This window comes from Mercenaria mercenaria, chromosome 1, assembly GCF_021730395.1.
Source record: "Mercenaria mercenaria strain notata chromosome 1, MADL_Memer_1, whole genome shotgun sequence".
NCBI lineage: Eukaryota > Metazoa > Mollusca > Bivalvia > Venerida > Veneridae > Mercenaria > Mercenaria mercenaria.
Window position 1 is genome coordinate 84,843,011 of NC_069361.1, and position 288,358 is coordinate 85,131,368.

General features: G+C 35.1%; 12 protein-coding genes and 1 long non-coding RNA gene across 17 annotated transcripts; 9 read left to right on the plus strand and 4 right to left on the minus strand.

Moving 5' to 3' along the window:
• Positions 1–756: 756 nt before the first annotated feature.
• On the minus strand, positions 757–5,771 carry LOC128559909 (BTB and MATH domain-containing protein 38-like). Its single transcript, XM_053552999.1, has 2 exons — positions 4,605–5,771; positions 757–3,831 (listed from the first exon to the last, which is right to left on the minus strand). Exons 1-2 carry the CDS (start codon positions 5,197–5,199, stop codon positions 3,704–3,706), a joined length of 723 nt encoding a protein of 240 aa, XP_053408974.1. The 5' UTR covers positions 5,200–5,771; the 3' UTR covers positions 757–3,703.
• A 23,576-nt stretch (positions 5,772–29,347) lies between these two features.
• On the plus strand, positions 29,348–37,725 carry LOC123531876 (protein STPG4-like). Its single transcript, XM_045313182.2, has 8 exons — positions 29,348–29,712; positions 31,042–31,116; positions 31,431–31,606; positions 32,342–32,426; positions 32,849–32,922; positions 33,235–33,289; positions 33,597–33,707; positions 36,521–37,725. Exons 1-8 carry the CDS (start codon positions 29,593–29,595, stop codon positions 36,632–36,634), a joined length of 810 nt encoding a protein of 269 aa, XP_045169117.1. The 5' UTR covers positions 29,348–29,592; the 3' UTR covers positions 36,635–37,725.
• Positions 37,726–66,262: 28,537 nt separating this feature from the next.
• Positions 66,263–70,874, plus strand: LOC123545419 (mammalian ependymin-related protein 1-like). The gene is made up of 6 exons (XM_045331739.2): positions 66,263–66,387; positions 66,957–66,991; positions 67,581–67,715; positions 68,364–68,550; positions 69,878–69,965; positions 70,656–70,874. Exons 1-6 carry the CDS (start codon positions 66,318–66,320, stop codon positions 70,720–70,722), a joined length of 582 nt encoding a protein of 193 aa, XP_045187674.1. The 5' UTR covers positions 66,263–66,317; the 3' UTR covers positions 70,723–70,874.
• Positions 70,875–76,030: 5,156 nt separating this feature from the next.
• LOC123545417 (uncharacterized) lies at positions 76,031–78,608 on the plus strand. The gene is made up of 3 exons (XM_045331737.2): positions 76,031–77,659; positions 77,831–77,965; positions 78,188–78,608. The coding sequence occupies exons 1-3, from the start codon at positions 77,453–77,455 to the stop codon at positions 78,536–78,538; spliced, it is 693 nt and encodes a 230-aa protein (XP_045187672.2). The 5' UTR covers positions 76,031–77,452; the 3' UTR covers positions 78,539–78,608.
• Positions 77,842–79,048, minus strand: LOC123545418 (uncharacterized). Its single transcript, XR_006685350.2, has 3 exons — positions 78,943–79,048; positions 78,602–78,755; positions 77,842–78,010 (listed from the first exon to the last, which is right to left on the minus strand). It is a non-coding gene; the product is annotated as an uncharacterized LOC123545418 (long non-coding RNA).
• A 2,591-nt stretch (positions 79,049–81,639) lies between these two features.
• LOC123564656 (uncharacterized) lies at positions 81,640–82,335 on the plus strand. Its single transcript, XM_045358394.1, has one exon. The coding sequence runs from the start codon at positions 81,640–81,642 to the stop codon at positions 82,333–82,335; it is 696 nt and encodes a 231-aa protein (XP_045214329.1).
• An 18,282-nt stretch (positions 82,336–100,617) lies between these two features.
• Positions 100,618–104,028, minus strand: LOC123531865 (mammalian ependymin-related protein 1-like). The gene is made up of 6 exons (XM_045313159.2): positions 103,904–104,028; positions 103,374–103,408; positions 102,422–102,556; positions 101,900–102,083; positions 101,220–101,307; positions 100,618–100,789 (listed from the first exon to the last, which is right to left on the minus strand). Exons 1-6 carry the CDS (start codon positions 103,968–103,970, stop codon positions 100,717–100,719), a joined length of 582 nt encoding a protein of 193 aa, XP_045169094.1. The 5' UTR covers positions 103,971–104,028; the 3' UTR covers positions 100,618–100,716.
• Positions 104,029–106,521: 2,493 nt separating this feature from the next.
• Positions 106,522–123,132, plus strand: LOC123564650 (uncharacterized). The gene is made up of 13 exons (XM_045358385.2): positions 106,522–106,643; positions 106,991–107,025; positions 107,406–107,540; positions 108,882–109,065; positions 109,401–109,488; positions 109,953–110,021; positions 110,836–110,887; positions 111,528–111,690; positions 112,793–112,827; positions 113,231–113,365; positions 115,684–115,867; positions 122,461–122,551; positions 123,009–123,132. The coding sequence occupies exons 1-13, from the start codon at positions 106,577–106,579 to the stop codon at positions 123,085–123,087; spliced, it is 1,317 nt and encodes a 438-aa protein (XP_045214320.1). The 5' UTR covers positions 106,522–106,576; the 3' UTR covers positions 123,088–123,132.
• LOC123524254 (putative nuclease HARBI1) lies at positions 116,139–118,345 on the plus strand. The gene is made up of 3 exons (XM_045302318.2): positions 116,139–116,891; positions 117,074–117,685; positions 117,778–118,345. Exons 1-3 carry the CDS (start codon positions 116,536–116,538, stop codon positions 118,139–118,141), a joined length of 1,332 nt encoding a protein of 443 aa, XP_045158253.1. The 5' UTR covers positions 116,139–116,535; the 3' UTR covers positions 118,142–118,345.
• LOC123524255 (uncharacterized) lies at positions 119,141–122,002 on the minus strand. The gene is made up of 3 exons (XM_053553017.1): positions 121,202–122,002; positions 120,582–120,941; positions 119,141–120,206 (listed from the first exon to the last, which is right to left on the minus strand). Exons 1-3 carry the CDS (start codon positions 121,391–121,393, stop codon positions 119,454–119,456), a joined length of 1,305 nt encoding a protein of 434 aa, XP_053408992.1. The 5' UTR covers positions 121,394–122,002; the 3' UTR covers positions 119,141–119,453.
• A 9,465-nt stretch (positions 123,133–132,597) lies between the features above and the next one.
• On the plus strand, positions 132,598–212,156 carry LOC123531846 (mucolipin-3-like). 4 transcript variants are annotated; one of them, XR_008372759.1, is made up of 19 exons: positions 132,598–132,712; positions 134,629–134,698; positions 135,347–135,424; positions 136,958–137,154; positions 137,467–137,563; positions 137,870–137,964; positions 139,442–139,574; positions 142,767–142,887; positions 143,802–143,892; positions 144,282–144,381; positions 144,857–144,969; positions 146,327–146,503; positions 194,289–194,402; positions 194,891–195,013; positions 203,724–203,939; positions 204,699–205,231; positions 210,364–210,542; positions 211,216–211,306; positions 211,786–212,156. XR_008372759.1 is itself a non-coding variant. In XM_053553028.1 (16 exons), exons 2-16 carry the CDS (start codon positions 134,677–134,679, stop codon positions 205,041–205,043), a joined length of 2,022 nt encoding a protein of 673 aa, XP_053409003.1. In that variant the 5' UTR covers positions 132,598–132,712; positions 134,629–134,676; the 3' UTR covers positions 205,044–207,130. The 4 variants fall into 4 exon arrangements, 2 of the variants coding, with proteins under 2 accessions (XP_053409003.1, XP_045169063.2); XR_008372760.1 differs by having other exon boundaries at positions 211,219–211,306; XM_053553028.1 differs by lacking the exons at positions 210,364–210,542; positions 211,216–211,306; positions 211,786–212,156 and having other exon boundaries at positions 204,699–207,130.
• Positions 212,157–221,640: 9,484 nt separating this feature from the next.
• LOC123531854 (mucolipin-3-like) lies at positions 221,641–241,515 on the plus strand. Its single transcript, XM_053553037.1, has 16 exons — positions 221,641–221,656; positions 223,885–223,967; positions 224,585–224,662; positions 226,233–226,429; positions 226,675–226,771; positions 227,095–227,189; positions 228,595–228,727; positions 231,562–231,682; positions 232,402–232,492; positions 232,857–232,956; positions 233,208–233,320; positions 234,558–234,734; positions 235,188–235,301; positions 235,812–235,934; positions 237,169–237,384; positions 238,171–241,515. The coding sequence occupies exons 2-16, from the start codon at positions 223,946–223,948 to the stop codon at positions 238,513–238,515; spliced, it is 2,022 nt and encodes a 673-aa protein (XP_053409012.1). The 5' UTR covers positions 221,641–221,656; positions 223,885–223,945; the 3' UTR covers positions 238,516–241,515.
• Positions 241,516–249,356: 7,841 nt separating this feature from the next.
• On the plus strand, positions 249,357–263,730 carry LOC123531835 (mucolipin-3-like). 2 transcript variants are annotated; one of them, XM_045313108.2, is made up of 14 exons: positions 249,357–249,656; positions 250,303–250,499; positions 250,863–250,959; positions 251,294–251,388; positions 252,489–252,621; positions 255,469–255,589; positions 255,953–256,043; positions 257,700–257,799; positions 258,418–258,530; positions 260,203–260,379; positions 260,646–260,759; positions 261,285–261,407; positions 261,752–261,967; positions 262,498–263,730. In XM_045313108.2, exons 1-14 carry the CDS (start codon positions 249,638–249,640, stop codon positions 262,840–262,842), a joined length of 1,941 nt encoding a protein of 646 aa, XP_045169043.2. In that variant the 5' UTR covers positions 249,357–249,637; the 3' UTR covers positions 262,843–263,730. The 2 variants fall into 2 exon arrangements, with proteins under 2 accessions (XP_045169043.2, XP_045169051.2); XM_045313116.2 differs by lacking the exons at positions 260,203–260,379; positions 260,646–260,759.
• Positions 263,731–288,358: the final 24,628 nt, after the last annotated feature.

Below are 288,358 nucleotides of genomic sequence, written 5' to 3' on the forward strand. Positions count from 1 at the left end.
TACCAGTAACACGATGAACCATCTGTCAAGTATTATTGCCAGTCTTCACCACGACACAGCGACAGGACAGTGGTACCGTATGACAGAGCTAGGAATCATTATTCCAGGGGCATCTAGAGCATGTTGCTCCAGCGCACGGTTCACATAGGCCAAACTCAGAAGTGAGTATGCCTTCGCATGTTTATCATCATGATATAAATGCAAATTTTTCACAAGCTGAGTCACAGAGTAATCATATTAACATTTATATTTGTATGTCTTCTTTATTTCTTGCTGGTTAGACTTTAGGCATAGAAATAAACATTGAACGTTACATCTGCGCTTCTCGTCGCTCCACCTGCGCAGTCTGGTCAGGATCCATGCTGTTCGCTTTCAAAGCATATTGCAATTAGAGAAACCGTTAGCGAACAACTAGAATCCTGACCAGACTGCGTGGATGCGCAGGCTGGTCTGGATCCATGCTGGTCGCAAACGCACTATGTTGGTTTTCTCATGGCGCGGCTGATTAAAGTTTTCCACGGATGAAGGCTACCTAAAGGTATCTATACTAGATTGTTTTATATATAACGAATAAAATGACCTTGATTAAAACGAAAACGAAATAACAAGATCAATTTCCATTTAATACACTACACCATTGTTTTACTATGAATGGATACAATATGTCTAAAGCCGTATTTGTATTGCACGGATGACCGTTCTTGTAAGAAAAAAGCGAAAGGGCCCTAAAAGATTCGGCCTGTGGAATCTTCACCGAAACTGGCAAAAACTATTGTACTAACAATATTGTAAATATTTTATTCAAATAAAAATATTAATACAATATAGTGAAAATAGTGACACCTATAAAAGACAAATACTTTTATCAGTAATGCGTTTCAAAATTAAAAGTGGTTTCTTACATTCTATTTTTCTTATTACATAATAACTGTACCAAAATGCTTGATTGTCTTTTCTATATTGATATTATTATCTGTTATATAAAAGATTTGATCTTGTTGTAAATGCTTTTTCAATATAAGTAGATAAATTCTTTACAGTGCGTGGATTATCTGAATTTACAAGTTCAATAAATTTATACATACTAGGCCCTCTCCGAAAGTATGGTGGTATCAATCATTGTATTACGAAATGATTTACATCCTCTAACAAGTTACAAACATTACATCTTCGTTCATCTATAGGTGTACTAACAGGCTGGTTCCATCTACCAGTTTCGATACAAAGACGATGAGATGATAAACGTAAACGTGATAAACTAATACAAAATTTCTAAATATTCAGTATATCTAAATATGGCTGAAACCTAAAGTTACATAGTTGTCTACAGAATAGGGCTCTGCTAGAATCGTTTAATCTTTCATTCTAATTTTGTAGAAACTGATCTTTTATCATTTGTTTAACAACCATTAAAACATACTGGTATCCTATTGTTTGAAGAATCCATGTTTCGTGAAAACCCAACATACACAGTAAATTCTTTACCAAAGAACACCAGTTATTTTCTATAAGGGTAATTTAAAGTATCTTGATATAACATAGTGTACACTTTTCTTATATATATATATTTACAATCCTTATATAATAGCTTAACCCAAAATTTAATTATATTATAATATCTCATATTTTGCAGAGGCATCTGACCTAATTAGTAATTCTCCATAAATAAAATCATTCTGTGTACTTCTTTTGACACATAATCATGAGCCGTTTACAGAATTGCATATGTGCTCTTTCTAATGATTTACCGGCATGAAATCCCCATACGTCGCTACCATAATTGAGAATAGGCAATATCAACTTGTCAGAAAGTTTAAATTTATGTTTAACATATGTTGGTAAACTTATACAAATATTTATTCATTTTAAAGATCGCTTTCAGTGCTTGTCCAGGTAAGATATTTTGAGCCTCCATAAAAGACCAAGATATTGAAAAGGCAAACGACCACCTTCCTAAAAGTCATAACTTTTGTTTTGGCAGAATTTACTAATAACCTCCATTTAATACAATCAGTAAACAATATATTTAAGCTAGATTGTAATTCATTCGTAGTGTTTGCAAATATTACAATATCATCAGCATACAGAATCAAAAACATTTTAAACGTGTTTATCATCAATACCATCTAAGCCACTTGCTACATACATACATATATCCATGTATCCTCGATATCATTTAAAAACATGGAAAAAGAAAGGGAGATAAGCAATCAGCCTGTCTGACGCCTAATTGACATTCAAAACTACCGATATTACTAAACTGATTTATATAATATCACTCTTGATTTTACACCAGTATACATAGAGAGCACGGTATTTTAGAATATTACCTTTTATTCATAGTTTGTTTAATTTCAACTATAAATCATCTCGAATAACATAATCAAAGGCCTTACTTAAATTTATGAAAGCACAATATAATTATTTGCCATTGTTGATAATATGATTTATAAGCCCATGTAACATCAACTATTATATTGCTAATACATATAGGGGCAAATTCTTTTCCGGCAAAAATGCCATGTAATAGAATTATTTTATGCGCGGAGATTAACTTAATGCTATAATCTACAAAATACTCAAAATGTTTTAGATTAAAGATAATAATTTACCCATAACGCCTAATAGAATTTACCAAGTCTGCCATAAGTCTTGACCATAGGAGGTCATAAGGTTGAGATAGAAAACGTCTGTAAAATCAAAATATAGGACTAAAATGCCCATTCCTTTGTAGTTTCGTTTACTTAATTAGTGGCAAATTTATCCAATTTGTGTAAAATGATATATCGTCGACTCAGCGACTAGATACAATAGTTTCGCGCTGAGGCAATGTGTTTTATTAATGTTTTGAGGAAGACAAAAACTTCATTTTCAGTTGTGCAGGCTTCCACCGAAAAAAAAGACTAAACGAATAGTTTATTCAATATCTTTTTCCGAAAATTTGAAAAACCTTCACTTTATACGTTACGCATACAAAGCTATCTATTCACAATTCAGAGACGGCTGTGGCGAAATTCGAAACTAAAGCAAGCAATTTGCTATAGAATTAATTCAAGATTGTCCAGTCGAGCAAAGTATTCTAGTATTTTCTCAAAGTTGTTCGTTTGAAATCTCGTCCCCATTACATTACCGGGCGTTTCATACAGCGGTAGGCCTATCTTTCAATACCTTGTAAATCGATAATCCCGTAAAATGTTATCATATAACAAACTGTGTCCTTTGTAAGCAAGTACGTGTATTTCAGAGTCCACTTTTGCAAAATGAGAGAAATTTTCTTTCTCATCTAATGTAATGAGTCGCCAAGATGTTGATTTGCTTCTCGGTGAAATCTGTTCTTTCAAAATTTTGTAAAAGTCACGCTCTTTTTTCAGTGCTTTTATCAAAACTATTTTCAGTATTAAGGAAATTGTCTCAACCCCGCTCACGTAAAACAGGTGTTATTGAAACTGATAGTTTTCGCCCATAATTCACTTCAAATATACATGCCAGACGTGCCCCACATATATTTACAATTACTTTACATGGGCCTGCAGTTTTAGACAAGTCTCTTTCAGTAGTCATGCCTTCCAAATCGAGAATAAAACTTTCTGATACGCCTTCCCATCCGCTAAAATCATTTGCATTGAGCTGTTCCAATTTTGGACGACTTGCACGGTGGAAATTGTTTAATGTTTTCACGATCTGTAGTTCCTTTTTCACGCTATCAACCTCTCGTTGAAGATTTTCCATAATCTTTCTGTGAATAATACATTTGGTTTCTGGGGAAATTGGAACTTCTTTTTTCTGCACATTCAAGATCTTCCAATGATCTCCTGGATGCAAGTTCAAGTCCTTTGTCATGCGGTGACTGATGACATTAGTGTTTAAAACTTTCAAATAATTTGTTTTAAAAATGTTTAAAAATGGTTGTGTATGTAAAAACTCGAACTTTGTCAATAATTTTAAAAGAACAAAAAGAATTTACATGCTGTCATTATAAAAATGTTTTATTTCTTACTAAACATCGATAAGATCTTGCAGTGTCAAACTAATTGCTATTATTCGTCTATTAATGGTCTTATTCCATTTTATTATATAATCTTAATATCTGTTTATGAGATAATAATCTTTTGACACGCAAGGACAGAGGTCCCTGGTCACGTGAAATCACGTGAAATCTCACTAGGTATCGCGGTATGCGAGATTTGTTGCTAGGGGACATGTAGGTTTCCTGCAATATTATTGGTTGATTTTATTGTTGTCATGAACATCATAAAAAGTCAATGATAACAGTGGACAGAAGAATTTTACCAACGAAATAAGAAGGACATATACTTCTGTGTTTCATGTCGAGATATCCGACTAGATAATTACAAAGTTTTGATTAATTTAATTGCGTTCATAGAAATTATTGTTATTATGTTCAAATCCTAGAAATAAAATTCTGTTCTGTCCTGTTCATATACTGTTGTTGAAAACTGAATAAAAGAAGAAACAGAATCTGGATTTTGCTAATTCCCTCAATTAAGCGGACTTACGCTAAACAAATAATAAATACTCGAAAAACTGAATTAGAGCTAAAATATTCCCCACAGAAACTTCACGTAACACTCGCAGCGTAACACCTTCCTCCATCAGTTTAGTTATATGATATCGTGAAGCAACATTTAACACTTTGTATACTTCACAAATGGGACTATTTTTTTCGAGAAATTTCATTAAGAGATCCTCACATTTTGTCTTTAAACTGGTGACTTGGTACTCATCAGCAAGTGAAAGGATTGTGTAAAATTTTTTTTCTGACACATCATTCTCCATATTAGGATAAATGCACCTCAGGAACTCTTTGACATCATCCAGTTTCTTATCCGGAAGCTCAATTTCTGTCTGATGCCCCTCTTTAAACTCAGACTGAATCATTCTGTCAAATACTGGGGAGACAAGCCCTAGAACAGCTTTGGAAACATAGAGCTTTTTGTTCTCCACTAATAGTGTCAAGTCTTCTTTCCAAGTCTTTACAGAAAAGTCAGTATTTTCTGGTTTATTCGATCCCTCCCAGTTTGATGACGTGTATTTTACACAGACGTCATTTATTTTACCATCGTCGTCCACTGCATCAGCATGTGCCACTGCTATATTATCGTCTATTTCACTAGCGTTGTCTACCGTGTCAGGATCGTCCATTTCGCCGGTGTTGGCCGCTCTAACATTGTCGTCCATTCTACTAGCGTCTAGCGGCGTTCACACAATCAGAGTCATTTACTTCACCAACGACAGCCACTACTTAGAGCAAGCCTCGTCTGTCACAATAATGCGCCGTCCATTTCTTCATTAACTCAGTATCATTACACATTAATTTCTATGTAAGGACAATTATAAATGACGCAAAATAAGCGCTATCCAGCATCAAGGATAAAATATTTCTTTATAGGTTTAAGAATGTCTTAAGTATATCAAAATACTATTAAAGATATTGTAACTGTTGTTAGAAACTGTAACTGTGCAAATATCAAGTTAATTGTAAACGCATTTTACATGGGTAATGAACAGTTAGGTTTGAAAAAGATCAGTGCATAAAGTATGTACAAATGCAAATGTATTGTCAATCAGATCGATACAAGCAATTTAATACTAGTATCGTAATCAACCTGGCTTCCCAGGTGACTTTCTTGAACTGGTTCACGTTTGTAAATATTTTAGCTCCGATTAAGGTAGGTTTTTAAGACTGTTTTTGTTAAAGGGTAAGGCACAGATAAAATTTCAAAGTGGATGGCGCAAAAATTAAATGCAAGGATTTTTTTTTCAGACAGAAATTATGTGTTACGCATTCTTTTTTAATTTTTCAAAACAGTCAAAGACATTTTAATGCAAATCTGCCGACAGTGATAATATCGCAGACATTACTTTTCAAATTTGTGTTTTCTGGAATTCAAAAAATGTCCATACAAACATGAGCTGGAAAGTATCAATTTCTCATTTTCTTTGTCGAGATGAAATATCATTATTGCTGAAAGGTAGCTTATTGCCTGTTCATTATGAATCCCCAATTATCAGTTATAATGCGCATTAGTCGAAGTATCTCATTTTGAGCAAGGCATATGTGGATATGCAAAGACAGTCAAAGATATTTTCCTTTGTCTTGCAGTGGTAATCTATTGTAACACATACTCATAGATCGAATAGATTGAAATGTGATATAACTTTAACGTAGTTTATATTGTGCGGTCATGTCTTTTTGTCCTACGTAGAGTGCGTAAGCGCGAAATTTTACTTCCGTTGTTAAGGATCGCGCCAAGTGTAAATCTATCTATACTTATTTCCTACAGGTTTTGTCCCTATGTGTAGAACGGAAAATCGTTGAATATACGATTAATTTATATGAATATATTCAAGACTAATGAAACTGAATATAAGGATCAAATTTAAAATTGCACGAGACATTCAACAGCCATGTGTGTTGTTTTACTTCCAACAAGTTTCAAACATTTTCACTGATAAAAGGTGGCCACATGGCAAACCCCTAAAGCCTAAGCCTCACCCCCACCCCACTCCCCATCCTTCACCCCGTTTATCATATTGACTCCATGTAGATTTCCGTTGAGTGTCACTAACAAACCCTTTTATTAATAGTAACAGCCTTACAGGTGTTCGGAGACGAATAAAAGCTTAAACTCTGCAATCATTCTTAAAACACAAGTTATACTTTTCAATAAATAAATTAGTTGTATGTCAATATAACTAATTAATAGTATAGTTATGCGTATCTTTTGATATTATTCCAAAGCTGTTCGGAGAGATATCGGTTTCGTTGGTTACTTTCGAACACTTTCTGCAATTTGTTTACTGTGTTTTCAAATTCCATAGACGGTATCTTACCAGTGATGCCACAAAAACCCTTATAAACAGCCTGGTTACTTCACGGTTAGACTACTGTAATGCCTTGTTAAGTGTATACCAAACAGCACACTTTACAAGTTGCAACATGTCCAGAACACTGCAGCTCGTGTAATCACTAAGACGCCCGTCGCAATCATATAACACCGGTTCTGAAGGAGCTTCACTGGTTGCCAGTGAAATACAGGGTGCAGTACAAGGTTCTGACCCACACCTTTAAGGCTTTGCATCCCCTGCCTATGTTAGGGATATGCTAGAAGTGTATAAACCGGTCAGGACCCTAAGATCACAAGACACGCTGTCACTGGTTATGCCAAAATCTAAAACCATGATGTATGGCAATCGCAGCTTTTCGTGCACTGCTCCAAAGCTTTGGAACTCCCTTCCTGTCAAGATCAGGGAAGCTGACAAGCTAGCTGCTTTCAAAAGCCTGCTCAAAACCCACTTCTTTGTACAATATTTTGTTAACTGGCCGATACATTCATTTTTTTATCTTGTTTTTAAATTATACTTGTTTTCATTCATGATTTTTGTTAATGTGGAATGCATTATCTTTGTATACGTATTTGTTTGTATTTTTGCAATTTATTCTGTATAGCACTTTTGAACGTGTACAAGTGCATGAAAAGAGTGCTATATAAATGTGATATAATAATAATAATAATAATAATAATAATAATAATAATAATAATAATACAGTTACAATAGTCAAAGTAATAAAAAGTAGACAAGATATATCTATTCTTAAAAAATATTTTCTCCATTTTAAAGAATTATGAGACTCATTTCAGAAGTAATTGGTTTTTGTCCAACACTCGGTTGTCAGGAAATGTTAATTAATTGTTAATTATCAATCTTTCCAGGTATTCAATTTTCCCAACCTTTATTTGTTCAATTTGGCTAAAATAGCTATACTAGCTTATCAACATATATTTTTGTTTTACAAGATTTACAAGTACATGTATAGTCGTTTTGGTTCCTTGCATTTATTTATTATGATTTCAATTAACTGTAAATTCTAGCTCGTTTTTTTATTTTGTTGATAATTTTATTCGATGTGCATGTCTGCATCAAATTTCTATAGTTGCTATGTTTGAGTCTTTACTGCTACTTAGAAGAAAACTATTATTTAAAAAAAATGAAGTGAAAGGGCTTGTACGGACATTTTTGGGGACTTTCGTTTATTGTACTAAGTTTTGAATAAAAGTTACCATATGCAGATATTAAACCAGGTGGTACTTGATCTCCTGTACGCTTCCCGGTATCACTATTTGATACACTTAAACGCTCAAACACTGGCCGCGTGAGTAAGATCTTGTTAATGGCTCATTGTCACAGGGGCAAAAATTTAGCATTTGTTTTCTCAGAACACATCATTATTGTCATATATTTAAGTTTACTGAGTAATATTATGGCTCATGGACGCACACTTTATCCTAAGCACGTTACTTCCACCTGTGGTATAGTGGTAACATACACTGACTACGAACCAGGGATCGTGAAGTCATTCCCGCGCTCCTCCGATTAAATATTACTAACTTTGGGATAAGAGTCCTGTGTATGGGTGTTTTACACCATGCAGGCTAAACTCTAGGGAACCTTTTGGAATTAGAGCGTCTTCTGTATCTTTCACTATCCTCCCACTGAAATTACTTACAGTCTTCTGGAGGAGAGGTGGGGGGAACCTTTTGGAATTAGAGCGTCTTCAGTATCTTTCACTATCCTCCCACTGAAATTACTTACAGTCTTCTGGAGGAGAGGTGAGGGGAGGGGGACCTTTTGGAATTAGAGCGTCTTCTGTATCTTTCACTATCCTCCCACTGAAATTACTTACAGTCTTCTGGAGGAGAGGTGAGTGGGGGACCTTTTGGAATTGGAGCGTCTTCTGTATCTTTCACTATCCTCCCACTGAAATTACTTACAGTCTTCTGGAGGAGAGGTGAGGGGGGGGGACCTTTTGGAATTGGAGCGTCTTCTGTATCTTTCACTATCCTCCCACTGAAATTACTTACAGTCTTCTGGAGGAGAGGTGAGGGAGGGGGGGACCTTTTGGAATTGGAGCGTCTTCTGTATCTTTCACTATCCTCCCACTGAAATTACTTACAGTCTTCTGGAGGAGAGGTGGGGGGAACCTTTTGGAATTGGAGCGTCTTCTGTATCTTTCACTATCCTCCCACTGAAATTACTTACAGTCTTCTGGAGGAGAGGTGAGGGAGGGGGGGGGACCTTTTGGAATTGGAGCGTCTTCTGTATCTTTCACTATCCTCCCACTGAAATTACTTACAGTCTTCTGGAGGAGAGCGGGGGGGGGGGGGGACCTTTTGGAATTGGAGTGTCTTCTGTATCTTTCACTATCCTCCCACTGAAATTACTTACAGTCTTCTGGAGGAAAGGTGAGGGGGGAGGGGAACCTTTTGGAATTTGAGCGTCTTCTGTATCTTTCACTATCCTCCCACTGAAATTACTTACAGTCTTCTGGAGGAGAGGTGAGGGGGGGGGGAACCTTTTGGAATTGGAGCGTCTTCTGTATCTTTCACTATCCTCCCACTGAAATTACTTACAGTCTTCTGGAGGAGAGGTGGGGGGAACCTTTTGGAATTGGAGCGTCTTCTGTATCTTTCACTATCCTCCCACTGAAATTACTTACAGTCTTCTGGAGGAGAGGTGAGGGGGGGGACCTTTTGGAATTGGAGCGTCTTCTGTATCTTTCACTATCCTCCCACTGAAATTACTTACAGTCTTCTGGAGGAGAGGTGGGGTGTGGGGGGGGGGGGGGGGGGGGGGTGAAAGAGAGAATCGTAGCTAGTTAAGGGATTGTACTATTTGGTAAGCGCAAAGATTGGTAGATGAATGCTATATGCTATATATTACAGCATATTTAGGCCGGGTAAAAGATAATACGTTCTAACACTTGGTTTACATATACTAGATGACAAAATCAAGCTTCCATTCGAGTGGATGAGCGAAAAGAACTAGATTTCTCCTTATTGAACTTGTTTCATTTTATCAAATGCTAGAGAAAAGGTCCCCAAATTATTTCTGAACTTGCACCTTTCCATGACTTCACAACAGCAGTCGGTGATTGGTGTTGTACATTTCACAAACTCAAACCGAGTCTGTTATTATATTGCTTGACTGCGTTCTGTGCTTCCAAAGGATTTTATTGACGGTGAAGACCGTGCCACTCAAGTTGCTTTGCTATTTCGGCTTCACTTCTGTTTTAGGCATATGGATTTTTTTCACAAAATAAAAAGTATAACGTGCTGTGCTTTCTAAATGGTTGAACTGCAAAACTGTTATTCATATATATATATGTCATTTCAAACTTGTACAATTTCAATTGATACATTTGACCAAACTGGTGTTAAAATAAATGTTTTGAAGTGTAATTCGACAGAACCACACTTTATATCACATTAGGAATGTCCTTTCCTAATTTTCAGGAAAAAGCGTAAGTGTCCTTTAGAAAGTGATAGACCGAACAAAGAAAACAACGTACGATATTTGATTTCTTAGAATGACATTGACCTCTGCACATCATCTTGTTATGGTAAATACTTGCGCTTACAGGGTGCATGTACCACGTGACTTTTTCGCTAATCTGGGGTGCCAAAAACATGGCGGATACCTCGGTAAAAGTGACATTTTCTTAAATATCTTTTCGGCAGCCTGTTCAAATAAAAGGAAACATAGATGAGTGCCGTCTCATATGAAAATCCGACACTCGGCTACAAGTTTTTTGTTTCTAATTCCGTTCGTTTTCTCTTAAACTGCAACCGCGCAACTGAAGTGAACAAATTTGATGATGTTAAGACGGGGGACATTTTCGCAAATTCAACTGATAAATCCTTTAAAAGGCCGTAAAAGACTTTTTTGCGACACGGATATTTGTACGAGTATTGTCTTGACATATACACTTCAAGAAATTACAAATTAAGAGCCTTCAATAGCTTCCTAGGCCGGATTTATCAAATTGCTAAGCAGGGGTCTGTTTTTCTTGATGCTAAGACGGGGGCGTGATTCAATGATTTGGTAATGGAAGTCTTTTGTATTTCATTAACCCGCTTCATTTAAGTTTTTCCATGTTTATACTGCTTACTATAAGAAAAATCCCGTTGTATGTATGTTAAAATTCAAATGGTCATGACAAATGAAAGCTTTTTACCGACTGTGAACTGTGAAATTTTACCTAAGGTGAAATACTTAATTTGACTGATTTAATGAAAAATTCACCAACTTTCACTCTGTGGTGTCGGCCGGGTACATTTTTCCTTTGCTGTATAGTAAAACAAGCACTTTTGGACATAGATTCAGTGGCGAATTTCACAACAAATTTACAGCATTGAGAGTTCTGTATTTCTGAAGATGAATAATGTCAATAAATCATAAAGAAACACTATCATCAACAATGAACGTCTTTGCTACATATCAAAGTATTCAGTCACTCTTTTCCAACCCACATCTGTCATGGCCGCCAGTCTGGAATAGTTTTTAATCATTCCGCACAGAAATGTTGTCCTGGAAAATACACGGACAAAACAACTGTTAAAGACATAGGAAATGACACAAAATGTTTAACAAGTCAAAGCAGCGATGGCTTCAAATCGGGAACTTCAAATTTCAAAGAATTACGGTAACTGCTTCCTAGGATACAACGACCCGGAAGTACTTTAATACCTGGGTGACACCCTATCTTAATAGTTTTATTACATTTCCAGGTAGGCTTTGGAAAAATAGTAAGTCTGTTTTTATCGCATTGGTTTTGTCTTCATTGTTTAAGTTAGTTTGCTTCTTTTGGTTTAACTTTCGATAACCTGACTTAACCGATCTTTTTTAAAGTGCATTTTCTGTGTGTCAGTTTATTTATTGACTGTATGATTGTTATGTTTGTTAATTGTGACAATAAATGCTTTTATTTAGCTTCATTTAAAGTATTTTTTCAATGTTGAAATGCCCCCCCCCCCCCCCCCCCCCCCCCCCCCCCCCCCCCCCCCTGGGAAAATCCTTTTATCATTGTGCAAGTATTCAGACTATATTCTTAAAATAAGGATCAATATATATAGACAGTATATATTCCTAAAGTTACAACTTAATCGAAAGATCTGCATACACAAATTAATGCAATGAGATCATGAATAATATAGAAATTACAATAATAATTACTGTAAAATGATAGAATATATGCCCTTGTGATAAGATGTCCCTTCAATTTTCCATCAGCCCTATTAATTTATTATAGCTGTTTTCTCATATATTTCATGGAAATATCATCTTTGAGGCATAAATGATCTCTATTGACAAGTTGACATACCATGCACGTGTTTATTTAATTTTATGGTGCTGCCTCTTTAATTTTCAGTCAATTCAAATTCACAGCAACTTGCCCACATAAATTGAAAATATAAATCTTTACATTTAATAAAAACACCCGTAGGATTTTTAATACACAGACCACAAATTTGTAAAGCTTTAAAAATAAAAACAAATGTGAGACCTTTTAGACATTATTTCAAATTGTTAAAAGTATTAAGAAAACTTATTATACACATTACATTAACATCAGACTGACCGATATTTAACACCTAAGTGGGAGCAGGAAGTGTTAAGTCTGCTTCAGTGACATAGAGTTAATAGGACACATGGCATGCACATTTTTATGATAACAATCAGTATATGCAGCCAGTGGATAGAAAATTATATGCAAACTTAATGTATCCAGAGTAACCATTGTCTATTTGAAACAAAGCTTCCATTCAGAGGTAAAATCTAGCAATATTTTCAACTAGCGACAGTAGCTAGCCCCACTTTGCTTATAAATTATACGGAAATGTGACTCGCTTAAATTAATGCTACAACAATAATTTCAGTTACATATTACTAGCCAGAATTTTGAAATGATGAAAATTTTACAAGGCTTTAAATTTTAAGTTAAAACAGAAGAAACAGCTATCCAAATAGATGATACTGATAAACTACATGATTAGAATTATTGTTTTAAAATACTTTATTTACTACTTTATTCAGCTGTGAAACGCATGAAAGGTTAAGAAAAGAGTTAACACTACGATAAAAGCCGAGAGTACATCGCATGATAGGACCTATTCGCCCGTAGCGACACCTGTCAAATCATTTGGGAAGATAACTCAGCGAATGCTGCTATTTGTTTTCTTTGGCGAGTAGATGGATTTCCACATTCAGTCTGTCATTGTACAAATATTCTTTAAGTTCATCTAAAGATCCGACATGAAACTGTTTGTTTCTATTTTGTCGCCTAATTCTATGTTGATATATCTTATAGAAATCAGTCTTTTGTTTCGACGCATTTACTAAAATAACTTTGAAAACCAACGATATATCCCGAATTTCACTTTCGCCCATCTTAGGACAATCAATGGAAAACCACAAAATATTTAAGCCTTTCATCACGAATGTCCACGTTACATATGTTCCACATACATTTACGCTAGCTTCTGCAATTCGAGGGTATCTATTGGCATTTAGCTCCTCTAAACTAAGCATAAAAGACATAGATGAACATCCAGAATAGTGATCGGCATCAAGCTGTTCTGCTTTTAAAAGGCCTCCCCGATGGAAGTTGTTCACTGTTTTAACTTTCTGTAATTCCTCCGTTATCTTATCAACCGATTGTTGAAGATTTTCCATCACTTTCCTATTCATGGCACTTTTTATTTCAACAGGAATCGACTCCAGTTTGTCAGCTTCATCAAGTTCATGCAAATGTCTCTTTGAAACAAGTTGTATTCCCGCTTCGATCACTTCTTCCAAGTTATGTTGTGAGGCAGCATTCAGCAGTCTGTATATTTCACTAACCTGTCCACTCCTTTTCAGAATATTCAGTAGGAGAGCCTCACATTTTGACTTTAAACGGAAGACTTGGTACTCATCTGCTAATGGAAGAATTTTGTAAACATTATTTTCTGAAACTTCATTCTCTTTATTCGGATAAAAACATCTGAGAAACTCCTTGACATCATTCAGTTTTTTACCGGGCAATTGTATTTCTGCCTGGCTTGTCTCTTTAAAGTCTGCCTGAAACATTCTTTCAAACACTGGCGAGACAAGTCCTAAAATATTTTTGGCAACATATAGCTTTTCACCCTCTACTATCAGCGTCAAATCTTCTTTCCAAGACTTTTCTGTAAAATCAGTATCTACATCTGACTTAAACTCCTTATCAGTCGTTTTTCTGTCTATAAAATCTTCCTGCCTATTCATAATTTAGATTTTGAAACAAAAATTGGTCACTTTTAAAAGAACTGAATTGGATGTTTTTGTTGTTACACAAGAATTTACATGTAATTAATTAATAACATCCAAAATCAGGATTATAACCATGCTGAAATATATTATTTGTTTGTTAAATGTAAATATTACATGACAGTATTAAATGTAACATGATACGAATTGTCACTTTAGGCTTGATTTATCTTAAAGAAATCAATTCACGCTTATAACATTTGCAATGAAAATCAATATGTCACACAAACAAATCCTATGTATGGATTACTCATTCAGAATGTACAAATCATGTCTCTGGCAATATGTCAGTAAATCGTTTTGTTTGTTTGCTTTAGGTTTCAACAGTATTTCAGTTATGTAACGGCGGGCAGTTAACCTAACTAATGTTCCTTAATTCTTATACCAGTAAAAACCTGTTCTCCGCAAGTAACTGTCAATTTCCCCGAAAGACGAATAATTTCAGATACAATGTAGTTTACCAAATCGTCATATTAACATCAAAACATACGCCCCGCCGATGGATCGCACTCACGATCTGGCGATCTGTAGATCTGCGCTCTCCCTTTTCACATGCTATTGAGCTAAGCGAGAGGAATATGTTTTAACAGTAATAACAATAAATTGTAATATTTATTATCAATACTGCTTAAGATATACAATGACTGCGAAGGATGTAATTAAATATCAACTTTAAATCACACTTATTGCAAAATCATAAAGTTTCTTCTTTACTGTTTGATCCATCCTTTTCTTTACACGGGTTTTCTTAATTTCCCTTTAAATATACGGCGATACAACTGCTTTAAAACATCATTTCAAAAGAACAATTTTGATCAATTTTGAATTACGCCGCTAGGCATTTTCCATTGTAGGCAGTAAACAGTTTTCAAATTTACAAATAAGAATCAATTTACGGAATGAAGTGCATATTTGAACTTCAAAATAATAATAATTGCTAGAATGAAGTTTCAGCGGCTAGAATTGAATTTCACTTAGTTAAAAAAAAATAGTTGAGTAGCCTTGATCTTCAAGTGATATTATGACGTAATGACTTGCAGATGCGAATACATGCCTCTGCTGAGCTAGCTTAAAGTGGAGTTGTCATTTCAGCAGGGGCCTCAGGAAAACTGGAATAGTGTAAAAACGGTACGGATGGCACATATTATTGAGCTTATTTTCAGATTTTACTGTGTTACCAGAGTATGAAACCGTGAAGCAGTTGGGGCTATCATTTGCAGGGAATTCTACAGCGATTTGAAAATTGGCAAATTTAGCTTTTTTCGTCATCAGTTTCCGCGACCGGGAGAGCAAAAAATTCAGGTCTTGTAAACAGAAAACTAGATATTAGGGATGTATTGCAGATGGTTTGTAACGATAGACATACAGTCATGTTAATGTTGCAATATCTTTATTTCAGGTGTGTGGTTACAGACTTTTGTGTGAGGTTTTGAAAGTTGGATAGGCGACTCTAGGCCGAGAAGCTCTGAAAACTGTTTACTGCCTCCATTGTAAATTAGAAAACCGGAAGTAATGGCGTTACTTTATCCAGATAAATAGGCTGAACACCACTAAATCCGGCTGTTCTTTATTTAATATAAAATCCACATACTTCATAATGCTTTTTCGACATTTTCTAGCATATCAGATTTTCAGAGACTTATATTCCCATAAAGAACTAGATCGCTACTTTAGAAAAAAAGAAAAGAAAAAGAAAAGAAAAGGGGGTGTTAACTTTCATATAAGAAAACTATACTATACTGAGTTAGTTAAATTAAACCCGCTGAATTTACTACTTTTCTCTTCTTTCAATTTCTCTTTTCGAGACATTAAATTCTTACTCCGCCATTTTTACCTGGCATGCGATAGGAACATGCCGATTTCGATAGAATGCAAAGTGATACATACTGAAACGCGGTAGGGTAAAAGTAAGCACGTTGCTGTTGAGAAAAGGCACTAGGAAAGGAAAAAAGATTAGCACTATTTATATTTGAACTTCTTATGACTATACAAGCGGAGGCTTCGTTCTATTTGGTAGTGATCAGCCTAAAGCAGAATAAAGCATGGAGTCCGCGTACGGAAATGAAAATCATTTTGTAAACTAATTGCAATACCTGAGAATATATATAACCTGACGACATTGAAGACGTGACATATCATGAGTTTGACATTTGCTAAACGACTCAGACGGGGTGCATGCAAGATAAACAAATTTAAACCTATCAAACAGTGTGTGGCCATACCACGTGACCAAATGCTATGTTAATGAGCAGAATTTATACAAAAGATCCTTCAGCTCAGGTAACGTTTTTACAGATTATTTTCTTATTACTTGATGGAATTTCATGAAACAAAGACGAAGGCCGTCTTCTTAAAGAGATATATATTTTGCTCATAACTTTTTTTACGGAAATCCTTTTGTTTCGTCAGAAAGTCAACCGCGCATTTTGATCGGGTGAAAAACGGCGATATGATAGGAAGCAAAAACCAAAACCATGCCAAAATCTGCTGTTCCGTGCTATTTCTTGTGAATCTGTGGGCGAAATATATTGAGATGCACTATATTTAACAATTAATACAGCCGAAGAGCAACGGTTTATTTCAGTCTATGCATGTATTTTGACTACGTGGGTTCGATCCCCGGCCGCGTTATACCAAAGACGTTAAAAATGGTACTAGCAGCTTCCTCTATTGGCACTCAGCATTAAGGTGATAGTGCTAGGACTGGTCAGCCCGGTGTCAGTATAATGTGACTGAGTGGGGTATCATGCCACGTGTCTACAGCGTGATATTCCAGTGAGGCAGCACTATAAAGTTGGGCATTGGGCTCACTGCCTCAAGTAGACACCGTCGTTGATATGACGGAAAAATTGTTGAAAAAAAGACGTTAAACACACACACACACACGCACACACGCACACATAATGTAGCGACATTCCACCACAAACAAGTCCACGCAAACACACACACACGCACACATGAAATAGCTATGTTGGGGAGCAGATCTTTCTGATTTTGCTCAGTCTAGCCATCCAGCTGAATATCGGAACATACTTGTAACTTTCGAAGACATATACGAACCTCGTTTCATTTAGTAGAACGTTTTCCTCAGTACCCATAGTTAAATGGGCTTATGTTTAGCTACTGTACAAAATGTATTGTATTTGTGGATTTAATATTGTCTTACCTGGTTTGAAATCCAGAGAAAGTATGAAACTTACAAGTTGTAGTGATAGGGGTTACATCCTTTTTACATCACAAGGCATGTTGTGGAATTTTATAGATTCTGTCAATGTCTTATACTAATATGGTTCCCTCAAGTTCTTATTATATCTTATAAAAAGTCAACAAAAGTTTTTGTTTCCTCATTAGCAACTCTAAATGTTCATGATTGGCGTACATTTTTCAGATTTACTCACATATTTTCTTTAAAAGTTTTAAGAAATATTGTGTCTTTTGTATGTGTTTATGAATTTCAAAAACCTTTCTGAAAAATATAAAATGATATACTTTCTTAAAATCATGAAAATAATTTAAGTGAATAAGTAAATTGAATTTTGTAAAAACATCTCAATATTATTACTGTTAAGTATTAAATTCCGTAATACAGTTACTGTTAATGCATTTCAGGTAAAAGATGAGAAGCAAAAGATCTTCAACGTTATCTTTAAATACTAACTATAGAGGACGTACGTGGATGAAAAAAAAAAGAAAAAGAAATGCCTTAGATTGTGGCAAAAATTTATAGACGAGATCCTTGGACTGTCTGCTGTTTGTACGCCAAGGCCACTGTGTACGAAATGATTTAAGACACCTTGTTCACAAGAAGCGAAAAAAAACGACCAGGCTCTAGGTCTTCATACGTAACATTGAAAAGCCCTTTGAAAAGAACTCCATCAAAGAATCCTAGTGCTAAAAAGATGCGAAAGTCATTGTTCATCTGCAAAACTCCTACTTTAAGCAGCATTGATAACGAAAGTGGTTTTTCTGTTATCGACGAATCGACTGTTATTGGTGAATCGACTGCTATTGACGAATCGCATGAATGTGACTCAGATATGGAATTCCTTTGGTCAAATGTCCTCAGTACTTTGAAAGATAAAGGATTGGATGAAGTGATACTTGATTTTTTGTGCCCCCATTAGTGGTGGTGGCATATAGATTTGGTCTTGTCCGTGCGTGCGTGCGTCCGTCCGTTCGTCCGTCCGAAGCTCGTGACGCGCCTAGCTCAAAAAGTATTTGATATAAATTGATGAAACATTGCATGAGTCTTTATTATGATACGAACTTGCGCACCATCTACTTTTCATCCGACTCCGCCCCCTATTTTTAGAGTTATGGCCCCTGAAATAGTCAAAAATGCACATTTTCACCTTGTAACACGCCTAGCTCAAAAAGTATTTGATATAGATTCATGAAACGTTGCATGAGTCTTAATCATGATATGAACTTGCACTCCTCTTATTTTTTATTTTGGTCTTCCCCCTATTTTTAGAGTTATGGCCCCTGAAATAGGCAAAAATGCCCATTTTCACCTTGTGACGCGCCTAGCTCAAAAAGTATTTCATACAAATTGATTTAACCTTGTATGAGTCTTTATCATGATATAAACTTGTGCACCTCCTATTTTTTGTCTGGCTCCGCCCCCTATTTTCAGAGTTATGGCCCCTGAAATAGTCAAAAATGCACATTTTCACCTTGTGACGTGCCTAGCTCAAAAAGTGTTTCATATAAATTGATTAAACCTTGTATGAGTCTTTGTCATGATATGAACCTGCGCACCTCCTATTTTTTGTCGGGCTCTGTCCTCTATTTTCAGAGTTATGGCCCCTAAAATAATAAAAAATGCACATTTTCACCTTTTGACGCACCTAGCTCAAAAAGTATGTAATATAAATGGTTGAAAACTTGCATAAGTCTTTATCATTATATAAACTTGCACAGCTTTTATTTTTTGGCCAGCTCCACCCCCTATTTTTAAAGTTATGGCCAATAAAATAGTACAAATTGCACATTTTCATCTAATTATGTGCCTAGCTCAAATAGTATTTAATGTAAATTCATGAAACCTTGCTTGAGTCTTTATCATGATGTGACCTTTCACACTTTGCATTCTTCTTGAGAACCTTTGCGCTTATCACTGAGTAATGGCCCTTGAAATAGCCAAAAATAGTGGATTTTTTTGTTTGTGATGCTTATATCTCAAAAATATACGGCCTAGAATAATGAATCCTTGTCATAAATTGTTTGTTTAGGCTAAACCCCATTAACACTGCAAACATTTGAATTATTGCCCCTTACTTGTGACAAATGTACCAATGTCCTACAGACACATTCTAGTTCAGACTTGTAGGTTGTGGAAAATTTCCGCTCGATAACATGGCGTTTCGACTATTTACAGATGTTATCCAATGGTATTCATGCAAAAGAACCTGTGAAATGCGGTATTCAAGACGGAGTAAAATGTTCTGGAAATTGGGCTATCGGTTGCTTGGGGGTAGATTTCTTCACTTCATGGGAGGAATGAAAGATTGTGGACATGTTGTTCTTGCTCAAGGTGAAAAAGGAAAATTAGCTCCATCTGAATCTGAAATAAATTTCATAGTGCCGTTAGCAGATGTCCTGAGAAATTTTGATCCGTTCGGTTTACAAGGAATCATGCCAGATAAACAACCATACGCTCCTGGTGTACTGATAGAAATGATCAATTCACTGTCAAAAGAACTTGATGTGTATTCATGTTGTATGACATTCGATGGAAAAAAACTAAAACAAGGTCTTACGCAAACCAGTGGTGATGTGGACTTACTAGGGTTTGGACCAAACCCAAGCATTGAAGAGAGAAGCAAAAAATAACTGATGCAACGCAACCTTTCCAAAAGCTGATAGAGGAGGTCTGTGATGAAGAAGGAAGCTCCGCTATTGAAGAGTTGTGTCAGGAAGAAAAAAAAGTGTTGAAGAGAAATTAAGACAGACTTTGAAGACAAATCAAATAATATATTTGAAAAGCAAGATATCAAAAAGAAAAAAAGAATACGCGAAAGGAAAGCTTATAGAGAGATGTGGAGAACCGGACTGGAAAAAACAGTAAATATGTAATGGCCATATGTTGTATGATCGCTTTTATACATGATGTCGATGAATATTTAGATATGACAAGAGATGTAATTAACGAACTCATTCTATGCATCAATATGTTTAAATGGTACCTAACAAGATCTTGTACGAGGAAAAAGCCAGAACATAAAACTTATATAGAACTTCCGGACTTCGCTGTATCCACAATTCAAACAAACATTTCCACGGGTGAAATGAAACAAAGAACAACCTTGTGGCAAGACAGGCGGAAGGCTGCTAAAATTACAGGAAGCTCTATGTTCGCTGCAATAGGTCTTGAGGTTTAAAGAGACAACAAGAACATTTCGGAAAGTTATCTGCGGTAGTTCAAGTAAATACTCAATACTTGCAATGCTGTCGAAGAAATTGACCAACAAAAAGCATCATTTTTAACATGCTCAAGACGGATGAGAAGTGCATTAAAAAAGGAACATGGAACACAAAAGACCTGAGGATATCATGGAAATATGTACATCCACAGAGCAACTGAGAAATCTTCGAGAAATAGATCTGAGGGTTATAGTGCGTTATCTGAAAAATGTAGGAAACAGCAAGCTGAAAGAAAGGGAAACCAAAGGAAACAAAATATGTAAGATAATTGATGTGTTAGGTTTACAGCACAATAAACGAAATACTAACTGTCACAATGGCAATATCTGCGCTAGTTTACAAAACAGATTTGTACGCAGAACAAAAATGCACAACAGCGCACGGTGACAGAGCGAGAGATACTGAATATGTGCGTTTGGATTTGAGTGAGGATTGCGACATACCAAATGAAACTGATGAAACGTAGGATTGCTTGAACAGTGATTTATCGGACAAAGTCATGAATGGAGACTTACACGCTGCAAGTCTTTGCAGAGATATAAGAGAATGGTGGAGATCAGATTTTGTTTTGTTTTTGTTTTGTTTTGGGTTTAACGCCGTTTTCAACAGTATTTCAGTCAGGTGACGGCGGGCAGTTAACCTAACCAGTGTTCCTGGATTCTGTACCAGTACAAACCTGTTCTCTGCAAGTAACTGCCAACTTCCCCACAAGAATGAATGGAGGACTCATGATTTCAGACACAATTTCGTTTATCAAAAAGTCACGGAGAACATACGCCCCGTCCGAGGATCGAACTCACGACCCTGCGATCCGTAGTCCGACAAAGGATTAGCCAGGATTGTCCTCCAAAGACAGAGTAACATTGAGAATGGCATCAAGAAAGCGCCTCTTAAATCACGTAGAATTTAGTCATTTCCTGCCTCCAGGAATGTTTGTACATGGCTGGCGTACACAGTTATGGGAGGCTCTGATAGCTAATATTGATTCTAAAACACTTTTGTATTCATTGTCAAAGCAGAAAATGTACAATACCAGAGCTTTTTCAAGTCTGGTAGGGGAGACATTCTTCTCCGAATTAACACTTTATGACCGTCGGGGCCAAGGGACAGTGACCTCCACAGGGTTTCGTTAAAACGGCTGTAGAAAAACGTTATATGTGGTTCGATAAAGACAGGTATATACTTTACAATAAAGTTTAACTTTGAGTTCTTCTTGCAATTCATAATAATTCGTTATACCCATGTGTTTTATTCGAACATATTTTTCTGGTATATATGTATATTTAAAAGTAAGTGAAAAATCATATATAATATGTTATTCTTCCATGGCAAAATAGAAAATGTTTCAGTTAATTGGTGAATTCATACAGCATATATTTATAAAATTATCATCGAAATGTCCTAAGACTTAGAAATAAATCTACGTATAGATTTTTTTGAAAAAGCCTACAGGTAAATTTCATTGTGTTGATGCTGAAATACTTTCAAGTATTACATTTACGTTTGATATTTTTTATTACACTTAAGTTGACAATTACTTTAAATGTAAGAAAGTACACTCCCTTGTAACCCCTATGTCATAAACGCTTTGGAGTTTAAATTGTGAAAGATAAAATAATTATATCCATGTTTTGAGCCTTGTCAGGTCATCGATATAACGAGCATGGTCACTTGGCACGCGGAAGGCCGATGTTTCTATCAAAATGTCTGCCTGTGCCTGAAATAATGCACAATTAGACATGTTATAAATTCCCTGGCTAGTAAGTCTGGAAAGTTCCAATATGACATACATATGAAGGTGTTACTTGCAACGAAAAATATAAGACGTAAAAATGTCACAAAGTAACGTAAGCTGGTGATCATATAAAATGATATGCTTGGTTGTTACATTTCAGGAGTTTTGTGAACCGTACCAATAGAAAAACAGTGTATAAAATTTTGACCGACAAAGACTTTACAGGCCTTTTACATGATGTAGGAAAAGAGATTCATATAATTGCACCTTTACTAATCCCACCAGGTGTTCTGTATTACAAAAGTGCTTCTATTGTGACATTTTGATACAAGCAAAACTGTATTATCTGCACTATAAAATACTTACTGGTATTTCATTTTATTATCGGCTTGTTAAAAGTTAATTTTTACCATAAGTAAGTTGACAGAATCATAGGAACCAGTGATTCAGGGGTAAATCAAACACATATTAATAAATCCTAAACGATTTTGTTGTGCAAAAATGTATAATATTGTGTCAAACCGTTTTCGTTTTCTACTCTATTGTGTAATTGCAAGGGAAGTAAACTAATAGATATCTCTGCTTTAAAGTACTAGCCCAAGGCAAGAGTTGACATTCTTTGCGGATCACAATTTTGAATTAAATATTAAAATTTCTGTTATTGATATCAGCAAAACTATCATACATTGCACATTTGTGAAATCATTTTTGTTAATTTCAAGGACTTGGAAATCAATTTCTAGACTTTATTTAATGTATTTCTATCAATGAAAATGTTAGGGTCTATCTCTATTACATGGCGAAAAGGCATCTAAAGAAGACATCACATCGAATTAAGTACATCGCACTTATGTATATATGTAAGCTTGACTAGGAAATTTGTCGAAAATTCCTTCTGCGTATTACGATTCCACACGCTATTATGCAACAAGAATCTTGTTCTATCCATTGTTTAACACATGGCCATGGAAAGCATTAAACATAACTATTTGAATTCTAGTAGGACAGGCCATATTTGCTCACATCGACCAACTATTTAGCGCCATACAATCATGTGTTGCAATCTATAATTCGCTATCTACTACTAGTATACATGTATGCATATTAGAGTATAAATGCTTTGGAAAACAATGTTCATAATCATTAAAACACTTAGAATGCTATGAAAAAATTCTCCTCATCACTCCCGTAAGAAATGATTTTTCAAACGAGTAAAAAGCCAGTACAGTTAACAGTATTGATTACTGAAAGATCTGTTTTATTTTTTTCAGTGACCATTCCTTCGATACAAAGGCCAAAGCACGAGTAAAAGGAAGAAAGCGAGAAGAAACTGTGTCTAAAAGTCGCAATGCTATACTCCGGGGTTCATTGGGGGTCCGATGGGAACAATCGTGCAGAAATGACAGCAAGTTAATGGGTATTGATGAGAAGCTTAAATAACACAGTTTCTAATAACACTGTAATTTACATGGACACATACGTGTCATCATAAATAAACTTTATGAAGGGAAAAGGCTAGATTTTTACTTTTTCGTTTTCGTTTAAACCACGCCGGAAGAATGAGGGTCAGATTTCCAGATTTTATTCTGGAGGTCTGTGTGTTTGTCTCGGGTTTTGGTGCCATTTTTAACAGTATTTCAGTTATGTAAAGGCATTAACCTAACAAGTGTTCTTGGATTCTTTACCAGACGTTGTTCTCTGCAAGTAACTGCCAACTTCTCCACATGAATCAGAGGTGGAGGAAAATGACTTCAAACACAATGTTTTATATCAAATTGTCTGTCACAGAGAACTGACGTTTCGCCTGAGGATTGAACACGCGACCCCGTGATTAGTAGGTTAGCGGTCTCCTTATTGAGTTAAGTGGTTGGTCTAATGTGGATGAAAACCTAAGATTACAGCCCTTGTATTTTCTCAGGTACCTGCGTGCACATATCTTTGCCTCTTAACACTTGATATGGGTCACTGTCGGTTCAAGGTCATGCTTTCTTAGCATAAACTGGTTTTTAAACACTTTTTCATGTTGCGCTTAAAAGTTATTTTAACGTGTAACTAAGCTTTAATAAAAAGCCAGGAATAAAAGACGAAGCTGAAATATCAAAACACTTTAATCACAGATACAAATCACAGTAAAACTTTGTTGAAGTGAAAACCTTCTAGATTGATTGCGCATAGATGTATATAAAATATATATCATTATACAAAAATAAAATAATACTATTCAAGGCTTCTTTGCCAACACTAATCAAACTTAAGATGGGGACAAACTGAGTCGCTAAACTGGATGGCAATGCAGGTTATTAAATCATTCGGGTATGCCCACATTACAGACATAATACAACAGTTGCATCAAACAAGAAGAATACAATACAAATATATTCATATGAAGAACAAATCTTGAGCCGGTCACATGGAATAACGTAAAACATATATAAAATCTTGCTAAAGGGAATGAACTACATTTTCTCTGTCATTTTTAAAGTTCACTTAAATTTTTCAGCACTTTAAGAGTGTTTCCCCTGGAATCAATTGCAGAAAAATCGGAGATAGAACTGGAGTTGACTATGCAGAATATCAAAATTAATATAATAGTTTTTATAGCAGTCAAGTGGAGAAAAAAAAACAATACGTTTTGGTTTGGGTCTAAAATGAACAGTCAAGTAACAAAAGATATCAACATTTTGATGACAGCAGTCATGCAATTATATGGAAACAACTTAAAATAATAAGACAATGACCACGTATTATGATGCAATGTGTGAGATTTCAAAATAAAATAAATAATTCAATAAAAACACGTTACAATTGGCTCGAGTACATCCGGTTAATCTCGGCTAAAGATATCGATCAATAAAAACTAAATAGAAATTCGTAAAATTTCTCACAATTAGTTTATGAAACATAAATGTTCAGTACTAGCAAGTGTTATAAAATCAGAATCTTCTATTATTTTTTTCTTATTATTATGTATCGGCATGTACATAACTGAAAATCTATTGTTCGGCAATCTGAAAAATATTTATTATGGTCGTACAAGTCGGAAGTAAAACTCATGTTAACGCATCAAGCTGAAAATAAGAGAACAATTGTAAAAAATTCAAGTTTTGCAAATATTTGAAATACATGTACATGTATGCTATATCTGTTCCAAAACCTTCATTTTGCCTTGAAAATCATGTTATGTGTACAATGACCGCAACCTTAAACCACACTACAAGTGACGCCCAGGTTACGTTTAACGTAGTAATTGTATGTATGTCAATGTTATAAATTTTTAATCTCGAAATCAAAGTCACAAAGGTGATCAATACATCACTCATCCTTGCTTTAATTGAACATAGTATTATCTATCAATAGTAACATGAAAATTTATCATCAACCAAAAATGAACTAGTCTATATGCTGTTAAAGTTATGAAATATTTAATATTTAGGTCATACACTTCGGAAAAGTCTTACGGATGTTTTAAAATAATAATTCAAGAGCAGTAACCCTATTTCTGAGTACGATCTCACGCGATATTTTCAATTTCACACCCTATTTTTAAATGGTTTCGGATTTCTATGACAGACACTTATACTATTCAAAGGAAACAATAAATCATATGCAAAACCATATTCGTGCAAGATCATAATATGCCTATTTCAGTTATGTAATGTTTCTGAAATCGGTCAAATACTTTGAGACACATGGTAAAAATATGACAACCAGTTCTTTGAGTCTGTAGCACTTCCACGTCCATGGTATCGTAATGACATACTCGTATAATACCAAAATATCACTTGAAACCCACAAACAGACGAAGTCCTTTTTTAACCGACTGCCTGTTTCATCGGTGCTTGGAAATTACATACCTAGAAAGGCTACTTTTATGGTTGTAAACTTTGTCACACCTGTCACATGAGTATGCTGATGTTGCATTTTGAGAGGCCATATGCTCAAAGCATCGCTGTCCCTGGCACAATTCACATTCTTTGAACCCTTTCCTCTTTTCATTTTTCATGTGAATTTTTAATGTACTTCTACTGGCGAAGTCCTTCCCACAAGTGGTGCACACATAATTTTTGGGACAGCCATGATTTGAAGCTCTATGGACTTTTAATTATAAGAATCCTGATATGCCTTGCCGCAGCAAAAATAACGTCCCTGTTTAGCATGGACTGCAACAAGATGGCGATTTAAATTGAAACTTCTGTTGAAGCTTGACAGCACTCTTGGCACACGTAATTCGCCATATCTGAAACAAAGTAGAAAGTAAATCACTAAAGAAGTACATATCAAACAATAATTCATGCGAAATAGTAAAATAACTTTGCAAGGATAGGTACAATACATACATTTTGCATGTGACAATTATAAATCTTGTAACAGACTGACTTTGGAATGTTCTAAAACGTTTTGATAACGTAAAGTATGAAACACACATTTCAAACATTCAGCTAAACGAATGGAATGTTGCAAGTATGGTCCGATATTCAGCTGGATGGCTAGACTGAGCAAAATCAGAAAGATCTGCTCCCCATCTAGCTTTTCTAAAAGTGCTCCCCAACATAGCTATTTTATATGTAGCTATGAAGCCAAAATACATGCATAGACTGAAATAAACCGTTGCTCTTCGGCTGTATTAATGTTAAATATAGTGTATCTTAATATATTTCGCCCACAGATTAACAAGAAATAGCATGGAACAGCAGATTTTGGCATGGTTTTGGTTTCTGCTCCCCATCATATCGCACTTTTTCACCCGATCAAAATGCGCGGTTGCACTTTCTGATGAAATAAAAGGATTTCCGTTAGAAAAAGTTATGAGCAAAGTGTATATCTCTTTAAGAAGACGGCCCTCGTCTTTGTTTCATGAAATTCCATCAAGTAATAAGAAAATATTCTGTAAAAACGTTACCTGAGCTGAAGGATTCTTGTATAAATTCTGCTCACTAACATAGCATTTGGTCACGTGGTATGGCCACAGTGATTTCTAATAGTGTAGACACACAGACCATACTGTAATTCGTGTAGCAGATAATAGTATGTGAATACAGAACTTTTCCATATAAGGTGATTATATCCACACAGTTTAGGTGTGTTACCTTAACAATAGCCACTAATCCGTCTCTTGTGAAAGCGTACGACACCTGAACGACAAATTGCTCTTTATTGAATGAGTGTTGTAATGTATACATGTATAAGGGTAGTGGTCCGAAATACGACTGATATTCTAAATATCTTTAAAGTTATCAATCACAAATAAAAATTACATAAATAACTAATAATGCGGTCATAAAATATTATTTACCTAATTACCACGTTGATTTTTCTGTGTGTGAATATTTGGGATAAGATTCTTAAAAGTTTCCAAATAATTAAACTGACTTTACTGAAAGTTCAAACAGTGAAATACTGACCACATTTCGTAGTGTACGTCCAATAATTTAAAGACATTCTTTTCCTTCCAATAGACTGAGTATTCTCGAAGTGCGTGACTGTACATAGGTTGCTGAGGACAACACAGTGAAATTAAGATGCCGAAATGTAAAAGTAAAAATGCCCTGTATATTAACATGACTACATCTACAAACTTTCAAATATAAGTGACAGTAATATATTAATTAATTCCTGCTCGGATCATCTAAAGTTCTCGCAAAGGAAAAACAGTGATAACAAAATAAAATGCTTCCCCTTGTACAGGCAATCATAGTGTCTTCCTGTGGCAAGATGAGGTGACTACTGGATTCTGCCAATCTTTGAATATTTCCAGACAATGAAAATATTTACAACGTTTGTGAAACTGATCATTAAATTATAAATGGTGTATTCAAATGTTGTGAGATTATAATAATGGAATCTTGGAATGGACGTCACGTCATTTTACAGCGTAAATCTACTGGGAAAATCACAACATCACCATTATTTCTACACAGACAATTTGCTTTCTTCCTTTTTTTTTCATGAATAATTTATATTGTTGATAATTTTCAAGGTATATATGTACTGCGCCAGTTACAGAAACTATTAATTATTTATAAATGTACATACATAAAAACGCAATCTGTCTGTTACTTTACTGTAACAATATCTCAGATGGACGAGAATGTATATAAGAGAACACTTACTATATTTGAATGGTAATGAAAATTCAAATCATACTCGTTATTAAAGTGTCATTTTAATAATATCAATTTATACGGGGCTTGCGTGACTGGACACTTGACATAAGCTGCCTATGAACAGTGCATTCCGAGACTGCGTATTGTCGCTGGTTAACAACAAACTACCGCTGCTTGACTTCAAGAATGTCCCATTCGACAGCCATGATGTGTCATATAAGACTATCAAACCTATGTAAAACCTAAACCCTAACCTTTAGTCTGTAAATATACACTCAATACGAGCGTACATCCAATAGGGGCGATTTAATGATCGGATCTGCACGGAAATGCCGGGAACTTAAGAGAGGCATAATGAGAAAAAAATGTTTTAAACGTTTGACGTCACTTCATTTTTCACTATTGTAATGTCTGTTGGATGTTCATCATAATATAAGATACCGTATCCCGATTGTTGACACCTTCTTCCAAATACCCAGTTCTATAATGAGTACAAGCGACTCTATTTTCTTTAATTAATAAAGATACATCCTGAATTTTTTTGAAGTTTTGATCCAAGAGAAGTATACTGTCACTTTCAAGAAAAGCTGCAGCGGTGGCGGTGACGGCGGCGGCGGCAGCAGCAGCAGTAGCAGAAACAAAACCTGAGAACAGAAAGTATAAATACATTATTCGCATTTGGGTTTGTATTTAAACCAGATAAGACAGAGATTTATGATTAACATTCAACAATAAATAAACAATTCATTTATTTGTACATTAACGAGCTGATTATTGCCATGAAATCGAAGATATATATTGATTTTGAAAAGAGAAATTTAACGCGTTCTCAACTTTCATTCATTTAAACCAGTCTGCTTTTAAACGTGTGATCAATCAGATATTCGGTAGTCAAGGACGCACTCGAGTTCACTGATCAATGAATAATCGGAACCACTCGAACCTTATCGTTTATTTTCATAACTACCAATCGATTAGTCTCTTTAAATGAAACATTTAAACTTAAATGTGTATTTATTTAAATAATTGCAACGGAACTTAGTCAAAATGTGACTAGATATGTTACTGTAGGACTTACAGAGGCTGAAATAGGATTTTTATCAGCAATAAGTAAGAAACCGTAGAAGAAACAATTTAATTTGGAATCAAAGACTTGCCGACGGCTGATTTCCGACGATGAAAACGTCAGCAACAGTTATTGTGACGCCGGGAAAACCATTTAGTGCTCCAGCCTTAAAATCCCGTCATAGTTTAAAATCCGTCGGAATAAGTAAAACTCACCGACACCCATGGGAGGTTAGTTCTATTTTATATTCGTTGTATAAATGACTTATAAACTACTTTTTTGCTATATAAAGGTATCAAATTACAAGAACAACGGTATTAACTAATAACGTATATTTTGTATCATTATTTTATGGCAACATAACATCTGCTGTAGACTGGTTATACATGTCGTATTGCTTCAAAAGGACCCTACACCATAAATCACGTAGCTATTACAAGTTTTAAAAAGGAAAAATGGTTTCTTATTTTTAATCAATACTATTTAATACTCTTGTATGTAAATAAATTTTCTCAAGTATAGGACGTGTCATGAACAGCGGATAAAATCTTTTGTGGGATTAATAATGGATTAAATTATTGACAACGTATTATTATATCTTGCATTCATGTTTATCGCTCCAATTCAGTTGCATATAAAAATGACATTCTTATCTTTTGAGAGGACATATTTGTGTTCAAACTAACGCAGTTTCGGATTTGATTTGTAATTACGAATGTACACCTTACACAGTAGTTTACATGAATGTGAGCCGTCACGTCAAAATGTACACCTTACAAAATGACGTTTTGATGAAAAAACAATGTTCAGAAATTGTAAATTCTCTGAATGTTTCGGATCCTCGTATACTTCAGGAAAGATTCAGATTCACAATTAGAACATTTCTGCAGGAATGACTATTGATAGAATGTGTAGAAGTTTTAGAGAGAGAAAAAGACCAAATAGTCAATTAATATGTAGACTCACAAAAAACCTGGATTTTTTTTCAATCAGAAATATCTTATTTTATAACCGTGGTTCGGTAAAACTGGTTTATTCCTGTCTTTTGTTATACAAAATACTGCATTAAATATTTACAAGTTTGCACGTTTAAGTTTTTTAATCAGTTGGGAATGTGATACATCAAACAGACCGACCTGTCAGTTTCTTTTTACGAGATATAAAACATTAGGACATGAAATGTAAATGAATGGTTAATGTCGGACGAGAAGAAGTGCGAATTTCAAAAATTAGTCTCTAAGGCTGTTTGGGGTGCTCTGTGCTTCCGGGAATTCTATTTATTCATATGTTAAACGCATTACAAATGCTGAAACAGAATTTAAACTATGTCTAGTCTATACATACTTTTTCATTCCATGTTTATGTTAAAAAACTGTCGACACAGTTTCTGATATCAAGATATGTCGGGATCAGGAATTAAGCGCATTAAGAGTCATTAATCCTTAACTCTATGAATGATTCGGACGTAAGTTACTGCATCATATAAACTTTTGAAAACGTCACAGTGGAACTTTTCATTAATACGGAATTGTATTCTAACATTTTCTCTTTTTTTACAGAATCGCAAGGCCCTCAGTGAAGAATATGAAACAGAACAGTCTGGAAGGGAAGGATGGTGGCGGACATACATCCGGGTAATTTCATTTACTCATGCCGAAATATAATTTCCAAGAATAATTCAAATTCAAATAATATAAAGGCTTATTTGTTTGTGTCACTTTGGTTTCCAATGCTATATATTTTAACCGTTAAAACTTGACAATTCAAGCTGTCTCAATTTTGACCTTTAACTGGTTCATGATATGTATTATATTTAACTTATAAACTTATGCATTTTTAATCATTTGTAAATAAACATTGGCGGCAATATGCTTGTCAAATGTATAGCAGCGTTTTGATATACTGTGTTTTTGTTGTTCAATATTAAATTATTAATGTTTATATACAGGAAACGCCAGTCCCTGGAGCCTATGAACTTGAGTCCCAGCACTGGTTGTATGACTTGGAACGGAGGCCAAATACGTACAGGTTTAAATCCGATGGTCGGAAGATGGACCCACACCCGCATGGGAAAGGGGCTGTGCTATTACCCGGTGCCTACGAGTCACAAGACTTTTTACAAAAGTAACATGAAACAGATGTTTGGGACTCGGTCCAATGTTATAAGACAGAGCTTGGAGACCAGAATATTACTTTGTCATTGGTCAATTTCAATTCTGTTTCCAGAAACAACCATTCAGGCTGTTCTAGGATGGAGACGGTTTCCAAACCCTGTTTGATAACCATTGACTTGGGTCCACACTGCATCATACAACAACAACAAAAAATATTAAGAATCCCTGAAATAAAAGTAAATTTTACAAAAGCTATAGAATAAATTAGCCGAAAAAAGTTTATAGATCTAGTCTAAAACAACTAAAACAAAGATATTTGAAAATCATTCAGGCGATAGGCCTAAAATTAATGCAGACTTTATATTAAGAAACTCTTGAAATTCTTTAGAATGCTGTAAAATTTCAATGACAGGAAAAACACTGTTAAGGTAAAGATTAATTAAACATTTGCCTCTCTTTGATAAATTGTGAAAGAATTAACAAACGTTATTTCAAGCACAACTACTAGTATGTTTTATTCTTTTAACTACAGACTTATAGCACGGGTAGTCTAAAAACGTAATAAAAAACCAAAATAGTTTTCAAGTCGAAGTTTGTTTGAAAATACTTAAAAACCTTGGCGTCGTGCAGAGAGATAAACAAATATTTGAGCCATTGACCAGCAATTTACCATGTAATCATGTTCAAGTTTTTTCCCAACGAACACTGATGAAATCAATTTAACCTCTTTGCATGTTAATTAAAGGTTTGAGAAGGATCCAGCGACGTATGGATTTAAAACAGGCCAGAGAGACAAATTTGATGTCCTAAATTTCGGACGCAAAGATAAGGTAATATTTTTTACTTTAAATTTTTAGATATTTTATCTAACAACATGAAATTAATCAACTGATGATTGCATATCACAAAGAGAATGTTTCTTTTAGTCAATTAGCCCTTACCCTGCTAAATTTCTATAATGTACTTGTCCATCTTTCAGTTTGGATAAAAGGGGTGCTTACCAAAAAGATATGACAGAATGGCGAACAGTGCAGATCATGATCAGACTGCACGGATTTGCAGGCTGATCATGATCTACACTGGTCGCAAAGGCAGAATCAGTCGTGTTCAGCATGATAAGTGTTAAATGCTATAAAAAATTCTCGTCTCAGTCTTTAAAACACAAATCTAGTAACTGTTAAGACAATTAAAAGTATTATGATATCGCCGTTATTTGCGAAAAATGTATAATTAAGCATTTGTTACTTTCCAGGACGTAAACGTATCTCCAAGTGCATATGGTGTAGAAAAATATTTAACCCTAACAATAGAAAAACAACCGTCAAAGTAAGTACAACTTCATTTATCATAATGTGTAAGCTTACAAGTTTTGAACGACCATTTTGAAAACATTGACTCGGGCAAATAAAATGTTACGTGAAACGCAAGGACAGTTGTCGGATCTTCAATCTCCTTATATAACTCTATCTGTAACTATTTCAAAATTATGTCCCTTATTAACAAAGTTTTGTATGTAAACAGGTTTCTTAGAAACTACTTGACCAAATGTTAAACGCCACACATATCTTTGACATTACACGATGACATTTTTCCCAAATCTGGCTTACATCTTGCAACTGTTTAATTTTATTTTTTCAGACATAGTATGTTTAAGTCGCAGGCAAAACGATTTCCAACAATACAGTTCAAACCGGTATGTATGCATGCATAAATTATTTGAAAAACCGACTTCATGTGCGCATGCGTGCGATTTACTGTAAGACTTTGTAGGGTTCTGATTTGGTGCGGAAAAGTATTATTTTTCAGAGATTTGAACTTTCTTCTTTCTTAAAGTACATGAAGTACCAACAAGCTTTATCTATATGGTTCCATTTGAAGTTGTCATATTGTAACCGAGAAATTATACTGTCAGAGTCGTAAACAGATCGTATGTAGTGTTTTTGAGTTAATGCACACATAACGTATAAATAGTACTACTTTTGTTCTGAATTTTATTCCAGCGAGAGGGTCCAGCTCCCGGCAATTACGAATCTCAACAGATTGGACCATACAAAAGAGCCATTTCGTCAAGTTTTAAATCGAAGACGCCACGATTCTCCAGTTCACATACGGTATGTAATCAGTTCTCCTCTGCGATTGTTCTCGAGTACTTCCAACAGAAAAAAATGCTATATTTTATACCGATATTCATATGGCTGCCCATCATGTATCGTACAGGTCATTATAGACAGTGTTTACGATTTGTAAGTTCAACGACTATTCTATAATAAATTTAGACAATGCTTGAAATTATTATCATCGAGATATGCGATACTGGAAGCCAGTCACAGAATACAGTTTGCCCTCATGTACAGTTAATCAGGTTCCAAGGTTGTAAGTCTGACATCTTAGAAGACTGCGTTGACAATGACCGTTCAAAAACAGCCAGTCAGATGCTTGAATTTAAAACTGGTCCCCAAACTCAGAGTTATAACCACGGACACTGATGCTTGAGATTTGAGACTGGCCCAAACACTGTTTTATAACCATGAAAACTGACGCTGGTTTCCATACTCTGTTTTGTAATCATGGTATCTGACGCATGTAATTTGAGACTGGTCTTCAAACTCTGTTTTATAACCATGGAACCTGACGCATGAGATTTGAGACTGGTCTTCAAACTCTATTTTGTAATAATGGAACCTGACGCACGAGATTTGAGACTGGTCTCGAAACTCTGTTTTATAACCATGGAACCTGACGTATGAGATTTGAGACTGGTCTTCAAACTCTATTTTGTAATTATGGAACCTGGCGCATGACATTTGAGACTGGTCTCGAAACTCTGTTTTATAACCATGGAACCCGACGCATGAGATTTGAGACTGGTCTTCAAACTCTATTTTGTAATAATGGAACCTGACGCATGACATTTGAGACTGGTAACCATGGAATCTGACGCACGGGATTTGAGACTGATTTCCAAGCACTGGTTTATAACCAGATTAGATTGGTCTTTAACTCAGTATTATTATCATTGACTCCGATGCTTGAGATTTGAATATCGTCCCTAAACTCAGTTTTAGAAAATGGACCATGATGCTTGAGATTTTTAACTCTTGTCCAGACTCGGATTTATAACTATGGACCTTGATGCTTTGGGTTTAAAACTGGTCTCCAACGTTTGGTTTAACACCATGTACCCTAATGTTTGAGGTTTGAAACTGGCCTTTTAACTCAGGGTTATAAACCTGGGCACTGACGCCTGAGATTTGAAATTTCCAAACTCTGATTTTTACCATGGACCCTAATGTTTGAGATTTGAGACTGGTCTCCAAACTCAGACCTATGGCTAGAACCCCGATGCTTGAGATTTGAAACTTGTCTCAAAGCACAGGCTTATAAACATTGACTCTGATGTTTGATATTTTAAACTGGTCTCTAACTTCTGGCAACGTTGCTCCCAAGTTATCATAGATCTAGTTGATGCTTAAAGAGCCCTCACATGGGTTACACGTGCACGTTATTTATGTTAAAGCATAACATGAGTTCATATCAGCGTAACTCAAACATTGTATTTTTCGCAGCAGAATACGGCAAGTATAAATTACGTCAATTTTACGTAAATCTAGCTAGACGTTTAACCATTAAAATAGTTGCTTATAATCGTGTTTAGTAGAAAATTTAACCTTATGTCAAACGTTAAAAAATATCTGGCATGTCTGAAAAAAAAAAGAGTTAAACATGTATGAACAAATTTACTAAAGTCGCAGGGTAATAAATGCCTTAACTCTTGCCATCTTCTTCAAAACATGAAAATCAGTTTTTTATACCAGAGCTTCTGGGACCGACCTATCAGAAAGTCAAAATTTGACACAAAATATATTCATTACATAAATGGCACTGATTAAAGTTATTTTTAATCACTGTCACATATATAACTATTCAGGTGACATTAAATTGAATGGCTCTCCGTATAGTAACAGACTTGATTGAAGTAAAAACAATTCATTACAACGGTTACATATTGCTCTTTCTGGTTTAAAAGTTTGAAAGTTTTCTGTGTGTCCTGTTGAAACGGAGACACAATATCAGCTGCTTTCCTGGAAATATAGCAGTATTGACCCAGAAACGATCATTTTATAACAATTTCAATATGACAAAAGTCAAATAAAATTTTACTAACCAGTTTAACACCTGGTTTAAATTAACTAATAGGCATAACAAATGTTTGCTTTTTTCGCTGTCCTAACGTTTTTTTTTTCCAGATTAAATACTGGGTAAATATATTTTTATGAAGTATATTGTCTTTTAGCGTAAAATTAGATTCAAATGGGGTCAGACTTAATGAAATATTTCTTAATTAGAATATTTAGAAAATGTATTCATATATTGACTAACCTCTAGGCTATTTGTAGATGGAAAGGATCAAATTCTCTTTTTATTGTAGAAAATTCTCCTCAGATGTAGTATACATAGAATGTAATAACGGCTCGTAGTCCATGTAATGATGTTTTTGTTGATGACGTCATTGCAGCGACAGGCTGTTCTATGCAAAGAAACTGACTTTAAGGAGCTGTGTATATAACATTTCTTCAATAATACTTTGTATTAATTCTTAAAATTACGTTTATTTTTTGAAAATTTGAAACAGATTAAAAGCTTAAGTTTTTCTGGTTTGAAAATTTACTGAAAATAGGTACAGTAGAAACGCATTTTGAAATAAAGCCGTCAGCCTATATAGCAGATCAGCTAGCAGTTGGTACAGTCATCTATATCAAGGCTCACAAGATACGTTTTTTGTGGTAGTTAGTAAAATGCCTTAGCAATATATGAAATACATTAAAGGTATACACAGTATCTTTAGATTTTTAGTGCGTAGTTTATCGTAGTTAAATAGCCTAGTACAGCTTAATAATTAATGAAAACCATCCTTATATTCCAGAGAGTACCCGGACCAGGAAGCTATGAGAAGACTTTTCAGAACCCACAGACTGGTGTCCTACAAAAGATGGGACGACAACACGGTCTTTTCTTTTCAAGTGCATTTCAGGTCTGATCCTGGACATTCGATCACACTTTTGATACGTTTTAAAGTTATTGAGCAACCTTTAAAAACACGGATACGTTAAATGAATATTGTAGATGTATTTCAACAAATGTTGTGTCAAAATATTCTTGATTAATGATACGCCCAACACTTTAAGACTGTGTTCAGAATATTTGTTAAATAACGTAAATTGACAGAAAGCAACCAATACTTCAATAAGCAGACATTGTAAATATATATATATAATTTCACGTGGGAACTGATTCAAAAGAACATAGTAAGACTTGTGTCATTTAAACTTTAAGTCATTGTTAAACACTTTTACGACTGGGTCCTTTAAGGTCTTACATTGATGGTATTTTTGACTGTTTCTTAAATTTCTAGAATAATTAAGACAAATATCAGAAGTAAGTGATCTCCCGTGTAGCCATTTCAAAACACTCTGATCTGATATTTAAAGAGACGTACGTTCTTAATTAATGATAACTTTTATCAACAGTTATCTACTCGTGACAGAACTCTTTTACCAGAATCCTTATTTGTATGTGCATGCGTTGCTTCTGAAATGTGTTTGAAAAGTCAAGATAGAGCAAGATCGGTAAAAGCTCATTACCCATAGCCTGTATTTTTTCATATCTACCTTGATAAAAGTGTAATCAAAACTTTTAAGACTTTTTCCAACTGTTTCTCAGCTTCAGATGTTGCATATTCTTGATTATGCATTGTGATATATTGTACTTCCAGTATTCAGCATAATTCTGTGATATATCTGCAAATTTTGCACGTTTTACGGTCCGATTTTGTTGTTCCTGTTTTATATATTGTCCATACCTGTATTTGCTCCATGTTTTTAAAGATGTGAATCCTCATTTTCAAGGGATTTTCGTGCAGAATAGAGAGAGGTAATTCTAATAGATTTGAAATTTGTATTGATAATAAAAACAAACACAATGATCTTTTCCCCAATAAATTTATGGTCTCTTTCAATTATCAATGATTTAGTGGTCTCTTTAAAAGTATTCTCGTTTTATTATCCTTATCAGTATTATTGATTCTATACAGATTTTATGATGTTGTGAAATAAATACCAACATAAAATACCTTTATTTCTGTATTTTTTGCCATTATTATCATGCTGTGTCCAGTGAGTACGTGTGGGCTTTTTGTGTATTGACGAGAGTTTGCTAATACCCCAGTCACACATACGGCGCGGATAGCTACGTCTAGCCACGGATAGAAACGTAGTAATCCGTATCGATCCGTACCTGAGCCGTATCTTAAAGTAGTGATCCGTATCAATTCGTACCAATCCGTGCGGCTTAGGTACAGATCGATACGGATTACTACGCTTCTATCCGTGGCTAGACGTAGCTATCCGCGCCGTATGTGTGACTGGGGTATTAGGCACGTGATAAGTCTTTAATTTCCTATTACACTGTCCGATTACACTCCGTATATGCCATTCCGGCTTTCTATGGATAGGTGCAGCAGCTCCTACATCAAAAGCCGAAGGGTGTCAAAGTACCATACGAGAATACGTAATATTTATAATGTACGTTGATGTTAACTTCTTTAGTAAACTGATGTTGGAGTTCCAACATATTCATAGTAAGTATGCTATGTCGGTGGGGGATGGTTGAGTAGGGAATAGAAAGACTCTCTAGACGCGATTATCAAAATATGCATTTTGATAGATACATATGGTATTGGCAACATCCACTATGAATAATACCATGACGTACCAGGTCTTCAAAAGAGAGAAGTCGCCATAATTGGCATTTTGACAGTTTTCTGTCGGTAAACAGTATATTTATTTTTTTACTTCTCGATAGTAAACGTCATCTTGTAGTTACGAATTCCTCTACCGTAAACAGTCTCCTTTAATTTGAATCCTGGACGGTTAACGGCATCCTGTAATTTGACTCCTTGGCGTTTAAAACGGCACCGTTTTATTTGATACCTTGGCGGTAAACGGTATCCTATAATTTGACTCCTTGACTGTAACGGTAAACGGCATCCTGTTATTTGAGTCCTTGGCGCTAAGCGCTATCCTGCCTGGAACTCGACTCCTCTGCGAAAAGCCATCGGCGTTAAGCGTTCTCGTATTTGACATTACTATGGTTCATTTTGAAGAAGCACAGCACGGACAGAAATAAGGTTTGCAGATGATGATTCCTTTGATGTGTTTTTTGTTAGCTCACCTGAGCCAAAGGCTCATGGTGAGCTTTTGTGACCGCTCAATGTCCGTCGTCCGTCGTACGTCGTTCGTCGTGCATCGTCCGTCCGTCAACATTTTCTAAAAAAAAATCTTCTCCTAGAAAACCACTGGGCAGAATTACACGAAAATTCACAGGAATGATCCTTGGCTGGCCCCCTTTCAAAATTTTTCAAAGAATTCCATGCAGAACTCTGGTTGAAATGGCAACCGAAAGGAAAAACTTTAAAAATCTTCTTGTCCAAAACCTCAAGGCGTAGAGCCTTGATATTTGGCATGTGTCATCATCTTATGGTCCTCTATCAAGATTGTTCAAATTATGCCCCTGGGATGAAAAGAGGCCTCGCCCCGGGGGTCACAAGTTTTACATAGACTTATATAGGAAAAAAATCTTCTTGTCTAAAACCACAAGACCTAGGCCTTTCATATTTTGTATGTAACATTGCCTTGTGGTCGTTTAAATTATGCCCCCAGGGTGAAAAGAGGCCCTGTCCCGGGGGGTCTCAAGTTTTACATATACATGGTCAGCTTTTAACGAGAATTTGAAAGAATTCTCTCCCTTAATTATTGACTGTGTTAAAGCAATTTCCTTCGGATTGGATTGTCTCCCTTACATTAGCTAAAGTCGTGCCATTCATTACCCAAGTCAATAATTCTTTGCCATGGATTTTGCATTGATCTAAAATTTTGCTTTAGGTAATACACGGAAATTAAGCTCGCATGTTACTCCATAAAAAGCAACAAAACATGTAGCCAGTTTTTGATATAAATTATGTTGTTTTATAGATTCATATAGAAATATTTGTAAAGATATAAAACATTTCTGTTACAAAACCATTACGTTAGCTTATGATATTGCGAAATTCGTGTTGTCATGTAACAGAAAATGAAAACATTTAAATAAATTTCTTTTCTTTTCTTTTGAAACTTTGAATCTCGCTAAACATTGAAATCCGATAATTATTTCATAAACGAGCTTTCCCACAAAAGCATGTATAATAGTTTTCCTCTAGAAAAACGAAACTTGTGTGAAGATACATGTATTCCCATTTTGTTTCATTGTTCTTGTCCATATAACGAGACTTCTGTTTAACTTTCATGCCTAGAAGTTTACTCTTTAAAACATGATAAAACAAGTGAATGAAGTATTGCCATGCAATACAAAGTCCCCTACTGGAAGGCACCTAATTTTCTCTACTGCAGTATAACATAATGAACTGATATCTGTCAATGATGTATAAACAATATTGTACTACATAAACAATATGTTATAACAACACACTTGGATTAAAATGTGCATATATAAAAACCCACGGTTGTTTTCATATTGAATGTTTTTGGCTGATTATAAAAATGTTATCATGTAAGTTATTTGTACTAACAACAAAGGGAAATTAATCTTTAAAAGAAAAAAAAACGTCTATATAATATAAGTCCACAAGAAACTCTTTACCAGGTAGAGGTAGGTCAAAATACACCTAAAAATTGGATGTGACATGCATGCTGTACCACAGAAAAGTGGTCTCGATTTTTCTCTACCGCCAGTAATAAAAAAGTTACAATAAAATCTATTTATAGTAACAACAAAGGGACGTAATTCTAAAAACAAGGGTTCCTCATGGTGGTGAACATTTGGTCCAAGTTACATCAAAATCCCTCCATGCATGAAGAAGAAATGTTCCGTACAAAGTCATTCTTGAATTTGAACTCTGACCTCTAAATATGACCTTGACCTTAGACTTAGGGACCTGGTTCTTGCGCATGACATGTTGTTTCATCCAGGGGAATATTTGTGCCAACTGATATCTAAATCCTGCTTTGCATGACAAAGTTATACACCGGACAGGAAAAAAATCCTCTTGACCTTTGATTTCAAAGAGTGACCTTGACTTGTTGCGCATGACAAGTCGTCTCATCATGGGGAACATTTATGCCAAGTAATATTGTAATCTCTTGATGGATGACAGAGTTCTGGATCGGACAGGGAAAAAAAACCTTATTGACCTTTGACCTCCAATTGTGACCTTGACCTTTGAGCTAAGGGTCTGGGCTTTGCGCATGACATGTTGTCTTATCATGGGGAACATTTGTGCCAAGTAATATTAAAATCCCTTCATGGACGGCAGAGTTATGGACGGGACAGGAAAAAACTCTGATGACCTTTGACCCCCAATTGTGACCTTGACCTTTGAGCTATGGGTCCGGGATTTGCGCATGACACGTCGTCTCATCATGGGGAACACTTGTGCTAAGTGATATTAAAATCCCTTAATGAATGTCAGAGTTATGGACCGCACACGAAACAGACCCTGTTCATGCTATGTTAACATTTGACTGCTAAGTGTGACCTTGACCTTTGAGCTAGTGGTCTGAAAGTTGTGCATGACACATCGTCTTATTATGAGGTATATTTGTGCCAAGTAATATTAAAATCTCTTCATGGATGGGAGAATTATGGACCGGACAGGAAAAAAACCCTGTTGACCTTTGACCTCCAATTGTGACCTTGACCTTTAAGCTAGGGGTCCAGGTTTTGCACATGACACGTCGTCTCCTCATGGGGAACATTTATGCCAAGTAATATTAAAATCTCTTCATGGATGGGAGAGTTATGGACCGGACAGGAAGAAAACCCTGTTGACCTTTGACCTCCAATTGTGACCTTGACCTTTGAGCTAGGAGTCCGGGACTTGCACATGACACGTCATCTCATCATGGGGAACATTTGTGCCAAGTAATACTAAAATCTCTTCAAGGATGGGAGAGTTGTGGACCGGACAGGAAAAAAGCCCTGTTGACCTTTGACCTCCAATTGTGACCTTGACCTTTGAGCTAGGGGTCCGGGATTTGCGCATGACACGTCGTCTCATCATGGGGAACATTTGTGCCAAGTAATATTAAAATCCCTTCATGGATGACAGAGTTATGGACCGGACACGAAATTGCGGACGGACGGACGGACGGACGGACGGACGTTCTAACGAAACGGTCTTTATGTGACACCCCCATTGTTCTCTCTATTGTTCTAACAGTCACATAAAAAGAAAAATAGTCACATAAACAGAACGGAATGAATGACATCAAAGAGAAAGTACCGTTATGCAGTCACTTAACCATCATTTCGCGGGCACGGACAGACGGACGGACGGAATGACGGAAAAGTGCATTCCTATAGTCCCCGAAACTGGTTTTCAACCAGTAGGGGACTAATAAAGTAATAAACTAAGCAATACTGTATTTGACAGGCAATGGCAAAAAAAAAAAAAAAAATCCCCGAGCAACTTAACAAACTTAAAAGACATACATGTTACTAAAACACGCACACACATGTTTTATTTACTGGCCTTCATCCTAGGTTTTCCATAGAAATCAAGGAAAGAAAGAATCTATTTAATTATGAATCAAGTTTCTGATTTTTATTATCAGCATTGGTGTATGTGTATCATTGAGATCCACACTCATTCTTTTTAAAAATAGCTCTGATTCACCCTGACTACTTATTTATAGTGTCTAAGTTACTTGTATAATCAATGATATACATAAATCAAATATGCCATTCAGATATGTGTTTGTACATACTTTACAATTCAATCATGAAATCAAATTTATCGTGTAAACTAGTGGAAAGCATGCTATAATAAAAGTTTTTTTTGTTTTGTTTTGTTTTGTTTTCAAGCTTGGATTTCATTTCTAAAATAGACATGATATTGCGCGTCTGTTAATTTCACCACAGGAGTCTGAAATTCTATCAATAAGACCATAGAAGTTTATCTTTACAAAAAATACCCCTATATATATATATATATATATATATATATATATATATATATATATATATATATATATATATAAAAGTTCAATTTGTAGGAATAAACAGCAGCAGACTTCTGTGTTTTACAATTATTTTAATTCTTCACTGCAAGCGCTTTCAATACATATATCTTCAGGCAGTTTACATTTTGAAATAAATGTAAACTGCCTGAAGATATATGTATTGAAAGCGATTGCAGTGAAGAATTAAAATAATTGTAAAACACAGAAGTCTGCTGCTGTTTATTCCTTACAACTTGAACTTTTATATATTTTATACCTGCACAAGGATTTTACTGACTTTTTTAATATATATATATATATATATATATATATATATATATATAAAATAAACACCAGGAATGAAACGTCAAAAACCCAGGGTCCCCTGAAAATACGTACGGAACACAGGGTGATCGCAATTTAGCGAGCTTAGTTAAGAAATAACATCAAAATACACCTACCACACTCGACAGCATTCAAATCTGATACACTTTACAAGAGTAATCAGACATTTTCTGAGGTTTTCTGAGATTTTCAGCTGTCGCCGAAGCCATTCGCTGACGTCACAACAACAACAACAATTACAGCGCCGAGATAAAGATAAAATACTTTTTTTATCCTTTAAAATTTGTACATCGAGTAAATAAGTATTAGAATATTTATGTTTACATCAGTCTATAATATCCCCTAGATTCCTTTTGCAATAAAAAGATAATTTACAAAATTTGATTGGGAAAACCCGTAAAGGGAGGTTACTCTTGGGATAATCCATTTTTCGATGCAGCGGAATATCTAAATTTCAGTAGTGAAATTTGATTCTTGGTGTACAATGACTTTTTTTATATGAATAGAGAGATATGAAAATGTGTGTTATGTAATTTGAAGGTAAGACAGTACGGGAATTGCTACTTTCTAATTTTATACCGGCGCTGTAATTGTTGTTATTGTCGTGACGTCAGCGAATGGCTTCGTCGACAGCTGAAAATCTTGGAAAATCTCAGAAAATGTTTGATTACTCTCGTGAAGTGTATCAAATTTGAATATTGTCGAGTGTGGTAGGTGTATTTTACTGTTATTTCTTCACCACGCTCGCTAAATTGCGATCACCCTGTGTTCCGTGCGTATTTTCAGGGGACCCTGGGTTTTTGACGTTTCATTCTTGGTGTTTATTTTATATATATATATAGGGGGTATTTTTTGTAAAGATAGACTTCTATGGTCTTATTGATAGAATTTCAGACTCCTGTGATTTCACCCTTTCTTTACACAGCGTGGAAACCATGCTGTGTCTTTTGCTCAAATAAATGTACACATTCTCTCCCCCTCTCACCAGCTTTCAATGAGCGCCTAACTTGCAAATTACACTATTTCATAAGAAAATTATTCTTTGACATAGTTTTTCTCCTGTCGTCAAATGTTTCAATATTCCAAAGATATTTAGCTTTCAGTCGGAAATAATGTAATTTATGTTGATTCGCATTGTTCTCATAAACAGTCTGGTGAAAAATCAAAGCTCTGTTCTGTTCATTTTTTAATTTGTTTTTGACCAATGAGACAATTATGAACGTTATTATTTCAAAAGACTATATTGAATCGTACGTCAGTTGTTGGTATATGCAGTTCTATAGATTGACACGGTTTAAGTTACATCAGAACTTTAAGAAATCCGCAAGTTTCTTATTTCTTGATGCACTGACGTTAAGTAGAAGCAAGAAGCTTTTACCCTATTACAATTATAAATATACCATTGTATTATTTATAAAGTCAAGAACACCTACATATGTGTTAATAAGTTGTCATGTTTTGGAAAATATAGTTAATTTGCCTCCAAAGTAAAAGAAATTGAAAAGTTTAGTGATTTTCACTATATGTTCAATATACGCGATGGTGATACTTTTAAAACAAAATTGGAAGCAAGAAGATGTTCAGTTAGAATAAATATTTTCACATGAAATTGAAGAAAAGAAATTGATGTATACTGTCATATGTGTTAAAATATTCACAAACTTAAATATATATTTGAAATTAATCATTGAAAATAAATTTCCTATATAATCTATTGCTCAAAGTGACATCACTAGGTAAACCAATATTGATTATCGGATAATTTTCAAGGGGGACAACCTGCTAGGATATGCCAGTCAAATATAATAAAAGCTGGGGATGCTTATATAAGAAAAAATAAAAAAATTTTCTTGTCTGAAACTGCAAAGCTTTTGCTTTTGATAATAGGTATTTTGCATTGCCTTGTAGTCCTCTACCAAAATTGTTCAAATTATGCCCCTGGAGTGAAAAGAGGCCCTGCCCCGGGGGGTCTCAAGTTTTACATAGACTTATATAAGAAAAAAACTTTAAAAACCTTCTTGCCTGAAACTGCAATGCCTAGGCTTTTGATCTTTGGTATGTTGCCTTTCCTAGTGTTTCTCTACCAAAATTGTTCAAATTATGTCCCTGGGGTGAAAAAGAGGCCCAGCCCTGGGGGTACCATGTTTAACATAGACTTATATAGGAAAATAAATTAAAGATATTCTTGTCTGAAACTTCAAGGCCTAGGCCTTTTGTATTTGGTATGTAGCATTGCCTAGTTGATCTCTGACAAGATTGTTCAAATTATGCCCCTGGAGCGAAAAGAGGCCCCGCCCTGGGGTCACTTGTTATATGAGTTATATAGGAAAAAATACTTAAAAAATTATCAGATCATATTTCCTAAATTTGAATGACAAGTACAGTTTAGCACACCGATCTTAGTACTGACTTTCATTGACCATGAATGTAACCTACTGACCTACTTTCTTGTTTTTTTAGATACAGCCTTGAAATTTTTATGACATGTACAGTTTAGCACACCAATCTATAAACTGACTTTCAGTGACCATGAATGTGACCTACTGACCTACTTGCTTGTTTTTTTAAGATAGAGCCTTGAAATTTGGATGACATGTACAGTTTTGCACGCTGATCTTAAAACTGACTTTCAGTGACCATAAATATGACCTACTGACCTACTTTCTTAATGTTTTAGCATCAGTTTGACATTTGAAACATGTAGCTCATTACTCAGGTGAGCGATCCAGGGTCATCATGACCCTCTTCTTGGGTTTAACGTCACACCGACACAATTTTAGGTCATGTGGCGACTTTCCAACTATTATTGGTTGAGGAAGACCCTAAGTGCCACTTCGTACATGACGGGCAGGCACCTGCGTAGAACCACTGACCTTTCGTAAGCCAGCTGGATGGCGTCCTCACATGAAGAATTCAAGCCCCGAGCGAGGCTCGAACCCACATCGATTAAGGACAAGTGTTTGAAAATCAGCGACCTTAACCACTCGGCAACGGAGATTTATTCGTTTGATGTGTCGTGTAAAGATAAAAAAACTTCCAATCGGACAAATGATGATGAAATATTCTTTATTTTGGCAAAGATATCAGCCCATATTGATTTTATATTATAGTGTTTGCATAATAAAATCAAAGCCCTGAAAGGACTGATAGCCAGTGCTTATTGAGTGTTATTTCAACCGATACACCTTCATTGTGCATAGACCGGTCATGATTTGAACAATATCTAAGCTCTGTGCATTGTGGTTCAAGACAAGAAGATTTTTAAAGGTTTTCCCTATACAACTTTATGTAAAACTAAGTTTGCCACAGGGTGGGGCCAATTTCAACCTTACCCTAAACCGTAAACACTAACCCTAAAACCTAACCCTAACCCTTCAGGGGAGTGATTCCGAATATTTCGAATGCGAATATAAAGTTCATGATTATTCTAGAATCCGTTGCTGCTTGGTTTTGTTGTTTAAAACAGTAGTCCTCAGTAGCTCACACACTCGCACAATACCAAGATTATTAAAAGTAAGTAAGGGACTATTTTTTTTTACACATCCAGAATATTTGTGTGATGCGGTCACATAGAAATAGAAGGAAAACTCAAACGAATTGGTAGTTGATTTAGAGCTATAGCCAATTGCTAAAGCACTAGCTAAAAAGTACAGACAAGTCAGAAAATTAACACTACCCCTTAGTACCTAACATGTATTTTGGTGGAAAAGAAGGTTTTAATCAATACCTAAAATAACGTGGTTGAGTTTTTGTTCACACTGACAATTTAGGCCATATGGCGGCTTTTGATGGTGAAGGAAGACCCAAAGTGCCCTCTCCACGCATTATTTCAGGTAGGGGCGGGCATATGGGTAGAATCACCGACATTCCGTAAGCCAGCCGAAGTTTTTCTCATATGAAGAATGTTATACAACGGTTTTAACTCTCTGTGAATATTATCAAATTCAAGTAAGCTCCTAACCATTATGCTTTTTTTTTAGAAATTGATACAAAAAAATATTGATGCTTTGAAGCGTATATTTTATAACTATCTGTCCATCATTCAGGATGAAAACTGAGGACAAACGATGTTCAGTTCAAAACATACATAAAGAATAACATGTGAATAACATATATAACAAAATCATGGCAAGCCGTTTTATCAGTATTTCGTACCTACAGGAAATATGTAAGGTATATAAATATCTATATGAGGTTTTAAACTATCAGCGACATGTTTTTAACGTCAAAGAGTTGGAATTATATATTTAAGAGATAGCGCTATACAAATATAAGAGCTGTCTATTGAAGGCTCTTTACGTAAAAGTAACGTCTCTTACTGTTTAAAGTTAAAGAGAGCTCTGTTTTGTTGAAAGACATAACAGTGACAACTGACATGACAAATGTAGTTCTGTAGGCAAAAGTGATAGCAATTCATTTGAAAGAGATAGCTTGAGAACGATAAGTGCTTGCATTTGTTTTCGAAAGAGAGCAGAAAAAGTAACATTACAAAAGGTCTCGGTGTAAAATGAACTTTTCCAGAAGTCACTGAATAAAAAATAAAGCAAGTTTTCTTATAAAATCGCCATTATGTTGCTCTAGATGATAAACACGCTTCCATTAACTAAAAGATTGATATACGCAAATATTTTAGATTCCATAATACCCGCGTATATTGCTAAGCGCTGTCCTTGCATTGTACATGTACAGTTTGACATCGCCGATGAAAATGACACTGAAAATAGCCGTCAAGACGAAAGCACCCACGAGACCAATGCTTTTACTCGAGAATCGATGATCGGTAGCGCTCGACAATTTCCGTTTTGAATATGACGTCATTGACCTCGGAATCCTCAAGTCTTTCAGCATGGAAGCCAGCATCCTGTCGGTGCTATCTTTAGACAATGGATTTGCGCACTCGCATGGGCAAAGGCATTGGTAAACAGCTGAAGGAGTTGTTACGTTATCTATGGTGCTGTTGGATTTTGACACGGTTGGTGTTATTGTCTCAACGTCAAGGTCGTCTGTTGTAAAATAGGATTGTATTGTTGTACTTTTTGTGAGTGCCTTCATCGTCGTGGTAGTATGCTGAATGTCGGTAAAGGTTACTTCTGAAAGAAGTAATTAGACATAAATCACATTTCCATTTAATTTGTCAATAATTGAAGATAAGCGCAGATGCGAGTTTTTCCCCTAAATTTGGGAAGGGATAGGGTCACTTCTATTTCAGACTAGTAAGTAAAGCATGCAACTTATTAAACTTTATGTCCAGAAACACAGAATAGTAGAAATTCTTTTCAACATCTTGTTTTTGCTTTCAAACCACAGTATATTTTAAATAATCGTGTATGAACATTTAAATACAATCGTTGAACATGAAGGCTGTATTTACAATTTTATGGTTAGATATATGAAGGTAGTGATTTCCGTGTGATGTCATACTATCAGTAAGTAATTCGGCATTCTACGGACATAAAGGTAGCTCCACAGGTACACAGATTTCCGTAAAACACGGAGAATGCCGAATTTCGCATGCAGAGAAAACGTAATTTGCTGGCTGTTAAACCGATATGCTGTCTAAAAATAAAATACCTTCTAGCTCAACATCTTCCTCATCGACTGAAAAAGAGCAGTTACCAGCTGGTGTGCTGTTATAAATCAATGTGAATTCTACTGCAAGTTCACCGGCTGGGTAGAAATCGAACCGACTTTTCAGGAAATGCCACGTGTTGTTTGTAGAACTTAGTACAAGGTTGGATGTATCTGGCTGTAACAAGAGTAAAAACTATATATATATTTCAAGCAGTGTAATTAAACATCATTGAATATATTCAAAGTCAAATTTAAAGCTTGACTTTCAATCATCATCATCGTTTTTAGTAATTTCCTCACTCTAGAAGAGTATACTCTCGATTTTATTAAAATATTGTACAGCAGCCGTAAGGGACAACTCTTAACATCTAAAAGACTAAAACTTTCTCTTTTTTAAATGTTTAAAAACTGATAAAAAGCTGGCATTTAGAATACGTTAATGTTTCCCAGAACAGCCTTATAGCGCTCACGTGTACACTGATTTACGGCATATCGAGGCAGGAGGTTCGAAAGGACAACAGCAGCAGGGAAGAAGCTGTGTTGGTAGGCATTTTGGTTGTGGATTTTTGCAAATCTTGATTGCCGTAGAGGAGGATCAGGAATTATGTCAACATGATTGAGCCTAATTTTGTACAGAATGGTTATTCCGGACATGTTGCGTCTGTACCGAAGTGTGTCCCACTGGAGTTCATACAACATGTTCAGCGGTAGTTAAAGGTATATTTATATGACCAAATGTTTACCTTTTGTTTTACTTGTTACAGTGTAAACAGGTTATAGATCGCTTATTATACGCCCGAAGGGACGTATTATGTTATGACGCCGGTGTCCGTATGTCTGTCTGTCCGTCAGTCCGTTAGCAAATCCGTGTCCGCTCTGTAACTCTTGAATGGCTTGTTGTAACTGAATTCACCAGACAGTCAGTAAACGATGTAGATCCTTTTTTTTTGCCAGATATCAGAATAATAATTATACAATATTATTATTATTATTATTATTACTATTATTATCATCATTATATAAGTCAGGGACGTAATCAGACATAAAAACTTAAAATTTAAAGAGGGACCGAGCATTCTTGTGCGAAGGACTTTATTTCACTGTTGTCCTAGGAACACACCGAAGCAACTAAAAACTGAAGATGTCTCGTTGAGCCTTCGCGTAGTGGACAATGTATTTAAACACAACAATGTATGGTCATTCTATCGTCTAATATAGATGTGGCTAGTTAGTTAGAGTAAATATATAATCGGTATGAGGTATACGTATAATAGATACAATGAAACCCATCCAAACCGGAACCCCCACCCACACCCCAACCCCTCACTGACAAACTTTCAAACTTTACGTCCGATTCTTTTCCTCAATTTCACCATTTGAAAATATCCCTGTTAACTGGCATTGTTGTATTCTGGGAGGTTAACAGCTTTTACGAACATAAAATTACCTCTGAGAACCAAACAATTTTAAAGGCAAACCGATTTTTTGACACATTTCCCAATAAAAAATTCTCATAAAAGATTAACGATGCTATTTTATGAAGTAATTAAAAAATAGAATCTCAAATGTAGCATTTGGCAAGTATAGATAACATTGTCAGCTTTGTAACATGCAGTCGTCGGACGAAAACCATATAAAGCCCCGTTAAACCGAACCTTTAAGTCTGATTCGGCTTATATAGGTTCCGCTGTGTACAGGTTCCATATATATATATATAATTCCTTCAGACGATAAATTGGACATATCTGCTTACACGTCCATATATTGTATCCAGCATGTAGGGACTTAAATATAATACAACACATCAATGTATGACCTAGCTTACCCTCTAGAGCTACTACAGAATACAGACTACATCCAGGATAAATACCTACATTAACAAGTAAATTTATGTTCTCTAATGAAATAAATTGTTTTAATTTTGGTGGGTATCGTCTTGTCTAACATAACGCCTCACTGCTAATCCGCACCTGTATTTGTATTTATAGTCGTATCAGTTCAAATACTAGTCTGACAAGTTTTAATCCCACGGGATTTTCATGGGCAAACTTAGTGCAGTGACAAGTACATTCTTTATCGGAAATCCGTAGAGGACAGATCGTTTACAAAAATTCCCTCCCACCCTTCCCATTACAGTAACTTTGTTGTTTTTTAACATATTTCTGCTGTCAAGTTTAATCTGTTTCAGGGTCACAATGGTGAATCATACTGCTGAACCCTGCCACAAAATGTACTGCTGCACCAAACATGTCACGCCACTTCTGTAATCTATGGTATATTAGAGAACAAACTCTTTAAAGTGTGTGTGTATAAACTCAATTTTGCTAGTATGCTTCTGTTGGTGCATTTAATCATCATGGAACAATACGGTTGAATGAAACCGGCTTGATTTTTAACTGCATGTATTCATTTATAAACATTCCGAATGTTACTATTTTTTTTTTTTTGGTACTTTGTTTTTTTTTTTGTTAAATTTGGTTTGAATTTAAGCACGAAGATATCATGAATTAGTGCGGGTTTACTACACAAAGCGATAACATGCAGGTTCGCCAAATTCTTTCATTGTATTTGCAGAAATATGAGGAGAAGGTCTTAATGTCATTTATTCTGTAAAAAACAAAAAAAAAACAACAAAAAAACAAACAAACATAATTGAAATATTTTTGTAGGTCATGGTTTTGTACATCGATTTATAATTCGATGAAAGCTCATGAACATTACCCAGTTTTTCGTGTTGTTTTTGTTCTGTTGGGCACATTTATTTTATCTACTACTAGTTAATAACTAGAAACATTGATGATAGAAAATACTCGGAAAGCAGGGGGCGGAGAGAGCCTTTTCGCTGGTCAGAGCCTCGGATTCTCCCTACCTCCCCCCTCTTATATAAAAATATCATAAAAAATAGAAAAGAGTTAGGGTTGGGGCAGCCGGCTCGCAGCATACGATTAACCTGTCTTTCTGGGTAGTTTTTAGATGAAATTAAAACAAAAAATAATAATTATAATAATAATAATAATGCGTAAAGATTAAGATAACATGGCAAGTATTTGTCATATTACATATGAATTGTCCATTCTGTATTCTGTCTTACTGCATATGGCCCGGTATATTTTATGTTTCTTTCGGCATATTGATTGCTTAAGTACATGCATATTTGGAAAGAATTATGATATTTCTGTCTATATATATTTCGAAGGCGTTCTATTGATGCATTGTGTTATTGGGATATTGATTGTTATATGAACAGTAGTTAACCACCATCTTTGAAACCAGTTTAAGTTGTTTGTTTGGTATTAGTTATATAGTAAAGGAAAGAAATAAGGCGTGTATGTGTATATAAACTTGATTTTATTAGTAAACATACATTATTTGCATTGATCTGATTTCATCAATTTAGAATTATTTTATTGTCGTGACTTAAATGGCGCTTACAAATTGTAATCTTTATTCGGGGTACAGTAAAGAAAGTCTTCTTTATTAAAATGTTTGGCTCAAGTCAATTCTAATTTCATTTTAATTTTTGTCCGTGTTGTGAGCAATATTTAGTGATCCACAAAATATTTTATTCCTGTATACTACGGCAGTATCAAATAAAAGCTCACTTGTCTATGTTGACCTTCTCGTATCTGCAACCTCGCGCTCGGTTGGTCATCTCTTATTATTGGTGTTATTGGGCGGGCGCTCTTTAACCGTTAGAGGGGGCCTTGTACCATGTGGTCGGCCATTCACCTGGTCCATGGATTGACTGTGTCTTATATAAACAGGGTTGTTCAACTTATCGGCCATACGATTATTAGTGATCAGCCGAAAGTTGCATTTGTTATATGTACGTGTAGGTCCGTACATATTTTTATAATTTGTGGATCACTTTGCTACAAACCTCTAACACATGGGTTATGTTGAAACAGACAAGTAAATCCCCCCTGTTTTCTTACGTTTCCAGTCTGCTCGTTAGCTCAGTCAATCGGTTGGATGGATTATATTATTATTGTCGCATAGTTTGCTATAACCATTTCCTCGCACCGGTCCGTTTGTTTATATATTACATTGAAACAATTTTTTCAATATTTTAATATTTTGTGCGTTTGTTTGCTGAAGACTTTCTTGACTTACATCAGATTTTACTTTGATCTTGGTGTTATGTTTCATTTCGCATTTACTTAATCTAGGAAGAATATTTTGTTGATATATCATCTCATGTCATAGAGATCGGTGAGAGCATCTTTGCCTCGTTTCTCATTAGTGCGAAGTACTGGAACCTACAATTTCCTATTAGGTCTGGTATGTTCTGCGCTTATTTTCATAGTTTTCTGCACCTTCGCGCTGCTATGTTGCTTCCAGGCATTTTAGCTGGAGCTTTGTCTTTCATATTTTCTCATCATTTTTCATATATACCATGCTATATATTTACAATATGCCATAATTTTCATTTGAAAATTTACAATAAAGTTACGGCCTTGTCCCACATAATTTTGTTTTGTTTTTGCTATAGTCAATGACTTGGTACATTCACCTTTGTCCTAGAACCGATGAACTCCATTATGCAGTCAGATCCGCACTGTAGACAACCTCCAAACAATATAACCTGCTTACTATGGTCACACGTCACCTGTCTTGAGAAAATATGTGTTTTCACAAATACCGGCATTTTTCAGTCCCCAAGGGAGGTTCTGCAGCCGGGTTTGACTGTATATATATATATATATATATAAATACCCTAGCACCCACCAATAAATTAAGTAACAACATGTTTCAGTGGTAGAGGATTGAACTTTGTCGAAAACCTTCCAGATAGGTTAAAGTAGTGAAGAGCAGCTCTGTGTAAGAACAGCAACCATCCACCTTCTACAATCACTCATCAAAACCCAGAGCTACCAAGGTACCCGATTTGATCAACTCAGAATAACACGTTTACGCAAGGTATTTTATATTTCCTTGCATTTTGGGCTCATACTTGGAAAAAAACCGTTCAGACTTAAACATGGTTAAATAGTGATATATGTTTTAAAAGCGAAGGCCTCAAAAATGTTATTTATTACTTGGATCATGAACAAATTTACAGATAAAACTTGTTCCAATCACGTTGTGAATTTGGTGAACTTTCATGATTTTTCAATGACATAACATACTTTTTGAAGAGTGGTGAATACTAGTAGATGTTTTTATTCGCAGAGGTACAAAAGTATGCGACAATGGCGAAACATGAGAGGTGTATATATGGATTCATTTTATTATGATTATTATTATTATTATTATTATTATTATTATTATTATACCAGATTTATAACGCCGTACCCACACAATTATAGGTCATATGGCGAATTTCGAACTTTGATGGTGGAGGAAGACCCCAGGTGCCCTTCGGCCAATTATTTCATCACCAGCTGGATGGCTTCCTTACATGGAGAATTCAACGCCACGAGTCAGGGTCGAACCCGCATCGGTGAGGGGCAAGTGATTCTGTCAGCGGCCTTAATCACTCGGCCACGAAGGCTCCGTAATATGAAAACAGTTTAAACAAGAAATAAATACATAACCAGCAATAAAAGTCCTTCGTGCATTTTGAACTTATAAACTCTGCATATCTAAATAAAACAATCACTTTTGTGAGTACTAACTGAAGAATAAAGTGCATTCAAGTAAACTTACATTTTCCAAAAACGCCGATGAATTGAGTGTCAAGTTCAAGCTAAAGTATTCAATGGAGTCCGTCAGTTCTTTACTACAATCGAAGCGTTGAGAAGTCAGTTCTGTCGAAGACCCAGACGATGACATGTGTATTACACTTCTTACTCGTCTGCGTCGTCTTCGGCTGTCACACTGTGACCTTAAATAGAATTCAGCAAATGTGACAGTATACATATATAAAATATATACAAACCTCCCATGAAACAGGGAATTAAAGGTATGTATCTAAATCCCAATGGGTATTCGTGAACAAGCTTAAAACCCCGAGAAAATGTCGTTGTCTGCTAAACAGACATTGAGTTAAACATTTTCTGTTCATACCCAAACGGTTAAATATTTCTTTATCAAAAGTAGCTTTTCCCAACTAGCTATAGCAAGTGGAAAATCTCGCATATGTTCGGGCTTACATGTGTAGCGGTTCTCGTTGTGTAGCGGTTCTCGTATCGGGTGGTCTCGGTAGCTCAATTGGTAGAGCGTTGGCACGGTATACTGATTATTTTCCACAATTTTTTTCACGTGTTGGTCCGAAATACTGTGACGCCAGTTATAGTTTATTTTTGCTTCAAAATATTCAGATTCATTTGAATTTTTATAATTTCTCTATCATCGATACAGTGAAAGATGAATTTAGCAGATGTGAAGTTTCTGTTATCAAATCAAATGATATTAGTTGAATGCACAATAAGAGGTGAATGTAGGAAAAACGCATGGTGTTTTTGTGTCATAACATCTACGGAAGGGGTTGGTTGGCGCCCGAGCCCGGTAGGGCGAGGGTATCAACGTGTCCCGAGGACTTCTGTAGATGTTATAACACTAAATGAACATGCGCTAACCCTATTCTAGCACAAAACGCGTAAAAACTAATAAATGGATAACCGTCAAAGTTCTATTCGCCCAGAGCCAAATTCGGCCACAATCCTTGTTTCAAACTTTTTTGTTTTAAAATCCCTAACCGCTACCATTTTGCTTCGTACGTCATATATTTACACATACGCGCTCTGATTGTCTCACTATTTTTCCCTGACCAATCGGCGAATTAATTGTATTACGTATTTTTCCAAAGTCGCGTGATTTGTAGGACTAACTATAGTAAAGGAAACAGCGTGGGAGCAATCTGGTCTAGTCGCGTAATGGCGGACAGGTTTTCGAACACTAATCTTTCACATGGCATGGTCACAGAGGTCTAAATTAAAGCTGGTTTCTGTTTTTTCATTGTGGATGTATTTTTGACATTTTGGTAGGAAAAAAGGGAGAGGGGGTTGTATTTGGTGAAGTGAAACTCAATTTTAGTATGAGTAGTATTTCCAGGTCACAGCAGTGTGATTTTGATGGGTTTTGCAGTAAGCAAATGTGAAAGAGAAATCTCTCTTACAAGATACATGACCCCTACTTTTCTCTTCATTTTATATCAGTTTCATCATAACTCTTTAAAATGCGGTAAGGATTTGTTCTCTGAAATGGGTCTAGCTATGTTTGGTAGCTCTTTAAAAAAAGTCAGTTTTATATAGAATATATAGGGAATATTATTTACTGGTGTGTGACCCATTAAGAAGACGTTGTTGCTTTCTGATAACCTTAAAAATTGTTAAATCTTTTCAGTTGATGTTTATTGCTTATATCATGATGCTATTAGCCAAATACCTAATACAAACATTTGTAAAACGGAGAAACACAATTTAAACAAACTCATAACTTTATTTGATACCTTGTAGATGTAATGTATATATGATTATGATAAATAATGTGTTGCATCTATAATTCAAATCCACGTATAATCAACATGGGTGACTTATAGGCCCAAGAGGCCGGGTGCCTTATTTCCTGTATATAATATTGTATTATTTATATTACAGTGCACAAGTCATATTTGCTTAATAAACAATTTACATACTTAGTTACTTTAATCGTATATATGTTAAATAATATGTTATTGGGGATGTTTAGTGCACACCAGGACCCGGATGTATACGGAGTTTCATCTTATTGGGTAGCTGAATTACCCATGGTTTTTAAACCTTTCTCAAGTAAGAAATACCTATGTTTACTAATTGAGAAGTTGATAACTTTAATATAAATTTGTAATAAGATTTAATTTTAAACGGTTATATTGAATTCCATATGTTTTTAATAAGAAAAACAACAGGAAAAAATAAACGGTCGGATGTATATATTACATGTGTATCTCGTTTATTTATTTTACGCTACACACCCTTTTATCAAACAATTTAACTATACAGATTGCATATCTTACAAATAAGATTTTGTCTTATAAAAAAGAAAAAAGCAAAAAAAAAAAAAAAAAAAAAAAAGCTTCACAAATGTGTAGAAATGTTATCTTATCATCAAGGCGGGATCAGGACATTTGCCCCCCCCCCCCCCCCCCAGGACTTTTGCCCTCAATGAAAAAGTGGACTGCTGGACATTTGCTCTTGCCCCCCAGTTAAAAATGGCAGAATGGCAGATAGATAGTGCTTATTTCTAAAACGGACAGTTTTTTTTGTCCCCGAGTGATTGTTTCGGGGGCAAATGTCCTGCAACCCATGAAGGCCTATACACACACAATAACTCATTTTAACAAAGTTAACTCTAGACCTCCGTGATAATTAATTAAACACGTATAAAGCATTGAATTAAATTGAAATATTTTGAGGTTCAGTTTACTACTTTATTCGAAATTTAGCACGTTGTAATAACACTGAAGCCAGAAAACAGGCAGATTGAAACGCTATGTTTGGAGCCGGTCGCAAGTTGCCGACACTTCTTTTTTATTTATTGACAATATAACTGAGACATTTTCTTCCGAGCAATTTGTTGATCCTGAAAAGGACCTTTTTGTAAGAGTTCTTCAGGCATCTAAGTGGTCTAGTAGCAGCGATACTTCTGCATCGAACATGTCTTTATCGTCGTTGTCGTCGGAAAAATCATTGTCCTCATCATCAAAGTCGACGGTCATGAGCACAATTTCGCCAGTCGTTCTCCAGAGGATACCACTGAGTTCGTCTGCTGCAGCACGTGCAGTTTCATAAACCATACTTCGGATGCCCTCTGTGATGTCTATACGAATAGCCAGGCTCTGTAGCAGACTTGCCCTCTGAGTAGATTTGTAGCGAGTGATGAGGTCCCGGAGTTGTCTTTTCAGATGAAATATCTGCCTCTTATAACGCTGAAACAGACGAGATAAGTATATACTGCGTTGAGCGTCGGTGACTATCCTCATATCTAGCACAAAGTTTGCAAAAACAGGGTCACGTGACATCATCTGGTAGATTTGCAGGGTGTTCATGGTGGTAAGAAATAACGTCGTTTTTGTTTCAGAAGTGTTTTACAAATGAACTTTTCAAAGACAGTGTCTTGAACAATATGACAATTTTCAAATTAACTGTGTAATGGCTTAGGTGGAATATCCCGTGTATTGTCAATTAAGGACAAGCAGGTTGACAGCAATGGCGGCAGTATAGACCTGCCATCGGTCCAATATACATTACAAGTGACACTTAAACAAATGTCAAAAACATTTTATTTGACAATTCGGGTTTAAGGGAAAGGGCCATTTTTTTTTAAAATTATCGATTTTATTTCAAATTATTGCTTCCATTTTATTTCAGATTATTATTTTCACTTCAAATTATAAAATTTATGTTAATTTTATTTTTCAATACATGTACTCTAGATAAACGTGTTAACTGATGACATCCCGTTTAGACGTGTATATCTACGTATATTAAAATACTGGTTTAAAGTACTTAAAACAGATAATATAATTCTGAAAACTGTTTATAATATGTCATATGAAGATTGTCTAAACGGAAAGAAAAATTGGGTGTCAAGTGTTAAAAAGTTGTTATGTGATTATGGATTTAATTTTATATTTGAAAATCCATTGTTTGTGACTAAAACTGTATTTTTAGACAAATTCTTGCGCATGACACATACACTCATTATAGGAAACATTTGTGCCACGTAATTTTAAAGTCCCTTGATGAATGGAAGAGTTATGGACCGGACAAGAAAAATACCATGTTAACCTTTGACCTGTAATTATGACTTTGACCTTTGACCTTAGAGCTAGGGTATGGGCCTTGCGCATGACATGTCGCCTCATTACGGGGAAATTTGTGCCATGGAATTTTAAAATCCCTTGATGAATGGCAGAGTTATGGACCGGACACGAAAAAGAGCCTGTTAACCTTTGACCTCTAAGTGTGACCTTGACCTTGGAGCCAGGGGCCTGGGTCTTGCGCATGACACATTGTCTCATTATGGGGGAACATTTATGCCAAGTCATTCAAAATCCCTTCATGGATGGCAGAAGAGTTATGACCAGACACGAAATGTGACGGAAGGACGGACGGAAGGACGCAGCCTATTTCTATGTCCCACTTTTTTTCTTCGAAAAAGGCGGAGGACAATAACTTAACATTCGAGTTATCTTGAGTACGGACACATTTCGAGCACAGATGAGTTAGAACGTAGTGGCAAGCTTTCAAGCTTTATATGAATTCTGCGAGATATTAGATTATAACATACCAACTGATACTTCCCAAAATCATTCATATGATTCCTAACAACAAACAATCGCACAAGTAACATTCGGTAACTGATACAGCAAAACAGATTATGGATTAGATTGCATTTTTTATGCTACAAAAAGAGGTTATTATCGAAGAAACAAGACGCAGATACAAGATTTCCATCTGCGCAAGGATATATGTCCGTCCCTGCCAAAGCATTTCAAACATAGAAGTCATTTATTAACAGCACGTAAATCGCCTTGCTAATACACGATTTTTCTCCCGTTAATACAATGGTGGATCCAGTGAAAAAAGTAGTCTTTATGCAAGAATACGAATTAAAAACCGCTCATAAAAATGACATCAATATGCGCACGTGTGATCTCCTACCCGGATAATAATAATCTGTCACTGGTTGTAGATGCAGATTGGAATATCCGGTTCGAGGATAACTACATCTGGCGGTAAAGAGGCTCTGCCGAGGTACCGCTAAAACAGTTACACGAGAGCCGAATATTCCTATTTGCATCTACAACCTCCAGTGGTAGATCTGTTTTGCATACTGTATTTTACAAATTATACACTGAATAAAGCAGAACGAAATACTTTCTTCGTGGCACTATTTCTTATTGTATCGTATTTAAACAAAGCGTGGGAAATTAACGTCCTTAGAAAGAAGTGACGTCATGACGTTTCAATGACGCACAACAACAAAAAAGTTCTTTCATTTGGGGAAATAATCAAAGTAAAACTGAAATTCTAAGTAAAAACGGAGATAATTTGTGAAATATTTGTGCCAGAGTTTTGGACACTGTGTCATATGATGAGGACGGTAATGTATAAGAACTATTTTAAGTAGGTGAAAACTAATGAAAAATAAAATTCTAAATACAAAGAGAGAAAATTTATGAAATATGTGTGCCAGAGTTATGGACATTGTGTCATATGATGGGAAAGGTGATGTGGAAGAACTATTTTAAGTTTGAATCCAATCCATTAAGTAATCACAAAGATATGCAAAAAATGCACCCAACTGAGTAAAAAGGGGGTATAACTCATAAGATATTGGTGCAAGAGTTATTGCCATTGTGTCATATGATATGTTGTGGGTGATAATGTGAAACAACTGTTTTAACTTCGAATTAAATCCCTTCAGTAATAACAGTGATGTAGTAAATTGCATCAAAATTAATTTGATATTCTATGTAAAAAAGGGGAGACAATTCATGAAAAATTGGATCTAGAGTTACTGACTTTGTTTTGTATGACGTGGGAAATGATGTCAAACAAATAGCTTAAGCTTGAATAAAGTCTGTTTAGTTATAAAAGATATAAAGTGAAAGTGCACATAACTTTACCCTGAACAAATTTGGGGTGGGGGTAATATTCATGAAATATTGGTGAGTTATCGCGCTTGTATCCTATGATGTTAGTAATGATGAGGTATAATATTTTAAGTCTGAATCAAATTCATTCAGAAATGACAGTGAATACGTGAAAATGCATCAAAATTTTACCGTGAAATTCTTAGTAAAATGGGACATTGCTTCTTGAGTTATGGACTTGTGTCGTATGAAGTGGGAGATGATACGAAACAAATATTTTAAGTTTAGTTACACTCGTGTGACATTATGCGTTTATTTTTGCTATTAAAGGTCCGCTATTACAATGCATATATTTAAATCTTTTCAAAATACAAATCCCGCTTAAAGAAGTAGTTAAATAATATTGTTTTATTATGTAGGGATAACGCATGTTTTGTCGTGTTATAACATCTGCAGAATCCCGAGGGATTGGTTGGTCCACGAGCCCGGCTAGGCGAGGGTACAAATGTTTCAAGAGGGATTCTGTAGATGTTATAACACGAAATTAACATGCGTTAACGCTATTCTAGCATAAAACGTGTAAAAACTGATAAACGAATAAATTATCCCTCAACGTCATTACATTTCCATGAAGCGCGCGGGAATGTCTACGCTGTTTTTTCACGGAGACGTCATTTCGTTTTGAATTATCCGTTTTGGGGCCGTAATGCGTTGACGCTTAGCTACGGTGCACGCATTTATAAAAAAGTGTTGTAACCACACGTTTTCTTTCCTGTTAAAACACCCCCGAAAAGTGACAAGAGCAGCAGTTTTATGTTAGAACATAGATATTAGTCCTACTAGGACAAGAATGAAAGCAATGATATACATTATGAAGAATTCTAACACTTTTAAGATTTTCTTTTATATAAACAAAGAAGGATTTTACCGTGTATTGTCTTGTCGATTAAAATACGTTTCGCAAAATGAACTACTTCTGGCTATTCCACCTAAAAAGGATTCTAGATAAATATCCCTTCCTGGTGTAATTCGAACGTGTTAGTTAGTTTTTCGTGCTTTGTTGGCAAAGAAAACACGTTTTTTCCGTTTAGATATGTCTTTATTAATCGACGCATCTGAATTTAACTCAAAACCATGTTTTATTTTGCCAACAAAGCACGCAAAACTAAAATCTATTTCCCAAGTATAATGATATAATAGTAGTGTTAAGAATGCTTAAATGTAAACGAAATGTATCAAGTATTAAACAAAAAAATGAGTCTAAATTAAACTGAAACACACATAGTGTCTCAAAATGGTATTACCCATCATAAAAAAAATTTAATATCATCCCTCTGTAGCTTCCGTTAAAAGAAAAATAAAAGTTGCGATTTCAATAACAAATGACGTACAACAATAAAAACAAAAATGCTTACTTACAGTAAAAATACATATAATGCAGCTTTGAATATTCTGTGTGAACCCAACATCTCCTGTTGCAGGCAGATACTAAAAAGAGAAAAGTGAACACAAACATTCAGAAGTAATTGACTAATCCGATTACTTCGTTTTAAAAGACATCCGGAAAAGTTGATGCCTTCGCTCGCTTTCAATTAGTTTATTAATTGATCGATGGAGGAACTGTTTTGATCAGAATCCAAGAATAAGTAAATTAAAAATTATTAAATGGAAAAAATTACAAGCACCCTCGCAATCATCAAATAAATCATCCATGTTTTTATTAGAGAACGAAAAGTGTAGTAACAAGCAAATTCTACGAAAGACCTGTGGTGACATTTCAACTTCATTATTTCACGATTTCTGCTTCCTGATTTCACGATTTCCACTTCATGAATTCACGAATTCGCGATTTCTTCTTCCTGATTTCACGATTTCCACTTCATGAGTTCACGATTTCACGATTTCCACTTCATGAATTCACGATTTCACGAATTCACGATTTCACGAAAAAAAACTTCACGATTTCTTGATTTCACGATTTCATGATTTCACGATTTCTACTTCACGATTTCCACTTCACGAATTCACGATTTCACAATGGTGAAATCGTGAATTCATGAAGTGGAAATTGTGAAATCGTGAATTCGTGAAGTGGAAATCGTGAATTCGTGAATTTATGAAGTGGAAATCGTGAATTCAGGAAGCAGAAATCGTGAAATCGTGAATTCATGAAGTGGAAATCGTGAAATCAAGAAATCGTGAAGTTTTTTCGTGAAATCGTGATTTCGTGAAATCGTGAATTCATGAAGTGGAAATCGTGAAATCGTGAATTCATGAAGTGGAAATCGTGAATTCAGGAAGCAGAAATCGTGAATTCATGAAGTGAAAATCGTGAAATCAAGAAATCGTGAAGTTTTTTCATGAAATCGTGAATTCGTGAAATCGTGAATTCATGAAGTGGAAATCGTGAATTCAGGAAGCAGAAATCGTGAAATCGTGAATTCATGAAGTGGAAATCGTGAAATCAAGAAATCGTGAAGTTTTTTCGTGAAATCGTGAAATCGTGAATTCATGAAGTGGAAATCGTGAATTCAGGAAGCAGAAATCGTGAAATCGTGAATTCATGAAGTGAAAATCGTGAAATCAAGAAATCGTGAAGTTTTTTCATGAAATCGTGAATTCGTGAATTCATGAAGTGGAAATCGTGAAATCAGGAAGCAGAAATCGTGAATTCGTGAATTCATGAAGTGGAAATCGTGAAATCATGAAGCAGAAATCGTGAAATAATGAAGTTGAAATGTCACCACGGGTCTTTCGTAAAATTCAGTGAATGTATACATTTTTACTGTATCCCCGCCGAAGTTGTTTTGTGAATGGGGGTAGTTGTAAGATATCTAATTTCCAGAAATACACAAGTTATGTAAATAAAAAGGCCGTGTAACGGTTTGTTGGTTCCTATTCTTTACAAAATCAATAGGAAAAACGCTATTCTACAGTGATCTATAAGTTTCATGAAGATCCATCAATGGATTATTTTATTTTGTGGGAATTTATGAATTTTAAAATAATTAAAGGGCAAAGACTCTGCAGTTACTGAAAAGACATGCATGCATCACTGCCTCACTGCCCTATAGTGATCTGTATTTGCGTTAAATTGCACGAAGATCCATTAATGGATTACTTTGGTATGTGGGAATTTATGGATTGTAAAATAATTAAAGGGCAATAGCTCTGGTTAATGAAAAGATCCTGACAAAATTGCGTGTGCACCACTGCCATATAGTGGTCCATATTTGTTTAAAGTTTCATGAAGTTTCATCGAAAAGTTACTTAGATACAGTAGAAAATCCCTGTTTTTCACCAAATCAAGGGGAAAACTGTTTTACCGGGTAAAGAGGGATAATATACTATGTGTGAGCAATTGAAGGTCATGTGCTAATTGATAATTATGTGAGGTATAGCGATTCTAGCTGAAATACTTTTTGAATTAAAAGCATTTCTTTTCCAAACAAATCAAGGGGAACTCTGCTTTTACAGGGTCAGGGGATATAATACCACGTATAAGCAAAGGTCATCTGCTAATTAATTGTAATGTGAGGTTTGGCGATTCTAGCGGAAATAATTTTTGAATTATAAACATTTTCAATTTCGGACGGACGGACACACGCACGAATGGACGGACGGACGAACATCAGAATGGAAAATATCTAAACAATAATTATCCCTCCGCCTTCGACGGAGAATAAAAATAGGATGAATAAAAATGTATCCTGGAAGTTACATAGCACTTTGCTTTCTAGACTGTTCCATATGGTATCATTCAATATGTTTTCAATATTTTGACGGGTACGTTTGTGTTATGTTTAAAGATTTTATCCGCAAATAACGTGTATTCCAAATTAGCTCCTTCAATAAGGGAAATAGACTGTTAGTAACCATAAAGTGGTCCAAGACCATTCAGCAAGGAGAAAGAGTGCTTCAGTTCCCTCTGGCACCTATTCCTCATTCACCATTGTGTCCAGTTACAGCCTATAATAACATGATTTCCTTGATTCCCAGGTCTCATGCCTCGCCACTGTTTGTTTTGAAATCTGGCAAATTGGTTTCATTACGTATGTTCTTGAAACTCATATTGTCTTTATAATTATTTAATTTAATGTGATGATTACTTTTGCATGTTTTTAATACTTGTTTTTTCTTTTGCAGACTGTCTTCGAACTGATCACACGTTCTTTTTCGACAAAAACAACAGTGAAGAAAAGAATTAATTCTAAACAAAGGACTGGCCTCACAATACGTCAGAAACCGCGGGGAAATACAATTTAATGCGCCAAGACTAAACCAATCAAAAAGAACGAAACAAAATGTAATTCAGAATTATGACCAATGAAATTTAATAACTCAAAAATTATGGACTGGTTTATTCTAACCATTTTCAAGAAAGGTAATTACAGACAAGAGTAAGTAAACATGTTTTGCAAGAGTTATCACTCGCTAATTAAATATTTTAAAGTTAAACCTTCAAATAAACCTAATATCCACAAAAATATCGGAGCACTGAAAATGTGCGTCCACACCCAATCACGTGACCGTGGTAATACTAACACTAACTTTTAGTCAGTATATTATACATACTACACACTAAATGCGCGCGGACATGCAATAATTTGCGTATTTTTGCCGTGCGCTCCAATTGATAATCACTTCCATTCTTGCGCAGAAGTCCGCTCCAGGTATCGAAGGCATTTAGATGTGACATCGTCGGGCATGGTGTGTATTTGTTATGTCATTTATGCGACAAAATATGTGTACCACGAACTAAATATCATACGTTTGAATATTTAGAAACAGTAAGAAACGATTTTACAGAAAAATAATTTAACAATGTATTTTTCGTTTCATTACGAACCTTTTATCTATACATCTCGTTATTCTCATGGTGCATGGGTGCTTTGGAATTTCGGTTGCCATGACAACACAGATAACATTCAGTATTTGTAAAATATGGTAGAATTTGATTTGCCTCAGATAAATGAAGTACAATATACTAGTTTCTAGTTTCTACATATACACAGGGAAAAAAATTTCAAGTATTTTAAACTTCTTAAATTATGGAAAAATTATAGTACCATGATCTTCGACTCTTCCAACATGGCAGTCAGCATCCTGTCGGCCGCCTTTCTTTAGAAAAAGGACTTACGGTCTCGCATGGCCAAATGCGTGCGGAAACAGCAGATAATGTTTTGTTTGACAACATATTTGTTCAATACTTTGCCTGTTTGTGAGTGTGTGCTTTTAAGTGCGCGGTGTTCTATTTCGTTAAATATTTTATATTTATAACTGTACTAGTTCAACTTGTTCGAGCTTAACCATGTGCAGCGGTCGTTTAGTGGTTCTGTGAGGATGTTTCCGATTTTTATTTTTGTAAAACATGTTCAAATGGCAAGTCTACTTCTGCTTCTATCTCTTGATGAAGTTTTTTTCTTTTAGCCTTTTCTCATTGTCTCTCTGTGTAAAATATCAGATAATACATGTACTTACATCATTTTTAATAAAGCCCTGTTGAGATAAGAGGCATCAGTAAATGTAACTCTGCTTGTCGTCAAAATATTTGAGCCGTGCTATGGGAAAACCAACATAGTGGCTTTGCGACCAGCATGGATCCAGACCAGCCTGCGCATCCGCGCACTCTGGTCAGGATCCATGCTGTTCGCTAATGGTTTCTCTAATTGCAGTAGGCTTTAAAAGCGAACAGCATTGATCCTGACCAGACTGCGCGGATGCGCAGGCTGGTCTGGATCCATGCTGGTCGCAAACCCACTATGTTGGTTTTCTCATGGCACGGCTCATTTGATAAAACAAATTAGATTCGATGGCGCGTTTTATAGTATATTTGTTAAGTCATTTGAGGTTTTTTCGCACCCTCTGTATTTTGCATGTTGCATTAGGCCCACATATAGTTCGCGAGATATGCAAACAAAGAAAACATGTACATTGTATACATTTTCTAATTGGGCACATACTTTCACTGGATAGAGTAAACTAAGAGTAACAGTTTGTAAATAATACATGTTACTGTGGTAATATTTGTCCATGACATTGCTTAACTGTTGTCCAAAATTAATTTTATCAGCGAACAGAGTTACAATGTCACATATCCCGGTTGTTAAAGAATTTAAAACTTTGATGTCCTCAAGTGTTCTAATTTGATAACCTCTAAAAGTTTTGATATCAAGCGACAAATAAATTTGAAGATCGGACGACACTTGTTCTAAAACTCGGTCATGGAACGGATCGTCTGCTGTATCGTTGCCTTGTTTGTCGTCTGCTACGCTCAGCAGCCAGAACCTTGCCGTAAGTTGCATTTATATTTTTGTCTTGTTCTGTTTGATTTTGACTGTGACAAAAAAAAAAAAACAGATCTGAAGCGCTGATATATTACAGACTCCGGAATAAACCGGATTCAAGCGATTGGAATGACGAGTATCTTTGATGTATATATTTTGTAACCATGTTAATCCTAAACCTAACCTTTAGTCAGCATATTATACATTTTACATGTAGTAAATGCATGCGGTCATGCAATAATTTGCGTATTTTTGCTGTGCGCTCCGATGGTAATAATTTTGTGACATGCGCAAAACGACCGCTCCAGGTCTGTAGTGAGCTATATTGTTTTATTTTAAACAAAATTTTACGAGAACGGTCAGTGGACACATTCTTTTCGGTTTTGCACCAGAAATAACTTGTTCTTCGAAACCAAAGAACAACTTGATCACAAGATGATGAAAGACTTTTCCATCTTGCGTTATATCGTCATCACGAAAGAACTCATTTGACTATGTGTTTGTGGAACGCGTCTGCACAATCTATACTTTTGTCAAAATCTCCCTCGATTTTCTATGTAATGTCTTCAATTTCAGAGTCCCCGAAACAATGGGAGGGCAGGATGGTGCTGGTAAGAGTTTACTTTCATTCGTTGTAACTAGTGTAATTCAGTCACAGTTTGTTTTGTATAAAAGAAATGTTTTCTACACTATCTAAACGTGTACATGCATATTTATTAAGTTTTCAGTTTGTTACTGAAAAATCATTTCAGTAGTTACAAAACTTTGAAATATAGTCAAACGTTAATAACCACATTCGGGGAATAGAAAATGTGGTCTTTGTTGACGGGTGGTCTCTCTACACAGAAAATTTACAACATTTCTGGTTAAACGATAGAAAAAACAATGACCTTTATAGACAGGTTGTTTTAGTTGTAGCTTTTATTCAGAAGATTTGTTCAGCACAGGTTTGACTGTAAGGGCTAGATTTCAGCAGGGTGCAGTTTCAGAGTGCAGTATCGAGGCAAACAAAAAGATCTAACACGAATATTTACTGCTGATATCAAAAGAGCACTGTCATGGGCGTATCTTGTACAAGCTAAGAGTTTCAGATATGATTTATGTTTGTTCAGTAAGGATGAACACATAAGTAAATGTAAGGCGTTTAGAAATGACCAAGCTGTAAAATGAAAAATCTTTCACGGTCTTATATTTTTACAGTTTGACGCGAGCAAGGAATTTACAGAGAAGTCACGAATTATATATGATGAGTTAGGCATGAGAGAAAGAGTAATCGAGGAAATTGAGTATGGCAAGGAAAGAGATTACTATGACACACTCACGCTGTACAGAGAGGTAACACTTCTTTACATATCAGATCAACATGTGCTTTTGATCTTTTTTTTTTTGATATTCAAAGTTTGTAATACATAACGAAAATGATTATGCTTTGTTTTTGTTGAGTTTAACGTAGCACCGACACAATTATAGGTCATATAGCGACTTTCCAGCTTTGATGGTGGAGGAAGACCTCAGGTGCCACGCCGTGCATTATTTTATCACGAGCGGGTACCTGGGTAGAACCACCAACCTTCTGTAAGCGAGCTGGATGGCTTCCTTACGTAAAGAATTCAACGCCCGAGTAGGGCTCGAATCAACATCGATGAGAGGCAAGTGATTCGAAGTCAGCCACGGAGGCCCCTAAGCCAGCAACCTTAACCACTCCGAAACAGAGGCCCTAATAACGAAAATGGAGACACAAGTGTGTAAAACACAATAAGGTTACAGAGAAGACGTCACAGAAAAATATATTCTTGGCGGTTTAGATGTTGGTAATGTAAACACCTGTTCGTTCTGCACACTTGCTGCTATTTTACTATATCTTTATTTCAGTAGGTTAGTACTATAATTGAATATTAATGCACTTTCCTCAATAAAGTTATTCATATCTGTTACAAAGTAAATTCAACCTTAACAGTCTTAAAAATGTTCCAATACAAACAGATGAAGGAATACAGAGTGAACCTCCGCACGAAGAAATGTAACGTAACCACCGTCAATCATCCATTCCGAGTCAAGGGTGTCCCAGCCGGCGCCAAGTTTCTGTTCGAGGGAGTGATTGGAGCATCTAATATACAATATGAACATTTCACCGCGGTTACCTTCGGTGGTGAATATACAACAGATCATGGTAAAGATTGATTTATATAAATGATAGATAAAATGTTATTGAGAAAATATTTATTTATTTATTTGGGTTTTACGGCGCGCCAACACAGTATAGGTTATATGGCGCCAAACAGGACTACAAATTTTGGTTCACATCTCATTTACATCGAAATAAAAACATGAGGTATGGAATCAAAATTTGCATACCTGCTGGGATCACAGAGTTACAGAAAAACCAAGTGTTAAGACCCTATTAGTCGCCTCTTACGATCATGCAAGGGTAAGGCAGTGGTTCCAATTCTTTTCATACATAGATCGTCCCAGAACCACATGGGGCGAGAAAATAATGTAACCCTACTTTTGGTGTAAATTCAGTTTGTTTTCACAACTAAGAGAAATGATATGTTTGTTTTATTAAGAATTTCTGAATGATCTTTGCATCACTTTGATGTTTCTGTAAAAGTGGTTGACACTTCGATAATAAACTGCCAGTTAAAATATAACAATTTGAATAATATAATGCTCTTTAGAACAAACTGTTACCCTAAGGACATGGCAAATGCATAACATGATGAATAAGTTAAGATGAAACGTTTTTAATCTGTATTCTTGCATAAAACTACTTTTTTTTCACTGGATCCATGTACTAATGGGAGAAAAATCGTGTGAAAACAATGCAATTCACGTCCTGTTAATACATGATTTTTATTTTTGAAATGCTTTGCGAGGGACGTATATGTATTTCAGCATCATCATCATAGTATCGCGTCTTCGTCATCGTACCTTTGCGTCTTCGTCATTGTCGTGGCATCGCTCGTATCTAAGGCGAAAGCGATAGCTCAATGGCCACCGTAGTTATGTCCGAGATATAAAAAATCGTAAAAAACTTCCAGAACATAATTTTGGTAGAGTTATTGTTTCTTGGTCCTCGTTATGGATATTTCAAACATGTTTACCGTTTCTAAGAACAACAGAATGGTAATTAAAAAAAAATGTACCGGAATCGTAGGTCCTAAAGTCATCACATATGAAAACAATACATTTAGTCGTCGTGTAATGTTTTATGCAAGAATAGCGACAATACACATTTATTTTGTGTATTAACGTCTGCAGAAGCCCTTGGAATGTGTTTGTGACTCGACCTTCGGTCTCGGTTACAAACATTCCCGCGAGCTTCTGCAAACGTTAATACACACACACAAAAAAAACGTGTATTATCCCTACAGTGATGTCTGATAAATTTAAATTAACCAGCGGCTTTGAACCTTGTTTTTTGAAGACGGATACATGTAAGTCCTCGATTACATACAGAGAACACTATAAATGTTAATGCAAGCTACTTATTTCAGTGAGGTATGCCACTACCGTGACATTCCCAGACTGCGTTCCTATTGCCGACAACTACTACAATGACGTCACTAAATACGTTGAATCAAGGTAAGACTAGTACTATTTAATCATTTGTTTACAAAGAGTAATTGAGCCGTGCCATGGGAAAACCAACATAGTGGGTGTGCGACCAGCATGGATCCAGACCAGCCTGCGCATCCGCGCAGTCTGGTCAGGATCCATGCTGTTCGCTAACAGTTTCTCCAATTCCAATAGGCTTTAAAAGCGAACAGCATGGAGCCTGACCAGACTGCGCGGATGCGCAGGCTGGTCTGGATCCATGCTGGTCGCACACCCACTATGTTGGTTTTCCCATGGCACGGCTCAATTGAGTATTTCGTTACACATAAACTTCTTTCCTTAAATAAGCCTAACTGTTTTAGCAGGGTCGATTCTTCTATGTTCAACTTTTCAAAAGATATTATATTCTACATCAAAACAGTATTATCGGTCAGCTTTAGAAAATAAACGTAATTAAAGAAGAAATGCTCTAAAGTGGTGTATAAGCTTATGCAAAGAAATGTAAGATCTAGTGTGGCATTGGTACCTTGAGAGTGATTCAGTTGAATGAATTTAGATTTATTTTTTTTCTTTGTAGTTTTGACATTTTTTCTTTCCAGAGAAAATGCGTGTATAAATTTTTCCTTTTCGGAATAAAACTGAATATAACTCTGTACTACGAAATTATTTATTTAATTTGCTTTTGAAGTACTGAAATGATTTTATTACTTTTTTCAGGTATTTTGATATTCATGCGGGAATCACTGACCCCATGGCGTTTATTCCTCCAACAGAATGCATGTAGTATACTGCGATATAGAAATATATAGAAGATGCTGGGAATGAGGACGCGTCTTATTTAAATCAATCTTGTTTTAATTTATGAAATGCCTCAGATAAATCAATGTACTATCCTCCGTTGCTTTTGAGTAGAATTAAATCAAAATTAAAACAGTCTGTATTTCTTGCGTTTGTTCAGCTGTCCGATTTTCATTTCATTACCTACTACTTAATGTCATTTCTTATTTTCACTACTTCTGCTGAAAACCAGTTAATATCTGATTAGGCAGAGGGGATCTTCAGGCCATGATCTTCGTCTGTGTTATTGGTACCAGGATCTGCGATACGTTAAATATGTTTTAGGTATTTATTTTATCTGTAGGACATGAAAATAAGAAGCGACAGACTCGCCCGCACTCTGAGAGACATGTTGTTTTAACCATGACGAGAACTGACCTAGATTTTAACCATATATCAGTAAGAGCAGTCTGTCGCTTCTGACTATTGACAATAAATAACAAATGCTGATTGAATGGGATAAGGCCGTGACTTTTATTATTATAATATCATTACAGCGAATTAATGAAATATCATGGCATATTGTATGAGATAGAAGTATCATGAAACGAAGCATGAAATGATAGATTTCTAGCCAAATTGCATAGAAACAAAATAGGCAACGCTATGATGCTGAAGCTCTAAATTTATGAGAAGTACACATGTACTAGACAATAGAAGGAGAATGCAAAATTGCAAATTCTGCTAGCAAATCCAGCTGCCGAAATTTCGAGGCCAAGATGCTCAACGAATTCTCAACATCATGATAATGGATTTTAAGGAAACAAAATTATGAATCCGGTGCATGTGCAAGAGAATATATAATAAGAATAAAACTTGCCAAATAGATACCATATTTTTGCCATGTTTATGCAGCAATATATCAGCCATGAAGTGAACAAAAGTCACGTCTAACAATTAAAACTTAAGTCTTTAAAATAAAATGATTTTTTTTTTCTTTTGTTCTTAAGAAGATGATATTTTGCAGCAAAATAAACAAGTCCGCTGCTGCCCGCGTGTTTACTTGATACAACATAATTATCATATTCTACAAAATAAAATATTTTCTTTACTGAATAAAAACAAGCAGTTTCTTTTGTTACACAACCTTAAAGTTTAGCTGAATCTAGTTCATTTTGTTAACAGGACTATTTCAAAGGGAAGTCGAGTAACTGCGAGCCGGCTGCCTAACCCCTAACTCCTATTTATATATCTTTTTTACCCTCATCTTTTAGTTATTTATCTTAATTTGAAGGGCGGAGGGGGGAGGTAGTGATGTCCAAATGCTGCAAACAGAAAGGTGTCTCCACCCCCCGACTTCCTTGATCTTTAACATTCGTTTTTCTGGTATTAAATGAAAATTGGACATGATCCAGGTCTTAACATTTAGACAAATTAAATATACAGATAAATACTTAAATAATCTGGAAAAAAAACCCGCTGAATTTCGTAGACGAAACACTTTCATATGCATGAGCAATATCTTAAACAATCCATAATGAAGCCTTCATATACATGGTGGCGAACGTTTGACTTCTTGGAAGGAATAATTTTCTTTATCCATAAAAGGCACTGTATACCGGTGTGGCAGTATGTGGCATGACCTGGTGTACTGGCGCTGAAAAATATATAACACGACAGCAGATTTTTTTCCAAAAATTGTTAGGGTGAGGAGGGTAGGTACTTTTATACATGAAGTGTCGACTTGCCTGCTTAGTTATTTATGAAGGAATGAACCGGTTTGAAATATAAAATTGATCAAAACGACCCAACCCGTGAACCACTCGTGCGTGAAAGTGATTAATCGAGGCACGTTATATTATATGGACTGGATTAGAGTAACAGAAGCAGAAATTATAGCTCATGCGTACCTACTGAAAAATAACATAGATTTATTTCTCAAGAGAACATAAATTCCTTTATTTTATCTGTAGGACATGAAAATAAGAAGCAACAGACTCGCCCGCACTCTGAGAGACATGTTGTTTTAACCATGACGAGAACTGACCTAGATTTTAACCATATATCAGTAAGAGCAGTCTGTCGCTTCTGACTATTGACAATAAATAACAAATGCTGATTGAATGGGATAAGGCCGTGACTTTTATTATTATAATATCATTACAGCGAATTAATGAAATATCATGGCATATTGTATGAGATAGAAGTATCATGAAATGAAGCATGAAATGATAGATTTCTAGCCAAATTGCATAGAAACAAAATAGGCAACGCTATGATGCTGAAGCTCTAAATTTATTAGAAGTACACATGTACTAAACAATGGAAGGAGAATGCAAAATTGCAAATTCTGCTAGCAAATCCAGCTGCCGAAATTCTGAGGCCAAGATGCTCAACGAATTCTCAACATCATGATAATGGATTTTGCTCTGATTGCCTAAGTTATACTGGTGATTGTGTATACAATATGCCATACCGAAATGCACAAAGTGTGTTGAGGGCCACCAAATATTTTATGAAATAAAATTCGTCCATAAAATGGTACATTGAATATTGTATCTAATTACTGAATAGCCACATGCAAGCATTCGTTTCTTTAATAATACCAGATTTTCCGGATAATTTACTTTCAAAGATGGCAATATAAGCTATATTCAACTCTATTTGGCCATTATTTCTCTTGATTTTATCTAATCAACAATATGCAGCAGTTACTTTTTCCCTGATAATTTGTTGGGTCTAACCTGAAATAGAGCAGGTGGTAATCTTTAGAAGACGCGCACTTTATAATTCAGCCATTATTCAAGTATATAATTACGTATATTTGAACAGATCAAATATTTTTACTTAATAGTGTTTTGCTTACCCTGCTAGCAAAGTTTCCATTTACTTTCACCAGTCTAAGGTGAAAGAACTCTACCGAGGTCATGCCACCCTGCCACTTTGAGTTTATATTTAGAATTAGCAAAGTCTCATGCAAACCACCAAATGGTTCGACAGTGCTCTCAGGCTGCCCTTCTATTCCTAGTGTATTGTTTGACTCGACAGTGCTTCTTCCTTGGTTCCGGTATAATGACATATATCGACAGCACAAACGCCTGTGACAAGAGGATATAGAAGCTGCATACACAAGCATCTAAATAAAAGTAAATATAGTATCAAAATTATTATCCATTATGTTGGGTTAACCCCCTCGGAATCAAATAACTAAATAATAGAAATACTATACAGATGTTGATTATTCATAAATGATTTCGTGATTACGATAAAGTCACAAAGCGCACAGCCCTAGATTTGGCAGTGTGGACGAAAATTATTAAATAGATGGCGGCATTAAGATACCATACTATTGCAATATTCAAGAATCAATGTTACTGCAATTCCTGTACGACTAAGCCACTGGAAGTGGAATACGGAATATTTTCTTACATAATACATGCATGCGCAGGCACCATCTAGCACTGAAAACACAGTCAAAGTCGTAATTCGAAAGCAAAATTTATATGACATATGCCGTTCAAATCAGTTCGATCAAATTAACCTCCTTAGAAATTTTGATTTAACAAAAGCCATAGTAAAACAATTTAATTACAAGCGTAAACATAGATATTACAGACATAAACCAATGTATAGTCTGTATCATATACGGTAGAACACGGACCAAATACAACTTTTCAATAACATCGACTTTTTATCTTTCGCTTCTACAACATCCACATCAAAATAGTTTTTGATAAAAAGCGTTAACATAAATAATGTGGTCATAAACCGATTTAGATGGTAGAACAAAAGGGACCACAGACAACGGTTTAATAACATGTAGCTTTTACCTGACTACTTACCTTCAGGTAATGCTACCAAATAACATATTTTAACTACTTTACCCAACACCAGCATAAATTTCTGTTGTCCACATGCCTGTTTTCTTTACCCATCGCCAAAAAGAAATTTACTTTCAATACCTGCCTAAATAAAACAAAACAATAGATTGTACTCTGTATAATAAATAAAATGTGACGCAATCTAATACTTAATGTATGATTAATTTAAAACCATTTCCAGTTTCGGAAGGTCAACATAGTACTGCTGTAATTATTACCCGATGTACAGTAAAATGCATAGTCTAATCATCATCATCATAACCGCCACCACCATCATCATCATCAGAATATTTTAATTTTGCGTTCAAAGGTATGATTGCTAGCCCAACGTCATCATCAACATCATCATCATCATGAGGATACCATCAAAATTATAAAATTAGAACAATTAGTAAATAACCACGATATTATATTTCTTAAACTAGAGATGCTTTTGAAAAAGGCGCATATCTCCCACAACTGCCTTATCAGACTTTCAGTGCTTTGATTATTACGCGACTGCCTTATCAGACTTTCAGTGCTTTCATTATAAAAAACAAGTTTCAAGGGCCTTCATTCCGAAATGCCTGAGGCGATTTGGCAAGTTAACGAACTTGGCCGAGATATTATGATCAAACACATTTTCGTCATATTTGGTGAAGATCGGATGTGAAATGTTCATCTTAGAGTGCGGACAAGTTTTGTGACAGACGGACATATGGACACAGACAGACAGACACGCACGCACGCACGCACGGACACACGGACACACACACACACAGACAGAGGAATAAATAATATATGGCAACTACACCACTATGCGGACCTGCAAAACTGAAAAGATAAGTTGGTATCCAACGCACAAAATACTGGAGAATACTATTCCACAAACAGATAAGTTTGTTTAGTTATACATTGTACGCAACAGACACGGGTGCAAAGGTGGGGATCGGGCACATTGTGCCACGCAATAGTTAACCCTCCAAGCAATCAACTGCACTAAAAGGTAAAAGGTAAAGGTAAAGGTAATTTTATTTAACGTCGCTTTGTGAAACAATTAACATAAGTTATGCAGAGCTTTTGAGCGACCCTATTTTAAAAACAGTTAAAACCATTTATACCTTACCCCCAGCAGTTTGCTGGTACCCATTTACAGCTGGGTCAACTGTGGCAAACGTGATAAAGTGCCTTGCCCAAGGACACACCGCAATGGGAGTAGCCAGGATCCGAACCAGGGGCCTTCACCTCCGTGGGAAAGCGTCTTAGCCCTCTCGACCAATGCGTCCACTAAGCGGCACTCAAGGACATAAACGGGGGGGTGTGATGTCTTTTCAACATACCCAAATGTTAGAGGTTTGTAGCAAAGTGATCCACAAATATATAAAATATATAATATGTACTGACTTACAAGTACACATTTATAAACAACTTTCGACGGGTCAAAGACCAATTTGCCGAAGAGTTGTAATCCCTGTTTAATATAAGATACAGTCAATTCGAGGAATTTGGTTGAACGGCCGACCATGTAGGTCAAGGCCCCCTCTAACGGTTAAGAAGCGCAAACCCTTAACACCAATAATAAGAGAAGGCCAGTCGAACGCCAAACTTAAGATGCTGATCTAGTGGCCAACCTAGGAAGTGAGCTTGAATTTTAAGATACTACCGCAGTATCAAACCTTTAAAAGGCATACCAAAATTGTGGATCATATAAATTCTATATAGCTCACGTGATCAACACGGACAGCGTAAAAAAGCATTTTTGAACAAACAAACAAACAAACAAACAAAATTAATTCTCCTGTACGAGTGCGTTGGACCAGTATCTCCTCTGAGAGACATAATAACAACATCAGTAATAAATTGATAATCATTGTGATCATCATCCAAATCGTCCATTCCAGTATCATCATAAGAATCGTCTTGACCACTAGTCGTGTTCACCAACATCGACTTTTTCTGTACATAAATCTACTAAATCCGTTCTAGTATACATAGTATTATAACCATCTGCAACGACAGAAACATGACCATAATGGACAGCATGATAAATTATTACGCTTTATAAGTATTCAACTGCTAGTACCAACAACCAGGTCTAGGAAAGTGCTAAATTTACAGATTTTCTGTAAATTTACAGATCAACTGTAAAATTACAGAGTCAGTGATCTGTAAATTTACACAATGGCCAGTGGAGAATGCCTCAATTATCTCGTGCAAGAGGTAAATTTTCATTTCCGCAAGAAAAGTGAAGAACAGCTGACATGGAAAAAAAGGTAAATAACGTATGCAATTACCATTTTATGAAGTTATTACCTACTTTAAAGTATTTTCATAACTTTGAAGTACCTTCCTTCACCACTATTATTGTTTACATATGAAATATAATCGAAATTAATAAAAAAAACATGCAACTGCAGTAACGTTGTTTCCATTATCCACCATGTTGAATTATGACTCACCAGTGCCTTGACTGGTTTTCTATTATAGAAATGTAGCTGGGAGCTTGATTTCCAGCATCAGCAGAGTTGTCTTTCTTTAATCTTAAGGTAGCTCTGCACGTTTTAGGATCGATTTTTTCTACAATTATAAGTTCTTTAAACTTTGATTTTTTTTAAACTTCACGATATACATAGAACGTTGATAAAATAAAAAAGAGAGGGCAGTTTTTTTTTATATTTTGCTAGGCAGATTTGAAAAATTTTGAGCTCGCATAATTTTTATAATGGAATTTTATGCCAATATGATAAGTAAGAAAATTTCCGGGAATAGTTCTTTATAAAATGTAGATTTAAATGAAACTTCACATACTGGTAGCTATATGTAATGTGTTGAAATAAAAAGTTTAGGTCTGTGTCCTTATTTTTGTTATATTTTCCTATGATTTATGTGAACCGCACTTTAACGCTTTATATATATTTCAGCATCCCTATCAATTTGAGAGAAAAAGAAAAACTACCCATGAAAAAATGTCCAGAGGCAGCAATGGCAAAGCGGCGAAGCGGTTCTGTAGTAATGGAATATCTCAAAGATAAGAAGAAGAGACATGATACAAGATCAACAAGAAAAACAGGGCTGTTCAGTAAGGTAACTATTTCAGTTAAATTAATGTGTTAGTGTAAAATATTTCTCATATATAGAGAACATAGATCTAACTTAAAGTATATCTTTTGACCGACATATTTACTTACATAGAAATAAAAACAAACTAAAAACGTGCACGTTTTGCAATAAAATATATTCTTAATGAATTTGCAGGCATTGGAATATGCAACACTAACCGGGGATCCTATAGAATTAATCATCAGGGACGAATATTTCAGCAGTAAAGAGGCAGGGCTTGAAGTCGTAGACGGTGTACCCCAAAAGCCACCCATGGAACAGATAGTCCAGGTAACACATTTACATCTCACTAGTCCATGTCCCCACAATCAGCTTCTGAAAACAATGTAATAACCGATTTCATTTAAATAACAGAACGGAAAATAGCTTCTTTTTTTTTTAAATTTTACATGCAATTAAACATGTTATCACGTGAACGATTAAACGTTTTATCACGTTATTACAATATCATACCCCAACATAATCATGAAATAGTATATGTATTTATTTCAGACAGGTGAAACTTCACCACTTGCCGAGCAACCTGGGTGCTCAAACCGTTTGCTTTCTCCCCAAGCTATCAGGAGACGAACAGTGACTGAACCAATATCAACTGCAGATGCCACGATTCAGTGCTCTCTCTTCATGGATATCCCTGACATTCTTGGGAACGATAAGCACTGTAGAGTTTGTGGCGCACCATATGATCAGGATTCAAGAAGCCAGCAGAAATTGTGGATCGGTTGTGAAACCGATGAGTGCACCTACTGGCTACACGCAAAATGCTTGCTAGGGGACAGTAAAGTCTTAACGCCTAAATTTGTGTCAAAATTGCCATTCCGTTGTCCACTGCACAGAAAATAAATAATTACATATATCAGTATATAAATAAAAATATTTAAATAAATGTTTTTTATATTTATTTACCTGCAGATTCTTTTCTGTTAGTAATTTCCTCTAAACACTTTACCACATCACTGTAAAAAGTAAGAAAGACACTCTTTGTTCCATTCTTCACTTCTGAATTCCACTGAACCCTCAAAACTTCTGCCTCCTCATCGCCACCAGCTGACTCTATGTCCTATAAATTTAAATGCGTCTCGACTTATAATGATGCTGATATAAAAAAAATTGAGACGCGCCATGTGACCAGCATGGAACCATACCAGCCTGCGCATCAAGGGCGCTTTACAATTAAATATGAAGAAAACAAGAGAAAACTCAGTATTACTAGAATGTCATAAAACATCATAAATTATGTAATTTACCTTTATTAGATTATCTATAATTTTCTGGATCTCAGGCTTTGTCTTGTTCCCGATGTCGAAAAAAGCTGATCTATCCTCAGGCGTAACAAAAATACGCTCGCATATTCTGAAAATGATTTAAAAAATCATAATGAAAGAAATATATAGATATAAAAAAAAACAGACGTAAAATTTTATAAATTTAAGTTTTCCGCTAGGACCAACGCATGCTCCCTAGAAACACGAGGCGCTAGTGTACGGAATAACGATTGGAAAGCACTACATAACGATGGCGAATGTACAAAGTACGATGTAGAATTTCACCATCGTAAACTCGTGCTTTGCCATTGCTCTGTCGCGCTTCGCTATCTTACCGTCGTACCTTAACGATTCGAGTTCCTACGGAGCAGGCAACATCCTAATAAATGAACTTCGGATAAAACTTGGAAATTCCATACAATACATTATTAAATATTTATTTGTTACTATTAATTTAAATTATAGTGAAATATCTTAATACATTGGGGTAGTTTTCATAATACTTCAACTTGTTTGTGTTACATTTGATCTCGAAGTCCACAAGAGCGCGGTCAAGTGCTTTTCCGTTTGTTGAAGTGTGGATATTGTCGTCTGCTGCAAAGTATGTTCGCAGCGTCTGAGAAAATTCAGCCACTGCCAATGGTTCTTCGAATTTCCTTAAAAGAAATAAATGTGTTTAATTAGTATGTCAGTGCAATATAATTAGGTATAGGAATCATTGGCATTTTTCTTTGCAACAAGTCAAATACATTAAAATGATTTTATAATTAAACATAAACAGTTAAATTTCTGTATAAAATATTGTATATACCGGAAATATTTCTTTGATCTGTTATCCCGAGAGTATACTGCATTCTGTATCTGAAAGCATTTTATTCATTATAACAATTTGGAACATATTATTTTTTTCGGCGACGCCGTCTAAATTAGTTTTCTGTACCTATGCCAAGTGACTTCAGTTTGCAAATCAAACTACTTGATAACGCATTATAGATAATTTATCAAAATGGAAGATTTATGTAACACTCTGCCTGATTGGACGAGAGTGTCAATTTCTTTCACTCTGTTGATTGTGCTACGTTGAGTGAAATGTAGACAAAGCGTTTATCCTAAACGACGCTGTTCACAGTTTTAAAGCTAACTTTGGCTCGGTATATTTAGCAAGAATATTGATATATCTCAAAATGATAAGTAAGTTAAATAAATATGATAATAACCTGTTCAAATACCAATATATATCAAATTAAAGAAAGAGCTGAATACGGTCCGCGTATCACATGAATAAGGGTGTGATAAGAGTCTTTTATGTAGAGAAGTGCTTTTTAAAAGATTTTCCTTGTTACAGTTGTCGTCTGTATATGAAAAGGTTTCTTGCTTTTGTGACTTATTCAGATTGCATATTAAAATGAGTACTTGTTTGCTTTGATATATTTGTTATAAATTATTTAACTGATTTATTATACAGAGGATATTTGTTTGTTTGCCACTGCAAACAAACAAATTTTCTTTTTATTTTATGCTAGCTTGTGAAGATCAACGAATTTTCTGTTTATTACGTGCATAAATGTTCATATAAATCCAATATTTTATGACGAAATTCGGATTTATTTAAGCTACCGTGTTACATATGATACATCCGCTAAATTACCATGGACACTTAGGCACATTAATATCGAATATTGGTGATTAGGGTCATTAAATCAACACGACACCATTTTGTTTTTAAAAACAGAAGGCGACAAACAAAAACTGCATTTAAATATTTTGTGTAAAAATACACAGTCCGCGGCTAACAGAGACATTGACAAATGCCGGTAGTTAAGTAGAAGCATAATTAAATATTTTCGGGTCAATCCGTCAGTTCGTTGAATAACCGGAAGCTTGCTTTGTTTACCAAAATACACGCTGAACTTGAAGGTCAGATTAAAAAAAAAACAACACGAAAAATCTAAACAACTGTGGAATATGCGTATGTCCATGGAAAATCAAGCTGCAGAATTAAATATCATCATGGATTCAATAGAAATAGCTAGGAAATATTGATCTAGGAGCTGCATAGCATAACAAAATGTATGGAAGTTGGAACACAACTGGCTGGGCTTGGAGTGGGAAAGTAAATGCTGGCATATTACGTAAGGTTGAGTTGATGTCTTGTGATAATTAACTAAGACAACAACCAACTAAATGTGCTGTCGCCAGTAAAATCTACCACACCATAGTGAACCAATGGAAAAAAGTAGAGGAAACACACATATATCTGTAGCTACATGAAACTATGGCAAGGCCTAGCAACCAAGCTGACAAAGGTAACATTATTTCTTTTGCAAATTTAATTATATAGCTAGCCTGTTCTATATAGGATTGCCTAGCAGTTCATGACTCGTGTATGGCTTGAGTATTAGTATCCAGTATCCAGTAATTTTAAAGGCAGCAAAGGGAGGTAATTAAAGAATATATATTTCAAGGGAGATAATTTATCTGGGAAAAAAAGTTCGGCACTGTGAGTGATATCGATTTATATCTCACTGCTATTTTCCAGTATTTTACCAATAAGCATAAAATAAATATGAATATTTTTCTTTAGTATGGTATGCAAATATTGAACTCAGTTGAAATCTGTTTTATTATATATATGCTATATAATCAAAGCTTGATTCTATTGAAAATCAAATAACCGATATGACACAAAAATTGACCCAAATGGACAGGAGAGTGTTTTCTTTAGAGAGCAAATTAAGCGAAACTAACAGTAAACTTATAGAAATTGAGGCCAGCAGGCATTTTGACAGCCAATTATGTGATGAAATAAGGTCAAAACAGGTCGATATTGATCAAATGATCAGAGATGAAACACGGAAATACACACAAATAGCTAAAGACTATGATAATCTCAAACAGGAAAACAATCGTTTATCGGAGGAAATGCTAGACATTCAATCCAGATCAATGAGAGACAATTTGTTATTTTTCAACTTTGAAGAATGTAAGGTTCCCGAAGAGCGTAAAGCAGAAGACTGTCGCAAAAAGTTACTTGATTTTTTTGCAACAGACCTTGGAATACAAGAAGCCCAAACGTCAATCAAAATCGATCGTGCTCATCGTGTAGGCAGTTACGCCATTGGAAAGATTCGTCCAATTGTAGGAAAGTTCAATTCGTCTGTGGACAAATATGATATCAAACAAAAGATAAACGAAAAACGCGGGACAATACATATAAAAGCCGGAGACCAGTATCCAAAAGTCATCCAGGAACGCAGAAGAGCCCTGATACCAGAACTTATCAAGGCAAAAGAAGCAAATAAACATGCTGTGTTAAGCTATGATAAGTTGTTCATAGACGGCAAACGCTTTACCCCTGATGCAAGTTCTCAATAGGATGTTATTGAGAAGCAGTTTAAATTTCTGCTATGGAACATACAAGGGTTGAGCAATAAACTAGATGACAGCGATTTTTTACATATTATTAATAAGTACGATGTCATATTAAACACAGAAGCATGGAACTCTAAACTTACAAATATACACATTGAAGGATATTGCTCATTTTCTTGTCCAAGACCTAAAACTAACCGAAAGGCTAAGCGATTCAGTGGTGGTGTTTTAATATACTATAAAAAGGAATATCTCAATAAAATAGAGCTAGTTAATTTAAATCCAAATGGCATCGTATGGTTTAAATTATTGAAAGAATATTTCGGCACATCAAACGATTTATATTTTTGAACTTGTTATATTCCACCAGAAGACTCTTCTGTATATAAGAATACATCTTCTTCGTTATATGAATATGACTTTTTTGAACAATTGAACAGTGATATCATAAAATATAGCTATTATGGTGATATATACTTGACAGGTGACATGAATTCAAGGACAGGCAAACGATCGGATTATATCGAAAATATTAATCTCGACCGTTATGTTGATCTACACATTGATGATGAATACATGGTTGATCTCCCACCACGTGTATCAAATGATAAAATTGTAAATTCTTATGGAAATAGACTATTGACACTTTGCAAAGAAAATAATATGATTATTGCAAATGGCCGTCTAGAAAACGGTAAATACACCTGTCACAATGTTATTAGAAATAGACATGCAGCTAGCGTAGTGGATTATCTGATCACAAATTACTGTAATTTCCCGTGCATTTCGCACATGGAAGTACTTGATCTAACGGACTTTTCAGATCACTGCCCTATTGAATTTTCTTTAAATTGTGAAAGCATGATATTTTACGAAACAGATATACTGACATATGACAAAATCATATGGGATTGTATTAACCAGGATTACCTTGACAATATTCTATATGAAAATAGACAGGTTTTTGACCGTCTATCTCATGAATTTGAAAACAATACTATTGATATAGATACGTATGTAAATTCTTTTTCAAAGACTATATATGATATCTCCTTTAAAGTAAATGGCAAATCTATAAAACGAGGCCCTAGAAGACCCAGAATAAAAAAATCTCTTTGGTTTGATGATCAATGCAAAAGTGCCAAATCAGCATTTTATAAAGATAAGCGAATCTTCCATTCTTACCCTACGGATGAAAATAGAGCAAAATTTTTAACCAGTAGAAGTATTTATGCTTCTATTAAGAGAAGAGCGAGACGTAAATTCAGTTTCAAAGAAAAGTCAAAGTTAACTTCTTTGAGTAAGATGAACCCTAAAAAATTCTGGAAATATATAAATAAGTTCAAGAATAATGGACACTTTGGAACGCCCAATGTAAGTTTGCATGATTTCGCTGAGCATTTTCAAAAGATTTCAAATTCTTCCGAACATGAGTTCACTATTGATGATGACACCTTGCGCAATGAACAAATAGTTATTGATGAGTTAGACTGTCCGTTTAATGTTGAAGAAATCTCCAAAACAATATGTTCCCTTAAAAGAAACAAGAGTAGTGATTTTTGTAACAACGTGGCTGATTTTTTCATAGACACAAATCAGTTTATCTCACCATATCTTGTTAATGTTTTTAATAAAATATTTGATACAGGCATTTATCCCGAATCTTGGTGTAAAGGAGTAATTGTTCCAATACACAAGAAGGGGGATTTTGAAAATCCTTCCAATTATCGTGGAATAACACTTGTAAATGTAATGGGTAAATTTTTTTCACTTGTCCTTAGAAATAGACTGAATAAGTGGTGTGAATCAGAACATATTTTTAATGATTCACAGTTTGGTTTTAGGGACAATCATAGTACAGCAGATTGCATATTTTTGCTACATTCTGTTATCCAAAAAGTACTTAAAAATAAGTCCAAACTATATTGTGCCTTTATTGATTACGAGAAAGCCTTCGACACTGTTAAACGTGAAGCGCTGTGGTCAAAATTGTTAAAAATAGGCATCAGTTGTAAAATGATTAATATGCTTAAGTCTATTTATGCAAATGTAAAATCTTGTGTTAAGTTATCTACAGATATGAATATGTCAGACTTTTTTGACGTCACACTCGGTTTAAAACAAGGGGAGCCACTCTCCCCTTTGCTCTTTATTCTATTTGTGAATGACATTAATGAAAGTATTGACTTTAACCATCTATGTGAGTCGGATGTAGATCAGCTTTCTATGTATTTGTTGCTGTTTGCTGATGACATAGTATTGTTTACGACTAGTCCAGAAAGCTTACAAGCACAACTTGATAATATATATATGTACTCGATAAAATGGGGCCTAAGGGTAAATGTTAAAAAGACTAAAATTTGTATTTTTGAGAAAAGGAAACATACTCATGATTTTGAATGGTACATAAATGGAGAAAAACTAGATACTGTAGACCAATTTTGCTATTTAGGTGTGAATTTCACTTATACAGGTAATATGAAAAATGCCGTAAGAACATTATCTGACCAAGCACTGAAAGCTTATAATTGTTTAATTTCAATATTTAGTCGGGTAAGCTTAGATGTACGGACAAAACTGTCATTGTTTGATAAAATGGTGGTCCCAATTTTATTATATAATGCTGATGTTTGGGGTATATATGATTTTAAAGAAATAGACAAACTTCACATCAAATTTTGCAAATATATACTAGGTGTTCGTCAGCAGACGCCGAATGTGGCCGTGTTTGGCGAATTAGGCAGATACCCTTTGTCTGTAATTTGCAAGGAAAGAGCCTTGAAACATTGGCTTAAGGTGATGAAATGTAATGACTCGCCCATGCATACATGCTTTATCGAACAATGTAATAGTAATGACAACCATTGCTGGGCAATGAGAGTAAAACAACTGTTAGAGAGACTTGGATTAAGTTACATATGGACTGATTTTAACGTAGATGTTAACTATTTTCCTGTCATTAAGCAACGCTTGAGGGATCAATATATCCAAAACTGGCATGCTACTATCCAGACCATGCCTAAGCTAGAATATTTTAGAAAATTTAAATCGAACTTTTGTTATGAAAATTATCTGGATATAGTAACTAACTAGAAAATGCTTTTGTAAAAAAGCGCATGTCTCCCCCAATGCAAAGTCCTATAGGCAAGAAGTCAATAGGGGTCAAGAGTGAAAGTCAAAGAGACACAGATGGTTGGCTGCAATAGGGATCATCTACTTGGCATGTCCAGTCATCCCACTAAATTTCAACACTCTTGGCCTAGTGGTTCTCAAGTCACTGTTCATGCTTCTGTGACCTTGAACTTTGATCAAGTGACCTCAAAATAAATAGGGGTCATCTACTCTGCATGTCCAATCATCCTATTAAGTTTCAACATTGTAGGTCAAGTGGTTCTCAAGTTATTTCCAAAAAATGATTTTACATGAACAGGCCACTGTGACCTTGACCTTTAATAGACTGACCCCAAAATCAATAGGGGTCATCTACTCTGCATGTTCAATCATCCTATGAAGTTTCAGCATTCTGGGTCAAGTGGTTCTCAAGTTATTGATCGGAACTGGTTATCAATGTTCAGGCCTCTGTGACCTTGACCTTTAACGGAGTGATCCCAAAAACAATAGGGGTCATTTACTCTGCATGAACAATCATCCTATGAAGTTTCAACATTCTGGGTCGAGAGGTTCTCAAGTTATTGATTGGAAATGGTTTTCCATGTTCAGGCCCCTGTGGCCTTGACCTGTAACAGAGTGACCCTAAAATCGTTAAGGGTCATCTACTCTGCATGACCAATCATCCTATTAAGTTTCAACATTCTGGGTCAAGTGGTTCTCAAGTTACTGACTGGAAATGGTTTTCCATGTTCAGGCCCCTGTGACCTTGACCTTTAATGGAGTGACCCCAAAATCGATAGGGGTCATCTACTTTGCATGTACAATCATCTTTTGAAGTTTCAACATTCTGGGTCAAGTGGTTCTCTAGTTATTGATCGGAAATGGTTTTCAATGTTCAGGCCCCTGTGACCTTGACCTTTGACGGAGTGACCCCAAAATCAATAGGGGTCATCTACTCTTGATGACCAATCATCCTATGAAGTTTCAACATTCTGGGTCAAGTGGTTCTCTAGTTATTGATTGGAAATGGTTTTCAATGTTCAGGCCCCTGTGACCTTGACCTTTGACGGAGTGACCCCAAAATCAATAGGGGTCATCTACTCTTGATGACCAATCATCCTATGAAGTTTCAACATTCTGGGTCAAGTGGTTCTCTAGTTATAGATCGGAAATGGTTTTCAATGTTCAGGCCCCTGTGACCTTGACCTTTGTCGGAGTGACCCCAAAATCAATAGGGGTCATCTACTCTTCATGGCCAATCATCCTATGAAGTTTCAACATTCTACGTCAAGTGGTTCTCTAGTTATAGATCGGAAATGGTTTTCAATGTTCAGGCCCCTGTGTCCTTGACCTTTGACGGAGTAACCCCAAAAACAATAGGGGTCGTTTACTCTAGCAGCCCTACAACCCTATGAAGTTTGAAGGTTCTAGGTCAAATGGTTCTCCAGTTATTGCTCGGAAATGAAGTGTGACGTACGGATGGACGGACGGACGGACGGAAGGACGGACGGACGGACGGACTGGGCAGAAACAATATGTCTCCTGGGGAGACATAATAATGCATTAAGAAAACAATTAACATGTTTTAGACTGAGCTCACATGATTTAGAAATAGAATTTGGTAGATTTTCTGGAACTATAAGAGAGGCACGTATTTGTAAAGTTTGTTCATGTAATATGATTGAATCCGAATATCATTTTCTTTTGTGCTGTCCATTATACTTGTCAGAAAGACACAAATATTTAAGAAATACTACATGGCCGAATATGTTTATTTCTTTTATGTCATCTAGAAATAAGAAAACCATATTAAATGTAGTGAAATATATAAACGAAGCTTTCAAGCTGCGAAAGGAAACCCTTGCCGGGTTAACTGCTTCTTAGTTAAGAAAGTATCTTTTTTAAACTAAGTTGATCAAGTTGCTATCTACTAGTTTGTATCTGTTGCAATTGCTTGTATTTTGTCATGTCTTTGCCATATTTGTACTGTTTATGTTAATGGCCAATGGCAAATAACTTGCCGATTTGCTTAATAAAAACTAAAACTAAATATAATGACTGAATCTCATTACACTGAAATGAAGGTACGCTGCATACAGTTTATCTATGTGATATGACTACGGTCAAACTTTGCTTATAAAACAGAAATATTGAAATAATTACAATTGTATGTTTTGCCTGACCTTCACGTTTTATAGGTGTGACGTCATTGTCCAAAGATTCATGAATAGCGAATATGCATTTGTTAAAGCGGGATCAGTTGGCCTATTTTAGAAATAAATAAAAACAATAAATAAAAAAATCCTTTAATTGATTTTTTTCTCATGTATTCTAATCAAACTTGATTTGTAGCATCTTTATTAGGCCCGCAGCCAACTTTGTTCAGCTGGGACATTTAACCCCTTTTAGGGGCTGCTAGAGCTAAAACTAGAAATGCCTTTATACAGCGTCTCATGAACAGCTTGGTGGATCTTTGTCATACTTGGTCTGGAGCATCATTATAAGGTCCTCTTCCAAATTTATTTATATAGGAACTTGGGCCCTATTAGGGACCACTATAGCTAAAAGTAGATATGCCTTTCTTCGCATTAACCACTAAAATGTAATGGATTTTTTATCAAACTCGATGTGTAACAATATCGTATGGTCTCCTGCTATTTTGTTACAAATGGGGATAGGGACCAATTTAGCTAAAAATATAAACACGTTTAATGACCTCTTCTCATGAACCGCTTCATGAATCTTCATCAAACTACTGCTGTAATTATTCGTCTCGTCTAAGGATAAACGTAACAAAATTGCAACCCTACGAAACCTTTGCGAAAACTTAAAAGATAACCATTTAAATTGTTAAAGTGCGGTGCTTAGTTTTGCAATTTGAAAAATGTTAGGTGAAAGATGAATGTTAGATGAAAAATTCATAAACTTCTTTCCTTATTACAATTCGCCGACCATCATTTTTAAAGATATTTCTTGTTTATAGATAGATTGAAATTTTATGAAATTTTAATGAAATATTGAAAAAGAATTGAAGATCTATCAATTATGTAAACCTTATCATGGTACGTAAATTGTCGTCTGCTGAAATTTTCATTTGCATTTCAGAAAAATTTGTGATAGAATTTGGTGGAGATATTGACCAAGTTGCCGACAGATTAGATTATCATCAGATAATATAAAATATATGATACATATGACTTTTTTTTATTATTTAATTTTTTTTGCGGGGGGGGGGGGGGGGGGGGGGGGGTGAGGGTGTATAAATAATATGTATGTTTAATTTTAAAGTACCTGTTCTATGTAGTCTATGTTGGAGCAAACCCTTGTCCACCGTTCATCGGTTAGAACACCATGTGGCATATGAGACTTGATCTTCTTGTTTGTTGATTCGAGTATGAAGTCTCCACCCTCTGCCTTGCTTGGGTGACCCGATTGTGACATGCATATGTTCTGTTTGATGAAGTTTTTCACGGGTTCTGGTGCACGAGCAACAGTATTTTCAAACCGGAACCACAGATCCATGTATGTAGTCATATTCAGTCCATAAAACAATGTAGACAGTTTATCAAGGCTCATTTTCATAATTTCCTCGACGCATACCATTTTTAAATAGTTTCCATGCAAACAAATATGTGAAATTGACTTTAAAAAGAAACTGATAATTTGGGTTTTGTTTACCTGCAAATGTATATAATTTTTCGATTGTGGCTGTTTCTTTGTTATTTTCGCATGCGTTCATGAAAGGTCGGATTAATTCTTCATTTAAAGCACTGATTAAAATATTTAAAATTTGTGTAGCTTTATGGTGATCTGTACAATGTTCGCACGCAGTAAGGGCTTTTATGCTCTTCCATCCTAACAGTATTGCCAAGTCTTTGATGCATACAGTCCACAAAAGTTTAAACAATGCTTTGGTGATATTGATGTCCAAGTGTCCAAATCCTGGCAACAACAATACATTTTTATATTTTTTACAATTCTCAATCACTAAATCTAAACGTTCGTTTTCAATATGTTTCAGAAACAACTCTCGTTTTTTAAATGTTTGGTCACAGTGACTGCAAAAGAAATAATTGTCTATCATTTTGGAACACAGACTAAATGGTAAACCATCACACCCAATGGCAACCCAAACTTTGTTGGATTTCTCGATAATTGTGTCTAGAACTATTTCCAATGAATGGTATGAACAAGGGTTTACTAGAATTGTGTTCAATAACACTATTTTAGTTTGTCCTATCACCTTTGATTCAATTGAATCATACGGATCTACAGGATCTGGCAATTTAGAGCTGACCTTTCCAGATGAGTATTCAACCTTTCTCATTTTTGGGGGTGGGGTACTTTCAGTTTCATTCATATTATGTATGATTTTTTCCAAGTAAATGTTTCTTTGTGCTCGGAAACTATGGCTACTATCAAATGGCACCGTTTGTTGTGGTACACTAACCATCCAGCTTTCAGGCATATATTCTACGCAGTCTTGGATGGTTGATGTTATGGGCGGAATGAGTGACACTACCGTTGTAACGACGCTTATCAACGGTTTTGAGGCATACTGCACTTTCCAAGAATTTGGTTGTTATCAAAGAAAAAGATTGAATCAGAGTTTGGCAAATGTTCCTGAGTTGTTTTATTTTTCAAGAAGTCTAATACTGTAGGATAAGAACCTGATGGTTAAAAACAGCCATTAAGTTCTACAATCTTTTTACTTCCCGAAATAAAATATGATATGACATTTCGGGCGAAATGTAAAGGCCCGATATAATTTGGGATGACCAATTGTAACATTGTTTCTTTTGTACATTGTACACTAATATCTGGTGAAGAATCCCTGGAAAATTCGGCCAAAAAATGTTTTAGCGTATCACACAAAAGCCATTCTCTATGAAAATCAGATTCCGCTAGCGATTCTAAGTTATTATCATGTCTGTTATTTCTTAATCGCATTTTCAGTAGTCTAGCGAAGCTCTCTGAAATCTTTTTGAACTGTTCATCAGTAAGATCTCCTAATTCTATTTTCTTACAGAAATCGAGAAATGTTAATTTTTCTGTAGTAGCCTGAACCAAACCATGGTTATAGCAAGCCTCACAAAGGTATTTATGGTATGTTTCCAACATCCCATTTTGTCTGAGGTAGTTAATGGCACATTTTTTGAATTTTTTGCAAGAGTCTATTGATGAAACTGCAGAATCCGAATTACCAAACTTGTGATGCTCCTTACATGAGCATTGCTTTTTGGGTGGCATTGTACTCTGGAACAATAAATTTAATATAAAAAAATATTCTATAAAAAATTCTATTTTAAAAATAATAGTGTAATAGGCATAACTATTTTTATTTACACAACAAAATTAAGTATATTATAAAGCATTCTTTATCAGATAGCCTACATTTTGTTTTAAAACACAAGTTTGCTATTATATTCCCTATATAACAGTTATAGCATCATTTCTTTAATAAGCATCTGCAGCACCCAGAATAATTATCGGTAGTAACCCAGTCTACAAAATGGCATAAACAGCAAGGAAGTGCAAATGTAAAACATTTAAATTCCAGAAAATGAGTTGTTATATAAAACAATAGTAAACATATATGCATTCATCAATGGGAAAATCACCTTAACTTACCAAGTGAAATAGTTTTTGCTTGTTGACAACGAATTAGGTATCGAAGTGCAAATGTTTTGTTTTCACTTCTACTTTCGTACTCCAAAGTCGACGTACTCGGCGGAAACGGAATGCGGATATTTCTTATTCAGTGCGCAGCCCGGAAATTATTAATCTGGGAGATCACACATGGTGTTAAATGCCTGACAATCAAAGCATGTGTATATAAAATAATGAAGATTAAAAGGGAAATAGCGGCTTCCGTCCAAAATAAAAAGCAACAAGAAAAACTAGTTGAAAGTCTTGCTATCTTATTTGACTTTCAGTTGCAATGGTCGCGAATTTGATTCTAGGGCGAGGCCAGTATAATCCAGAAACTTAAAATGAAAACGATGAAAGTGTCTGATCCTTATGATAGAGCGACACGGGAAGCAAAATCAATCAATCAATGAATAAATAAATAAATAGCTTTATAGTCCCCGTGAAAATATATCTAGGAAACGGCTTAAAACACAACTAAACAAACAAATACAATAAGCTTATGGCAATGTTTTTGCTCCGGGGCATAGCAGACGACAAAGAAAGCACCGACGTTCCATCACTGAGCGTCAGAAGTTGCTGATTATTCAAATTGTTCGTCGCCTAGTTTACAATTTAGGTTATCAAACAAAAAGAATTTACAAAAACATCCATTCTCTATCAACCGGAATATTTGAGATAGGAATCTTAAGTACTAAAGTAATGCAAGGTCATATTCAAATATGACCTTACAGGACTCTCATCTTTAGTTTTGATTCAATCAGCTTCAAATAAAAAGTAATCAGCATTGCCCATAGACTGTTGTCTACATATTTCAAATGTATTTCCTATTCATACGTTACTGTGTGATGTTGAGGTGAATAGCCAATGCTTATGGACCTGACAACGGTGGTATTCACTGAGGACGATAGTTACCGATATTATCATACAGTAAGGAATTTATTTTGTGATTACACTGCTAACCTTTAGCCTGCTAAATTTCTCAAATGGACTTGTCCATCATTCAATTTGGGCAATACCATTTATTATTCGAAGGTGTGTTCACTGAAAATTTACTGACTGAAAAGCAAATAGTGCGGACCACGATGACATTGGTTTACACGGGTCGATAAGGCAGAATCACTTGCAGCCAGCAAGCTAAAGGTTAAAGGCAGTGTGGTTAGTATCCAATCACAAATAAATGCTAGACTTGTTCAAAAGAAAAATGTTACAAACAGTTACTTCATCTACATGTATAATAACTATTTATCTAGAAATTTTCAGTTAAACAGACAATTAATTTTATTGATGAATGTTAAGATATTCATATACAGTCAAACCGTAACAAATGCGACCTCCCTTTAACATTCTGTACAACAGCAAACGGAACACTTGGTTTCATAAAACGTAACATCCAAACTAAACACTAAAAGGTTAAAGAAATAGCATATAAAACTTGTCAGGCCTCAGGTAGAATACTTATTTTCTGTCTGGTCTCCTACACTAAACTTAATATCAATAAAATAGAAATGGTTCAGATGATCTTGATCTTGTAAAATGATGAGTGAAAGAATAACTAATTGAAATAGAGGAATTTATGTTCTCTTGAGAAATAAATCTATGTTATTTTTCAGTAGGTACGCATGAGCTATAATTTCTGCTTCTGTTACTCTAATCCAGTCCATATAATATAACGTGCCTCGATTAATCACTTTCACGCACGAGTGGTTCACGGGTTGGGTCGTTTTGATCAATTTTATATTTCAAACCGGTTCATTCCTTCACAAATAACTAAGCAGGCAAGTCGACACTTCTTATATAAAATATGTTCATCACATGTTTGAAGAGCTGACGTTTTCCAGTAATGTTGCCACAGAGAGGAGGATGCAAGAAAAATGCAGATAAGTTTCGAACAAATTGTCTTTTTCCTTTACAGTGTATTTCATTAAATTAAAGAAGGGTGCAAGGCTGCAGTGGTTGGCCGCTGGGGCACATGAATGGATGTTTTCATGTGTTGTTTGTGTCCAACAGTTGTTTGTTGTTTGCGGTATCAGGGACTGGGTTCTTTTCGAGGGAAATCCCCGTTTCTATTGAAAAGTAGCAGCAATCGTCATTATTTGTTTGTTGCCGTTTTTGTTGGAACGTTGTGTTTTGCATATTGGGTGACAGTTTTACATGTCTCATGTCAAAGATTTGACACGTCGCAAAATTCTAATAATTTAGGATGAAAGCTCAAAGTTTACACTGCTTATACAGTCAAAACTAAACGACTATCCTCAACGAATAAATGAAATATCTTTGAACATTTCAAGACCGAAACGAAGGCATCAATACGTGAATATTTTACAACAGCAATATCAACAACATTTTATTTGTTTCACTACTGCCTTAGATATGCACTCTATTACAAATGAAATGCAAAAATTAAAAAACGATTGAAAATTTAGAATGAATGAACGCATCTTTCTATGGTTGTCAGGTCTAGGAAAGTGCTAAATTTACAGATTTTCTGTAAATTTACAGATCAACTGTAAAATTACAGAAATCACACTCTGTAAATTCAAAGAATAGGTCTAAATTTTTTTATTAGTTTGTACAACATTGATACACTCTCTACACGGAAATCATTTATATCTGTTGTTAAGTATGATGTAACAGAAACATGTAGAGATATTACCTATTTTTTTCAAATCATAGGTATGAAGTTAAAAAGCTTTGAAATGAAGGCAAATGTCCACATATTTCTCAAAAATAGATATATTGACAACATTTTAACCAGAAACGTTGAGTTATGAGCATTTAATATTTTCATATAAAAGAAAGTTTTGTGATCAAGGAAATGTAACTCTTCTTGAACATGGAGAGCAAAAACATCAAAGGGACATAATATATTGAATATTTTCTATTTGGGTGCATTTGATTTAACATTCAGCTGTGATATGGATTGCTACGTAATGATCCTTGATACTGTTCGCTAAAATATAAAACATCTGAAACAGTCTGATAACAGCAAAAACATGCGGTAGCAGAATGCAATTATTCAAGCTCTGACCGGGACTCGAACCCAGGACCTAAGGCAGACACTCTACCACTTCCCTACAACAGTAGTAGCTATAGGTAGGCAGTTCGCTTTGTTACCTAACGGCAATTTTTGTGTTAAGGTGAAGAAGGTGTAATTCAGCGACGTCTGGCGGAACGCCAAACGTTACGCTTCGCAACGTCGCGTCATTACGTTCTATTAAGAAACAAAATGGCGCCGAGCGTTGCGAGAGGGCGATACACCGGCCGTTTTTCGTTTTTTCCTTTTCTTTATTTATTTATTTATATTTTTTTTTCATTCTCGGCTGGATAATCTTGGTGGTTAAAGGTACCAAATAAAGACGAATAAAAGATAAATCTTTAAAAAAGACTACACATTTTGAAATATACCAGCCTACTAAACATTACAGCAGCCGTGCAAAATTCGTTTGAAGTCAAAACATGTGCAGAAAAACGTTTTTCTTTTTATATTTTCTTTGGCTGACATGGGTGGTTTTTGTCCTACTTTCGTGTTTATTGCTTTTCCGCAATCGGGGATCACGTGATTTTAAAATTCATTCAAACGAATATCCCGTTTAAAGACGCACCACTTGCACAGAATAACAGTATTTTTTGTATTTCCTTGATGGTAATTATATTTGATTTGGGTGAAAAATATGAGATATACAACATTTTTAGTTTCAAATTGACAGTTTCATATATAAGGTCTATATTCTTAATACTATGCTGAAGAAAGATTGACTGAATTACATTTGCGTATGAACTTTTGAAAACATTTATTTCGGAAGGGCCTAAATTGTCCCCCGAAAACTTGTAGTGTAGCTGTTTATTACCTGTATTATAAGAATGATTTTCATGAAGTTTTTGTGAGTTAAAAAATGTTGAATTCCCTATGTTTGTAAACATTATCGTTGTTGTTTGCATCTATTCAAAAATTATAGCCTCGTTTCAGGGCATTCTTCAGGGGGAAAAAAAACGAAGATGCGCGACGGGTTCGCACATCCTTAAATGTCTTTTCTATATGATAATGGGTACATGCTTGAGAATTATGAAAGGCAAGTCAAAATTCTTAAATATTTTGAAGACTGCTGATGTGTGTAAATTTTATTTATCAATCAGAACTTTTATATCATTGCTGTATAACATACAGCCAAAGCAGTTATCAAACGCATAATAAAAATGAAAAATTATGATAAACTTTAAAATTTGAGGTTTGTGTTTTGTTTCGTATTGTAGGTAGAAATGATTTACCGACAATTTAACTGTTATTGTTTCCAAACTTCCTAATGCTCAACATTTGTTACTGACAACATCTCTGTAGCAGATTTGTTTAGATGCAGTAGTTCCAAAAGATAAATTATAGCAAAAGCAAGTAAACTGGCGGTCGCTCAGTCCCGAATATGTTACAACTTTAATCCTGCATATTATTCCTACATGGTTTCTTGTCTCTATCATTTTTTTAAATTAAATTTAACAAAAATCTTGAAGCACTTAATGAGATACATGTGACACAATTTTATATATATTTTCGACTACGTCAATGGCCGTAACACCGGTCTGACTGTGTGAGATCAAATTAAAACATTATATACTCATAAGGTAATACTGATAACAATCCTGTGAGGTTTGATTACTCTGGGTCAATACTTTCTTAGATATGTCAGACACTATTTCGGACTGACGGACGGACGGGCGAGGGGAACACTAATTGCCCCGACCAAACATAACTTGGATAGGACACATAAAAAGATATATTTCATATTGTTACATTCTCTATGCAAAGAAATTTACCATCAGTTGCACCGTATATTATACTTAAAACACATCTTGAAATATGTTCTAACATTTCATGCGAAACAAAAATGTACGGCTTTCTTTTCACCACGGAATACAATGAAAAATCAGATTATTTCCGACCGAATATTTGTATACACTGGCTTAATTGTGTTTTGTGAAAATTACCACATCTATTCACGTGATAAAGACAACTATGAAATATAATGATTTGGAAATACAAGAATGAAAGTATGTTTTAGATTTTTCAAAACGGAATGGTTAAATATCTACTTGCAAACAGCATACACAGTTTTAGTAATAAAACGTTTGCGTAACGTCAGAAAAAAGCGGGAAAATGCGCAACGTCAAACGCCACCCATAGCGCCATTTGAGACCTTATCATTTTTTGCGACTTCGTAGCTCGAAAACGAAGTCGGTAGTCAAGGACTTTTTTTTCGTTATTTTGCTGAGAAATGCCTTTAAAATAATTGTGTAAATTTTTTTAAAAAAATCTGTGGACCAGTAAATGCATGCTTCCAATTTATACAAGAAACGTCATTTCCGTAGAGGTCAGATTTTGGAACAACACATGCTAAGATTTATGGTTACAACTTAATTAATCGGAAAGAGTCAGCCTCAAACTTATCACTCGCGTGCAATCAGTGTCGCTGTGGGCTAACATTTAACTGGTAGACGTGTATTTCACTGATTTATCAAATGATTTTCTTATGACCTTTTATGTTTGAAAAATGCACGAGAAAATGGGGGTAGGGTAAAATTTATGACAATACTGCGAAAACGAAGTCGGTGATCCCTGATTTTTATTTGCTCATTTTACAGTAAAATAAATTTATAAGATAATATTAGTATTTAAAAAAATTCTATGGACCAGTTTTTGCACACTGCTTAATCATTCCGCACGAAAATAATAATCTCATAGAAAGATTTTGGCATGATTTTTGCATAAAATAAGCATTCCTTCAGCGAATAGCGGGAGTATGTATTTGAAAATTACATCACCGTGTAGGTTTCGACTGGCATATTACATAAAATGGAACAAAATACTTTTTAAATAGAATGAATGCCCCGAGACTAAATTAATCGCCAAGTAAACGGCAACGTCACAACTATTTCGACTAGGCTTAAAGGTGAATTTTCGACGTCATTTGCGTAAAAAGTGTGCATTTGATCTTTTCAATAATTGTACATCGGGTGAAGATCAACTTTTGCTGTTATCTACGTATGTTATCTAGGATGTAAATTGTTTTTGAAAATCCCGCTCATTACACCTTCTTCGCCTTAAGAAAAAATGTAATCTAATTTTGCCAAAACGTTAATAGGTCAAAACTGCCCAAATTTCTCTGACGTGTTTCTTAGAGTATGAACTTAATAACTGGCAGTACAAGTGAAATATAACTTACACTGAATATTTAATATTTGCCATTTTAGCAGCTGGCATTCTCATCCATCAGATGTTCGTCAAAATCCCGAGACGAACCTCTGATTTATTTCTGTCGTTTATTTGGTGAGCATGCGCACTCGTAATTACTACCGGGAGAAGTTTCAGCCAATCAATGTTCGCTACTATTTGGCACGCCGAATTGAAATTTTAAACAATATGTAAGCAAGGTAGTTGCTAACGATAGATAAAGGCGATATTCCATGATTGCGATTAATAAAGATTTATTTCTGTTATTCGATGTTAAGAAATTTACCTGAAGAAATAATAATATTCCTCGTAAGTTGGCATCGATATGAAAGGACGCGGTCACGCTTTTCACGGACGATTTTGATTGGTTCGCTACGTTTTGTCGCGAAACGACGCTGATTGGCTGAAACGTTTTACCTGTAATGTAACCAAACCACAAATATCGGCGAAATGTGCCAGAGGTTCATCCGGGGAACCACGGTAGACCTCTGGTATGCGAGAATGAGCAGCTGGCGAACGGCAACGACAGTGTGCTTTGTCCATTTAAGCAATCATTTTACCAGTTTCGAGAGGATTTCAATTGATAGGAAATTACAGTTACAAACTAAATACCTTTCTGTAACACATGAAGTCATTAGCATTTACTGTCAATCAGTATTGTGACTAAGATCGACTGTCATTCATTCATTCCAGTGATTCATAGACAGAGTCCGTTGTTTACATTTTTAATCGTAACTGGTGCACTTGTAAAAACCACTTCATTTTGAAAAATCGAAGTATGCGAAGAGCTCTGGTACGGTGTCTGAAACCTGTTGAATGTTTCATACTCCTGACATGTCAGAGATGAATGAATTCAAAGTGAACCACAGCACGAAGAAATATAACGTTACAACAGTCCATCATCCATTCAGAGTGAAGGGTGTTCCAACTGGGGCTTTGTTTATGTTTGAAGATATTGACAGTGTTTCGAGCATACCGTTAGAATACTTCACAGCGATGACATTCGCCGGTATATACGATCAAGATCAAGTCTTAGATGAGATGTAGACACGGACAACAATAGCAACAATGACATAAAGAAAAACAAAAAAGATTTGTTTCTGTCAGTGTTTTGTTTGTATTTCTTTTTTCAGTGTTTCTCCCTCAACCATCTACTCATTTGTTTCGCGCATGCGTCGTGTTCAGAATAATCGGTTAACTTCCTGTAATTCAAGTTTGTCTGTGTTTATTATCTCCCAAGACAATTGAAGGGAGGTTTTAGCAAAGTCTCCATCTACCCGTTCCTGTGTCTTCCTTCCGCAATGAGTGTTTGTATCGGCTCACAGCTACTATAGTAGTCGCAACTTGACCGCGATGGTTGACCTTAGGCTGATTATTCATATCGATTATTTCATTAGTATGAATAAGGGGTGCATAGGATATCCATGTATTTTATATGCAGTAAGTTTGTATACAATGCACTCCTTTTCAATAATAGCTTGTGCCTCATTATGTATTATAATACAAAGGTCAACCATCGGGGTCAATTTGCGTCCACTATACTTTGCACTGAAGTGTTTTGATCATCTCTGTATAACCAATGATTGTCCATGATTCGATTAAAATCCTTCAGTTTTGTTGAAAATTCAGAAATGGTAAAAAAATAATTTATGTATATTAAATGCTTGTATTGTGCCAGAATCTCAAAACATATTCAAGCTAGGGTTATGGCCCGGTGATTCATTGAAAACTGTATTTTAGTCAGGTACGCTATCTTTGTAATCAGTCATTTCGAGTGAGTGTTAATTGTTACTCATAGCTGGTTCCCCGCTAGCACATGTTTTGATGCTAGCATAACTTGAGCTATTGCTTCTAATTTGGTAAAACTTGATTTGTTTTTGCTTCGAACTATGTCATAGTACATTAACTTAAACTAATAATTTGTGTAAATGTTGATAGTTCCCTCTGAATGAAACCAGACTCTACATATTTTTTGCTCTTTGAAAAGAAACTGCAATTTCTTTTTTATAGGTAAGTCGCGTTAACTTGTTATTTTGTGCTAATGTTTTTATTTACCAATAATTATTAACAGATGCTTCCTTGTAAATTTTGTTTAAAGATCGGAATTAGTGTCCTTGATTTAAATAAAGTTATTAGGTTTGTGCTTATTTCTCTCTGTCATAGTATAGTTTATGTCATTATTTAATCTAGTTTTATATATTATATTTTATTATATAAGTTACACAAATCCTGTAAAAAAATCGGCTGTATTTCACAATTAAATATATACAGGCAGAAAAAAATCCGTATTGTACCTTTTAAATTCCGTATTGTACCTTCCGTATTGTATGCTGTCGGACTGCTTTCATTAATATGCATGGCCTGACACAGTTCTATATATAAATAGCGCACATAAAAATTCACTTAGTTCCATTTTAATATCAATGAACATTGAAGATTTCGTTCAATAACAAAACAACAAACAAAAAGGTAGAGGTGTATAATAAAAGGAGAGGTATATAATAAAAGGGTCAATATAACAGTAGCTAGATCTGGGATTTTGTATTCGGCTCTCGTGGCTCGTAGTTTCTAACCACTGGTTTTGACCTTGTGTATGGTATATGGGCCGTGCCATGGGAAAACCAACATAGTGGCTTTGCGACCAGCATGGATCCAGACCAACCTGCGCATCCGCGCAGTTTGGTCAGGATCCATGCTGTTCGCTTTCAAAGCCTATTGCAATCAGAGAAACTGTTAGCGAACAGCATGGATCCTGACCAGACTGCGCGGATGCTGGTCGCAAAGCCACTATGGCTCATATCATTTAAAATGGGCTCATATTTCACTCCATATTTTTCAATTTGGCTTGATTTAGGATGAAAACAGGGGTTTTTATCTGCTAGGTCAATTTTTTTATATTTTTGAATTTTTTATACGTACATCAACAGTAATATCTGTTTTCTACATTTTTGTTCGAGTGCAAACATCAATTCTAACACTTTTAAGATTTTCTTTTATATAAACAAAGATGGATTTTACCGTGTATTGTCTTTCGATTAAAAAACCTTTCGCAAAATGACCTACTTTTGGCTATTCCGCCTAAAAAGGATTCCAGAATAGTATCCCTTCCTGGTGAAATTCGAACGTATTAGAATGGAAACAGATTTTAGTTTTTGTTTGCTTGCGCCTTCGGCCTTCGTAGTTAGATTACTACGCATCATAACTCAAAACCGTTTTTTATTTGCTAACAAAGCACGCAAAACTAAAATATATTTCCCAATTAGAACATTATTAGTGTAATATAAATATAACAGAAGTCAATCATGTGTGTAGTAATTTTATTAATGTTCTACTGTTGTTAAGTATAAACACACACACAATGTTGACATATTTGAATTTAATAAACAAATAAACATGGATATCTATCTAGTGTTGCACTCTTGTGGTGGGATAAACACCATTGGGTCAGAAATGCCGAGGCTAATGTCAAAGAAGCTGAAATAAAAAGCAAAAACACATGAACATTAATTGCAAAATTTGTCCACTGAAAATCTTGTTTGCAAAACTGACTCCTCTTAAGTTGTATTAGGAAATAATTTGTTTTATTTATTATATGTAAGAGCCGTGATTGACACTTTGACACCTTAGCAGTAACGTGATTGCACAAAAATGGCTTAATATGCTTAACAGGCGTTCATAACTGAAGCTCCCCGAACCACCGACACAAATGTTACTTTTGTGTAAAATAAAATGAAATATCAGAATACAATTTGTAACACGGTTTCTTAGGAACCGAACAGGAGATATACGCTGCCAGTTGATCAACAATGCTCCTATATCCTCTTTATTCCGACCGTAGATTATCTAGCCGGTAGCCAAATGACTTCTAGCCAATAAATATACCTAGTGAGATAAATGTACTTACTCAGACTGAACAAATCCAGTTTCATTAGAGTAAAATCCTGAGCTGAGTGGGACGCAGTCTGGGTACGTTACTGTGGAAACGAATCTCGCTGCAAGCATAAAAAACCCAATAAGTTCAGTTTCAAAATGATATGAAACAGTGGAAACTGACAAACTTTATAAAGGATACAAAATATGAGAATTGTAGAACCACTGTTCGCCGCTAGGCTTAAGTTTTTGCTCTTTATTGTCAATCCTCACTACCTAGCAGAGCATTTATATTTTGTCAGAAATGATTGTGTCCTAAAAATCTCCAGTTATGATAATATGTCTTTCAAGATTTACTTGCTTTGGTAACATCTGACATTCATGAAAACATCAGTAAGTTATCTTTGTAAGTCTTGGAAGCATCCTAAAAAGCAAGTTATATTTTTTGTTTCGGAAACAGAATAAATGAGCCGTGTCATGACAAAATCAACATAGTGGGTTTGCGACCAGCATGGATCCAGACCAGCCTGCGCATCCGCGCAGTCTGGTCAGGATCCATGTTGTTCGCTTTTAAAGCCTATTGGAATTGAAGAAACTATTAGCGAACAGCACGGATCCTGACCAGACTGCGACATTTGCGCAGGCTGGTCTGGATCCATGCTGGTCGCAAAGCCATTATGTTGGTTTTCCCATGGCACGGCTCAAATAACTTACATTTATCCTCGAATTCACCGTCCCATGTTTGAGCAATGAGTGATTCGCCAGGAACTCCAGCTGCTCCAATTTCGGCTTCAAACAAGAACTTTGCGAATGGTGGAACACCGAAAGGTCTAAATGGACGCATGAGAGTGGTCACGTTGCACTGCTTGGTCTTCAAGTTGAATTTGTATTCTCTTCTCTAAAATAGTGGATATATGTACAATACAAGTAGAATCTGATAAAGGCATTTTAAAGTTGTTTTGGGTCATACGATATGGTCGAGGTATACATGTTTTAGGCCAATAAGGTTTTAATGTTTTCTTTAAAAGTTAGGTATCGACAACATTAGTTCAACAAAGTTCACCGCAAAAATATCTTTTTGCTTATTTTCCTAAACTTCGTCTTTCTAAATTAGCATTCATATAGTACTTACCCTATAATGACGTCATAAACTATATAATTAGTCATTATGATTCATAATTAAATATAATGGATTTGGAAATGTATGGTTATGCATTGTTTTATCAAAATACTTACAATGTTGTGAAGGTATAGAGTGTCGTAATAGTCTTTCTCTGATCCAATTTCTCGCTCCTCAATGATCCTCACCCTCATGTTTGTCTCGTCATAGCTGACTTTCCCAATCTCGGCAAACTCTTTCGATCTGTCGCTCTGAAACATATTAACGAATGCTAAACGTCGTTGTAGCCAAGTGGTTCTACAATATGGATATGCAGAATAAGTAGCCATCACTAAATCAGTTATTGCCACAAGGTTTCTACGAATCGAAACTAGAATAAGTGACCATCACTGAATCAATCACTGCCACAGTGTTCCTACGGATCGAAACTAGAATAAGCGGCCATCATTGAATCAATCACTGCAACAATAGTTATAGGGATCGAAACTAGAAAAAGCGAACATCACTGAATCAATCACTGCCACAGTGTTTCTAGGGATCGAAACTAGAAAAGCGGCCATCATTGAATCAATCACTGCGACAATAGTTATAGGGATCGAAACTAGAATAAGTGACCATCACTGAATCAATCACTGCTACAGTGTTTCTAGGGATCGAAACTCGAATAAGCGGTCATCATTGAATCAATCACTGCGACAATAGTTATAGAGATCGAAACTACAATAAGCGAACATCACTGAATCAATCACTGCCACAGTGTTCCTACGGATCGAAACTAGAATAAGCGGCCATCACTGAATCAATCGCTGCGACACTATTTATAGGGATCGAAACTAGAATAAGTGACCATCACTGAATCAATCGCTGCCACAGTGTTTCTACGGATCAAACTAGAATAAGACCATTAGAATCTAAGGGAAGTTTGCGGTCCATGAAAAGTGCTTCAAATCCGACAAAATACCAATCACAGTGAAAATTGTGATATAAACTTACATTATCTATAATGTACGGTATTTGCGTTACTACAGAAGCTCTTTAGGTTACAGATAAAAGACAAAAGTGACTTACCCTGTATATCCTGCCTTCCCATTGTTCAGGTGATTCTACAAATTAAAAACAAGCATTAAACAGTGTTCTTACGGTTGTAAATAAAGAAGTCGGTCATTGAATATTTAATACTATCCTAATGACGACATGTAAATCGAGGGAGATAATTCAAATGATTAACTTCATTGGTATTGGCATTTTGAAAGATATAAAAAAATACATACATGTATGTACCATTATGTATATGTAGTGTCGAAAATCTTCATATCAGAAAGAAAGAATAAGCATTCTAATTAATCATTTTTCAGTTATCAGCAACGACCAAAATGTAAATCTTTTAAACGAGAGCCAGAAATCTAACCCACAGAGACAAAATCAAAATGAATTGCGTTACAATAACAGCACCATTTCGTCGACTCAATTTTTATATCACCGCATGTAAAATAAGCTTATAACGACTTACACTGTATTAACAAAAGTCGCCTTTTGTCACAGAAATCGAATGAAATTTAAATATTCCAAGAGGAAATATTGAAACGAAAGAAACTTACTGCATGGTGTTGGTTGCTGGGCGGCACAGTATACGGCCAAACAGAGAAGAGCTAGTACCGTCCTCATCGTGTTGTGTTATGAGATAGACACATTCCTAAACTCGTACCTTCTTTATATATGGCCTAAATAGGTTATCAACGATCCGGCTTATCTCAACAGCTCCTCCGGACCACTTTAGGTAAACTCAGGGACTGAATTTGCGTATTATCGCTGCATGTTAAAGACCGTTTTCAAATGTTTTAGCAATTTTTAAAAGTTAGTTAACGAATAGTGGCCCAGTTGGTGTCTTTTGTGCTTTCTTCTTACTGACACAACGTTAGAATACAAATCCAAGGAATCTGTACATTTCACGATCACAGGGCTTAAACGGGTACATACGTTCTTTACTACTTTAAAAGGTCAAGGAGAGACCTTTATCACCGATTTTATAAATAAACATTTCATTGTTAAGTATGGCATTTCATACACGACTTTAAACCTTACCGTCTATGCAATACATAAAAAACAGATCAGGAGTTGTATATGCAACGGGTGAAACATATAATAAACAAGTTTCACGAAATGAAAAAAGCCCGGACCAGGCATTGGAAATTTCTGAGCTCCCACCTTACTACAAGGCCAGTTCTGTTTATTTCCGGTATCTGTGCTGTACACTGGACACGTTAAAGGTCCAGACTGTCTAATCGCAGTGAGCCGGACAGGTCTGTACCAAAAAGGTTTCTCTCGCTTTGTTTATAATGGCTTTCACCAGCTTTGTTCCTCTGGTCAGATCACCCTGTGTCTGTTGTAATACAGGATGAATTTGGCGACCTGGGTAGCTGCATTTGCGCTCTGTAAAACGCATTTAAATGTGTTTATCATCAAAATAGCACTGTATAAATCTGGTATAATTTATACGTGTACTATATGACTCAATATACAAACGACGACAGAAGAATTATATGTGCACCTTTTCTATTATTATAAAATAACTGTAGATAAAGTTAATTGCTTTTCACAAGCCGATTCAATGTGAATTTCGGAATGCTATCATGCTAATGGCTAATTTTGGAACAAAAGGGGGCAAGGTCAGAATCGTGAAAATATTTCAGAACATTGAACATTTCAAAACTTTTCATGTTTAATGTGTGCGAGAGTTCACACGATTTGAAAAGATAGTAAGTCTAAAAATGTTGTAAGTATAGATATGCTACTATTCATGTCTTTAAACAGAAAATCGTGCAGCATTAACCACGCGTATGTGTGGTTGAAGCGTATGTGTGGTTGAAGCAAGTATAGTACTTCAACATTTATTGAAAATCATTTAGCTTTTTGATCAGTATTCAGAAATCATATAGGGTATCAAATTGACGAGTATGGAATTTGGATTGATCTATTCATATCTTTATATAATATGTGCTAATATTTGGGACAAACAGGTTACATGCCCTTGAAACAAGTACCCCCATGATAGTTACAAGTGTCAAGTTCCGCTGTAACTACATTCAAAGATAATCGTTCCGTTTATGTTCAATCTAAACATTTAAAATTTTAAATAACGTAGATAAAATGGAATTCGGTGACTAACGTCTATCTATGACTCTATCAAATATGAGTACCTCATCTTTAAAAGTACAAGATCAGCTGACAACTATCTCACATAACTATATTGATGAGGTAGCCAAATTGAAGACAAAAATTGTACAAATACAGTTGTTGTCTATGACTAGTGAAATGTCTGCAAAATTGATCATGCTCTTTTGATTATAATCCTTGAGATACAGTCATGTAAGTTCGATTGACCTCCTGGTACATATGACTTGACTTAAAATTGCAACAGCTCCAATCCCAATTTTAACACGCGTGGAGAATGCTTACCTGCGAATAACGACCACCATTTCGTTTCCTCCAAGACTGATCTTTTTTGACATGTCTGTTTCGCAATATTACCAGTTATTTGAAGATATCACTTATATACCGATCATCATTTATCCTTAATTAAAGCAAAATGGTGTTACGACACTTTTATTTAGATTTTGACATAAATATATTATATAAAAAGATTGAGAAAAAATAATCTTTAAATTTATTTCTTAATTCATGTCATAAAACTATTTTTGAACTGCTTGCCAGTCAATACCCAACTCCATTTGCCCGAGGTTCGAAGGATCGTGTGTTAATAGATCTGAGTAATTCAGTAAGTGTTTTATTATATTACATAAGAATTAAATTATAGGGACCTTTTTCAATATTAGATCTATGCCTTAAAAAAATAACAAAATTCATCATATATAAAACGGTGGCCAAATGAAGAATTCACCTGCAGGTGGAATGAAACGAACATGATGTCTATCAGATATTTATAACTAGACTATATTTTTCTGTTACTGGTGTCTTAAAACATGCAAATATGATGTCAAGTAAAAATGATTTTGGCTTTTTCAGCGTTCGAATTTTGCTTGTAAGCAAGTTTTGAAAATTTCTCCTTTTTGTTATCACATGTTCATTGCGACTGTTTACGAGTTCACTTCAATCCATAGATTATTCTTGTTTGCACTTAACTTATGGTTTGATATCGGGTTGTGTAACCACAGGTCAATAGTGGCATCGGGGCCACGTGGTATATAAAAAGGCTGACCCGGGTTAAAGTGTCGTCTGTTAAACTTCTGTCGTCTGCGGTCGAAGAAGCAGCCATGTTTAAAGTAGCGATATTGTTGGGTTTTGCTGCGGTTTGTTGGGCTCAAGTTCCGACTCCATGTGGTAAGTGAAAACATTTATAATTTTTTTGTGTTTTTAAAAAAATGTTATTCTATTAAAGTACTCATTTGATTAATTTCATTTATCATTGAAATAGTCAAGTGTCTCTAGCTGTTGATGTTGAATATAATACAAGGTTAGAATGACCTAGTTTGTTCTGCAAAATAAAAAAGGCAACAAACTTTTTCAATACATGTAGAAAATAAGCAGACGAGAGTCTAAAATAAAATGGATTTAACATGTGATGCAAATATAAACAAACACAATGACTCGTTGCACCGAATCAAATTTACTGTCTCAAGTCAAGACTTTAAAGATTATAACATATGTATTTCATGTTTTTACTACAGATTCGCCAAAGCAATGGGAAGGGCGCAGAGTGATGGTGAGTAAACAAACGTTACCCCCACCCTTTGTCTGTCGAAATGGAAACGTCTACTCGTTTGCTTTTAGAACATACGTTTTCAAGTTTTCAAGTAGATTTCAAACAGAATACGGAGATACATGTAGCAAATATTAAATCAACCCTTGTCTCCACCACGAAGGTAGTGTTTTTTTTTCACTTTCACGTCTTTCAGCATGGTAGAGTCACGTCAATGCTATACATCATTGGGGTAATGCAGGTTTAAGAAAAAGGTATTGATAGTCCTACGGTGTGTTTAAACTAAATGTCCTTGCTTATTTTGGTGCTGGATCAGATTGGTTACATTAGCCACAAATTTTAAAATATTAGTACTAAGGAGCTCTTTTTCTTCTATTTTTTAGACAGACCAGAGTAAATCATTCCAAGAGATTGCGAAGTATAGCTATGACGCCGAAAACCTGAGAACGAGGGCGATCGAGGAACGTGAGGTCGGCAGGGAACGTGATTACTATGACGTGCTTCACCTTTACAAAGAGGTAAGGTCTGCGCATGCGCTTGATTCTTCATACCAGTTGTATTAAGATGCTTATATACCTCTAAGTTGACTTTTTGTCTGAAAAAAGTAAGATATCTGAAAGCTCGACTGGTTCACGTTTGAGTCTTGTCCTTTTCCGTAAAGAACAGGTACATGCAAATGCACGATGTTCAGACATTTTATTCGTGTGGTTTTCAAATCCAGTCTAATTAGCTTATTACAATGACATTCATGTTTTGGTAAGCAAATTTACACCACTCGACAAAATATCTGTAACGTTTGCTAAAACTGTTAGATGTGGACGATTTCCACCATATTTTGTACAGAATATGACTTTGAAAAATAGAAAATAGACGGAAAAATGGTGTTACATATATGTTAAACGCCGGAAGAATGTGGATTTCTTCATTATTTCTAAGTGTTACCACAGTGTATCCCCCTTTGCACAATATTTTTGCTTTTTTAATTAGATATCTTGCAAAAGTCATATTTAAATGAATATGTAACACTGGTCATTTTCGCAGTAACAACATTTTATGGATTTTTGAGAGATTGAAAATCGCCTAAAATTCTAAAATTGTGAACGAGCCGCTATACATTATTACAAACAAAACGTTACAGGAATTCTTGTCGTCAGCATATCGCACAAAGTTTTATGTTGCTAGCATTTTAACGACTAATTGACCTTCGTCTGACTTCTTAATGCAGATTCCACTGATGTTTTGACCCGGTTTTGATGTGGAGCTATTAATTTTAGATTATTTAGATTATTGCTTTGTAACTGAGCAATTAACTTTAAAAATATGTAAACTTATCATAATATGTAATGATATGATGCCATTGCCAGAGGAAATTTACGTCCCCTGCTGATGTGTACGACTTTGTTGTAAAAGAAGAAAATTGTATCTGGACAAATAGAATTTAACACGATTAAAACTCATGTTTTCTGCTATGTTGCAGATATAAGTGTAATTTACATTTATTTAGGTAAAGAAAGTTCATTCAAAAGTTGGTTAACAATCACAGAAAACCAAATTTCTTTGTATGGGCAAAAAAAACCTGAGAGGGGGAATTGGTTGTCCGTCTGACATGCTCAAGTTTTTCAGATTGTCAAGACAATGCCTCGTCTGTCCCATTAGTTTTCATTACCACAGCGCACCGGAAAATCACCAGAAACGCATCTTGTGGTACACTTGGTACAAAATTATTGTTATGTCACCATCTTAACTTTCGTTTTGATGGCGTTAGTTATACGCTTAACTAACTCTAGCACGATTTATTGCGTAAAGCGTTTGTTTACATTAGTTCATGTACATGTATTTTCATTTATGACTGGCTACAGAACAAGGAATACAGACTGAATTTGAAGACAAGAAAGTGCAACGTTTCTACACCCCGACATCCTTTCTTCGAGACCCGTGTACCTCCAGGTTCCAAATTCCTATTTGAGGCAGAGGCCGGAGTTGCTCAAGTGCCAGGAGAACACCTTACTGTACAAAACTGGGATATCACATTTGACGATGGAGGTAAGTTAAGTACCAGGGGAACACCTGGGATATCACATAAGTTAAGTAAAAGGGGAGCGCTAGGATAGCAATTTTGAAAAAGTTGACGTAGTTTTACGGGTTTCAATATGCTTTTTGTTAAATGCCATTTTCAACAGTAGCTCAGTAATATATACGTACTTGGATTTACCTGCACTTAGTTGACCTCCTGAAAAAAACCTAAGACTTTCTCTCTTTGGATCCGTTTATCAAAGTATCGAGAATAAAACCCAGAGCATTTTCGCATCGGGGCTTATTAGAAGGAAATGTTATTCATTTTATGCTGTGCACCAACACACTATTTGGTTTGTTTTCAGCAAAATACGCCATTGCTGTGACGTCACCAGACTGTGTACCAATATTTGCAGCATACTACAGCAAAGAAGTGGGCTTCTTGATAGAAAAGTAAGATTACAGTGCAATACATTTCTTTTTATTTTTGTATTATTATTTTCAGTATAAAATACAAGTTTGCATATTCGCATTTGTTAATTTTACTGATATATACTTGTTTAAAACGTACTGTTTTAAAGGCACTGACATCCAGATTTTGGCTAAAAACGACCCTTCATTAAAACTGAAATTTGGTCATATTATGAACATTAGAACATGATTTTGTGTTTCTAAACTATCTTAAAAATTCCAAATTCTAGAAAAAAAAGATGCCCGAGTCAGGAATCGAACCCGGTCCACCGCGGCAATAAAAACTTCCCCGCTGTCTTCACCAATACATCAAGGAAGCATATGTATTTAACAACTGTCAAATATAGATATTTATCATTAGGATAGTGTTCCTCGAGTAAAACGTTACTTTCAGTGTGAAAATTGATTAAAACAACAAATGTTCATGTGTTTCGTCTGTTTTTCAGTTTCTTCGACATTCATGCAGGCATTTCAGACCCAAGCGTATTCATCCCTCCACAAGAATGCATGGGCTTGTAAATTGTTTGTTTGTTGCATTTTCTTATAAAAATATAATAAAATGTACAAAAAACAGTTCCTTTTTTATTTCTCAATATTACAAAGTTCTAATACATAGTAACCCAGAGGAAGTTTAACAGATACCTGTATGTATTACAAATATTTTATTAATTGTCATTTATTTACCTGTGTCTATTTTTATTTTTCCGCTCATCTGCGAACAATATATTAAGAATGTAATGCATATATATATGATGAAAAAAAACCATCTGAACTTCCAATCAGAATAATTAAAATAGTATGTTTCCTATGTATCAGCTTTAACACTTTGTCTGGATTAATTTTTATTACAACGGAAAGGTGCAAAGTCTTTCTAAAAGAATCCATACCTTCGCCTCATCTTTTACATTATATATATGGTTTTAGAAACATAATAACAGCATGGGGAAAATAATAGCCAATATGTGACAAAATACTATGTTACAAAAAGTGTTCAGACAAATATTATTATAAATGGAGGTTGCATTTGCGCAAAAGCAAACCGGTGCCTGATATAATAGGGTTATTATAATAGTAGCTCGACCTGGGATGCTGTATTCGGCTCCAGTGGATTTTGCCAGCGCGCTAGCGCCGAGTGTGAACCGTCGTTGCAAAATTCACGAGAGCCGATTACAAAATTCCAGACCTAGCTCCTGTTGTAATGACCCTTTTATTATATACATCCACCTTTTTGTTTGTTTATGTCTTATCGAACGATATCTTCGATGTTTTATCAATCTTCAAATAAAATGAGTGAAGTTTTTGTGTGCGCTATTTATATAATTGTGTCAGGCCATGCACATTAAATGGAAGTAGTGCGGCAACATACAATACAAAAGGTACAGTACGGAATTTTTATCTGCCTGTTCATATTAACATGTGAAATACAAGCCGAATTTTGGACAGAATTTATACAGGTATATAATAAAATGTCATATACAGAACCTGAAATGCACGGGTTTTCTTGGATTTACCCTAATTTCATGATCAGCAACTGATGTCTTTATGAAATACAGTACTTCTAGCATTATCACATTTAAATGAAATGTAGTGCGTGTCCCTCGCCCGACCCAAGGAACACAACACCACAAAAAAGCTGCTCTTGACCACTGGGAGTAAACAATTTCCCTGAAAACATTCATACACTGCTCTCATACCGTTTAACTAAGCTAAGTGATGTTGCAGACTTATTTACGAGGTGTTTAAATGAAACCATTAAGAACCCTTGGTAATGTTAGTTTATATTATTAATATGTACGCCACGAAACTAGCAAGCAGCAAAGTTGTTAAGTTGCTGACAAAGACATATTCATGGAGTGATCGATAAAATTTGCAGCTCAACGTTGAAATCTAGCACACTCTTAAGATATCCTCTGTGAAGAGTCAAGTGTCTTTACAACATCTCTGAGACATGTCATCTTCAAATCCACAAAGTGCTCTATCTTTTAACCTCCTGAGATTAAAAACACCTGCGTTTTACCTAGTTCTGTTCTGTTCTGTCCTGTTATCTCGATCGCGGAACATCTATAATAACGGAGGGACAGAAGATAACTGCGTCATTCGGTCCTGGACTACAATTTAGGATGAAACTATTCGTCTGCTTAGCTCTGATTGTCGTCTGCTCCGCGCAGGTGCCTCAGCGTTGTGGTAAGATATTGTTTATTTTCCTGCAGTTGCAAAACTATTCTTTTATAGTTGCAGTCTTTCATTTTAAAATGTTTGCAACTGAAACACGTAAAAGTGTATTTCTTTGTTGCCACCTGGATAACTTCAGTGCTTGCACATCGTACAAATACTAAATGTTTGATCCGCATCCTTGCGCACTTGAAGAGATCACACACACACACAAAAAAAAACATTTTTAAAATACTAGTCTTGTTATTTTGTTTAAAAATGCATTTTTTCTGTAAAGAAAAAACGTTTCTCTGTTACGCTGGAATAGCATAAAAATTCGCCCCCTCTTAACAGTTCGATTAAAAAAATCCATGCTCATAACTTGAAACAAATTTTATTTTCAAATTAGAAATGGGACAAAAATGCAATTGTATTTTCCACATCATTTTTATCTGTTTAGTCTAAATTAAAATATTTCAATACAATGAATATATCCATAAAACTTGTTCAACAGTTCTTTTCCGTTCATAGTGCTTGTATTCGAAACTTTTTAAATCTATTTGTTTAATCATCCATGTTTATTGACTGGTGACAATACTTCTAAGGTCATTCATGTTAGGAAGTTGTTAATTACATGCGGAGAAAAGTTTAACACTTACAGGAACACTAATATGATAAGTCATATAAACCGACCACAGTAAATGGAAAAAACAGCGTACAACTAACAAAGGAACGGAACAAGCAGTAAAAATAATATAAATATCCTTTACACATTAGTTATTTTCCAAGTGAATCGTCAAAAGAAAAAAATATTTAAAATTCAAAAAGAGGGTAGCTCGGCTTATCTTGAATTTTTTTTCCAGACAACAGACAGTGCACTCTTTTGTGAACTTAAATGGTTTACATACCCAAACAGGATTAAATATAATATTGATGTTTTGATTTATAAAGCATTGACAGAATTGACGAAATTCTATAACCCTAGTTGAAAATAAGATTTGTATGTTATGTATAACACTTTATGAGTTTTACTGTCTTTGTTATTATTATTATTATAATTATTGTTATTTTTATGATTATTATTATCATAATTATTATTATTGTTATAAACCTTTGCAACATCTTTGTGTTGCAGAGTCGCCCAAACAATGGACGGGGAGACGTGTGCGGGTAAGTTGTTTTCCTTCAGAAAATAATATGACTTTATTTAGCACTGACTTTTGAAACCTGTCTTAGAATTAAAGGTCAGTTTCCAAAAACACGTAAAACAACCAATCCGGGCAGATGTTGGAACTTTTAGACTGGTCAAATTCAATAGTATCTGTAAGAAAATTTTATCTTTTCTGTTTCTTTAGACGGTATTTTTTTCTGTCAAAATATAACTCTGTCACAATCAGTGTACTGTAATTGTTTTCTTGTCGCCACTGAGCACACTATGATACTGTTACAAAAGAAAATTTATCAACATAATATTGCTGAAACCTGCGTTATAATAAGTTCTATGAGTTATGACCAGGTTAACAGATTTTTCATGATAGATTTTAGTAATGCTTATTGTTTCTGTCCTACACAGTCAGACCGATATCAGAAGTTCTTTGAAATCGCCTCTCACACCTATGACGAAGTGAACATGCGCACAAGAAGTATCGAAGAGATTCAGCAGGGCATAGAGAAAGATTACTATGACGTCATTCACCTACATGCTCTCGTAAGTATTCGGTTACATAAATAATACAGATATACAAGTACACAGATAGTAAGTTTAGTTTTCTGTTACACAGATACAAGATATACTGTAATATATTCTGCTACTCAAATACTAAATCTTCTGTAAAATGATACAGAATATTCTGTAAAACACTAGGTTATACAAATACTGGTTCTGTTAAACAGATATAAAGTATTATAAGTATTCATTTATCCAAAGACATAGTTTTCCGTTAAATATTCTGTTACACAGTAACAAAATACTGTTACACAGAAACATAGGTACATAGATTAAGGGGCGTTTTGAGAACTTGCTACCCAAATCACAGCTCAATGCGCTGTCAGTTTCTGGCATTTTGTCAACATCCGTTTTCTTCTTTGTATGAACTTACTGTATTAAAACTAGTAAACTATCTGATACGAACGTTAGAATATTGAATTTCCCATTGTATTATGATTTGGGCCTGTAAAAATAATAATAACAAAGAGAGAAAAAAAAAAAAAACACACAAATCACCAAAAAAAAAAAATGAACTTTGAAAGCCACAAAATTGCAACATCAGCCAATTACACGCTTCAATAATCATTAACTATGTTGACTTTTGGTCATATAGCAGTATTTCGGTCAAATATATGCTTCCCTGGTTCGATGAAATAAATAGATCTTAAGACACGTTTCATTTTTATATTCGCATGTTTTCGAGTCGTTTACTTGAAAACGAAAGTAGGGTGTTTATTCTGCAGACCGTTTTCTGAAATAGGCAATATCAGGGTACCTGCCTTCAGTTGAATAGCATTTCACTGCATACTATATATTTTCCTACCAAGTCTTATCGGGCGGGGCGTATGTTCTCCGTGACTATTCGATAAACGACATTGTGTCTGAAATCATTAGTCCTCATTAGAATATTATTAGTCATGTTGTTCTGTTCTGTTCTGTTCTGTTTAACCAAGCTTTATTTTAAAACAAGAAGTACTTTTTAAACTATGTTTGTTATTTTTCAATCTGGGGTGTAGTTCAAAATTACCGGAAGTATAATGACACGTTAACCACTTGTCAACACAGTTTATTTAGACGTTATTAGGAAGAAGGAAGTTATTTTTTCGAAAACTAGTGGACCACTTCATTATATCTCATTATGATATTGTTTCACAAAATAACTCATACGTGACCTATATAATTACATCCATGACAAGTAACATAAATATGTAACCCCTAGTTAAATGTGCAATTTTACAGGGCAACGTTTTAATAACAAATGATGTATAAATATTTAAATTTGGATTAAACATTATTAAAAGTCCGATAAATACTCACTGTTAACCAAAATATCAATGATCTGAAACGCTTAAAAATTCTTAAGAACACATGAAATCATGTTTAAATTTGACGACTCGGTCTGACTGTTTCCTTACATATAACTTTAACGACTCTCTCTAAATTACATAACTGTTATTCTGTACAAACATAACTTTGAAACAAAAATTTGAACTTGATGAGAAACAAACCTGTCAGCTTTGTCATTAGTTTACTATATAAAATTCCCAAAACTTCAGAGCCTGCCCGCTTAGCTCAGTAGGTAAGAGCGTTGGTCTACGGATCTCGGGGGCGCGAGTTCGATCCTCGGGCGGGGCGTATGTTCTCCGTGACTATTTGATAAACGACATTGTGTCTGAAATCATTAGTCCTCCACCTCTGATTCATGTGGGGAAGTTGGCAGTTACTTGCGGAGAACAGGTTTGTACTGGACTACTGGTACAGAATCCAGGAACACTGGTTAGGTTAACTGCCCGCCGTTACATGACTAAAATACTGTTGAAAAACGGCGTTAAACCCAAAACAAACAAACAAACTTACCGGATGTTAACAAATGCCAGAAAATAAGCGTACAATATAGCGCGATTTTTGCGTAGTAGACGTGAATGCGTGAATGTTCACGGTGAAATTGCTATTAATTTGAATCGGTAAACAAAGTTTACAAAGTTTATTTCATTAAACAAAGCCATAATTCTTGTTATGAAAGATTATTATGTGGGTATTTTGCTTGTAGAAATGAAATAGATGAGTAAAATTTTAGCTAGATTTTCTGAAGCAAAGAGAGATTTTTCTTTATTAGAACATGTTACGCATATATCGCCAGAACATGAAGGTGAAACTGCGAAGTTCAAACAATAATAAATAGTCGAAATGCTGTGGCGTTTTTCACATTCTTCTGAAATGGGTCGTTGGTGACTGCTTTAAATATAGCAAGAAAAGTTATTTGAACTATAAACAATCATTAAAGTAATTATTTAAGTTCTGAAACTTCTTTTGTTCAGGGAACAGAGTATAGACTGAACCTTAGAACCAAACAGTGTAATGTGACCAAAATGACCAGGCCTTTCCGACCAATTGGCGTCCCCCTGGACGCACGTTTCCTTTACGAGGCTGAGTTCGGCGCTGCTCAGATACCTTCAGAGCATATTACAACTTTATTTTTTGACGGCAAATCTCAAGATGGAGGTAAAATATTTCTTCGTATTTTTTTTTGCTAATTACAGGACATTTCGTCAACGATTCCGATATTTTACTCACTTTTATTTAATCGTGTTAGTAATTTATTTGCAAAAAACTTCTGCACAGACAACTTTTAAATAATCATGCTTTTTTAAAATTATAATAAACGTATTCTGTCGATATTTGCTCTGCAAAGTAAAAAGTATTACACCCCAGAATGAATACCGGAAATCATCCCCGCTGCATTGTGTAATAAACATTACGATAATGGCAGTATAAAGGTGGGTTCCCACTGCCGATCAGATCAACTCGATCATCCCGATCACCCAAATTCCCCGATCAGGCCCGACCATGCTCGACTAAAGGCGAATACACGACTTCTTCTCGACCTCTTGTCGATCACACACGATTTCCACACGATTATTCACGACTCCTTCACGACGTCAACCCGACCACCTTTCCGATTTCCGCTCGATCATCCCGACCTTTACACGATCCCTACACGATCTCAACTCGACCTACTGGATCTCTGCTCGATCGGTGTCAGATCTTTCCCCGACCCGATCGTCATAGTCGTACTCGAGTCGTAGAAGGTCGTGAACAGTCGTGTACCAAAACTTTTAGAATAAAAACTTCAAACAGTGTTGATCATTATCACTTCATCCTGAAACTTCATGGTATATGTTGTGTCCAGCATAGTATACATATTTATGGAGATTGAGCAGTTGCAGATGTGGGCCAGATGGTTAGAGCTCCAGAGAGACAGGGCCATTGCAGTGCTAGAGTTGGAACAAGAGGAAGAGGCTGAGGGTCGTAGGCATAGACGTAGGCGACAAATGCGCAGGAAAATATGGATGAAGCAGTGGCTTGCACGACGACCCCTGTATGGGCATTATGAGCAACTGCTACAGGAGCTAAACAGGGAAGACCCAAAAGGATACAAAAATTTCCTAAGGGTAGACGCTGATATGTTTGGGGAGCTTGTTGATCGCATATCACCCAGAATTCAGAAAAAGAACACCAACTTCAGGTAAATCATGGGTTTGATCCCCATCATTTTCACGTATTTCTGAAATAATTAGTCATCTAGTTACTTTTCCAACCAATTGACATCAACAGCTCTGTGCAATTGTCACTAATATTTAAGAAATTTTAATACGTTGTATAATAGCAGGCTAGTTATTACTTATCATTGTTCAATCTCTATTTCAGGGAAGCCCTGGAGCCTGGATTGAAGTTGGCGGTCACTCTTCGTCATCTCGCAACTGGAGCCTCGTATTCAGACTTGATGTACTCATTCCGAGTGGGAAGTAACACAATAAGTAAATTCGTCCCTGAAGTTTTGGATGCTATAATACAGGAGTACTCTGAAGAGGTTTTGCCAGACGTCGTCACTGCTGAACAATGGCAGCAGATTGCAGATGACTTCCGAACCAAGTGGAATTTTCCTCATGTCTGCGGGGCTCTTGATGGTAAGCACGTGAGGATAAAGAACCCGAAGAACTCTGGATCTCTGTTCTATAACTATAAAGGCTTCTTTTCCATAATACTACTCGCACTCGTAGACGCAAACTACAAATTCATCTGGGTAAGCGTTGGTGCTAATGGCAGTGCATCCGATGCCCAGCTATTCAATAACACTGAACTCAGAACCATGCTAGAAGAAAACAACCTTGGTTTGCCTGACCCTGATCCACTGCCTGGCGATGACATGAACACCCCATACTTCCTCATTGGAGATGACGCCTTCCCGTTGAGAACTTGGATGATGAAGCCATACTCCAGACGCAACTTGACCAACGAGGAGCGCATATTCAATTACAGGTTAGACAATCTTTTGAATTACTATTGGCAAAATAGCTATGCATTTAATCAGAAATTTGTTCTTATAAACCATCACCATCCTTTCATTTTAGGTTGTCCAGGGCTAGACGAGTGGTAGAAAACGCCTTCGGTCTTCTCGCTATGCGGTTTCAGTGCCTACTTGGCTGCTTGAACCAGATGCCCGAAACCGTTGACTTGATTATTCTTGCATGTGTCACACTGCATAACCTTATCAGCATACGGTACCCTGCCATTGCAAGACTGGCCGTCGACCAAGAGGACGAGCATAACCAATTAGTACCTGGTGAATGGCGCCAAGGAAGACAGTTGGCTGATGGTGATCGGACCCATGGAAGAAATGTGGTGACATCCGCTGGGGTCAGTCAGAGGAACTACATTAAACACTACTTCAACTCCCGAGCTGGTTCAGTTGAGTGGCAACAGAATATGATTTAGTGTGTTAGTTACTTTGGAAAGATATTTTGATGAAGTGTATAACCTATATGATGCGAGTATGCACAAGTTATGTAGTTATTAAAGTGATTTCCGATATGTTTAAGTATATTATAGTAAGTCATCTTCTATTTGGATATGATAGTTTCCATGATATGTTTGTTAATGGAGGAAATAAGCTTCAAGTATACATGTATATACAATAGAGTTGATTGTTTGTTTCTTGATTTTATGCCCTTTTTCGAAGTATTTCAATCATATCACGGTGGTGAGTTAACTTAGAACATGACCTAAGTCGGCAACAAGAAATAGCCACATACCAGTAATTTACAACTTTCATTTATAGTTCACCCTAGTTTCTGAGCCAATCACCGTCCAGAGATTTTTCAAATTTCTGCTCGAATATGTTCCATATAAGAACACTTCTGCACAAATAAGTTCGTATTATAACTAGGTCAGCAGACATGGCGCGCGCCAAATAGCAAGCCCAGCCTACTGTCTGGAACGACAGAAGTGTCGATTCAAAATGACGTCACTTCTGCTTTATCAAGCGGTAGTTACGTCATTTTGAATCGATAACGACTTATCCAAGTTACCGTTCAACCAATTGGCGCGCTGTATACGGATGGCGTGATTTTCCCCCGATCACATGACTTTAATTGAAGGCACAGGAATGATAGTGGGCGGGGTTAACTATAAGTCGGTCATAGTTCATATAATGGAAAAATAAACAAACTTAATACGGCGCTTCGCTTCGCTCGCTTGTATTAAATTTGGTTATTTTTCCATTATATGAACTATAACCTACACGTATAGGACAAGTTGCGGTAGCAGACATCTCTTCATAAGGTCGAACGTTTTAACTACCAGAACACAACGCTCACTTTTAATTGATTGATTAATTGTTTAGGGGCTGAAGAAAAATATTAAATTTTAGAATACATGTATTCTTAAGTAATTGCTACCAGCATGACCAGCCTTGTTTTGTTATAACAATACACATTTAAGTTCAACTTTTAATACTGACAGAAACCTACATAATAACAGGGTTATTTTGCCTTATGCCAAAAGTAAGCTAATTAAGTTTCTAAGTAAGATAAATTGCTATCCAAACAAATTTTACGAACAGTTTACATTGATTTACTTAAGAAGACTCAACAGTCAACAGTAATATTTATCAAGAATGAGGCTATTTAACCTTTATTCAAAGTAAAAACCAAAACGTCGAAAAACTAAATTCACAATGCACATAAACTTGAGTAAAATCACATCATCAAATCACTTGGCTGGTTCAACCATTTTCCAGTTACTTTGTTCAGTCCTTGGGTGCGTCATGCATCTCCTGGGTTAGGATGGGGGAACTATTTGGTGTCGAGACCATATCCATAGCCTGGCGGATGATAGATGCAGTCGTGGTTGGGGTTTCTATGGCGGGTGTAATGGACCTGTAAGCACATGTAGGCTGTTGCAAGATTGCCTGCACATTTGGTGGTTGCAGGTGAGTAAAACTTTTCAGCAGTGGTGTAAGATGGGCTGGTGGTGCAGATGCAGCTATATTGGTAGCTAGCTGAAAATCCTGCTGCATGTGATCCTGTTGCTGAAACTGATTCTGCTGCCATGCTGAGCCGAACGCCGCTGATATGGGAGCCTGTCTTCTGTATATAGATGATGTAGGAGCGGGAGGGACAGGCATGGCAAAAACTGGATCTGCTATCTGTTGACCTACATGCCCTGCTGCCTCTTGGGTGGCTAGTCGTCTCTTCTCCTCTTGGCTTTCCTCCGCAAGGTCCAGAGCCAGCCTTGTTGCACGTGTGACAAACACATTCATTCTCTGCTGGTCCATTTGGCGCATCAAATACACCAAAAACTGGCCAGTGTGTGCTGCTGGATCTTGCGCAACTGTGATGGCACCACGCACGGACTCCAACTCGGACGTCAATGAGGACAGTACACGCGCTGCTTTGGGACGGCAACCAGATACTGCTGATGTAGAGGGTGCTGACGAATCGGAGGCGGCGTCATCATCCTCTGTCTCCTCCAAGACAAGTTCCTTTCTCTTCTCCGCAAACTGCAAATATAGAAAGTACACAGAATAAATACAGACTTTTAAGAAGGTGCCCGATGGCAGAGAGGTTAACGCCTTGGACTGCGAATCCTGTGTCATGTGTTGGCTTGAGTTTGAATCCCGGCTCTGAAATGAACTTTTCAGAAATGTTGTATGGTATTTCTCTTGCACAAGACTTAAAACATAGGTCCACATATGGCCTTGTATAATAGAGATATGGCCTTAGCTGTCGTTAAATCCGAGTCAAACTTAGGCAAAAAAACTGAACTCCCTTTTATACCATTAAAATTTAGAAATAATTTAATGCTTGATTACGTATATTTCTTTTAAGTGTATACACATGATTTATACAGGATTTTTATTACTACATGTACTTACTTTGGATCCCCTCTGAGTTCGCAGCTGTACCAGATAAGGGCGCAGGAATTCAAAGTTGTCCAAAATCCACTGTTGCCTTGCTGTGCGCTCTCCAGCACCAGATCCAGATTTGTTGGTAAGCTTAATTAGTTTCGAATACTGTGTTCTCATATTCGTGTACCAGATTGACGACAGGTCTCCAGGTTTGAGGCCCAACTCTGCCTCTTTCGCGGCCCATGTACTGTTCTTCTTCTCCTTATACTTGAATCCTGCGGATGATTTGTCGAAGAGGAACGAGTTCTCTCTTAACCACGCTACAAGGTCATCTTCTTCATCTTGCGTGAGTGTACGATGTAGTGTCTTCCGGGGCCTGATATCAGTCTGTAAACATTAAAAGTATACTTATGAATAACAAGGAAACTTCCAATTATGTTTGTTATTTTGCGCCTAAAATATTGCCGAAAAAAACATATACATGTAGAGTACTAATTGTAAAAATACATGACAAACATAGCAGTGTGTTATGATAAAATAAACAAATTATGCATTATATCCTTATAAACACTTGACACACAAAATATAAGTCTAATGACAGTTGTTTGTTCGTATTCGAAGGGAAAGCAAAATCAAAAGCTTAGTACCTCTATCTCAGGAGAAGTCGGACGTTCTTCTACTTGCTCTTTTCTGGTTTGCTCGGCAGAAGAGTCAGTAGGGGGTATAGGCGACTCATTACTCTCTTCCTGGGTGGGTTCCACGATTTCAGGCTGAGGCGCAGCAACTGCACATTTACTCGCAATTGTACTGCCTATCGGCCTTTTGCCTTTTCTCGGCATCTTTAGTTTGTAGTAGAAATGGCTTGGCTGAAGATGTTTTAACAGATATTGGTTTGCTAAAGATGTTATATCTTCAGCGTCCAAACAACTTATGAGACACTGGTCAGCACGCTTTTCTTGCTTTAGTCACGTGAGCTCGTGTATGGTCGAACAGTGATCGGGGTTTGATCGTGTGCGGTCGTGTGTGGTCGTGGAGTAGTCGGGTAGCAGTCTTGATAATCTGGACAAGAGATCGAACAGAGATCTACTTAATCGGGATGCGATCGTATATTACTCGAGTAGAAGTCGAGAAGATCGGTTACAGATCGGGTAAAAGATGTCAATCCGACCAAACAAGATCGCTACACGATTGTTTCTCGATTAACTCGATCTTCAACTCGATCAATACACGATCGCTTCCCGAGCTCTTCTCGACCGCTTGGCTACACGATCGCTACACGAATTTTTTTGACATGTCAAAAAAATTCGGGTAGAAAGCCCGAGCGATGCCGACCAAGGTAGACCTCCCCGACCACTCCCGATCAATCATGCCGACCTACCCAGACAAGTACCCGATCGCTTGATCGGGCTTGATCGAGTTGATCTGATCGGCAGTGGGAGCCCAGCTTAAGGTAACTGTTTGGGAATAACGTCACTGTTCATTCGTGATTATTTCCCTTGTACAGGTTCCTTGTATTGTGTTTAACGTATTGCGTCTTCTTGCAGCAGTGAGCGCAATGCCCAGCTTTATAGTGCTGCCTCACTGGAATATCACGCCGTAGACACGTGACATGAGACACCACCCAATCACATTATACAGACACCGGGCTGACCAGTCCTAGCACTATCCTCTTAATACTGCTGGGAGCCAAGCGAGGAAGCTACTAGTACCATTTTTCACGCGGCCAGGGATCGAACCTACGACCTCCCGCTCTCGAAGCGGACGCTCTACCACTATAATGACGATTTCCATCATACTAATAATAATAATAGTAATAATAATCGTCGTCGTCGTCGTCGTCGTCGTCATCATCATCAGCATCATCATCATCATCATCATCATTTTTATTATAATTTTATTATTTCAGCACAATATTATGTTCAAGTGACTACACCAGACTGTGTTCCAATCAATTTTGATGTGCGCAGTAACTCGACAGATGAACACTTTCATGAAACGTAAAGCTTGCTTGTTTTTAATAAATAAAATAATGACTAATAAAATTAATAGCTATATTTGATAAGAGCGCACACACGACTTAATATATAAACTGTGGCGTCTTACTATATATTATGTAAATTGCCTACTTTCCTAGTTGCATAACATGATAACTGAAGCGTGTTGGATAGGTGTCTTTAACATCTTTAGCCTACTAAATTTCAGAAATGATCTGGTCCATCATCCAATCTGGGCAATACCATTTATTATTCGAAGGGGTGTTTACTGAAAATTTACTGATTGAATAGCGACACTCTTGGTCTGCACAAGTCGCAAAGGCAGAATCACTTGCCGCTAGCAGGCTAAAGGTTGAACATATGAAAACATTATTCTGTTTAGTAGATTATACGGAATTCTTTCCCTTCAGTTTTCTGATTTATTATAGTATATATGTCATGCATGATTTTTTTCTTTCAGATATTATGACGTAAGAATTGGTATCAGTGATCCGACAGTTTTTATTCCTCCACAGGAATGCAACAAGCACCATGTATAGAACTGAAGAATTACATTAAATAAATAAAACTGATTAGCGAAACTACTTTTGTGTCTTTTAGCATTTTGTAGTCTAGTGCTTTAAGGTGAGCTACAGTGAGGGTCACGTGCCTTTTGTCCGTCGTTAATAATTTTACTGTCCATTCCTAATTAACCTTTGACAGAATGTTTGCTTCACTGAAATTTCTGATGACTTTGATACTAGGAGTCATTTAATGTACTTTTACCATAAGTTTCTTTAAATGCTGGATCTAGAGAACATGCTAGGTGCTGTACTTTTCTTTACCTGCTAATGAGAGTCTAAATAAAAAAGTCTGCTATCATTTTCCATAGAACCTTTCTATACTTCAAACATTCTATTTGTGAACTATCACAACATCATTCTTTAACTGTGGTGAGGCGACTGTAAACTGTTGCCATGTAGTTGGACTTAGTGATGTTATAATTAAGAAATAATTTATAGCAAAAGAGTGTTTTAACACTTATTTATGCACGATGGGCGGTAATACGTCGGGCGTAATAATTTCACGAGGGCGCAGCCGGAGTGAAATTATTTGTACGACGTATTACCGGCCGAGTGTATAAATAGTGTTAAAATACAATTTTGGTATAAACTATTTCGATTCTAATATGTCCTTAATCTAAAACAGTAGATAAAATATAGTAGCGCTCTTTCTTGGTCGCAACGAAAACATTGACGACACCGCACGTTAACGTGACGTCATTCTAGCGTAAGAGTGTTTTAACAGAGAAAAGCATATTAGAACTCCTGTTATATTTTGATCATTGAATCCATTTAATATATTTTCTAAAAAAAGAGTAATTTAAGGGGCTTTAGAGTTGTAGCATTTTTCATTATCACTCCTGAGTAGACTCATCAAACCAATTATTCTATTAGTTTGCTTAACTGTGTGCATTGATTGGCGGCCGTGAAAGACATAGATGGACTAATTGTTGATGATATTTCTGGTACTTTGGGATAATAGATTCCATTTGTGGTGAAGTTTGTCAAGTGGTAACACTGTCTGACTACAAAATCAAAGGTCGTGAGTTCAAGCCCCTCCCCTCCAACTAAAATTACTAACATTGGGATAAGTGTCCCGTGTATGGCTGCTTTACACATGGCACGCTAAAGAACCAGGGAAGATTCTTGTATCGGAGTGTTTTCTTTATCTTGCATTATCTTCCCACTGACATTACTAACAGTCTTCTGGAGGAGTCGCCCATATGGGTTACCGGTGACGACTATAAATAAGTTTACATACAAACAAATTCGCAGATCAGATCGTTTTTAGCAGTTGAAGAGAGAAAATCTGGAAAATAATCAATAATCAAAGTATTATTTCAATTGGAATTTCCTGGCCCCAGTTTCACGAAAAACAACAACAACAAAAAGAAAAACTTGAGTCATTGCTTAGCTTAGACTGTTATTTTAAATGTTTGTTTTTAAACTTTAAGGGTCTTCGATGTTGACTTTTCATCTATATCAGAACTGTATTTGACTTTTTTTATAGATCAAAACACTACGATTCTGAATTTTACAGAAAACGAAGTAAAGAAATAAAAAATGTATTTGCGTGACTGCTATAAGTACTGCAGACAAATACTACTAACCAGAGTATAATTTAGCTATAAATATATTGTTATAGAAAAAGAATCAACATTAAATAGCAATAACTTAAACAAAAGCATTAGTTTATTTTTAAAATAACTGACTTACCACTTTACCACATAACTTAATAGATTACAAACTAACTGCCCTAATTCAAAAGACTTTTGCCAGAGAGAATGCTACATTTATCGCTTGCAATTTTGATAAAGCTTTTTTTTACTAGCAATATTATTAAACATTATACAATGTGGACCTGTGACGAAGTTTGTAAAGCCCTTTCCTTTTTATTGAACAACATTTACATCAGGTTTGGGAATGCAGTTTTTGGTGGCTGCTAGCTGCCACCAGTGTCAAAAAGAATACTCCGTTTGAAAAATCTTGTCATTTCTTAAGACCATCCTAACAACACAACCAAAAATAGTTCCAAGCTTTCTAGGTAAACAATTATCTACACAACGTGCATAATTTGAAAAGCTCGAATATATGCCTTAATACCATTTTTAATGTAAATTCGGCGACTAAAATCAATACACACTGAGGTAAACGTTTTAATTAAAACAACAACGTGTATGAATACAAATATGCAAATTTATGGTCACGTGAATAAACGATGACCTCATGTCACCTGAACTGGAGCGATGTAGTACTGCCCCAGAGGTCACGTAGCTTATAACGTTGAAAAAGGTAGCTTATGTATATAGAAACCTAGCCTGGGAATCCAGAATGACAATTTCAAAAATGTTTCCTAACCGCAGTGTCACATGTATAACTTCCGAAATTTAAGGCTTTATTTGATAAAGAACAATGACTTCTGATAGCAATAATCCGCGGCTAAAAATAGAAACGGAATTTCAACGGAAAAGTTTCCAAACATTTCCGGTCCATAGACAATACCAGTTTGTACTGCTGATAGCTTTTCCAGCAAGTTGTAATACTTTTCAAATATGTCAGAACAAACTTAAATTTCGTCATAGCTATCAAATTGTAAGATATTATATTAATGCAACCCTAGTGATCTAAGAATGTTACTGAATTTTCGACTGCATTGTCTCGTTTTCGTTTCAAGCACGCAAAAATATGACCACATGTTGATTAGGCTATTTATAGAAAATCGATAATCAGCAGTGATATGGATTTCCTCAGGCGTTGATACTGCCAATTAACACTAATTAGCGCAAATTTAGTGAGATGATTTATGAACAGAACAGTACTTTATTGATATAACTAGAACATGTACAGTTCATCGTTATATCAAGAACAAAATATACTAAAACATGCTTACAATACGAGAGTGAACAAAAATGAAAGAACATTCAGTTAAAATTCATTCGATATTGTTTGCAATGTGACCTGCCGTGAGAATCAAAGACATGGATAATCTTCCTTCAGCAAATGTACAATACAAGATACTATATGTGTGCATAGATACACATGTATTCGGTATAATTTCGTCCGACAAAACACGAATTATCAACGTGGAAAACCACAGGTCGCCCAAGCTGAGAAGTGTTTCAAGCTCGCTTTGACTAAGTGGTGCTACTGTATCACGATTTCATCAACTTGTAAGCCCATGAAAGTGGGCGCAGCGATGATACTAATACTCGCCTTTTTTAAAAGGCAATGTGTCAGACTGTAGCAAGTCGTCGGATAACAGATTTGACCAATTTAAAAATTGAATTGTTTCAAGACAGATTCTGCTCACTTCAGCTAAATTCATTCGAGTCGCACCATGAGAAAAACAACATAGTGCATTTGTGACCAGCATGGGCCCGAATCAAACTGCGGATCCATACACCACTCTGGTCAGAATCCTTGCTGTTCGCTAATGCACTATGCTGGTTTTCTCATGGTGCGTCTCAATATATCTGGATACAATTATATGTATAAAAAGTAAAACGGTTTCGTTTCGCCAGTTATATATTTTCGACTTTTTTCTCGGTCTGACTAAAGTTGTAAGTTTGTCTGACTTAATGTCCAGCATTTTTGCCAAGGAGTGATAATTAATGCACCTCTAAAATACATTAGCTGCAGAACTGACATTCTGAGGTGCATATGTGGTGCATGTTTGTGTTGTTTTCTTTCACAAAAGTCTCATGAAAACCACAGCTATCTGATACGGACTAAATCAGTGTGTATAATAATTCATGACAGACACTGCCCAAAAGCTTTAAAAAGAAATCTTAAAAGCTGAATGATTTGAAGAAAAAGCTTATATTATTTATTCATAGTAAAACATTTTCGATGTAATGTATGTTGTCGTTTTCCTCACAAATAATCAAAACTATTCGTTAAAGACTGAATCAGTGTGTATGTAAACAATGACTGGCAGTGAAAAAGGATTAATTTTAAAACCAAAGCCGAATATTAAAAAAATGCAAAAAAGTTCTTATAGTTTATATTAACAATTCCTCAGTTGTCACTTTCTTTGTAATATTTTAAACATTGATTAGCAGCCACCATCAGCGCTTTGAGCGCTTTGATTAGACAAGTTGTTGGTATTCCCATGGGAACAAATTGTGCACCCCTTGTCGCAGATTTGTTTTTATACTGTTATGAAAGAGACTTTATGTTGAGCCTTTCTCCAGATACGCAGGCAGATATTATAACTGCATTTATTAATACATCACGCTATCTGGATGATATTCTTAATATGGATAATCCGTTTTTTGGTCAATTGGGGGGTACAATTTATCCTAGGAAGCTTCAGTTAATTAAAACTAACAATTCGAATACTGATGCTTCATTTTTAGATTTACATCTCTCTATTTATGACAATATTATACATACCAAAATTTATGACAAGAGGGATGATTTTAATTTTAGTATTGTAAATTTTCCCCATTTGGATGGGGACGTGCCTCAGGCTACATCAGTTGGGGTATATATTTCTCAATTAATTCGGTTTGCCAGAGCGTGTAGTCATGCCAAGCATTTTAATAAACGTAATCAATATATTACAAGTAAACTTCTTCAGCAAGGCTACCGTTATTACAAATTGCGTAAATATTTTGCTAAATTTTACTATCGTAATTCTGATTTAGTTTTAAAATTCAATAGTAATTTAAAGACACTTCTGCGAGAAGGTATTTCTAAACCCGTTTTTTATGGGAATGTGGTTTACAAACTTTGTAAGATCTTGGGTCATGGTAATTTTCAAAATGTATTTGGTAAAATTATAAAACGTTTAATTAAAAGAGGTTACGACCCAACTGTTTTGAGACATACCGCATGTTTAGTGTTCAACACGTTTACAGTTGGACACTACGCTTCCCTCTTTGATTGCGTCTGACGGAAGAGGGGGAGGACTCTATGAGAAGCAGTTTTTAAATCCTACCAGGACTGAACTGTTTTGATATTTGTCTTCTGGCCTGTTTCGTCGGGCCCTTAAGGGTGTTTCTCTTGTTGCTCTGTCTTCTGAAAAGGCATTGAGTACATACGTTTTTGGTTCTTAAGGTTTGCTTTTTATATATTTATACACGAGCATTTTTGTGTTTTACATGCCATGCCTTTTTGTTTCCATTACGTGTGTTAGAGATTCACCTGGAGGGGATTACTTTTATTTACACTGTCCCGTGTCTTTGGAACATGGTGGGGGAAAGAGTGAGGTTGGGTGCGCACCATAAACCGGTTTAAGCTCCCCAGTGGTGTTTTTGCCACTGACCGTTCCAAGACGGTGCCCCACTGTGTTCCATTGTTTGTTCGTTTTGTCCTTATGTGTTGGCTTTATGTGTGTGTGTGTGTGTGTGGTGAACGCGTCTGCGTGCTTGGGGTTTCGTTTTGAGGAGGCTGCGTTTTTGGTGCGTGGCATTCCCTGTTTCAGTTTTGTCTTTGTTTTTTAACTGAGTAATTACTTAATTTTTTTTTCGTGAAACTGGGGCCTGGGAATTTGAGTTGTTAAATTAGCGATAGGGATTTCACCAGAAAAGCGGTGTATTCTCTAAGCTGAGTGGTTCTCTGAAACAAATAGTGTTTGCGGGTCGCAGGTTCCAGACTGGATTGGTTGATACTTTAGTGTCTCAGACTGGGTTGAGACAAGATACAAAGCTACGTTACGCCGACAGAGCAATATTTTATTAGTTCCAAACAAATTATATCTTAACTTACAATTTAATCTCATATTAACCGGGTAAATATTCTTTTATAAAAAAAAAGACCCTTCATATAGCTAGAATATCACCATTTACTGATTCTACTAATGGAAAAAACAAAAATGTCCGAACAGATGCGCGACCCCCCTCAGGCTCCCACACCCAACGCGCCACGCAGTGGCTCAATATTTTTAAGCTCAGATCTATTTAACATAATATCGCTTGGCGAAAAACGCTTCTGTTAAAGTGTGCCTTTTCATAACATACTTGTGGCGAGACTCAATCAAATCGGGTGGGCATATAGTCTTCCTTGTTACATTCTATGTTTCCACAGGATTTTATTAGTTTATTGAAATATCACACGAGTCTTCGAGTGCCGTGTTGTGGTCATAAATAGTCACCCAGCCTGTAACTGAAGAAATTATTGGTCATTATTATTTTCACAATGTTTAGTGATTGACAGTTTATAACTCAAGAAACACTTAACAATCTGAATGGTTATCAAAACTGTCCGACGGATATTATGCCCATTAACGTTCTGACCATGTTTGGTGGACATTAGGGAAATAGTACTGTAGTTAGGAAGGGAAAACTGTCAATTGATTGAATGTCCAAAACTCCAGAGTCACTGGGAATATCCAGCTGGTTATTGAATATGCAATAAACCATGAACATTTGACGACAACTCCTCAGAGTTTACAACTTTAGTGCATGTCGCCCCCCCCTCCCCCCGGTTCCGCCCACCAACCGTTCAGCTCTACGTGGGAAGTCATTGATATTTTTTTTTATCTGTGCATAAAATATAGCCGATATCTCTGTATTCCTAGGCAAGAGTGGACGATAAATAATACGTTCTGTTTAAAGTGCGGCGTAAAAAGCGTTGGTATCTTGTTCTTATTTTTTGAAAGGTCAATACCCTGAACAGTTTTCATAAATCTAGGGTTATTAATCCTAAAACTCACGTGTAAGAGTTGGGCGAAATAAGTACCATGAGGGTAACAACAAACTGGGCTCGGAACCCTCACCAGACAGTCATGAACAATACACCCTGTTTGGACACCGCACCAATGCCCAAGAAACTGCCCGTAAAATGATTAAAAGCATCCGCGGCTCCTTTCTTCGAATATATTAGTACATTTTAGACAGAATACTTTGAACGTTAATTTTATCTGCCTTTGCTTTAAGGAAATTAATGTTTCAATGGGTAAAGCATTCCGACCTGAAATCAAGGTGCATCAGGTTGCAATTAATTTTCCTTATCCAGACACTGTAAAAACGTATAGCACAAATGTTATGAAATAACGCAGATTGCCAAATTAAGTATCAACTCCGGTATGTACATTTTAATATACCTTAATGTAAAATGCATTTTTTCATGTCGGTGCAATTTTTAAATAATAATTATTTCAAGTTAAAGTATAACCTGTATTAAGAAAGGGGAGATAACTGTCTAAACGCGTAACATCCGTTATGTGATTTTAAAGTATATATATCCTAGCTCTATGTAACTAAACCAGTTATAATAAAATTTTCATCTTAAACACTTGAGATAACGTAATCTTTCATTTAAAAGACACTTTGGGCTTGAACCAAATAATTTCCAATGACCAGACGAGAGGGTTCAAGCCCCTAGAAATAACTTTTTGTCTGACATTATATAAGCATATATACCACTTGATAGCTTACAATATATTTCCTTATGATTATGCAAAAGAACCCAACTCGTTTGACGTTGGCTGTTATGAAATGAGAAAAAAGCATCATTTTTTTTTCAATAATAGTATGTCTTCCATTTTTATGAAAGTGTAGTTTATTGGGAAATAACCTTCGTATACGTTTTCGTATACATGTCACACATGAACAATTTTAATACAGTCACATCTGCTTATCAAAAATGAATTTTACGGTTATGTGTACACGCACTAGTTTTTGATTATGCTATCTGTGTTCGAAACAGATAATTGAGGTTGCCGTATTTATTGTTTGATTTGTTTTTTAAAGAAAAAAAAGATATCACATGCTCTAACTGTTAAAATAAGAAAGTTGCGGCGTGTACGCGTACTTAATTTTGGGCGACTGCTTGTAAAATTGATATTTAAACGTTAACAATGTCGTCTTAGCGTACAGTTCGATTACAATCAGGACATATCTTTTTCACAGAGGTTTTTGTTTCTGATCATACATTGGAAATCGTGGCCCGTAACATCATTTAACAGATAACCTTTTTTAACGTGACTTTAGCCAAATTTCAGCAGTTTTATTTCAGAAATGATACATACTTTAAGAAAGAATTTACAGATTAAACTAAATCTAAATTAAAGTCAATTCAAATCAGGGTGTACTTTTTCTAAGTGCACGCCCATAGCACTTTGTAAACCTGATTTTTTACCATTTATTTCCTTTTTAATATTTTTACACTGACTAGGAAAATCGAAATATACAAGTCTATAGTGGTATAAAATCTAGGGAGTCAGTCCGAATGTAGCCAAAATTTATTGATATTTATATAGTCTCAAAGGTAATGTTTACTGACCCCATTTCATGCAGTGTTTACCATCTGAAACAACAATCTATTTTTTATTGGCGTGTTTACTAATGAACTGGGTCTGACAAGATTTCTGAATAATATCATTTTGATCTAAAATCAACAATGACTCCGTTCTTAAAGTTTGTTTGTTTGTTTATTTTGGGTTTAACGCTGTTTTTTTCAACAGTATTTCAGTTATGTAACGGCGGGCAGTGTTTCTGGATTCTGTACCAGTACAAACCTGTTCTCCGCAAGTAACTGCCAACTTCCCCACATGAATCAGAGGTACAATGTCTTTTATCAAATTGTCACAGAGAACATACGCCTCGCCCAGGGCTCGAACTCACGACCCCGCGATCCGTAGATCTTAAAAATTCGCTCTCCCTTTTCAGCTAAGCGGGCGGGCTTCCGTTCTTAAAGTATATTTTACAACAGTTAAGATGGAAAAATGTTGCATGGTACTTTTATCTGCGTCCTACTGTATCAAAAGAGTTTTTCAAACCTCATAATACCAAGGCTTATCAGTTTTCGATTTACTACCATATTCAGGCAGTGTAAAAATTTTAGTGTAAACTTTATATAAGGTGAATACTTTTAGGGTGTTTTATAAAGAAGTTTGTGTAACCAAGCACATTAAACTTAAGGTAGCAGGGTACACTTTCGAATTTTGGCCCCCGTCAATATTTGTTATAAAGAGAACATCGTGGTTTTGGATGTCTGTAAATTAAGGTGAGAGATAATGATTACTAATTCTTTAGAAAATTTATACAGCCGATACATGTAAAATTCTGATGTCAGTTGGAAAACTAACTGCTGGTAGCTTTGTATGATCAATGAGACACCATTTCGCGGAAAAATTCAATTCACGGAAGGGTTCTGTGCTTGTTGATTGATACTCAGGAACATTTTCGTTATTTTCCGAAAAAACGAGCTGGATGGGCCCCCATTCCGTTTATGTCCTGACGTTCAGTAAGGACTATTAAATTAAGAAATGCAATAAAATTGGACAGTGTTCTTGCAGCGGGATCATTGTAGACTGTTCAAAAGGTGCAAAATTGATGATTTTGGCACGCTATTTTTCATGGATGATGTAAACCTTTCGCTTTGATAACTTTCTTTATTCTTGTATGAGAATCCTGATCTTGCCATTAATTAAAAGCACAAAACATGCACGCAATTTATAAAATAGCCACCCAAATTTTGCTCATAGGGGAAGTGCAATATTGCGACTCGCTACATGTAAGACCGTCCGTGCTCAAACTTTTCGCATCTAAGTGTACCTTGCTACCTTTAATTACACAAGTAAATTTACTTCCTGGTTCATGGGTTAGGATTTAGTTTCACTGCGCTGTTGATTATAAACATTAGTTTGTACAGATTTGGAATACATTTTACTCAGGTTGGTACAATTACTTTTAGGTAATAAATAATAAATGCAACAAAAACAATATATTTAGAAATACAAGTGTTCAAATGCTATGTTTTATCAAGTGCGACATTTAGTAGCGCAAGAAAAATGAACTATGTTATTAAATGTAAAAGTAAAGTTTTCAGATAGCACGTATTACGTTTATTGAAGTAAAGCAGTTCTATTATAATAGTCATATTTTACATATTTAATGATCTTAGATAACGATGGATTAAATATCCACATGTAGATCAATGTGCGTTATTTCACAGACTCTAGATTTCCCACTAGCTAAAATCGCACATACAAGAAGATCGGTTCTGCCTCCAGAAAAACTTTCTCTTAGTACCGGTGTATAAATATAACATGTGTACAGCTAACAAACATTACAGAGTTTAATCATTATATTATTACAATGCCATCACTTACAATTAGGGTCCTAAATTACGTATCAACCTCTCTCAACAACAACTTTCCAGTGACAAATCAAGCCGCCATCTTAAATATACTACTTCAGCGTTTGATAGATTAATAATCTACGTGGTATTATATCAGGTTAGCTATTCGCATGCTGTGATTATTACCAAGGAGTTTTTTTACTAGACGGTAGGGCGTTCATCTGACCAGCCAGAACCCCAAATTGTCTGTGCCTTAAGTATTGGATAAAGTATAAGTTATTTCATTATCTTTTGTGTTAATAAAAAACAAATTAACTTCCATTTTCATGAAAGCGTAATTTTTGGGGAATTCCCCTTTAAAATTATCAAGGTGTGCAGCAATTTACAAGGTGTCATAAAAGAGCGATTTAGTTAAGAAGTAAACGCTAAACTTGATCGTTATGTACATTAACTGATCCCCCCATTAAACAGATACTTACAGTGACCTTCGCCATATTTATTAAGTGGACCGATTTTTAAAGTATAGGGTGTAGATCATTTATTGACCTTTTAACAAAGGTTATATAGTTTAAACATTTTTATTCGATGAAAAGCGAGGGATTTAATAAAATGACAAATATTTTCTGTTTAAATTGATCTGCATGCAGAGGGTTTACAAGAAAAACAGCAACATGCATGACAATACAAAAATTTGAGTTGTCGCGGTATATATGACACTCCCGATGAGTTAAAATAAGATATTTTTTGTTGCGTTTAACGTCGCACCGACAAAATTATAGGTCATAAAAGCGAGTTTTCAGCTTTGATGGTGGAAGAAGACCCCAGGTGCCCCGCCGTGCATTATTTTATCACGAGCCTGGGTAGAATCACCGACCTTTCTTAAGCCAGCTGGATGGCTTCTTCAAATAAAGAATTGAACACACCTAGTGAGGCTCGAACCCACACCTTTTTTGCATATTAATAATTATGATGATATCTGTTAAGTACAACATATATAGTTAGCTATCAATTAACATGATTTAGAGGTAGAATTGTGCAATATGACAAACAACATTTTAACGTGATTCGAATCATAAGACTGACTTTACTACTGAAAAATCTAATAATTTTCATATATTTGTTGTTCCTGACCTTAAATGGATGAGTGATAAGCTCTTTATGGATTTTTTGTATGAAGTCCTTTTAGGACCAGCTTATTATACCGAAACATAGAATGGACTAAATGTCTTAAAGGACCAGAAAACATAACATCATAAGTCCATGTACGCTTGTGTTATTTTACCGCCACTATATAGCATTTGTAAAAAGATGTGACAGGTGATAAAACCAGTCTATAGGAAACTAAAGATAAATTTACTTAAAATCATATCAGATGATTACCTAGATAAAATAAAGACACTTTCTTGGATTCTCTATTCTCCCCAACAGATAAGCTAGATAGAGAAAGAATGCGTTGTATATAAAAAACAACTTCATTTAAATGTTATTTCTTTATCATATATTCTGCAGACTACATTTCTTGAACAGTTCCATCGGCCGTACGGTAGATTTCAAACGATGGCTTCCAACCTCGGATATGGTAAGTCCTATCAATAATAGATAATCAAAAAGAAAATAAGAGTGTTTACTAAAAAAACCTTACATTTCAATAAAATATCAGTGAGGTAAAAGAAAGGCTAGGAAAAAACCCAGATGAATTTGCTTTTGCGTATGTTTTTTTTTTCTGTTTGCTTTGGTACTTATGTATAAATTGTTATTAATGTTGTTAATGTTGATGATGATGATAATGGTGATAGCGTTTACGATGGTGTAGTTGATTATGATATCGCTGAGATCAGTGAGGAATTTAGTGAATTTAAGGAACAGATGACGATGAAAATAGCGATAAAGGTTGATGACGAGAACAGAAAAATGTCGACCACAATGGTAACGGCAGAAGTGGTGGTAGTGGTGGTGATGATGATGTCCCAGGGTGAGAAAAATGTGCAGTCAGTCCGAGGCTCGAACTCGGAACCCATCGCTTACAGGGCGAGTGCTCTACCGACCGAGCTAACCGGCTGCCTTACAGATCCTCTCTCCTAACGTGACCAAGTCCGTACAGTGACATAGATGATGATGATGAAGATGTTGATGTGGACGAAGATAAGAATACTGTTGGTGACAATGATTATGCTGATGATAATACTTGTAATGGTATAGGCATAGATGATTTTTTCGTTTATTCTAGATACTGAAAACAATGAACAACAAAGAGCTACGAGGCGTGAAGCCCCATCTATACAAGTAAATGACATAGAAGTAGACGGTAAGTAAACTTTTAGAATAAATATTGTTTTCAGATTCTGGTTAAGAACTCCGATGCGTGTGATCGTACTAGAATTACTATTTTACATTAAATTTTCAACATTGCATCATATAAATATAGGATATATAAATAAAACGGAAATGGTTTTGAAGCTATTTTGTTTGTTTACATGATACAGGCCCATTAGTTCTGTTAGGACACTAACTTGTAACTATAGTATGAATCGTTAACATAATGGAAACGAACACATCAACAAGAACAAAAAGTGCAACAATTTCAGAACGAGCTTTATGATAAAATATATCGCTTCTGCGTTTAGTTTTAGCGGTAGCTAGTATTCATCCACCCCATTTGACAAAATTGGGATGCTGCTACAGACATATCTTGATCAGTTTTCGAGGAGAAAGTCCTTTAAGCTGTTGAGGCCCCTAAAAAGGGTCTAAAAGGGGTCGAGTGTACCCATTGAATTAATTTAATAGACGACCTTAAAATAACATTACGGACCATATTTTATGAAGACCCATTAAGCAGGCCATGAGAAGAAGTTTTTAAATTCTTTTCTATATTTATCTCTTACCGCCCTTAAAATATGTCAAGGCCCGATTTGAATAAACCTTAGAGATCAAACATATTTTGATGTGGATCAAACACTTTTAGCTCTAGTGTCCACTGATATGGGCCAAACACCCTCATTTGAACACAATTGAGAGAGGAATTTACAATGATGCTAAGACCAAGTTTAACGAAGATCCATTAAGTGGTTTATTAGTTTGATGAAGATCCATTTAGTGGTTAATTAGTTTGATGAAGGTCCATTATGTGGTTAATGGTGAAAAGTCGTTTGACGGTTTTTCTATATTCACCTCTGTTCCTATGTTAAGAATCTTCTCGTTTTTGTCTCGAGCGTAGGTCAAGATGTTTTTTTTCTACGTATTAAAACAGAAACTAGCTTAATCAATATGAAACTTATCCTGACAATAGCATTGTTGCACAGTACGACGACGTTTTCTGCATACTGGAAAAGAATAAAATAATTAACCGAACATGGGCATTGCAGTGTACACTTTTGAGTGATGCAATCGAAATAAAGTAGTTCATTTATAAAAGATAATTAGGTATACTAATAGTTGGCTAGTTTAGGATATTATTTGATATATGAGCCCCACCACGAGAAAACTAACATAGTGCATTTGCGACCAGCATGGATCAAGACCAGCCTGCGCATCCGCGCAGTCTGGTCAGGATCCTTGCTGTTCGCTAACGGTTTCTCTAATTGCAATATGCTTTGATAGCGAACAGCATCGATTCTGACCAGACTGCGCGGATGCACAGGCTTGTCTGGATCCATGCTGGTCACAAATGCACTATGCTGGTTTTCTCATGGTGCAGCGCCTTTCTTTTATTATAATGACTGTTGCTATATCTCCATTATGAGCGATATCATACAGTGAAAAAAGCCTGAATACTAGTGGTTTACTTATTATATTATATAATTTTACATAAAGTTTTACTGTGTGTGTATGTGTTATTCAGCAAGAGGGCAGAGGAGAGATAAAGAAGGGACGGAGCAAAAGACCGACTACGAGGATGAAGCCCGGAGACTTCGTAAATTGTTGAGGCTTTATTTCTACGCAGCTTTCAAATGGAAGGGAAACACGTGTTACTTCCATCTCATCTACTGTTTTTTCTTTTGTATACAGATAATTAAAGTTGCTCTTTTAACGACACAGGTAAGAAGAATTGAAGATCTTGTTGATATGGTTAACTTCATGAAAGGATATTCATTATGTGCAGTTTTAATAGATATAATTTCTTTTGCAATTGGCAGATTTAAAACTTTTCAATGTTCACATTCTACTCCTATACAACCACAATCAATGCTTCATCACTAGTCAGAATATCTGAATGACATTTTGAAATAATCCTCCATTTGAACATTTAACTTGGAAGCTTGGACATTTTAATTGCTAATTAAAAGGATCAAGTACCGATTTATAAAAAAAACCCCAAGTATTATGATTTCAAGTTATTGTATATTTCAGATGTTCCAATTTGGAAATGATCGGGGTAACTTCAGTTCAGTTGTCAACAGGGGACACCTCACTCTTCGTCATCTCCTTCTTGAACACTGGGACGCAAGTGAGTGTATACGTCTATCTTCGTCTATATTCTTGTGTAGGAATCAAATGCTTACTGTTATTTCATCAGATGTCAGTTGGTCAGCACCAGTCAGGTTTTATGACAGTTAAAACTGAATGTACTGCACATTTAAAAATATTATGTAATTTATTAATAAGTGCAACTGCATTAAGTTTGAACAGTTTGTATGTAGACATGATTATCATACATGATTCGAAAGTTACAATTTCAAAACCTGTCAAAATGCTTGATTTTATAGAACATTTTGTAAGTAGAAACGAAATTCTGATGACTCAATTTTCACAGGTTGGGAAACTCTGCCGTATCCCCCTGCACAGGGAGACTTTGCCGTCTATACGATAAGTGATCTAGAGAGTGGCATCAACTTTTCTGTGCAAAACGTATGTTTCTTTATAATGGTTTAAGTCCTGAATGCAATAAACCCTCTGCGCATTTTATATTTTATATTTTAGATACTGTGTTATAAGATAAAGACAAAAATGAAAGACATGCGATATAATATTATTATCCACAACCAAACAAAAAATATGAAATTGAAAATTAGGGAATTGTACAGAATAACACTTACGTAATTTAGAGGGAATCCTAAACCTAAAATGTAGGAAAACACCGTGACAACTTAAAAGCTAGACCGCGTCGTCATGTCAAAACAGATTATATTTCCATGGTTTTAAGATTTTTGTTCAAACGTTTAAGATCCTATTGAAGTTTCGGTTTACAGCGAGTATAAATGCGACTTTTAATAATGTTTTAAACGAGAAGAAAAGCGAAATAAGTTTTTTTTTGTTATAAACCGTTACCCTGTAAAATTGCACATTTTAACGTTGCATTACATGTTTATGTTACTTGCCATGGATGTAATGATATAGGTTACGTATGAGTTATTTTCAAACAATGTCAAAATGAGATATGTGAAGTGGTCCACTAGGTTTCGAAAAAAAATAACTTCCTTCTTCCTATTAAAATATGTGGCAGTTTATGTTTAATCAAGTGGATAACGTGTTATTATACTTCCGGTAATTTTGAAATACATTCATAAAGCATCTTAAGTTTAAGTATAAGAAATTGATTATTTACTTAAGTATTACTTTGGTTAGAAATTTATTTTACTTAAGTATATTTGTTATTCATAAAACAACTTAATAAGTAATTCTTGTTTTTTATTGTGGACGAAAACATTAAAAAAACAACATTAATTTCAAACAGATACAACATGTACAATTATGTTTAAAGTGCTTTTATCTGAAAAACAACACTTTAATCGTACTCACCACGCTATTTTATTGTCTGACTTAATAAGTCATTTTTTACGTATCTTAAGTTTTAGCTGTTTTATGACTAGGATTTAAGTTTTTACTTAGACTTAAGCTGATATCACCACAAACTTAAGTAAAATCTTAAACTTGAGTCAAAATTTATACTTGAGATGCTTTATGAATACGGCCCCAGATTGAAGGATAACAAATATAGTTTGAAAAGTATTTCTTGTTTTAAAATAAATCTTGATTCTTAAAATTTTGAAATCAAGAAAGGCACACAGAAGTTCAGATTTTAGTTTTCATTCTTACCTTCAAAATGGGACGGAACTAATATTAAGGTCAAGTGTTGGTGCTTCTAGGAACTAGAAATAACATTCGAATTATGAACATTTATTCCAACATTTCATCGTCATACAAATCTTGAAATAACTAACAATATTCTAGAGGAATCGCCTATATGAATGAATGATAGAGGAACCGTTTTCATTGTATATGACTGAATAATAAGTGAACCTATAAGAGATCTGTTACAGACTTATATGAATAATTTACCCTGCCTTTTAAAATACTACACTTTATACATTCATTCCCATTACAGTACTATAACGCCGAAAAAGATGCAATAGGATACTACATCAGAACACCTGACGATAAAATGATTGCGACAGTGAAATACTTTGACTTTCCTGGTTTCAATGATGCGCATATTGAAGAGGGAATACTCATATCAGGTAGTACAGTAAAAAAAAAAGAACAACAAAAAACAAAACAAAACACGATGATTGTAAAAGCCTTGTTTGTTTTTAACATGTTCCAAAAACATTATCAAAGAGAATATACCCAATGTGACGCTTTTTGTTCATTTCAAATTGTTCATTAAAAATATCTTTTGCGGCCACAGGAATTCGGATTAGAGGAAATAGGTTTGAAAAAGAGATCATTGCTTAAATTCCCATGAATATATAAGTAATATACAAGTTAAATAGTGCACTGGTCAACAATTGCGTACAAAATAGCATATAATTCAAACACAGTTTACGGCTCCGCCATCCGATCCGCAACACAAATTGATTGTTGTATCATATTTTGTACACTAGTCTTTTATAGAAACTTAAACTGTATCCAAGATTCAAGCTATACCTAAGATAAAGATCCAAAATAAAATCAGACAAGAAAACGTTTTCCTGTTGTTTTCACTCCTTAACATATGAACAACATGCATATTTCACTCCATAAAATAGTTGTTGAGAGCTCCTCAACACAGGACAATATTCGCCCGATGGTCTATATCAGTGGAGGAATTAAATTTGAAAGATATTTTTTTTTAGTGTTTGTGTCGGAGAGGTGATGTAATGTGGTCGTGGTAGTGCTTAAGGAGTTTTGTGCGGCAGTGATGATGGCGGGGTTGGGGATGAGGTGTCATTATGTGTGTATGTGCGTGTGTTTGAAGTGGGGATAGATGTTATATGAAACAGTTAGGGACCTTTAGCTGTGACCGACCAACCAAATTCATTTGCTTTGGATATTTCTCATCGCCACCTACCTATATGCAACGTTTTGAAGCAAATACCTTTGATGGTTATTCAGATATGATGTGGACACAAAATACGATGGAAAAATTTGACATTGCTGTAACCTTGACTTCTTAACTGACGACCTGGTTCATGCGCACTGTTACTGTGTCGGGTGGAGGTTGGGTGGAGAATTTTGGTGGTTGTGTTGATTCCCCTAAAATAAAAGTGATTTTTTTGTGTTGCGGCGATGGAAGTTATACTATTAAAGGGCGTCTAGCGGGTTGGGATAGTTGCAGTCCTCAAATCAACTCCTTACAATCAAAGAAATTTCAACGTTCAAAGTCTATACCTTGAATGATTTTTGAAGTTTTGATTCGGGCACAAAATACAAATGACAGGTTTTGACTCAGTCTTTGACCTTGACATTTTATCTTCAAACACATGATCTTATCACCACTTACCTATATGCCACACTTGATGTCATGCAATTGAATGCTTATTAAGATATGCACTTGACCCAACATATCACATATAACTATGACATTGACCTTTGATCTACAGGCTTTGTCAGGGTATAATGCAAATTGTCTAATTGCCATTGCTATGGACACGAAATGTGAAGGACAATTTTGACTTCTGAACTCTTTTTGTGACCTTGAACTTTAAGCTACAATTCTGGTCTTTGCGCTCTGCTTACGCCCTTTCTATATGCTAAGTTTAAAGTAATAATTGTAGACATAATGTTCCGAAACTGGCCGATTATCCAACCTGACGTTTGTTTTATGGTAATACAGCTTCTGTATATGAATGGTTGAATTGAAAGAAAATATAGTCCAATTATCTAGCGGACACAGTCATTGTTTGACCACCAAAGGACCGTTACTCTGAAGATACTGGTCCGAACTGACTGATTATAAACTTTGCTGAGTTTTTTAAAAAATATACATTCTGTATTAATTTAGTTAAGTCCTGATAAAAAAAACCCCTACTTATCGAACGGACTCTAAGTTTTGAAGAATACAAGGGCCATAACACTAGAGATACAAGTACAACGTTATCGAACCTGACCTACATTTTTCAGTACAGTAATACATGTTCAATATTAGTATGGGTGACATCTACGTTATAATAGAAATCACATCGGACGTAGCATGGGTTAAATCCCCATCTAAATGGGGGAGTTTTACGTAAAGCTTTAAGAAATACAGCATTATTTAGTATTTTGTCGATCACTAGGGAAAATATCAGTTGATAAAATATCATTCGGAAAAAGTGATGTAAAACACCGCTTCTTTTAATAATGCTAAAACAAAATCGCGACACATACACCGATATTGATTTACTATATAAGTACAAATTGTGTCATTCATTTCAGAGGTAATACTTTACTGTACGTACATACTATACATTAACACACTATACCACACACACCACCACCACACCACATTACATCACACCATGCTACACTACATCCACAACACACACATTATACCACACTACATCCACAACACACACACACCACATCATAATACATCACATCATACTACACTACATCCACAACACACACAACATACCACACACACTCACCACCACACCACACCACACCACAATACATCATATCACACCACACTACATTCACAACACACACACCCTACCACACCACAATACATCAAAGCATACTACACTACATCCACAACACACACACCATACCACACACACACCACCACCACACCACACCACAATACATCACACCATACCACTCTACATCCACAACACACAAACACATCATACCACACCACAATACATCACACCATACTACACTACATCCACAACACACACAACATACACAACATACAACAAACACCACCACACCACCACAATACATCACACCATACCACACTACACCCACACACACACACACACACACACACACACCATACCACAGCCCACCCATACAACATACACGCACACACAAACACACGCACACGAACACGAAACACTCTTAGTCTTACATCATAAAAATATATTATTTGCCAAAGGTTTATTTATAATAGTTTAACTGTGATTTATCAGTACTTTTATTTAAACCTAGAAAGTTAAGTGTGTAAACTTGTATGGTGTTAGACATATGTAGTCTCTTGTAATTCTATATAGAATGGCCATTTACCTGTATGATATGTGTTATTTTATATTTGTATGTATAAAATGTAAATGGTTGAGACTATAATAAATGATCTAATCTATAATGCACAATTAGTTTATATGGGAATACCAATAACTTTCTGAAAACTGCATTTCAAACACTAACGGATTTGAATGGTAATGAACGTATTGTTATGTTAGTTGTCACCTATTGTTATGAACAACTTAGCTTAGATTCAATTTAATTTCATGTGTCAATATTTACAGACAAAACATTTCCGATCGACAAAGGTCTGACATCAGAAACAACGCCTGAAAATGAGACGCTATATAGCTACAACATTACAAGAGAATTCGAATACTTAAATTTGTCACAGCCAATTAAAAGGTACGTCGTATATATGATATGACAGCATCATAATTAAATAAGTTATTGGTAGCTGTAGTGGTGGTGCCTTGGAATTATTTATGTTTTTAAATTCATAATTCGCCATTTCCTATCCTTTTATCACATTTTCATAAATTTTCCTATCCTTTATCACATTTTCATAAATTTTCCTATTCCTTTATACATCTTTATAAATTTTCCTATTCCTTTATCATATTTCCATAAATTTCCTATTCCTTTATATATTTTCATAAATTTTTCTGTTACCACATTGTCATTTTTCCTATTCCTTTATCATATTTTCATAAATTTCAACGAATACAGGACCAGGTAAAACGGATTTTAGATATCTGTTCCGCATATTATTTGTTTTCATTTGATTCGCTTTGATAAATAAAACTTCTCGTTTAGAGTCAGAAATCACTCTATAGCATCAATGTTCATGCACATACATAAACAAATAAGAGATAAAACTGGTTTGAAGATTTTGTAAATACTCACGAGTAAAAAGAATGTAAATTTTTTGAACATTTTATTACTGTGAATGGTTACATGGACTTTGATATTTCTCGAGTGTTTATGCAGCTTTTGTGTAAAGTGCTACAAAAGCTGAAATATCAATGTTCCATGTTTCGGAACGAAAACAAAAATGTTGCCTAGAAAGACTTTAGGTGATTATTTAATGAAAGTATAGCTGGGCAGGATCTACTGGATTCTAAAAGTCAACTAGATGTCCTCAGCACTGACATAAATCAGTACCAACACTGCAAGAGTTATTGGCGGTTATAGGCAAGAAATTGGAAGTAAAACATCTCAGTCTATTGGCTATAGTTTGGCGATTATTGATGATCGTTCATATTTATAACCGCTTACGTATCAATAACAAAATATTTATGGTAAATAACTTTTTTCAGAATGTTGTCTACAACTCTACATTTAACGCTACATTCTGTTCGCTCCCATATAAATAATAAGAAGGCTACATGTCTGAAGATAGAGGGATGGGTACGTAATTCATCATATTATCTTGTTTTAGTTTTATTAGTTTAAACTATTTTCTTACCTAATTTTACATATATAACTGACAAAAAGAAATATAAAGCAAAGTTGGTCCTAAAGTCGCTTCTCTTTCTTTTTATCCTGGAAAAGCGAATCAAAATTAAGAAATTAATACTAACCAGAAAGAAAAGTTACCATGCATTATAAAACAAACTTACATTTAACACGCTAAAGTTTGCTAGGGAACATAATTGCTTATTCAGTTGTCTTACATATATTTTCATAAATAATTAAAAATTTTATTGTGTAACAAATCATGCATATAACTTATACAGCTTATATGTACAATAACATCCATGCTTTCATCATCTACCGGGAGATTCTTGTTGTTGCAGGTAGAATTTGTTGATCTAGATAATAATGGCCAGGTGTCGGTAGACCTTGATACGCACACCAGAAGAATCAAATGTCGAGATATGAATCTTTCTTTATCAGGTATTTCTTCATGTCTGATAACAACACTTCAATAAAGTTTATATTGCATGAATTTTGAAAATATTTGAATAATATAACATATAAAACTATAGATGGTATGACATAGTTCGCAACGTTTTAAGAAAGTATATTTAAAGCAAATATTCGAAAGAAGATGATTAAAGTTTACACAGTATGAATTTGCACATGGATGATTTTTTTAAACGACATATGAGCCGTGCCATGGGAAAACCAACATAGTGGCTTTGCGACCAGCATGGATCCAGACCAGCCTGCGCATCCGCGCAGTCTGGTCAGGATCCATGCTGTTCGCTAACAGTTTCTCTAATTGCAATAGGCTTTGAAAGCGAACAGCATGGATCCTGACCAGACTGCGCGATGCGCAGGCTGGTCTGGATCCATGCTGGTCGCAAACCCACTATGTTGATTTTCTCATGGCGCGGCTCATATATTGGAACATGTTTTTCTATTTCAGACTGGCAGCTGGAAAATACATCAGAAACAGCTGGTGCAGCTGTTATTGTATTTACCATATTCTCGATAATAATTACAACGTTAACAATAGCCTTTGCAGCTTTTAGTTTCTGGGTATAACTGTTATAGTATTTTTATCGTAATTGTTGTTCTATACAGGAACATATCTAAATAGATGTTATACTTATAAGAGGTATTAATGTAGTACCAACTTTGAACATTTTTGGAAATTTAACAATAGTTTACAAAAAACCCCAACATTTTTAGAAGATACTGTTTCTAAGTGAAGGTCAAACGGCATATGAAGTATAATTTGATATACTCTTACTTTGATTAATGTTAAAAAATAGAAATGTTTCTGTAATATTGGAACGTGGTTAATCCTATCGGGTGTTTGTCCTCGTTATCCTCCGCCGAAGGCGGGGGAATATAGGTTTGGCGTTGTCCGTCTGTCCGGATCCATTAAATGAAGTGCTTTTGAATATTTAAATAAAACTTCATATACATGTTCACCACTATATAATATATAATGCGCCTCGTCAAGTTTCAGTCAGAGTTGGGGCCAAGTAATACCAGAGTTGGGGCCAAGTAGTTTCTGTGTTAACCATATAGGGTACTATAAATGTGGCATTTTCTGCTTCATAACTTGTAAGTTATTTGACGTAGAACTATGAAACTTACATTGAATTTAGATCTCTATTATGTGGTAGTGAACACACAATTTCTCCAGGATCTCTTTGGTAACTTCAGAGTTATTGCCCTTTAATTGTTTAAGATTCCATATATTTGTACATAACAAACTAACCAATTGGTAGAGTTTCATTAAACATCTTTCATTTTTTTCCGTGAACATTTATTATTTTCATGTAAAACTGTGTACCTATTTTCGGTCACACCCTCCACAGTGGCCACACCCCTCACGGCCCACCCACAAAAATCGTTTTTCTTTAGTTTTCCTTTTTTGAACCATAAACACTCAATGAATATTTATCACTACGCAAAACTGTACCTTTCCCCCACCTCGCTCCCCCACCATCCCGATCATGCACCCTCCGCTCCGAACATTTTTAAAAATTTTATATCAATATTTATTATCAATATGTGAAGTTTTGTACCTTCACCCGGTCATCCCCCCACCCTCACCATAATCAAGGAGTGAATGGCTTACTTTTCACTCTAATGCAAACAAATTGTTGTAATAGTAATGTAAAACGCACAACAATGTTGTATAATTTATGAAATTGTTCCTAGTAAATAGTGCATTATTTCGGGTCATTACGAATGCGAAAAACCCCAATTTCAAGAGATGTACGTTTATTTTGAAATAATTTGTTCATTAGACATTTGTAGAATTTGTGATGAACTGTGTATATAAAAATGGTGTAAAAACGATATTTATTTTTGCTCGTATATTTTCCCCTTGATAAAAATCAATAGTACTAGCTCATTTAGAATCACTTATCTGTTTAAGAAAACGAAACATTTTATGAAGAAGCACTACAGGTCGTACTATGGGGCCATTGATGAGGATGAAATTGATCTACCCACATCAGAGTACTTACGCTTCGTTAAATTCTGGGATATAACCGTACTCTTCTCTGACGTTCTGACGTTATACGGAACAATTTGGATTGTGTTTAATACAGAGGTATTGTACCATTTTCACCCTACTTTTCTTAATTGAAGCAATACACGTTAAACTGTTTTTGTTTAATACTGGTTCACATGTACATATATTGACTTTTAGTAATAGTCTTCATCTCTGATTAGTGATAAATTTATTTCATAAGAATACGACTGTTGGATTTCAGTAAATTGAATTCAAAATTAATAACATATAACAACTGAATTGTTTAACTCAGACACTAAACTTTATATTACTGATATAGCACAGTGAATGGGTTCTGGAAATACTGGACTCTTACACAGTTTGGCTAGGAGTTGGTTGTATTCTTGCGTGGCTCAGTCTTCTACGGTTCTTCAAATTCCACAATAAATTCCATGTAAGATTTGCTTTACCTTGTCTTATTCAAGTTGAATATGCAACGTACATAATATTTACTTAGATTTTAAACTCAGACACACCCTTATGAAGAGGAGCATGCATCTAAGTTTTCATCGCAGTGTCAAAGGTATTAAAACAGAAAAGGTATCAAAATTATTGCAAATTCAAAACTATTTGCCTTGGCAATATGAATAATATAAAATCATGAAATGGTCCGTGAGTTTAACAAACAAAAGTATACGATAGGAATGTTGTCCGTGCTTTCTAGTAATAACTAAAGAAAGGATACAAAAACACAAATTTCCAATACTGACTACTTTGCTCACAAAACTTAAAAAAGAAGATTAAATATATATATATTATACAATACTAAGGGCCAGAGAATCTGTCGAACACACTCTCAATTAAATAAAAGTGAAATAGCTTTTGTATTATCATTACTGCCAAACTTAAAAAAGTACAGTTGTGTATATAGTTTTTTTCTGTATTTCAGCTATTGTTTAGCACACTGTACAGAGCTTTCTGGGATGTGATTGCATATCTCATATGCGTTGGTGTCTTATTCGTTGGATTTTGGGTGTGTGGGTATGTTGTAATGGCTCCGTACCATGTTAAGGTTGGTTTGATATTGCTCTAGAATATATTATTCTGTATTACTTATAAATAGTTTGCTGTTATAAGAAGAATTTTATCATACACCTATATAAATTCTGTAAACAATAGGCTTGTATTTCATAATTAAATATAAACAGGCAGAAAAATGCCGTATTGTACCTTTTGTGTTGTATTCTGCCGGACTACTTTCAATTATATGCATAGCCTGATACAGTGCTATAAATAGCTGAATAAAATTCACTTATAGTTCCATTTTAAACATTGAAGATATGGTTCAATAACAAAACAACAAACAAAAAGGTAGAGGTGTATACTAAAAGGGTCATTATAAAAGTAGCTAGATGTGGGGTTTTGTATTCGACTCTCGTAGATTTTGCAAGGCCGAATTACACTCGGCGCGCCTCGTGAGATCCGATCTAATCTGGCAAAAATCCACTCGAGCTGAATACAGCATCCCGGATCGAGCTACTGTCATAATAACCCTATTATATTAGCCAGTTAAAATGCATGTGTTTATCTGCCATGACTGAAAACTCAATTTAATTGTCTGCTTCTGACATAGCAATCTTAGCAACAAACATACGTTCGAACAAATGGCGTATTAACTGGCATTTGTCTAGTTATTAACAATGATTGAAAGTGAGTAGAAAACTAACTATTTTTAATGAATTGTGTGCCTAAAGATATCAGTTCATCTTTACTTACTTAATTCAAAGGAAAGTTTGGTTTTTATAACGTTATAATTTTTATTTTATTTTCTTTCAAGTTCAAAACGCCTTCAGCAGCTGCTGAAACGTTGTTTGCTGTTGTAAATGGTGATGAAATATATGCCACATTAGCTATTCTGGAGTCTGACAAGAGCGGCGGTAATTGGGTGTGGTGGTTCTCTAGGTTCTACATTGGAGCATATGTTGCTATATTCACCATCGTGGTTATCAACCTGCTGATTGCACTGTTCATGAGCGCATATGAATCCATTAAGGTATTAGCAGGACATTAAGATTTAGTGTTAAGTAAGACATTTATTTGTTCGATTTAAAGACACATCGGATACCTCCGTGGTCGAGTGGTAAAGGTTGCTGTCTTCAATCACTTGCCCCTTACCAATATGGGTTCGAGCTTCACACTGGCGGCGTTGAATTCTTCATGTGAGAAAGCCATCCAGCTGGCTTACTGAAGTTCGGTGGTACTACCATGGTGCCCGCCCGTAATGAATATGCACGGAGGGACAACTGGGGTCTTCCTCCACTACCGAAGATGGAAAGATATACAATTGTGTCGGTGCGACATTAAACATAAAACAAACAGACAGAAAGACACACCGACACAGTTCAGGTTGTCCGGCGACTTTCCAGGTGAGACTAATAGTGCCTGTCAGGGACTTATTTCAGATGCACGCAATCTTCTTTACAGAACTTATTACAATCCACAAAACAGCTGGATAGAGAAGACGAAGATAAACGTTCTTACTGAAACAAATATAAAACTGTTTTTCTAAAATGCACGTTTTAGTGCTGACACAAACATTTTAAAGTTCCTTAGGAACTTCGGAAACTTGTCTCAATGCAAAGTTTATCATTGTAACGTGGATGTTTAGATCATGTATACTCTGTACATTAGACAACAAATACTGACACGAATACACAAATACTTAGTTGATTAAAACTGTAAACTAATTGCAAACATAAGATAAATTTTAAAATGTACTAATACACATTTCAGTCGTACTACGACGACAAACCAGATGAAAGAGAATTAGGTCCAATGGAAAAGGCTTTACGTCGTGTTCTTGAGAAAAAAACAGGGGGAATCAATTTGCGATCTTCCATATGTGATTTGATGAGTGAAGGAAGATCCCTCTCCAAAGAAGAATCATCACTAAGAATGGAACTTTCAAAACTTGTACGAGTTTCAAAAAGCAAGAATGACGTGATTCTCCTGAAGCCGAGGACATTGAAAGCGTTTATGGAGGATGAAGATGGCAAAAGTAAAGACATAAAATGCTGCGGTATGACTTGTTCCTTCACTTTGTTCACTGGGCATGATCAAGCATCTTCTAGACAATAACAGTGCTATAGAAGCTGACAATCGTGAGGTCATAAAACTATTGAACGAAGGTACATTAAATTGTCAGCTGTTTAAATTTTACAACAATTTCGAGAATGCCCAGGATAGCTAAAAGTACAAGGCTAAAAATGATTTGCCTTATGATGTGCAATCAAGCTAGTTTAAGCTCTGGTTTTAAAAACTGAAACCCATTGACTGCGACTCTATAACGTAACTGAATATGAGCTAAACCAATTCCAGAAACAACCTTTCTTCAAATTGTAATTCGAAGCCATGATCATTGTATAAGAAATCGTTTATTTAAGAAATTAAGTGCTCAACCGTATATGTTTCATTCATAAATATGAAAGCTCTCTGTATTGGTATTGATTGAACGCAGAAATACGCGCATGAAAACAACATGATAAAATGTGTACGGATAAACCAGCCATTTTGCTTGAATTGATAAATAGTGGAATTACATATTCTTAAATACTGTATAAAGTTGTTATTTGTCTATGTTCTTCACTGCCGTGACATTGTAAATGAGGGGTTACATTTTGAATTCCTGAAGGACCTAATTAAAGCAAATTTAAATACTGTTATAAACATCTGAGACCTTTTTTCTTTTCAACATGTAATATGCACCTGATGAAAAATCTTAAAGTTTAAGTCAGTGTGCATTACATTTTTACAAATATCATACAGCTTGCTTAAATATATGTTCTTTTCGGAGAAACTGTTAATACGTACATATTAGGTGCTTTTATTGCTTAAATGAGAAGTAAAAACAATGGATCAAAAATGAGTTTGCAGGTTAAATTATACACATTCTGTATGTTACTGATGTATATCATATCATATTTCATTTATTTGTATATGCTTCAGCAAATATTATTGCATTTTTTTGTAATATTATATTACATGTTATGAACATAAAATTCTTTTTCAGATATTGAAGGCAAATGTTTTGTACATGTAAAGTACTCTCATTTTCTTTGATATATTTATTTGTCTGTCCAACTCAATAGGTAGCTTTTAACTTTTGCTCTGTTATTAAACAATTGATTTTTAACATTTATTAACTGGTCTTATAATTAATCATATTATCTTATAATAAAATGATATATTTGAAAATGTTAGACATGATATCAATGTAACAACTTCAGAATAAATATAATACAAAACTGTTTTTGTTGAGCAAACCATCTGCTGATAATTTCACATTTCGATGTACAAAGAAGAATGATATATTACACTGCAATGCCATAGATCTAGATACTTTTTCAGGTTTGCAGATTTCTGTACTAATTATACACACTTCAAAAGACTAAAATTTGGTCAACAGCACAAACTATATACATGCACAGGCAAATGTTACAAGATTTGTTGTAATATAAAATGATATTACAGCGGTCCCACGATGAACTTTTTATCCCCTTCGGAGCACCGGAGGATGTTAGATCAAATATGCATCATTTTACTTGCTTGATTTGTTCGATATGATCTCGAAGCAACATCATAGTATATCAAATGTCCCTAGTTACAACGACGATGTACCTTAAACCAAGCTCTTCTAAACAATTAAAGAAAATCGAAGTAAAACTTACTGTCGCCGTCGAGGTTGTACTACTGGAGTCCATGTTTGTTTCGATTTGGTGTACCATGTGATAAGTCACGTGGTGTGGTGAAGTTTGAACGCGCTAGATATAGAACCGGCGATATATCTTACTTTCGTTGTCGCAGTTGTTTTCTTTACGATTATTACATTTTCATTTTGTAAGTTTTTTTTACATAGAAGGTGCTGTATATGTTATTTGGATGATGTGTAAGCATGTTAGTGAAGAAACATTTCTTATTTTTAAAACATAGTGGCACTTTAAAGCAACATATGATCCCAAGTAAAATAATAAACTAGCGCTTAACGAGAAGACAATGGACTAAAATAAACAGTATAGAATTTACAGGTAGATTCGTCACATGATGTCTCTTTCATTTCGCATTACGGAAACCACGGACACTTAGGGGTCAGGCACCACCGTTCTGCCGCTGCCACCAGATAGCCAATATGTGTTAGCACATTTGAACGAATTGAAAGATGCAGTCATGATAAAGTTTATAAGAAGATATTCTGACAGCAACAATGCAATCAAGCAAAATAATAGCAGACTGAACTTGTTCACGGTAAGTAATAAAAGTAATACACAGATTTTGAATACACCTCATGATAAAAAAAAGGATAAAGATATGACAACACTTAGCCTAAGTAAGGGAGACTTTCACGGCCGCCACACGGCACTTGAAGACTTGAAGTAATAAAATCTACCAGATATTTTTTTTGAAAACATCTACCAGATATTTTTTTTTGAAAACAAAAATTGCCCCTCAAACCTAATAGTTCCGGCTTAAGCGGAATTCTATAACAGGAATTTCATGGACTCCAAGAACCCAAAAGAACAGATAATATCACAACACTGAATCCTAGTTCAGGGAGACTTAACGGTCCATCCTACACGGCTTCCCAAGATTTCTGTTTTGATAGCTAATAAAAAAGAAAGGAAGATTCTGTGTTGAAAAAAAAAGCAGATTCGGTTTGGCTGAATCTGTTCATGGAAAGTAATGGAAAATGCAACAAACCTCACGACATCTAGTGTATAAAACGTTGTTTTTTTTATATATTTTTATCATGTTTTTAAATGCTCTTTTTTACCATCAGTGCGGTTTTCAATATGAAATGATTATGTGTGAAACTTACATTTCAAACTCTATCTCGAAAGAGAATACCCGGTCTGTATCGCGCATGCCCCTGATATCAATATTATTATGCAATATTGTTGCTCGTCTTGCTACATATATTAAGAAAAACATGGATAAATATCGAACAGGGAAAGCCATATTGCAAACATGCAGCCTCCCTAAACGTTAATCCAGCACACGGACGTGCACACGACCAACACACACATCCTCGCATAATAGTATACCTAGAATTTTCAAAATTGTGACTTGCGTAGGCATTCTCTGAAGATGGACGACTTCCATGTTAAACGTTATCTACTAGGTGTTACAAGAAAGACTTGCCTGGCAGTCGCCCTTGTGAGGCCCTTTATAGTAAAATAAACGAGGTCAAGGGTCATTTGGTGCATATTTTCATGTGTGTCACATGTAATACCTTGTATCTTGGTCATTTATCGGTGTAGAATAATAATAATGGTATCAAAACGAAGTTATGGCTTTGTACATTTATTCATAAACACTTAATGAAATTTTCTCATTTACATACAAATACTCATGAAAACTTAAAAAATGACATTTTCAAATAATGCAAAGATCAAATCTTCGCTATTTGTGTTTATAAATGGACAAAAATAAGCAGAATTACATGTTGAAACGTTACAAATATGTATCTGTTTGTAGCATTATTTATTGTTTGCAAGAGCAAATACTGTCAAAAGTTGGTGTGGTATTAAACAAATATTTAAAAAACTGTTCTAACACGATCCGATTCATTTTCCTGTTAAACAAAGAAGGCAGAAAACGGTGAATTATTATACAACAAATCACTGTTCTGACGTCATAATTATTACGTCATGGCGTCAAACGGCATAGCGGCGCGCTGGAAAAGAAACCGATTGAAAAGGGGCAAATATTTAATGAATGTCATCAATGATGTACTTAAAAATCCTTGGTAAGGTGTTAGAATCGAAATAATATCTCTCATTTAGTGATTTGCTCTTGAATAAATCATTGTTTTTCGTTCAGACGCGTATTATTATATCACTCGGGCTACGCCCTCGTGATATAATTCTTTCGCATCTGAACTCCAAACCATGATTTATTCAACGACAAATCACTGGATGAGATATATTATTTCTTAAATAATATTTACACATCTCACATATAAACCATATTTTGAGATAGGAAGATGTTTTGATTTTGGAATAATGTCCTTATAAGTATTAATTAAGAGTTTTTCAGCTCATTTGCATTCTCATGAATATCAATTAAAATGTATCAAATAGGCATTTAAAACGTTCATTTAGTATATATATATATCTGTTCTTTACCATTGATAAAAATCTTATCAGTTTTGTAAATGTCCAAGAAAAGCTTGTAAATATTCCATGCATTAAGAATATAATTAGTATGTAACACTTGTTCAAATACTGCACAACGTATATAGTTCACACAGTTCAATATTGCTTATAGTTTTTCTCTATACACAATACCAGAGGACATTGTTTTAAATATTGTCCTAGTTGCCATTTACAGTTCTACAGTTTGTATATAAATAGCATCGCATGCACATTCAAACATGAAAACCTGGTTGGATAGGTAGAATATGCACCTTGAACTGCCACATTTCATCTTGGAATCCACATTAGTATATGATATGTTATTTTGGGTATTTTAGGAATACAGTTATATATGTCACCCGTGGTATCCTTTGTATACATGCAAACTTAGATCCATTACTTTACGCTATCGGTGCAAAGTTGTGAAGCGTAATTAGTAAATGTCCAAACTGACATATATGTATAGCTAGGATGGCCTGCCTATATACACAGGATACACATGTGGTCAGTCTACAGTAAACCTCGCTTATAAGGAACAGCTTGGGACCTCTAAAATGTGTTCCTTATAACCGAGGTTCCTTATATCCGTATAGCGAACTAGTTCCTGAGGTTTGTATAACGAACACAATTTGTATAGCGAACACTATTTGACAGACGTTTGAAAAGGGCTATGTGTTCACACTCCGGGCCGACCATGAATCTTTATGTGAGAATGTTGCGAGTCTAGTAGTAGTACCGGTCCTTTCCTGGAGAAATGGTAAGTAAACTGCCTGCATGTATATGACTGAAATAGTGTTGAAACACGGCGTACCTAAACTAATCGGTAAGAATGACCGTTATTCGTGTTTATTTTTGGTCGGTTATTTCTATCTTCTTTTTTGAGAGAGCACTACATTATGTCTATAAGATATGTTGCAGTTTCTCCCATTACCTTGCTCGAGAATAGGCATCAATACTAATATAAAATAAATGTTCAAATTTTTATTTTGCAAACATTGTCATGTACATGTTCAAGGGAAATATCGTATAGAGTCTTCGAAAGGGGAAACCGTCATTGATATCGCAAAATCAAAACAATACATGCGGATTAAAGTGTAAATTATGCCTACATAGTTTTGCTATCCTGCTATAAAGTTTACAATTGAAAATTTGGTAAACTGGACTGTTTGCTATTGTTAATCACACGCAATTAACACATTTATTTACCAACATATGACCAATATTAATATCCTAAGGTTTGGTGACCGTTACTGATTTTCGTTCACCTACCTAATACATGTAGCTCTCGAACATAATCTTGAGTAAATATAAGTCTACTATCATCTAGTATTTGGTAAATGTTAATGATGATTTTTATCGTATCCGTGAATTAACAAATTAAAGATCATAGTTCTAAATTTAATGATATGTGTTTATTCATGTGCATGAAAGCGCGTGTAAGTGCCGACGTTCCTACGACGCCACCAGCGATTCTCCTAATTGTTTCCGGTTTTTAATATTTTTTTATTCTTTATGTCTGTTCGCTATAACCGAGGGGTTTTCCATTGAATTTCGTACTTCGGGACTGGAAAAGTGTTCTTTATAACCGAGTGTTCCTTATAACCGAGTTCCCTGTAACCGAGGATTTTTACATTGAATAAAGAAGGAATTAGATCGGGGATTAGAAAATTGTTCCTTATAACCGAGTGTTCCTTATATCCGGGTTCCTTATCAGTGAGGTTTACTGTATATAACTCCGATACCAGAAATGGACTGCATCTATACCAAAGGTACCCATAGTTGCCTCTTTGTATGGCACGGACACTCATGGTGTATTTGTATGTATAGCTAACCTGACCTGTCTGTATATCCATGATAGCCAGAATGACCTGTCTACCTTGGATACATTGGCGGGCTTACTGTATACCAAGGATATCCGTATTGGCATACATTTATAGTACTGTTAGCCTGTATGTATACAATGGATACTACGAGATGCCTGTTTGTACACCTAGCATACCCATAGTTTTCCGTATATATAACCAGGAAGACCAGTACACCAAGAGTGGTCTTTATATATAGCAAGTTTACAAATAGCGGTTCCCATGATCCAGTGGCCTGTATTTTTAGTCAAGACGACCTGACTGTATGATACCCGGATAGACCTGCCTCTATACCAAGGGTACACCACTGCCATGTATTTATACCCAGGATATTTATAGTGTTAACATTAAGTAAACGGTAAGGATACCCAGGATACTCAAGGTGGCCTACCTAGGATGCACTCAGGTATATACCAAGCATACTCAACGCATATACATACTGGCCTAGTGTATAGCAACGACGGTCTGCCTGTATACCCAGGTTTTCGACCCAGAAAGGCTTATATGTGAACCTGGGATATCCAAAATGGCCAGTATATATGGCCAGGATGACATGTTTGTATATCCAGGCTACACACAGCCTGGCTCTATACTTTGGATACATAGGTAACCTGTCCGTATACCAATGGCATCCAAGGTGACCTGAATGTATAGCCATGATGGTGTATGTAGCCAAGAAATCTAGAATGGTGTATATGTAAATCGAAGATACCCTTAGGAGCCTATATATAAAACTGTATAGCCAGGATGATATGCCTGTTTATCCAGAGTATGCAGAGTTATCTGTCTCCAAAGCAAGGAAACTCGGTTGGCCCTTCTGTATATCCAGAATACCCAGAATGGCCTGTCAGTAATATTTGCCAGTAAGTATACATGTGTAGCCAATATGACATGTCTTTATGCACAGGATACTAGATAGGCCTTTATGTATACCCATGATACCCATCGTGACCTATATGTATAGCCAGGGTACCAATAGTGGACTGTATGTATAGCCAGGGTAGACTTTCCTTTCTGTATTCACAAAGCACGCAAAGTGAATGATTCTATAACTAAGATACCCATAGTAAAATGTACATGTATGTATACCCAGAATAATTTTCCTGTATAACTAGGATACCCATGTTACCTGTCTCTATATCCATGCTACATATTGTTGCCTGTATGTATAGCCAGGTTTTCCCTAGATGTCTGTATATATAACAAGAAAGACCGGTCTGTATACTCAGGATGCCCAGAGTGTCTGTATACCGTCGATACCTATAGTGGCATGAATATTTAGCCCGGATACCCTGTCTGTATACAAATGATACCAAAACTAGCCTGCCTGTATATCACTGATACACAGTTTGCCTGTCTGTAACCTAAGAATATCCATAGTGGCCTGAATGAAAAGCCAAGATTGCCTGCCGATATACCTAAGATATCCTAAGCTGCCTTCTCTATACCTCTAGTAGCCTGGGAAGCCGTTGATAATATTTGTGCTTTGTCAGAAGAAATAATACATAATATCTATGCATTGATCCGACTTAATTTGCGCTAATTAGTGTTAATTGGCATTCATCGAGTTTCTCATATTATCAACGCCTGGGGAAATCTGAAGGTGTTTCCATGTCAGTGCTGATTATCGATTTTCTATAATTAGCCTAATTAACATATGGTCATATTTGCGCTTGTTTGAAACGAAAACGAGGCAATTCTGCTGAAAACTCGGCAGTTTTCGTAGATCACGAGGTCTGCATATATATAACATCTTGATGGCTATGACGAAAACTTAAGTTTACTGACATATTTAAAAGTTATTACAACTTGCTGGAAAAGCTATGGGAGGTCAAAAGTAGTATTTGTCTATGGCCCGGAAATGTTCGGAACCCTTCGGAAGTATACGATTCCGATCTGTCTTTTCCGTGAGAATTCCGTTTCTATTTTTAGCCATGGATTATTGCTTTCCGAAGTTATCGTTCTTTATCAGACACCCACATATTTCGGGTGTAATATGGGTGGCGCTGCGGTCGGAAAACAGGTTTCCCCAGGCTGTCAATTTGCAGGTAGAAAAAAAAGTTAGAAATTGTCAGACTGGATTCCCAGGCTATACCTCTAGATAAATTAGATGCCCAGTTATATACTGAGTATACCATTGATTTAGGCTATCCTGCCTGGAACCCAATTTATGTTTTAATTAGTATATTGTTTAATTATCCATCAAAATACTGCAAAACCTTACATAAAACCTTTTGTACATTCTCCAGTGTATTAGAAAACTGAACATTCTGACTTTTTGACGGCCATTGTGAAAAGTGGCTGCTTATTGGTTGTCTGAGATCGTGTCAACCTGATTTAAAATAGTGATATATATTTTTTTTCAATCATAATAATGTATTAAACTACATAAAAAAACTATGTAAATTCTATAATGTATGCAAAGAAGCCTTAACATATTGACTTTTAGCAGCCATTGAAAAATAAGCGTCATATTGGTTACCGGGTATCTGAGGGTGCCGACATGGCATATGGTCTTATTATCAATTGTATTTATCAGTCTCAATACTGCAATAAATTACATTAAAACACATTTAAACGCTCATACGTCTGCTTGCTTTTGAACATACTTACCTTCAGTGATCATCTTGGTCGCCATCTTGGTCGCCATCTTGAAAAAACGTCAGCCATATTGCACGTCGCGATAAAAGAACATCAACAAAGGTGAGTGTCATCATATTTATTTGCACTTTTACAAGCAGTGTATCGAATATCAAAAATGGTAGGTGATGTAGATATGATTTATCTTTACAGAGAACTTTAAGTTTGCTTATTCATTCTTAATTTGTGGTCGTGGTGATGTTTACCAACAAGCTGATTTAGCAGTAAATTTGGCCATTTCGTCATGACAGCACATTGTCAAATATTTACATTTTAACTAATATTAAGAAGCAAACCGAGTAGGCGTGAGATAGCTATAAAATATACAATGCATTTGGAAACAAGTTAAAGCATAGCAAAAGTTCCTTCTAGGGCACATCTATATAAATGATCATCTTGTAAATTTTGGTTGCAATGTCTTCTTTAAATATTGGTCATCAGTGTGTGGAACACTAGGATTGGACGCAATGACAAGACTATTCTATTATTGGCATTCCATATCCCCCGTTTAAGCGCCCCGGGGGCGTTACATTTGCACCAAGGTGGTTTATTTGTGCACCAAAATACAAAAAACAAAACAACTAAAGTTTTGAAAAAGAACTATGTTGTTTTCTATTGCCTGAGAAAAATGTCAAATCCACTATTTCCACAGTATTTACGCTATAATGAGTTGTTAAATCCAACAAGAAAGTAAATCCGTCACCACTTTCAGTTGAGTAAATACGGCAATTAAGAAACACTGGCTGTACACGTTGACCCGATGTAAACTCAGTCCAAACATGTCCACGTGTTATTGGAAAATCGTACACGCGTGTAGAATTTTTTAAAAGTTTATAGAGATGATATAGCAGACATTAAAAGTGAATAGTGGATATTTTACGGAACTTCTTTTTTGTTCTAACATGTAAAATGGATATAATACGGAATTGTTTGATTTTAATCAGTTACGTTTTGCCTGACTTCATGGAAGAAAAATGTTTACCCCTTCAAAGCTGGTAAGTCATTTTTGTGCTAGATATATGATGGGATCCTAATTTACTAGTGATTTGAGGCGCTAACAGTCTTCGACCTCGCACACAACAAACTTAGTGGTCATTAATCAAGTAATTCATGGCTGTAATTTAGTAGTATCTGTCCTAAGTCATGTGAATGTGACATCCGGGCATTCGATTCATGAATTTGTTGTGCACAATGAGAGGGTTGCAATGGGGTTTGTTTTCACATATTAAACATGCATTCGAAGGTAACGACGTATGTTAACCTTTGTGACAAATGAGATGTTTGGCCTGTTTTAACAACAGTTACTCCACTTCCATCCCCGGATTAAGTAATGTGTAATCTGCAGGGCGCGTTCAGCCAGAGAGTCGCATCAATAAGGAAAGAATAATTTTAACGTCAGAGGTTATTTCTAAGGTCACGGAGTATAAATGGCCAGCTTGTAATGACAACAGCTTTCGAGATCAATCAAGTGTTCCTTCTTAAGAGAAGGAAAAATAAAATATGTACCGAAAATGAAAGTCCTCCTACAGACACATTGTAAAATAGTCAGGGGTTTCAAACTCAAAGGCCTGATCTGCACTTTCACTATTGATCTAAGCGAGCGGGCTATATTTTCTTACAATCGGCATGTGCTACTTTTTCTATAGAAAACATAAATTCAGTCAGAGAAAAATTGATGCGTGAAATTATCTTGCGAAAAGCAAGGGTTGTCTGTAACTTTAGTGGAAGTGGCTCTGATACTAGTTTACAAAACATTTTACACTATATTATATTCAGATATGATTTTACAAGGCTTGTAAAATCATATCTGAATATAATGATACATGTACCATAATTGCTTTTCGTTGAGGACAAGACCAGTTTGTTTGTACGTACCGGTAATTAAAATATACTTTGTACAAATATCAGGGTCGAGCTGTGACTTCATCATTGTACGAGCACGTTCAAACGCAGTAATGAATCTAAAATCTGATTTACGAGCTAGATAAACTTTATAGGAAAACTTTACGCGGAGGCTAAAGCTTAATCATAATGCATTTAGTATTTTACAATGTACGCATTTAATTAGCAACCCCAATTAAGCATACAATTACAGTCAAACCTGTGTTAAAGACCACCTCTGAACAGACACCACCTGTCTCTAAAGACCACATGTTTTGTTTCCCATTTTAACATTAACAGTGTATTTTAACCTGTGAATAAAGACCTACTCCCAATAAAGACCACATTTTGGCTCTCCCAAGGGTGGTCTTCATAGACAGGTTTGAATTTTGTCATATTATGACGAAAGAGCATTAGCGTCTGTTAGAAACAAAAAATGTAGTTTCTAATATTTGTTGTATCTGACGCTATTTATTTGACGTCTGTTTGGCGTCTTCAGCCACGTGATAATTTGCGGCGTTCATTGACGTCAACGTCATAGTTGTTTATACTTCCGCCCAGACTTTGAAACGTTAACTGAACTGAACGTTAACTGTGGACATTAATTATTCTGATGAGACTTGATGAGTAAGAGACCAAATTCGGTAACTAAATACTGTTATCTATTCAAAGCGTAATTAGTGAACTCGAAGTTATGATATTGAATTTGGTAAAATAACATAAAATGAATATATAGACTTTATGTTTAATTTTCTGCATGATTGGATAGTGCAAGTTTTGTTGATGTGAAATATGTTTAAAATTACATCTGTTGTTTATATGAGTATATGTATAATCGGTGAGCGTTGTATGAATGTTGTTTGTGTGTTTGTATTTGCAGAGAATCGCTATAACTAGAGAAATAAAAGAGTAAAGGCGCATCTCGGGCTTTAATTCATAAATCGGCAGCATCGCATTTGTCTCTATTATGTACCGCATGTCAATAAAAGTGTCCTTGTGAAAAATCAATATGGCAGTGCAACTGATAATTGGTGTTAATTGACACTATGGTTTGTGAAAGATTATGAAATATTTTGAAGTCGCTCGTCCAACCACTCTTAAGCAAACAATGGCAAGTGCGAATAATTACGAATGGACAGATCCAAAACTGTCAATCATTAATGTTTACATAAAACAGATTGTCCAATCAGGGCTGCCAAATGCGATTGACCTAGTTTACACAATAGACACGTGCGTTTTGTTTGTGATACCGCTTGTGGGCCCTTTACCTTTGTATGAATAGAATAGCAATAGAGAGAGGAGTTATGTGTAGGTTACTAACCGAGTAGGAGGTGTACATGAATTGAAAGTACTTTTGCTAGTGTGAATCGTGTTTCAGCACTACCGCGAGTATTTTTAATTTATGAACACCGACCGAGGTACATGTAAGTAACTGACTTACAAAATGTCATATTGATTTGTTACTTTTTATTAGCTCACCAGAGCACAAAGTGCTCAAGGAGAGCTATTGTGACCAGTGATTGTCCGGCGTCAGTCGACGTCCGTCGTGTGTCGTGCGTCGTCCGTTAACATTTGCCTTGTGGACACTCTGGAGGCTACATTTGTGACCCAATCTTTATGAAACTTGGTTAGAATGTTAGTCTTGATAATTATTAGGTCAATTTTGAAACTGGATGATGTGGGGTCAAAAACTAGGTCAGTAGGCCAGATCAAAGGATAAGCTTGTGAACAGTCTAGAGGCTATCAATCTAAATTTTATGAATATCCAGTGTAACATGCAGCCCCTACTGTGTACACAAGGTTTTTCTACCAAATGGCCAGGTGACCTAGTTTTTTATCCGAGATGATCCATATTTCAATTTTACCTAGATTTCATCCAGACAAACATTCTGATCAAAATTCATGAAGATCCGGTCGGTATAAAATACAGTTCCAATTGCAAACAGAATTTGTTTCTTTTATTTTTCCTAGTGGCCTAGTTTTTGATCCAATATAACCCATATTAAAAGTTGACATAGATTTCATCAAGGCAATCAAATTCATGAAAATCAATTGGAAAACTTCAGCCTCTATCACATATTCAACCTAGGTGACCTAGTTTTTTTTTATTCCAGTTAACGTTTATTCAAATTAATCCTAGATTTTATCCAGACAAACATTCTCATCAAATTTCATAAAGATAGAGTGTAAAATGCAGTTCCTATTGTATAGATAAGGTATTTTTTTAATTTGACCTAGTGACCTAGTTTTTGACCCCAGATAATACTTTTCTTACTTGACCTAGATTTAAACAAGACAATCATTTTGACTTAATTTCATGATCAATTGAAACTACAGCCTCTATTGCATACACGAGCTAAATGTTGACAGGGAGACAGACAGATGACTGACGACAGACATCGAGCGATCACAATAACTCACCTGAGCAAAAGGTTACTGTAGGCTTACTTATTTTAGCGGTGTACTAATAACAGCGCTTTTAGCACTATCGCACGTGCGCTAATTCATGTCCGCGCATTAATTTGTCCAAGCATCGATTTCCGAATCACCTTCGGGCATGTCCGTTGTTGCAGTCGCTCGTTTACGGAAAGGTGTAAACGTTTGTATTAAGACACAATGCATGTAGGACAAAGGGGACTCAATGATTTAAATGTGTGACAATCTCGTTTTATTTCAGCAATCATAACTAGTATACAGAATATAAAACACGCAGATTATTATAATTAAATACAAGAAGACAATACAGTTACGTAGGCAATATTATACTGGAAGCGCGACAAAACATCGACAGACAAAACATCGGCACGACAAAATGCCGACACGACAAAGTGCCGACGCGACAAAAGCTCGACCAAAAACATCGACACAAATATCGACAAAACATCGATACATAATTTATTTACACTTTTTCTTCATTTTCAGGGGTTAAATTACCTTGAAATTTTTACACATATCTGAAAAGTTCGGTCTAAATCTTCAGACAGTCAAGATTAAGACTCGAACATTTACGGTTAATGTTCAGTTAATGGAGGGTGATATTAAAATGTGCAGTTGTGAAAATTGTTGTCAGGTACTGACCAAACTTACACAGCTGACACAAAATTTAATACCAGTTCGATTAAGTGCAACACTGATATTTTTTATGTGACAACAACCCAATTTTGATGACAAAGAGCTTAGTTTGGACATACTAGGACATACTAGACAAGTTTCGTGTCAAATAATATCATTCTATGTCACAGATAACAGCTCATTTTGTTCATATTCGTAAGATAATATCTGTAATTTAGTCAATAATGAAAAGAAGTTAGCAATATGGTTTAAATTCATTCAAATTAATTGAAGTATGACAAAAAATGATATACGTTCCCTTACCCTGCAAAATTAAAGACATTATTTAGGTAAGGTTTAAGATATTGGCAAAACAACAAAACGTCTATTTAGTGGATTATATATGTCAGTATCGACTCAAGTTATGCGATTTCCTTTGATCAAACTTTATATAGATAGACTGGTTTTCATTGTACCGTTAAAATCGATGTATTTGTCATTCATAAGTTGTTGAACTGTATACATTTAGTAATTATGAACAAAAGCATAAAACAATAAAACAGAGATAATTTGACAACCCTGTATATTGATTATTTAGAAGGAAACATTAGCCTAAGAGTTATTGTTATAAATCAACGCCATAACCGTTTTTTACGAGTTGTTAAAAAATAACCACCGAATACTTGGAATAAGAAATTTGGACCTTGTCATGGCGTAATGTATTCATTTCATAATAATCGACGTATGTCTTTTTTCAAGTGCAGTTATATATATCAAAATTATTTTCGACCATAAATGCGACAAAATGCCGACACGACACTATGTGACATGTCGGTCTTTTGTCGCATCGATCAATTGTCGCATCGGCGTTTTGTCGTGTCGATGTTTTGTCATAGACCCAATATACTTTATATTCTGTACGTAAACACATTACATAAAAATTGCCGACGGTTAAGTTTATTTCCGAAAATCTTCGTGAATCTCCGTAAATCTCCGAGAGCCTCATCTCGGACAGCGCTAAAATTAGAAATTAGCGGTCTCGCGAGAGCGTTAATTCATGTCCATGCATTAATTAGATATTTCACCAAAAATTGCGTTTGCGCTAAATTTTTTCCGCGCTAATAAATGTACGCCTACAGTAACAGAATGTACAGCTATTCAAAATTTACAATTATAACCTCATGAAAAACCTTTATCAAAACAATTCTTGGAAAATTCATACATATGTATATCAAATTGAAAAATAACTTTATATTATTTCAAATGAGGACAACCCATAGTAAATATTAAAACGTTTAAACTATGAACACAGAGCTCTGTTAATGCAACACAGAGCTATCTCCTAAGCGATATGGCTATCTCTTTCACGACAGAAAAAAAGTAAATATTTTTACTCCCGAACCATTTTCGGTAAATATTTTACTTCCAAATGCATTGTATATTTTATAGCTATCTCACGCCTACTCGGTTTGCTTCTTAATATTAGTTAAAATGTAAATATTTGACAATGAAAGTGTTTTCATGACGAAATGGCCAAATTTACTGCTAAATCAGCTTGTTGGTAAACATCTCCACGACCACAAATTAAGAATCAATTAGCAAACTTAAACTTCTCTGTAAAGTTGAATTATATCTACATCGCCTACCATTCCCCGATTTTTGATATTCGATACACTGCTTGTAAAAATGCAAAAAATATGATGACACTCACCTTTGCTGATGTTCGTTTATCGCGACGGGCACTAGCTCGGAAATTGCGACAGAGCAGTTACCCGTATACCTCTTAAAGAGGCGAGATATCGCTACTCTTGATTTTTGATTAGGCTTTCCCACCATTCCCAACCTGATATTAACTAATACTGGTATGCCAGAAAGCAAGTAAACAGGATGCCGGGTTTTTGGCGAACGCAGTGAACACCGCGGTTAATTGGTATACATAGTAAAAATAAATTTTTTCATTAAGACTGAACTTGCAGAAATAAAGTGAAATAAACGAGCTAAGTGTAAGGAGGATTTTGAGGAGAAATGAGAGATGCATTTTTAACATCAGGATCTGTTTCTAATAGTCGTGTTTATCACACATTTTTGTCTGATATGTTATAAATGAATTAAGAAAGACATACTGAGGCTAGATATGTGTATTCTATGTTTAGCAAGAATTAAAGCATTTTCTTAAATTTTGAACCTTTTTTCTTCTCACGGAACAGAGTACAGACTGAACCTTAGAACCAAACAGTGTAATGTGACCAAAATGACCAGGCCTTTCCGACCGATTGGCGTCCCCCGGATGCACGTTTCGTGTACGAGACTGAGTTTGGCGCTGCTCAGATTCTTTCAGAGTTTTGATGGCAAAAATGAGGATGGAGGTAAAATATTTCTTCGTATTTTTGCTTTTAGCTTATCACAAAGATGATTCCAATATCTTGCTCACTCGTAGAGAACTTTAAAATAATCATGTTTTCTTTTTTAAATCAAAATAAATGTTTTCGTCGAAATTTGCTCTGCAAAGTAAAATGTAAAACACCCCGGAATGAATACTGGAAATTACACCCTTTGCATTGTGTAATAAACATTACGACAATATCAGTTCGAACTGCGAAATGTCATTTACTTTATGAGGTAACTGTTTGGGAATGATGTCACTGACTATTCGTGATTATTTCCCTTGTACAGGTGTGTGTTCGGGTTTAACATCTTTTTTAACATTTTTTCAGTCATATTTTAAATGACGGCGTCTTCTTGTAGCAGTGAGCAAAAGGGCAGCCTCACTGGCATATACCCTGTAGACACGTGACATGATACTCAACAGAGACATCGGGCTGACCAGTCCTAGCACTATCCTCTTAATGCTGGGAGCCAAGCGAGGAAGCCACTACTACCTTTTTAACGCTGGTCGAAGAGGCAGAATTACTTGCCACCAGCAGGCTAAAGGTTGAACATATTAAAACATGATTATGTTTAGTATATTTTACGAAATTTCCCTTCAGTCTTCTTATTTCTTATAGTATATATATCATGCATGATTTTTTCTTTCAGATATTATGACGTAAAAATTGGTTTCACTGATCCGACAGTTTTAATTCCTTCACAGGAATGCAACAAGCAACATGTATAAAACTGAAGAATTACATAAAGTGAATAAAACTGATAGAGAAACTATTTTTGTGTCTTTGAGCATTTTGTACTTTAGTGCTTAGGTGAGGTACTGTGAGGGCCATGTGCCTTTTGTCCGTCGTTAATAATTTTACTGTCTATTCTTAATTAACCCTTTTCAGAATGTTTGTTCGATGAAATGTCTGATGACTTAGATACTAGCAGTCATTTAATGTTTTTTTACCACTAGTTTCTTTGAAAGCCGGATCTACAGAACATGCGAGATGATGTACTTTTCTTATGAGAGTCTAAATTAAAACGTCTGCTATTATTTTGCTAAGTACCGTACACTACAAACATATTTGTGAACTATTTAAGTGTGGTGAGATAGCTGTAAACTGTCTATCAATTTACTTGATTTTGTGCATTGAATTCAAATGACTTTCTTAAATTATTGATGAGACTATTTTATTAATATAGCGCCTTTTCGGCGACCGTGAAAGACATAGGTGGACTAATTATTGACGATATTTCCGGTACTTTTGGATAACGGATTCCATTTGTGGTAAAGTTTGTCAAGTGGTAGCACTGTCGGACTACGAAATCAGGGGTCGTGAGTTCGAGCCCCCTCTCTTCCATCTAAAATTACTAACATTGGAATAAATGTCCCGTGTACGGGTGTTTTACACATGGCACGCTAAAGAACCAGGGAAGTTTCTGGAATTGGAGCGTTTTCTTTGTCTTGCCCTATCTTCCAACAGACATTACTAACAGTCTTCTGGAGGAGTCGCCCATATAGATTACCGGTGGCAACTGCAATTACATACAAAAAAATTCGCAGATCAGATCGATGGCAGCAGTTGAAGAGAGAAGATCCGAAAAATAATTAACAATTAAAGTATTAGTTCAACTGGAAATTCCTGGTCCCAGTTTCAAGAAAAAGCAAACTTGAGTAATTGCTTAGCTAAGTTTGTTCTTTCAAATATTTGTTTTTACACTTTTTTGGTCTTCAATGTTGACCTTTTTTATCTATATCAGAACTGTATATGACTATTTCATAGATCAAAACACTACAATTCTGAATTTTACAGAAAACGAAGTATAGAAATAAGAAATAGACTCAAGCAAATACTTAAGTTCGTTATATCATGCTTAAATAGAAATATCATATTTGCGTGACTGAAATAAGTACTGCAGACAAATACTACTAACCACAGTTTAATTTAGCTATAAATACATTGTTATAGAAAAACCAACATTAAATAACAATAATTCAAGCAAAAGCAAGATTTTAAAATAACTGACTCATCTAATGAATTACTTAAGTTTTTCGTGCAATAGGGGCTGTTAAATTAGCGGAAAGGATTTCCCCAGAAAAGCGGCGTATTCTCTAAGTTGACAGGTTCTCTGAAACAAATAGTGTTTTGCGGGTCACAGGTGGCAGACTGGACTGGTTGATACTTCAGTGTCTCACACTGGGTTGAGACAAGATAGAAGGCTACGATACAACAATAGAGTCATATTTTGATAGTTCAAAACACATTATATCTTAAATTACATTTTAATTTCAAAGTGAAGGTAAAGACACTTTCATTAAAAAGACACAACATATAGCTATGCTGCACCTCAAAATGTTAGCAACGCATTCTGGTTGTCAATACCAAAATAAGGCTGAGTTTTGGTAGTCACTACCAAAATGCGTTACACTCAACGCAGTTTGATAGTTTACAAAAATGTAGTACCAAAATGCGTTGGATATATACACATCCAACGCAAAAAAGTATCAATAATAATCTCATGATTTTACAAAAAGAACATTTTGTGACATATGGACAACATTATTTCGATGGAACTTAGTCGCTCATGCGACCTTGACCTTTTGATCTTGAAAATATAACGGCTCTAGATTCAGTCAACCAGACCATTGGAACAAATGTGAGAGAGGTCAATGCAACTCTTTGACATACATTGAGAGATATAGAAGGAACTTGACACAACTGTTCACCACAATTATTTGATGTGTAGTTCGCATGACCATAGGACAGGTTTCACAAACGTCCATAAGTAAATATTTATCTAAGAAACACGCAAAGAATTCACCATTATGTTTATGTGGGATGTTTTAGAAAATATTTAAGTTGAGGACCCACGTGCCATCCTCACATTTATACTTCGTTTTACAGAAATCAACATTTTCGTGCATTAAAAAATCTCGGTGGACTATCCCTCCGACAACACTAGCAGATTAAAACAACAAACAATACAATATTATTACATAGGAAGCGTCATTTGAAGCCCTTTTCACACGCTCAGAAATCTACATTTTTGTTGAATTTATACGAATAAAATCTGTAAAAAGATCCTTTGGAAGCAAAGAATGCAACCAAGAAGAATAATAGCAGACTCGGTTTGATTGAGTCTGCTCATGAGAGGCAATGAAATGTGCAACACCTTTCACGCCCCCTAGCACTGGCTTAAGCGGAACTCTATTATACATATGTTGAATGGACTCCATGATCCCAAAGGACCAGAAAATATAACAACACTGAATCCAAGTACGGGGAGACTTTTTACAGCCGCCACACGGCACTTAAAGATTGCTGTTGTGATAGTTAATAGAATCTGTAAAAAAGATCCTTTGGAAGCAAAGAATGCAACCAGGAAGAATAATAGCAGACTCGGTTTGATTGAGTCTGTTCATGAGAGGCAATGAAATGTGCAACACCTCTCACGCCCCCTAGGACCAGAAAATATAACAACACTGAATCCAAGTACGGGGAGACTTTTAACAGCCGCCACACGGAACTTAAAGATTGCTGTTGTGATGGTTAATAGAATCTGTAAAAGGATCCTTAGGAAGGGAAGGAAAGAATGCAACCAGGAAGAATAATAGCAGACTCGGTTTGATTGAGTCTGTTCATGAGAGGTAATGAATTATGCAACACCTCTCACGCCCCCTAGCACCGGCTTAAGCGGAACTCTATAACACATATGTTGTAAACAGATGCATAATCTCTATAACACATATGTTGAAAACAATATTTTGGGAGGGGAACTCCAAAACCCCTCCCACACCATTTTTATAGGAGGCATTCCCTCCTTTTATCTCTCTCTCTGTTGTGCGTAATGTAAAAATGAGCTAATTCCCTGATGTAGAAAAAAAAAACTACCAAAATACGATTCATTCTATGATCCTTAAGACATCATATGTACCCTTGCAACGCATTTTGTCGCTACCAAAACTCGCCCGAATTGATTACCAAAATGCGTTGCTACTATTCTGAGGTGTTAGATAGCTTGAATATCACTATTTACTGATTCTATTAATGGAAAATACAAAAATGTCCAAACATCCCTCAGGCTTCCACACTCAACGCACTGACTCAAATTTCTTAAGCTCAGATCTATTTTAATATAATATCGCTTGGCGAAACGTAACACATTCAATATTTCTGTTAAACTGGCCTTTTCATAACATTATTATGGCAAGACTCAATCAAAAATATAATATGGAGAGTAGATCCCTCGAAAGCACCGAGAATAATGCAAACTGTGAAAATTGCAGACACGGTTTGATTGAGTCTGTTCATGAGCAGTAATGGAAAATGCAACACTGCCCACGCCCCCTAGCACCGGCTTTTCAATTTTCAAATCTATACGAGTTGAAATCAATGATCCCGAAGGGCCAGAAAATATAACAACACTTTGTTACATTCTATGTTTCCACAGGATAGTCTTATCACTTTACTGAAATATTACAACAGTCTATGAGTGCCGTAGCCGTATTGTGGTCATAAAAAGACATCCAACCTGTAACTGAAGAAATTATTGGCCATTATTATTATCACATTGTTTAGTGATTCACACCCAAGAACCACTTGAACAATCTGAATGGTTATCAAATTTGTTCAACGGATATTATGCCCATTACCGTTCTGATCATGGGTTTGGTGGGAATTTGGGAAATAGTACTGTTGTTAAAAAGCGGAAACTGTCAAATGATTGAATGTCTAAAACTCCAGAGACACTGGGAATATCAAGCGGGTTATTGAAATTGGGCGAGATATTATGCAATAAACCATGAGATCAAATTTGTTGAACGTTTGATGACACCTCCTCGAGGTTGACAACTTTGGTTCATGTCGCCCGTCGCCCACCATCCACCAACCGTTGCAACTGTACATGGGAGGTCGTTGATTTTTTTTTCTCTGTCAATAAAACGTAGCCAATATATCTGCGTTTCGTTCTAAAGTGCGTAAAAAGCCTAGGTATCTTGTCCTTGTTTTCCCTGACCTAACGTGTGAGCAGTTTGCATAATTCGAGTGTTATTTATCCTAAAACTCACCTGTAAGAGTTGGGCGAAATAAGTACCATGAGGGTAAGAAAAACTCATCAGACAGTCATGAACAATACACTCTGTTTGGACACCGCACTAATGGCCCATAAACTGCCCGTTAAATGACGGATTAAATGCTCCCATGGCTACTTTCTTCAAATATATTTTAGTACATTTTAGACGGAGTATTTTGAACGGTAATTTTATCTGCCTTTGCTAATGTTTCAATGGTTAAAGCTCAAGGTGCGTCAGGTTGCTATTAATTTTCCTTATCCAGACACTGAAAAAACGTATAGCACAAATGTTATGAAATAACGCAGATTTGCAAATTGAGTATCAACACCGGTATGTACATTTTAGTATACCTTGATGTAAAATGCATTTTTCATGTCGGTGCAATTTTCAAATAATAATTATTTTAAGTTATACAACTGGATGCACAAATAAACAGTATACCCTGTATTCAGAAAGGAGAAATAACTGCCAAAACGCGTAACATTCGTTATGTGATTATTTAGTATATATATCTAAGCGGTATATGTAGATCACTTGATAAAACGTTGTAATCCATCTTGCTCAATAAAAAATTATACCACAACAAAATGATCTAATATCATTAAGACGGAACATGGTACTTTTATCTGCGTCCTACTGTTTCAATGGTAAACATATTCAAACGTATTACCAAGGCTTATCAGTTATTCATTTACTACCATATTCAGAGACTGTAAAATTATAGTGTAAACTTCATATAACGTTAATACTCTTAGGTATTTTTTGTCCGGAAGTTTGTGTTACCAAGCACATAAAAATTAATTACACATGTATATTTACTTCCTGCTTATGATTTAGTTTCATTGTTATACTGATTATCAACATTAGTTTGTGCAGTTTTGGAATACATTTTACTCAGGTTGGTACAGTTTGCAAATACTTTTTATTATTTTTTGGTAATAAATACTAAATGCAACAAATAAACAGTATATTTTATTTAAATGTACAATCTCTGTTTAGAAAAGAAAGATAACTGTTCAAATGTTATGTTTTATCAAGTGCGACATTTAGTTGCGCATGAAAAATGAACTATTTTAAAGTAAATTGCAAATATAGTTTTCAGATAGCACGTATTACGTTTAAGTATATGAATCGCCAGAAATATGTTATTTAAGTAAAAACAGGTTTCTTTTTTGTATAACAGTCCCCAATTTTACATATAAAATGATCTTCCGGTAACGAGAATTAAATATTCATATGTGGTTCCCCTTGTTTCACAAGACTCCAGATTTCCCACAAGCTAAAAATCTTATATCCCAAAGAAGATCTTTCTGCCTCCTAGAAAAAGCTTTCTTTAAAAGTATATATAAACCATTGACATGTTTTTACAAAAAGCTAACAAAAATTAACAGAGTTTAATCAATATATTATGACAATGCCAGCAATAACAATTAGGATCCTAAACTACTTCAAGATATTAAACTGTCTTGACAACAACTTTCCAGTGACGAGTCAAACCATCATCTTAATTATACTTCTTCAACCTTTGATAGATTAATAATTTACGGGGTATATTGTAATGGTAAAACATAATAATAATAATAATAATAATAATAATAATATTGATAACGACTTTATTTCACAAGTCTGCACATTTGGGCAAGCCCAATCTTCCATGTGGGCCTCTAAATATACATATTTACAAGTTACAAATATTTACAAGGAATAAACATGATTACAATACGTATTTGAAATAGAAGTAAAGTATTGATTAGTAAAGAAAAAGACAAGTATTGATTAAACTAAGCTATTCGCATGCTGTAATTATTACAAAGGATCTGATTAGCCGAAACCCCACCTGTCTGTGCCTTATTGGATTACGTATAAGTTATTACATTACCTTTTCGTCAAAGAGGTCGATGTTAATAAAACATTAACTTCCATTTACCTTTAAAACTTTTCGTACTTACAGGGTATCATATAAGAGTGATTTAGTTTAGAAGTAAAAGCTAACCTTGATCGTTATGTACATTAACTACTCCCCACATTTTATTGTTTGTGAAATTGATACTTACAGTGACCTTCGCTGTATTTATTAAGTGGATCGAGTTATAAATTATAGGTTGTAGATCATTTATTGACCTTTTAACAAAGGTAATATAGTTTATACATTTTTATTCGATGAAAAGCGAGGGATTTAATAAAATGACAAATATTTTCTGTTTAAATTGATCTGCACGCGGAGGGATTACAAAAACAAGACAAAAATTTGAGTTGTCCCTTATATATGACACTGTCGGTGACAACACCTTTTTATTTGTTTTGTTTTTGTTGGGTTTAACGTCGCACCGATACAATTATAGGTCATATTGCGACTTTCCTGCTTTGATGGTGAAGGAAGACCCCAGGTGCCACTCCGTGCATTATTTCATCACGAGCGGGCACCTGGGTAGAATTACCGACCTTCTATAAGCCAGCTGGATGGCTTCCTGAAATAAAAAATTCAACGCCCCGAGTTAGGCTCGAACCTACATCAGTGGGAGGCAAGTGATTTGAAGTCGGCGACCTTAACCACTCGGCCAAGGAGGCCCCCAACACCTTTTTGCATATTAATAAGTATGCTGTTATCTCTTAGCTATCAATTAACATAAGTTAAAATTGTACAATATGACAACATTTTAACGTGATTCGAATCATAAGATGGACTGACACATCTAGTAACTTTCATATATTTGTTGTTCCTGATCTAAATGGAAGAGTGATAAACACTTTATGGAAAGAATTTGTATGACGGTCTTTTAGCACCGTCTAGTGGAGCTGTTATTATACAGAATCATAGAATGGGCTAAATGTCTTATAGGACCAGAAAATATAACAACATAAGTCCATGCACTGGTGTGTTATTTTACCGCCACCACATCGTATTTGTAGAAGGCTGTGAATAAGTTGATAAAACCAGTCTATAAGAAAATAAAGATAAATTTACTTAAAATCATATCAGATGATAACCTAGATAAAATAAAGATACTTTGTTGGATTTTTATTTTCCCCATACACCAGATAAGCCAGATAGAGAAAGAATGCATTGTATAAAAAATAAAGTCATTTAAATGTTATTTCTTTATCATATATTCTATAGACTATACATGTGATCAAATTTTCTTGAAGAGTTCCATCGGCCGTACGGTAGATTTCAAACAATGGCTTCCAACCTCGGATATGGTAAGTCCTATCAATAACAGATAATTAAAAAGAAAATAAAAATCATTACAGTTCAATAAAATATCAGTGAGGTAAATGAAAGGCAAGAAAAACCCAGATGAATTTGCTTTTGCGTAGGTTTTCTTTCTTGTTGCTTTTGTACTTATGTATATATTGTAATTAATGTTGTTGTTAATGTTGTTGATGATGATAATGGCAATAGTGTCTATGATGGTGTTGTTGATCATGATATCGATGAGGACATTGAGGATTTGAATAATTTTAAGGAACAGATGACGATGAAAATAGCGAAAAAGGTTGATGACGAGAACAGAAAGATGTCGACCACAATGATAACGGCAGCAGTAGTGGTAGTGGTGGTGGTGGTGGTGTTGTTGTTGATGATGATGATGATGATGTGAACAAAGATAAGACTAATGTTAATGACAATGATTATGTTGATGATTATACTGGTAATGATATAGGCATAGATGACTTTTTCGTTTATTCTAGATACTGAAAACAATGTACAACAAAAAGGTACAACGCATGAAGCACCATCTATACAAACAGGTGACATAAAAGTAGAAGGTAAGTAACATTTTAGAGTAAATGTTGTTTTCAGATTCTGGTTAAGAACTCCATTGCGTGTGATCGTACTAGAATTACTCTTTAACATTAAAAGTTTCAACATTGCATCAGATAATTATAGGATATATAAATAAAATGGAAGTTCAATATTTCTACATAATATGGGCCAATGACCAAGTGTACCCATTGAATTTACTTAATAGATGACCTTATAATAATATTACGGATCAAATTTCATGAAGATCTATCTAGCTGGTCATGAGAAGAAGTTGTTAAAGTTTTTTTTTTATCTAATACCGCCCTTAAAAGTTTTCAAGGCCCCCATTTGAATAAACCTTAGGGATCAAACCCATTTTGATGAGGATCAAACACGTGGTTCGTTTAAAGTGTATTCTATTTTTAGCTCTAGTGTACCCTAATAGGGGCCAAACACCCTCATGTGAACAAAATTGAGAGAGGAATTTACAATGATGCTAAGACAAAGTTTGACGAAGATCCATTAAGTAGTTTTTCAGTTTGATGAAGATCAATTAAGTGGTTATTAGACGGTTTGTCTTTATGTAGCTGTAGTGGATCCTCTGTTTCTATGTTAACAATCTTCCCGTTTTTGTCTAGCGCGAAGGTCAAGATGTTTTCTACCTATTAAAACAGAAACTAGTTTAATCAGTATGAGACTTATCCTGACAATAGCGGTGTTGCATTGCACGATGACATTTTCTACGTACAGGAAAAGAATGAATTATCCGAACATCTTCTTTTATGTAAAGGGCATTACAGCGTTCACTTCTGAGTGATGCAATAAGCAAAATAAAGATATTCTTTTATAAACGAAAATTAGTTATATTTGGCTAGTTTGGGATATTACTTGATATATAATATCCATTATGACCGATATTATACAGTATAAAAGGCCTGGGTAATGGTGGTTTTCTTATTATATGATATAATTTTTATATAAAGTTTTACTGTGTGTGTATGTGTTATTCAGCAAGAGGGCAGAGGAGAGATAATGAAGGGACGGAACAAAAGACCGACTACAAGGATGAAGCCCGGAGACTTCGTAAATTGTTGAGGCTTTATTTCTACGCAGCTTTCAAATGGAAGGGAAACACGTGCTACTTCCATATCATCTACTGTTTCTTCTTTTTGATACAGATAACTAAAGTTGCTCTTTTAACGACACAGGTAAGAAGGGTTGCAGATCTTGTTTATAGGGAATCGGTCCCACTACGGTAACATGCGATATACCGAATGAGATATAAACTATCGAATTAAAAATGTGTCGTTCCGGCACGTGCACAGTGCGTCTGACTTCGGATATTTTTGGAAAAGAATATTTTTTTCCTTGTGCTTAATATGCGTCACATAACTTGTCCGAACCGCAACGTCTTGCACATCAGTACAAATATGGGCAGTGTTATTTTTATTCCAAAATCTACCTTTAAAATGATACGGAGGAGATCCCTCTACGGTAGCATGTGATATACCGAATGATATATTTAGTATCGAATTACAAAAAGGTGTCTTTCCGTGTTGTCATTAGACAGTTCTTTTTAAATCTTATGTCGGATCGATTCCCGATTGAGGCAGTGCCTTATTTCATTTTATTGTCAACTTTACGAAGTCATTATGTGCAATTTTAAAAGATATCATTTCTTTTGCAATTTGTAAAAATATGAAGCTTTTCATTATGTATTCTACTCCTACAAATCCTAGCAATGCATCATCACTAGTCGCTGACAGGTGTTTCGTTTTGTCAAGGAAACCGACTGAGATCAAGGATGAATATCTGAATGACATGTTGAAATAACGTTTCCTTTGACCAGAAAGCAAGTACTACAGACAATAAATGTAATTTTCGGTTTAGAAGATAGAATATACAATATGTCTTCCTATAATTGTATATTTCAGATGTTCAACTTTGGAAATGATCGGGGTAACTTCAGTTCAGTCGTCAACAGGGGACACCTCACCCTTCGTCATCTCCTTCTTGAACACTGGGACGCGAGTGAGTTTTATTTCTAATGTACATACGTCTATCTTTGTGTGCATTTTTCTGTACGAACAACATGGTTACTTTTATTTCATTAGCGTTGTTCTACATGCGGAAAAAATTTCACTAGGACATCACCAGTCAGGTTTTCTGTGACAGCTGAAATCGTTAAGAAATATTATGAAGTTTAAGTGCAAGGTTGAATAGTTTATTTATAATCAAGATTACTGAACATGACTTGAAATTTACAAATTTCAAAACCTTTCAAAAGTACTTTTTTATCGTTTTATAAGTAGTAACAAACGGAAGTCTGATGTCTTAATTTTCACAGGTTGGGAAACTCTGCCATATCCCCCTGCACATGGAGACTTTGCCGTGTATACGATAAGTGACCTTGAGAGTGGCATCAACTTTGCTGTGCAAAACGTACGTTTCCTTCTACTGGTTTACATTTCATCTGTTTACTGACAATAATTTCGTACTTAAATAACATTTCAACTACATACCTAATACATTGCACGGGATGCGAGTATCAAGTGAGGTGAGTATATGGATTACATTTTAAGCACAACAGCTCCAAGTTACATTATCATTACAAGTTTTATTGTGAAATTTGAGGAGGTCTTGTATGCAATAAATCATTTGAGTATCTTAGATACTGTGTTATAAAATAACGACAAAATTGAGACATGCGTCATATTCCCAAGTAAAGAATATGAAACTGAAGCTTTGGGATTTTATATATAAAACCCCTGACAAAGCTGGCAGGTCTGTTTCTCACCAAGTTCAAATTTTTTGTCTCAAAGTTATGTTTGAACAGAATAACACTTATGTAGTTTAGAGGGAGTCGTAAAAGTAATATGTAAGGAAACAGTCACAAATTAAAAGCCAGACCTAGTCGTCAAGTCAAAACAGATGATGTGATGTTTTGGTTTACAGTGAGTATTAATCAGACTTTTTATTAATGTTTTAAATGAGTACATAAAAGAAAGAAAAGAAATGCGAAATAAATCTTTGCACATCATTTTAACGTGGCGTTACATATTTATGTTACTTGTCATGGATGTAATGATATATGTCACGTATGAGTTATTTTCAAACAATGTCACTATGAGATATGTGAAGTGGTCCACTAGTTTTCAAAAAAAAATTTTCCTCTTCTTAATAATATGAAAATAAACTGTGTTGACAGTGTTTTTGTTTAATTAAGTGGAATACATGTTATTATACTGCCGGTAATTTTGAAATACACCAATAAATATAGTTTTAAAAGTACTTCTTGTTTTAAAATAAATCTTGGTTCTTAAAATTTTGAAATCAAGTATGGCACACAGAAGTTCAGATTTTAGTTTTCCGTCTTCAAAATAAGACGAAACTAATATTAAGGTCAAGTGTTGGTGCTTTTCAATATTAACACTAGTACGAACTAGGTATGAACATTTATTCCAACATTTCATCGTCGTACACTTCTTTAAATGACTAACAACATTCTAGAGGAATCTACACCCAATTTAAAATAACAAACTAGTTTGAAAAAACTTCTTGTTTTAAATAAAGTTAGTGAAAAGAAAGAACAGAAGAACAGAACACATGATAATAATATTCCCAGAGGAATCTTCTATATGAACGATTAGGACCCTTTTTCATTGTTAGACTGAATAATAGATGAACCTATAAGAGATATGTTACAGACCTATATGAATAATTTACCCTACCTTTTAAAATACTACACTTTATACATTCATTCCCATTACAGTACTATAACGCCGAAAAAGATGCAATAGGATACTACATCAGAACACCTGACGATAAAATGATTGCGACAGTGAAATACTTTGACTTTCCTGGTTTTAATGATGCACATATTGAAGAGGGAATACTCATATCAGGTAATATAATACAAAAGAAAAAATGATTTTAAAAATCTTGTCTTTAACATATTCCAATGTTTTTGTTTCACGCGAGTATAGGTAAAACTGTCATCAAATGAACCATTTAACTGTTCAACTTCAATGGATGCAACGGCGGTTTTCAATATATTTGACTGCTATAGAAATTGTTGTTCACGGATTATCAAAGAGAATATATCCAATGTGACGCTTTTCGTTCAAATGAAATGGATAAAAAAAAATCTTTTCCGGCGACAGGGTTTCAGATTAGAGAAAATAGGTTTGACAAGTTAAATCGTGCACAACATATCTTATATGTTCAAACGCAATTTACGGCTTCGCCATCCGACCCGCAACACAAATTGTTGCATCATATTTTAGTACATAGTACATATGTCATACAGTTTGAGAGTAAATCTGTATTGAAATGACTTCTATGTACACAAAAACATATAAACAAAGCTAAAAGGTCAACAAAGAGGGCAGATCTCAGTCAGTCCCCATCTTTGTGAGGTCATTGGTAAAACCACCAATAGTGAGTTAAAAACCTGTTAACTCTTTGCACCAAACTTCATTTTCAATCCTAACCATGTTCAGAAGCTGCAGAAGAGTACATGTTAATGTAGTCATCCTCTGGTGAAACCCTAGCGCACACGATGATTGTAACAAAAGGCTCGATGTGTAAGCCACAGCAACGCTAATGTACATTTATTTACAACGTTTATGTACATTTACATGCAACACTTATATATACATTTACATAGGCGTTAATGTGGTTAAAGTCGCCTCGACTTCATCTCAGTGTTGTTATTTTTTTGGTCCTTCGGGATCATTGATTTCAATATATTTAGATTTGAAGATTGAATACTGCTTAAAGCCGGTGCTAGGGCGCGTGGGCAGTGTTGCATTTTCCATTACTGCTCATGAACAGACTCGATCAAACCGAGTCTGCAATTTTCACTATTTGCCTTGTTCTCGGTGCTTCCGAGGGATCTACTTTCCAGATTTTATTTACATGTCGTACCTTTAGAACCTAAATAACTATAAACATACTTAATAACTACAAAGAAGGCAGAAGAACTAGAAGACACCGTTAAGGGCCTGATGAAAAGGAAAAAATACAAATATCATAGCAGTTTAGTCTTAGTTAAGTTTAGATTGCCTTTAATAGAGCCAACTGGCTGTCCTGTTAGACTAAAACAAAAAGGGAATAAAAGGTAGCCTAGAAATTGTAAAAGGGTTGCCTACCAACTCTTTTACCAGTTACGAACTGTATAAGTGTCGATTGTTTTCTTGTTTTCCACAACGGAGAATAAAATCTTCATTGAGCATGGTTTTGTAGTGTTGATGTAGTTTACCACAAAGATTAACAAAAGGCAAATTCTATCAGGGAAACGACGTCCATACATGTATAAAAATCCTTACGGCAACTTCAGGATACGTGACAAAAACATGGACCTACAATTATAAAACTATCCAAGATTAAGCTACTTAAATAAAGCTCCAACATGACAAAAGAACAAACAAAGGAACACATGGGGCACTGCTTGAATTCAGTCTATAACAAACAACACTGAGGAGCTGAAACGTTTGGTGCCATCAACCTCATCTTACCTACATGTTCAAAGACACGGCGGAATAAAATATGCCTCGTGATCTAACACTAAGGAAACAAAGGCGCAGTAAACAAAGCTGTGTAATATAAAACAACCAGAACCAAGAACGTGTACTCAAGCTCAGAAGACATAGCAACAAGGAAGAAACACTAGGCCGAAGGCATTCTTTAGGAAGACGAACCTTATGTGATTAATCGGGAAACAATTAGATGAATCGAAATATAGGTCATGTATTTATAGAATTACTGACAGATAGCTGTAGAAGATAAAGCTATAAAAGACAAATCGTTTGTGTTTCATCTTCTTCACACACATATTAATTCCTAGATAGTTATCGAGGTTTCAACGGACAATACATGTTAGCCGAAGTCTTGATCAAGAGAAGATAAATTAAGTTTTGGAGTGTTTGTCGGGAGATGTTGTGGTGTAGTAAGCTTGTTGTGTGCGGTGATGAGGTTAGGATGGGGTGTCAATGTGTGCGTTTGTGTGTGTGTGTGTGTGTGTGTGTGTGTGTGTGTGGAGAGGAGTGGGGATAGATGTATATGAAACAGTTAGGGACCTTTAACTGTGACCTACCAACCAAGTTTATATGCTTCGCCACCTACCTATATGCCACATTTGAAGCAAACACCGTTAATGGTTATTCAGATATGATGTGGACACAAAATACGATGGAAAGATTTAACATTGCTGTAACCTTGACTTCTTAATTCTTAACTGACGACCTGATTCATGCGCACTGGTACTAAGGCACAAGAATAAAACAGTGAAGTTTTGTAGTCGGGAAGGGTTAGGGAGTGGGTCGGTTGAAGGTTGTGTGGAGGAGTTTTGTGGATTGTGTTGACTCCTCGAAAATAAAAGTGATTTTTCTGTGTTGCGGTGGTGGAAGTTATACTGTTGAGAGGCGTCTGGGAGTGGGTTTGGAGTAAATGAATATGGATTGTTGCACTCCTCAAATCAACTCCTTACATCAAAGTAACTTCAACGTTCAAAGTCAATAATTTGAAAAGCTTTGAAGTTTTGGTTCGGACACAGAATACAAAGGACAGGTTTGGACTCAATTTGTGACTTTGACATTTGACCTTCCACGTTCGTCTTATCACAACTTGCCTAAATGCCAATTTTGAAGTCATTCCCTTGAATGGTTATTAAGATACGCCCTTGACACAACGTATCACCGACATATTGAATTAACTGTGACATTAACCTTTGATCTACAGGTTTGGTCAATGTATAATGTAAATTGTCTTATTGCCATTGCTATGGAAACGAAATGTAAAGGAAAATTTTCACCTCTTAGCTCTATTTGTGACTTGACCTTTGACCTACCATTCTGGTCTATGCGCTCTGCACACCACCTTTCTACATGCTAAGTTTAAAGTAAAAACCTTGGATAATTGCCAAGTTATGCTCCGAACACGAGATATGAGGGTAAAATTTATCCATTTGTGACCTTGACATTTGATCTACATACCTATATCATGCACGGTGCATATCGTTTCATTACCACCTACATTCAAGCAAGTTGAAAGACTTTTAATTGTTATTGAGTTGTGCTCTAGACTCGAAATATGATGGACAGCCTGGCGGACAGACGGACGGACGTACGCGCTATGTAGGAATCTTTATAACATTTAGAGATTCTAGATATATCATACTTAACCGTATAAATGAGGATTGTCAAACCGCAGCGGCAATTAATCTTGTTTAAAAAAATCTATTCCCATAAAACTAGATCTACACGTTTACAACAAACGCATAACATATGGACACAGTTTATTTGCAAAAATACTTTAATATGTTATATGATAAAAACAAATCAAAATTGTCTTTTTTTTAGATGTTAATTAAAACACAGATGTTTACTTCCAAGGAATATTTTTTTTTGTCGTAATAAAAATAACATCGGTCAGTAATACCGTCAGAAACGATCAGTGTGAAGTGAGCAGTTAGCAGTTGCAGTAGTTAACTGTTAGAACTGCTAGCAGTTACAGCAGTTAAAATAAAATGTGACAAGTAAAATCATGAATACTAGGTACAGTTCATAGATGAGGCTTTGCTAAGAACTTGCGGGTTGTGACGGAAGAGGGCCGTCCGTAACCCATAATGTACCATATACTATATAAGGGTTATGACAGAATTGGGCTGCCCGACCCTTTTAGATGTAGAAATTTATGTGATCCACTGGGTTATGACAGAAAATGGCTGCCGTAATCCACGGATTTGTGACAAACAAATAATAATAAATTATGCTAGACGCAGGGTCAGAGTTGCTGACCTGGTTGCTTTGATTTCATTAGTATTTATGTAAACTTTCAGTAACAGTTAAACTGGTATAAAATTAGCATATTAACATATTCATAAGTAATAAATATTTTACTCATAACATAATCAGAATTCTTTTACATTATAAAGAGAAATAAAATTGCTCTTAGAATAATTATTAATATTTAATTCTAACAAACTGTATTTATGCTATGAAACAAATGTAATCAAATTTTCAGAATAAAAGGGAATTAATTCATGTGATATTACAGAATTAAGTAAGAGTTACTAAACTTTATATTAGCACAAAGAAAAGTCAAAACCATTACATAGTTATCTTTCACTAAAATGAAAGTAGGGAATTCCAAATTTCAAAGTGGAAACTAAAAAGATTTTGCTAGTTTCGCATATGTCCCGGGCACTAAATTTATATATAACACGTATATGCATTTTACATGCATTTATATTCAAGTAGTTATTTATCATTATAATTGAACAAAGGAGAGGTAAAAAGAATAAACATAATGTATGACAAGAAACCATGGGCAGAACGTAAAATGGCGAGTTTCGGTGTCGGGGTCCAGTCCCGCAACAGTAGAAGAAACTGGGATGCCACCGGGTGGTCGTTGTAGAGAGGGTGGACGCCCGACACGCCCGGGTGGTGGCCATCCTGGTTAAGGTCTGATTTCCGAGCAAGGGTGGACTTTGGTGTTTGGCCGGGAACGCTCGAAAACGCCATTTCGCCTCCAGCAGTTGATTGCCTGGACGTAACCGTAGAAGAAACTGGGGTGCCACCGGGTGGGTGTTGTAGAGGGGGTCCGTGCATGCGGACCCGGCATAGCGGCCATCCCGGTTAAGGTCTGGTTTTTTCGTGAGCGTGCGTCAAGTCTGGGCAGAACGTAAAATGGCGAGTTTCGGTGTCGGGGTCCAGTCCCGCAACAGTAGAAGAAACTGGGGTGCCACCGGGTGGTCGTTGTAGAGAGGGTGGACGCCCGACACGCCCGGGTGGTGGCCATCCTGGTTAAGGTCTGGTTTCCGAGCAAGGGTTGACTTTGGTGTTTGGCCGGGAACGCTCGAAAACGCCATTTCGCCTCCAGCATTTGATTGCCTGGCCGTAACCGTAGAAGAAACTGGGGTGCCACCGGGTGGGCGTTGTAGAGGGGGTCCGTGCATGCGGACCCGGCATAACGGCCATCCCGGTTAAGGTCTGGTTTCTTCGTGAGCGTGCGTCAAAGTCTGGGCAGAACGTAAAATGGCGAGTTTCGGTGTCAGGGTCCAGTCACGCAACAGTAGAAGAAACTGGGGTGCCACCAGGTGGGCGTTGTAGAGGGGGTCCGTGCATGCTGACCCGGCATAGCGGCCATCCCGGTTAAGGTCTGGTTTTTTCGTGAGCGTGCGTCAAAGTCTGGGCAGAACGTAAAATGGCGAGTTTCGGTGTCGGGGTCCAGTCACGCAACAGTAGAAGAAACTGGGGTGCCACCGGGTGGTCGTTGTAGAGAGGGTGGACGCCCGACACGCCCGGGTGGTGGCCATCCTGGTTAAGGTCTTATTTCCGAGCAAGGGTGGACTTCGGTGTTTGGCCGGGAACGCTCGAAAACGCCATTTCGCCTCCAGCAGTTGATTGCCAGGCCGTAACCGTAGAAGAAACTGGGGTGCCAAGAGGTGGGCGTTGTAGAGGGGGTCCGTGCATGCGGACCCGGCGAAGCGGCCATCCCGGTTAAGGTCTGTTTTTTTCGTGAGCGTGCGTCAAAGTCTGGGCAGAACGTAAAATGGCGAGTTTCGGTGTCGGGGTCCAGTCCCGCAACAGTAGAAGAAACTGGGGTGCCACCGGGTGGGCGTTGTAGAGGGGGTCCGTGCATGCGGACCCGGCATAGCGGCCATCCCGGTTAAGGTCTGGTTTTTTCGTGAGCGTGCGTCAAAGTCTGGGCAGAACGTAAAATGGCGAGTTTCGGTGTCGGGGTCCAGTCACGCAACAGTAGAAGAAACTGGGGTGCCACCGGGTGGTCGTTGTAGAGAGGGTGGACGCCCGACACGCCCGGGTGGTGGCCATCCTGGTTAAGGTCTGGTTTCCGAGCAAGGGTGGACTTTGGTGTTTGGCCGGGAACGCTCGAAAACGCCATTTCGCCTCAAGCAGTTGATTGCCTGGACGTAACCGTAGAAGAAACTGGGGTGCCACCGGGTGGGCGTTGTAGAGGGGGTCCGTGCATGCGGACCCGGCATAGCGGCCATCCCGGTTAAGGTCTGGTTTTTTCGTGAGCATGCGTCAAAGTCTGGGCAGAACGTAAAATGGCGAGTTTCGGTGTCGGGGTCCAGTCCCGCAACAGTAGAAGAAACTGGGGTGCCACCGGGTGGTCGTTGTAGAGAAGGTGGACGCCCGACACGCCCGGGTGGTGGCCATCCTGGTTAAGGTCTGGTTTCCGAGCAAGGATGGACTTTGGTGTTTGGCCGGGAACGCTCTCCCCTTTTTTGACTTGCTTATTTCTAATGTTTCTCCAGTGGGATAATCGTCGTGCAGTTTTGACTGAAGACACCATGTTTTCCCTTCCAAGGACAGGTTTTCAGTATAGAAAGCTATACCGGTATATCGTTTCGTATCTCTCTCTAAATAGCATTCGCCTAGTAGGTTCATATGATACCCGCACGCCCCCCCCCCCCCCCCGCCACATACACAAAATAATAATATAAAATAAAATGAGTCTAGGTAAATAGAATGATGACAGACGCGCTTTTCATCACCAAAGCATAATTTACGTTAGATTTTGTAGTAGTAATGATTTTCTACTGCGTTTCACATGGTCTCCCGTTTTATCTATTTCTTTCACCCTAATTGTGATAAAGATTCACACTTATTCTGTCCACTTCCTTGAAAAAAAGTAAGATTAAGGTGTTGTCGCGACCCTATAAGAGCTTGAATCTACAACCCCAGGATCGAAAGGCAAACACCTTGACATTGACCCCGTTTAAAGATTTTTTAATCAATCACTAGCCAAAATTAACTCCATGTGATCTCCAGTCGGGACTATCTTTTAATGCTTGGCAAAAGGCAAAACCACATTGGAACTGCAACCAGTGAAATTGGAACCTTGACACATTAGTTCCGCGCACACGATACTAGGGGAAAAAAGACAACATTGTTCCGACAAGATATTATACGTACTATAACAATGTAATATCATAACAGTTACATTAATGTAACTACAATTTAAACATACTGTGGTCTTTTTCTTTATAAAGGTATTAGACACAATAATTCTATTAATTCAGTACCAAAGACATCATGTTGGCGTTGTATGCTGAATTGACAGAAATGGTTCATGTCGCAACCTGAACCAACATGTTTCTGAAAAAATGCTTTTTTAATGCTGTATAATGACAGAGCACTAAAATGTGCACATTTTGTAATTAGGTATCTGGCATACTGACAATCCGTTGCTGAAGCAATACATGATAGTTTGATTCTAGTATGAAAATTACATTTAACAGGTACGAATAAAGAGTGCTGCTATATATACATTTAATCTTCTATTTCATATGAAAGGCTTGTTACACTTTAAAGCTAATTTACGCACAGTGTATGGATTACTAGGTACGCAGGATAGAACTCACTCTACGCACTACTACGTTTTTTCAGCGTTGTTAGCACAAATACACGTTGCACGGTGACGTGTCCACCTACAATATTTGGTGCCTTAAATGAGACGTGAACTAGTGCTTCCCCATTCTTCCATCTACGTTTCTACATAAAAAAAAACATATTACAGTCGATCGAAATAATAATCAGCGGAACCATGTTTTAATTATCCAAACAATACTAGTCAGTTACACGCTGCGTGGATAATTCACTCGGACAAGACTCGTGAAATTCTTTCGCAGGTGTAGGCCTTATACTCTGCGTATTGTTTATATAATTTTTATGTTAAAATATGTTTATGCTAGATATTATTTCAAAAATAAACGTAGCTACATATGGTTCGCCCTCAAAATTGGGAATACAGTAGTAACATGGATTCTGTTAATTTAATGTTTGTTGTTACAACAGTAATAGAATAAAGAATGTTGTTACCGTAACTGGTATTAAAACCTAAAAGCAGCAAAACTGCACGTAATACTCCAGTGCAAATTTCCGGTGGTCCGTAGGTTTATGCTACTTCAAACTGTATACAAAGTATAGATGTTACATTCTTACTAAAAGCTTTGTTATTTTTCAGCTTTGTAATTATTGACATTTCATACATTCGCAATGTTTAACTGCTGTAACTGCTGGCAGTTGTAGCAGTTAACTACTGTAGCTGCTGGCAGTTGTAGCAGTTAACTGCTGTAACTGCTGGCAGTTCTAGCAGTTAACTGCTGTAACTGCCAGCAGTTCTAGCAGTTAACTGCTGTAACTGCTGCAACTGCTAACTGCCAACTTCCTGCTGGTTCAAAAACGCACGTTTATGAAAGTATCTAGTATAAGTTGTATTAGGAGACATATATCATGCTTTATGCGACCAAAACATGGTAAACAAATGAAATATTCATGGTCAACACCTTCAAAGAATCTTATTCAAAATCAGTTACTACAAGACATGTGTTCAATATCCTAATAAATTTGCGACAAAGTTGTGCAACAACAAAGTAGAATATTATTAGTAAAACAACACTGCCAACTAGACAGCCAGACAGTCACAATATACGCCCATTTTAGCCAATCAGTTTTGAAATACTCTACTTATTATCCTACAATTTTCTTAATTTTGATAGATCCAAGAGTCATAAGGCTGAATATACTAATCTGCTCACGCTGATTCACAAATTTGACCTAGATTTTATATAGATATAGGGTCATAATTGTAGACATAATGTTCCGAAACTGGCCGATTATCCAACCTGACGTTGATTTTATGGTAATACAGCTTCTGTATATGAATGGTTGAAATGAAAGGAAAAAATAGTCTAATTATCTGGCGGACACTTTTTGACCACTTTAAGTTCCGTCACTCTAAAGATACTAGTCCGAACTGGCTAATTATCAGCTTTGCCAAGATTTTATAAAGATATACATTTTGTATTAATTTAGTTAAGTCCTGATAAAAAATCCCCTACTTATCGAAAGGACACTCAATTTTGAAGAATTCAAGGGCCATAACACTAGAGATACAAGTACGAATTAACTGGTTATCGAACCTGACCTAGATTTGTCAGTACAGTAATACATGTTCAATATAAGTATGGGTGACATCTGCGTTATAGATAATAGAAATCACATCAGACGTAGCATTGGTTAAATTCGCATCTATATGGGGGAAATTCACAGAATCTTGTCTTTAATAATGTATTTAAAGTACAGATAATATCATTATGCATAAAGAGATTTTACGTAAAGCTTTAAGAAATACAGAAGTATTTAGTATTTTTGTCGATCATTATAGAAAATATAGAAAATATCCATTGATAGAATATCATTCGGAAAAAGTGAAGTTCCGTTAAATGCAAAACACCGCGAGACTTGCTCAGTCTGTTTTAATAATGCTGACACATATTGCAAAGTTAGTTCATACGGGAATACCAATAACTATCTGAAAATTGCATTTCAAACACTGACAGATTTGAATGGTAATGCGCTCCAGGGTCACCAACGTATTGTTATGCTAGTTATCATCAATTGTTATGAACAGCATAAAATTCTTAATATAGCTTAGATTCAATTTTATTTCATTTGACAATATTTACAGACACAACATTTCCGATCAACAAAGGACTGACGTCAGAAACAACGCCTGAAAATGAGACTATATATAGCTACAACATTATAAGAGAATTCGAATACTTAAATTTGTCGCAGCCAATTAAAAGGTACGTCGCATATATAGAGAATAACAGGTTACTGTCTTTTGATAAAAGGTTTCTCAGACGAGGCTAGATATGGTCCTGGAAGAAGCGAGGCTTGCTGAGCTCTTTCCGGACCATATCTAGCCGAGTCTGAGAAATCCCTTTCTCAAAAGACAGTAACCTGTTATTCTATTTATCATGCCATAATTTATTAACAACTTTTATCCTACCATTATGCGAAATAAAGTGCAAAAATAGGGGTGGACCAAATTTTGCTGTTTTGCCGGACTTCTTATTTTTATTTTTTTTCTTCAAAATGACGCCATCTTGTTTTTTAGAATAACTGTTAAAAGACATTTACGCCAATATTTTTATAAACGCGCTCTTAATAGGTACGTGAGACCATGTCACTAATATATAGCGTATGCCTACCATATTTGCAATTACCACAAAAATGTTTTTATAACGGAAACGCTCGTAGAAAACGGAAAATGACTCATGCAAAGCGTTTGTTCAGGATTTTAGCTCTGTGCACTTACATCATGGAATTTTGCATCTGGAATAGACTTTCATGGAATAAAATCAACGGTAGATGAAACGGTACTGCCTATTTTTTCTGCCAAGCGGCGTTTTGGCGTGTGTATTTAATTCACTTCAAACGTTTGCTTGGTGAGAATGGGTATCCGTCTAGCAACTAAATTTGGGATAAAATTTCACTTGGGAACAAATTGAAATTATTCTTTCGTGTTCAGCAAAAACAGAGATGTGGTTACAAAACACAAGGTTAGCATTTGATGTTTTTTCCTCTTTTTTTTATATTTTGGGATTTTAAAGACCTACTTCAGTGTCGTATGAGGGCGTAATAATTTTTAAATGCACAATGGACACAATCTGATGTCCTTGGGTTTAATCATAGGTTTAAACAGTGTAAAGTGTTCTCAAGTCATTGACCTGAGAAAGCCTGCTTTTCTCAGACAGGCTTTATCAGGCAGTTGTTATAGTAATGTCATGATAAATGATACGACAGCGTCATAATTACATAATTCATTGGTAGCTGTAGTGATGGTGCCTTGAAAATGTTTGTGATTTGGCATTTTCCTATTCCGTTATCATATTTTCATAAATTTCAACAAATACAGAACCAGAAAAAAATGGATTTTAGAAATCTATTCCGCATATTATTTGAGCATTGTTTTCATTTGTTTTGCTTTAATAAATACAGCTTCCGGTGTAGAGGTAGAAATCACTCTATAGCCTCAATGTTCACAATTAAAAAATAAAACCAGTTTAAAAGAATTTGTTAATACACACGAGTAAGGAATGTTAATTTTGTGAACAGATCATTACTGTGAAATGTTATATAGATTATATAAAAATGCTGCATAAAAATCGAGAAATATCAATGTTTCGGAACGAGTCAAAGATCTCAGTATTGTTGTCTAGAAAGTCTTTAGATGTTTTGAAATGGAAGTATAGCTGGGCAGGATCTACTGGATTCTAAAAGTCAACTAGATGTCATCAGCACTGACAAAAATCAATACTGACACTGCTAGAGATATTGGCGGTAATAGGCAAGAAATTCGAAGTAAAACATCTTAGTCAAATTGGCTACAGTTTGGCGATTATTGATTATCGTTCATGTTTATAACCGCTTACGTATCAATAACATATTGATTATTGTAAATAATTTGTTGCAGAATGTTGTCTACAACTCTACATTTCACGCTGCATTCTGTTCGCTCCCATGCGGACAGTAAGAAAGCTACATGTCTGAAGACAGAGGGATGGGTACGTACTCCATCATATCACCTTGCTTTGGTTTCATTAATTTAAACATACTGACTCACAACTATTTACATACATAATTTCAAATATATAACTGACATAAAGAAATATAAAGCAAAACTGGTGCTAAAGTCTCTCCCCTTTCTTTTCATCCTGGAAAAGCGAATCAAAATTAAGAATTAATGCTAACCAGAAAGAAAAGTCAACCTTACATATACAAATATACATTTAACACGCTAAATACGCTCGGGAACACGATTGCTTCTTCAGTTGTCTTACATATATATTTTCATAGATAATCTAAAATTTTATTGTGTAACAGTTCGTGCATATAACTTGTAAAGCTTACATGTTCAATAATATCCATACTCCCATCATCTACCTGAAGGTTCTTGTTGTTGCAGGTAGAATTTGTTGATCTCGATAATAACGGTCAGGTATCGGTAGACCTTGATACGCACACCAGAAAAATCAAATGTCGAGAAATGAATCTTTCTATATCAGGTATTTCTTCAGTCTGATAACAACACTTCAATAAAGTTTATATCAATAAAGTTTATATTGCGTGTATTTTGAAAATATTTGAATAATTTAAAGCATCATGCCTCCAGATCGTTCGACAAAAAAAAATTTTATTTTTAGATATCTTGAAATAAATGCTATATTTCTTAAGAAGGCTTTAAAACTTAATTACTGACAAACTTTCTATTACGGAAACACATGAGAATTTGCTGTTTTTACTTCTTTTTACGATGAAAATCGAAAAGCGTTTGTCACGCTTTTACTCCATGTACACTGTCTCGATTATAAATATCTAAATTATTCACAACTTCAGCTAAAACTTAATTACTGACAAACTTTCTGTTACGGAAACACATGAGAATTTGCTGTTTTTACTTCTTTTTACGATGAAAATCGAAAAGCGTTTTGTCACGCTTTTACTCCATGTACACTGTCTCGATTATAAATATCTAAATTATTCACAACTTCAGCTATAGCGCTATTGGTTACGACGACGGGAAAATGTCTTTATTGCCGCGGCGGTCCGGGGTTCGATTCCCGAAGCGGTCACCTTTTTTTCTTGATTTGGAACTTTTAGAAACAAAAATTCATATTCTAATGTTCATAAAAGATTATTTTTTAGCCAATCCTGGAGGCATGCTGCTTTAAGAAAGTATAAAGCAAATATTGGAAAGAAGATGACACTTCCAGTGATTAAAGTTTACACAGTATCAACTTACACATGGATCCTTTCTAAAACGATAATATTGGAACACCTTTTTCTATTTCAGACTGGCAGCTTGAAAATACATCAGAAGCATGTGGTGCAGCTGTGATTGTATTCACCATACTCTCGATAATAATTACAACGTTAACAATAGCCTTTGCAGCTTTTAGTTTCTGGGTATAACTGTTATAGTATTTTTATCGCACAGGAACATATCTAAGTAAATGTCATACCATAAAAGGTATTAATGTAGTACCAATTCTGAACACTTTTAAAATGTATTTAACAATTGTTTACAAAATACATTTTTAGAAGATATCGTTTCTAATTGAACGTCAAGCGGCATATGAAATATAATTTGATACACTCTTGCTTTGATTAATGTTGAAAAATAGAAGCGTTTCTGTGTTACTGGAATGTGGCTAATCCTATTGGGTGTTTGTCCTTGTTATCTCCCGCCGAAGTCGGAGGGATATAGATTTGTCGTTGTCCGTCCTTCCGTCAGTCCGGATCCATAAAAGGAAGTGGTTTGGAATATTTAAATAAAACTACGTATACATGTTTACCACTATAGGGAAATGCGGCACGTCAAGTTTCAGTCAGATTGCGCAAGTAACGCCAGAGTTATGGCTTTAAGTAGTTTCTATATTTAACTATATAGAGTACTATAAATATGGCAATTTCTGCTTCATAACCTGTGACATATTTGACGTAGAACTATGAAACTTACACTGAATTAAGATCACCATAATGTGGTAGAGCACACACAATTCAATTTCGTCAGGATCTCTTATGTAACTTCAGAAATATTGCACTTTAATTGTTTTAGAATCCACATATTAGTACATAACAAACTAACCAATTGGTAGAATTTCATTAAACTTCTTCCATTTTTTCCCATGAACATTTATTATCATCTAGTAAAATTGTGTACCTATATTCGGTCACCCCTACCACACTGGTCACACCCCTCCCCCCTTCAACCCACAAAAATTGTTTTTCTTCATTTTCATTTTTTTTTAGCTCTGTGATCGCTCAATGTCCGTCGTCCGTTCTCCGTCGTGTGTCGTCCGTCCGTCAACATTTTCTTAAAAAATCTTCTTCTTGAAAAACACTGGGCAGAAGTGCCCCACTTTCAAAATTGTTCAAAGAATTGAATTCCATGCATAACTCTGGTTGCCATAGCAACCAAAAGGAAAAAAAAAGTCTTCTTGTCCAAATCCGCAAGGCGTAGAGCCTTGATATTTGGCATGTGACATCATCTAATGGTCCTCTATGAAGATTATTCAAATTGTGCGCCTGGGGTGAAAAGAGACCCCACCCCGGTGGTCCCGAATTTTACATAGACTTATATAGGAAAAAACCTTTAAAAATCTTTTTGTCTGAAACCACAAAACCTAGGCCTTTGATATTTGGTATGTAGCATTGCCTTGTGGTCCTCTATCAAGATTATTCAAATTATTATCCTGGGGTGAAAACAGTCCCTGCCCAGGGGGTCAGTATTTTTACATAGATTTATATAAGATTTAAAAAAATAATCTTCTTGTCTGAAACTGTAAGGCCTAGGCTTTTGATATTTAGTATGTTGCATTGCCTAGTGGTCCTCTACCAAAATTATTCAAATTATGCCCCCTTGATGAAAAGAGGCCCCACCCTGGGGGTCCCAAGTTTTGCATAGGCTTATATCGAAAAAAATCTTTAAAAATCTTTTTGTCTGGAAGTTCAAGGCCTAGGCCTTTGATATTTGGTATGTAGCATTGCCTAGTGGTTCTCTATCAAGATTTTTCAAATTATGCCCCTGGGAAGAAAAGGAGCCCCGCCCTGGGGTTCACTTGTATATGAGTTATATAGCAAAAATACTTCAAAAATTATCTGATCAGATTCCCTAGACTGTTTAATTATAATTACCTGATGACCCCAAGTAATAAGGGATCACTTGACTGTGACCTTGACCTACTGACCTACTTTCTTGTTTTTTAAGATACAGCCTTGAAATTTGGATGACATATACAGTTTTGCACAGCGATCTTAACACTGACTTTCATTGACAATGAATGTGACCTACAGACCTACTTTCTTAATATTGTAGCTCATATTACTCAGGCGAGCGATCCAGGGTCATCATGACCCTCTTGTTTAAATCTTAAACCTTCCATGAACATTTATCGATATGCAAAATTGTACCTTTCCCCCCACCTCGCTCCCCCACCACCCCGATCATGCACCCTCCTCCTCCCAACATTTTTTTTCAACTTTTATTTTCCATCAATATTTATTATCAACATGTGAAGTTTTGTACACTCACCCGGTCACACCCTTTAAAGAAAAAAAATGTTTTCATTCCTTTTTTTATTTTTTTAAACCTTCCATGAATATTTATCAACATGTGAAGTTGTAACCTCCCCCGCCGCCATCCCCACTCCCCCACCTCCACGTCACAACCCACACTCTCTTAAAGACACCTGTTCTTCTAAGTTCAAATGTAATGGAAGGAATTATTTGCTTCTTAGTAACATCATTAACTTTTTTGCCCGATGAATTTCTTTGCCATTCCTCACCACAAACCCATATTCGGCGGGGGATACCAATTCATCGAATTTGCTTGTTTAAAATTTAATCATTATCTAGTATCTGCTTATTTATTTAACCGTTACCTTCCTAAATTTTTATAATGAACTTGTCCATCTTTTCAATTTGTACAGTACCGTTAACTGTTAAAAGGGATGCTTACCAAAATATACTGACTGAATGGCGAACAGTGCAGACCATGATCAGACTGCACTGTGCAGGCTGATCTTGGTCTGCACTGGTCGCAATGACAGAATTGCTTGCCGCCAGCAGACTAAGGGATAAGAAGTATTATCAAGGAATGAATGCTATACTTTACATGCCGTACGTTTATTTTGAAATGTTTGTTCCTTGCGAATTTGTAGAATTTTGTGTTGAAATTTGTATTTAAAAGTGGTGTAAAAACAATATTTATTTTTGCTCATATAATTTCTTCTTTATAAAAATCAGTACTAGTAGCTCATTAAGAATCACTTACCTATTTAAGAAAACGAAACATTTTATGAAGAAGCACTACATATCGTACTATGGGGCCAATGATAAGGGTAAAGTTGATCTACCCACATCAGAGTACTTACGTTTTGTAAAATACTGGGATATAACCGTACTCTTTTCTGACGTAATGACGTTATACGGAACAATTTGGATTGTGTTTAATACACAGGTATTGTCACATTTTTTCACCCTACTTTTCTTAATTAAATCAATACACGTTAAACTTTTTGTTTAATTCTAGTTCACATGTACATGTATTCACCTTTTTTTTAAGTAATAATCTACACCTATGATTAGTGATAAATATATTTCATCAGAATACATCTGTTGTTTATTAGAATTCAGAAAATGGAATTAAAAATTAATAGATTGTTTATCCAATATAACTGACATAGCACAGTGAATGGGTTCTGGAAATTCTGGACTCTTACACAGTTTGGCTAGGAGTTGGTTGTATTCTTGCGTGGCTCAGTCTTCTACGGTTCTTCAAATTCCACAATAAATTCCATGTAAGATTTGCTTTACCTTGTTTTATTCAAGTTGAATTAGCAACGTACATAATATTTACTTATATTTTAAACTCAGACACACCCTTGTGAAGAGGAGCATGCATATGTTCATCGCAGTGTGAAGGCTATTAAACCACATAAGGTTTCAAAATTATAACAAATTCAGAATTGTTTAACTTGATAATATAAAAATCATTAAATAGTACATGAATTTTACAAAACAAAAATATTATACGGTAGGAATACTTAACATAAAAGCAGTATGTTGTCCGTGCATTTATAACTAAACAGAGGGCACAAAAACACAAAGATCCAGTACTGACTGCTTTGCTCATAAAACTTAAAAAAAGAAGATTAAGTATATTTTATACAATGCTAAAGGCCAGAGAATCTCTCGAACACAGTCTCGAATAAATAAAAGTGGAATAGCTTTAATACTGCCAAATTTATAAAATTACAGATGTGTATATAGTTTTTTTCTATTTCAGTTATTATTTAGCACACTGTACAGAGCTTTCTGGGATGTGTTGGCATATCTCATATGCGTTGGTGTCTTATTCGTTGCTTTCTGGGTGTGTGGGTATGTTGTAATGGCTCCGTACCATGTTAAGGTTGGTTTGAAATTGCTCTGGACTATTATAATTATTATATATATATAAAAAATATTTTGCTATTGTAGGAAGAACTTATATTACCCAGTTAAAAAACATGTTTTCACCTGGCGTAACCGAACTAATGGGGTGTGTGTGTTTAAGGGGTCGGGGGGAGGGGGGAATTGGAATAGTGATTTTTATCACCCACCTGTGAATATGAGTAGGTTGTGCATAAAACATATGCAATTTTGTGTGATTATTTTTATAAACGTTTGGTCATTTTAAGGTGGAGTGCGACCTTTATTTTTTTTTAAAAATACATCTATGAAAAATTAACGATAGAAAATTGAGGATATTTCTGATTTATTCCCGTTTTCCGTTTGACTCTTATTTAAGCCACATTTGTTTGGTGCGCTGTCAAACTTGGCCACTAACGGCACTTTTGGGCATCATTTCTTGGCGTCATTTTCAATGTTTCTGTAAGGTTTTCAGCATATCCCTATTTCAGTTGGAAGCGGACAAGAATGAAATTTATATATTTTTAAAAGATTTAAAATTCCCTTTCCTGTGGTATAACTTTCGTGAATGATCTATGACGTACCTTAAGATTATGACGCATTAAAGCGTCAGACTTACACAAAATGTAACGTAGAGTTTAGCTGGAAAGTTGTCCGTTTCTTAAGTATAACATTTTTTGGGTCGAGGAATTTTTTGTAAATTTCAATAATAAAAGCGCAAGTATATTTACTTGCGTTTGATTAACAAAAAACTGTATGTCACCGAATTCGTTTTTTCAGTACGACCGATTTTGTTTCCCCACCCCGAGCTAAAATGCGACGTTATTTGGTGGTATTTTTAAAGTTACGCTAAAGTTTCGGACGATTTCGGAAAACTTGTACTATGTCGACATTTTATCGTAGCAATATACGTTCAACGAAAGCATATACTGAAATATAAAAAATATCACATATACAGTAAATCGAATTATAATAGAAAAATGAAGTAAACGCGATGTTACTTGGTGGTATTTTTAAAAATACGCTGATAGTTTTGGACGATTTCGGAAAATTTGCACTATGGAGCTTATTGTCGACATGATTTCGATAATTTATACGTTTAATGTTAGCATAGTATACTGAAATATAAGAAAATAACACATAGGCCTATAATTCGAATTATAATAGAAAAATGAAGTCCCGGCTAGTTTTGAGCTGTGAATTGTCGAGATTTTTTTCAATTATAATTATCTTAGTTAGCATTCGAGTTTAATGTGTGATTATGATTGAATTCTTATGCGTAAGAACGAAAAACTCAGGTTATTCTACGATAAGGTCGCCGACTTCAAATCACTTGCCAAATGGAAGTTTTATAACAGAATGGCATAATGTTCAAGGCTAATTTCTGTAGAACAAGCATCATTAATTTTGTATTACATAAGGCATTAACTTTTAAATACATTAAAACATCAACATATTTAATCAATGAACAGAATGGCCATGTTCCAAAAATTTTTCAAAATTGGACACCAAAACTTTGAAAAAGAACATTTAATTATAGCTTTAATTAATTTTTCTGGTGTCAAAGATCACAGAACACGACTGTATGAATTTTCACTGGAGTTAAAATATTTCAAACCAAAACCAGGAACTATTTTTATCGGAAGGCAAATTATCGTTGAAACACGGGCGGACCTTTTTGACTGTTCTGTTATAGGATGACGGAAGGATATCTTGACATTTATTTGATTTTCTGATACTTCTAGAAAGCAAATCAGTTATTTTTGTAGCAAGGTATCGTAAAATGTAAATATAGGAATTGAATGCTATTTTTTTTGCGCGTTCATATGGTTATGAACCACACTGGAAGGCCAAGTATCGCTTGTGTGATTCATGAATTTGCAGGAAGCCCAATGTACTTTATACCCGTATAAACGCACAGAAATTATTATTCAATTCTTAAAGGTGCAAAATAAATACAAATAAATAGACATAAATCTTAAAAAAAGACTACACATTTTGAAATATAGTACTAAACATTACGATAGCCGTGCAATATTCCCTTGAAATCAACACATGTACAAAGAAACAAATGATTGTTTCTGTATTTTCTTAGACTGACATGGGGGTCATTTTGTTCTACTTTCGTGTTTATCGCTTTTCCGTAATCGGTCGGATATTCTTCGGGATCACGTGATTTTAAAATTGTTTCAAACGAATATCCATTTAAGACGCGCAACAAAGTCTAAAATCTTATTAAATTAATGTAGCCATGTGTACATAAATAAGTGTATTTAGGTAAATTTCAATCATACTTTGTTTCTGCAGTGTAAGACAGTTACTCATTTATATTCTTAAAATTATACTGAAAAGAGATTAACTGAAAAAGTTTACAGACGAAGTTGTAAAAACACTTTTATTCGGGAAGGGCCTGAATTGTCCTTATGAAAACTTGTAGTATAGCTGTATATTACCTGTATTATAAGAATGATTTTCATTAAGTTTTTGTGAGTTACAAAATTGTTGAATTCCATGTGCTAAATTTGTAAAAATCACGTTATCGTTTGGGCATATGATATATTTTGCATCTATTTATAAATTATAGCCTCTTTCGGAGGATTCTTCCGAAAAAGTCCGAAGATGCTCGACGGGTTCTTAAGCAGTCTGAAAGCATACTTTCGGTTTGACATAGGCAACAGTTTTTGTTTATTTGTTAGTTATTCTTGAACATATTCATGACTATTTGGTCAGAACCGATGCAGTGGGCCATATATTCAGTAAATAGGAAGTCTCAGCTACAAACTCTGGTTTTCATATAATACTCGTTCGGGTTTTAGTAATGGACCTTTAAATAAAGTATACATGTGTTCATACGTGTTACAACAGAATATATGCAAAGTACCTTGCAGTAAATACTCTAGAATGCCTTTGAACTGATCAGACTGATGAGGGCAAACTTTGACTTATGCACAATTTGAAAACAGACAAAATGATGCAGCTATTTCAACAGATTCTTATTTCATTCTTCACCTAAATTTACGGTTAATTCTCTTTAAAATATTGCAGTAAGCATTATATTGATTTCTAGACCAAGTTATTGTTTGCCATCTGTTGCATGTTTTTGATATCGCAATCACCTTCCTTTCAAAACTTTAAAACAGTTTCAGTGAAATGAATCACTACGTTATTGGAAACCATCAAGTAAATATTTATACAGAGACAAAAGTCTTGTGACAGGTGTTAAGGCTGAAATATAGAATCTATATCACGAAACAATGATAAAGGAATTGTGCAGACGATATTAGTATTTAAATATTAACTGAGTATTTATTGCACAGATAGATAGATAGATAGATTAGATTAAATTAGATTAGATTAGATTAGATTAGATTAGATTATTAATTAGATTAGATTAGATAGATAGATAGATAGATAGATACAGAGACCGAGACCGAGACCGAGACCGAGACCGACCGACCGACCGACCGACAGACCGACAGTTTATTCAAACAAAAGGCAATATGCACATATGTATATCCTAGGTTTCTAAATTACTTTCTGGTACTTATAACATGTGTAAAACATGTTTAGTTCTGCTCATATCGGGGCTAGAGGGCTTGCACTTCCACTACCGTCAATCAAACCGAACCTGCAACATTTTCGTTTATGCCGTGTTGGGTGACCTGTGGTTTTCCACGTTTTTATTTAAAAGAAATCGAGGGATTACCGTATTTCAAACGTATTAAGGTGTAGGACGTATAATCATTTCGCGCGTTACATGCCATGAATATATTATCATTTTAGATTCCCTACAGTTTGTTAACTCAGCGCTAGGTTATAGTGATTAGTACAGCCAGCCTACCTAACCCTTTGACCTGTGACATTCCGTGCAAAGCAAAGTTGTAAAGTCGTATAAATACTATAGCCTACTTATTAACGGTTAATAATGTTACCCACTGATAGCCACACGAGAACTACATGCAGATATAGACTTGTCATAGTGCACTACTGCGGGAAATATAAAGTGGAAGTACTGGACTGGGAAATTCATGGCATGATTAATTTTGATTGATATATTTTTTTCTGAAGTAAATTTTGGGAGATGAGTGTAAGGACATAAGAAGAAGGCGGCAGGAATTGAAATTTGGTTTCTTTATACTAACCCCTTCCTCGACGGAGTGATGTAGGGTTTAGTAAGTGTTTTGCAGTATAATGACACGGAAATGATACGGTATGATTTCCATGTAGAAATTAATGAACTGATAGTTTATATGACTGAAATTGAGTGCTATACTATGGCAATGAGGATAACAAAGTCTAAATGATAACTTATTATCTGTTCTTTTTGCTGTCGTTGATTCTCTTTGATTATGGGATAGGTAACTTGTTTTTATTTAGGAAATAATGCTTTGGAATTCATAGTCTGTTGTTACAGACACGGTTGCTTATCCTTCCAAATTTTACTAGTGACGGACAGTTCCCATTAAGCAAATTGGTCTTATGGTCAATAGCAGCTGTAGTATATACGCATCTGAAATCCTGTATGTATTTGGAATTTTAAGTGTTTTCAGAATTAAATATGTATTTACAATAACAAGTGCAAGTGGAGCAAGAAAAATAAACAACAAAATTTATAAATTTTGATCGGAATTTTGATAAAAGAGCAACAGTAATCTGCCGACACAAACTTTATTAGTCAATGACCAAGACAACAACATGCTCATATGCTATGACATTGTCCCTACACCCATACCCTCTCCTGATCAGTTTTATATTGCTTCTATGGAGTGCGACGTTAACCCTAACCAAAAAAATTAGATATATTCTACGATAAATCTCACTTAGGAACTTCTTATTTCGATTCTAACACGATGCATGAGTCCATTATAACATATATTCACACCCAATACTAATAATGAAGATAATATAAAAATTTAATGATGCGCTTTTTTGACAGAAGTAATTTCATTAAAATCACGTATTAAAATTAAAAATTATAATTGAAGTAAAAACCAAAAGTTCGCAACTCAAAACTAGCCGGGACTTCTTTTTAGCTCACCTGAGCATGCTCAGGTGCGTTTTTGTGATCACTCAATGTCCGGCGTCTGTCGCCTGTCTGTCTGTCTGTCTGTCGCCTGTCTGTCAACATTTAGCTTGTGTATGCGATAGAGACTGTACTTTTCAACTGATCTTCATGAAATTTGGTCTGAATAATAACCTTGATGAAATCTAGGCAGAGATTTAAAATGGGTCATCTGGGGTTAAAAACTAGGTCACTAGGTCAAATCAAAGTAAAACCTTGTGTATGCGATAGAGGCTGTATTTCAACTGATCTTCATGAAATTTGTTCAGAATGATAACCTTAATGAAATCTAGCCGAATTCGAAAATGGGTCATCTGGGGTCAAAAACTAAGTCACTAGGTCAAATCAAAGAAAATCCTTGTGTATGCGATAGAGGCTGTATTTTTCAATTAATCTTCATGAATTTTGGACAGAATGATTGCATTGATGAAATCTAGTTCGAGTTCGAAAATGGGTCATCTGGGGTCAAAAACTAGGTCCCTAGGTCAAATCAAAGATAAACCTTGTGTATGCAATAGAGGCTGTATTTTTTAATTAATCTTCATGAATTTTGGTCAGAATGATTACATTGATGAAATTTAGGCCGAGTTTGAAAATGGGTCATCTTGGTTAAAAAACTAGGTCACTAGGTCAAATCAAAGGAAAACCTTGTGTATGCAATAGAGGCTGTATTTTTCAAGTAATCTTCCTGAAATTAAGTCAGAATTATAACCTAAATAAAATTTAGGCCGACTTTAAAAATAGGTCATCTGGGGTGAAAAAGTAGGTCACTAGGTCAAATCAAAGAAAAACATTGTGTTTGCAATAGAGGCTGTATTTTTTAATTGATCTTCCTGAAATTAAGTCAGAATTATTGCCTTAATGAAATCTAGATAGAATCTGAATATGGATTATCTGGGGTCAAAAAGTAGGTCACTAGGTAAAATCAAAGACAAACATTGAGTATGCGATGGTGGCTGTATTTTTCAACTGATCTTCATGAAATTTGGGCAGAATGATAGCCTGGATTAAATCTAGGTCAGATTCGAAAATCCGTTATCTGGGTTGAAAAACTAGGTCACTAGGTCAAATCAAGGAAAAACATCGTGTATGCAATAGGGGCTGCATTTTACAGTGGATTTTCATAAAATTTGGTCAGAATGGTTGCCTTGATTAAATCTAGGTCAATTACGAATATGGGTAGTCTGGGGTCAAAAACTAGGTCACTAGGTCAAATGAAAGAAAAAGCTTGTGTATGCGATAGAGGCTGTATTTTTCAATTTATCTTCATGAAATTTGGCCAGAATGATAGCCTTGATGAAATCTAGGTCAAGTTCGAATATGTTTTATCTGGGTCAAAAACTAGGTCACTAGGTCAAATAAAAGAAAATACTTGTTTATACTAAAGATTTTTGCTCCAATTTTAATGATCATGTTTAGACTGTTATGGTGTGTTTGTCAGGTGAGCGACCTAGAGCCGTCTTGGCCCTCTTGTTTCTATTATCATTCGATTTACTGTATATGTGTTATTTCTTATATTTATATTAATATGCTTTCATTGAACGTATATTTTTAGGATAGAATGTCGACAACATGTTTCATAGTACAAGTTTTCCGAAATCGTCCGAAACTTTAGCGTAATTTTAAAAATACCACCAAATAACGTCGCATTTTAGCTCGGGGTTGGGAAAACATAATCGGTCGTACTGAAAAAACGAATTCGGTGACATACAATTTTTAGTTAACCAAACGCAAGTAAATTTACTTGCGCATTTATGATTGAAATTTAAACAAAATTCCTCGACCCGAAAAAATGTTATACTCGAAAAACGGACAACTTTCCAGCTAAACTCTACGTTACATTTTGTGTAAGTCTGACGCTTTAATGCGTCATAATCTTAAGGTACGTCATAGATCATTCACGAAATTTATACCACAGGAAAGGGAATTTTAAAACTTTTAAAAGTATATAAATTTCATTCGTGTTCGCTTCCAATTAAAACAAGGATATGCTGAAAACCTTACAGAAACAATGAAAATGACGCCAAGAAATGACGCCCAAAAAGTGCCGTTAGTGGCCAAGTTTGACAGAGCACCAAAAAAATGTGACTTAAATAAGAGCCAAACGGAAAACGTGAATAAATCAGAAATATCCTCAATTTTCTTTCGTTAATTTTTCATAGATGTATTTAAAAAAAATTTAAAGGTCGCACTCCACCTTAATAATCAGGATAAAACGGTCATTTAAGAATAAATGACATTTGTACATATTTGTGTTAGTGATTGTTTTACCTTTGATATATGCAAATGAACCACTTCTGAATAAGCAATTACATATGTGGTAGATTGGATAAGCTGCGATCTCACTGTCACGGTTTGGTCTCTCGGTTTATCCCTGTTTAGTGATCCGGGATAAACCTTGTTCAGCCTTGTTGAACCGGCGTCAGCCTTGACGATTCCGTGAATGCCCGGAAAGATCCTTGATGAACCTTGTCGAACCGGCAAACGGCCCCGGTTGTTTTCAAATGTTTAATACAACCGGGAATCACCGGGAACGATGACCGAAACCGGCATATTCCGTGCAATATCGGCGCAATGCCGGCAATTTCCGGATATCCACCGTGTGTCTACCGTGTTCTTCCGTAGTAATCCGGGGTCACTGGCAATCACTTTATACACGGTAGAGCTGAGGGGAACTCCGGCCCCGGGACGGCATAGAGCTGGCGAAGTACGGTATGGCTCCGTCTTGTGTCGGTGGAGGTAGGGAAGGTTACGGTAAGCCCAGATTTATTTGCCGATTAATTCCTGGTTATAGCCGGAAAATGCCAGCAAACCTCAGGTTGAGTCCGGTAGAACCCCGTTTCACAACGTACTGTAAGGGTTTAACAAGGTGTGTGCCGGGTGATTCCGGCAACACGACGGTGACAGAAGGTTAGGTCACGGATCTACGACGGTAACAGACGGTGAAGTTGCGGTGACATAACGTAATATGATGATACAGTATATAAAAACACTGTGAAAATCCTAGTTTTATATGCTACCGAGTAAGTACCGGTAAGCGCCGGTGTGTCACCGGATCACAGCCGGGCTATGACGGCTACGACCCGGGTCACTCGGGATTACACCGGGATCAATTGGGTTCACGCTGGACAATCACCGTGGATATCTGGTGTCAGACCGGGATTAAACCGGGGTCAAAGTGTAGATTCTGCTTCATTATCGGGTGTTTACCGTGACACCGTCGGGAGATATTAGATCCCACTTACAGTTTTGCAAAAAATGTCACGGTTCACCCAGGTATACCGGCTAATGTTTACCGGGAGGAACCGGGGCCGTCACCGGGAATGTGAGATCAAGGCTGAAGAGAAACAACGGAAAAGTACTTTTCATGTCACCATAAATAGCAGCTAGGGCTCACTCAAAACTTAGTTTTATTGTCTACTTCTGAAATAGCAATTTAATCTTAACAACAAGCCCATGTTCGCGAAAATGCCGCGTATCGTATAAACTGGCATTTGTCTTGTTATTAAAAATTATTGCACTTGAGTAGAAAACTAACTGTTTTAAAATGAATTGTGTGCCTAAAGATAACAGGTATATTTTTACTTACTTATCTCAAGGTTAGGTTGGTTCTCATAACGTTATATATTTATTTTATTTTTCTTTCAAGTTCCAAACGCCAGCAGCTGCTGCTGAAACGTTGTTTGCTATTGTAAATGGTGATGAAATATATGCCACATTAGCTATTCTGGAGTCTGACAAGAGCGGAGGTAACTGGGTGTGGTGGTTCTCTAGGTTCTACTTTGGAGCATATGTTGCTATATTCACCATCGTGGTTATCAACCTGCTGATTGCACTTTACAATAGCGCTTATGATTCCATTAAGGTATTAACGGGACTTTAATATTTAGTGTTAAGTAAGAGAGTTATTTGTTCGATTTAAAGACACATCGGGAGCATCCGTGGTCGACTAGTTAAGGTCGCTGACTTCGAATCACTTGCCCCTTACCGATGTGGATTCAAGCCTCACTCGGGCGTTGAATTCTTCATGTGAAAAAGCCATCCACTGGCTTACTGACGTTCGGTGCCTGCCCATAATGAAATATGCACGGAGGGGCAACTGGTGTCTTCCTGCACCATCAAAGATGGAAAGTCGCCATATGCCTAACAATTGTGTCGGTGCAACGTAAAACCTAGAAAAACAAACAGACAGAAAGACACAACGACACAGTTCAGGTTGTTCGGCGACTTTCCAGGTGACACTTATGGTGCCTGTCTGGGACTTATTTCAGATGCACGCAAGCTTCTTTACAGAACTTACTACAATCCGCAAAACAGCTGGATAGCGAAGACTAAGATAAACGTTCTTACTGAAACAAATATATTAAAAAATAGAACGTTATAAACTTTGTTCTCTAAAATGCACGTTTTAGTGCTGACACAAAACCTTATTACTTTCCTTAGGAACTTCGGAAACTTGTCTCAATGCAAAGTATATCATTGTTTACGTGGAGGTTTAGATTACTTCATAATTTAGTTGTAACTCAAAAACTGACACGAATACACAAATACATAGTTGATTAAGACTGAAAACTAAACTGCAAACATAAGAGATACTGTAAAAAAGTACTTATACATATTTCAGTCGTACTACAAGGACAAACCAAATGAAAGAGAATTAGGTCCAATGGAAAAGGCTTTACGTCGTTTTCTGGAGCAAAAAACAGAGGGAACCAATTTGCGATCTTCCATTTGTGATTTGATGAGTGAAGGAAGATCACTCTCCAAAGAAGAATCATCACTAAGAATGGAACTTGAAAAAATTGTTCAAGTTTCAAAAAGCAAGAATGACGTGGTTCTCCTGAAGCCGAGGACATTAAAAGCGTTTATGGAAGACGAAGATGGCAAAACTAAAGAGATAAAATGCTGCTGTATGACTTGCTCCTTCACTTTGTTCTCTGGACATGATCAAGCATCTTCTGGACAATAACAGTACTGTAGAAGCTGACAATCGTGAGGTGATAAAACTATTAAAAGAAGGTACCATACGGTGTCAGACTGTTTAAATGTTATGACAACTTCGAGAATACCCAGGATAGATTAAAGTACAAGGCTAAAATGATTTGCCTTATGATGTGCAATCAAGGTTGTAAAAGTAGAAACCCATTGACTACGAAGGTATATAACATAATTGAATATGAGCTCAACCAATGGCTGGTGTGCTGTTTACTTGTATAGTTAATAAAATATTACTTCACTTTTTTCAAGAAAGCATTTGAAATTTGTCATAGAATCAAATCATTTTCCTCAGATATTCATATTTGGTAAACTCTGCCAAATTACGTACATATTGAATACTAGTAAAGCCTCGAAGGTAGGGTTAATATATACAAGAACAAAAGAAAAAAACATTTTGGTACTTTATTTTATGCTCTTCAGTGGAATACTGAAATTTATCAGTAAAATAAATTTGATATTTTCACTGTTTCAGACAGTGAAAATATCATTTTTATTTTTCACTGGTACGGAACTACACTTGAATGCGAAAGAATATGAATTATATAGATAATAGGTAATTCCTTGCAAAATATACTTCAGTAAAGATATAGATGTATAGAAATACTAACAGGAACATAAATATATACATTCTATCATAATAAAATATAAAAGAAATCAGGAAACGTAATAGAACTATTTACAATTCTTCTTCAAAGATACCCTGACGTCACGACATAATGACGTCATGATGCGATGCACGTGACGTTGCGCGTACAAACTGGATATAATTTTGTTAAAGCCATTTAAAATACTTAAAATAAATAGAAAATGTGTTTGTTTCAGTGTAAGATCGAAATATATTTCACTCGTGAACACCATAATTTACATTTTCACTCGTGGCTGCGCGACTCGTGAAAATATTGCATTATAGTGTTCACTCGGTGAAATATATTTCGATCTTACACTAAAACAAACAAATATTCTCTATTTATTCAATATTTGCATGAGAATGTTTACACATGCATAAACGCCAAAACAAACATTGATTTATTTCTTATAATTCCAAGTAAACATGTTTCCAAACCGATCTTTAATGACTTTGCTCTCCGCACCAAATTATTTCAAAAACAACCTTTCGTCAAATTGTAAATCGAAACCATGATTATCGTATAAGAAATGATTTACTTAAGAAAGTAAGTGCTCAACCTTATATGTTCCATTCAGAAATATGAAAGTTATTGCCGCATTTCTAAAACTACTGCCATCTGTTTTGGAAATGATGTAACGCTGAAATACGCGCATGTGTCCCGGATAAACCAGCCAAACTGTTTGAATTGATGAATATAAGATTTACAAATTTTTATTTACTTATAAAGTGGTTATTAGTATATGTTCACTACTGCCGTGACATTTTAAATGAGTGATCACAATTGGAATTTCTGAAGGACCTAATTAAAGCAAATTTAAATTCTATTATAAAAATTTGAGACCATTGTACTTTTCAATATGTAAAGTGGATCTGATGAAAACTCTTAAAGTTTAAGTCCGCGTGCATTGCACTTTTATGAATATCATACAGTTAGCTTAAATGTATGTATTTTTGGCAGAAACTGTTTATACGTAATTGTTTGGTGCTTTCATTGCTTTAATAAGAAGTAATAACAATGTACCAAAAAATAAGTTTGCAGATTAAAAGATACACATTCTGTATGTAACTGATGTATATCATATCACATTTCTTTTATTTATATATGCTTCAGCAAATATTATTGCATTTTTTATAATATTATGTTACGTGTTATGTTCATACAATTCTGTTTTTAGATATTGATGGAAAATATTTTGTACATGTAAAGTATTCTCATTTTCTTTCTTATATTTAATTATTAAAAAACCAGCAGCTGTCTGTCCAACTTCGATAGGTAGCTTTAACTTTTGCTGTGTTATTAATCAATTGATTATTCACATTTATCAACTGGTCTTATAATTCATCATATTATAATATAATATAATAATACATTTTAACAATTATAGACACGATATCAAATGTAACCACTTTAGAATAAATATAATACAGAATTGTTTTTGTTGAGCAACCATCTGCTGATAATTTCACATTTCGATGTAAATGAACAATGATATATTACACTGCAATGCCATTTAAAGCAACATATGATCCCAAGTAAAATAATACACTAGCTCTTAACGAGAAAACAATGGACTTGAATAAACAGTGTAGAATTTAGAGGTAAAGTCGTCTTCCATTTTGCATTACGAAAACCACAGATACTTGGGGGTCAGGCACCACCACTCTGTGGTTAGTATATTTGAACGAATTGAAAGTGGCAGTCATAATAAAATTTATAAGAAGACCTCCTGAAAGCATAGAATGCAATCAAGCAAAACAACAGCAGACTGAACTTGTTCATGGTAAGTAATAAAAAGGAATCATTGGGTTTAAGCAGACTTCTAATACACAGATTTTGAATACACTCCATGATCCAAAAAATGATAAAAATATGACAACATATAATCTAAGTAAGGGAGGCTTTTACGGCCGCAACACCGCACTGGAAGGCTGGATGTAATAAAATCTACAAGAATTTTGAAAACATAAAATGTAACCAAGCAAATAACATTATTTGATTAATTATCTTCAAGGTAAGTAATGGCAAGTGCAATACTCTCTCAAACCCAATAGATCCGGCTTAAGAGGAATTCTATAACATAGGGATTTCATAGACTCCATGAACACAAAGGAACAGGTAATATCACAACACTGAATCAAAGTTCGGGGATACTTTACGGTCCATGCTACACGACTTCCCAAAATTGCTGTTGTGATAGTTAATAAAATAGATAGGAAGATTCTGTGGTGGCACACAAACAAAAAAAATAATAGCAGACTCGGTTTGACTGAATCTGTTCATGGAAAGTAATGAATATGCAACACCCCTCAGGACACCTAGTGTATAAAACGGGGTTTTTGTTATATTTTTATCATGTTTTAAATGCTCTTTTTACCATCAGTGCTGTTTTCAATATGAAATGATCATGTGTGAGATTTACATTTCGAACTCTGTCTCGAGAAATAATACCCGGTCTGTATCGCGCATGCCCCTGGTACCAATATTGAGTATATCTTCATTATGCAACATTTTTGCTCGCCTTGTTACATATATTTAAAAAGACAAGGATAAATATCGAACAGGGGAAGCCATATTCCAAACATGCAGCCTCCATAAACGTTAACCCAGCACACGGACATACACACGACCAACACACACATACTCACATAAAGCAAACACTAGGACAAAGGACAAAAGCCTGACTAATATTACATTATCCTAATGATGTCATTTTTGACAAATTGATGTCAGAAGTTTGAAAATCGAATTGCTTTATCCGTACAATGTATTCATATTTATGGAATAAATAACATTTAGTATTACGATTTCAAATACGCTGCAATATTACAAGAAGAATTCATTATGGTCAACTGGCCAAAAAACATTTTAAGTCGTAACCAAGAAAGTAGGTAATGTCTGTGCAACATGTCATTTAAATTGTATGACGATATTTAATAACTACTATACGAGGGGTGATCCAGAATCCTCCGGACTGGGTCTGCAACTTTCTTTTAAGAAATACAACATTCGTAGAATTTATATATTTAGTTGTTCATTTTTATTGCACAGTTCCTGAAAATTTTATGACAATAGTACATGAAACATTAAAATCATTTTTATAAACACAAAGCAAGTATCAGGTAAGTGGGGAACATTGCATAACAGTAAATGACGGCGGCAACGTCGCATAAGACCGCCGAAGTGTATCAACAATTTAACAAGTAATCGCCACTTGTCATGTCTAGCATTCCAATGATTGGTCGAATATGTCAGAATAAGAAGTTTACACTAAACCAGAGACTACACCGTACATAGCGCGGGACAGTTTCAGACAGGAATCAAACCTATAACCCTTCACAGCTGACTTGACAACGGGAAACACCCAGAAATCTATTGGGAAAAGGTCCGGTAAATTTTTATAAGCCGGGTGCTCAATGAGCTAAAATCTGGGAAGTTCTATCTCTAGCAAAGTAACCTGTGCAATATGCGAAGGCGCGTTGTCCTGATGGAAATTATCTTCAAGATTGAATCCGGGTCTCTTCAGTACCGCTCCTGTGAGGTCTCTTCACAGAACCTATAACACAATGTATTAATTCCGCTTAAGCCGGTGCTATGGGGCGTGAGAGGTGTTGCACATTTCATTATCTCTCATGAACAGATTCATTCAAACCGAGTCTGCTATTATTCTGCTTGTTTGCATTCTATGCGTCCAAAGGATCTTTCTATAGATTTTATTGATAATAAGTAACTCAAACTTACTTTTCCGTAGTACGCAAGGTTGACAGTCTGTCAAACTGGAACCGCATGCTTTCATAATATCGCAAGTATTCTTTTATACAGATAACAAAGATACTAGAATTTTTACGAAGATACTAAGCATTCTGTTAAGTTTTCTGTTACACTGCTACTAAGTGTCCTGTTTTGTAGCCTGTAACACAGATATTAAGTATTCTGTTATGTTTTAGTACATGTATTCTGTTACACACAGGTATTTGGTAATATTTAAGTACTTTTTTACACAGACGTTAGTATTCAGTTACAATTTTACGTTTTTTTCGCCTGAAACCGTTAAAATTCGCAAAACTTTTGCCCTGAACACACAGCCAAAGCGGAATTTGGTCAACATCCGATGCAGTGACGAAACAAGTTTATTTCTGTGGAAATAAATGTCTTAAGAGTAGCAATATATCTGATATAGCAGCCGATAATTGAAGTTTTCCATGATATTATCATTTGGGCCTTTCAATCTTTCGAGAAAACTGACAACATTAGAGGCCAAAATATTTCAACAGCGTTGGAAATATCGCTACTCCTGATTTTTGATTAGGGTTTCCTACCATTCCCAACCTGATGTTAACAAAAATGCCGGAAAGCAAGTAAACAGGATGCCGGGATATTGGGGTACGCAATGAACACCGCGGTTAATTGATATACATAGTAATAACATATTTTTTCATTAATACTGAACTTGTAGAAATCAAGTGAAATAAAAGGTGGATTTTGTGGAGAAAAAAGAGATGTATTGTCTACATCAGGATCTGTTTCTCATAGTCGTGTTTATCACATTTTTGTCTGATATGCTATAAATGAATTAAGAAAGGCGTACCACTGAGGCTGGGTATGTGCATTAAATAGCAAGCATTAAAGCATTTTTTTTTAATTTTGAACCCTTTTTCTTCTCAGGGAACAGAATACAGAACCTTAGAACCAAACAGTGTAATGTGACCAAAATGACCAGGCCTTTCCGACCGATTGGATTTGCGTCCCCCCGGATGCACGTTTCGTGTACGAGTTTGGCGCTGCTCAGATTCCTTAAGAGCATATTACAACATTATATTTTGATGGCAAATTTGAAGATGGAGGTAAAATATTTCTTAGTATTTTTGCTTATCAAAGGACATTTCGGCAAAGATTCCAATATCTTGCTCACTCACAGACAGCTTTTAGATAATCATGTTTTTCTTTCTGTCGATATTTGCTCTGCAATATAAAAAGTAAGACACCCCGGAATGAATACCGGAAATCACGCCCGCTGCATTGTGTAATAAACATTACGAAAATATCAGTTCGAACTGCGAAATGTCATTTACTTTATAAGGTAACTGTTTGGGAATAATTTTTTCAGTCATATTCTTAAACGACGGTGTCTTCTTGTAGCAGTGGGCAAAATGCTCAACCTTATAGTGCTGCCTTACTGGGATATATATCACGCCGTAGACACGTGACATGATACTCCACAGAAGCACCGGGCTGACCAGTCCTAGCGCTATGCTTTTAATGCTGGGAGCCAAGCGAGGAAGCCACTAGTACCTTTTTTTCGTCTTTGGTATGACGCTGCCAGGGATCGAACCCACAACCTCCCGCTCTCGAAGCGGACGCTCTACCACCAGCCAACTGAGGCTGTCTGGTGACGATGATGAGCATGACAATTCCTATCATACTATATAATAATGAAAATAGTAATACTACTACTACTGCTAATAATTTTATTATAATTACTGTTGTTGTTATACATTTACTACCATTTTTTTTCAGCAGAATATTATGTTCAAGTGACTACTCCGGACTGTGTTCCAGTCAATTTTGATGTTCGCAGTAACACGACAGAAGAACATTTTCATGAAACGTAAAGTTTTCTTGCTTTATACAAATGAAATTAAAAAGTAATAAATTTAGTAGTTATATTTGAAAATGAATAAAAAGAACGTACACACAGTTTAATGCATAAACTTTCGCGTTTTACTATATATTATGTAATTGCCTATTTTTCTAGTTGCATAACATGATAACTAAAGCGTGTTGGATTGGCGTCTTAAACACCTTTAGCCTAGTAATCCAGAAATAAACTGGTCCATCATTCAATTTGGGCAATACCATTTATTATTCGAAGGGGTGTTCACTGAAAATTTACTTTTGAATAGCGAACGTCTGTGCAGGCACTGGTGGTAAAGGCAGAATTATTTGCCGCAGCAGGCTAAAGGTTTCAAGAACATATTAAAACATGATTCTGTTTAGTGTATGATATGAAATTTTCCTTTAGTTTTCTGATTTATTATTGTACATATGTCATGCCATGGACTTCATTATGATTTTTTTTTCTTTCAGATAATATGACGTTAAACTTGGTCTCACTGATCCGACAGTTTTTATTCCTCCACAAGAATGCAACAAGCAACATGAATAGAACTGAAGAATTACTATTAAAAGAATACAACTGATAGCAAAATTATTTTTGTGTCTTTTAGCATTTTGTATTTCAGTGCTTAAAGTGGTCTACTGTGAGGGTCACGTGCCTTTTGTCTGTCGTTAATAATTTTACTGTCCATTAGTAATTAACCTTTGTCAGAATGTTTGCTTCGATGAAATTTCTGATGACTTTTAAACTAGCAGTCATTTAATGTATTTTTACCACCAGTTTCTTTCAAAGCCGGATCTACAGAACATGCGAGGTGCTGTACTTTTCTTTACCTCCTAATGAGAGTCTAAATAAAAAGTCTGCTATTATTTTGCTTAGTAACTTTCTATACTACAAACATTATATTTGTGAACTATTTAAGTGTGGTGAGGCGCCTGTAAACTGTTGCCATATAGTTGGACCTAGTGATGTTATAATTCCTATTGTATTTTAATCATTGAATTTAATATATTTTCAAAAAAGAAAGAAACACAGAGTTCCGGTTAAGCCAGTTCATGGCTGGTTTGGGTGGGTGGGTGGGTGTGGATGGGGGCGGGGGGGGGGGGCGTTTAAGAGATGTAGCATTTTTCATTTTCACTCTTGAACAGACTCATCAAACCAGTTACTTTATTAATTTACTTGATTGCGTGCATTGAATTCAAATGACTTTCTAAAATTATTGATTAGACTATTTTACATTATTAATTAAGCGCCTTTTGGCGACCGTGAAAGACATGGGTGGACTAATTGTTGACGATATTTCCGGTACTTTGGGATAATTGATTCCATTTGTGGTAAAGTTTGTCAAGTGGTAACACTGTCTGACTACGAATTCAGGGGTCGTGAGTTCGAGCCCCGTCTCCTCCAACTAAAATTACTATCATTGGAATAAGTGTCCCGTGATCCGGAAAATAATCAATAATTAAAGTGTTAGTTCAACTAGAAATTCCTGGTCCCAGTTTCACGAAAAAACAAACTTGAGTAATTGCTTAGCTAAGTCTGTTATTTCAAATATTTATTTTTACACTTTCTGGGTCTTCAATGCTGACGTTTTCATCTATATCAAAACTGTATATGACTATTTCATAGATCACAACACTACAATTCTGAATTTTACAGAAAACGAAGTATAGAAACAAGCAAATTCGATGAATTGGTATCCCCCGCCGAAAGGGTTTGTGGTGAGGAATGGCAAAAAAATATATCCGGCAAAAAGTTAAGGATGTTAATAAGAATCAAATAATTTCATTAGTCAAAATCAATTTAAACAGAAAACAAATGTTAATTAAAGAGTACATAATAAATGTATGATACTTTGATCCTGACTAAAGAATTTATTTTGAATGGGATATATTTACTGTAATAAGCTTAGCTTTTAAAATTAAATGCAGTTAACTGAAATGTGAGCTTGAAGTTTAACTGGAACGAAATATTGTCTTTGAGTGGTTTGGCACCAGGTGTTGCTGTTTAACATGTACATTTGAACTTAAAAGAATAGATGTCCTTAAGAGAACACAGGTAAGATATCTTGAACATGGCTGAGGGCAAGGTTTGTGCAGTCACAACTTAACATGTTGAAGGTTTGAACATTGTAAAAAAAATGAAAAAGGAATGGAAATAGATATATGTATATATTTATTTTTTTAGAGGGTTGGGGAGCGGGAAAATGGGAGAGGAAACAAACTTTCACATGTTGATTATAAATATTGATGGAAAATTAAAAATGGAAAAAAAGAGTAAAAGGGTGAAGGTGAGTGGTGGGGGGGGGGGGGGGGGGGGGACAGAGGATGCATGATCAGTGATGGGCATGACTGTGTGGAGTGAGGTGGGGGGATGGTACAACTTGCATGTTGATAAATACTCATGGAAGGTTTGAAAAAAATCTAAAAAAAAAAAAAAATGTTTTGTTGGGGGGGGGGGGGGGGGGGGGTGTGTGACCAAGGCAAGTGGGTGAACAGGTGTAGGTGCGCAACTTCACATGTTTATAATAAATGCTCACAGAAAAGAATGAAAGAAATTTAATGAAATTCTGCCAAATGATCAGTTTGTTATGTACAAATATGTGGATTTTTAGACAATTAAAGGGCAATAACTCTGAAGTTACAAAAGAAATCCGTACGAAATTGTGTGTGCACAACCACATTATAGAGCTCTAAATTCTGGTAAAGTTTCATAGTTCAAGGTCAAATATATAAATATATCAAAAGTTATGATGCAGAAATTGCCATATCTATAGTAACCTATATAGTTAACACTAGAAACTTCTAAGGGCCATAACTCTGGTGCTACTTGGGCAATCTGTCTGAAACTTGATGGGCCCCATAACCTCATAGTGGTGAACATGTATATGAAGTTTGTTTGAGAAAAAATCTAAAGTAAGGATTTTTTATTTTTTTGTGAGGGGGTGATTGGTTGGGGGGGGGGGTGGGGAGGGGGAGGGGTGTGATCAACGTAAGGGGGTGACCAGGTGTGGGTACACAACTTCACATGTTTACAATAAATGTTCATGGAAAAGAATGAAAGAAATTTAATGAAATTCTACCAAATGGTAAGTTTGTTATGTACAAATATGTGGATTTTTATACAATTAAAGGGCAATAACTCTTAATTTACAAATAAATCCGAACGAAATTGTGTGTACACAACCACATTATGGTGATCTAAATTCTGTTTAAGTTTCATAGTTCTAGGTCAAATATATCAAAAGTTATGATGCAGAAATTGCCATATTTATAGTACCCTATATAGTTAACAATAGAAACTTCTAAGGGCCATAACCCTGGTGTTACTTGGGCAATCTGACTGAAACTTGACGGGACGCAAGAACTCATGGTGGTGAACATGTATATGAAGTATTAAATAAATATTCCCAACCATTTCCTAGATATGGCTCCGGACGGACGGACGGACGGAAAGTCGGACGGAATGACGGACAACGCCAAAACTATATCCCTCCGACTTTCGTCGGGGGATAATAAGAAATAGTCTGAAGCAAATACATAAGTTCGTTATATCATGCTTAAATAGAAATATCATATTTGCGTGACTGAAATAAGTACTGCAGACAAATACTATTAACCACAGTATAATTTAACTATAAATACATTGTTATATAAAAAAAAACATTAAAAAACAATAATTTTAGCAAAAGCAAAATTTTAAAATAACTGACTTATCTAAGTAATTACTGAAGTTTTTTTGTGAAATTGGGGCTGATAAATTAGCGGTAGTGATTTCTCAAGAAAAGCGGCGTATTCTCTAATTTGAGGAGTTCTCTGAAACAAATAGTGTTTTGCTGGTCACAGGTGGCAGACTGGACAAGTTGATACTTTGAGTGTCTTACACTGGGTTGAGAAAGATACAAGGCCATGTTACGCTAACAGAGCCATAATTTAATAGTTCCAAACAAATTATATCTTAAATTACAATTTAATTTCATATTAAAGGTAAATATACTTTCATTAAAAATACACTACATATAGCCATGTTGCTCCTCAAAATGGTAGCAACGCATTTTGGTAATCACTACCAAAATTCGGCCGAGTTTTGGTAGTCACTACATAATGTGTTACACTCAACGCAGTTTGATAGTTTACAAAAATGTAGTACCAAATGCGTTGGATATATACACATCCAACGCAAAACGGTATCAATAATAATCTCATGATTTTACAAAAAGAATCTTTTGTGAAGAATGGACAATATCATTTCAAAGAAAGTCGTGATGGAACTTAGTCGCTCATGCGACCTTGACCTTTTGACCTTGAAAATATAACGGCCATAGATTCAGTCAGGCAGGACCATTGGAAAACACGTGAGAGAGGGCAATGCAACTCTAACTTTGACATACATTGAAAGATATAGAAGGAACTTGACACAACTGTCCACCACAATTATTTGATGCGTCGTTCGTATGACCCTCGGACAGGTTTCACAAACGCCCATAAGTAAATATTTATCTAAGACCCCTAAAACACGCACAGAATTCACCATTATGTTTATGTGGGATGTTTTAGAAAATATTTAGGTGGAGGACCCAAGTGCCATCCTCATATTTATACTTCGTTTTACAGAAAACAACATTTTCGTGCTTTTTTAAATCTCGGTGGACTATCCCTCCGACAACATTAACATATTAAAACAACAAAACAATAACATTGCATAGGAAGCGTCATTTGAAGTCCCTTTCGAACGCTCAGAATTTTACATTTTGTTGTTTTTATACGAGGGGAACTCCGAAACCTCTTCCCCACCATTTTTATAGGAGGCATTCCCTCCTTTTATCTCTCTCTTTTGTGCGTAATGTAAAAATGAGCAAAGCCCATGATGTAGAAAAAAGTACCAAAAAACGTTTTATTCCATGATACTTAACACATCATTAATATCCTTGCAACGCATTTTGTCGCTACCAAAACTCGGCCGAAGTTTGGTAGTGACTACCAAAGTGCGTTGCTACCATTTGGAGGTGTAACATAGCTAGAATATCACCATTTACTGATTCTACTAATAGAAAATACAAAAATGTCCAAATATCCTTCAGGCTTCCACACTCCACGCAGTGGCTTCAAGCTCAGATCTGTTTAAGAAATATTATATCTCATCCAGTGATTTGTCGTTGAATAAATCATTGTTTGAAGTTCAGATGCGAAGGAATTATATCACGAGGGCGCATAAAATAATAATACGCATATGAACGACAAAAAATGATTTATTCAAGAGCAAATCACTAAATGAGATATATTATTTCGATTCTAACACGTTACCAAGGATTTTAAGTACGTCCTTGACGACATTCATTAAATATTTGCCCGTTTTCAATCGGTTTCTTTTTCAGCGCGCCGCTATACCGTTTGACGCCATGACGTAATAATTGCGATGTCAGAACAGTGATTTGTTGTATAATAATTCACTGTTTTCTGCCTCCTTTGTTTAATAGGAAAATGAATCGGGTCGTGTTAGAATTTAATATAATATCGCTTGGCGAAAAACGTTACACATTCAATATTTCTGTTAAAGTGTGCCTTTTCATAACATTCTTACGGTGAGTATCAATCAAAAATCTTCATCGTTACATTCTATGTTTCCACAGGGTAGTCTTATTAGTTTATTAAAATATCACAACAGTCTTTGAGTGCCCTTTCCGTGTTGTGGTCATAAAAAGACACCCAGCCTGTAACTGAAGAAATCATTGGTCATTATTATTTTCACAATGTTTAGTGATTCACAGTCCATAACTCAAGAAACACTTGAACAATCTGAATGGTTATCAAATTTGTCCGGCGGATATTATGCCCGTTAACGTTCTGACCATGTTTGGTGGACATTTGGGAGATAGTACTGTAGTAGGAAGCGGAAACTGTCAAATGATTGAAAGTCCAAAACTCCAGAGCCACTGGGAATATCCAGCTGGCTATTGAAACTGGGCGAGATATTTATGCAATAAACCATGTGATCAAATTTGTTGAACATTTGATGACAACTCCTCAGAGTTGACAACTTTTGTGCATGTCGTCTGTCGCCCACCACCCACCAGCCGTTGCAGTTGTACGTGGGAGGTCGTTGATAATGTTCTATCTGTCCATAAAACATAGCCAATATCTCTGTATTCCCAGGCAACAGTGGACGATCAATAATACGTTCGTAAAAAACCTTGGTATCTTGCTCTTATTTTCACTGACCTAACGTGTGAGCAGTTTGTATAAATCTTCGGTAATTAAACTTATTAATCCTAAATCTCACGTGTAAGAGCTGGGCGAAATAAGTACCATGAGGGTAACAACAAACTGGGCTCGGGACCCTCATCAGACAGTCATGAACAATATACTCTGATTGGACACCGCACCAATGCCCCAGAAACTGCCCGTAAAATGATTAAAAGCATCCGCAGCTCCTTTCTTTAAATATATTAGTACATTTTAGACAGAATATTTTGAACGTTAATTTTATCTGCGTTTGCTTTAAGGAGGCTTATGTTTCAATGGTAAAAGCATTCCGTCCTGAAATCAAGGTGCATCAGATTGCAATTAATTTCTTTATCCAGACACTGAAAAAAAACGTATAGCACAAATGTTATGAAATAACGCAGATTGCCAAATTAAGTATCAACTCCGGTATGTACATTTTTGTATACCTTAATGTAAAATGCATTTTTCATGTCGGTGCAATTTTTAAATGATAATTATTTTAAGTTACACAACTAAATGCACAAGTAAACAGTATAACCTGTATTAAGAGAGGGGAGATAACTGTCTAAACGCGTAACAATCGTTATGTGAGTTTTAAGTATATATATATATACCCTAGCTCTATGTAACAACTGAATTGCGTAAACCAGTTATAATAAACTTTTCATCTTAAACACTTGAGATAACGTAATCTTTATCAGTAAGTCAATGCGCCTCATTTCAAAGACACTTTGGGCTTGAACCAAATTATTTCCAATGACCAGACGAGAGGGTTCAAGTCCCTAGAAAGAACTTTTTGTCTGACATTATATAAGCATATATACCATTTGATAGCTTACAATATATTTCACTATGATTATGCAAAAGAACCCAACTCGTTTGACGTTGGCTGTTATGAAATGAGAAAAAAGCATCATTTTTTTCCATAAAAGTAAGTCTTCCATTTTTATGAAAGTGTAGTTTATTGGGAAATAACCTTCGTATACGTTTTCGTATACATGTCACACATGAACAATTTTAATACAGTTACGTCTGCATATCAAAAATGAATTTTACGGTTATGTGTACATGCACTGGTTTTTGATTATGCTATCTATATTCGAAACAGGTATTTAATGTTGCCGTTTTTATCATTTGATTTGTTTCTTTTTTAAGAAAAAAAGATATTACATGCTCTAACTGTAAAAATAAGGTAGTTGTGGCGTGTACGCGTACTTAATGTTGGGCGACTGCTTGTAAAGTTATATATATAATCGTTAACAATGTCGTCTTAGCGTACAGTTCGATTACAATCAGGACATATCTTTTTCACAGAGGTTTTTGTTTCTGATCATACATTGGAAATCGTGGCCCGTAACATCATTTAAGGGGACGCATATTGCTACATTCACAGTTCATACAGAAATACGGAAGGGATGCATATTCAAGAAATCGATGGTGGGAAAATAAAATACATATTCCTAAACTGATATAATACCGATGGACACCTGTAACATTCAGTATTTTGTGGATAAGGATGTGGTACTATGAATGTAATAGGAAAACAGAGGTCTTTGTGAAAGTACATTCAACACAAAATATTAAGCTTTTGTATAAGGAAAAAACAGGTTTTTTACAATAACAGTGTTCCAAATAATGTTGAAGGGATGAGATTTTCTTTCTAACACACCAGGTTTGCTTAAACATGTAAAAATTTAACGCCACGTCATTTCAGCTCGGGATGGACGCCATATTTCTCATTGATAAAAATGTAAACAAAAAAAATCAGAGTGGGATTAGCATTGCAAGGGCATAACATGACATTCTATACAATGAATACCTTAGAACAGATATCTAAGATGCTACACAGGTCAGGCGGGTTAAATGCAAAATGGCGATCACTTGAAATTCATCTTGAAAAGGTGGTTAATTTTAGTTTATTTACATGGTTTTTAATTTTCCCACGACTTCTCGGCGATTCACTGCAAATGTATTACTGCGCCGGACGAAAGGTAACTCTAATAAACAACGGGAGACAACTTAGGTGTCAGCATGTGTACGATTTTTAAAAAAAAACATGTCGATGATTATAATTTCATATCAAATAATGAATCCTATTCAGATATTCGTCTTTAATATTAGAAAATTATTATTTCTGTGGACATTTGTCAAAAAATATTACTTACATTGGACTACTTTGCGCATCAAACTGGTTTCCGCTTCAGTTGTGAGGCACTTCCGTTATACTTTTTGACAACAATAACAAAACACAAAATGAATCAATAAAGTCACTTATAAACCGACTGCTACTTAAATCAGTGTAAGTAAAGTTGTTGTTACAACATTATACATGTTCGTTACGTTATGAGATAAAGTTTATCTTGAACTGCATAATCCATTAATTACGTTTAGATGATATTGCATTTACAACTTATTTGACCCCATTTTTTTACGTGAATGACAGCATTCTCGTGCAACTCGTGCAAACAGAGTTATGAAAAGTATGGTGGAGAATTCAACGACAAATTATAAATGACATTAAAGTGAGGATAACTGTATATTCGTCCAGTTCTGATCATTGACATGCCTGCTGTGTATTAGTAACTTTTGAGAACAAGATTAGAATGCTACTTTTGCACATATACACATTGATTGGACCTCTCAACCAAATTTCATACCTTATTTTAGGGATTTTTAAGATAATACATTTTCAAAAGTTTGTTGATTGTGTTTTGATATTTAAGTGCATTGTACTTCTGTTACGATAAATGTTTAATGTATTAAGGGGAATATGTTCTTTTAGTTTTGGAATGCGGCATTCCTTGACCACCGTATCTTTTCTTATGCACTACTTTGTAAACAAACTAAATAATGTGTTTTAGCTTACATATGCGAAATGAAAAGCAAGACAGTGACCATATTTCACATTCTTTCTTTAAATTAGAATCTGTAGGACACTGATAAATGTTTGGACAAGGTGAAGCACTATTATTTTCGCACCAAAAAGTCTTAATTGTTGACTTTGAATGTACACAAAAAGTCTTATGTAATTCAACAATAACTTTCTTGTTTCAGTTTTCTCATTTTTATTTTTGTGAGCGATCCTTTGTGTACTTATAACAGTTGAAACAGTATCCATTTCATGTACCAAAACCTTGTACTTTTTTGCAGGTAAATTTTATCATACCCCACCCACTTTTTTCTAATTTCAAAGTATGCGTCTCCTTAACAGATAACCTTTTTTAACGTGACTTTAGCTAAATTTCAGCAATTTTATTTCAGAAATGATACACACTTTAAGAAAGAATTTATTGATTAAACTAAATCTAAATTCAAGTTAATTCAAATCAGGGTGTATTTTTTCTAAGTACACGTCCATAGCACTTTATAAAGCTGAATTTTTACCATTTATTTCCTTTTTAATATTTTAACTATGACTAGGAAAATCGAAATATATAGGTCTATGGTGGTGTAAATATTTAGGGAATCAGTCCGAATGTAACCAAAATTTATTGATATTTATATATTCTCAAAGGTAATGTTTACTGACCCCATTTCATGCAGTGTTTACCATCTGAAACAACAATCTATTTTTTACTGGCGTGTTTACTAATGAACTTGATCTGGCAAGATTTCTGAAGTATATCATTTTGATCTAAAATCAACAATGACTCTGTTCTTAAAGTTTGTTTATTTATTTTGGGTTTAACGCCGTTTTTCAACAGTATTTCAGTTATGTAACGGCGGGCAGTTAACCTAACTAGTGTTCCTGGATTCTGTACCAGTACAAACCTGTTCTCCGCAAGTATCTGCCATCTTCCCCACATGAATCAGAGGTGATGGACGAATGATTTCAGACACAATGTCTTTTATCAAATTGTCACAGAGAACATACGCCTCGTGCAGCGCTCGAACTCACGACCCCGCGATCCGTAGATCTGCGCTCTCTCTATTGTAAAAATTGTAGTGTAAACTTCATATAACGTTAATACTCTTAGGGTGTTTATCATGAAGCTTGTGTATGCAAGCTCATACAACTTAATTACACATGTAAATTTACTTCCTGATTGTGATTTAGTTTCACTGCGCTACTGATTATCAACATCAGTTGTGCAGATTTGGAATACATTTTACTCAGGTTGGTACAATTTGCAAATACTATTTATTTTTAGGTAATAAATACTAAATGCAACAAAAATCAGTATATTTAAAAATACAATCTGAGTGTTCAAATGTTATGTTTTATCAAGTGCGACATTTAGTAGCGCATAAAAAAATGAACTATTTTAATGTAAATTGTAAATATAGTTTTCAGATAGCACGTATTACGTTTATTGAAGTAAAGCAGTTCTATTTAATAGTCACATTTTACATAATGATCTTAGGTAACGATGAATTAAATATCTACATGTAGGTCACAGGCTCCAGATTTCCCACAAGCTAAAATCGCACATACTAGAAGATCGGTTCTGCCCCTAGAAAAAGCTTTCTTTTAGTATATATAAACATAATATGTGTACAGCTAACAGTCATAAGAGAGTTTAATCAATATATTATGACAATGTAGGGTCCTAAATTACTTCAAGATATCAAACTCTCTCGACAACAAATCAAACCGTCATCTTAATAATACTACTTCAGCATTTGATAGATTAATAATCTACGTGGTATTATATCACATTAGCTGTTCGCATGCTGTAATTATTACAAAGGAGTTTTTTTTTCTAGACGCTAGGACGTTCATCTGACCAGCCGGAACCTCCAAATTGTCTGTGCCTTAAGTATTGGATTAAGTATAAGTTATTTCATTACCTTTGATGTTAATAAAAAAATTAACTTCCATTTTCACTAAAGTGTAATTTTTGGAGAATTCACCTTTAAAATTATACAGATGTGCAGCAATTTACAAGGTGTTCATAAAAAGAGCGATTTAGTTAAGAAGTAAAAGCTAAACTTGATCGTTATGTACATTAACTGATCCCCCATCAAACCGGTACTTACAGTGACCTTCGCCATATCTATTAAGTGAACCGATTTTTAAAGTATAGGTTATAAATAATTTTATTGACCTTTTAAAAAAGGTAATAGTTTAAACATTTTTATTTGATGAAAAGCTAGGGATTTGATAAAATGACAAATATTTTCTGTTTAAATTGATCTGCACGCGGAGGTATTACAAGAATAATTTTACAAATAGCGACATGCATGACAAGACAAACATTTTAGTTGTCGCGGTATATATGACACTCTCGATGAGTTAAAATAAGATTTGTTTTTTTGTTGGGTTTAACGTCGCGCCGACACAATTATAGGTCATATTTCGACTTTCCAGCTTTGATGGCAGAGGAAAACCCCAGGTACCCCGCCGTGCATTATTTTATCACGCGCGGGCACCTGGGTAGAATCACCGACCTTTCTTAAGCCAGCTGGATGGCTTCCTTAAATAAAGAATTCAACGCACTGAGTGAGAATCGAACCCACACTTTTTTGCATATTAATAATTATGATATTATCTGTTAAGTACAATATATATCGTTAGCTATCAATTAACATGATTTAGAAGTAAAATTGTGCAATATGACAAACAACATTTTAACGTGATTCGAATCATAAGATGAACATTACCATTGACAAATCTAATAATTTTCATACATTTGTTGTTCCTGACCTTAAATGGAAGAGTGATAAACTCTTTATGTAGTTTTTTGTATGAAGGCCTTTTAGCACCAACTTATTATACAGAAATATAGAATGGACTAAATGTCTTAAAGGACCAGAAAACATAACAACATAAGTCAATGTACGGGTGTGTATGGCATTTGTACAAAGTTGTTTCAGTTGATAAAACATTTCTATAGGAAACTAAAGATAAATTTACTTAAATCATATCAGATGATAACCTAGATAAAATAAAGATACTTTCTTGGATTCTCTATTTTCCCCATCAGATAAGCCATAAACTAGATAGAAACATGCCTGCATTAGAACACTCATTAATGACTGCAATTTCTACTATGTGACCCAGTGATGCAATTCTATCATTCCATCGGCGGCGTATGATTTCACTGTGCCATGATTTGATAAAACGACTTGGTCAGAAATAATTACTAACTCATCTCAGTATAAATTCAGTGGGGAAGTTGGCTAGTTAACTCAGATGAATTGCTTTGTATGGTTCTGAATCCTTTGGACATGGTTTTAGTGTTAACGTATGGCGACGTTACATGATGATACTGTATATGAAACAGTAGGTTTAAAAGAACAATGACGATAAAAACAAAATATATAGAAAGAATGCATTGTATAAAAAAACAACTTCATTTAAATGTTATTTCTTTGTCATATTTACATTACATGTACATGTAGACTACACATGTGATCAAGTTTTCTTATACAGTTCCATCGGCCGTACAGTTGATTTCAAACGATGGCTTCCAACCTCGGATTTGGTAAGTCCTATCAATAACAGATGATCAAAAAGAAAATAAGAGTGTTTACTAAAAATCATTACAGTTCAATAAAATATCAGTGAGGTAAATGAAAGGCTAGAAAAAACCCAGATGAATTTGCTTTTGCGTATGTTTTCTTTCTTGTTGCTTTGGTACTTATGTAAATATTGTAATTAATGTTGTTAAAGTAATGGCGATAGCGTTTGCGATGATGTAGTTGATGATGATATCGATGAGATCAGTGAGGATTTTAGTGATTTTAAGGAACAGATGACGATGAAAATAGCGATAAAGGTTTATGACGAGAACAGAAAAATGTCGACCACATTGTTAAGTAGTTGTAGTGGTGGTGATGATGATGTTACAGGGTGACAAAAGTGTGCAGTTAATCCGGGGCTTGAACTCGGATCCCCTCGCTTACAGGGCGAGTGCTCTACCGACCGAGCTAACCGGCTTTCTGACACATCCTCTCTCCTAACGTGACCAAGTCTGTACCGTGATATAGATGATGATGATGACGATGTGGACGAAGCTAAGGATACTGTTAGTGACAATGATTATTTTGATAATAATACTTGTAATTGTATAGGCATAGATGATTTTTTCGTTTATTTTAGATACTGAAAACAATGAACAACAAAGAGCTACAAAGCGTGAAGCCCCATCTATACAAGTAAATGACATAGAAGTAGAAGGTAAGTAAAATTTTAGAGTAAATGTTGTTTTCAGATTCTGGTTAAGAACTCCGATCGTACTAAAATTACTCTTTTACATTAAATGTTTCAACATTGCATCATATAAATATAGGATATATGAATAAAACGGAAGTGGCTTTGAAGCTATTTTGTTTATTTACATGATATAGGTCCATGACAAATTTCAAGATAAACAAGAACTGTTGGAGGACAGTAACTTGTAACTATAGTAACTATGAATCGTTAACATAATGAAAACGAACACATCAACAAGAACAAAAAGTGCAGGAATTTCAGAACGAGCTTTATGATATAATAGATCACTTCTACTTTTAGTTTTAGCGGCCTAAAATGTAGCTAATATTCCCAATCCCATTTGACAAAATTTGGATGATGCTACAGACAAATCTTGATCAGTTTTCGAGGAGAAAGTCCTTTAAGCTGTTGAAGCCCCTAAAAGGGGTCGAGTGTACCCATTGAATTAACTTAATAGACGGCCGTATAATAATATTACGGACCAAATTTTATGAAGATCCATCAAGCAGGCCATGAGAAGAAGTTGTTAAAGTCTATTCTATATTTATCTCTTACCGCCCTTAAAAGGTGTCAAGGCCCTCATTTGAATAAACCTTAGGGATCAAACCTATTTTGATGTAGATCAAACACTTTTAGCTCTAGTGTACCCTGATAGGGGTCAAACACCCTCAATTGAACAAAATTGAGAGAGGAATTTACAATGATGCTAAGACCAAGTTTGACAAAGATCCATTAGGTGGTTTATTAGTTCGAGGAAGATCCATTAAGTGGTTTATTAGTTTGATGAAGGTCCATAAGTGGTTAACGGTAAAAAGTCGTTTGACGGTTTTTCTACATTCAGCTTTAGTAGACCCTCTGTTTCTATGTTAAGAATCTTCCCGTTATGGTCTCGTGCGTAGGTCAAGATGTTTTCTTTTTCTACATATTAAAACAGAAACTAGCTTAATCAATACGAAACCTATCCTGACAATAGCATTGTTGCATGGTACGATGACATATTCTGCGTACTGGAAAAGAATGAAATACTTGAGCCGCGCCATGGCAAAACCAACATAGTGGCTTTGCGACCAGCATGGATCGAGACCAGCCTGCGCACCCGCGCAGTCTGGCCAGGATCCATGCTGTTCCCTTTCAAAGCCTTTTGTTAAGTAGAGAAACCATAAGCGAACAGCATGGATCCAGACCAGACTGCGTGGATGCGCAGGCTGGTCTGGATCCATGCTGGTCGCAAAGCCACTATGTTGGTTTTCTCATGGCGCGGCTCACTTATCCGAACATCTTTTTATGTAAAGGGCATTGCAGTGTACACTTCTGAGTGATACAATAAACGAAATAAAGATGTTCTTTTATAAACAAAATATAGTTATACTAATAGTTGGCAAGTTTATGATGTTACTTGATATATAATGACTATTGATATATCTCCATTATGAGCGATATTATATAGTGTAAAATGTCTGAATACTAGTTGTTTACTTATTATATTATATAATTCTTTATATAAATTTTTACTGTGTGTGTATGTGTTATTCAGCAAGAGGGCAGAGGAGGGATAATGAAGGGGCGGAACAAAAGACCGACTACGAGGATGAAGCCTGGAGACTTCGTAAATTGTTGAGGCTTTATTTCTACGCAGCTTTCAAATTAAAGGGAAGCACGTGTTACTTCCATCTCATCTACTGCGTTTTCTTTTTGATACAGATAATTAAAGTTGCTCTTTTAACGACACAGGTAAGACGAATTGAAGATCTTGTTGATATGGTGAACTTTATGATAGCATGAAAGGATAGCCATTATGTGCAGTTTTAATAGATATAATTTCATTTGCAATTAGCAGATATCAAACTATTCATTGTTCGCATTCTATCAATGCATCATCACTAGTCAGAATATCTGAATGACATGTTAAAATAAAGAATCAAGTTCCGATTTAGAAAGACCCAAATATTATGATTTCAAATTATTGTATACTTCAGATGTTCCACTTTGGAAATGATCGGGGTAACTTCAGTTCAGTCGTCAACAGGGGGCACCTGACTCTTCGTCATCTCCTTCTTGAACACTGGGACGCGAGTGAGTTGAATTTTCTATGTCACACATCTATCTTCGTCTGTATTCCATTGTGTGAACAAAATGCTTACTGTTATTTCATCAGTGTTGTTCCACTTGCGGACAGATGTAAGTTGGTCAGCACCAGTCAGATTTTCTATAGCAGCTAAAACTGAATGTACCGTACATTTAGAAATATTATGTAGTTTAAGTGCAACTGTATTAGGTTTGAATGGTTTGTATATAGACATGATTATCTATTACAGTTTCAAAACCTGTCAAAATATCTTGATTTTATAGAACATTTTGTAAGTAGAAACGAAATTCTGATGTCTTAATTTTCACAGGTTGGGAAACTTTGCCATATCCCCCTGCACATGGAGACTTTGCCGTGTATACGATAAGTCACCTTGAAAGTGGCATTAACTTTGCTGTGCAAAACGTACGTTTCCTTCTACTGGTTTACTTTACATTTCATCTGTTTACTGACAACAATTTCATACTCGTATTTGCTTGGTTTAATAACATTACAAACTACATGCCTAATAAATTGCACAGGATGCTAGTAGCCTATCAATGATGGTGGGGATATGGATCATATTTAAGTAAAACAGTTATGGTGGAATTTGAGCAGCTCCTGTATGCAATAAACCGTCTGAGTATCTTAGATACTAAATTACAAAATAACGACAAAATTGAGACATGCGATATATCACCAAGTAAAGAATATGAATCTGAAGTTTTGTTTGTTTTGTTTTTTTGTTTTTTTTTTTGGTTTAACGCCGTTTTTCAACAGTATTTCAGTCATGTAACGGCGGGCAGTTAACCTAACCAGTATTCCTGGATTCTGTACCAGTACAAACCTGTTCTCCGCAAGTAACTGCCAACTTCCCCACATGAATCGGAGGTGGAGGACTAATGATTTCAGACACAATGTCGTTAAACAAATAGTCACGGAGAACATACGCCCCGCCCGAGGTTCGAACTCGCGCCCCCGAGATCCGTAGACCAACGCTTTTACCTACTGAGCTAAGCGGGCGGGCTCTGAAGTTTTGGGAATTTTATATAGTAAACCAATGACAAAGCTGACAGGTTTGTTTCTCATCAAGTTCAAATTTTTGTTTCAAAGTTATGTTTGTACAGAATAACAGTTATGTAATTTAGAGAGAGTCGTAAAAGTTATATGTAAGGAAACAGTCAGACCGAGTCGTCAAATTTAAACATGATTTCATGTGTTCTTAAGAATTTTTAAGCGTTTCAGATCATTGATATTTTGGTTAACAGTGAGTATTTATCGGACTTTTAATAATGTTTAATCCAAATTTAAATATTTATACATCATTTGTTATTAAAACGTTGCTCTGTAAAATTGCACATTTAACTAGGGGTTACATATTTATGTTACTTGTCATGGATGTAATTATATAGGTCACGTATGAGTTATTTTGTGAAACAATATCATAATGAGATATAATGAAGTGGTCCACTAGTTTTCGAAAAAATAACTTCCTTCTTCCTAATAACGTCTAAATAAACTGTGTTGACAAGTGGTTAACGTGTCATTATACTTCCGGTAATTTTGAACTACACCCCAGATTGAAAAATAACAAACATAGTTTGAAAAGTACTTCTTGTTTTAAAATAAAGCTTGGTTAAACAGAACAGAACAGAACAACATGACTAATAATATTCTAGAGGAATCTTCTATATGAATGAATTATATAAACCTTCTTCATTGTATATGACTGAACAATAGATGAACCTATAAGAGATCTGTTACAGACCTATATGAATAATTTACCCTGCTTTTTAAAATACTACACTTTTTACATTCATTCCCATTACAGTACTATAACGCCGAAAAAGATGCAATAGGATACTACATCAGAACATCTGACGATAAAATGATTGCAACAGTGAAATACTTTGACTTTCCTGGTTTCCAAGATGCACATATTGAAGAGGGAATAATCATATCAGGTAATATAGTAAAAAAGAAAACAGTGATTGTAAACGTCTTTTCTTTAACATGTTTTTGTTTCACCATTTAACTGTTCAATGCATGCACAGGCAGTTGTTCAATATATTTGACTGCAACAGAAATTGTTGACCACGCATTATCAAAGAGAATATATCCAATGTTACGCTTTTCATTCACATCAAATTGTTTAGTAAAAATATCTTTTGCGGCTACAGGAATTCGGATTAGAGGCAATAGGTTTGACAAAGAGGTCGTTGTTAAATTCCCATGAATGTATACGTATATACAAATTAAACCGTGAACTGGTCGACGCTTGCGTACAAAAATGTATTATATGTTCAAACGCAATTTACGGCTCCGCCATCCAACCCGCAATACATTGTTGTATCACATTTTGGTACATATGTCATACATTGTGAGAGTAAAAATGTATTGAAACGACTTCTATGTACACAAAAACATATAAACAAGCTGAAAGGTCAACTAAGAGTGTATACCTCGTTCGGCATCCGTCTTTGAAAGGGCAATAGTAAAACCACCAATAGTGAGTTAAAAACTTGTTATCCCTTCGCACCAAACTTCATTTCTAATCTTAACCCTTATTCAGAAGCTGCAGAAGAGTACATGTTAATGTAGTCATCCTCTGGTGAATCTCTAGTGGCGCACACAATGGTTCTAACAAAAGGCTCGATGTGTGGTCCGTAGCAATGCTAATGTACATTTATATACAACGTTTATTTACATTTGCATGCAGCACTTATGTACATTTACATAGGCGTTAATGTGGTTTACATGTCGTACCTTTAGAACCTAAACAACCATAAACATGTGTACTTAATAACTAAAAAGAAGGCAGAAGAACTAGAAGACACTGTTAAGGGCCTGATGAAATGGGAAAGAATACAAATATCATTGCTGTTTATTCTTTAGGTCAGGTTTTAGATTGCCTGTAATAGAGCAACTAGCTGTTCTGTTAGGCACAAACAAAAAGGGAAGAGGTAGCCAAGAAGTTGTAAAAGGGTTGCATACCAACCCATTTACCAGCTACTGTGTAAGTGTCGATTGTTTTATTGTTTTCCACAACAGAACGGGGATTGGGTGTCAATGTGTGTGTTTGTGTGTGTGTACGTGTGCGTGTGCGTGGAGGGTAGATGGAGATAGATGTATATGAAGCAGTTTAAAGGGCCATTAAATGTCATTTATCAACCAAATTCATTTGCTTTGAACATTTCTCATCGCCACCTGCCACGTTTGAAGCAAATGCATTGAATGGTCATTCAGATATGATTTCTGTATGCCGAGTTTAAAGTAAAAACCTCGGACAATTGCTAAGTTATGCTCAAGACACAAGATATGAGGGTCAAATTTGATCTTTAATTTCTATTTGTGACCTTGACTTTTGACCTATAGACCTATATGATAATGTGATACGATAAAAACAAATCAAAATTGTCCTTTTCAGATTTTAATTAAATCATTAAAACTTCTAAATGTTTCTTGTTTTACCTGTTTACTTCAAAGGAATATTTTGGAATATTTTGTCGTTATAAAAATAACATCGGTCAATAATACCGTCAAAAGCGCACGTTTATGAAAGTATCTAGTATAAGTTGTATTAGGAGACATGTATTACGCTTTATGCGAGCAAAACATGGTAAACAAATAAAATATTCATGGTCAACACCTTCAAAGAATCTTATCCAAAAACGGTTACTGCATGACGTGTGTTCAATATCCTTATCAATTTGCAACAAAGTTGTGCATAGTAGATTATCATAAAGGTAAAAAAAGTCAACACTGCCAACTAGACTGCCAGCCAGTCACAATATACACCCATTTTGGCAAATCTGTTTTGAAATACTCTACTTATTGTACTCAATTTTCTCAATTTTGATAGATCCAAGAGTCATAAGAATGTATATACTAATCTGCTCCCGCTGATTCACAAATTGGACCTAGATTTTATAGATATAGTATACTAATTGTAGACATAATGTTCCGAACCTGGCCGATTATCCAACCTGACGTTGGTTTTAGGGTAATACAGCTTCTGTATATGAATGGTTGAAATGAAAAAAAAAATAGTCTAATTATCTAGCGGACATAGTCATTGTGTGACCACTTTAAGGGCCGTCACTCTAAAAATACCAATCTGAACTGGCTGGTTATCAACTTTGCCAAGATTTTTATAAAGATACACATTTTGTATTAATTTAGTTTTTATCGAACGGACACAGTTTTTAAGAATTCAAGGGCCATATTACTAGAGATACAAGTACGAATTAATTAACTGGTTTTCGAACCTGACCTAGATTTTTCAGTTCAATATAAGTATGGGTGACATCTGCGTTATATATAATAGAAAACACATCAGACGTAGCATGAGTTAAGTCCCCATCTAAATGGGGGAAGTTCACAGAACATTTTCTTTAATAATGTATTTAAAGTACAGATAATATCACTATGCATAGAGAGACTTTGCGCAAAGCCTCAAGAAATACAGAAGTATTTAGTTTTTTTTGACGATCACTAGGAAAATAACCATTGATAGAATATCATTCGGAAAAAGTAATGTATCATTAAATGCAAAACATCACGAGACGTGCTCAGTCTATTTTAATAATGCTAAAACAAATTTGCGACACATATTGCACTGTTAGTTCATATGGGAATACCAATAACCGTCTGAAAACTGCATTTCAGACACTAACAAATTTATTGGTAATGCGCTCCAGGGCCACCAACGAACTGTTGTTAGTTGTCACCAATTGTTATCAACAGCATTAAATTCTTAATTTAGATTCAATTTAATTTCATTTCTCAATATTTACAGACAAAACATTTCCGATCGACAAAGGACTGACATCAGAAACAACGCCTGAATATGAGACGCTGTATAGCTATAACATTACAAGAGAATTTGAATACTTAAATTTGTCGCAGCCAATTAAAAGGTACGTCGCTTATATGATATGACAGCGTCATAATTACATAAGGCATTGGTAGCTGTAGTGATTGTGTCTTGGAAATGTTTGTGTTTTTAAATTTGTAATTTGACATTTTCCCATTCCTTTATCATATTGTCATAAATTTCAACGAATACAGAACCAGAAAAAAAAGGATTTTAGATATCTATTCCGCATATTATTTGAGCTTGTTTTCATTTGTTTTGCCTTTATAAGCAAAACTTCCCGTTTAGAGGTAGAAATCACTCTATAGCATCAACGTTCATGCACGTACATAAACAAATAAGAGATAAAACCAGTTTAAAGATTTTGTAAATTTATACACACGTGTAAGGAATGTTAATTTTGTGAACAGTTCATTATTTTGAAGGGTTACATGAATTATATAAAATGCTACAAAAGCTGTATAAATAATCGAGAAATATCAATGTTTCGGAACGAGTCAAAGTCCTCAAATTTTGATGTCTAGAAAGACTTTAGGGTTTTTAAATGGAAGTATAGCTGGGCAGGATCTACTGGATTCTTAAAGTTAACTAGATGTCATCACCACTGACAAAAAGCAAGAGTTAATGGCGGCAATTGGCAAGAAATTCGAAGTAAAGCATCTTAGTCAATTGGCTACAGTTTGGCGATTATTGATTATCGTTCATGTTTATAACTGCTTACGTATCAATAAGAAATAGATAATTGTAAATAATTTGTTTCAGAATGTTGTCTACAACTCTGCATTTCACGCTACATTCTGTTCGCTCCCATATAGATAATAAGAAGGGTACATGCCTGAAGATAGAGGGATGGGTACGTACTCCATCATATTACCTTGCTTTAGTTTCATTTGTTGAAACATACTGGCTCACAACTATTTACATACATAATTTTACATATATAACTGACAAAAAGAAATATAAAGCAAAAATGGTCCTAAAGTCTCTCCCCTTTCTTTTCATCCTGGAAAAGCGAATCAAAATTAAGAATTAATGCTAACCAGAGAGAAAAGAGTTAAATGTACATTTAACACGCTAAAAACATCGGGAACACGATTGCTTCTTCAGTTGTCTTACATATATATTTTCGTAGATAATCTAATATTTTATTGTGTAACAGTTCGTGCATATAACTTGTATAGCTTACATTATCTACCTGAAGTTTCTTGTTGTTGCAGGTAGAATTTGTTGATCTCGATAATAATGGTCAGGTATCGGTAGACCTTGATACGCACACCAGAAGAATCAAATGTCGAGATATGAATCTTTCTATATCAGGTATTTCTTCATGTCTGATAACAACACTTCAATAAAGTTTATATTGCTTGTATTTTGAAATATTTTGAATAATGTAACACATAAAATTGAAGATGGTATATAATGATATATGTCGCACCGCTTAAAGAATGTATAATGCAAATATTTGAAAGAAGATGGCATTTTCCCGTGATTAAAGTTTACACAGTATCAACTTGCACACTGATCATTTCTTAAACGACAAATATTGGAACATTTTTTTTCTATTTCAGACTGGCAGCTAGAAAATACATCAGAAGCAGCTGGAGCAGCTGTTATTGTATTCACCATACTCTCGATAATTCTTACAACGTTAACAATAGCCTTTGCAGCTTTTAGTTTATGGGTATAACTGTTATAGTATTTTTATCTCGCAGGAACATATCCAAGTAAATGCGGCACGTCAAGTTTAGTCAGATTGTCAAAGTAACACCAGAGTTATGGCCCCTAGTATTTGCTAGTGTTAACAATATAGGGTACTATAACTGTGTCAATTTCTGCTTCATATCTTGTGACTTATTTGACGTAGAACTATGAAACTTACAATGAATTTAGATCAGCATAATGTGGTAGTGCACACACAGTTTCGTTAGGATTTCTTTAGAAACTTCAGAGTTACTGCCCTTTAATTGTTTAAGAATCCACATATTTGTAAATAACAAACTAACCAATTGGTAGAATTTCATCAAATTTCTTTCATATTTTCCATGAACATTTATTGCTATCATGTAAAATTGTGTACCTACATTCGGTCACCCCCTCCACACTGGTCACACCCCTCCAGCCCCCACCCCACAAAAATGGTTTTTCTTCATTTTGTTCTTTTTTTTAAACCATAAACCTTCCATGAACATTTATCAATATGCAAAATTGTACCTTTCCCTCTCTTCGCCCCCACCACCCCGATCGTGCACCTTCCCCTCCCAACAATTTATTTTTTCAATGTTTTATTTTCCATCAATATTTATTATCAACAATTTTTCATTACTTTTTTTAGGAATCTTATATGAATATTTATCAGCATGTGAAGTTGTGGTCTCACCCTCCCCCCGTCGCAACCCACGCTCTCTTAAGGACATCTGTTCTTCTAAGTTCAAATCGAATGAAATTATTTGCTGCTTAGTAACATCCTTTTTTTTTTTACCGAATATATTTCTTTGCCATTCCTCACCACAAACCCATCAGGAGGGGATACCAATTCATCTAATTTGTTTGTTTAATTTAATCATTATCTAGTATCTGCTTATTTATTTACGAAGTATTATCAAGGAGTGAATGCCAAACTTTTCACTCTAATGCAAACAAATTGCCGTTGTAGTAATGTAAAACGCACGACAATCTTGTATATTTTATAAAACTGTTCCTAGTAAACAGAGAATTATTTCATGTCATCACGAATGCGAAAAAGCACAATTTCAAGAACTTTGTACATCTATTTTGAAATAATTTGTTCGTTGCGAATTTGTAGAATTTTGTGTTGAACTGTGTATTTAAAAGTGGTGTAAAAACGATATTTATTTTTGATCGTATATTTTCTCTTTGACCAGTACTAATAACTCATTTAGAATCACTTTCTGTTTAAGAAAACGAAACATTTTATGAAGAAGCACTACAGATCGTACTATGGTGTGATTGATGAAGATGAAGTTGATCTACCCACATCAGAGTACTTACGTTTTGTAAAATTCTGGGATATAACCGTACTCTTTTCTGACGTTCTGACGTTGTACGGAACAATTTGGATAGTGTTTAATACAGAGGTATTGTCTCATTTTCACCCTACTTTTCTTAATTGAATCAATACACGTTAAACATTTTTTGTTTAATTCTGGTTCACATATACATGTACTGTAAAATCATATAATTTCGTGGGTATGCAATTCGTGGGTTTGGTCAAAACCGCAATTTCGTGGGGATATGAATTCGTGGATTTCAACTTTTGAATATAAAATGAATGGTAATTTTACTTAATCGTTGGGATTAAATTTCGTGGATTGATCCATCTACGAAATCCACGAAAATTAGTCCCCAACGAATATTAATGATTTCACCTTTTATTTTAAGTAATAATCTACATCTCAAATTAGTGATGAATTTATTTCAAAAGAATACGACTGTTGTTTGTTAGAAATTAGTAAATTAAATTCAAAATTAATAGCATATAACAACCGATTTGTTTAACTCAGACACTAAACTTTATATTACTGATATAGCACAGTGAATGGGTTCTGGAAATACTGGACTCTTACACAGTTTGGCTAGGAGTTGGCTGTATTCTTGCGTGGCTTAGTCTTCTACGGTTTTTCAAATTCCACAATAAATTCCATGTAAGATTTGCTTTACCTTGTCTTATTCATGTTGATATGCAACGTACATAATATTTACTTATATTTTAAACTCAGACACATTCTTGTGAAGAGGAGCATGCATCTAAGTGTTCATCGCAGTGTCAAAGCTATTAAAACAGAAAAGGTCTCAAAATTATTACAAATTCAAAACTATTTAACTTGATAATATAAATAATATAAAATCATGAAATAGTCCAGGAGTTTAACAAAAAAAGTATACGATAGGAATACTTAACATAAAAGCAGTATGTTGTCCGTGCATTTAATTTAAAATTAAACAAAGGATACAGAAACACAAATATCCAATAGTGACTGCTTTGCTCACAAAACTTAAAAAAGAAGATTAAGTACATTTTATACAATGCTAAGGGCCAGAGACTCTCTCGAACTCATTCTCGAATAAGTAAAAGTTAAACAGCTTTTGTATTATCATTACTGCCAAACTTATAAAACTACAGTTGTGTATATAGATTTTTTTTTCTATTTCAGCTATTGTTTAGCACACTGTACAGAGCTTTCTGGGATGTGATGGCATATCTCATATGCGTTGGTGTCTTATTCGTTGGATTTTGGGTGTGTGGGTATGTTGTAATGGCTCCGTACCATGTTAAGGTTGGTTTGACATTGCTCTAGACTATATTATTCTATGTTTGCTGTTGTAGGAAGAAATTTTATTATATACCTATATAAATTCTGTAAAACATCGGCTTGTATTTCACAATTAAATATGAATAGTAGATAGATCTGGGATTTTGTATTCGGCTCTCGTGGATTTTGCAAGGTCGGATAACTCTCGGCGCTTGTGACCCTCATGAGATCCGATCTGATCTGGCAAAAAATCCACTCGAGCTGAATACTGCATCCCGGATCGAGCTGCTGTTATAATAATCCTATTATATTAGCCAGTTTCCCCTGTCATGACTGAAAACCTAGTTTAATTGTCTGCTTCTGAAATAGCAATTTAAATCTTAGCATCAAACATATGTTCGCGCAAAGGGCGCGTGTCGTATAAACTGGCATTTGTCTAGTTATTAAAACGATTAGTAGAAAACTAGCTGTTTTAAATGAATTGTGTGCCTAAAGATATCAGGTATAGCTTTACTTACTTTAAGGTGGATAATCAGATTTTGGCCATGTAACGGATTTGTTCGAAACTTTAGCAACTGATCATTTACACTCATTTATGTTCACTTAACACTTAATACAAATTAGATTTTCACTGGAGATATTTTTAAAATTTCATTTTCCTATCCTGTTTGCCCAACCAAGTTAGAGTTATTTTATCATAAGTATACATTTGATAAACATACTTTGCCTAAGGAAATGTATAAATATTAGACAAATTGTAATATAATTATTTGTAAAATATTTGCATTAAAAATTATGTATTTAGATGGAATTCATTAGAAACGCAAGTTTGAAAAATTATTATTACCTCCCTTTGCCTATCTTGGTTGCGCAACCAAGATAGATTGGAAATAAATAATTTCAGAAGCTACACACAGCTTTTAAACTTGCATTTTGGTTCAGATTGTTCAATAGTTGATATGTCTATCAAATGCAAATGTATAACTAGACATTGTATCGAAATAAAAAGAAATACCAAGCTTTTTATATACTTTCATATTAAAGGGGAGTAATTACAAAATTTTATAAAAATAATAAAATATACATTTCAAATAGGAAATCTAACTCTATATAATCGGTTCCTTAAATAATTCTCTATCAGAATATACAAAAAGTAAAAAAATGTCATTAAATGTTGTTTAAATGTGATTGACCACCTTTAATTCAAAGGAAATATTGGTTTTCATAACGTTATATTTTTATTTGTATTTCTTTCAAGTTCAAAACGCCTGCAGCAGCTGCTGAAACGTTGTTTGCTGTTGTAAATGGTGATGAAATATATGCCACATTAGCTATTCTGGAGTCTGACAAGAGCGGGGGTAACTGGGTGTGGTGGTTCTCTAGGTTCTACATTGGAGCATATGTTGCTATATTCACCATCGTGGTTATCAACTTGCTGATTGCACTGTTCATGAGCGCTTATGAATCCATTAAGGTATTAACAGGACTTTGATATTTAGTGTTAAATAAGAGAGTTATTTGTTCGATTTAAAGACACATCGGGGCCTCCGTGGTCGAGTGGTTAAGGTCGCTGACTTTGAATCACTTGCCCCTTACCGATGTGGGTTCAAACCTCACTAGTGCGTTAAATTTTTCATGTGAAAAAGCCATCTAGCTGGCTTACTGAAGTTCTGTGGTTCTAACCTGGTGCCCACCCATAATGAATATATACGGAGGGGCAACTGCGGTCTTCCTCCAGCACAAAAGATGGAAAGTCGCCATATGATCTACAATTTTTGTGTCGGTGCGACGTTAAACCCAAAAGAAACAGACAGAAAGACACACCGACACATTTCAGGTTGTTCGGCGACTTTCCAGGTGAGACTTATAGTGCCTGTCTGGGACTTATTTCAGATGCCAGCGAGCTTCTTTACTGAACCTGTTACAATCCGCAAAACGGCTGGATAGTAATGACTAAGATAAACGTTCTTACTGTGAATATATTTAAAGAATAGAACATTATAAACTTTGTTCTCTAAAATGCACGTTTTAGTGCTGACACAAACCTTTTTAAGATCCTCAGGAACTTCGGAAACCTGTCTCAATGCAAAGCATATCATTTTTACGTGGAGGTTTAGATCACTTCATACTTTGATTGTAACTCTGTGCATTAGACCACAACTGCTGACACGAATACACAAATACTTAGTTGATTAAGACTGAAAACTAAACTGCAAACATAAGAGACACTGTAAAGAAGTACTCAATGTACATATTTCAGTCGTACTACGAGGATAAACCAGATGAAAGAGAATTAGGTCCAATGGAAAAGGCTTTACGTCGTGTTCTGGAGCAAAAAACAGAGGGAACCAATTTGCGATCTTCCATTTGTGATTTGATGAGTGAAGGAAGATCACTCTCCAAAGAAGAATCATCACTAAGAATGGAACTTGCAAAACTTGTTCGAGTTTCAAAAAGCAAGAATGACGTGGTTCTCCTGAAGCCGAGGACATTGAAAGCGTTTATGGAAGACGAAGATGGCAAAAGTAAAGAGATAAAATGCTGCTGTATAACTTGTTCCTTCACTTTGTTCTCTGGACATGGTCAAGCATCTTCTGGACAATAACAGTACTATAGAAGCTGACAATCGTGAGGTGATAAAACTATTGAACGAAGGTACATTACAATGTCAGCTGTTTAAATGTTATGACAAATTCGAGAATGCCAAGGATAGATAAAAGTACAATGAGCTCAACCAATGGCTGGTGTTCTGTTTACTTGTATAGTTAATCAAAATATTACTTCACAATTTTCAAGACTGCATTTGACATTTTTCATGTAATTTTTCATTTTCTTTAGATATTCATATATGGTAAACTCTGCCAAATAACGTACATATTGAATAAAGCATCGAAGGCAGGGTTAATATGTAAAAGAACACAAGAAAAAAAATGTTGGTACTTTACTCGATATGTGCATGAGAAGTCAGGGTTTAAACATGCATAAACACCAAAGCGAACATTGATTAATTCCTTATAAACACCAAAGCAAACATTGATTCATTCCTTATAATGGTAAACTCTGCCAAATAACGTACATATTGAATAAAGCATCGAAGGCAGGGTTAATATGTACAAGAACACAAGAAAAAAAATGTTGGTACTTTACTCGATATGTGCATGAGAAGTCAGGGTTTAAACATGCATAAACACCAAAGCAAACATTGATTCATTCCTTATAATTCCAAGTTAACATGTTTCCGAACCGATCTTTAATGAGTTTGCTCTCCACATCAAAACTTTCCAAAAACAACCTTTCGTCAAATTGTAAATCGAAACCATGTTTATCGTATAAGAATTGATTTATTTAAGAAAGTGAGTGCTCAATCTTACATGTTTCATTCAGAAATATGAAAGTTATTGCCGCATTTCGAAAACTACTGCCATCTGTTTTAGTAATGATGTAACGCTGTAATACGCGCTTGAATACAAAATGATAAAATGTGTCTCGGATAAACCAACCAAAGTGTTTGATTTGATAAATATAAGATTTATTTATTTTGAAATACTTATAAAGTGGTTATTTATATATGTTCATCACTGCCGTGATATTTTAAATGAGTGGTTACAATTGCAATTCCTGAAGGACATAGTTAAAGCAAATCTAAATTCTATTATAAAACTTTGAGACAATATGTAATATATGGATCTGATGAAAAATCATGAAATTTAAGTCCCCTTGCATTGTACTTTCATGAATATCATACAGCTAGCAGTATATGTATATGTATGTATTTTTTTGGAAAAAAAACTGCTTATAATACGTAAATGTTTGGTGCTTTCATTGCTTTAATAAGAAGTAGTAACAATGAAAAAAAATGATCACATTTGATTTATTTATATATGCTTCAGTACATATTATTGCATTTTTTTTGTAATATTTCATTACGTGTTATGTTCATACATTTCATTTTTAGATATTGATGGCAAATATTTTGTACATGTACTCCCATTTTATTTGGTGTATTTAATTATTAAACAAGAGTGCCAGAATGTCACAATATACGCCCGTCACTGCAAATTTCTTTACTCTAGCACCTGTATTTGCAAATGGAATTTTAATTTTGTGGTTGTTTAGTAATCATTGTAAGTCATTTGTTTTTCTAAGTCCACAAAAAATCCTTACCAGGTAGAGATACCTTTAAATAAACCTAAAATTTGAAAGTAACATCTATGTTGTACCACAGAAAAGTGGTCTTGTTTTTTCCCTACGGTCAATTATAAAAAAGTTACAATATAAGTTATTTATAGTAACAACTAAGGGAAGATAATCTTAAAAAAAAAAAAAAAATTGTAAGTCCACACAAAAACTTTTACCAGGTAGAGATTGGTCAAAATACACCTCATAATTGGATGTAGCATGCATGTTGTACTACAGAAAAGTGGTCTCGATTTTTCCCTACGACTAGTAATGAAAAAGTTACAATATAAGCTATTTATAGTAACAACAAAGGGAAGTAATTCTAAAGAAGGGAACTACGCATGACACTTTGTCTCATGATGGTGTATAATTGTGCCAAGTTACATCAAAATCCCTCCATGCATGAAGAAGGAATGCTTCGGACAAAGTCATTCTTGTATCTGACCTTTGGTCTCTAAGTGTGACCTTGATCTTTGACCTAGGGACCTGATTCTTGCGCATGACACTCCGCCTCGTAGTGGTGAACATTTGTGCAAAGTTATATCAAAATCCCTCTATGCATGAAGAAGAAATGCTCCGGACAAGGTTTTTATTCTTGTATCCTTTGACCTCTAATACGCGCTTGACCTTGACCTTAGACCTAGGGACCTGGTTCTTGCGCATGACACTCCGCCTCGTGGTGGTGAACATTATTGCCAAGTTATATCAAAATATCTCCATGCATGAAGAAGATATGCTCCGGACAAAGTTTTCTTTCTTGTATCCTTTGACCTCTAAGTGTGACTTTGACCTTAGACCTGGTTCTTGCGCATGACATTTCGTCTCATGATGATGAACAATTGTGCCAACTTTCATCAAAATCCCTCCATGCATGAAGAAGATATGCTCCGGACAAAGTCATTCTTGAATTTGACCTTTGACCTCTAAGTGTGACCTTGACCTTAGACCTAGGGACCTGGTTTTTGCGCATGACACTCCGTCTCATGATGGTGAACAACTTTGCCAAGTTTCATCAAAATCCCTTCATGCATGTAGAAGATATGCTCCGGACAAAGTCTGCGGACGCCGCCCGCCCGCCATCACGCCCGCCAGGGGCGTTCCCATAATACGTCCCGTTTTTTCAAACGGGCGTATAAAAACAAAAGCTCTCTGTCCAACTTCGATAAGTAGCATTTAATTTTTGATCTGTTACTATACTATTTATTTTTAACATTAAATGGTTTATTTAATTATAAAAAAACAAAAGCTCTCTGCCCAACTTCGATAAGTAGCATTTAATTTTTGATCTGTTATTATACTATTGATTTTTAACATTTATCGACTGGTCTGAATTCATCTTATTATAAAATATCTTATACAATTTAACAATTTCAGACATGATATTAAATGTAACTACTTATGTAGAATAAATATAATACAAAACTGATTTTGTTGAGCAAACCATCTGATGATAACTTCACATTACACTGCAATGCCATTTAGCAACGTATGATATTCCCAAGTAAAATAATACACTTGACACCAATGGACTTAAATTAACAGTGTAGATTTAGAGGTAAATTCACATGATGTCTTTTCCATTTTGCATTACTGAAACTATAGACACTTGGGGTCAGGCACCACCCCTCCGCCACTGCTACCAGATAGCCATTATCTGTTAGCATATTTGAACGAATTGAACATAGGTGTCAGTCATGATAAAATTTCTTTTAAAAGATCATTTGCAAGCATAGAATGCAATCAAGCAAAATAACAACAGACTCGGTTTAATTGAGTTATGGAAAGTGAAACACCCCTCAGGCTCATTGGGCTTAAGCAGAATTCTAATACACAGATTTTGAATACACTCTACGATCCCAAAAGGATAAAGATATAGCAACACTTAATCTAAGTAAGGACAGACTTGTACGGCTGCCACACGGCACGTGAAGCCTGAAAGTAATAAAATCTGTACGAATGTTCTTTTGGAAGCATAACATGCAACAAAGCAAATAATATTATTTGATTAAGTACGTTCGTGGTAATTAATGGCAAGTGCAACACTCCTCAAACCCAGCAGTTCCGGTCGGCTTAAGCGGAATGCTATAACATAGAGATTTAATGGACTCTATGAACCCAAAGAACCAGATAATATCACAACACCGAATCCAAACATGGGGAGACTTTACGGTCTATGCTACGCGGCGACCCAAGATTGGTTTTGTGATAGATAATAAAATCTATAGGAAGATTCTGTAGGAGCATATAATGCAACCAAACAAAATAAAAGCAGGCTCGGTTTGACTGAATAGTGTTTTAGATTAATCAAAATACTTTTTAAGGCAGTGGTCATGACACAGTTAGGTGTTAAGACTGGAGACTCTCAAAATCTTATAAAATGTATTTGTAAAAGAGGTCTTTGTTATGATCTTAGATATTTCGGTAGGGATAAAATCATTTTGTTGACGAGAAATATATAATTAGAGGACATATGTTTGTTTCAGTGTACGGTAGAACGCTTTTTCCCTATGTTAACATTAGATGCCATTGCTTCAAGAATGAAAATGCAAAATGTTAATTATGGTCTTCGTGATTGAAAGATACTTTGTAAGACAAACAAACTTTTCTTTTTATAATGATTTTTATAGTTCTTAGCAGTGAAAATGTATCCGATACATTTCATTCTAATAGTCATATCCCTGAAAAGTAGTAATAAATTGGGTCTTTCTTTTTCAAATTACTTGTATAATAATAAATTATGGTGTAAAACACATAGTTATAAATTTAATTAAGACATGAAATGATTTTTTTCGGTGTTCATGCGAAATGAACGACAGAATAGGATCGGCAAATCCATGAATCGCGCTAGCGATTCATGTTTAATTTGCCGATCCTATTCTGTCGTTCATTTCGCATGAACATCGAAAAAATAGTTTCATTTCTTATATTTACATTATATTTCCTTTCCATTTTGTGAACTACAGTCCCTGGCTCGCGGATTTTGCTTTTTCCTCGTTACCACCGGCACAAATATTTGCCTTGAGTGGAAAATTGCGATGATTTTTTCACATTGAACGGCTGTTGACAAGAGCGAAAAATCGCGGTGATTATATAATACACCGCAATAGAAGTATCAATAAATGCCCGCGGCGAGTCACGAGGAATAATCTCAGCGGGTCGCGGTGAATTGCGATGGATCGCGGTGAACCACCGGCAATCACCGCGAAATCCAGGTAAATTTTGTAGCTTTAATACATATAAACTCTCTACTAATGTTACATGTATAATTGCATTAGTTTTTTCTGTTAAAATGGACAAATAATAGGGTTTAAGAACAAATAAATAAAATTTATGTTGATATGTCATTCCATTAGTTTAGTAAATATCTATAGTATTTAACAAATTAAAATTTATTCCTATCTTACCTTTTGGATAAATTTCAAAATTTACACGTAGGGCTTGGCGTTGGAATTTTGTAGTTTTAATTTGAAATTTAATGATTTCCTGTTGAGGATTAATGTTTATATTCATTCGCAAAATAAAACAGAAATATAAGCAATATATAGCATAAACTGTCTCATGTCATTGTGGAGTACCGAGGTTGGAGAAACAAAAATGACCCGTTTAACACTTGCAGGAAGTATCACTTTTCATACTGTTTATTGTCATCAATATTTTAAGCATAGTCAAATACTGTATAATACACGTACTTGACACTTGACACTTTTCTATTTTTGTAAAGAAACAGTTGCACAATGTGATATGTATTATGAACATACATTAATTATATCAGGCCTTTTTGTTATAGAATATTATATAAAATATATAAAGAAATCGTTGTTTAAGTACTTTCTAAGTAAACCACTTTACATTTCGGCAAGGATGATCACCTGTTTTTACCAACTTAGTTTTAAATATAATTTTATAATAAAATTTCATTAAATCTTTAGGCACAATAAAAATCATAATTAAGAGTCTTTGTGTTTTCGTTTTCGGCAAAGGCCGACTCTTATTTTATCCAATTGTAGCTAGTTTTAACAGTTTTAACCAAATTTACACAGTTTTTACATGTTTTACATAGAAAAGAAACAAAGGTAATAAAACTTTAATAAGAAATGAGCCGTGCCATGAGAAAACCATCATAATGGGTTTGGTACCAGCATGGATCTAGACAAGCCTGCGCATACAATCTGTTTGGTCAGGGTTCATGCTGTTCCGTTACAGTTTCTCCAATGCCAATAGGCTTTAAAAGCGAACAGCATGGATCCTGTCCAGACTGCGCGGATGCTGGTCGCAAACCCACTATGTTGGTTTTCTCATGGCACGGCTCAAATAACTTTAAGAAATCCAGTAGGAATGACATAGGAAAATCCAGAAGTGAGGAAGTACAGTAAACAAGCAGACGACGACAGGCAACCGAAAGCAGGCAACAGGTAAACAGGTAATTTTTGGCTAAGAATTATACCGCGAAATTGAGGTGTCCCGTACTCAGGAAATGCGTGTAGATCTTTTATTATCCAATAGATTTGCTTCCAACTTTCCACATCGATAAAAGATAGATACAGCTAGATTGACAGGGCATTTTCATTAAGATATCAACATTAAACTAAACAAAATTACTTAAAAACGGCCTATTTTCAGTAAAATTACCGGTAAAATTTCATATAGCGCGGTCGTAAATAGGTATTATGTCTAAAAAGTAAATAAATTGAAATTAATGCGGATATTTAATTTGGACTTTCGGCTAGGAAAGGCAAAAAACAGAATTAAAAAATCTTTAATAATAACAAAATGCCGTCAATTTAAAAAATACAGTAAAGCGAAATTGTTAACCATAATGCGAATAGTAAAGTACATGGAGTAACATATTTATCGATATGACATACAGACGTGGCGTGTAATCTGAATGGAAGGTATCGGACGTAAATACATTGTTGTTATAAATGTGTAAAAGTTAGTTTATATAATGAAAACATACGTATTTCTGTTGGAGTTTAAAGCACTGACTTAAAAATATTTTTATGATATTTATTTTGCATCCATGGAAAATTTATCTGTTATCATGATATATATTTCTAGTTTTTATTAAATCAATCATTTTTATTGCAAAAGTTTCATGAACATTATCGGGTGAAAATCAATTCCGTTTTAAATGCAGATATTTTATATACATTATAAAATCATTTTCGATATTATTAATTTCACTATGTAACACCTTCAACGCCTTATTTACATGTAGCAGACTTGATCACTAAAATATTACAGAAAGCTGTAAATATATGATTTTTAAACTCGTAATCTGATAATATCTGATAAAAATTAATTCACTATATAATTGAGCCGCGCCATGAGAAAATCAACATAGTGGCTTTGTTACCGCGCAGTCTAGACAGGATCCAAGCTGTTCGCTTTCATAACCTACTGCAGTAAGAGAAACAGTTAGCGAACAACACAGATCCTGATCAGACCGCGCGGATGCACAGGCTGGTCAGGATCCATGCAGGTCGCAAAGCTACTTTGTTGGTTTTCTCAAGGCGCGGCTCATATTATGCAAAACTCCTGGAAAATAATAAGATATAAGATAACGAAGTGAAATCTTCAATTACCTCATCGTTAGTTCTAATAAGTCCTTTAATTCCTGATCTGTTTCCTGTCGTCACACATGTATTTTACAAGAAAATGCGAAATTTGATTCGTTCGTTGACGAAGTGTCATTATAGATTACTTTTTAATTCCAGCGTAATTCTGTAACTTTTAAGTTAAACACAATATCACAACTATGATGAACAATGACTGTTTTCATGTCTTTAATTTTCACGTGTACTTCATGCTTGACTAGTAACATCTTTATTGGTTAACGAACTGATCAATGGAAAATTTAGAACATAGCATGAAACACTCAAATAAGTATCAATTATAATTAAATTCATATCTCGGAATTAAAACAAATGGGCATCATTGCACTTGGGGCAATTATCGACCACAATACGTTGATGAATGAAATCGAATTTTGGATGTGTGATGTATTTTTGCAACTCAGCCATCAACATATTCAATTACTTCAACATAAATAGTGTTTTATTAAATATTGTTGCAATATTATTCAAAACCAAAATCATCTGGTTAAAATGAATTAGCTAATTATAGTATACGAGTCCAATGAAATTACATAACGCGGGAATTTTAAAAGCAGTGACAGTCTTTTGTGCATTTATGAAATTATAGAATTTAATGGAAATTATACTTGAAATAGAATAGTTAGAATATATAAATGCTTGCAAAATACAAAATACTATTTAGTTTCATCTTGTCTAAATAAATTAACAAATAATACAGTAGAACATGTATATATACATGTATTATACAAGTTCAAAGACATAATGACATTAAATTTCATAACCCTGATGTTTTGAAAATATAATCCTTGCATTTATTAAATTATATAAGTTAATGGAAATAACACCTGAAATAGAGAAGTAGAAAGAAAGAAATGATTCAAAAATATAAAACATTGTTTAATTTCTCCATTTCTTATCCCATGATAGTGTTGAAATTTTAAATTAATTGTATACATAACAACAAGCCACTGCATTTACCTGTAAATCGCGGCGAATCATCGCAATTCACCGCGAACCACCGGCACTTCATCGCGATGCGCCGCGACCGTCATCGCGGGACACCGCAATCGATTTTATTGCATTTGGTCGCGGCGGACGCTGTTAAATGTATTGCGGAGATGCATGAAAAAACGCGCATCCCCGCGGCTCAGGAAATTGTCCGCGCTAGGGTCCAATCGCGGGGAAGCGCGGACTTTGAAAAATCCGCGAGCCAGGGACTGTATATAATATAATGAATTGCATATAATTTGTAGCATTTAGCATAAAAATCAGCTTCCCGGCCATTTTGTTCAGCGGACGGAACAACTGCGACGTCATCTACGGAACGTTCTCCTTGACTATACGCGGACGTCGTCAAAAGAGCGGTTGGTTATCACTAAGCAGCGATGACGTAACTTTCGCGCCTTTCCTTTTGCTGTTCATACGAAATGAACGTCAAAAGTTTCAATGGTAAAGAATAGGGCGAATGTAAATATTTTAGATTGTATAGGGACAAACATTTAAACAAAGCTTTTAAAAGGGTAAACAGAATCTGTGGCAATTAGAATGTTAACAAGGTTTTGACCTATTTACCTAGTTTATTTGCTTCTGGTAACCCAAATTCAAGTATGGCCTGGATTTACCAGAGGAAAAAATTGTAAGAAAGTTTTAAGAAAATCAAAGGAAATCAGGACTCTAGGCTGTAACAGATTTTTCTATGATCTAGTGACCTAGTTTTTGACCTCAGGTAAACCAGTTTTCAAAATAATATATTTTTGGCCAAGGTAACCAAGTAACATTATCGTCCGAGATTTTAGTAAGCCGGTGAGGGTAATTTTCTAACCAAGTTTCGTTCATTGAGATTAGGCTAAAACCGTGACCACTAAAGCAGTACCAGTCAAACTGTTGACTTGACGACGAACGACAGATGACATACCAAGGTTGCCAAAGCTTCCCATAACTTCCAAATCGAGAAAGTTAAATATATATTTACATTTCTACCAAATTTAATCAAATATAATTAAACTGTTTCCTTGATTTTGAGCAAGTATAATTTGAAGCAAAATAATATTTAAAGAACTGCTTGCTTATGAGTATAAACAGATACGTGTTGGAACATCTGAAAATATTATTTTGTTTTAGCAATCATCAAGTAGGGCAGTAGAAAAAGTGTTTTATCTGTACCATTTGTGTAACCTAAGTACTCTGTGAAAGACAAGCAATTCAATATACTATATATAAGTTTCCAGTTTAGAATACTTTAAAATCAAGTAATTTTAATAGTAAATAAAATTTCTTTTAGGAAATAAAAAACAAATCTGAACAGGAAAAATTTAGATTTATGTCTCAAGTTTACAGTGGTGTATTTCATCTAATGATACCATGCACTGTCTTACGCACTGGACCTTTTGAATACGGATCATTCAGAAAGAAGGAAAAACTCAGTGGTTAACTTCTCGAACGGGAAGTTTCCCCTACTGTTATACAGAAACATTGAATGGGATCCAAGATACTAAAGAACCAGAAAGTGCAACACCATCAAGTCCAAATACGGTAAGACGGCTACTACACGGCGCGACTGTTACGATAATTGATAAAAAAAACTATAGGAAGATAAAGACTTATATCAGTTGGTTACCTAAATAAGCAACATAGTTCCCGGAATTTACGCCAATATAATCGTATTAGATAACACATAAAAGCTGTATGAGATGGGGAAAGAATACACTGTTTTAAGAACAAAATTTCTACATCACTTAAACATCATTTCTTTATCATTTATTTTATGGAATACACATGCATTTAAATTTTCTTGAACAGTTTTTATTGACCATACGGCAGTTTTTATATGATGGCTTCCAACCTTGGATGTGGTTAATCGTTTTCAATAAAAAAATATTCAGAAAGAAAAGCAGTGTATATTTAAAAGATCGTTACAGTTAATTTAAATATATCATTGAGGTAAAATAAAGATTATGACAAGAGCTCCACAAAGCAGGGCAATATATGCCCGAAGTTCTAGATCAGAGGAGGAAGTAAAATTTAAAAATGTTTTTCTTGTGATTGAGATGGTGGTCAGTTGTTATGTTGTAGAATGTGCCGAGTTGGTGTGGGCAGGGATGTTTGAGGCTGAGGTTTGCGACATTGGAGATGGAATACTAAGACACAACAAACTGTAAGTAAACCTATTTCATGCGTTGGAACAGTAAGGTACAAGAATACTAGAAATGACTGATTTCTTGCGGTATAAGGGAGTTGGAGTTGGAGTTGGAGGGGAGGGAGAGGGGTGGTGTTGTTGGTAGTGAGGTGGGGTTAGGGGCTGCACTCCTCAAATCATCTTACTACCATCCACCTGTACTCAAAGTTAAGATACAGTACAACTTGCCTTAAGAGACCACCTAAGAGAAGGACAAAAAGTGGTCGGTGTCGTAACACAAATGGTATTTCAATGCAACATTTAATGTTCTTAATCTACACAAAAAGCAACTGAAAACTGACCTCTTAATGCAAGTGGTCTCTTAATTGACGTGGTGCATTGAGCACGTTTAACTGTACTTGATCTAATCAACGAGATCAATTTAAATCAGCGTGTATAATTTGTTGATGCAGGATGCTTAACGTTATAAACAACACTTATTTATTTGTTAAACTGCTTCCTCTGTATGAAGTCTTTACTTCCTTTCGAGCATAGGTCACGATGTGTTCTACGTATTAGAAACGAAACTGGATTAATCTGTATGCAACGTATCTAGAAGAAAGCTATCTAGGGCACTGCATTATACTATAGCGTTTTCTGCTTATAAGAAACTTTTTTGAACAATAGATTAGTCATTTGGATATTTTTATTTGCAAAGGACTTATCTTTGTTAAATCTCGAGTAAAGCAATAAATGAAATGAAACTTTTGTTTTGCTAACGAAAAAAAACTATAATTGATTAGTTGGAAACGTTCTTTGAGATACAGTTTAGAAGAATGGAATTGACCGATAATGGTAAGACATCATTTCATACATTGATTGAATTGAAAGGTTTGTTATATTATAATCATTAAAATAATAGTTCTATACAATGCAGTTAAAAGGCAGTGGGTAAAAAATTTTGTTTCTTTTATTGCTGCTATGACTAAAATTATGCACATTAAATAGATGTTTAAGCCGGCGCGCAATCGGGGCGTGAGCGGTGTCGCTCATTTCATTACCTCTACTTTACCAATTCAGCGGAACTGAGTCTGCTATTGTGTTGCTTGTTTGCGTTCTATGCTTCCAAAGGAACCTTTCGCAGATTTTGTTACAGAGTAAAACGCATTTACGTGATTGGTGTTAATTAACATATCACATTAGTTGTTAGAGATACATTAGACCCAAATATTTTTTTTTCAAATATGAACAGTTACTTCATAGAAACCTTTTTATGTGTATAAACAGTACTTTTCCTACACACCAAATACATGTAAAGCGATGCAGATCATAAATGTATACAAACACTAAAAACGGGAAGTGTTTTGTAAGTGAATGACCCTTGTACTTGATTCTTAACGGTGAATGTAGCTCAACAGATAAAGTAAATTAATATATTTAAATATATACATATAGTATATCTTTGATTTAAAGCTTAACAATACATGTTTGTATTATTCAGCAAATGGGAACAGGACAAGTAAAGAAGGTGCGGACCAAAGAACAGATTATGAGGATGAAGCTCGGAGACTTCGCAGATTATTGAGGCTTTATTTCTACGCAGCTTTCAAATGGAAGGGAAACACGTGCTACTTCCATCTCATCTACTGTTTTTTCTTTTTGATACAGATAACTAAAGTTGCTCTTTTAACGACACAGGTAAGATGTATTGTTAACATTGCATACATGAAAAACTCTGCGAAAACATATAAGAAATGCGTAATGTCGTTACGTGCAATTTCAATTGTTTTCACTTCTGTTGCAATATATTGGCAAAAAGAGCATGCTTTTCCTTTGACAGTTCCAAGGCTAATACAACCTAATAATACAGCATCTACAGTCATTGAAACAACGCATTTCATGTCGTCTTGGAAACCGCCTAAGGTTAAAGATGTTATCCGAATGACTTGTTTATATAACCCTTGTTTTGAACCTTTGTATTAATATTAGAAAGATACAACATATTAGTAGACAATACCAGTCAGTTGTAGTTTTCAGTTAGGCCTTTTTTATGTACTTCAGATGTTTCACTTTGGATATGACCGGGGTAACTTCAGTTCAAGCGTCAATAGGGGACACCTCACCCTTCGTCATCTCCTCCTTGAACACTGGGACGCGAGTGAGTGTTATTTCTAATGTACACATGTGTAGCATTGCGTGTAATGCTTCTGCATTAACAATACACATTTTTATTCTTAACTCATTAGTATTGTCAGAGGTCATAAGTTCCACTCGCGTCATTTATTGTTGCACCGGTCAGATTTTCTACGACTTTTACAGCTTAAATTGAAAGTTTAAATGTAACTGCATTATTTTTGAATGTTCTATATCAAACCATTGGTATTGAACATGATTTGAAATTTAGAGATAAAGTTGTTGAAAAAAGTATTTCTTAAATTTGTATAACGCTTTACAAGTAGAAACGAAAATCGGAGATGTCTTATCATTCACAGGTTGGGAAACCCTTCCATATCCCCCTGCACAAGGAGACTTTGCCGTGTATACGATAAGTGATCTAGAGAGCGGTATTAACTACGCTGTGCAAAACGTATGTTTATCTTATAAATATATTTATTTGCTATGAATAAATTCACATTCATAATTATCCGCTTGGATAAATAACAAAACAAGTGCAATCACTTAGTAAATCTTGCCCGGCGTTCAAGTATCAAGTGAGGAGGATATGTATATTAAATATTAAGTTAGTCAGCTTTAAGTTACATTATTATTCTCTAAAGTTATGCAGTGAAATTTAAGGAGGTATTATGAGAAATGCTTCGCAATTGTCATTTTCATATCTATAATTATAATGATTTTAATGTAACACATGGTATAACATCTTCCTTTAAGTATTGAATGTGAATGTGAAATCTAAGGAATTTAACATTATAAATTTTACTCATGACGAAGCTGATCTGTCTAACTTTTTCAGAAGAACAAATTATAAGATATATATAAGATTTTCATATGACGTTTTATAAGCGAAAAATTCTAGTGACATTTGATATACAGGGTGTCCTAATATCTATGTGAAATAAATCTCATCACGAAGTATAAGCCAGCCGCGAGTCGTCAAGTCAAAACACACTGTTTTAAGATTTTTGAAAGTCTTCTTGTCATATATTATTTTATGATAAACCATGAACATTGGTGTGGATTTTAAAAATATTTTCATATAAAACCAAATCAGCAGACAGAAAAAGTAAGGCGAAATAAATATCTTTGAGCATAATTTATTATTAAAAATTGTAACTTTTAACGTGACAAAACACATTTATGATGTATGTACTGGTATATTTCACGTATGCGTTATTTTCAAACAATGTCATTATGATATATGTGAAACGGTCCACGTTTTCGGAAAGAAAAACTTCCTTCTTCCTAATGTGCCAATAAACCTCTTATTGTTGACCTATTTATATGTAATTATTATTAAGTTGGGCTGAGAAGTTTTATATATCCGGTTGTTTTGAAATACAACCCCTCCCCTTGTGCGTCTTTTTAAAACTTACACCGTCTTTTCGAAATCCTTAAATTACTAAACAAAATTAAAGAAGTATCTCCCATATGACCAACCTGTGGCTAGTCGCTATGTAGAAACTTAGGCATGCGTATTTTACGTACTACATTTTACATTATTTATTACAGTACTACAATGCAGAAAAAGAAGCAATAGGATACTACATCAGAACACCTGACGATAAAATGATTGCGACAGTGAAATACTTTGACTTTCCTGGTTTTCATGATTCCCATGTTGAAGATGGAATTCTCATATCTGGTGAATAGAAAATAATTAAATAAATTACTTTAACAGATTTTTTTCTGTTTTCTGACAATAGACCAATGCAAATGCGACTTTCTTTTCCTAATTTAGCCTGTTTACTTTCATTTTCTTTACTTCCGGAAAAGGCTGAGAAGGTCGTCTGACGTCAATTGCCGTGTTGTCAAAAACATACGTCTGCCTGACAAGATTGTATAAAAATGTGTCCGTAGTCCAACTGATATTGACGAAATGTATGCCTATAGATACATGTAATTTTACATTGTATTCTAATAAAACAGAAAAAAGTGGAAACTCCACAGTCGCTCAACACACTCAAAAACCAATAAAAATCCAGGTCAAGAGATAAATTGTCCAATACGACAAAAACAAAATGTTCCAGGCTCGGTGTGATAGATCCTGTTCCAAGATGGTAATGGAAATGCATGCTGCCGTCCAATATCGTTGTTGTTTGTGTTTATATGTACCAAAATGATTTGTTAAATGAACAAAAAGCTTCTATCATGAATAACATAAAAAGCAGATTTTCAATTAATAAAATATATTTAAGCAAAGATGTATAGGTTATATGGAACACTAGAGATGGCACCTACCCAAATAAATCAAAGGGGGACAACTCTGAATTGACCAATAAACTGAAGCCAACATTAAACATGGATCAAAAGTGAAACAAAAATCAGATAGGTCCTTTTTCAAACAACTTATCAGGCAGACAAAATATGACCTACATTTGTTTAAATCCCGTTGTATTCAATATACAATATGCACGCTTTTCTCGTGACTTACACTGACAGTTATTTTATAAGTTGTAGTGAGGCCCTGATAGAAAGTTTAGTAATGCATGAAGATTATATAGAATAATGCATACATTCCTTTGAAGAAATTTAACGACATTAAGAAACGTTATTAAGTTTTGATCTTTTAGCCAAAGTTATTTATTTATTGTTCTCAATGGTGATACATAGGTTTACACAACATTTATATATCAAAATGTAAAATGTATATATCCAACAATGAGAAATAACAAAAAAAGTTAAATTGGTAACACAAAAATTCATTGTCGTCAAAAATAATTACAATGTGTTAAGGTAGTGGTTGTAATTACTACATGTTAAGGTAGCTGACAGGTAATGACTCTATGTAATGTATTTTAAGCAATTCTCAATTTAAACATTCTCTGGAGGGAACTAGGACGATCATTTGCTTTCCTTGAAAAACGAACAAATGCTGAAAAAGCATATGGAGATTACTCTATTTGATGATTTTTGTGACAGGTCAACTACCCTAAACAAACTAAAAGGTGTTTTATTTATTGTTGAAAACAAAGTAATCGGATAATTTCAGGTATCAACATTAATTTAAAACTTATACTGTTTAAAAAACTTGAGAAAAAGGTTTTTGTTGGGGCCTCTCATTTACAAATATATCAACAATTATCACCTGAATTGAGTGCATTCGTGAGTGGAAATATTGATGGTAAAATGGTGTAGGGGTTTGTTTACAATATAAAATCTTTAATAACTTCTTTAAGGTATATTTTTGGTATGATTTTGGTAAGCTTATAATAAAGAGCATGTCATTCTCTTTCACTCAGAATTTTTTAAAGCATTTTAGACTCTTGGCTAGTCTTGGAATTTGACTTTATTAAAAGACAAAAGGAAGTTCAATATAGGCTCTTTCAAAATGTTGAAAGTAGAGTAAACTTACATTATACTCTATTGAATTTATTTAGCTGTGGGAGCTTTTGATATAGACTATAATAAAACCTTTGAAAAACGGTCAATAGAAGAGTTGTCCATTTTGCTTCGGATATTTTGAGAAAGTCATTTTTAGATATCAAATATTTCTATTTTTGACATGGAGAAGAGGGAAACCATAAATATATTTAGAAAATTGGTGCACTTAGCTATCATTTCACTCTGAAAAAACCCTGTAAAGATGAGTTTGAATTTTAAGGTACCATCTCTAGGAACACGATGAGTAACAAAATAAAAGGTCTAATGTCCACATTTTGGATAAATCCAATTTCAAATCGGTCATTTCTGTATGTTTTCCTGGCTTGTGTTCAATGTCATTATCACATTGTAAATGAATAAAGATGGTTTCAAGAAATACGAGTAAGAAATCAGAAAAACACATTTTAAAGGTAAAAACGTGATCCCGATGGGATTTGCTTTCTGGCAGTTAAAACAAACAAAAAAATAAAATAAAACGAAACACCTCTCCGTTAAAAAAACAAAGTCTCTCAATCCAAAGATTCAACCACTTGACTAAGAGTAAAAAGAAGACAGTCTACATTTGTATTTAGAGCCTTCAAATTCCTTCATACATCTCTTCTATTTTAACATCAATTAGATAGTTTATCTGAAATTAATCTATAATGTTCATTGACTACACACTCTATAAAACCTACCGAATACAGTATAGAAATCACGACGTAGCATGTGGTTTGTCTCTTATCAGTTATATATTATAAAGATATGTAAATCCAAAAAGTATACACTAGTATTGAAATTGTTAGTTTTAGAGCCCACTCCGGGAAGAATATTAATATCAGAAAGAATAACGCATTATTGAAGGCAGTAAAATGTCTTGCTCACGAGAAATGATCGGCATAAAACCTCTTTCATACAAATACAAAATCGAATTTGCGACAATGTTGCGCAATAAGTTCTCATCAGTTCTCCTCTGAAAACTGCATTTCTTAACGTGATAGATTTAAGACGGTGTGCGCTCTAGACCCGCCCCCTTTGAAACGCGTATTGCTATATTACATACTTCTAAAGTATGTTATGCAAAGCTTGTACTTTTTTACTAAGCTAATTTCATTTTGTTTGTTTCCAGACAAAACATTTCCGATCGACAAAGGCCTGACATCAAAGGCAACACCTGAGAATAAGACACTGTATAGCTACAATATATCACGCGAATTTGAATATTTACAGTTGTCACAGCCAATTAAAAGGTACGTCGCATAAGTGATATCACAATCTCATTTGGTTAGTTAGCTGAAGGGAAGTAGGTGTCATAGAAATTATATATAAATTGTGAATAAGATTCTAACATTTGTAATTTAAAATTTCTCACCCTATAATTATGTTCCAGCTATTATGTGTCAAGATATAGGTTCAGAAGAATAGATTTCGACTTGAGTCGGTTTTGATAAGGTTATGCCTGTCAGGGAGGAAGACTTTTTCAGAATGGACAATGGATTTTGCAAAACCGAATAGATATCTAACCTAAGTTTTGATAACTTCATTCAACGAACTGTCACAGCGAAGAGCAAGTGATTTGAAATTAGCGATCTTTAAATATTTACTTGTTTCAGAATGTTGTCTACAACTCTACATTTCACGTTGCACTCTGTTCGCTCCCATGCAGACAGTAAGAAAGCTACATGTCTGAGGATAGAGGGTTCGGTGCGTACAAAATCATATGACATTGCTTTTTTGTTTTAAGTTGAGACATATTTACTCCCAACAATATTTATATTTGCATATATAAATTTTCATGATTTTTTTGGGATTACAGAATAGTTATATTATGCAATAAACCTGACAAGATTCATGAGCATAGCATCATTATACAATTCATAATCTAAAGCATGGTATGGCAAGATGACAAAAAGTACAAATTTGATACAAGTTTCACTGTCTAAATAAATTGTTAAACGAAAGAGACAGCATGTATTAGATCAAATAGTGTTTGGAATAGTTGTTTCAACATAGGTTAGTGTTAATATGCATTTATATTGTACAAAAATAGAAAGCTGAAAATTAAGACGACAGTTATATGTATATCACATGTGTACGTCTACTTACTTTTAGACCCTATTTGTATTATTTCTTACTTCAAAAGCTTTGTATATATGAATGGATAAATTACGTACATCAGTGATATTATCACTTTTAAGTAACTGTAAAAACTTAAAAAAGCTAGGATGGCGCTAGAAATAATTTCTTATATACTGTTTTCGGAGGCTTAAGAAATCCTGGCATTCTATAACGAAATGATATTCGTCCTCGAGAGCATTACACCTTGTACATTTACGGTCGTCATAAGGGATACTTTCTGGTTTTCTCCATCTGCCTGTTTCCACTGGAAGTCTATGAGAGGCTAGTCTTAATCTAGACAGTGCAATCCGATTTTTTTTATAGTTACAATATTCAGATATTCATTAAATTTGAAGTCAAATATATTTCTATAGAATGTAGCTCTACTCGATTCATGTAAACTTGTTCTTAAGTCTTGTACGTATATGTCCTTAATACGTTGTTTCAACTGACGCAGAAAGATGTTTACATCCCCTACTCCCTGTGAAAGCCAGACATCATAATAACCTAACCTTGATAATATATGTTTAACCTGTGAAACCCAATTTATTTTCTCTGGATTTAACACGACATAACTTTTTAAACAATTATAGACCTGTTTAATATATTTGTCTTCATTAGAGTTTCAGGTTTTCAGCCAGTATTTTAAAATGTTTAAATTTCTGCCATTTTGCAGATTCATTCTACCCATATCTCCATAAATGAAAGAGTTCTGGGTTGTGACTTTAACACCAAGTAACCTTTTACAAAAACAATGTAAAGTTACCATAACGTTTAAAACAATACAGGTTTCTTGCGTCAAACAGGACAAAAGTTTGGTTTCATAACTCAAGATATAAGATATGGAATCAAAACTTATAATACTTGCTGGAAGCAACCAAGTGTTAACCCTATTGGTCGCCTCTTTTGATCAGGCAAGGAAGGGTAAGACAGTGGTTCCAATTCTTTTCATATACACTGTAAATATTGTACCAAAACCACACTTGGACTAGCTATAAAATAAGTTTGCGTTGCTTATTATAATGTTATATGTGCATTGATTAGTCTCTTATTATAAATAAGCACTCCCACAAAAGTGAATGTAAAATGTAGATTTTGCACTCAACGGTCTATCAAAAGCAGATACTATTATTCTTGTCTTAAACATACCTAACCAACACCTTATATTAAATTTTGACGTTTATACAGTATCAGTCTAATTGAAAATTATTACTATAAATACCATGCTTGTTGTTTTTACAGGTGGAATTTTCTGATCTTGATAATAATGGTCAGGTAACGGTAGATCTTGACACGCATTCCAGAAGAATCAGATGTCGAAATATGAATCTGTCAGTATCAGGTATAGTCAAACACTTGCATGAATTACAATTCACCTTGCATACTTTCTATTAGCAACTGTATATAAAAACTCAAACATAGGAAAAGTAAACTTTAAGATATATCAAATATTCTCCCTATCGAAGTGTATCATTTATTGAGTACATGTTACATATTGCTTGTTTATCATGTAGGAAAAAAGACTGTTTAAACGATGTTACTAAAAGTACGAGTAATTATATCTGTAAAACACGATACGAACAACTCAAATAAAATATACGATATGACATACATAAGCTACAAAAATGAAAGAAAATACAGTGAGTCGAATATTCGTTACACGCTTTTAATTTCTTTGATGTCGAAATTCTTGTAAGGCATTTAAATCATAAAATTAAATACTAGTAATGCAGATGTTTATGAAAACAGATATTGGCATCTTACGGTGTTTTCTGTGCTTTAAAAAATGATATACGATATTTCATCTTCTCAGCCCACTCTCCCCTGCTCATGCAAAAAGAATTATTTGCTCGGTGATAAATGTTTCGTTACTTATCAAAACATCCACCCGTGCAAAGATACTTTATATATAAACATTGCAATGTTTATACTTAATTGATTGATATGTTTCCTATTTCAGACTGGCAACTGGAAAATGCCTCAGAAATATTTGGTACTGCGGTTATTGTATTCACCATCGTCTCGATGATTATTACGGGGTTAACCATACTATTTGCAGTCTTTACCTTCTTGGTATACATATTTTATAATATTTTCATCGCGCTAGAAGAGTTTTATCGAAATAATTGTCCAACTGATAAAAACTATTTCTAACTAGTTTTAATCAAACTATTCTTTGCAAAAATTCAACGCTTAGGAAATGGGGTTCTATTTTAACGTCAGAATTCAACTAAAGATCAATCTGATAAACCTTTAATTTAGGTAATACCGCCATTAAAAAACCCGTCTTTTAACGTTATTAATACCTAGCCCGGGTGAATTATTCTTGCCACGTATAACCTCTTTTGAGTGTATTAATTGAAGCCCGTCGTTTATATGACTGAAAAATTGTTGAAAAAGACGTTAAACCCGAACACACACACATTAATTTAAGTAAAGTCACGATTTTGCTATACATTATTTTGATTCTAGTATGCCCTTAATCTAAAACGGAAGCGCTATTTCTTGGTCGCAACAAAAACATTGACGGCATCGCCCGTTAATGTGAAATCATTTTAACGTGAGCATGTTTTAACAGAACCAAGCATATTAGAATATTTCTTTAAAGGATAAACAGGTAAAATTGTGGACGAAAATCTAAAATACTTCAAATATTATAGAAACATTTTTTTTCTCATTTTACAGGCATGCTTAGCTAAAAATGATATACGGTTTCTAACTTTGATTATGTGCCAGGTTAGGAAGCACTCTAAATGCTATACTTATTTATCAGCATTTTATAAATCCATGTCAGTGCGAATGCTGAAAAAGAGCAATTTTTATCACTATTATTATTTGACCAAATGCTGACTAAGTATGCTTATTCTTAAATGTTTTATATGTGACTTTACAGTAATCTTTGTTAAAATATACTTTTGTTATGATGTAAAGAAGTTTGCGCTAAAACATACTTTGAATCATTATTTTTGTTAATATGTTTAACATAAATCTTTGTTTAAATGATTTTAGAAAAATACTTACGTTTTCATGTATACAAATATGAGTCAAAACGTATTACTTTGGGTTAAATGCTTTTCTCTAAAATATCCAAAGGTTTGTTTCCCTTTAATATCTATATTTTTGGGAAGGGCTTTATCTTTTTTGTATTTTTTGTAAGAAACGAAAACAGTAATCATTATACTTATGAGTTTAAAAATGATATGAGTCGGTAAAGGTAATAACACGTTTTTTCCATTTAGAGAACTGTTTTACAGAATTTCAATATCTGTCTTTAAATTACTAATATGCCATTATGTGTGCAGTGACACAGTGTATTACTACACTTAACTATACAAACAGGTCCATAAATAAATCAATTTTCTAAATAAATTGAAACTTTTCCCTAAAGCGAGAAACAGTGTAACGCTTTTGTGTAGAGGTTACCCATGGGGCAGTAAGCGATGATTAGCATGATATTTCGTTATAACTAATGAAATTCATAATCTACCTTGAGTCACAGTTTTATTTATTTTAAGAATTTAAAGACTTTTTTCCAAAACACAAATGCTAGGTTTACACATTTTCAACCCCCCCCCCCCAAAAAAAAAAACAAAAAAAAAAAAACGATTCAAACCTTTGAACACTTTACGAAAAAATATTTTAATTAACGATTGTCGCATCTATTTACGGTAATGGAACTCTGTTTTATGCATATACTCTTATTTTCAGTACTAGTAGCTCATTATGAATCATTTATCTGTTGAAGAAAACAAAACAGTTTATGAAGAAACACTACAGATCGTACTACCGACCCGTTGATAAGGACGAAATTGATCTACCCACATCAGAATACTTACGTTTTATAAAACACTGGGATATTTCAGTTATTGTTTCTGACGTTATGACGTTGTACGGAACAGTATGGATTGTGTTTAATACAGTGGTAACTGTTTCATTTCACTTATAAGCATACTATGCACCACTAAGTAATACACTATAGTTACAATTTCTTTAATTTAACTTTGGTTTGCATATACATGTTTTCGGCTGGTCTTTTAAGCAATAATCAAGTGAAGTGATTTATTTCATTAGAAAATGATTTATTTGTTACAATCTTGTAAATTGAATTTAAATAAGTAGCATATCACACCGGATTTGTTAGTATACTAAAATTATAGATACAATATATGTATTTTAATAATTGTTAAGCACAGTGAATGGGTTCTGGAAGTATTGGATTCTTACACAGTGTGGCTCGGTGTCGGGTGTGTTCTTGCGTGGCTCAGTCTTCTTCGGTTCTTCAAATTCCATAATAAATTCCATGTAAGATTTGCTTTGCATTGTGTTGTTTAGATTTACAATGTAACAGACATACTTCTAATTGTGATTACATGCGTCTCCGTGTACATCACATTATCAAATATCTTAAAACAGAAAAATGACTCTTAAATACCAAACATCCAGAATGATTGAACCTATCAAGCATTATATAGTCCGTGTATTTTACTTAAAGCATTACATTGTGCGTGTATTTTACTTAAAGCATTACATTGTGCGTGTATTTTACTTAAAGCATTACATTGTGCGTGTATTTTACGTACAAGTTTTATATCGTCCGTTTATTTTGCAAAAAAAGATTTAAGTTTTTAACAAAGGTAAGATGCAATAACGACGTTTTTGCTAGAGAATTCAGTATACCATTGTTTTTATTACAATACCATTGTGTGAGAAGTTTTGCCGAATATAATTACGAAAACAATCCCAAGTAGAATGTTTTCTATCATCCTTATCATCTTGATCGCCTCGCTCATACAGTTGCAGTTGATTATACAATTTTTTCTATTTCAGCTATTATTTAGCACATTATACCGTGCTTTCTGGGATGTGATTGCATATCTCATATGCGTTGCTGTGTTATACATTGGTTTTTGGGTGTGTGGGTATGTTGTAATGGCTCCATATCATGTCAAGGTTGGTCTGACAATAAAATTGCTTAAGACTATATTACTTCTAAAATACTTTGCTGTTGTAGAAAGAAATTATAATACTAGCCAGATAAAGTAGTATGCATTATAAAATGCTGTCAGAAAAGCTTAGTTCTGTTTACTGATTATTTTAGATATATATTCACGAACATGTCTTGAATCATACATGAAGATGACATTTGTTTTATCAAATAATGATTGCAACTTATTGAAACGAATTGTTGTCTCTTTGATTAATTATTTTCCTTCCAAATATAATGCATTCATTTGCTCACCTTACCGTAAGAAAAGGTCGATAGTTTTATGTAATTATTTAATTTTTCGTTCAAGTTTAAAACGCCCGAAGCTGCTGCTGAAACGTTGTTTGCTGTTGTAAATGGTGATGAAATATATGCCACATTAGCTATTCTTGAATCTGACAAGAGCGGGGGTAACTGGGTGTGGTGGTTCTCTAGGTTCTATATTGGAGCATATGTTGCTATATTCACCATCGTTGTCATCAATCTGCTGATAGCACTGTTCATGAGCGCTTACGAATCCATCAAGGTATTAACATGAATTAAATATTTCCTGTAGAGTAAGAACATTATTGTCCGATTTCAAGTCACACCGACACAGGTCAAGTTGTCTGGCGACTGTCCTGGTCAGACTCAAGTAGCCCCTGTTGGACTTCTTCAGGCACACTTTAGCTGCTGTACTGAAGCAATACCTTCCATATAAAAGGTTTTATAGACTAAGATTAAAGCCAATATAAAACAATGTCATTTGTACAGAATAGAACATTATATAATGACTTTAGTTTAGCTAGGTCCTTAACAACCCCGGAAATTTCTCTTGATGAAAAGTATATCACTTTAACTTGGTGATTTTGTAGACTTTATAATATAATTTTTATTCTAACATTTTCATTTCAATGACCAATCATAAAGTCAGATTATTGAATAATAAACATGTCAATGACTTCCCGATCAGTCTTGATACACAAGTCACAGAGACGAATACATAACTGAATAAATCTGGAAACGTATTGCAAACATAACATATATTGTAAAGAAATTACTATTTACTTATTTTAGTCATACTACGAGGACAAACCAGATGAAAGAGAATTGGGCCCGATGGAAAAAGCGTTACGCCGTGTTCTGGAGCAAAAGGCAGAGAGAAGCAATTTGCGTTCTTCAATATATGATTTAATGACCGAAGGGAAAGCACTCTCCAAAGAAGAATCATCACTTAGACTGGAACTTGCAAAACTTGTTCGAGTTTCAAAAAGCAAGAATGACGTGGTTCTCCTGAAGCCAAGGACATTGAAAGCGTTTATGGAAGATGCAGATGACAAAAGTAAAAAGACAAAATGCGGTTGCATCTCTTGTTCTTTCACTTTGTTTTCTGCAAATGATCAGGAATCTGAAGGTAAATAATGGTACAATATATAATGGCTATTGAGGGACGATAAAACTATTGAATTCAGGTGGCAGTAAAGTGTCAATGGTTTAAACGTTGAAGACCCAGGCTTGATAAAATTATCAGGCTGATAAAAAGGAAACGTTCAGACATATTCCAGAGGACCCATGCTGGATAAAATTATCAGGCTGAAAAATAGTAACGTTCAGACAATTTCCAAGAGACCCAGGCTGGATAAAATTATCAGGTTGAGAAATAGTAATGTTCAGACAATTTCAAGAAGATCCAGGCTGGATAAAATTATCAGGCTGAAAAAAGCTTGCCTCAAGATGTACATTCAAGCTACTTTTAGCTCGAGTTAATATGAAATCCATTTAAGGCATACTACATAGAACTGGAATACCCTCATTTAATGTCTGGCACAAATGTATAAGAATATAGCTCATGAAATGTTATTTCATTTTTTTCACAACAAGGCATTTGACATTTCCATATACTTAGATAGTGTATACATAGTATCTAAAGTTATCATCTGTATTATGTTCATCACTGCAATGACAATTCAATTGACTAGTCACATTTTGAATTCCTGCATGACCTAATTGAAGCTGTAAAACATTTGAGACTATATCCGGAAAAATATGTTATTTGCAACATGTTTTATGAATTGGATGAAAACATTTAGGGTTAAGGCTGTGCACATTTCATAATCAAACATTTTAACATAATTCATCGAGACTGATGTACTTTTGGAAGAAACAGTCTCTACAAACATGCTTGAATCAGTCATAGTAGTAATGATAATTAATCAAACTATGTTTGTCAAGTTTAAATTATATACACATTCGATCTGTAAAGCTGTTCGTTTCTTATTGATTGATATCAAATAAAGTTTCATTTATTTATATATGCGTTAGTATATAATTACTTACTATGGTTGTTGTAATATTTTATACCGTTTTTCTTTTGTTAGATGTGTTTAGCAAAATAACAGTTCTCTAATTTCGATTCTAATGTATCTTTTATTGTAAAATTTAGATAAAATATGATAGAACTGTTATTGGCGCATGTATGGCGCCAAATGGTAGGTCGACACGCTCCTTTGTTTATACACGCCAGGACCGGAAATGGTAAAACGTCTTGCGGAATAGTTCCATTAGGACGCAAATGATGGCGAATTATTCTGCACAGCTGATAACCAACTCCGTGTGTATGTAAATTAATTAAGACAATTATGACATATGACATTTCAGTTTAAACATGATTTTAAGGTACCCATGTAATAGTGTACCTCCATTTGAAGAGTATTCAGTTCCTACAATAAACCTACTTTGACTTAAATTTTTTAGGGGGCATAGGTTCAAGCCCCACTGGGACCAATTTTTTTCTCGTTATATTCATTTTTTTCTAGTAAGTTTTTACTTTTTCCAAGACTTATTATTGATTTATTGTACAAAAGTGATTTTTTTCATTTGATAAGTGATTTCTTGCTGTTCAAAGTGAATTTACCTCTGAAACAGAAGGTGGCAGAGTTAAACATCCTTAAAAATACTGAGTTACAAGTGGTAAAAGTTCTCTATTTTGCTTTTACTCGTTAGATTATTCTGGAAGAAATGTAGGTAGGTTTTACTTCTGCCCCAAGGTTATTTTCGAATGAAGTGAGCAAAATTTAAAACAGTCCCACAGGACTCGACCTTAATTTTTCAATGTTGGAGTTAGAATTCTGTCACAATAAATCCTTTTACTTGAGGCACCCTAGAAAAAAATGATAATCACAGTTTCATTTTGTGTTTTATAATTGTTTACCAATAGTGTGAAGTTTCTTTTATCAAAATTAATGGTATAATTCTCTGCAAACGTTTTGGACAATAGCCATCACTTCGAAATTTGTCTCTACTTGAGCTTGATAAAATATAAATTATACAATATTTATAACAAGAAATATCTTTAAAAATGATGGTCGGCGAATTGTAATAAGGAAAGAAGTTGATGAGTTTTTCATCTAACATTCATCTTTCATCCAACATTTTTCAAATTGCAAAACTAAACACCGCATTTTAACAATTTAAATGGTTCTCTTTTAATTTTTCGCAAAGGTTTCGTAGGGTTGCAATTTTGTTTCGTTTATCCTTAGACGAATAATTACAGCAGTAGATTGATGAATATTCATGAAGCGGTTCATGAGAAGAGGTCATTAAACATGTTTATATTTTTAGCTAAACTGGTCCCTATCCCCATTTGTAACAAAATAGCAGGAGACTTTACGATATTGTTACACATCGAGTTTGATAAAAATCCATTACATTTTAGTGGTTAATGTGAAGAAAGGCATATCTACTTTTAACTATAGTGGTCCCTAATAGGGCCCAAGTTCCTATATAAATAAATTTGGAAGAGAACCTTATAATGATGCTCCAGACCAAGTATGACAAAGATCCACCAAGTTGGTCATGAGACGCTGTATAAAGGCATTTCTAGTTTTAGCTCTAGCAGCCCCTAAAAGGGGTTAAATGTCCCAGCTGAACAAAGTTGGCTGCGGGCCGAATAAAGATGCTACAAATCAAGTTAGATTAGACTACATGAGAACAAATCAATTAAAGGATTGTTTTATTTATTATTTTTATTTATTTCTAAAATAGGCCAGCTGATCCCGCTTTAACAAATGCATATTCGCTATTCATGAATCTTTGGACAATGACGTCACACCAATAAAAATGTGAAGGTCAAGCAAAACATACAATTTTAATTATTTTAATATTTCTGTTTCATAAGCAAAGTTTGACCGTAGTCATATCACATTGATAAACTGTATGCAGCGTACCTTCATTTCAGTGTAATGAGATTCAGTCATTATATAGCATATATATAATAAAACAGATTTCAACTGAGTTCAATATTTGCATACCATACTAAAGAAAAATATTCATATAGAATAAATCAGTTAAATAATTTATAACAAATATATCAAAGCAAACAAGTACTCATTTTAATATGCAATCTGAATAAGTCAAAAAAGCAAGAAACCTTTTCATATAAAGACGACAATTGTAACAAAGAAAATCTTTTAAAAAGCACTTCTCTACATTAAAGACTCTTATCACACCCTTATTCATGTGATACGCAGACCGTATTCAGCTCTTTCTTTAGTTTGATATATGTTGGTATTTGAACAGGTTTTTATCATATTTATTAAACTTACTTATCATTTTGAGATATATCAATAGTCTTGCTAAATATACTGAGCCAAATTTAGCATTAAAACTGTGAACAGCGTCGTTTAGGATAAACGCTTTGTCTACATTTCACTCAGCGTAACACAATCAACAGAGTGAAAGAAATTGACACTCTCGTCCAATCAGGCAGAGTGTTGCATAAATCTTCCATTTTGATAAATTATCTATAATGAGTTATCAAGTAGTTTGATTTGCAAACTGAAGTCACGTGGCATAGGTAACGAAAACGAATTTAGACGGCGTCGCCGAAAAAAACGGCACGGTAAAAGTTGTTTAAATTTTGCATACAAGTCTCTCACTGGATACAGTATATTGCTGCAACATTGTTCTGAATATTTGAAATATTCACCATTAGGTGGGTCATACCTTAAGTGAAATATTTGATCAAATTCGAAAGCGCTTTTTCTCGATGCGTACATGGTGCTCAATGTCACGTCGACGTGACGTTAACATAATATCGTTGCTATGATTAAAGCATTGTTAATCATATTAGAATTAGTGTCTCTTGTGTACATGTCACGAATAAATAATAACAGTTTTTGTACATGTAAAATATCATTGAGATCTTAAATCTTTAAAAAAAATATAAGATTATTTTACTTACATCATGACGTTTCGAACGTTTACAACAACATACGCGTTGTTCCCGTTTAGTTTTATTACTATAGGGATAACGCATGTTTTTTCGTGTTATAACATCTGCAGAATCCCGAGGGAATGGTTGGTACCCGAGCCCGTTAGGGTGAGGGTACCAGCATTCCCGAGGGATTCTAAAGATGTTACAACACGAAAAGAACACGCACTAACGCTATTCTAGCATAAAACGCGTAAAAAATCAAGTAAATAAATATATACTCTTCAACGTCATTAAATTTCCCTGAAGTGCGCGGTAAAGTCTACGTTGTTTTGTCACTTTGACGTCATTTTATTTTTGAATTATCCGTTTTGGGGTCATAATGCGTTTACGCTCTGCCACGGAACGTGCATATATAAAAAGGTGTTATAACAGCACGTGAGCGCGAGCATCTCTCTGTTAACACACGTTTTCTCTTCTGTTAAAACACCCCCGAAAAGTGACAATAACAGCAGTTTTATGCTAGAATGTAGGGATAACGCATGTTTTTTTCGTGTTATAACATCTGCAGAATCCCGAGGAATTGGTTGGTGCCCGAGCCCGGTAGAGCGAGGGTACCAACGATTCCCGAGGGATTCTGAAGTTGTTATAGCACGAAACGAACATTCGCTAACGCTATTCTAGCATAAAACGCGTAAAAACTAATAATGAATATATTGTCCCTCAACGTCATTAAATTTCCATGAAATGCGCGGGAACGTCAGCGTTGTTTTTTCACGTTGATGTCATTTCCTTTTGAATTATCCGTTTTCGGGCCGTAAGACGTTTACGCTTTGCCACGGATCGCACATATATAAAAAGGTGTTTTAACAGCACGTAAGCGCGAGAACCTCTCTGTTAACACAAGTTTTCTCTCCTGTTAAAACACCCCCAAAGAGTGACAAGAACAGCAGTTTTATGCTAGAATGTAGCGTAACGTTATGTATTTCTACTATAATACCATTTTTTTGAGAGCTTTACTATAAGGAATAAAGCACAACAAGCACGGTATTTGATTTTTATCCTGTTTTACATAAGATGTGAAAAGATATACACTAATATTCTTCATAAATAAAATTCGTTACGATGTCCGTCACAGGAAGGAAAGTCATCTCACATCCATACTTATATATGCACAGATTCTATCGTCAGCGTTTTCTCTATATAAATATTTTGTCTGCGTTTTCTAACTTACATGAAACATTGACTTACTAACTTATTTACTGATATATGCACATCATCTGTGTTTTCACTATGTATAAATTGCCTGCAAATTTAACTGACATAAAACATTTAGTTACTAACTAACTTACTTACTGATATATGCACTATATTGTCTGCGTTTTTTAAGTTACATAAAAACACTTACTTACTTAATTATTTGTGCACATACTCTATCGTCTCAGTTTTCACTATTATGTAACTGTATTGTCTGCGTTTTCTAACTTACATAAAAACATTTACTTTCTTACTTACTTACTTATATCTGCACATACACTATCGTCTGCGTTTGCACTATGTAACTATATCGTCTGAGTTTTCTAACTTACATGAAACATTTACTTACTCACTTATTTACTTACTTATATATGCACATACCCTATCGTCTGCGTTTTCACTATGTAACTATATTCTCTGCGTTTTCTAACATACATAAAAAACATTTACTTACTTACTTACCTACTTACTTATATATGCACATACTCTATCGTCTGCGTTTTCACTATGTAACTATATCGTCTGCGTTTTCTAACATACATAAAAACATTTACTTACTCACTCACTTACTTACTTACTTACTTACTTACTTACTTATATATGCACATAGTCTAGGCCTATCTCTGCGTTTTCACTATGTAACTATATCGTCTGCGTTTTCTAACTTACATTAAACATTTACTTACTCACTTATTTACTTACCTATATATGAACATACTCGTTCGTCTGCGTTTTCACTATGTAACTATATCGTCTGCGTTTTCTAACATACTTAAAAAACATTTACTTACTCAATTACTTACTTACTTACTTACTTATATATGCACATACTCTATCGTCTGCGTTTTCCCTATATAACTATATTGTCTGCGTTTTCTAACATACATAAAAACATTTACTTACTCACTTACTTACTTACTTATATATGCACATAGTCTATCGTCTGCGTTTTCACTATGTAACTATATCGTCTGCGTTTTCTAACATACATAAAAACATTTACTTACTCACTCACTTACTAACTTACTTACTTACTTACTTATATATGCACATAGTCTAGGCCTATCGTCTGCATTTTCACTATGTATCTATATCGTCTTCGTTTTCTAACTTATATTAAACATTTACTTACTCACTTATTTACTTACCTATATATGAACATACTCTATCGTCTGCGTTTTCCCTATATAACTATATTGTCTGCGTTTTCTAACATACACAAAAACATTTACTTACGCACTTGTTTACTTACCTATATATGAACATACTCTATCGTCTGCGTTTTCCCTATATAACTATATTGTCTGCGTTTTCTAACATACATAAAAACATTTACTTACTCACTTGCTTACTTACTTACTTATATATGCACATACTATATCGTCTGCGTTTTCACTATGTAACTATATCGTCTGCGTTTTCTAACATACTTAAAAAACATTTACTTACTCACTTACTTACTTACTTATATATGCACATACTCTATCGTCTGCGTTTTCACTATGTAACTATATCGTCTGCGTTTTCTAACATACATAAAAACATTTACTTACTCACTTATTTACTTACTTATATATGCACATACTCTATCGTCTGCGTTTTCACTATGTAACTATATCGTCTGCGTTTTCTAACATACATAAAAACATTTACTTACTCACTCACTTACTTACTTACTTACCTACGTACTTATATATGCACATAGTCTAGGCATTTCTCTGCGTTTTCACTATGTAACTATATCGTCTGCGTTTTCTAACTTACATTAAACATTTACTTACTCACTTATTTACTTACCTATATATGAACATACTCTATCGTCTGCGTTTTCACTATGTAACTATATCGTCTGCGTTTTCTAACATACATAAAAACATTTACTTACTCACTTACTTACTTACTTACTTACTTACTTACTTATATATGCACATACTCTATCGTCTGCGTTTTCCCTATATAACTATATTGTCTGCGTTTTCTAACATACATAAAAACATTTGCTTACTCACTTACTTACTTATATATGCACATACTATATCGTCTGCGTTTTCACTATGTAACTATATCGTCTGTGTTTTCTAACATACAGAAAAACATTTACTTACTCACTCACTTACTTACTTACTTAAAAGGTGAGGTCACGTGATCAATGGATTAGTCGTGTATTTTTCGCTCCAGTAAAAAATTAGAAAAGTGATTAAAATCAAATAACAGTCGATGGAATTAAACTGTGAATGACAATATTGATGTTAGACAAGTGATAGCGTGTGAAATTATTAAGATTTATGGGTAAAAAGAGCAGGAATAAGAGGAAAAAAGTGATGATAGTTTGAACAATGACAGTTTGAATAGTGGAAATAAGGCGGGAAGGTTTACGGATTCACCGGAGGGTAACTGGGTGAGTGTCAGTGATAGCCTTAATGAAACTAACTCTGTATTGTTTGGATGTAATGATCAGGTGAATCTATCAAGTCTGTTTGATGAAACGGCAATGTCTGATCAAACTGTGAACAAAAACGGGCACCCCCACCCAGTTCAGTGGGACTTAGTACACCGGATATGGCTATGGCTATGGAACCAACAAATAGGCAGCTTATGACTTGTTTAAAAAGTATTGACAGTTAATTGTCAGCTGTGGATAAGCGACTCAAGTCACTGGAATCACTAGAGGGTAAGGTTGATAAACTTGATCAGGAAATGAAAAAAAATTGGACTTATATTCATGACAATCAAAAGAGGTGTGACGAGCGTTTGCAGAAGGTGGAGAGTATGGCGGAAAGCACAGATTTTAACCTCGGACTTGTGAATGATAAGGTTGTTACGTTGGAAAAAGAGAGGGTCGCTATGAGGGACGATCTAGCGTATTTAAAGTCGCAGTCAATGCGCAATAACCTCATATTCGGAAATATTTTTGAGGCCCCGACAGAGACACCGGCTGAGACGGAGGAGACATTACGGGGATTTATGGAAGCAGAATTAAACATTGCCAAGGAGCTAGTCGAAAAGATACAATTTGAGCGAGTGCATCGTGTTGGTACAAAGAAGAGTCAAACGGACAGGAGAAATATTGTTGCTAAATTTTCGCTGTTTAAGGAACGGGAAATGGTACGGAAACAGTGGAAAAATCTCCAAGGTACAAACTTTTTTATGCATGAACAATTTCCTAAGGAGGTTAATGATAAGCGAAGGAAACTGCTGCCGCAGCTGAAGGAAGCAAAACGGGCGGGTAAGAAAGCGTGGCTGTCGTTTGACACATTATACATAGATGGGAGGCCAGTGAGGCCAGAGACATAGGGATTCGGCGAGGGTGAGCTTAAGATCATATCTTGGAACATTAATGGGCTTACGAGTGCTAAGAAACATTCTCCAGACTTTGTTAAGATAATTTCTGACAATGATATCATATTCTTATATGAAACATGGGCTAATAAAGACAGTGATTTGGAATTATCCGATTATACTGCACATAATTTTTATAGAAAATTTCAGAATCGTAATGCCAGGCGTTGTAGCGGGGGAATTGTAGTGTATTATAAAACTCATTTAACACCATGAATTGAAATAGTTAGGACCCATCATGACACTATAATTTGGTTAAAACTAGATCGTAATTTTTTTCATTTTGAAAAAGATGTGTACATTTGTGGAGTTTATTTATGGGGTGAAGATTCACCTGCCTATACCATTGCTAATGTAGACCTATTTGATGTTTTACAAAATGATATACATGATTTTGAAGATTTAGGGTCTCTGTACCTAGTAGGTGATTGGAATAGTAGGGTAGGGAAGAAAAATGACTTTATAACTTGTGACTCGTATATCAGTCATATTGATGATGATGACTATGTTCCCGATACATACCTGTACCGGGCCTCACTTGATAATGTGTGTAACAATTTTGGAATTAAATTACTTGATCTCTGTCGGTCTAGTGGTTTCCGTATTTGTAACGGTCGCATTGGCCGTGATTTTAATTGTGGTATGTATACATATGCTAGCAAAAATGGTGCGTCCGTGATTGACCTACTGTTGGCGAGGGATAAAGATTTTTCTCTATTGTGTGATTTTTGTATAGATTCTTTCAATGAATACAGTGACCATGCGTCTATTTTGTTCTCATTGAGATGTAATGTTTATGATGATGTGCCTGGGGTTAAAAGCGAGGTCAGGTATAAATGGAACGAAAACTATAAAGAAACTTTTCGTGCGGGGATTATTTCAAAATTACCAGATTTAAATAGATTGACTAATTGTATAGATATTAAAAGCAGAGATTCAGTGAACAATATTTTGTCTGAATTTACAAACATTGTAAGAGACGTCGCGGATCCATTATTCTCAAAGTCATTTAACTATAACAGTAATAATTCAGCATGTTTCACGGATAAACCTATTATTAATCATGCAGAATGGTTCGATAATGATTGTATACAGGCTAGAAAAAGATATCTAGAGGCGCTTAACGTATTTAATAGACTTAAATCTAGTTATAGTAGAGAACAGTTTTGTACATTAAAAAAAGTTTATAAAGATTTATGTAACAAAAAACGTAAGTGTGCAGAAAATAAAAAACTGATTGAAATCGGTAACTTAAAACACGCAAATCCTAAACAGTTTTTGGAAATATTTTAAACGTAAAAGCAATAATAAAAATAACATTTCTGTGGAGGAATTTAAACAATATTTCTCGCAGATAGCCAATGGTATTACTCAAATTGTAGACCCAGAAGCAGAAGAGTTCTGTAATGAACATGATTTTAATAGTTCGAATGCCGATTTCGATCAATTAAATCAGCGTATAACTGTAAAAGAAATTATGGATTCTGTTAAATGTCTAAAAAGAGATACGGGCCATGGGCAGTGATTGTATTATGAATGAGTATCTTATTGAAAGTATTGATATTTTATCTGCACATGTATGCGATATTTTTAATGCTATTTTAGATTCGGGTTATTTTCCCGATAAATGGACGGAAGGAGTTATCGTTCCTTTACATAAAAATGGCGATCTTAATGATGTTAACAATTATCGAGGTATTACTTTAGTAAGTTGTTTTTCAAAGTTATTTACCACTGTTTTAAATAAACGGATAGTTGATTTTTGTGAAAACAATAATATCATATCGGATGCTCAGTTTGGGTTAAGAAAAGGTCGTTCTACGACTGATGCTTTGTTTGTATTACTTAATATTGTTCAACATTACTTAATTGAAAATAAAAGGTTATATTGTGTATATGTGGATATGAAAAAATGTTTTGATACTATATATAGAAGTGCCTTATGGATGAAGCATTATAAAAACGGGATTCAGGGTAAATTGTTAAGAGTAGTAAGGGATATGTATCACATGGTTAAGTCATGTGTAAGGAATTGTAGTAATTACTCAGAGTATTTTGAATATGCTGTAGGTTTAAAACAAGGGGAGATAATGTCTCCGATTTTTTTTCTCTCTTTGTTGAAGATTTGGAGTTGTTTTTACAAGATAATGTTGATTCTGGATTAGTTATTGACGATATTGTATTAATTTTATTATTATTTGCTGATGACATGGTAGTTTTAGGAAAATCACCGGAAGAATTACAAACCAATTTAAACCTACTATATAATTATTGCAGTAAATGGGGATTAGAGGTTAACATTGATAAAACTAAAATTATGGTATTTAGGAACAGGGGAGGATTACTACAGAATGAACATTGGACTTATAATGGTGAAAGAATAGAATTGTAAATGATTTTAATTATCTAGGAACTGTTTTTAATTATACTGTTAGTTTTTCATTTAATCAAGAATATCTTACTGGAAAGGCGCTTAAAGCTATGAGTGTATTATTAATAAACTGTAAAAAGATTAAGGTATCCCCTAAAATATTATGTCAATTGTTTGATGCATTTGTTGGTTCGATTTTAAATTATTCTGCGGAAATTTGGGGTTATACGAAGTCAAAAGAAATAGAAAGAATCCATTTGAAGTTTTGTAAACAGTTATTGAATGTTAGAAGTAGTACATGTTCTGTTGGAGTTTATGGGGAATTAGGGAGATACCCATTATATATAACTCGATATGTACGTATTATAAAGTACTGGTTTAAATTGTTAACTACAGATAACATTATCTTAAATCGTGTATATGCACAGTCGTTAGAATATTGTAACAAAGGCTATAGGAACTGGGTGACTAATGTTTAAGTATTATTATGTAACTATGGATTTTCTTATGTATGGGACAATCCCATATCGGTTGATAAAAACTTGTATATATTTTCAAGCAACGGGTGATAGACTGTTTTATTCAAGGTTGGTTTGTAAATAAGGAATCTAGCAGTGTGTTAGATATGTATAAAAATTGTAAAAATACTTTTGATTACGCTATATATTTAGATATTCTACCAAGTTCATTGCGGTTTTATATCACTCGATTGAGAATCGCTGCACACTCACTTAGAATTCAGACAGACAGATATTCCAGAAATAGAATACCTAGAAACGAAAGATATTGTCAATGCTGTCACTCTGTAGATTTAGAAGATGAATTTCACTTTATTATCATATGCCCGTGCTATTTAGAATTACGCAAGAAATATATTGCAAAATACTATTATGTTAGACCAAGTATGTATAAATTCTTGGATTTGATTCAGTCTGAAAATAAAGTGGTACTTTAAAGATTAGCTTTATATTGTAAAAACGCACTGTGTAAGAGAAATTCTATTTTGAATACTATTGCAAATTAGTTACATACTGTTCATCCTCAATTGTTCTTTTCTTTTGTTTATTGCTACTGACATATAACTTGTCAAATACATTAACTAGTCATTGATCATGTGATGGTTTGAATTTGTAAATATGCTATGTATGTACTGTCGACGATGTACTTTGTACAAGTCATAATAAACTGTATGTTCTGTTCTGTTCTGTTCTTAAATTGCACATCGTCTAGGCCTATCGTCTGCGTTTTCCCTATATAACTATATTGTCTGCGTTTTCTAACATACATAAAAACATTTACTTACGCACTTGCCTACTTACATATATATACTATATTGTCTGCGTTATATGGTGTCTGCGTTTTCACATACATACTACGACTCTGTAGTCATGTCGTCTGCATTTTCTATAAATAAACGTATTTGTCTGCGTTTCCTCTCTTATAATCGCCAATAATACAGTGTCTTCGTTTTCATCTCACATACGTAATTCAAACTTTTTTGTCTGCGGACTATCAGCATTTTCTAAGTATCATCATCGTCATAATCATCATCGCCATAGTTAAAACATCATAACCATGACTTCTGCGACCTTTGCATTAAAATATCTGTTTATGTCATTAAAGCAAATGAAACACGTTGTAACTGCGAATTTGGTCTTACCATTACATTTATGCACAATACAAAAAGAATGGGAAAAGAAACTGATTCTCTCTTAAATGCGCAGTCATCTTTTTTTATATTGTTGTTGTTGTTATAGGTGGTGGTGGTATATAATGTGATAGGATCAAATTAAAAAAAATTGGTAGCTTTTTCACGAAGTACAGAGCACCAAAAAAAAAACAACACATCCGGTACTTATCTGAAAATAAATGTCACACTTTTCTTGTATTCACATTTAAATATGTGCACAATTTTCAAAGTAATGGCATATCTATTTTAAAAGCGTTTTCTAGTAAAATTTATTTATTCATGATTTTATAAAATCAACTGTCTCCTCTTCTCACTTACTGGTACAATATAAAGTAGACCGACTTTCCAATAAACAATGACTCCTGTTTATTGGGACCCTACTGTGAAAGTCATTGTCTTCTAAGATCTGAAAAAAAGGTGCGAATGGCCTGAAGATAATGGGATTACGAAGAATAGCATATAATAATTAGATGTATCCTAGTAATTCATAATTGATTTTTTTAACAGAACAGAATCTATTTATTCCAGACTTATGCATACTCTGCAGAAAAATGTACAGAATACACCAGTAAAGTTACTGAATAGTATAATAATCATTTAAAAAAAAGTAAAAACTTACTAGAAAAACGGAATATGAAGAAAAAAATTGTCCCGGCAGATATCTGATTTATCTGTAAAATAAATCTAGTACATTTGAAAAATATGTCATTCAAATTACTATATATTTATGGTATTGATCAAAGTCTGTTTTTCTTTCAATGATATTCAGATTAAGAACAGAACAGAACAGAACAGAACAGAACAGAACATATATTTTATTCATTTCAGAAATGAGCCTGAATGGCTCTTATTCTATACAAACACATTTGATAGTATTATACAAGGTCAAAATATATTATTTACACATACAAATACAGTTTAAATTACAGAATGTTAAATTGCAATACATAAACAAAAAATACAACATATCTATCTAATTTGTCAATCATATAAACCAATCTAGTAAATCAGTCTAACGAGGTGAACTATCATACTTTTACCTCATGGTATGATAACAGACATTGACACTAAATTAGAACTAACATGCTGACATTATGTTCTTACATGAAGCGTAACTGTTCTCATTTTCAACGCCTTTTCAATAAAACTACATAAATTTTTTAAGACTTTGTTATTTTCAGAGCTCAACAGTTCCAACAGTTTAAACATGTTTGGTCTGATAGAATATTTTTTTTGGTATATATTCCTTTCTAATATCTTTGTACTTATCACAACGCAGGATAAAATGATATTCATCTTCAATGTCACCGTTATTGCACATCTGACATTTTCTCTCTTGCCTTTCCAGCCTGTTTCTGCCATATCGAGCTGACTCTACTCGTAGACTGTGAGCCGATATTCTTAGTTTTGTTAGCAAATGTCGATGATGTTTGTTCTTGGTAATATTTAGGTATGGAGCGTATCCAAAGTCCGGTTTAAGATACTTATACACTATAGACAATACTTGATTGGAATTAACATTTTCACGCCAATTTTGTAAAAAACTGTCAAATAGTCTTTGTTTAAATTGCAAAATGAAGGATTTGGGTTCAACTGAAAATGGGTTATCCCATACATAACCAAATCCATATCTGCATAACAATAGTTTGACATTTGATGACCAGTTTGTTTTACCATTATCACAATCTTCAAGAGAGCTTGAATATATATATTGTAATATACAATTATCAGTATATAATAATTTGAACCAGTATTTCATAATTCGTATATATCTATTAATATACAGGGGAAATCTTCCCAATTCACCATACACACCTGCCTTACTCGCAGAAATTTTAACATTTAGTATACGTTTACAAAAACGCAGATGTACTCTTTCCATTTCCTTTGCCTTAATCATACCCCAGACTTCACACGAATAGTTTAATATTGAGCTAACAAAAGAATCAAATAACTGTAAATAAGTTCTCGGAGAAAAATCAAAATATTTAATATTATTTAATAACATATTCATAGCCTTAAGTGCTTTGCCTACAAGCATTTGTTGATTACAGTTAAAAGAACCTGTGTGACTAAATACAACGCCTAAATAGTTAAACTGGTTAACAACTTCTAATCTCATACCATTATAATAGAAATGTTCATTTTCTTTCAAACGACCTCTTTTGCGAAATACCACAACTTTTGTCTTTTCTGTATTAACACTCAGACCCCACATGTCACAGTAATGTTTTAATGAATCTAGATTAAGACTACCCACGTTTACATTAGCTAGAAGTGAAATGGTGAAATGAACTTTTACACTTTTTGTTTGCGACGGGACGGTCGCTAATCGTTTCTGCTAAATTTCAAATTGGTAAAAAAGTAAAAATAAATAACCAAAGACCCAAATAAAGATATATTATTTCAATAAGATAAGTGGCAGTATGGCAGTTTGTTTTTGAAGTATAGTATGATTATTTGATACAAAACATAATTCAATAAATAAATATATAAATGACATGTAGAGTGGGTATCCTATAGACTATAGTATTCATTTTCCGCTTCTTTTTTATTTCTTTTTATTTATTTATTATTATTTTTGTCATGTCAAAAAAATCAAGCGCTATTACATTTTTAATCAGTCAAAACCTATATTACTTTGATATTACCGGTATAGCTCTTTTATGACAGACAGACAGACAGACATTAAAATGATCGAGACACAAGCGCGTGCCACTGTGTTTCCATCATCTCCGTTCTTTAATGAGGGGATAAAAGGATTAGCGCATTTTTGTGATTATATATAATCACGGCTACTGATCATTCCATACGTCATTCATTATTATGTTATGTTTAAACAAAATACGGAACGCAAATGAATCCAGATCATACGAATCATTGATAAAATAATAATTTTTAAGCACGTGCGTACAAATATATTCATGAATATTCAAGCCAATATCAAACGTTTTTTTTTCAGTTATAAATGAAAATAGAAATGCATGACATGTATATTTGTATTAATTATCAGGTTGCAAAACTTCACAAAAGCTTCGATAAAGAAAGTTACTCAATACGAGTTTGAAGTTATGAAAATAAGCCAATTATTTACATTGTAATTATTGGGTGATCAAAGGCATCAATCATAATATTACAACAAGTTTGTTGCCTGATCTGTTAACATTCTACTATTGAATTAAATGACTTGGAAAAGAGATGTTCTGTTCTTCTGATCTGAAATGCAGTTAAGGAATAAATTATGATAAACATATTCTTCTTTAGAAATGACGTTCTAATTTATCAAGGAAGTTGTAAGAATTAAAGAAATGCTGAAATCTTTTATGTTTACCGCTAACTTATTGATTTAATTTCTTAATAACTCTACACAATATCGAGTATCTAATTAAAAAGCAAAAATAAGACCTATGTAAAATTGATGTTTATGCCAAATAAGTATAGAATACATTTTATATTTGTAGTTCTTTATTTTGGTAAATACCAATTCAAAATGTCTAATTTACTTTGATAGTAACCTGTTGAAATGCATTGCATCAGCTGCGTTATAGTTTATCCTATATGTTGTATATTGTCTGCGTTTTCACACTACCCGTCTGCGTTTTCCCTCTATATCTATATTGTCTGCGTTATTCGTCTGCGTTTTAATCCGTGCCAAAAACATCTATGTCACCTCTGTGCCACCGTAGAAAGCACACCTGGTTTTATGCCATATTGTGATGATTTTCTGAACAAAAGGAAAAAAATCATGTGGCTTTCCCTGAAAAATAGCTTAAGGAAACCATTACAGCAAGGTCAAATTTTATATGTTTTTTCTTTAATTTCGAATACTATAAAAGTATTGTAAAAGTTTGGGAGGTTTGTGTCATATTTCTATTTTCATTAAAGTTGATGAAAATTCTTCACTTTAACTATATGTTTAAGGGGTTGTTAATCAGATTTTGGTCAACTAACGTATTTGATTGAAACTTCAACTTAAGGCTTAATTTTAGAATTTCACCAGATGAATTTTTTAAATTTGATTTTCCTATCCTGGTTGCCCAACCAAGATACTTATTTTAACATTAGTATCAATTTAATAACCATACTTTGCCTAATGAATGATATAATTATAAGACATATTGTTTTATATTGTTAAAGATTTGCATTAAAAATTTTATATTTCGCTGAAAATCATTAGAAATGCTTGCTTGAAATATCAATAATATCTCCGATTGCCTGTCTTGGTTGCGCAAGCAAGATATATTGAAAGTAAATGAATTAAGAAGACAGATGGAGTTCCAAAACCTGCATTTTGGTTCGGACTGTGGAATAGCCCGATATCTACCAAATGCAAATGTAACAATACAAATTATATTGAAATGAAAAAAATATTCATGGTTTTTAATACTCCATATCAAAGAGGGAGGGTGGGGGATGGGGCTGGGTTTTAAATTACTAACTTTTATGAAAATCAATAAAACATATGTTTCTTATAGGGATCTAACCCCTCTATGTAAAGGGTGTTTTTGTTCCATAAATAAAACTCTAAAGAATATACAAAAAAGTGAAAAGTGTCAGAACTGTTGAAAAAATGTGATTGACCCCCTTCAATATAAATAGCTAACCCTTTCAATATATACCATATCGAGCTGCGATGGCCTGTCTTGCAAGGTCGGGTTATTAAAGGCAGACCGATTAGTGAGCCGCCAGCTAGTTAGGTGGATGGATAGCTCAGTGGTTTGCACACTGGCCTTCCAATCCTGAGGTCGGGGGCTCGATCCCCGGCAGCTACTCGGGAATTTTCAGAAATGCTTTTCAGTGTTCCCCACCCAACTAGAGGTGTACTGGTCAGGAACCCAGACAATCCTTGCGTGTATCAGTGCTATACACTGGGCACGATAAATAACCAGGCTGTCTATTCGCAACGAGCTACGCTAACTTAGCCGGACAAGCCTGTATACGTTTCTTATATAGAAGTTTTGAGGTGTAAAAACGCAATATCTTAAAACGATATCATCCAAGTTGATATTTCAAGCTTTGCGTGGATTTCTGTGTACATGATAAAATAGACAAAAGTAAACACAAAACACTATAGACATACTTAATAGCAGATGTAGAATAAATGAAAGAAACTGAAATTTATATATCCTTTCATGATAGCTCTTGAAGTAATTTTAATGGAAGTTCTAATAAAGGACTAATATTTCTCCGTATTATAAATTGTGATATAAACAAACAAAAAATGAAGAGGAGCATCCCGCGATCAAGTGGCGATAACACCTCGTAGTTTTTTTCAAAATCAGACGAGCTAAAAATAAGATCTGTTCAACAAATTGCGACTCATTTTAAAAGAAATAAATGGAATTAACAAACATCTTCGGTTGGTTCAAAGATGCGGTTGAAAGGATGCGTTGCCATAAATGATAATGTTAAGGCTCCTAGTACAGTCATATTAAGTTGTAAAATTATTTCATACGAACTTTTTCACAGAAAGTATATTACAGAGTAAATAATTGAGCCGTGCCATGAGAAAACTAACATAGTGGGTATGCGACCAGCATGGATCCAGACCAGCCTGCGCATCCGCGCAGTCTGGTCAGGATCCATGCTGTTCGCTTTTAAAGCCTATTGGAATTGGAGAATTTGTTAGCGAACAGCATGATCCTGACCAGACTGCGCGGATGCGCAGGCTGGTCTGGATCCATGCTGGTCGCATACCCACTATGTTGGTTTTCCCATGGCACGGCTCAATTAATCATTCTCCGTATTGTATTATTTAAGACAAAAATGAAATAAGAGCATCCCGCGATCAAGTGACGATAAAAGATTATTTTTCAAAATCAGACGAGCTAAAAATAAGATCTGTTAAACAAGTTGACGTCTCTTTAAAAAAAAACGGAATTAAAGCAGCTTCACTGTGTTAAATATTAAGTTGAGATACTGTGTGCAACAATAAGATAGGATAAGACATGGTTTATTTTAAGTCCGCAAGACTACAATTTTAACAAATAAACATAAATTCTTATGAGCTTTTACAACCGACTATATCTATATGTCATTACAGCAGCTCCAAAACAAATAGCACTGTTTCTTCAGTGTGTTTTGAAGACGCAGTTGAGAAAACGGCATCACATCCTTTGAAATAATGCGTTGTATGATAATACTAAGGCCCCTAGGTAATTGCGAAAAATTGGAAACTCCACAGGTCGCTCAACACGACAAAAACGAAAATGTTGCAGGCAATATGTACATGTAAGAAGCGTTCTAAAGAGAGCATACATTTGTGTATCATACGATCGAATTCTTATTTTTTAAAAGGTGAAAATCGATTGATTCGGTATATACTATGTACAATACACAGAAGTACTAAGCCTAAACATTATAAGAAAACTCTGTAAAGCAGCTATATTCAATAAGATAGAAATATCAACTTGCACGATATCGTTGTAGTAAATTTCTTTTCATGATCTTGAATTAGACATTCGCGCTCAAAACAAACGTATTTTCACAGAAAAATAAATACGTTTACATGTGTAGGTATTGGTTTCAGAAATAATATATCCAATCACTGATCTCTCGTTGGCTACGCCCTCATGATATAATTCCTTTGCATCTAAACTCCAAACAATGATTTTGTTTAAGAGCAAATTACTGTCTTAGATATAAAATTTCAATTCTAACACGTGTCATAATCTATATCTTTGGAGGTATTCACCAAACGTTTTTCAGTATTGTGTGCTTTTCTTTTCCCAGCGCGCCGCTGTGACGTTTGACGCTATTACGTAATAAGCGTGAGGTACAAACTGTGCATGAGATGCGTAGTAACATACAGTTTCAGTCTTCTGTTCAATAGGGAAATAAATTGGGTCGTGTTAGAATCAGAAATCCGCATACTAATACATTTGCGGGATTTTTGTCACAAACATGCATACAAATTTTACTTATAGAGCTATGTGAAAGACAAGTCCGTTGTACAATCGCTTTCAATACGTATCGTACGAAGTTTTGTGAAACAGGCCCCATATCTGTACATCTTTGGCTTGCATTCATTGTATCCCCCCCACCCCACGAACAACCAAGTTGTAAGGGGGTATACTGGTTTCAGGTTGTCTGTTTGTCAGTCCGTCCGTCCGTCCGTCTGTCCGTAGACACAATCTTGTGCGCACCAATTCTCCTCATCCCCTTGACACAATTCAATGAAACCTCACACAAGTGATCAGTAACAACAGTAGTTGTGCATGGTGCATCGTGCATGTTAGGTTCTTTCAGAATTTTTTTCTGAAGAGTTACGGGACTTTTTTATGTTACTATACTATATACATAGAGTCTGCATAAGCAATCTTGTGCGCACCTAATCTTCCGAACCCATGCAAACAATTGAATGAAAGCTAACACAAGTGATCAGTAGTAACCCTGCATAGTGTAAGTTAGGTTCTTTCAGAAAAACATTCTGCACAGTTATGGGACTTTGTTTTTTGTTAATATACTATATACATACAATCTGCATATGTAATCTTGTGCGCGCCTAACCTCCCGATCCCTTGCACACAATTTAATGAAACCTCAACAAGTGATCAGTACAAACCCTAGTTGATCAGTACGGCTACGTAGTGCGCATGCGCAGAGTGAAAACGTGTCTTCTCCGTGGCTCCGATATTTTCAATAATTTGTATCTTATATGGGTGATATTCATTATATTTACCCGATATTACAATTGAATACCCAACCGGGTACACTTTGAAACCGAGTTGAATCCACAGGGAGCAGGAATTTATCTATTTTGTTCGATTGAAAATTTTTCACCATTTCAGCGTAGAGTTGCTCGCGCACCAACCGGAAGTTCCGGAGATGCAGTCTTCATTTTTCATCCACGTCGTCTTTATAGTGTCTCTTATTATTATCTTGAACATTTATTGTCATCCTCGGACATCGTACCTTGATCTAAATCATGGAACAAGTGATCTAATTAATTTTCAGTCCAGCTTGGCTGTGAACAGCAGAACTAGGTCTATAACTAATGAAAATAAACTGTAAACATTCTTCCTTGTTTTGGATGTATATGTAGATAATCAAGTGTGGTGATGTAGAGTTCCAACCTGGAGCAGTCCGTTATCCGTGCAGTGTAGGTGCCAAGAATGTTGCTTGGAATGCGAAAGCTTTACAATGCGACGGTTGCGATATTTGGTATCATAACAAATGTTCCAACATTTCTGACAGTTTGTATAGTATATATGGAAAATCGAGTCTAATATGGAACTGCTTGAAATGTCGAATCCCGAACGTGTCTACAGCACAATGTCTAGATATTTCATCTTTTGAAAGTACAAACCAGTTTAATGTCTTCGATCGTTCCGCTGCTGACAACACAAAAATATATCTACACCCATCAAGCCGAGTCACCCACAAATAGTAGACAACAGTATGAACATTTCGAACGTATCATCTCACGCGGGCAGTATACTTAGTGATCCGGACCTATCTTCTTCCTTATCGTTTCATGGTCCAACTAACGTCACATCACATGCCTCGGACAAATCAATGCATAGTACTCGTGTAAACAAAATAACCCGTCCTCTTTCAATATGTTGACGGTCAATTTTCAAAGTATACGCAACAAAAAAAAAATGAAACTCCATCATATTATCTCTAGTCTTGAACCGGACATCATTCTAGGAAATGAAACCCATCTGAATCCTTCTTTCAATGATACGGAATTATTCAAACATAATATATCAAACGAACATATTTACAAAGTATTTCGTAAAGATCGTATCTCATCTTCGAAAAAGGGAGGTGGCGATTGCGAAGAATGTCTTGATCTTGACGATGATTGTGAACTGAAATGGACGAAGGTCACTACTGACACAAGGAGAGAAATACTTGTCGGATCGTTCTATCGTGAACCAAAATCATCCCTAGACGCACTTGATCAACTGAATAATTCTTTAAAATTGGAAATAGTACTAAATATAAAAACTGTATCATAAAACTAGGTGGAGACTTTAATCTCGGCGACCTAGATTGGAGCAGCATATCGGTTCCGCCCGGTGCTCGCGACAAGGCTCATTGCGAAAGTCTTTGTTCTATCGTTCGTAACCATCTCTTGGAGCAAATTAACTGTACTCCAACGCGCCAAGGAAGACTCATTGACTTACTTTTTACTTCGCATCCGAATACCATCCAAAAACATTAAACGTGTCCTCCAATAGGTATGAGTGATCACGATATGTTATTCGTAAGCACTTCTTTGCCATCCGCCTCACGTAAACGTGAACGTCGCACAGTGTTCAGCTACAAGAAGGTGAAATGGGATCATATCAAAGCGGATTTGTGTTCTTTTCGTGATAGTCTGTTATCCTTGAACCGTCATTCTAATGATGAATCCATATGGGAGGATTTCAAGGCAACTGTACTTTCTACCATGACCAAACATATCCAAACAAAGTCACTTCGTAAACAAGAGGCCCAAGATTGCCCTAGGTCGCTCACCTGAGAAACACACTATAGCAGTGTAAACATGTTTAACCTACTAATTTCATGAAAACAAATATTTTGGTCAATTTTCATTAAGATTGGACTAAAAATGTGGTCTCTTGAGTTTAAACAAGTATTTTCTTAGATATGACCTAGTTTTTGACCCCAAATGACCAATTTTCGAACTCGGCCTAGATTTCATCAAAGCAATCATTCTGACCAATATTCATGAAGATCAATTGAAAAATACAGCCACTATCGCATACACAAGTTTTTTCCTTGATTTGACCTAGTGACCTAGTTTTTGATACCAGATGACCCATTTTCGAACTCGGCCCAGAATTCATTAAAGTTATCATTTTGACTTAATTTCAGGAAGATCTTTTGAAAAATACAGCCTCTATGGCATATACAAGCTTTTCTTTTGATTTGACCTAATGACCTACTTTTTAACCCCAGATGACCCATATTCCAACTTGACCTAGATTTCATCAAGGCAATCATCCTGACCAAAATTCATGAAGATTAATTGAAAAGTACGGCATCTATCGCATACACAAGGTTTTTCCTTAATTTGACCTAGTGACCTAGTTTCTGACCCCAGTTGACCCTTTTCCAAACTCGGCCTAGATTTCATCAAGGTAATCATTCTGACCAATATTCATGAAGATCAGTAGAAAAATACAGTCTCTATCGCATACACAATGTTTTTCCTTGATTTGACCTAGTGACCTAGCTTCTGATCGCTGTTGACCCCTTTTTGAACTCAGCCTAGATTTCATCAAGATAATCATTCTGACCAATATTCATGAAGATCAGTTGAAAAGTACAGCCTCTATCGCATACACAAGGTTTTTCTTTGATTTGACCTAGTGACCTAGTTTTTGACCCCAGATGAACCCTTTTCGAATTCGGCCTTGATTTCATCAAGGTAATCATTCTGACCAATATTCATGAAGATCAATTGAAAAATACAGCCTCTATCGCATACATAATGTTTTTCTTTGATTTGACCTAGTGACCTAGTTTTTGACCCCAGATGACCGATTTTCAAACTCAGCCTAGATTTCATTAAGGCAATCTGACCAAGATTCATGAGGATCAGTTGAAAAATACAGCCTCTATCGCATACACAAGCTAAATGTTGACAGACAGACGACAGACGTCGGACGCCGGACATCGAGCGGTCAGAAAAACTCACCTGAGCTTTGCTCAGGTGAGCTAAAAAGCGGATCTACCGTGGATGTCAACAGAAATAAGAAAACTCATAAAGAAAAGAAATAATTTATTTACTAGACTACGTCATCAGTTTCAACAACCCTGATCGAATCATATCAAAACATAAAAAAAGAGATAAAATATAAACTATTTAAATTTTACCATACATACTTGAACGACATGCTCGATCCTGAGAACGATAAAAACTCAATAAGTTTTTGGAAATATATTAAGGGTAGGAAACAGGACTCTGCCGGTATAAGTACCTTGAAATCGAACGGTATTATAGCTGACACTGCCCACGAGAAAGCTGACATGTTGAATGATCAGTTCAGCTCCGTCTTTACTAAAGAAAATACAATAAACTTTCCAGACAAGGGTACATCTCCATTTAAGTCTATGGGTGCGATCAAAGTCACGCTGAAAGGAGTTATAAATAGTATCAACCGTCTGAATGAGAAAAAAGCTACAGGTCCCGACAAAATACCAATTATCATTCTCAAAAAGTACTGTGAAGTTTTTGCATCAATCTTACAATATATATTTCAACTTTCTTTAGACATAGGCATTGTTCCTACAGACTGGAGAACTGCTAATGTTGTTCCTATTTTTAAGAAAGGGGATCGTTCTAAACCAGCTAATTACCGTCCAGTTTCTTTGACTGCAGTCGCATCCAAAATGCTCGAACACATCGTCGTTTCAAATCTTATGAGTCATCTAGACTCCCAAAATATTTTACATGAAAATCAACACGGATTCCGTCAAAAGCGTTCATGTGAGTCGCAGCTATTGTTGACCACAGATGATATCTCCAAACATATTAATGCCGGACATCAAGTTGATATGGATATCTTGGGTTTTTCCAAGGCTTTCGATAAGGTCTCCCACCAACGTCTTTCTTCAAAATTAAACTTCTACGGCATCCGAAACAACACCAGACGGTGGATTAATTCATTCCTAACAGCTAGAAGCCAGAAAGTCACGGTCGAGTGTGCGACATCTTCATCACAAATACCGTCCGGGCTACCACAGGGGTCTGTACTGTGACCCTGCCTATTTCTTCTATACATCAATGACATAGCATATCCTCAGAAATCCGACTTTTCGCGGATGATTGTGTCTTATATCGTCCAATCATAACACAAAAAGATCATCATTCACTGCAAGACGACCTGAACCGTTTGGTACAGTGGAGCGACTCATGGCAGATGGAATTTAAAGTGAAAAAATGTGCTATCATGAACTTTCTTAACTCTCTTGATAAGAAAACATTTAATTATACTATGAATAATGAAAAACTTGAACATCATCCATATCTGGGGTTAGATTTGAGTGATAACCTCAAGTATAATACACACATAGATCAAATAACAGGTAAAGCGTCTCAGACGCTTGAATGCACCAAGAGGAACCTCAAAACATGTCCATCAGTCGCCAAAGAAAGAGCTTATCATACCCGACCGAAATTAGAATATTCATCTCCTATATGGAATCCCCAACAACAAACCCAAATAAAACAGATTGAACAAGTACAACATAACGCAGCGAGATTTGTCGCCAACAAGCCATTTATTCCCCTGAAACCAGATAGCGTCTCTTCAATCATTACAAACCTTCATTGATCATCCTTACAACAACCTTAGACAAAGTAATGACCACAAGTTCTTGCAGCCTCACTGCCGAGTGAATGTATACCAACATTCCTTTTTCCAAGCACCATACCAGTTTGGAATTCTCTATCGACCGCTGTTGTATCTGCGCCGAGCCTGGACGCGTTCAAGTCTTCCGTCCAGTCGCTCCCCGGACTCTCTGCTTAGGTGAAGAATAGACTGTACAGTGTATATATACGTTTGGCATAAGTCATTTTAACAACACACACGTTGAAGATGCGTTTCTCACTCTGCCATGTGCAATTTTTAACCCTCTCCAGTCGATGTCCACAGAGGCGTTGGAGAGTACATCGTCGAAGTCGAAGTACCAACCTTACTTGTGCATGGTGCATGTTTATCTTTCAGAAAAGTATTCTGCAGAGTTATGCAGACTTATAGGACTTTTTTTCTTTCTATTACTATAAGCCGTATATAGGCGTGTATTTTACGGCATAAAATACAATTTAAATCAGGCATTAACTACCGAAATGGCTGGAACGGTAAAATACCACAAGTAGAAAATAGCAGTGAAAGCTCTGAAACGTTAAATAAACTTTTAATTGATACTGAAGTGGTAGCTTAAAGCTTCATAAATGATGATGACACAAAACAACTAGATTCTATAATAACTTGTGCATGTGTTACTGTTTAATAGTGTCATTGGAGGGGTGAAGGTTGTTAACGTTCATTGATGGTACGCTGCTCCAGTGCTGAGTAATAGATATAAATACATTTTAACTATTATTCTG

What these genes read in the sequence shown, in the direction of transcription:
- LOC123531876 (XM_045313182.2), top strand. Translation starts at nt 29,593, where the DNA reads ATGAAAACGTCAGCAACAGTTATTGTGACGCCGGGAAAACCATTTAGT. An exon ending in CAACAATACAGTTCAAACCG is followed by an intron (nt 33,290 to 33,596) that starts GTATGTATGCAT and finishes ATTTTATTCCAG; the next exon opens with CGAGAGGGTCCAGCTCCCGG. An exon ending in GATTCTCCAGTTCACATACG is followed by an intron (nt 33,708 to 36,520) that starts GTATGTAATCAG and finishes CTTATATTCCAG; the next exon opens with AGAGTACCCGGACCAGGAAG.
- LOC123564650 (XM_045358385.2), top strand. Translation starts at nt 106,577, where the DNA reads ATGTTTAAAGTAGCGATATTGTTGGGTTTTGCTGCGGTTTGTTGGGCT. An exon ending in TCAAGTTCCGACTCCATGTG is followed by an intron (nt 106,644 to 106,990) that starts GTAAGTGAAAAC and finishes TTTTTACTACAG; the next exon opens with ATTCGCCAAAGCAATGGGAA. An exon ending in GGACGGGGAGACGTGTGCGG is followed by an intron (nt 112,828 to 113,230) that starts GTAAGTTGTTTT and finishes TGTCCTACACAG; the next exon opens with TCAGACCGATATCAGAAGTT.
- LOC123531835 (XM_045313108.2), top strand. An exon ending in TTGTCACAGCCAATTAAAAG is followed by an intron (nt 255,590 to 255,952) that starts GTACGTCGCATA and finishes TACTTGTTTCAG; the next exon opens with AATGTTGTCTACAACTCTAC. An exon ending in TTGCAGTCTTTACCTTCTTG is followed by an intron (nt 258,531 to 260,202) that starts GTATACATATTT and finishes TATCTGTTGAAG; the next exon opens with AAAACAAAACAGTTTATGAA.
- LOC123524255 (XM_053553017.1), bottom strand. Translation starts at nt 121,393, where the DNA reads ATGCCGAGAAAAGGCAAAAGGCCGATAGGCAGTACAATTGCGAGTAAA. An exon ending in CGACTTCTCCTGAGATAGAG is followed by an intron (nt 120,942 to 121,201) that starts GTACTAAGCTTT and finishes TAATGTTTACAG; the next exon opens with ACTGATATCAGGCCCCGGAA. An exon ending in GAACTCAGAGGGGATCCAAA is followed by an intron (nt 120,207 to 120,581) that starts GTAAGTACATGT and finishes CTATATTTGCAG; the next exon opens with TTTGCGGAGAAGAGAAAGGA.
- LOC123531865 (XM_045313159.2), bottom strand. Translation starts at nt 103,970, where the DNA reads ATGAGGACGGTACTAGCTCTTCTCTGTTTGGCCGTATACTGTGCCGCC. An exon ending in CTCTATACCTTCACAACATT is followed by an intron (nt 102,084 to 102,421) that starts GTAAGTATTTTG and finishes CCACTATTTTAG; the next exon opens with AGAAGAGAATACAAATTCAA. An exon ending in CGGTGAATTCGAGGATAAAT is followed by an intron (nt 101,308 to 101,899) that starts GTAAGTTATTTG and finishes TTATGCTTGCAG; the next exon opens with CGAGATTCGTTTCCACAGTA.
- LOC123564656 (XM_045358394.1), top strand. Translation starts at nt 81,640, where the DNA reads ATGACACAAAAATTGACCCAAATGGACAGGAGAGTGTTTTCTTTAGAG.
- LOC123531854 (XM_053553037.1), top strand. Translation starts at nt 223,946, where the DNA reads ATGGCTTCCAACCTCGGATTTG. An exon ending in TATGAATCTTTCTATATCAG is followed by an intron (nt 232,957 to 233,207) that starts GTATTTCTTCAT and finishes TTTCTATTTCAG; the next exon opens with ACTGGCAGCTAGAAAATACA. An exon ending in GCGCTTATGAATCCATTAAG is followed by an intron (nt 237,385 to 238,170) that starts GTATTAACAGGA and finishes TACATATTTCAG; the next exon opens with TCGTACTACGAGGATAAACC.
- LOC123545417 (XM_045331737.2), top strand. Translation starts at nt 77,453, where the DNA reads ATGATTTATGTGAACCGCACTTTAACGCTTTATATATATTTCAGCATC. An exon ending in AAACAGGGCTGTTCAGTAAG is followed by an intron (nt 77,660 to 77,830) that starts GTAACTATTTCA and finishes ATGAATTTGCAG; the next exon opens with GCATTGGAATATGCAACACT. An exon ending in CCATGGAACAGATAGTCCAG is followed by an intron (nt 77,966 to 78,187) that starts GTAACACATTTA and finishes TATTTATTTCAG; the next exon opens with ACAGGTGAAACTTCACCACT.
- LOC128559909 (XM_053552999.1), bottom strand. Translation starts at nt 5,199, where the DNA reads ATGGACGACAATGTTAGAGCGGCCAACACCGGCGAAATGGACGATCCT. An exon ending in AACTAAACTGATGGAGGAAG is followed by an intron (nt 3,832 to 4,604) that starts GTGTTACGCTGC and finishes CGCATGACAAAG; the next exon opens with GACTTGAACTTGCATCCAGG.
- LOC123531846 (XM_053553028.1), top strand. Translation starts at nt 134,677, where the DNA reads ATGGCTTCCAACCTCGGATATG. An exon ending in TCAACTTTTCTGTGCAAAAC is followed by an intron (nt 137,965 to 139,441) that starts GTATGTTTCTTT and finishes TTCCCATTACAG; the next exon opens with TACTATAACGCCGAAAAAGA. An exon ending in GTCTGAAGATAGAGGGATGG is followed by an intron (nt 143,893 to 144,281) that starts GTACGTAATTCA and finishes TTGTTGTTGCAG; the next exon opens with GTAGAATTTGTTGATCTAGA.
- LOC123545419 (XM_045331739.2), top strand. Translation starts at nt 66,318, where the DNA reads ATGGAACGGATCGTCTGCTGTATCGTTGCCTTGTTTGTCGTCTGCTAC. An exon ending in GGGAGGGCAGGATGGTGCTG is followed by an intron (nt 66,992 to 67,580) that starts GTAAGAGTTTAC and finishes ATATTTTTACAG; the next exon opens with TTTGACGCGAGCAAGGAATT. An exon ending in ACTAAATACGTTGAATCAAG is followed by an intron (nt 69,966 to 70,655) that starts GTAAGACTAGTA and finishes TACTTTTTTCAG; the next exon opens with GTATTTTGATATTCATGCGG.
- LOC123524254 (XM_045302318.2), top strand. Translation starts at nt 116,536, where the DNA reads ATGGTATATGTTGTGTCCAGCATAGTATACATATTTATGGAGATTGAG. An exon ending in AAAAAGAACACCAACTTCAG is followed by an intron (nt 116,892 to 117,073) that starts GTAAATCATGGG and finishes TCTCTATTTCAG; the next exon opens with GGAAGCCCTGGAGCCTGGAT. An exon ending in GAGCGCATATTCAATTACAG is followed by an intron (nt 117,686 to 117,777) that starts GTTAGACAATCT and finishes CTTTCATTTTAG; the next exon opens with GTTGTCCAGGGCTAGACGAG.